The sequence below is a fragment of the Aythya fuligula genome, chromosome 2, assembly GCF_009819795.1.
Source record: "Aythya fuligula isolate bAytFul2 chromosome 2, bAytFul2.pri, whole genome shotgun sequence".
NCBI classification, from domain to species: Eukaryota; Metazoa; Chordata; class Aves; order Anseriformes; family Anatidae; genus Aythya; species Aythya fuligula.
The window spans coordinates 104,637,888-104,910,631 of record NC_045560.1 but is presented as its reverse complement, the minus strand read 5'-3'; the positions used below and the strand labels follow the sequence as shown (position 1 = coordinate 104,910,631).

Here is a 272,744-nt window from a genome sequence, read left to right as displayed (position 1 = left end):
GTGTGCTGTTTCTGTATCAATGACATAGCATTTCTTCTAAAAACCGTGACGTTAATGGTCACTTACAAAACCGTGAATTGAATATATTCATAGTAGGAATACTGGTTTATTCTATTTTGAAATGAATTTGAGCATTATTATTCAGGCTGTCAGACAACATGGAACTAAAACTAGGATTCCATCGCTTTTGTTTCTCCTTTTTCATAAGCAACACATTGTTCTCCTGAGAAACACAGATATTTTGTCTTGCCAAGTGCTGTCTAATGTTGTTCTCGTTGAGCCGTGCCACCAGAAAATGCCAGTAAGCCCTGATGAAGAAAATGTGGGCCAAAGCCACTATTGGCACAAGTGGGCGCAGCTTCGGTGACAGCATTGAAGCTCAGGCCACAATGTGACTATCACTGTAACTCAGCAAAGCCATCGGTTGTCTTTGTGCTGAAATCACAGCTAGGTCTTCTGGGATGTAAGTACTGACACGTAGCCAGGATGTCTGGAGACACCGAGTGATTATAAACAGTTACCTCAGGTGCTCAGCATGCCTCAGGGTCGCACTTAATGTTTCAGACAATAAATATTTTACTGAATTTCTTTACTGTAAAATGTAATTATTATATATCCTTGTAGGAAACTAGAAATTTAATGCTGGTCTTCTCCTGCCTTGCACCTGGTGTAATCATTTACTGTTTGTAACAAGAATGAGGCATGCTGCGTTAATACAGTATTAGTATTTTGCATTCGCTTTGCAAATGTAGAAATAATTATACGAGCTGCAAGGGCTCACCGTTTTTTAACAGTTTCCAAAATTTATGATAAAAATTACTTATATTTTACTGAGGCCAGTGTACAAATCAGGAAAACTCTCAAGTATCATGATGTTGTTATTTTAGGTACAAATAAATATTACCTATATGATAATAACAAAAGAAAGAAATAAAGCCTGTGTTGTTCTAGCGGTAAATAACTTTCACAATGCTTGCTCTCAGTTAAGCAAGTTCTGTGTACTCTTGAGCTTTAATCAGGCTGGTTTTGTTCTCAGTTTTCCAGTTCCTGAAGAGTCAGAGAAGCGGTAAATCCAGGATAGTCACACTTCACATGTGAAGAGTGCTCAGATGAAATAAATACAGAGTGACTCATATTACCCATAGAATAGAATTAATTAAAATCCGTAGAAATTCATTAAAATCTGTAAATTCTGTATGGTTCCTTTCTTGTTCATCCCACTGACAGAAGTACAAAACCCCAAATTTCATCTTTATTATGGTTCCTTCAAGTTCCCCTTGCCCTTTGTGGAGCTACATCATGGCCGTGTTTGTGTGCCACACTGATGGGCGCCCTAACCATCCCCACAGAACCACCTTGTCACTATGGACTTGCCTGGTGGCCAGATTGAATTTTTTTGACACCTACTCAACCCAATTATCTATGCAAATGTACCTTAAATTAATCTGAGGTCAAAATCTGAACGATCTACCAACAAACTATTGCAACTTGTGTGCAGTCGCAGAGCAATCATTTCATGGAAACGTAGTGGGGTATTTCACATGACTGGAGTGCTGCCGTGGGTGGATCTGGGGTTGATAGCGGGTCCAATGCTGTTCAACCTTTTTATTAATAACCTAGATAACGGGACAGAGTGAACCCTCAGCAAGTTATGATACAAAATTGGGAGATGAGGTTGATGTGCCAGCCAGTTGTGCTGCCACCCAGAGGGACCTCAGCAGTCTGGAGAAACGTGCAGGCAGGAACTTCATGAAGATCAGTGAAAGGAAATGTGAGGTCCTACGTCTGGGGAAGAATAACCCCATGCACCCACGCAGACTTCAGCAGCTGTCTGGCTAGAAAGCAGCCTTGCTGGGACCTGGGAGTGCTGGTGGACAACAAATTGACCATGAGCTAGCAATGTGCCCTTGAAGCAAGCAAGGCCAGTGCTGTGCCTGGTGCTGGGCGCCCCAGTACAAGGGAGACATGGACATACAGCAGCGGGTCCAGCAAAGGGCCACTAAGGTGATTAAGGGCTTGGAGCATCTGTCACAGGAGGACAGGCTGAGAGAGCTGGGATTGCTTAGCCTTGAGCAGGGAAGGCTCAGGGAGATCTTATCAACGTGCATAAATACCTGGCACGAGGGAGTAAAGAACGTGGAGCCAAGCTCTTCCCAGTGGTGTCCAGGGATAGAAAGAGAGGCAATGGGCACAAACTGAAATACAATAAATCAGTTTAAACATAAGAAAAGGGTTTGGGTTTATTTATTTAATTTGATTATTTATTTATTTATTTATTTTAAGGGTAACTGAGCACTGAAGCAGGTTCTCTGGAAAGGCTATGAAATCTCCATCCTCGGGGATATTCAGAATCCCAGGACATGGCCCTCGGCAACCTGTTCTAGTTCATTCTGCTTAGAGCAGTTGGGTTGGACTAGGGAATCCCCAGGGGTGCTTTCCAACCTGCTCTTTCACAATATCTTGTCCACGGCACCGAGAAAATAAACACCATCAGCATACAGGTGTTAGCAGCAGACAAGCATCAGTAAACTGTCCCCTGGGAAGCCTGGAGATCTAAACTGATCTTCATTATTTTCAAGCTTAAAAAGAAGAAACTGATAACACATGCCAGGTAGCACCAGTCTGCAATCAAAAGACCATGAAACTCCTCTTTGCAATGCAGTGTGGCAGGGATGTGATGAGAAGTAGCCCTCTGCCGTTGCATGGCTGTACTGAAAAGCAAGGTACACAGGGAACCTCAGGGGCCTGACCTACTGCTTTGCGCCCTGCAAGTCTCACTTCAGTAGCTCAGTGTTACCTTAGATAAATCATTACATTGACTGAAGTAGAATCCTGAAGAAAAAAAAAAAATCCTTCCTTCCCCTCAAAAGAAAAAAAAAAAATAAAGCTCTAATTACAGAGAAATTATTCACTGCCAAGCCGACTGTCGCAGAACAGGATTGGTATGACTGGAAGACATGTCGGAGCTAAATTTCAGAAAGGGATGTAATTGTTTTCTCCATGAAAAAGATCAGAAGTGCTCCAGCCTAAGTCCCATAAGTACAGTCTATTCAACCTATACGCTGCAATATGGAAACGGCAGGGAATACTTAGGTGTGGCTAAAATATTGTCTTTTTGTTCCCTCCCCTCCTTATACACTGTATTTTCTCCACAGCCCAGTCACCTGGTATACGCCAGTTGTTTTTTTTTTCTCAAAACCTAACTCAAATTCGCTGTTCTCATAAATTCATGAAGCCTTTACATACACACTAGCCGAGGATCCTCTCACCTGCTTGTAGCAGACAGCTGCTGCCCACTGTTAAAAGAAGAAACACATGGAAACACCTTCCTCTGTTTTGTCCAGTACATGTTATACAATTCATTTAATTAAATTGTTATTTCTTTCGGGAAAGAAACACACAGGGCAGCATGCAATTTCAATTTCAAAAGAGAGAGACTGAAAAATGCCAAACCGAGAAGCAACTGTCCTGCATGGTGCTCAGGGTGCAGAGGGCCCTGGAGTCGGCCTTTACATTCTTCCTGTGCAAGACCATGAACGCAGTTTTGATAGCTACAAGAACAACTTCAGACAAGGATATATTGTTGTATATTCATGAAGTCACTGCTGCAGCTGGATTAGTTTCATACACCGTCTGATTTGCAGCACTGCTGGAGTCACCACAGCCACAGAGACTGATACCGTGAGGCTCAGAGGAGCCAGCCCTGTTCCCACTGAAGGACGTGGAAAATTTCTCATTTCCTGCAACAAGACAGATAAAATCCGAAGTTTCAGTGCTTCCACTGACACTGTTGGCACTCACCGACATCATGCCTCAGAAATGTCCTTTATGTAAGTAGCAGGGATTTGAAAAGAAAACAACAACAAGCACAAAAAATAAGGAAACCTCAAACAGAAACAAAATGCCTGATGCATTACCTGAAAATCTGGTTGCGTATCTAGCAGAGATGAGATGGCTGCTTTTACAATGACTGGGCATTTTCGCTAGCAGCATTGTGTCAGCATTGCCACAGTTCCCTTCAAGCAAGAGATTTTCATTTTCTTATCTTTCCCCTGGCAAATATCTTTCCTACTGACAAATCCTAGGCCTTTATTATCTTCCTGTTGCCTTAAAAAAAAAATAAAAATAAAAAGATTATTCACAACAGTTCTAGTTCTGTGGGAGCATCACGAACAGAGCTCAGACTTAATGCAGAGCCACCTGCTGACAACCAAGTGTATTTGTTTCAAATCCTTAAAATCAGAACAGGTTGGTGTTCATATAACAAAGTGATAAAAAGAAACCAATGAAGAGAAAATATGTAGGTCAGTTTTAGCCAACACAAATCTTTTATGTCCACCCATGCTGATTTTGGAGCACTGCTTCTTTTTCCTAGAAAACAACAGCTCATGGCAAGTTTTCTGTGGCTGTGTATCTGCATCAAAGAGCTTTGAGGGAGAGAAGCTAAAGAGCAGATCGTTAAAAACAAACACAACTATGTAACAACCCTGCTGTGTCTTTAAACAGAGTATGTAAAATGGCACAGATACTGTGTGTGATATTTGAGAGTACCTTTGGCACTTACTGACACTGCTGGATGTCAGTTGCAGTGATGGCCAAATTTCCATTCACCCTGACTCTGTCTGGTAGTGAGACGAGCTGCCAAAGCCCGAGAGAAAGCAGCACGATGTGACGCAGCGCACCTTTCATCAGCTCCTGGGTCAAACACACCCAGTGGCATAGCTCACTCTGAAAGACAAGTTCAATCTGGAGATTTCAAATTGGCTGGTTTTCAGGCTTATTATTTGGCCTGCTCTGCCTCATGCACCTGTGAACATTTCAGATGCTATCACCCGTGTACAAGTATGTGAGAGGCTGGGATAAAACACCTGCATTCAGCCCTTCTTTAAACCAAATAACCAGTGCACATGCTGGTGTGTTACGTGACAAGTACACGTGAAGGCCATGCAAAAGCAGAATATTTTCTGCAAATCCTGACGACTGTTTGTTAATTTCTGCTGAGAGTTGTATGATGAGATGAGAGGGGTGCACACACAAGTCCCTCAGGTAGCTGTTCATTTCCTTCTCACAGAATCACAGAACTGTAGGGGTTGGAAGGGACCTCGAGAGATCATTGGGTCCAACCCCCCTGCCAAAGCAGGTTCCCTAGAGCAGGCTGCCCAGGTAGGCGTCCAGACTGGCCTTGAGTATCTCCAGAGAAGGAGACTCCACAGCCTCCCTGGGCAGCCTGTTCCAGTGCTCTGTCACCAGGTTCTCCAGGTTGTTGAGAAGCAGTCTAACAACACCTGACGCAGGTACTGATCTAGCAACATTTGGTCCCTTTCTGGTCTTGCTTTCCTAAATCGTGTGATGATGCCGGTGACCATCCCACACCACCTTGCAGCTCAGGGCTTGAGGAGCTGCAGCTGAAGTGTTGCCCTATCCCGTGTCCTGGCCACACACCAAAACCCTTCCTCAGAGGCTAACTCAGCGGGACTGGCTTGGCAACAGAGGGCAGCCCTACATTTAGTTGGATTTCCTCAGGGACCTGCTGCACTGCTTTTCTGTCCTCAAGCAGCCAGACCCACGCAGTTCTGGGCACCTCTACACTTCTTAGTTACACAGGGTAAGGTACTTCACTTAGATCTGCAGAAATAACATGAAATGTGAACAATCTCTAGAAAGTTGTGACAGAATCCAGTTTTAGACCAAAATGAAAGCTTGACCTAAGAAAGCGTGCCCAAAAGCTGAAGCAAGATCTCAGGCCAAAGCCTTGCAGACAGCAGTCTTTAGGAGCTCTCCCTGAGCAGAGCAGAGCTCCCAGGCCTGCACTCACAGAACCATAGGATGGTTTGTGTAGGAAGGGACCTTAAAGACCACCCAGTTCCAACCCCCCTGCCATGGGCAGGGACACCTCCCACCAGACCAGGTTGCCCAAAGCCCCATCCAGCCTGGCCTTGAACACTTCCAGGGATGGGGCATCCACAGTTCCTCTGGGCAACCTGTGCCCAGCCCTCTGATCATCCTCATGGCCCTTGGCTGGACCCACTCCAACAGGCCCATCTCCTTATTGTGCTGGGGGCCCCAGAGCTGAAGGCAGTACTCAACTACTCACACCCAAATCCAGCTTCATCTACCTCTTCCGTGTGATGCAGCTCAGATGGGAGACAAGGAACACATTTCAGCCAGATCCCACATCCCTACACTTTCCCTGTGATTCATCTTCATTGGCATAAAGCTCACAAAGTTAAAACAGGACGACCTTTTACCTTGGGTACACTTAAGGCACTATATTGTGCATATAAAAGTACAGCATGTTCTCTCCCCTAGTAGTCCCCAAAAGTGACTATATCAGCATTTGTTTCTTCTTTCTTAAAAAAAAAAAAAAAAAAAAAAAAAAAAAGCCCCCAAACAGTCAAAAATGATGAGTAGGCTAAAGTTTAGCTGAGAAAGTTGTTGAGACAGAGGCCTTGGCTAAGCGCCCATCAAAATCAATAGGAGTCTTCCCGTTTACTTAATGGGCTTTAGCCTGAGCCCTAAGTGAAGGCGGGGGTGGGAGGGGGGATCTGCACTGATTACATGCTAACAAAGAAGTGTTTCAAATAATCTGCTGCCATCTGTCTTTGTTTTGCTAACCCACTCCGCTGGGCCTGAACAGAAAATCCTTGAGATGGGTAGAGCATTAATTACCACCAGAACGGCCCATTTGCATTTCTCACCTTCCAGAATAACTACAGTCATTGTCCATACCGAGTATTTCCTTACATTATCACAAGGAACCACCACAGAAGTAAGAGGCTACTGGTGTTGCATCCGTATGTGTACATATAATATGAGTTATATAAATAAGTAGACTTCTTTAGCCTCGAAGAGATGCTATAAAATTATATATATGTATTCAGAAGGGCCAGTAACATTATGTATGCTCAGGGGTGGAAAAGAGTTATGGTTAAGTCTCTTTCAATAACACATTAATAATATTTCCTGTGATCATTTGGCTCTCTCCATTATCGAAGTCCTGCCCCAACTCTAAGGACATGGAGCTGATGTTTTGTTTTGTTTTCATCAGAGCTCACTATCCTTTGCCTAGGGTGAACCAGTCTCCTTCTAAGTGAATGTGTTTTCCTGAGATAATCACAATTCAGTATTAACTTAGGGTGACCTGCAAGAAATAGATCTTCAGATTTACTTTGGGTTTAGTTACATAAAAAAAGGGCACACACACAAAACTGAGGCCCAGAGCCTCAGTTTCTCACCTTCCAGAAGCATCCAGGAGGTTTTACTGACTCCAACTCCAAATAAATCGCTTCATAAATTCTGAATTGCAGAAGACCCAAGCAATAGCTTTAATTTTTCTCAGCATACTAAATTTGATGGACAAAATGAAATTTTTGTATAACTCTACATGAGTTCTGTGGCATTTCAGAAGGTACTGATTTGTCTCTGTATGTCACGTAAACTCAGTACGAAAGTCCAAAGGCAACAAATGATTAAGTAGTTAACCCTGGTGACTCATGTGCAAGGAGCTGATGATCTCTGCTGTGTGAACGTGGCTGTAATGCCTTTTTTTGAACCTCGTAAAAGCCAGCAGAATGACTGACAACCAGACTCACATCTGCTCTTTGGCTCCAAAGTTGCCCTTTAATAAGGTGTTATGGGAACACAGTCATCCTTAGTCATTCATCACAGGACCAAGGATGAATAAGATAGTGAATATTCCAGCTTTGGGTATGTTTAAGAGCTCTCTTATCACATCTGCAGTGGTAGTAATACACCCCTGGTATCTGTCAAAAAGAGAATGGCTCAAGTGTGATCATGAGATAAGGCGGACAGCCCCATATCCTCCTCAACGTGTCGCATTCACTTCATTTCAGAAATTAAGCAAGACTTGGCTGGTAGCCTACGAGGAAAAGAAGGCTGATTGGAGCAAAGTGATGAACTGTAGGATTTCTCAGGAATCAATCCAGACTCACTATCAATGCTCACCTGCTCTAGTCTCAATGTAAGTGAGAGGCTATCGTAAATTTGTGGCCTGAAGTGTCAGTTCCTAGCACAGGGGGGCATTACTGTCACAGTGACATACATATAAAGACTAAGTCCCAAAGGACTTAGCTTTGTCAGGCTTGTTACTTTAGGTTGGAACCAAAACCAACAAAGGCAAAGCTGAGGGGTGGACAGGCCAGGAGAGATCTACCCAGGCTGGGCATCACTTTGGGTGGCACTAATGCAAATCCAAGGTCATGAGGTGGGAGAGGACAAGGACTTTGCAGCCAAGGTGACCAGGAAGCTGCTACTGAGTGGTGGTGGAAAGCAAGGAGGGCATAGTGATGCTCAGCTGCTCACAGGACAAACCCATTCTCCTTCTTCTGCAACCTGACCCAGCTGAGGGCAAGCCTGAGGGAAACAAGGAGCATTGAGGTGTACCACAGACCAGCCCAATGGCTAATGACCACTCCTGTTCCTAACGGATTATAGAAGGACACAGCTGCATGTACAAAAACACTGTGTAGAAGGAGCCCTGCTAAAAAGGAAGGAAAATGCAAAGCAGTTAGAGTCCGAAGGCTTTAGGTCCACTCTAGGTCTGAGAGTTGTTGAGAGACTCTGAGAGCTCCCACAGCTCACCAAGAGCTTCTTTATCTAGAGAGTGAATGTACCCAGGCAAGATATTAAACCACTAAGTGGCTGCAATATTTTCCTCAATCTCTTTCAATTTGTGGTCCCTAAACATTTTCTAGTGGAGCTGCTTTGGAAATTTCATGTGTGCAGATTATTGTGCAGTATATGTGAGCCTAGTACCTGTCTGTGCATCCCTTAGAAATAACTGATGTTGCTCGCAGATTAACACACCACAGGTTGAAAAACATTGATTTAGAGGCAGTAGGACCCTCAAGAAGGTCATCTGTTAAGCTGTCTGGCTATTGCTGCTTTAATATTTACATTTTTGACAGAAACAAAATTTTAAAAAAGGTTATTTCTCATTAAACTTTTAAAACTTGTTATATGAGATGTAAAATACAGATACTCCTTCTCCAAGAAGATTTTAAAATATCATTTTTTAAATTAATTAGTACAGCTACCAAATAATTATGAACTCACCGTTCAGTCTGGGGTTCAATAGTTCTGGAGTGTTGCCTGGAGTCTAAAGCTCTTCAAGGTCTTCTGTAAAAATCATAACACAACTGTACACCATGGGACAATTCCGCACTTGATAGCCTCTCATTTTGCAGAGAAATATCTCCTAAAATAAAATTTAAAGCTTATAAAAAAAAGTCGTATTTCTTTCTTAGTAAGATATTCTTTTCTTCCTGTAGGGAGTATCAATAAACAATAATAAATAGTAGAGATGTTAAAAACAAGAATATTTTCACCAGTTATTCTGTCTTATTTGGAACTTACACACTTTTGAAGTTGTAACATTCGGAATGTAAAATAAAACATTTAGATTATCCTTGCATGCTCAGGATAAACAAATATCATTTTCCAGTGCGTTATTTTCAATAACAGATCTCACAGGCAAAATTTCTGCCTTTCTTTACTGCTGTCACAATACAGCTCTCAGTAAGTCAGCTTTCAGTTAAATGCTGCCCACAAATAGCTGCAATTCATTCATATCCACAGGATTGCAGAAGGGGTATGTGAGGGCAAAATCTGCCTTGATTTTAATATCCTGTCTAACTATAAGACATCAGAATTTAAATGGATGTGTTCAAAGAATTTCACACCACTGAAATACTCTTGGTAGAGTATTGTTCCCCATATATACAGCATGTGCCCATCCATCAACACTGTCATGATGCTATTGTTAAAATCTTTGAAAACTTAGAAGAACAACACAAAACAAAATACCCACCCATGAAATCTCATAATAAAGAGCATTTTTCTGTGCCAGATGGTTCACTGAAGAAAAGGATTAGTCTTTTGTTCAAACGGGGCTTTCAAAATTGGAATCTTTGCAGACCACAGAACCATTTCCAGCCAATTAAAAAGGATTTTAATTACTATTAAAAATATTCTCGTCCTTTTCTGCACAGCCTTGCAGAGCCACAAAGTCACCTTTAGGAGGAGCCTCTTTCCCTCTTACACAGCTGATAAAAACACTGACTCCTGTAAATCTATTAGGCATTATACAGAAAAGTTTCATTAGCAAGGACTCTGAAAAATATAGAAAATGACGAAAAGCAACCGCTTGAGATCTCCTCAGTCTTATCTCAGAGATGCTTGTCTAATTTTCTCTTAAAAACATTCAGTGATGGTGTAGTAGAGGTTAACACAAATACTAAGAATGAGCTACCAAATCTTTGTCATGAACAGCCTGGCAGAATAAATCAGAGCCAGAGGCAACGGAGATAGGAATCCACTGAAAAGTAAAAGAAGTTCAGAAATTAATATGGTTATTTATAGGACACAGTGAAGAATAGAATGCTGGCTCTGTATGGAAGCAGTAAGAAATAATAAAATTTACTTAGGGGTAGTCACAAGAGCACTTCTTGGAGAAATTTGACCAAAGGATCACTTAGCTGAAAACGGGAAAGGGCAGAAAGGCAGAACGAAAGGTTGGCTTTTGCAAATCTCAGTCCTTGTAATCTGTTGTCTTTGTGGGTAACACTGCCATAAATACATCTGTCCACTTCTTGCACTCCACTCCTAAGGGGTGATCAAGGTTGGTAAAATGCAGAAACACTTTATTCTGCATTAATCTCACTCACGTAGATTGTCAGAGCTTTGAGAAATAGGAGAAATGTCCAAATTGATCCTTGGGGTCCTGATTTGTCCCTTGTGTCATTTGAACACTGGCCCAAGCAATGTCTGTGTCTAACTGACTACACACCTTCAGCAGGCATTTCACCCCAGCCCCTAAAAGTCCCTTTAGTGTTGAAATGTCTCCTAATGCAGAACTTAATTCTCCAGTCCTGTAGGTTAGGCCCCAACAGGCATGAAGAAAATTTTACTCCATCTTCACAGTGCTCTCTAACATCACTGAAGCCTGTGATCTGCTTCTCCACCCGATCTTATTTCCCAAACTATACAGCTCATACACCATGTTTCCTGGCTCTCTGATCATTCCTGCTTTCCACCGAGTTTGCTGCAATTTGTCAACTTTTTTCTTGAAAACCTGGCCTGATGCTGCTTGTTCACTAATGTGAAATTGCGTGCAAGACTATTTCAAGTGCATTATGCTGCCTGTTATATATATGCCACGTGCAAACCTTTTTCATAATCATCTGCCTATTGTGAGAAGCGGCTTAAGCAAACTTGTTTAACTTGAAACGCAATGGGCAAGTGACATGTATGGAGTCAGCTAATGCCCCTCAGCGAAGGGATAGTAAGACAGTAATTTATTTTCAATACAATTGCTTATTTAACTCCACCTCTAGTGTTCACTCCCTTTCATATCTGCCACGTACTTTGCCCCCTGCATTATTTATGTTTTCAGTGAAGGCTGAAGCAAAACATTGCTGAGTATTTTGGCCTCCTCAAGACTACTTCAAGTGCATCCTGCTGCCTGTTACATATGCCACGTGAATTTTTTTCCCTTCCCTTCCCTTCCCTTCCCTTCCCTTCCCTTCCCTTCCCTTCCCTTCCCTTCCCTTCCCTTCCCTTCCCTTCCCTAACGATATCTAACCTATATTAATTTATACTTATCCAATTAATAATAATTATTTAAGAAAATGACCATTTCTTCAACCTGAGACTTATCCCACACAGTCGTCTCCCACAGCCCTTGGAGATAACTTAAGCCTGCTTTCTTGATGTCTGCATTGCCTCTTCTGCTCTCTCCCCTAAGACCCATGAACTCACAAGGGAGAGTGCAGTCTGAAACCATATGGAAATTGCAGTAACTCTATGGATTTTTCCATACAGGCCAGGGCACAAATGTCTGGGGCAGGAGGAGATTTTCCTGTCGCTGAAGCATAGCTCCTCTGCAGAGGTCTCTACACAGTGGCAGAAGAAACAGACCACCTTACACAACTTCTCTTTCGACTCTCTTTTCTCCCTGTACAACAGGGAAAGCTGTAGTATATACATGTTTCTTGACAGTAGAGAAACACTCGGTGAGAATTCATTATAAATGCTCATTTTGCTTAAATAACCTCAGTTGTGCCCACAATCAAGTGTAAGATACAGACCCAGTGGAAAACAGGCTGCTTTGAGCCCAATGCCCAGAGAAATACCTGCTGCTGCCCATTTCCCATTCTCCTTGACTTTGTATCAGGGATGTATCACGGAACTGTGACAAAACTACAAGTAGTAGGGGATAGAAAAAGAAGGGGTTAACTTTGCAGAAGGGGGCCCCTCACACCTGCAAGCCCTAAGGAGCCTGAGGAAGAAGAGATAAGAGCCTGAGCTCAGGTTCATCCAGGGAAGCCTGCAGGTCTGAGCTTTGCTGTGGGGAAGTGGGATTGCTTACTCTGTCAGGTGGGGGGACACAACACAATTTGTCCCAGATTAAAAGGTTTGTTTTCTTTTACAGCCGATAAGGGCCCCAGAGCTGAGGCTTGAGGACGTTTATGCAGGGTTTGGCTGAGTGCTGATGAAGCCTGGAAAGCAAAGAAATCAGGTGGGTGGCTCCTTTGTGCTAAACAAGATGGACCAGAAAAACAGTCCCATCCATGGGGTGACCCTGGGCGAGGTCCAGGCTCTGTCACCGAGGTGTCCCCATGGAACCTTCCGGATCCAGCCTCCTGCCATCGGGCAGTGGCACAGAGCTCCCTGCTCACCGGCTGGCCCTAGGTCAGTGGGGCACGGAGCAGCCAGGATCTGCCTTGGTTTCTCTGTGGTCGTGGTTTTAGAGGTGTCAAAATGATCGTGTTGTGTCAGAGCTGAAACATACTGTACTTGTGCTTGTGGGCAGGCATGAAAAGGAAAAAATGACATGTTTACCTGCCCCATAAACAGAAATCACTGCTGCCCATGCCCTAGGAAGGCTAAATACCTCCAGTGAAGCTACTACATACATTAATCCAAGTTGTAAGCTTATTCCCAGGCTCTAAAATCAGAAGCCGAAGCACTTTAATCTGTTGATTTAATGCTTAGAGGCTTCAAATGGGATTGGCTCCTGCTGTTGCTATATTAGCTGTAACTCAGATACACACGGAACAAGCAATCTTTCTCCTTCCTTCCCTGGGTAAACAACAAGAAAAAAAAAAAAAAAAAAAAAAAACTCATCGTGAATAATAATAATAACAACGATAAATCTTCCCTCTGAGGTGCTTCGCCTGGCACCTGTCAGCACAACCCCGCCACCACCCGTCGTGCCAGGGGGGAGCTTGGAGCCAAAGGGGTCTCGGGGCGGGGGAAGAAGGGGGTCCGGGGGTGGCATGGACAAGGATGGGACAAGGACAAGGCTCCTCCAAGGCAGCCCACCCCAGGGCCATGCCTCCCCTTGGCCGGGGGCGGGCTGAGGGCCGGCCCGGGGGCAGGCCGGCCGTGGAGGCGGAGCGGCCCCGCTCCCCATTAAGGGCGGCGGCGGCCGGCGCTGCCTGGCGGCCGGGGAGGGCCGGGACATGGAGGCAGCAAGGGGCTACGTGGGCTCGGCGGTGCGGTGAGTGCCCCCACGGCTCCGGTTCCTTTTAATTTATTTGTAAAGAAGCCTGAAAAGTGGAGGTTTGCTTGGCGGGGCAGCTCGGTGCCCTCCCCGCTCGCCCCGGGGTCGGTGGTGGCGTTTGGGGTGTGCTGGGCGGGCGCCGCTCCCCTTCTGCGCCTCAGGGCTGTGGGGTCTTCTCAGGCTCTTTTAATCGGGAAGCCAGGTGGGAAATGCAGTGTCCCGGCTGATTTCTGACTTATTTTTGGCTTTGTTATTGCTGCTGTCTCTCGTCTGTGAACTCTACCCTAAAAATCCAGCCGTGACATATTCTGAAGCCGCTTGCGTTGTGCAATGTTGGCTTTCCTGAGGCTGGGGACCATTGCACCACGTTCTTAGACAAACATACAGGGCACGTCGCAAACAAAGATAAAGGGTGAAATCAGCCTACAGGGCTCGGGGCAGGTTGTTAGTCCCTGGTTTCTCCTCCGAAACAAAAAGCTCAGCTGGCCCCCAGCCCTGACACTGCACCAAATGCTTGGGACAGCGTCTGTAGGTCTCTGGGTGCTTGGCGTTATACAGGGCAAGCTGGGTGATGTTGAAGATAATTTCTTCCTCAGTTATAAACGCTTTTCTGAGGTCTTATGTTTTCCACTGACATAGGATCCCTTCTCCTGTAGGGAAGAGTGAAGACCTGTACTTCAGCACAGTCCCTTTGCTCTGTACCACTTATTCCCTGACTTACTCCCATCACCTTTTAGTAGGCAATTATTTTCAGTAACTCCAATCTAGCAGGGGAATTCCCTGCAAAAAAAATAAGTGGTATTTCTTTCTACAAGCCCTAAACAAGCCCCTTTGAGTCTCTGGTTTACATATGTGTGAGGGGAAACAAGCAGAACAGGCTTTGGGCAATTGACCCAGAAACGGAAGGGTTCACTTGGTTTTCTGGCTTTTTTTTTTTTTTTTTTTTTTTTTTTTTTTAACTGGCTTTTGTTACCTAGTACTTAATATTATCTGAAACCTCACCATGCTCTAGACTCACTTCTTCATGGGCAGACTTACTTGAAAGATACTGACTGGTCTTATGGAAACATACGTGGAATGGCATCGATGTTAAATAACTACCCGAGACTTGGACTGCTGTGAAGTGGCAGTATGGTTGAACTGATGAAAGTCCTGGTTTATTAATCTTTTTGTTTCTGACTTCTTTCCTCTGATAGAATTAGGCAATGGTATGAGATCGTGGTTGTTGAGCTCTGAAGAAAATTTTCTTAGAGCTACAAAAAATGGCTTATAGAGTTGGTTCTGCTAATGCCCAAGATGAACACTTGCTCTTAGGTAATAGCAAAGAACAGGACTGGTATCTTCTGTCATCACAAAAGACGTCTTGGCAGTATGGTGATACATACCACTCAAGGAACTATTCTATGTGTAGTTTTCAAACATGTGAGGGGGGAATGGGCTGTGCTAGTTCTGGAGGTGTTCTCTCTTGTGTCCTAAATGCTGCACGTGCTAACAGTCAGGTGCCCAGCCAAGTCGGGTCACCAGCACGGAGATAAATGCACGGGCTTCATACCTGAGGAAGAGACTGGAGTGATTCAGAGTGGGAGCTGCCTGCAGACTGGCAGGGTGATTGGGGCACTGCTTAGTCAGTGCAGAGATTAACACACACACACCCTGTCCTAGCACACTTTCCGTCTATGGAGGGGAAGTTATAGCGTCTTCCTCTGCTATTTTGTCATCTTGCCCTCCTCCCTGGTCGCGATCCTTCTCCAGGAGGAAAATGCTTAGCTTTTTCATTTGAAACAATGACAGTCTCCTAAAAACCTTGCTGAATGCTCACCTGCGCCTGCTTTGTTATGCCACATGAACATACTTACAAAGTGTTGAAAGCCAGAGACCTAGTGTTGAGACAGCACTACAGAGATGCTATTAGGTTCAGCTAGAACTAACACTTGAACACCTCACTCCTTTAAAAAAAAAAAAAATATATATATATATATGTTTCAATAATGCTGATGAGTTTTTGAGGAAGAGAAGCTCTTCAGCGTATAGAGGAAAAGTAGTATCCCAAAGCCCTGTAGAATAGTGGTTTGGAATGAGAGCAGGAAAGGAGTTAATTACTGTAATTAGCTAGCTAGTTACAAAAATGACTTCTTGTGCATCTCAAAAATATGCTTAAAGACCAGGTACGAGATCTGGAAAAGATTTATTCTATTCCAGGTAGTGATTTTTGGCAAGTTGTCTGGGTATTAAATTAATCAATACAATTTGGCAGTAAAAAGCTATCACTGGTGGTATTTAGGGGAATATCACCTAGGGGTATTGAAGTGATATAATTTGAGAACATAAACAGTCACTGTTGAAGATGTGATTGTCCAGGAAAACTCAAAGCCTCTTTCTAGAAGAATCAAGGAATATGCCAAGCTGGAAGGGACCCACAAGGACAACTGAGTTCAACTCTTGGCTCCGCACAGGACCACCCAAAAATCAGACCGTGTGTCTGAGAGCGTTGTCCAAACACTTCTTCAACTCCAGCAGGCTCAGTGCTGTGCCCATGTCCCTGGGGAGCCTGTCCCAGTGCCCAACCACCTCTGGGTGCAGACCCTTTCCCTAACCCCCAGCCTGACCCTCCCCTGTCCCAGCTCCATGCTGTTCCAAAAAAGTGTTTGAACTCCTAGCCTCTGGTAGCCTGCTCCAATGCTATCCGCTCATGTACTTGGACCTTAATTTCATTTCATTCAGCTTCCTTTGATACATTAGGGCACAAACAAGTCTTATTTTGTCATTTTCTAAGCTGAATGAAGTTTTACAGACTGTAGATGTTATTTATAAGCATCTCTGCCATTTGCAAGTCAAGCATAACTGTCAGAAAGCTCCACTTGCATTCTGAAACTAGGTGTTTTGCATATGGATAGTGTGTTCAGTCTCCCTAAAGCTAACTCTTATCATAAATAAATAGTTAAAAGTAGTCGTGTGTACCATCTGACCGAGTGTTTATCTTGCAGGAAAAAGGAGTGATTTGTATGGGTGACTGCAGTATGAGCTGCTGCCTTCCTCATTCACTGTAGTGTTAAAACCTGTCGACCTCGCTGTGACCTTGACGTCAGCTGAGCTCTGCAGCAACTTGGCCCACATCTGCTCGAAATGGTTTTCATTTGAGAAGTGTTTTCAAATGTCACCAGCAAGGGAAAGTTCAGAGACACCAACTGTAGGGCTATGTAGTGTTTAATTTTGAAAGCAAGCTCCGCAAGTCTAACGAGACCTGTGAATTACTTGTACTATGTCCTTGTGTACCGAACTCAACGGCCCTCCTCTTCCTCGTGGTACTTGACGTGACTATTTTTATAACTACACTGAATTTTTATTTGTCTTAGATCTTTGGTATCCATGGGAGCATCTGTGGGAGCAGTAACAAAACAGACCCTGTTCCCTCCTCTCATGCCTGCAGGGCGACCTTTCCGTGTGTCAAATGCCTCCAGGAGCAGCCGGAAAGGAATTGTTGCGAGCAGCCTGCAAGAGCTCATCAGCAAGGTACAGCAAACATTCCTGCTCTGGCTGAAACTTGCACTGAAGTGCAGTATTGCAGGCAGGCAACCCACAGACTGTTGTTCTCCCAAATATCATTAGTGGGGAAGTTCAGGAGAATGCAAGTCTAAATATTAAATGACAGGGGGAAAAATATGACAGTGAGAGCCTCCTTTCTGAATTCTCCAATCTGCTGTTTTTTTTTTTTTGCAGACTTTAGAAGCCTTCCTTATAACCACTGGAGTAGTTACTCTGGTTTTGGAAGAAGATGGCACGGTTGTGGACACAGAAGAGTTCTTTCAGTCCCTGGATGATAACACACACTTCGTGGTCCTACAAAAGGGACAGAAATGGACACAAGTAAGTGTTCACTGCCTCCCTCATACTTGAGTAGAAGTGGATGGAAAAAGGTCTGTGGCTACTTAAATTCTTGGGAAGAGGGGAGATGAGGAAGAAGACTTGCCCTGTGGAAGGGAAAGTATCAACTCCTTGTTTTATCATCCAAGAAGGCTTAACGAGTTCATTTATTTGTCTCCTGCTGGGACATAGGACGGTTGACAAAGATCTGCCAAGAACTGAACTGAAATGCTACCACTGAACAGAATTATGGGGAAAAATCCCACTTTTGGAGCAGCTCAGGAATAACTTAGTTCTTGAGCTGTTGTATAACATACAGGGAATGAGAACTTTGATTTCCTTAAGCTAAAAGCACAAACTTCGTTTAGTTTTAGAGGGGCTAGAATGCCCAAATTAAGCCATATAAAAAAAGCTTTGCCTTGCAAATGCATTAATAGTGAAGATAAGAAAAATGCCTGTACTAATCTTGCAAACAGCTAAAAGTTGTCATCAAAACCTAACATTAGTCTTCATGCTTCTAGATATTTTACGAGATATGTTAAGATTGCCTAGCTTTTAGCCTTTAATAGTGTAAATTTAGTTTCCAGTTAGTTTTGTGGAGGAGTGCAGTAGTAAGATAGTCAACTCTGAAGTTTCTCCCAGTGAAATGATTGTTGTTAGAAAGCTAGCATTAAAATTTCTTCTGCCAGGTGCAGAGTTAGCTTAGTAGCTGCAAGCTGACCCACTGTTCCTGTCTGTGGGTGCATGGCTCAATCGTGTGGCCCCGTTGTTTGTCTCTTAGTGCAGCATGGGCAGCTTGTGTGTTTTTCCCCAAGATAACTCACTGACTTAACCTGCTGCATCTGGCCATGAGCTCCAAAAGCAGAAAAGGAATTGGAGCCAGGGTATGACTGCACCTTGCTTCTTCTTTCCCTGCCTCATGTCCTGTTTGGCATGGCAGCAGAACAAGTTTAAATGCAGCAGGAGAATGCCAAAGCTTCACAAATCATCTGGAGTGTAGCACAAACTGTCTTGCTTGGTCCAAATGTCCAGTGTGCTAATGGGGACATGCTCCCAAGCAAACCCGACTGCATGTACGTGTTCAAAACTTGTTGTTAAGGGTTCTGCTTGCTGGAGCTGGGAGCTCAGAGGCTGTTGGAGTAAAACAGGCATAAAATTGCTGGCTGGTGATACACTGCAGTGTTTAAGTTGGTCTGACTTACCATGGCACTGTCTCAGCACCGGGATGACAAGTACAAAAAGCCCCAGCCTTACACAACTTTGTTGCTTCATTTAGCATGCAAAAAGCAGGTGCTACACATTACAATCCTTGAACTGAATGTGCTGAGCAGAGCAACCCGTGTATCCACTAGATGTCTCCCTAAATAAGGGTATTCCTTACTATTTCTCTTTTTTTTTTTCTTTTTCTCGAAGCAAATAACCCACTCCTGAAAGAGAGCAAGGGCAGCTTTTATTAAGATGTAGAAGATGACTTTCCACACTCTTCTTTCTCTTATTTTTCCACCTTAAACTCAGTATTAAAACCTAGGCCTAATCAGTAGTGGCTCCTTCTTCCATTTACTTTGTAGAAAGAAGGAAAAGAAAGGTGAGCTAGGATTTGAAATGAGAACTTGACTTTTTTTCACAGGCTTTCACAGGAAGTGAAGTTTTTACTTCACCTGAACAACCTGTAGTCTTTACAGCTATCTCCAAGATTGCTGATCACTATTGTGTTCATTCCTAAACAAAACAGCCTAATGTCTTGTTATTTTGGTGTCCTGTTTGTGTGGACTTGTTGTGCTGTCTTTTTGGAATGGTTTCAGAAGCCTAATCAGGACTTGAACGAAATTGCCTAAGCTACAGACTGGCTTATCTCTCAGTGCTTTTTATTTCTAATTTAGAATTGGCTAAGAATAAGCGAGTTACTTCTATAGAACTGCACCATTAACAGTTGTCCTGCTTTAGTTCCCTGGCTTAGGATCTAAACCATCTCCCTCTTTTTAAATTAGACAAGAAATGGAGTCGTCCCTGCAAGGCAAAAGAAGAAAATGGGAGTAGCTAACATCACATTCGATCTGTACAAGCTGAACCCTAAGGATTTTATTGGCTGCTTAAATGTGAAGGCAACCTTCTATGAGATCTACTCTGTGTCATATGACATCAAGTGTATGGCAGCAAAAAATGTACTGCGGTAAGTATGCTTCCATTGCTGATCAGGCATACAAGTTAATGAAAACCTTCAATGAGGTGAAATAAGACAGGAATTGGAGATCTAATGATGGAGGTCTTCATGGTGGCTGTCAGATTCACCTCCTGAAAGGCACGTGGAGACAAAAGAAGGGGGAGAAGATTGCCTTAGTCTGCAAGAGAGCCTAGCAAGGACCGCTGTCTTCCGCAGGACCGAGCTGTAGTGGGTTGCAAGTTTGGTAGAACAGGCTGTTGGGAAATACTGCCTCGAAATAATCTGTCCTTTCAACTGTGAAAGTCAGTGCCATGTCAAAACCAGCTGTGTCCTGCCCTGATGGAAGAAAACTTTCTGAGATACCATACTCTGATTTTAACAGCTGTTTAAGCTACAGCCCTGAATTTCTCTACCTGACCTGTCAAATTCTGGTTGAGAATTTGTGTAGTTGCTGCGTTTTGTTACTTGAGAACCAGACCTACACTGTTCAGAACAGATGGCATGGCCTGTAAATGGGTTTATTTCACTTGGGCAGCAAGTAGTCTTTGGTTTGAAGTCTTCAAGTAGCCCCTAGACTCATGCATGCAGGTATTAAGCATTGTAATGCTAATCTTATTCCCTGTCTGACCTCTGCCATTCTGCTCTGGTGGTCCCTTGCTTAATCCTTCAGCCTACAGCTGCTGTAGATGAGGCTCATCTCTCTGGCCAGGCTGCAGTGATGTTCCAGCTACATGCTACACCCACCCGTAGCAGTGGTTTCACTGGAGTCCCTTCAAAGCAAAGGTCTGCCCTCAGACAGCTGCACTCCTCCAGTTCCTGTGTTTAAGCCTCTTGAGCCAGAGCAAACTCCAGATTTCTGGCTATCTGTTATGGGGCTGTGTCAGCACTGGAACTTGCACTGTTGAGGAGAACTTGAAGTGATGGTTCTGCCTCCCTGCCAGCACAGTGCAGCTGGTGAGAAAGAAGAAGTGCTGGCAAGCAGCTGCAGTAGCTGCGGAGCTCTTCTAGAAGTGCTGCTACACTACAAAAAGTTGAAGGGGAAGTGCTGGTGGGAGGCTGGGAAAAATGGCCACCAGCAAGGAGCAGGGGAGAGAGAAGAGAACCTTGGACACTCTTGAATAGGGCAGACATCTGCCTCAGTTTGCTATTTAAACTGGAGACACACGGCGTTGGATTCTCAGCATAGTGCCTCTGCTAATGAGTCACAAGTTGCCAGCCCTGATGCCCTCTTCCCGAGCCCACCTGTGGAATGTGAGGGGAGGAAAAAAAAACCTTTAAATTCAGCAGTTGTTCATCGGTGGGAGGGGCTCGGAGCCTGCCAGATCTCATTAGTGCATTTCTGTTAAGGGTTTCTCCCTGTCTGGCCCAACTGAAAGATCAAATGTCCAGTTCAACAAATAACTTCCTCCGCGGCTTAAGTGACAACTGCTCTCATGTACAAGTGACACACTGCAGCTGCCCAAAAGCTCGGTACCAGGTGCAGCTTGCTGTGACTCTGCAGCTCCTTTGCCTGTGCTGTCCCACGGAGGGAAGGACATGCTGAAATGGCATGTGTGTGGGGAGCATGAATAAGGGTACAGCCTTTTTTTTAAAGGCTCTAAGTACTAGGATATTCAGCTCTTTTGAAATACTGGATTTTGACTACAAACCTTTCATCAAAGTGGAAAAAAAATAAACTAAATGTAAGAAGAGGACTTTGTGCTCTCTGCTAGAGCTGAAGGGAGAAATGAATAGCAACAGAGGGTTCACAGTTGACTTGGACAGGGATACACAAAAAGTGCATGCTCCCTTTTGAGAGGGGCAGTACTGATACAGTTTCTGCATCTTCAGAAACTGATTCCCTTCCAGTTTTGGAGTGATTCCAGTTCTCGTGTGCCACTTCCCCAGTGCCTTAACTTTGAAAATAGGCCCTCACACATATAATGATTAAAGTTTGAATATCTCTCTCAGCATTAATGTCCTTGTTGTTTCTTGGAGATTGGAAGGAAAAAGAAAGCTATAAATAGGTTGAATAAATGACCACTCAAATGTGATGATCTCTATTCCTTTGTCCTGTGGTGATCCACAGTATGTATTATATTGACTTCTGATGCTCTCTTGATCTTGATTTATGGATCTGCCTAGATTCTCACACCATATATTTCAATTCTGATAAATACTAGCACATTAAAATAAAATAGTTGTGAACTGAGAGTTACTAATGCTTGCAGCTTGGACAGTTAATTCGATTGGCTTCACTTATTTTGCTGTTGGGCATCCACTGTACTGTGATTGCTGAGCTTCAGTGCTAATCAAGTTCAATCTGCACCTTGGAGGTGCACACAGGCTTCTTGGTGACCTGCCTAAAGGTGAGAAGCAAGATCAGGTCATGCTGCAGGAATGCTGTGGTGCTCCCAGCCAATGTTACACCTCCAGTGGTGCTCTGGTAGTTTGAGTGATGGTTTTCCAGGTGGCCTAATGGGATTACAGAATGATTTATTAAATGCCTTTTCTGGTTCTGCCCATGTCTACAACACGCCAACAGTTTTCTGTCAGTCAATGGCCACAGACAGAAGTAATCGCACTAAGGAAGGTATGGAAATGACCATCCTCTCAGAAGTGAAAAAGAACGAGAGGATTCCTAAATATACCTCCCTAATTCATCCTGAAGGTGCTGGGGGTGGCAGGGATTTGGGCTACGTTGCCCTGTTGTTGACATTTTTTTTAAACAAATGGCTTTTCTTCCAGGAAGGTGCTTCAGCTGATGTCCCACGCGGCACAAATAACTGGACAGTTTCTGCTCTATACTGGAACATACATGTTGCAGCTGATGGATGAATACGATGAAGACGGTGCCTGTGCAAGAACACAGCACAAGCAATAACCACAGCTGCACTCCTGATATTGGATCCTTTTGCCTAAAGACATTCCCTTGCCCCAGTTTGATTGTAATGATGTTATAGTGGGGAGATGTCCACTGAGGTGAACTAACAGTTTTCCCGTTTGGGCCTTAGTCATAAAGTGTTCGGTGTTCATAGGCTCTTAGCACAGCAAAAGGGTGGGTGCCTGATGTCTGAGAACTGGGCAAAGGAAGAGAGGGCAAGTTTTTACCCCAGCAACTCAGTAGGAAATAAGAACACTTAGAAATATGCATGCTTTGTAACCACTGGATCCTTCTCTTGCACTGATCAAAACGTGGTTGGTTTTTTCATGGCTGTCCACTTGCCTTCTGAGCAGACAGGGCTGTGGTTGGTTTTGGTTTTAATCCTTAACACTGCTGGTGTTGGTGCCCAGCTGGCACTGAGGTACAAAAGGGTAAAATGTACTTATTTACTACTTCTAATGATGGAAACACATAGTACAGCTGAATCCTGGTTCAGTGACTGACTAATCTCATGAATTTTAAGTGGAGAAAGTGCCACTACTATACAGAAGCTTAAAACTTAGCCTTTCTTCCCTTAAAACAAGTTTTAAAAAATCATGTAACTCTTTATATTTTTCTTCAAATACACAGAAAGTTCTGGTGAGTATAGCTCATACCAGTTGAAGAACAATCATTTCTTTAATGTGTTCGATGTCCCACTCTGCTTAAAGTATCAAATACCTTGCCATAGTTTTATGCACATGGCTTAAGGGAAACCTGAAGCTGCTTTCAGGTGTTGACGTTCACTTCTGTGATTTTTGCTCTTCAGCTACATCCTAAGCTGTACTTAAAGTGCATGTGATGTGAATCTGGAAGAGGCATTAGATTTTAACGTCCCTGCATTCAGGGGAGGGGAGCGGGACACTGCTGTGTAACATGTGTATGCTCTAAACTGGGTATTTGCAATCTGACAGTCTCACAAGACAAGTTGTATTTAAAGGGCAAAGTTTTTAATTTTTAGATAGAATTGTCCAGAAAGTTTTTAACAGCTTTGTGAACAGCTAATATGACCAGGTTCCAGTAAGGGTCTCCTTAACAGTTAGACAAACCAGAAAACAAGCAGTGGTGTAGGCATCTTGTGTCAAAATTCAAACTCAACCTGTTGTTGGTGGGGAAAAAGTCTGACTTCTGTTGTTCACAGGTGTGGCTTTTGAGATTTCCATTTGCTTTCTTATGTTGAATTTTAATAAATTATTTTCTTGCTTAAAACTGAAAGCTGTTAAGAGATGACAGACCCAGGTAAATGTCTGACCTGACAGCAGGTGCCACCCAGGCAATGAGAGGGTGAACAAGTGGGATGGGGGAAGAAAGTAGTGGGAGCAAAAAGGAAAGAGACCAACATGGGCCCCAAGGTCCTTGCTGTGCTTCTGCTGAGACAAGAATCCTTTAACTACGTGCATCAAGTGCACCGATAAGGTGGAGGAAAACCTGATGTGCAAAAAGAGGAACAGATGGGCTGAAAAGACCAAGCAGCATGGTTACTGGTATCCATTCTGATCTGTCAGCTGACCTGTTCCCTTCAAATGTTACCTACACATGGGAATGTTGCTTTCTTGTTTATCTGCAAACTTCAACTTCAAAAAGTTGAAGGATTTTTGCCTTCCCTTTATGGATCTGACTTAGCCAGCTGGAGCTGCATCTTTCCAATAACCGCTGTAGTGAAAAACAGCCTAAAATCAATCTTAAAGGAACTGACAGACCCAAGTTTTCTAGGGTCTGTCTTTTCACTACTGGTATTACAGATAAGTAGACAGCTAAGAAGAAACTTAATGAGAAAAAGGTTATGTTAAAATGGAGACTTTAGACTTTATCTGTATTGTTCTTGCTCACCACCTCCCTCCACCCCCCCCCAAGTGATACCATGATAACTGATGGCCTGCGTCTTTCTAACCCCAGTTCTCCCTGAGGAATTGCATTTAGCTGATTCAGTGCAAGGACTTTGTCATTAATTCTTTCAGCTTTTAAGAACCACTTATTCCATTAAAATAAGACCATTTATTGAAAGTAAACTACATGTAATGCTTCTAATAATATATAGGTTGCTAATGGTGGAAGCACCAATGTAAAGAAAAAGCAAACAACAGAACTTGCATAGTTCAATATTGCATTAATTAGTGTGAATTGCATCTTCCACATACATAATACAAAAGCATCTGCAAGTCTGAAGTGTGCAGATACCAAATGCCTCCCCTCTACAGCCAGAGGCAGTTGTTACAGAACTAACACACTCCGTAGTTCCCAGTGGTATTGCTGTAGAACTGAACATGTCTAAAAGGCTAACTCAGTATGAATTTGAAGTGTTTTTAAGCAGCTGCTTCTTTGGCAGCCTCGCTTAAAACAAGCTGCTGAAGGTCATGTGAGCTGCAAAGTCTCCATCTCAGAGCATCTCTCTCTAGTTCAAAATGCAAACAGCTGAACAAAATAACTCAGCTTTGATATTTTCTCAGGCTGAAGAGAAGTGTCTTGGAAATTTTCGAGAATATGAAATTGTTCCGTTGCTTCTGAATCTGGGGTTTGCTACAGATTTAGTGCTAGGAAGATACTTGCTGCTATACCGACTTCTTTCCAGAGAAGCTTTTGGCTTTGGGTCAAACCAGAGGAGTTCATGATTTTCTGAGCTGGAGCCAGTTTGCTTTTTACAGCCTTCTGAAGATATGTAGCTTTTACTTCAGCGGTATGTGGTACACAGCAGAGAACTTCAGCATTATCTAGCTTTCAGAAAACTCTGTGAGTGGCGTGCAGTATGTAGTGAGACAAAATCTAAAAGCACAGGCTCCTAACTGCAGATATGTAGAAATGAAACCAGCTTTTCTACTTCAAATTTTTAGTTTTATTTTTTCACACTATAGGCTCAGTTAATCTTCATTTGCTCCTCTTGCAGTCCAGGCTGGTAGCACTGAAATTTCAAAGGTGTGAAACGTGTTTACTCCCTCCTTGCTTGCCCTGTCCCTTTTTGCCTGTTGCTTTGCATCACTTGCTAACAATGCACCAAGTCGTGCTCTGTAGTTACCAAAAAAGGAATTTTCACTGAAGTACTGGATCTTGTTGACTCAGGCACTGTTCATGTTCTGCAGGCAAAACAAAGTTGCTCTCTCCATGCCTAGAATGAAGAATCTGGTAGCTTTTGTGTGTGTGTAGCTTACTTCATTTCCTTCCTTTCATCAACCCATGAAGTTGCTGCTTTCTTGCACCTTCCTATTCTTTCAGGAAAAACAGGATTACGAGATTTTCTGCCTAGGGGAGAGGATAAGGCAGTGTCTAAATTCTTTAGACCCTTAGGAATATTCACTAGGAAACATCCCGAATCCCTTCTCTGTAGGGAGGGAAGGGGTTAAAGAAAGGAAAACGGGACTTTGGGCTGGAAGCTTTTTCAGCACAGTAAGTAGAGAGGTAGGCGTTAACAATGTAGGAAATGTTGATAATTCTGAATATGAACTGTGAAGATAACTGCAGAGGGCTATGTGTAACTGACTAGCACTATAGCTAAATCATTTCAGCGTACTTCTTCCACAGACAGCACTTGAACTAAAGGCGTAAGCTTCTTTAATTAAAAACATTTAAAACCAAAGCACAAAGTATATTTTGAACTTAATGCCTCAAGCTTTACTGGAGGTATTAATGTAATTATCGATCCATTTTAGTTACATGCTAGTAATTATCCTTGCAGAGTTTAGCATATATCACTCTGCTTTCTGTACCTTACCTTGCCATAAGATATTTATAAACCATGAGGGCTGCTGTTTTTCTGAGGGAAAAGAGGATATTTTACCTTTTCAGAACTTTTGAACCCAGTAGCTACAACTTGCTATGAAAACTGAGATGAGTGAGAACGATACTGTCAGCGATGGCAGTATTTTCTGATACGTGGTGCCAATTTTAAGGAACACTTCAATGTCTGTGAATAAATTTGAATGGTGGCTTTGGATGTCGTGTCTATTAATTTTCAGAACAACTTATTCCTGAAACAATCATGGGTGTTAATGGAGCCATGGTCTGCCACAGAAAGCTTCCAAATGCTGCACTGCAGCAGTGAAGTAACTGGAGACTATTATGTGGCTCTGAACTCTCTACTGCTGACTCACTTTCTGGCCTCGGAGAAAACACGCAAACTGCTTCTTTCTATTCAAAAGGAGTGCCCTCCTCCATCTTCTACCAAAGTTGCAAAAGACTACAGAGTACAGGAGATAGAAGGCTTGGGAAATATCTGGCAGGAGCTGCCTCTTTTCACGAAGTACAGTAAGGATCCTGGAAATGCCTTGTGGAAAACTCTCTGCAGTCATTTGCCTACAGCTACACTAGCACACATTTTGATTGCATAAAGATATTAATGTTTCACTGAAGTAAATTAAATTTGTCTAATCCACCATTAACTCACGTATCAAGAAAGGATAAAAAACACTGTGCAGCAGCTGTGAGAGAAACAGCCCTCCAGACACCAAGGTCACTGAAGATGGAGGGGGAGGAGGTGTTCCAGGCACCAGAGCAGAGGTTTCCCCTGCAACCTCTGGAGAAGACCGTAGTGGAGCAGGCTGTCTGCTGGCAGCCTGCAGAGGACCACACTGCATCTCCATGCTGCAGCCTGTGGAGGAGCCCACGCCACAGCAGGTGGATGTGCCCTGATGGAAGCTGTAGCAGTCAATGAGCACTGGCACAGGTTGCCCAGAGATTTTATGGAGTCTCCTCCTTGGAGATCACAGAATGGTTTGGGTTGGAAGGGACCTTAAAGACCACCCAGCCCAACCCCCTGCCATGGGCAGGGACACCTCCCACCAGACCAGGTTGCCCAAAGCCCCATCCAGCCTGGCCTTGAACACTTCCAGGGATGGGGCATCCACAGCTTCTCTGGGCAGCCTGTGCCAATGCCTCACCGTGCTCTGAGTGAAGAATTTCTTCCTGATATGTAATCTAAATCAACCTGTATTTATCCCATTAATAATATTTCTTTAAGAAAATGACAATGTCTTCAACCTGAGAAATATCCCTCATGGTCCTCTCCCCTTATCCTCAGAGACAGCTTATGTCTGCTTTGTTGTTGGGGAGGAAGCTGTTTGTAGTTGTGTGTTTGTGTTTCTTACTATCCCATTTTTAATTTGCAAGAAATAAAGTTAATCTTCTCCAAGTCAAGTCCGCATTGCCCCCGATGGTAACTGGTAAACGATCTCCCTGTCTCCCTGGATTTATTCCATCCCAGGAGCTTTTTCATCTTATTTTCTCCTTCAAGTGCTATTGAGGAGGGAGATCAGCTGTGTGTGTGTGGCAGCCAGCAGATGTTAACCCACCACAAGCACAAAACAGTAGCAGTAAGAATAAGCAAAAAAAAAAAAAACAAGTTGCCTGTGCTGTAGGTGGCCAGTAACATTGGAAGCAAATCTTTCAGTGTTTTCTGTTGTGTTTTTTTTTCATAGCTGTATTTGCAGAGACAAACTCCAGCTATACACAGTACAGCGTTAATATTTTCAGTTGTCATGATACAAAATATTTACTGGCCTCCGTCTCAAGCACTGTTTTTAGGTATATCAAAGGTCACCCATCAATCTGAATTGTTCATGCTAGGCTCCACTCCAAACGTATTCTGGGTTAGGAATATTTATTATTAAGCATTAATAACCATTTGAAAGAGAACATTGAAGTAGTACTGCTATTTTATAAAAGATAATGAAATGTACCACTAGAAATACAAAATGTCTTAATAAAATCTGGGATCAGGATAATGCATTCTATGCAGTCCCAGCATAAGAAGTTGATTGATCATCAGTTCCCTAAAAAGTTTTATAATTAGCATACGTTATGCATAGATTAGGTTTGGCTTTTTTTTTAAGTAATATAACTATCAGCAGCACTACAGGCTGGTTGTGAACCTGTGTGTTTACAAGTTAAAAAAATAAATAAGTTTAGATCCTTAGAAAACAACTATATTTAAGAAAGCATTAGCGTAATGACATACACAGTCTATTATAGAAGTAGAGAAATCTCAGACATCTAAGAAGTCCTTTAAAGCCCAGTTAGGTGTAATTATTTCTGACACATTTTGCAGTTAGGCTGCGAAGTCCATAGTCGTTTATGTTAAAAACACTTTGTAATTACAGAGCATCTTCCCTCACACAGCTACTTGACTTGGTTTGCTGCTGCGCTTCATTAAGCAGTGTTTCCAGGTGCTCTTCCTGCATGTCAAAAACCAAGAAAGAATAAGAAAGAAAATAAATAATCTTATTTACGTATAAGAAAGACTATTGGTTTACTAATGAACTAGGCAAGCTGAAGTCTACAGAAGTGCTCTCTATTTTTCTCCTGAAGAGCTAAAGTGCAGATGGCATTGTTTTGGTGATCCCTGTACCAAATGTGCTTAATTTATGTGCTGCCAGTTGCACCTTTCAGGCCTTCTTGCCTACATAAGGAATTTGCCTGGTAAAGCTGCCCAGAACAGTTGTGGAATATTGTTCTCATCTGCACTTGACTCTCCAAGTAAATATGCTTTCCCAACAAAAGCCAGTATCTTCCAGAACAGCTAATGTGTTTTCAGAGATGATTGATTATTTAACAATAAACACATTTTGTTTGAAACCAGAAATTACAGAATAGTTTCTGCAAATAGCAGAAGCTATTCCAGTTTCCTATACAGAAAGTCATTTCATCGTTGGATGGGATGACCAGGCTGGTTTTGCTTGTCACGGTAAGCATAGTATGTAAACTGCATTAAGAGCAGAATTTCGTCCAGATAAAAATGTGCAGTCTCTAATCGAGTTTCACCTCTGTGACCACCGAATTCAGTAAACAGCTCTCTCAGTACCTCCTTGTCTTATCTGTCGCTGACGTGTTGGTGCTGTGTTTAGTTTTCACAGGAGTTGTGATCACTGAAAACAAAGCAGCTTTTGTCACTAATGACTAAAGGCAGTAGCAACCCAATGGATAAAAGCCACTTCTGCCTCCAGGACTTCCACTTCTCTGATTTTTTTTTTTCTTTTCTCCAGAAATTTCCAACTCCTGATAGAAAACCTCTGCTTCTCACTTGGAAGCTCCCAGATCTTTTCAAACCACTCTAGTTTCCCTTCACCTAAATCTTGCTCTACGTCTGACGCTATTATCTCGATGTCACCACCTTCAAGCACGCAATTCCCTTTGCTTTTTTCCCCATGCCTTGCTCCTTTTGCACATGCGGCTTGTTCTGCAGCTCTCGGGCTACTCTGGTGACCTTCCATCACCTTTGCCAGATTCCCTGAGGCCACATGCCAACAAAAAAAATACTTAATGACTGAGGAAAAGGGGAGGGGAATGACACAACAATATTTTTTTTAAGCAAATGTGAATTTAAATATATATGTGTGTATCTGTCCTGTTCTATATGTAGATCATATCAAGTCTGTAGGTAGAAATTGTCAGCCTCCTTGTTTATATGGCAATTTCTGCATAGCTGTCTTCCACGCTAAAAATAGATAGATAAAAAGGTTTTGGCTGCTTCGAGCTGCTCTCTATTCCTGACAGACCATACAGGCCACACTTAGTGTAAATTTCCTTTTCAGCACGGCGATGTGACACCACGAAGAAAGCATTTTACACAACGGAGCTGTATCTCTCCACGAATTTTCTGTGCGCAGGCAGCAACTGCGCCTCCTCACCCGTCCCGCGAGGCAGTGGCATTCTGCTGTGCGGTCTGCGTGCCCCGCAATCCCATATCCTCCCGTACTGTGTAACACACAGACCATGAGACGGATCATTCGACGTGGGCGGGCAGTGGGCTGAGTCCTGGCTGTGGGCCAAACTGACCTCTTACATTCTCAGCATTCGTGAGCCCTTGAATCATGAATATGGTAATGCTGCTAAGGCCGCGGTCCGAGGCAGTGGCATACACCCTCGTCTTCACCGCTGCAGAATGATTTTCTGAAAGAAACACGATCAGGTCGCTGCATGTAAATGCTGTCTTCCCTTTGTAGCTCCCAAGCCCAAGGGTGTTGTGCTGGGAGGGGAATTCTTCAGCTGCTCTCGCCCTCTCCGTATCAGCCCGCATTCCTCCAGCGGCAGCACCCGCCCGCCCTGGACTGCGTTACAGATTGTCTTGGTAAAAATAAGCCGGGCTTTGTCAAGCTGTGGCCTCTGCTGTGCTCTTTGTACTGGGCTGACGGAGCTGGGAGGGATGCTTCCCTTCTCCCTCCAAGTGTAACGTGAGAGAATCATTTGTCAGGCAGCCAGCAGCGGCACGCTGGCCGGGTTCGGACACGTGTGACAGATGAACGGGACCCGTCTCAGTGAGTGAAGGGTGGCAGCCAGGAGCCTCTCACCACCCAAGAGAGAGGCTAAGGCAGAAAGCTGTGACTCACCTGCGAAACCCGGGGCCCGACTGGAGCAATATATAATTGATTTTTAACTGTGAAATTGTTCTTATAAAATTAGTGCTTCTCACAGTGAGGTGAATCACTTGGCTTGAAAAGCTCCCCATTTCGGCTCACACACACACCGTGCTTAGTAAGTATTAAATAACTGGCAGCCTATGCAGGACTCCAATGCTTTCTCTTAGAGGTCTATTACTTTTTTTTTCTCAGAGAATAAAACCATGAGAAGTCATTCTGTGTAATGCCCCCCACACCCCCCCTTTCTCCCCTTCCCTCCCACACATGGCAGTACAAATCTCTGCTGTCAAGTGTTGCAAGGTGTTTTAGTCAAGAGCCTTCAGGATACTGAGCTGGATCGGATATTATCCCATACAAGTGCTCTTCTGCTTTAATAATAAAGAAGAAAAAAGGTCTGGAACAGATGCATTGGTTGTGCTTGGATCTGACTGGCATAATGCTAATGGCACAGTGCTAAAGCTTCGAAAATGTGATGAACAGGTGAAGCTTTTTGGTTGTACAAAAATCTTGTTGTATAAAAACTAAAACCTTCGCCTTACACAAAGCTACAATGGCTATTAGGAAGTTAGTCCCTGTTTCCCAAAATAGAGGAATTTGGGGGCACCAAGTTAAGGCATTGACTTCACCACAGAACGAAGTACTTCATGGGAGCGAATTCAGCTGTGTGGCCATTACCTGTGGTAATGCCACAGGACGTAATACACGCTTCACAAGGACTATTGAATGTGATGGTCTGGATCCAGTCTTTGGTTCAATAAATCCTTAATCACTGACTGCCAGGATGCAGAAGGGCATTTTGGGGGAAGTGTTGTCATACTCCTTCCCTCGTGCCCTTTACTGGCTACTGTCAGAGATGTAATAGACCAGCTGGGTCTTCCATGTCATCAAGATCAGTTGCTGTTGGTGTACTCAGCAAGATCATGCTTTTTCTCTTGATAATCTTCAGTGTGACTTCTGGTTTGAAGACCATTTTGTCCTCATTCTGGTGTCCCCCACTCAAAACACCAGGACTTTACTGATAAGCTCCGCATTGTATCTGTTCAGACCCTGACTGAGCTCCAAAAGCAAGTCAGCAGTATCTCAGATTCATCGTCCTCTTGCAGCTGCACCACTCACTCACTGTGTGTTACAGATAACGGAGAGCACACATTCCAGATAAAATGTGTTTTCGCTCTGTTCTTCGAAGAATTCAGCTCCCCCAAGTCTCCGATATGCAGAGAGGCTGCAGAGTTGAATGTAGTTAAATTCCTGACTTGATTTTGTATTCCCACACTTTTTTGGTTGTGGCTGTAAGTAAACATTAAGCTAGATCATTTACCAGCTTCGTCAAACACAAAGCCTGTTCTCTGCATCTGTTTGTTTATGTAGCTAAGTGACCTATTAAAATGGAAGTTAAAACAGCCACACCAAACATGCATTCTGCCTGACATAACAGGCAGGTACATGCCTCTCTCCTCTACAGCTGCTACAGCTGTTGCATAAAAAAATCACCACGACCAACCCTGCGAAAAGTCATGGGTGAGTTATTGCTGGTATTGAGGCTAAATGCAGGGAGAAACAAAGGGCTGAAATAAAATCCTTGTTTCCAAAGGACAAAAAAAATGTGTTACAAATGAAAAGCCAGTAAGGCTTCCAGTGTGTGAAAGTGAAAAGGCAACTGAATTCAAACATGTTAATATTCATGGGTAGACTTTTAGCATTGTTTTTTTTTTGTTTGTTTGTTTGTTTTTCATTCGACTTGTCAAACAGTGAGAAAAGGATGTGAGAAGGTAGCTAGAAACACCTTCTGATGGGATGGTGGAGTTCTCCAAGTGTTGCTTCAAGCTCTCACAGGCATTGCACCCATAAACATATCTAACCCTGACCTGATGTAGTAACCTTTGCCGTAGCATCCCAAGGCTCAGACCAAAAACAAGAGCATTACCTCCACTGGCAGCTGCAGTTATACAGCAGATAGGTGAACAGCATTAAAACAAACTCCCAAGGATGTTTGAGCATAGGTGGCAATTAGTGACACTGCAGCTTCCACAGCAACGAGCCTAACATGGGAACAAAACAGGAAACTCTTTGAGGGCTAAATGAAATGTGGTGGCTTTTCTAGGCAAGACAGGAATAGCAAAAACTCCAAAACACCTATGATAAATGTGTATGCCGGCTCCGGCCTTATTTGACTGTATGCTTCTGGGTATTGAAAGACCATGCCGTCAGGTTCTGGGGCTGATTCTGGGCTCTTCTGCAGCTGCACTATCTCTGGGACTCATGTGCCTCTGTCTGATTTTGTCACAATATGTTGACAGATTGAAAATGTGGTCATGGCGATACATGGGCACACACTTGCACAGAGCATGACTTCCCACTTTCTGTTTCCTTGGGAAGCCAGGCAAAACAAAAACACACACACGCACACATACACACAAGCCTAATCATTTAAAGATTTTTTTCTTTATTTTTAACCTACATGAAAACTACAGAGGCTACGCTCACCCCGAGACCTTTCTCCTCAAGGCAAGTATCGTGTAAGTAGCATTTACCAGCCTACTAAGAGCTGTCAGAATGAATCTAGTCTATGGATTATATTTACTGCTTTGGTCATTAATGTAAGTGCTAACAGGCTTTATAAACCTGCAGGGACCCTTGCTGATACTCCTACATATGGAAACAGAGCACATTATCCTTCTGAAAAAGGGAGTAGTAACTATCATGTTAACGGTTCTGCTATGACACGAATTTTTCTCTAGTCCTTAAAAACTCCTCCAGTAAATAGAAATAGTCCTAGCAACAACCCTGATATAAACACAAATGTGTTTCCTGAAAAGCAGGAAGCAGCTAACAATCATATCATATGACCCGCTAAATACAGAAGAACTTTGCTGGGGTTTTTCCAGGACATTAAAGCACATTTCCACGTGACCTTGTGGGAGATGACGACTGCCTGGTCTGCTATTACTGGAAAATCCTTCTTCTCTGTAACAGAGGTGCTTTACACACTTTATCCTGCTTTATGAAATTATAACCATAGAATCATAGACTCATTTAGGTTGGAAAACACCCTTAGGATCATCAAATCCAACCATCAACCTAACACTGCCACCAAACTGTGTCCCTACGCGCCGCGTCCACACTCATCACCTTGTAGAGCTCCATTTCTATCTTCGCCTTGTGAAAGGCGTAAGCTGAGGACACTCAAGGGTCTGCAGCTCCATACAACCCCACATTTTGTCTGGACCATGAAGGCATGTAGCTCTTTTTCTGAAAGCTGGATCTCCCACACAAGCAATGCAAGTATTTCATTTGCTGTTACTCTGTGATACCGCTGCTAGGACCGACTGCCAAGATCCTTGTCAGCACTGACTACCGGGTGTAAGGAACCACCTGGGCTCTCTCTGCCCGTCACACTGGAGCAACAAAGAACTGTCCAGTGGAAATGAACTGCTCTAGGCTTACACCAGCCTCAGACTAATCTCAAACTAATCCAGACTTGGCCTATCAGCCAGATATTCCTTAATCCACATCCTTTCTGTCATAAAACACATCCACAAGTAAGCCGTGGCAGTTAAGCTCACAGTAGGATTTCGAAACACCTAAGTGCCTTTAAAAATCCTGGACCAAGCCTACAAAGACTTAAAGAGAATGCAGGCTTTTGAAGATGCATGTTATAAATGGCAACTTCGTCTCCTAAGTCAGCTGAACTGCTAAGTAAACACCAGCTCGGATGAAAAGGATTCAAAGGGACATTTACATTCAGTGACCAAGAAATGGGTGTTGCTTCTTTTCAGATCACTAGCAATAAAACACAGGGAAGCTGCAGGTTGGTTCAGGCCTGACTGAATATGAGAACGTATTTAAATCGTTTTAAAATGTGTTAAAGTGAGATGCAAATACTCTGGGTAAACTTGCTCGCCGCTGACAATTCCACAGTCTGACGTTCATTTCACTTGGTTGCTTTGTATGCGTGGGAACCTGGCTGAAGCTTTGGCCTCTGAAGGACATTGGACCAACTGCAGATGAACCTTCTGAAGAAGACAGCCACTTGCTGGTACATACAGCTTTTCAGGACACGTGTGGACTAAAGGCTCTACTGCAGTAGTCTTACTGCTTCTTTTACCCCTTCACTGGCCTACATAAGTCTATTTTTTTCTCCCTGTTTTCAATCTAAAACTACAATTTTTATTCAGAAGGCTGCTGTCGGGTTCTGGGATTAAAGGCTTATCTCCAGGAACAATGGCAGGTGGGGGAACCCCAATAACATACCCATGGAAAAGGAGCCTTGGCCCCGACTCCTCCCAGAGAGGGATCAGCCCATGGGCCGGGTGTGACACCCGTCACCCTGAGTCAATGGGAGAGGCTCGCTGTGCTCCTGGGCCTTGCTGCCTGGGGGTATGGGACTCAGTAGGGAATGCAGGGGAGCAGAGTCTGTGGGGTCATACAAGGCTTACCAGGGAATGCTTAGAGGAGGAGTCAGAGGTAGCGAAATGAGGGGCTGGAGGGGAAGGTTTGGTGAGTAACAAGCATGGAAAAATAAAAGGATTAGGGGTTAAAATGGACCCACTGGGTGTAAAAAGTCTTGTCTGGCTATGCCCTGTACTCATCACCTCAGCCTGGCTTGTCTCATTAAACTCTATTTTAATTCTTTTCCTGGGCGAGGGGACCCTCCATTCCCCGTGTGTGCATATGTGGTGTCAGCAATTGGAGTAGGGGCCACCGGACACAGGGGCTTTTGTGTCTGTGCAGCCAGCACCTGAAGAGACCGGAGTGCATGCACATTGTATGGGCCTGTCTGTCAGTGCGTTCACCAGTAAAAATCAAGCCAGGCTGTGCTGGAGAGCAACGTAAGAAGCTTTTCTGTTCATGCCAATCGGTGTGGCTGGACATGTGTGTGTATAGGTGTGGGATGTGTGTGTGTGCCCATTGGGAACACACACTCAGTCTCTCCACTAGCTGAATTTGCGCTAGTGGCATCGAGCTGTGGCAGCTGCACCTCTATCCAGCTAGCAAATTTGGCAACCCTAACAACTACCTTTTGGTTTTATGTCGCTATACCACTTAAAGTAGCAGATTCTTGAACTATGCCTGTGGCTCTTTTGTGCCATGAGAGTAAACCTATGTTAAAAATCCTAATTCCAGTGTTGTAATGGTTGTAGGAATGATCTGACATCCTGCCATCAGAATGCAGGATAGCTTGCCACCGAGAAGCCTAATGCTGCTCTTGCACACAGGGTCTGAAGTTGAAAGTCCTTATTCACACAGGTCTTCCACAGGTAAATTTCATAGCTGATAGCTGTGCCTGATTAACAGAAGAGGTATTAATCTGTCCTTGATTGAGATTAGTAAGAAGCAAAGCCCAGATGACAGACATACTGGATTGGTGGAGAGAGCAATCCAGAGACTGACTTTTGGAAGTGGCATACTGGCAGAAATGATCCTAACAAGATACAATGCTCTGATGGCAAGTATGAGACACGACGGTGTATTAAAAGATCCGCAAAGCATGGGGAAAGCCAGGCCTGAAGGCATATTCAAGGACATATAGACTCAAGCAGAGCCCAAGATGACCTCAATAATCAGGCTACTGAGCAAATGACTTGCTCATGGATCTCTTCCAAAAATGCAGATCACAGACAGAAGGACATTTATTTGAGTCCTTCTGCAGAGAAAAAAAGCACATAGTATCCAATCCTGTGGTGCTGACTGCTTGCGAGGCAAACGCGCTGATCCTCCAGCTGCTTCACGGATGTCAGAAAGGCATTTGACTCAGTCTAGCGTGGTGTTTGTGGGCTGCTCGGAGGTCATCTGCAAGAAACTGCTAGCTCCGCTGAAAAACATTTAGGGAAAAGCAAGTTTGGTGCCCAGAGCGCATGGTCTAGCTGATAGCGGTCATGTCACAGCAGCATAGGGGCAGGTAGAAAAGAGGAGGCCTGCCAGATGTACAAATCTTGGTACAGATTTGGGGTTATTTAGGGGTCATATATTAACCTATTGGACTTATTTTAACTGTGTTCAGACTGGAGGGGGAGCACCCAAGATTTTTGTCCTGGAGGATTCCAGCTGGGTCACCTTCAGCCTAACGTGTTTCTTTAATGCTTAAAACATAACGCTTAAAACTAATTCTTTTAAAACACGAGTGAGGTTCTGCAACTGTGGCCTCGGGGCTGGTCTTGCACAAGCAGAGGGCTGTGTTCAGGCAGTAGGGATGTGCAGGGACAGACGAATGCCTCCTACCAGGGCTATGTATCAGGACAGGCTATCTAAGGGCCACTGGAAGTGGCTTTCCACCGAAGAGTCACAGGGATATTAAATCATGAAACAGGGATCCATAAAGGGATCTTAAAGGATCCCTAAGGGGATTTTAAGATCCCTAAAGGGGACACAGCAGTTCTGGGAACTCGTTTCCCGTCTGGAGGAGGCAGAAAGCCTCCCTTTTCCTTAAAAATCGAGCTGCCCAAGCCATGCATCTTGCAGGGCATGCTCCTGCGGCCACACGAGCTTTTTGGGAGGTTGCTCCACAAAAATCGCCTCAGCGGGGGCCGAGCCATGGCCGGGACGGGGGCGGCCGTTGGGCGGCCGTTAGGCAGCCGTTGGGCGGCCGTTGGGCGGGCGGAGGGGTGCGGAGAGGGGGGGTCCGCGCCGCCTCGGAGCCCATAAAGCGCCGCCTGCGGGGGGGCAGAGCCGGGCAGGGCAGGGCAGGGCTGGGCGAGGCTGAGGCGATCGTGCCGGGGCTGGGGGCGGCCGTCGCCATGAGGGAGATCGTGCACATCCAGGCGGGCCAGTGCGGCAACCAGATCGGGACCAAGGTGAGCCGGGGGGCGGTGGGGGGGGGGGCTGCCGCCGCTTCTGCTGAGGGAGCCGCGGCTGAGAGGAGCCCTGCTGGGCATAAAAGGCGTCGGGAAGCGCCTCAAGGCAACTTTTTATGTTTTTTGTTTAAAATATTTGCCTTCAGCGCGGAGGAGGGGGGCCGAGCAGCCCCCTCCCGGCGGCGGGATGGCGGGGAGGGCAGGGGCCGTGGGGCACGCCAGGAATCCGGCAGCTGCCCGGCCGCCGCCCCCAGCGCTGAGCCTCCCCTCCTGCTCCTTCTCCTCCCCTAGTTTTGGGAAGTGATCAGCGATGAGCACGGCATCGACCCAGCCGGAGGCTACGTGGGTGACTCAGCGCTGCAGCTGGAGCGGATCAACGTCTACTACAATGAATCATCCTGTGAGTGCGGGGCGGGGAGCCTGCGGGAAGGGACGCGGAAAGTTGGGAGAGAAGCAGAAAGTTGGGAGAGAACCACTCTAAGTGGGACTGCACCACACAGCTGGCTTCCCTCCTTGCTTGCCATCAGCCCCCCAGCACCTGCCAGCATCTCCCCAAGTGGGGAGATGTAGCACGAGGGGATGTCCCAGTGTGGGCACGGCCACAGGGTCTGGAGGTGGAAGTTTGTTTGTGCTGGGTGTTTGTTCTTTTAGCATGTGATTAATTCTTCAGATGTGTCATATCGGTTGTCCCAAATGAAGCTGTTGGTTATACGAGCCCGCATCTGCAGTACGCTGATTTCAGGATGGAGAAGGTTTGGGCCGTAGCTAATGGCGATTCATTAATAAGTTGCTGAAAGTGCCCAAATCCTGTGAGGCAGTCTGGTGTTGGGAGTAAACTGGGGACCAGGAGTCCTTTCAGCTCTTGAGAAGAACCCAAGAGTGCAAGCATTTCAGCTTAGGTTAATGTATGTTATTAACCTTGGTTTCCTTGAACAACTTCAACTATTTTGGTTGCCCAGAGAAGCTGTGGATGCCCCATCCCTGGAGGTGTTCAAGGCCAGGCTGGATGGGGTCCTGGGCAACCTGATCTAGTGGGTAGTATCCCTGCCCGTGGCAGGGGTCTGGAATTGGGTGATCTTTAAGGCCCCTTTTAACACAAAATTCTAGATTTTTTTTTCTTTGTGGTGAGATGCTAATCTGCTATACTAAGTAGTGCTTTCATTGGAGGTGGTTCCTTCAAGCATCAAGCTTGTGAAATGTTTTAGGAACATTTGGACATAAACCCTCCACTCACCCCAGGATACACAGGAAAAAAAGAGCTTACAAAATGTCATGTACCGTTGACATCTGATGTCAAGTCTGTTAAGTGGAATTGATTTCTTCCTGTGATGCTGAGATATTTTTTTATTTTCTTTTACCACCATGACTTCCTGTTTAGGAAATATGTATGTGCAATTTATCTTAGATTAATAATATGCAATATAACATCTTTGTATGTAAAGAGCTGTAAGTGTTTTATTATTTTTTTAACATTAAGGATATATTTATTTTTTGGTTTGCAGCCCAGAAATTTGTACCAAGAGCAGTCTTAGTGGACTTGGAGCCGGGGACCATGGATAGTGTGAGATCTGGTCCTTTTGGTCAGCTCTTTCGGCCTGATAACTTCATCTTTGGTATGTAGATGTCACTTAAAAAAAAAAAAAAAAAATCCAACAGGTGTTCAATTACAGAATGAATGGTCCAAAAGCATTTAAACTATGTTGCCTCCTCCCTATTCCCAAGTGATTGTTAGTACTCACAAACCTTAATAGCTTAACAAAGCAGTTCCAATTATCTAAGTCAGCCAAAAGATTCCATTAACTGAAAGAGTCGTTCTTCTGTTAATTGACCCTTCAATTAGGAAATGACTGAAAGTTTCCTATGATACTTGGATAGTGTACACTTGCTTTCAACACATGTGAACTCTACAGAAATCCTGAGACTACTTATTTACAACAAAGTGCATGGAAATTCCGCAGAAAATGTAAAGGGGGAAAGAAAAACCCTCAACCACAAACCAACCAGGCTGTTCTTGACTTGAATTGATGTTAAGTGCTTGATGTGAAATTGTTTAAAGGCTGTGTAGTTTAACTTCTTCAGCAGAGTCTTACAGTACAGCATAGTAAACAGAAGAAGACCAACTCTAATATGAAAAATACTTATATATGGCTGGTTATTAGGTTATTTCCCAACATAATGAGGAACAGCCTGAGAGCATGTGAGGAACTTCAGGTTTTGCAGTGTTCTTGGGCAGGGTGGTTCTGGCCTTGGCTGTTTTACTTTGCACTTCTGTAGTACTTTCTGCTGAAGCTTAAAAGTGCGCATTACCATGATTCAGCTTCATAGCATGCTTGTGAAGTACAGAAGCATTATCGGTTCCTTTGCACTAAAGAAGAAGCAGCGTGTGAAAGTCCAGTGATCCACTTGCTCAAACAGGAAGTCTGAATGAAAGCCACCATGAGAACTCTCATGTCCTTCTGGTTTCCAAGTCTGTACTAGCCACAAAACACATTTCCTCCTGCCAAGGCAAGCTTAGGTTGCAAGTTAGTTCGGTATATTGTGTTAACATGAAGAAGGAACAATGCCAGGGACAGACAGAGAAAAGATAAATATTATTTGGGTGGTATGAAACACTGCAGACCAGACTGTCCCTGTTGAGGTAGGGAATAGGAAGCCATAGCGAGTCTTTAAGTCTTTAACTTCAAACTTTTAATGCTGTCCCTCTTCTTCTCCCATATACTTCATGGCAGTGTTTTTGAAGGCAACTTACAATGGAATTTTAAGTTACAATATTTAGAAGTAAGCCCAGGATAAAAATCCATAGGCAGCTGTACAAAATGTTTTTATATTCAGGCTTCTGCTTTTACTCCCTTTCTCTTGCGTGGACCACAGCAGCCCCTTGAAAGTGAAATCAGTTGACCTTTGGAAATACCTGAGCTGGAACTTCACCGTTTGGCATGTCACCAGTAATGCCAGAGTAAAATCAATTCAGTGTCTTCAGTACAATGCAGCAGTTCAGTTCACTGCGCTCCCTTCCTGCCGAGCTAACAATGAACCAACAGCATGTGATGGATTTGGATCTGACGGAGGCCCCTGCCAGCATCAGGCACTGTCCTCCCAACCTGCTGAATAATGCAGAATGGCTGCCTGAGTGCTGAAGTAATGATCTTCTGTGTCAAAAGCCAACAAAGCATTTTGTTTTCTCTTTTAAAAATCCAGCCTGGCTAACAGAGGATTTTGTGACAGAAGCTGGCTGTTCCCTACTTGCTGTGTCACAGGCCATTAGGGCTCATTCTGATGGAGATGTTTGCAGCCCCTGCTTGTATAAACACATCTGTGTGCACATCTCTATAGTGAGTAGCTCTGGACCATCAATCAGAACTTCGTTCAGGTATACTGGGTACCTAGTCACACGCTCCAGATACAAGAATTTTAGCCAGGACCAGCAGGAGATTGAGGTAGATGGAGACATTCCTCGTGCTGTAATGTTTGTGTTGATGGGATACTGGTCCAAAAGTTAAAGACACAGGTGGAACGAGCCTGCTGCAGGAGAGCAGCAGATCTCCTGGCCCCCTAATGGCATGGGGTTGCTCACCAGGACCCACTGTGAGCAGTCTGATATAGCTTTTTTTTCTTTTTTTTTCTTTTTTTCCTTTTATGGGCTTTTAAGCAGTAGTATGCAAGCCACCAGTCTCTTTTCCCATTATTTCAAGCAGTGGAGAGTGGAAAAGAGAGAAAGAAGACTGCAGGAAATAGTTGCTATTCTGGAGATTAAAAAGTAAATAGTCTTTTAAACAAATAGCTTCTGTGTGTGTGCAGCTCAGCCTGAGCATATGTAATAGTTCCACAATTCACTGGAGGAAAGAAATAGTGGTGGGAAGATTTGGGGGTACCAACAGCACAGATCAGTTGTGGGGTTACTTGTAGACTTCCTTTCCATCTCAGAAAATGCACAGTTAGAAGGGGCAGGATGTTAGAGGCTGGCTCCATACGATACGGAGCTTCCGGGACTGGTGAGAGATCTGCCAAGTCCTGATTTTTGTGGATACACGCTTGTTTTCCATGCTTAGATTTAGTGTAGGTGGAGTTTGATGATTTTATGTGTTTGCCTAAGATTTTTCAGAGGTTCAGTGGGTATCTGATAGTGGGAGGCATTCAGTGGGGTTTCACAGTCACGGTCAAGACTTCCAGGTGTATGGCAGCCTTGTCGTACCCATGGCACCTCCACACTGCGTGGTGTTATAATGGATAAGAAATCTGGAGCTTCCAGGGATTATGGTACGTTTCTGGTGGTGGTTTTATGGTGCTATAGAGCCAGGGATTCTGCCCAGCAGGAAATCTTCCAGGGAAATGAGATCCTAGGCTGAGTAAGTAGGTGGAGTGGGATGTTATCGCAGGGGCAGCTGATAGTTACAGGGTGGAGGGAAACAATTAGGATTGGTGAAGGCAGCCTCCGCTACAGTTAAACTGTGAGTTAAATGCAAAGGTGCTGCTAGTGCAACAGGGAGAGGTGGCAGCGATCCTGTGGGCCTCCAGGAGTCTGTGTGACTTGGATTCTGAGGGAGTCTGATGCAGTGGGTAGCCTGAAGGAGAACAGGTCCACCTCTGGGTTAACTGTTTTACCTCCTAACTTACTCTGCAAGCTAAGAAAAAGCAAGTAAAATCAGTCTCTGATTATTATTTTTTTTCCATGAACATATATTTTCCACATTTTCAAGAGTAATTACCATTCTTTTCTTTCCTCATTCTTTGTTCCTATTCTCCATTCTCTCCTATTCTCTCCTTATCTTCCTGCCTACTGGAGGAGGATGATACAGTGCTTGCACAAGGGACAGTCTGCAAAATACAGTTCTAAGCTCAGAATTTGGCCTTGATAAAATCCTTCTGCATCTTAGAGCAATGTCTTGTTAACATGCAGCCTGATGTGTTATGTGGATCCCTGTCTGTAGTAGGCGACCTGCTCAAGCACACCGCAGGTCGTTGCAAGCATATTTAATTGTGGAAGGATATTACTTTGCTTTGCCCAGCTGGACAGGAAGAGCTGAGCTTCCTAGAGTCAAAGTGAGAAAAATACAGCAGCGTGTAGAACAATGCATCAACTAACGCAATACATCATGAGGAAACCAAGCATCTCTGCAGTGAAAATAAAGCATATCATATCTGAACAATGCCCCAGCAGGCAGTTTCCCAAGTTTGTATGTTCTGCATCAACACACACACACTGGAAATTGAGACATGGTAGTAGGAAGGAAGGGAGGGCTTGGAGAACAATGCGGGAGTCGACAGCCCTGTACCTGGTTCTGAAACTATCGCTCCTTTTGATGGCCTCTCACAATAGCACTGCTGGCTGTGTTTGGTGGCACAACGAGTGTATGTAGTGGTCACTGGGAGGAATGGGAATATTAAAGGAAAATGGAAGCTGGGGGAGAAAATCAAGGGCTCTTGAAATGCAAATAATCCAATTTTGCAGGTTGCTTTGCAGATCCTGAAGAACAGTGAGTTTCTAGGGAAATGAGTGTAAGTTAGAAGGCGCTTAGTAACTCCCAAATTTTTGAAATAACATTTGTGAAGTTTCTGTTGATCGCTATTCTGATTCAGGCTAGGTAACTGCGAATTTAAAAAGCTGCAGTTCTTGATAGAGCAAGTTAAAAAGGCCTTCAGAAGCCCAACCTTACCCTTGAATGACAACAGTGCCTCCTGTCTGGCAGTAGCAACTCATGGGAACTGTCCAAGAACCTTTCATTTAGCAATGCATAGCTGTGATTTAGCTTTGTATACATCATGGTCCTTATAAACTGAGAGCATTTAAATGTAAACAGTCTCCTTGTGTTTATGGAATAAGCAGGATTGGGAGTGTGAGAGCTTTCAAAGCATGGAGTCACTGCCATCTTCGCAATTATGGAAAGTTAAATACCAAAAACCAGAAAGCCACCCAGAGGCATAAATGAAAACTAAGGGGGATTTGAGGCAAAAGGAGACCATCTTAAAAAGCTTGTGGATACTGCTGAAAACATTTGTAGGCAAAACTGAAGCGTCCAGTTACCTACCTGACAGATTTATAGCAGCTTTTTTTTTTTTCCAGATGTGATGTGAATCTATTTGGTGTCCAAATGCCAAACCCTACCAATAACTTCATATATAATTTTTCCCCATTGTATGTTGCTTTAGGACAAACTGGTGCAGGAAACAACTGGGCCAAAGGACACTACACAGAAGGGGCAGAGCTGGTTGATTCCGTACTTGATGTAGTAAGAAAAGAGTGTGAACACTGCGATTGCTTGCAAGGATTTCAGCTCACTCATTCCCTGGGAGGAGGGACAGGGTCTGGCATGGGAACCCTGCTCATCAGTAAGATACGAGAGGAATATCCTGACAGGATAATGAATACCTTCAGCGTCATGCCCTCCCCCAAGGTCTCTGATACCGTGGTGGAGCCTTATAACGCTACGCTCTCGGTCCACCAGCTGGTTGAAAACACAGATGAAACCTACTGCATTGACAACGAAGCTCTGTATGACATTTGCTTCCGCACGCTGAAGCTCACCACTCCGACGTACGGCGACTTAAACCACTTGGTCTCCGCTACCATGAGCGGGGTAACCACATCCCTGCGTTTCCCTGGCCAGCTCAACGCTGACCTCCGGAAGCTGGCAGTAAACATGGTCCCGTTCCCCCGCCTTCACTTCTTCATGCCAGGCTTCGCCCCGTTGACAGCCCGAGGCAGCCAGCAGTACCGCGCGCTCACCGTTCCCGAGCTCACCCAGCAGATGTTTGACGCCAAAAACATGATGGCAGCCTGTGACCCAAGGCACGGGAGATACTTGACGGTGGCTACCGTCTTCCGGGGTCCCATGTCGATGAAGGAGGTTGACGAGCAGATGCTGGCCATCCAGAACAAGAACAGCAGCTACTTCGTGGAGTGGATCCCAAACAACGTCAAGGTGGCGGTGTGTGACATTCCGCCCCGCGGCCTCAAGATGGCTTCCACGTTCATCGGCAACAGTACTGCTATCCAGGAGCTCTTCAAAAGGATCTCGGAGCAGTTTTCAGCCATGTTCAGGAGAAAGGCCTTCCTCCACTGGTTCACGGGAGAAGGAATGGATGAAATGGAATTCACGGAAGCAGAAAGCAACATGAATGATCTGGTGTCGGAGTATCAGCAGTACCAAGAGGCGACAGCAAATGATGGCGATGAAGCGTTTGAAGATGAGGAAGAAGAAATCAATGAATAAAGAAATTAGGTATGCTGTTTTCCAGGCCAAACTCTCACATCTGGATTTGTAATAATTAGGCTTATAAATCTGTATCTAGGCTTCAAAAAAAAAAAGAAAAAAGAAACATGAGTCTCAGATGCTCGTGGCGGTGCTCTTCTGAGTACATTGAGGTCACTGGGAACTGAGGACATTCAGTGTTTCTGAAAAATCAGGCTATTTCTGTTCATGGGACAAATGTAAGGCATTCGGTTAAGACTTTGGCCTAGGAGTCTGAACACAGAGTGCTAGTTTGGGATCTTTTTTTTTCCAAACAAATTCGTCTTCCATAAAGTTGTACAAGAGGAGAACTAAAATTCCGCATGAATATCTACCAAATGGAGCTGCACTATTCTCATCCAATTTTGAGTAAGAAAATCTTGTGGGTTTGAAGTATTCATTCTGTACTGAATGTACAATACTGAACTGCCAGGAACAAAAATTTACTGATAATAAAAAGAAGAAAAAGCTGTTAATGTTTCTGTACAGTAAGTATTAATGATGGCATTTGACTCCAATTCTCTAAAAACGGAATAAAGAAGATTAGTATGCTCAAGCAAAAGTGTTTTGGGCGGTCAGTGCTGTATGAATACCAAGTGAGCTGCAGGCTGGAGCTGAGCTGTGTGGCTTCATCACTTGTTGCTGGGTAATCGTGGATTACATGAATGAAATCCATCCATTCGGGGTATGGGCTTTAAGGACCCGCGGGGTGTAAACTGGCAGCTGGTTCTGGTGCCTGTCTCCACTCCACCTTGCCCCAAAGTCAGATGCTCCAGGGAAGGTGGTGGGAGAGGGGCTGCATGCTGCTGCAGCGCTGTACCCAGGTTTAGTTCACCACCCCTAGGGGTGCTGTGGACATCTCGTAACCAAAACTTGTTCAAAGCACAGGGTAGGCTGAGGTTGAAGGGCAGATAAAACTATTTATGATACTCAAAACAGCTGGCAAAATGAAAGATAAACAGCAGCTAATCTGCTTACACGGCAGCTGAACCCGAAAGGTCTCTGTCTTACCCCGCTGGCTACCGAAGGACCGTTGGGTATCCACTCTTCACGCGTGCTTTGTGCTTCTGGTCGTATCAATTAAACAGCCCTTCTCCATCAGAGAGCCTCCACCAGAACACTCTGTCTACACGGAGAGTCTTATTTAGGTCAGTTTCTAGGCAACAAAACAAGCAAACAAAGGAAAAACCCTGTGGAAATCCAAACTTCATGTGTTTCAGGAACTCTTTGCTCTTTGTCTTCTCGCCTTCTGAAGCACTTTCTAAGCAACGGTGTTGCTCAATACTTAAAAAGGCACTTTACAAGCAGAATTTCCAAGGGTCCTAAAGAGGTGATCTTTTGTTAGGGATTCAGGGAATAAGACCGTATTTTATAAAGTGCCTGAGCCGTGTAACTGTTTATCATGTAAGCAGAAGATGTCAGCTCAGTTTTGTTCCATACACAGCTGGAACGAACCAAATTTTCGTCAAGGACAAGTAGAAGCCCTAGCCCAGCTTCTTCGAGTGAGGTAGGACCAGCCATCTCTTAGCTTCTGGAACCTTGTTTCATTGTCACACAGAATTCATTACTAGGTCTCGACCATAAATTCTGGTAGTATTAATAAAATTATTTTTTTTTTAAGTTAATACTTTAAAAATGCCAGGGGTCTCAGAGATCCTGAATAACTGAGTGTTTGCTTAGTGAGCCAGCCTCTTGTTTTTCCTACATGGACTCAAGCCAGAATTCCACCCAGAACCTGTGGAAGCCAAGTTTGCAACGTCCCTGGCTCCTGGTTTGACTCAGTCATTCTTTTACACATGTTTACTTGCAACCATTGGATGAGGATTTCTAGAACGTATTGCGGCGAGGGAGGCAACTTAATGCCACCTTTAGAGGGGAAAAAAAAAAAAGGAGACAGCTCTTGCATGTGATTTTAGCAAAGAAAAAAAACAACCAAAAGCACCCTTATGACCCAGCATCCTGTACTAGGAACATCACCGGAGGACCAGCTTGCATGAGAGCAGTAAGAACCCTGGGAAGCCGGAAGGCTTCCTGTTCCTTTTTACTCAAGCAACTTTCTAATCACCTTCCTATTTTTTGACGCAAACCAGCCATCTTTTTCATTAATAGGTTTGCTGGACATTTCCTTCAGTTGCGTTTCCTTTCAAGCAAGTTTCTGCCCTTTACTTTGGAACTTCTCTTATTTTGAACTGTACCTGCTGAACCACGCCTGGCTTTGTTTGTCTTTTCCACATTCCCCACTTCTGTTTTTCAATTCCCTGCTGTTTTTCCGACCCAGTCCCCAGCAGCCTTCCTTTCTGCACGTGCTGCCTGGGCCAAGCTCCCGTAGGCTCTGGATTTTTCCCCTCCTGAGCTCATTTTTCTCCCTTTCCTCTCTTGCATTTGATCTCTGAGGATACAAATCTCTAAGGAAAGGGCGGTGACCCCTTGGGAACAGGGGCAAGGCCGGGAGAGGGCACGGGTCTAGCAGCAGGAGGACCAGGGAAGGCGGTGGCTCCCCTCGTGCTGCACAAGCCCCTGCTAGTTGAAGCAGCACTGCGCTGCGCTTGCAAACAAAAATAATCTGCCTTTATTGGCAGCCACAGCGCAGACTAAACTTGATTTTCTGGATTTAAGCTAAACCACTTGAAGCCTTGCAGTTGTAGGCTAACAGGCCTCTTTAAAGGAGCAGGATGGGCAGAGTTCAATTAGCTCTGCTATTTTTGTTTGGATTCCAAGATCCCAGCACAGTCAATTTCTGCCACTTTTGGCACAAAATACGAAAACTTAGTGAGGTGAGGCTACACAAATCAGGCTGATGCTCTGAAAACGGGGCAAAGGAACTTGCATCTCCCTAACAGTATCAGAGGCTTACTAATTGCACGCCGCAATTAGAGTGAAGTATAAGCACTACACAGACAGCACAAACAGGGTGTAGGGTAACACTTCCCAGAGAGGAGAGGATTCTTTTACAGTCGGGTAAAGACTGAAAAGAATTCAGCTAGGGCATTTTTGGAGTGGCTGGGTATGGCTTGTGCCTGTTTTTTAGGGGTGGTTGGGGGCTAAACAAGGAATGAGGAAACGCAGGATGGGGACCTCTAAGTCATAACCACATTTAGTCCTCAGCACAGGCTGCACGTCGCCTATGAGAAACAAGGAAAAAAAGTTCCACTTAATGGGAAGCAGGAGGAAAAAACACATGGAATTAAATACAAGCATATTTAAAGCTTATAGATGTGAGGAAAGGGTTAACTGTTCCACCAAGAAGTCGGGCACCCAGTGCTGTAAACACCGCCTGAGCACTTTCACAGGCTGTACGAGGAGCAACAAAGGGATTATGTGACAAAAATACCCCAAACCCCGGTCTGAGATAACCGGTCTGAGATAACCAGCCTTGGAGAAGAGCGAGGCCTCGGGGAGGCATAAACAGAGGGCTGGAGCCAGCCCAAGTCCAGGCACCTGCCCTGCGCCGCCGGGAGCTCTGCTGGGCAGGGAAAGGGCAGGGATCTGCAGCACCAGGAGCAGAGTAGTAGTGGTGGGATGTGTTCGCCCAGTGATCTGCTGCAAGTCATGTATAAGTTACTGCAAATTTTCGTGGGGGTGTCTCTCTCTTTCAAGGAGTAGGGGTCTCATGACTCACGTTTAGTAAGAGCTTTGTAAATCTACCCCTCGGTCTTGTTTCCTCAGTCACAGACATCGAGTCACTTCTGTGACATAAAATAGTTTACTATAGCAGTAAGTCAGTCACTCTAAACTTCAATTCCAGTAAGGAAAGAACTGAAGTTTAGTTTTATTTGGGATGTTTGCTTGTTTAGTGTGCGTTCTGCAACAAGAAATTCGGAAGTAGCACACGGAAACATTGTTTAACGACTAAAAGAGGCGCAGTAAGTATACCCTGAATTACTCCTTACCTTGTGCCCCTTGTTCCCCTTCACTGCAAGCCAGGCAACGTCACTGATGGCAACAGCTTCATCATGAAAAAGTAAAATAATCCTGAAAGAATGATTTCCATAAACAATTTACTTCAAATAACTCAAGCAAAGAGCTAATGTCTGATCTTTCATAGGCACTTCCACCTCCCCCTTACCACCCTGCTGCTTTCCAGCATGTTGCAACGTGCAGATGGAATCAGTCACTAATTATTCCCTTACAACTGAGAGGGCAGGTTAAGCCTCGAATAATTTGTTATCCAGCGGAGGTTTCATTTCTTCTCCTTCCCTTATAAAACACAAAACAACACAGCCCACACCCATACTCCCTCTTTTTTTTTTGAGAGGGGGAGACTGCCAATTAGCTTCTCAACAGCAGAGTTCTCTAACTAGCACAGCCTCGGCATGCAGCAGGTAAACCAGAGGCAATTGCTGTGCTCAGACAACTGCACCAAACTAGGCAGAGAAAATTATTGCCCTTTGGTTCAACAAACCAATGTGACACTCAATCTGATTTAGTATCTTTGGGTTGGCTGCTGGTTTTAGTAAACTAGGATAGCAAAATTGTTCTCACAAATAAAGTTTTATGCTTGAGATGTTTTGTATTAAACTGAATTCTGTACCAAGAAGTCATCAAAAGAAAAAAAAAAAAAAAAAAAAGAAACTTTGCTCAGAAAAGTACTGATTTTATTGTCTCAAACTGTATTTACACAACACATTCATATGTTCAATATCTTACAGAACTCTGTAAAAAAACCTGACCAGTAAAACTGCAGGAGCCGAACTAAGTTTCAGACTCAAGGACACTGAACCACGAGTATGTTTTAAGATATTTAAGCGGGTGTTCAGTTTCACTGTCAACTTACATGGCAGTTCTCTGTAAACAAATTCTTTTTAAAATCAAAATCCAGGGCGGGGAGAAAAAGGGTCAGATGAAAAAGCTGTTTTTTCTGCAAAGCTAGCGCTTTCTAAGATCAGACTGTTGGCCAAGTATTCAACAATGCATTTTGTATGATTCTGCTTTGGAAACGAGTCACATACAGGTCTATTTTAGATCAATAATCAAAACCTGTTGTTTTTTTTTTTTTTTAAATAAGCGTACATACATTTGAAAAAAAAAGAGACCAGTGCCACAAAGGTTGTGCATGAATCTGAACTGTTTCCGTGTTTGAGAGGTTCAGTTCTGGCATTCCACTGCAGCTCAAATACAATGCATGTTTCTTCAGCTGACAAATGAAGGATGATCATCTTTTACCAGTGAACTGATGATATCACATATGTAAGCTGGGAGCAGAACATCCTCGTCTCATCACCAGGCACCACTCTTCCAGCCATCCCTAATACAGTTTGGTTGAATAAATATTTGTTTGTTTTGGAAGTACAAACTAGGTGAGTTTATTTCTCTTCCAGAGTGCAAGTCAGCCTCACCGCACACGTTGCAGTTAAAAGGGCACCCCTCCGCTGATCTGCCTAGCGACCTGTTCATCTGTTGTCTCCTCTTTCTCTTTTTCCCTATCTTTGTTCCAGTCTTTAAGGCCTTCTGGCAGTGAAGTATCCTCATCCAAGCTTCCTGTGCCTTCGACAAATTCTTCGTAAGTGGACTTTTCTGCAAACGGTCTCGGGCCCAGTAGGTCTAGCATATCACTTTTATCCAGCACTTCCTTCTCCAGCAGTCGTAGGGCAACCTGGAAGAGCAGAAAGTCACATCACACACAAAACACGAGTTGGTTCTCTTCCTTGGAGAGAGCTTAAGGCAGCTTGGGACAAGATTTATCAAAATGAATCTCTGCTGAATGAAGAAACAGGTTGCTCAGAGTTCACTTAATACATAGTTTTTCTCCTCAGGTAGCAAAAAATCCATTAAAAAAGAATCCTACTTAAAAGATCTGGCAGAACACCCCAGCTACAGGCCACTGTTGCAGTTATTGTTACTTCAGAACAAGTCTTTGGCTGCTGCTAAAAGGTTCCTGATGCAATACATCAACAAGTGTTCTCTGCCTATCAGGCCTGATGGTTTGGCAAGGCTGCTGTTAGGTTACAAGCTACAGAGCACCACAAAAGATCCGTGCGTATGATACTGTGCACGTGTAGTTTGTAACCTTCTTGGGCCAGTGAGCTACTGTTCAGCAGAAACAATATTCAGTGATCTTTATCAGGATGGTGACCAGGATGGGTTATGCGGGTGGTGGTTGTTTTTGGCTTGTTTTCTCCATTCACACTGGCCTAGTACATTTCCTGACACCTACTTTAGTAGCTAGAACTCTTCTCTCCAACTTTGCAAATGAATATTTACCACTGTGGTATAGGGATGTTAAACAAAATATCCATTAGAACCTCAGGTGTTCCAGCACAAAGATTTTTATTCACTTAAATCTTGTGGCACACTCTAGAAGTTATATTGAATAATTTTCAAGGAAGCTTTCTTATACACACACATTATTTTTAATCTATTCAGTTCAATTCAGATACTGCCTAACCAGCTGAAAATACTGTAATGCTTACCTTCTCTACTTCTGCTTTCTTCTCAGTCAGAAGGGTTAATGTCCGGTCGTACGCAATGTTAATAAGCGACCGAACTTCTTCATCTATCAACCTGGCAGTTGCCTCACTGTAAGGTTTCTCTAATACCATGTCTCCTTGACGGGGGAGATCAAAGGAAATCTGCCCGACTTTTTCATTCATCCCAAACTGGACAATCTGCAAAGAAACAGAGGGGAGATGGTGAGACTTCAGGGTACGTTGATATAAATCTGGTAGACAGAACTGAAGCACGGAAGGCATTTTACCATGACCCAACCTTTTCCTCTAGAGCCAACCCTCCTCTGAGAACTCCAGCCTACCTAAGCTTAAGTTCCTTAGTTAACCTTCACTTACTCCTTTTTAATGATTAAAACTGAAGCATCCAAATACCATCATTTGGAGGCGGTTACTCTCGTGATGTACATAATGCTTTCCTGTTTAAATACCAAGAGATTAGAGAAAAACATTTCAACCTTCCTTAAGCTGTCTACCTCTTTTCCTTTACCAGAAATTCAGGTTAAGGATGAAAGTAGAGGGTTTCAAAGATATTGTTCTATCACATGCTGCATTTACTCCAAACACACCCTACAAAGGGGACATAAATCTCATCTTGCTTTACTCATTAATGAGTATCAGCTCCTGGCTGCCAAATATAGGTATTTTGCATTTTACTCCATCAGAGGCAGAAATACACATTCACACTATTTACAGGTTCACTTCATCATCCCCATCAATTTGCTTACTAAAGCAACACTCTACTGCTCAGCCTTGCAAGATGAAAATCGGTGTGACAAACAGTATTCAGAACTGAGAAAGCTCTCAGCACTAGAAAGAAGCATCTTAACCTGCTTCCTAAAGATACGTTCAAAACCTTAAGTCCCTAGATCTCTCTGGGGACAACGTCTGCTTATTATGAGAAGCAATTTATACACACTGAACATTTTCTATTTAAAATTGACCAAGAGGCACTGAAGGCCAGATAAACATTAGCATTACCAAAGATTTCACTACACATTTAATGTTCAGAACTGGGAAAGCAAGAAGTTTGCCAGAGACCCACAAGTGGTTCCGGATGGAGGTGGACAGCAGGGGGAACATGACATGTGAGGGAAAAGTACTCCAACGTATTTCTCTTGCTCACCTCATAAGCATCTTATAAAATGGCAGCTTTTATGTTGATGCAGGAAATGGAATAAGCATCTAGTACATAGCTACAATTAGATGAGTCACTACATTGATAAGATTTCAAATTGCTCACCTATGCCAGTTAATATGGTACAAACTAGTGCCTTCATTGACAGCAAACAGTGCTTAAATACAAGGTTTTCTGGATTTAGTTACACACACAAACTTAAATTGTGTTTTCAAACAGTGCAATTCTAGAAGTAGCATCAGAGGATCAAATCTGTGCCTAAATTTGATATTGAAAGCATGCATTTTCTACGTGTACTTGAACACAACCACAGCATGCGTGTTCCTGCAGGTGGATGCACAACAGTGTTCAAAGCCCATTACACAGACTCTTGCTGTAAGACTACCCTAAGACTCTGGAATCATCAGCGTCTCTATACAACAGCATAACATTTAGTCATACAATCTTTTATTGAGTCAGCTTTCAAGGGACATACCTGATTAAATCACATCCTTTAAAAACATTAACATTGAACAGTAGAAATAGAAACCTGTAAGGAGGAGGAGTACTATTTAAGCACGTACCTGAGCATACGCGCTCTGTGTCACCTTCTTCAAGTCATCTTGGGCACCAGTGGTAATTCTTCCAAAGAAGATTTGCTCAGATACACGGCCTCCCAGAGTCATGCACATTCTGTCAAGTAGCTGCTCTTTGGTATAAAGATACTGTTCTTTTGGTAAATACTGAGCATAGCCCAGCCCTTTACCACGTGGGATAATAGATACCTGCAATCAAAATTAACAGAATGATAAAACTGAACAGTGTTGAAAAACAAAGTATTTGTTGGTTTGACTTAATTATTGAATACCACAACCTATACCATACTCACCCTTGAAGTTTAATTCAGACATTATCTCCGTTTACATTTTTGCCCTCATTGTGATTTATCCTTAAAAGCCCTGGCTAGCTCTAAACTGGGATTACAACTACTAGAATATCTGGAAAAGAAAGTAAGACCACTGTAATATCTTTTCCAAAGATTGCATGGCATTTTTAAATCTGATAATTTAAAGCTTTTAGTTACATACTGGTCTGTAAGTATTTCCATAGCAGACACCCCATTTCTGTATCTGTAATATTCTGAGCAGGTGGTTTCCATGTTCACTACAGCCCTTCCAGCAGAAAACCGTACTAGACAAATTTTAAGCTTGAAAGCCAGACAACATTAAGAACACAGTCAAGGAAAAACTATGGGTATCACAGCAAGTCTGGCTGCCTTTTCTTTATCTTCAACTCACCAAGTTGTGCATCCAAATTTATATCAGCTTCTGGATGATCATTTCTGTAGTTGTATTACCGAGGCGGCATGCACCTGCATAATCTTGTAAGATTAATTTAAACATCTGACATGTACTAAAAGCCCCAGAGAAAAAACAGCTCTCAAATGAGGCAGTCTCATGGGAAGATCGTGTCCCTTTCACTTGCAAGAGTTGTTCATACTACAAACCCCGTAACACCCTACCAGTCAGAAAACAGTGAAGAAAGCTACAAGAAGTGAACCAAAACAGATGCTAACATTGACACACTTTCAAGGTCTTTTGCAAGATTACATATTTTGATAACCTTCCAACATTAGGGAAAACAAACAAACAGGACAAAGAGATGCTGTCCATGCTACTTTTAAATTACCAGTTCATATTAACTTCCTTTACCTTTAGGAGTGGGTCAGCATGTTCCAAAAACCATCCTGCAACTGCATGCCCTGCCTCATGATATGCTACAGTCTTTTTCTCCTCTGGTTGCAGTACTTGTGTTTTCTTTTCCAAACCTTTACAAAATAAATTTGATTAATAGTTTCAGACATACTTTTCTCTACCGAATCCCTTATTTACTTAGAAATGCAGTGAGCAATACTTAGGTGCCATGTACCCAATCTATAGGAAAACTTAAACACAATAGAAAACTTGCAGCTTCTAGAGATTTTTATCTTTCGGGTTTCATAGTAACCTTGTCTTTGATTAGATTTTCTAGTTTTCAAGTGTAAGTTCTTAAGAATATTCAAATGTTCATATAAAACATTTGCTCTTTAAAAAAATCGAATAATCTTCTAGACTATTAAGGCTAGAAGCAGTTAAAAGCATTGCTAAATCCAAACAGCTATTTTTCCTGGAAAGAATTTGGAAAAAATTAGAAAGTGCCCTGATGAAATTTGTATCTCTGCTCCTTCATTTCAGAAGTCAGCAAAACAGACCAGCAACTTACTTGCTAAATCCCACGTGTGTTTAGGGGGAAAAGAACACAGTTCTTAAGAACAGAAAATTCAAAGCCATGCTTTGAAACAAAACATTTCTTGATAAAATGACTGATGAAATTCACACCTACCTCCAATAACTCTTTCAATTGCTTGCTCAAAATGCTTTTGGTTTATAGCATCTGAGAGATGCCTTGCAGCAATTAAAGCAGCTTCGTTACAAACATTAGCAATATCAGCACCTAAAGACAGAGAAGGCATGAATTACTGATCATTTTCAAAATTTTTTTCTCAGTCTAGCATCATCTTGCCTGTGATTAGATATTTACAGATTCTCATACAGCTTAAAACTAAAGGTAATGCACCTGAAATAATTCATTACGTATATGATAATTTTGTGACAAGGACTTCAATACATTCATCATGGTTCTCTGCTTTAGAATTTATCTCTTAGGTAAAGAATTGATCTCATGACTGCTGAGGTACTTGTTTGATCATTTAGGAGAATAATTTTCCTTCATTATGGATCCAGTGTTGCTCAGATCTTGATGAGAAAGGATTCCTTCTAGGGACACTACTGGCTTCAAGCCATCACACTTCTCTTTAACATTATTTACGGCAATACTATTGAGATAGCTTGGTTTCAAAACAAGTGAAAAACCACATCAGTGCGGTTGCCAAAGATGTTGACAATCAGATGCCAGGAAAACAGTTTTATTATAGACCACAAAAAGAATGAAATATTCAACTATCATTCACCACAGATATTAAATAGATTAAACCACTAGCCAATAATGAAAGCTCGCACACCCATCCCTAATTCAACACAAGGTTACAGTACATTTTTCAGTGAGAAGATTCTACATCCAGAAACTGAAATTTCCCCAGAGAATGTGCACTGAGACTCCAAAAACCAAACCCTTCTGTAAGAAATGTTCAAAAACCCGAACATGTTAAAAGGAAAAACATGCATACCAGCGTTAGCAGTGAGAAATTTCTGGGATGTTTTTGCTGAAGAGAGAAGAAACTGCCATTTCATGTCACCCTGACTGAGGGAGACAAACTTAAAACTCTCAGAAGTCTCTGAGCTGATCAAACAGGCAAAGAGTATTTCACACTGTACCAGCAAACAAAAGGAAAATAAGAGAACCAGCCAGATAAGATCAAATGCAAGAAAAACCAAAATAACATGGAAAAAAATATAGCATATGCTTATGTAGTAAATGCAAAGAACAGTGGAGTTAAGAATTGCTTACCAGAAAAGCCAGGCGTCAACGACGCGAGTTTTCTTGCTAGGTTATCTTTATTTAAGACGGTGTCTAGTTTCAGAGGTCTAAGGTGAACTTTGAAAATAGATGCTCTTCCTTTTATATCGGGGGGGCCTTTAACGTTAAAGAAATAAACAGTTTTACTTTTCACGTGTAATTGAATGCGTGCAAGGAATATACATATCCATATGTAAATAGCTACAGTGATTCTGGTAGTATGCGACCCAAGCAGAAGCATACACTGATGCAAATACACTTACCAATGTAGATCTGCCTGTCAAAGCGTCCTGGCCTCATTAGAGCAGGGTCTAAAATATCCGGCCTGTTGGTGCCTGCCAAAATTACTACATTTGTGGTTGTATTAAATCCTGGTGAAGAAATACAATGAAAAATTGTGTAAAGAACTTCCAAGAGTAAAAGAATAGAAATAAACTGTCAACTTCACAGGGCCACAGAAGAACTAACACTTCAAAGAAGTGATCTTAAATCTGCAAATACTTCCTTTCCTTACAGTATTGTCCATAACAAGCAAAACTGGCCTTGGGCTTTGCGAAGCACTATACAAAAGCCTAATCTATTGTTCCATTTGAAGACAAAATAAGTGCTGAGTAAACTGCAGAACAAGCATGGGTGGTGTCTCTGGGAGGTATATGTATTTTTTCTAAACAAATTTTAGCAATTATCAGGCTGCAACAAAATAATTCACCACTATTCATTCGAAGAAGCAAGCATTATTCATTTTAGGAAACATTTGCTTCCTAATACAAACACGATTTGTATTTAAACTGAACCCAACTGTTGGTTAACAGGTCTGAAAAGCCTATCAGTTCTTTCATTTATCGGTTTCTCCCTCTGCTGTCACCTGCACACTTACGCTGTGCATCTCAAACTACAAACGTTAATGTAATGGTCAATGCAGTCAGTACTTAAGGCTATAAGGAGCTACGATTAGATCCCTGCTGCTATAACGTAATATTAGAAACTCTGCACGCTTACCATCCATTTCTACTAGGAGCTGATTGAGCGTGTTCTCTTGTTCACTTTGTCCTCCGAAGTTTCCCCTTCCTCTCTTCCTTCCTACTGCATCTATTTCATCAATGAAGAGAATGCACGGGGCATTTTTACGAGCAAGAGCAAATAAGTCTCGGACCTTAACAGGAGAACAGAACAAGCATCAGCTAAGTTAGCAATTGGTCAAAAATGGGTCTGGAGCAGGGGCATGTACATCACTAACAATATCACTATGGTTGACTGTGGCTGTTAATAAGTTTTCCAAATCCCCCAGCCAGCTCTCAATGCAACAGGAAGTTATACCACCGGCTGTCACTCAGTAAGAATCATTAATGTGGAAGCCCATTGATAGACAAATCCTTTCTCAATCTATAAATTAAGAATATAAATTAAATAAATTAAAAGCCTTAAGAAATAACCATTTTCCCTGAATAATTACATCTTATGTAGATGTAATTATTACATTTTCTCTTGAAGATGTAATTATTAGAGTTGATTACATCAACACTAAAGGCCTACAAACTTCTACAATTTAAAGCAAGATTACTCTTAAGTCCTTCTTTAATGAAAAATCCTACATAGAGAAATGAAATGAAAATAAGCACGCTACAACACAAGTGTTCTTTATATCCAGGAAGAAAAATATCTTAAGTTTTCCTGCAGTTAGAACAGAGAGATGTAGCTCCTACAGTGAAACTAAGGCTTATTTACAAGCACTCACCATTATACTCTAACAATATGCAGTTACAAATATTGACTCTTAGCCATCCTGTCTCTCCATTACATGGGCTAGGAAAACTGAATTCACCTCCAAACATTTATTCTGAAGTTAATTTAACTTCTTCTAGAAGAATTCTGAAAAAAATGGCTAAGTCATGAGAAAATCTAAAATCTGAAAGCCTGTTTTTTTTTTTTTTTTTCCAGATAAGATATTGCCTATCAAACCCTACTGTAATAGTTATGCCACAAATGTGATTGGCTTTAGGATGCAACATTACGATATTCCATTCGCAAACGTATCAGAAGGACTCCATTAAAACCAGTTCAGCAAGTCACCAAGACCTACAACTGAGGGATCTAACTGGCACAAACAGGAAATGAAAAATGATGGAAGAACTTTGACCTGAGTGAGAATTATATGCAGCTCAGAGCTTGGTACATTACAGAAGACTTCTCTGAAGACATACAGAGCACAGTAGATGTGACATGATATAAATTTTGGACAGGATGCTGTACCATGGAAAGTCATTCTGATTTGTAACCGGAGTTTGAAAGTACAACAAACAGAAGCACGGAGAAATGTGATAGGCAAGGGAAGTGTCAGATGCTCAAGGTAAACTCCTATCTTTTAGTCTTGGAGATCCAGGCAAACTCTTTCTCGGAAGCTCTGTGCCTACCGGTGGTGTGTCCAAAACCATTCCCTTTTCTCTTTACAGAATACCCACAAATACCTGCCTTTAATTATCTTTTCCCACCTGTATTACTGGAAGAAGTCCCTGAAAAGATCACCAGAAGAGACCTAGGCTAGCAAGAAGTATTTGTGCACACAGCTCTGACAAACAGGAACAAATCTTGGAAAAGTTTAACTGCTAGCCTTGAAGTCCAGCCATATGAAAACTGTAGTTTTTCCAAGGCTTTATAGTGCTTAGAATGAGTTTTCCAGTGATTTTTCACAGGACAAAGACTGCATGTATCTGGTAAAAAGTCACTCCCTATAAATTTCAAATTCAAATCAAGATTCTAGAGCATTTCCACGTCATGCTAGAGGAATTAGTTTTTAAACAGAAGTGAAAAATGGGTAAGCTTCTTTACTTCTATTCTCAGAACTTGTAGCAAACTAATTTTAACTCAACTTCTCCAAAAGAACGTCAGCTTGAAAATACACTTTCTGAAGCTTAAGACCAGATGGTTGGAGTTCAGTGAAGGTAAGAGCTGTTGGAAATGAGGTGTAATTTTGGACATTATGAGGAAACTTACTTTGTGGTGTTACCAGCCTCACAAAATATTTTAATATTTCAATGAATAATTAATGAATATTTTACAAATTATGAGTATTATGAATATTTTTTAAACAGGCAGATATGTGTCCCTTCTTACTAGGCACAAATATAAAACTGAATGTCCGAAGTGTAGTAGTAAAAAAAAAAAAAAAAAAGAAAAAGAAAAAAAGAGATGTACTGGAACAGAGTTAACACCTTTTACTTGAAATAGCTCATTAATAAAATAAAAATTATGGCTAAAGAGTATCTGTCTGTCTTACACTTTTGTTATTTAAATCACCTGATCTCCAGAAATTAAATCATCAGCCTCATGCTCCTTGGACTCCTATTTCAACCAGAAGCTCATTTGTGTGTCCCAGACAACTATATTTAAGAGTTTGACCCTACAAAGAAAACAAAGTTCTTCAGAGAAATGTGAATGATTTAAAGGGGGAGATATTCCCATAGCAGTGGTCAAATGAGCTACCTATTTCTGACCCAGCCGGTAGTTCACTTTGGAGCAGAGCTTGAATAGAGTTCTGCTCTGTTGGTATGTTTTTTTTGTTTCTAATTTCTGCAAAAGAGGTAAACTCCTGGGTGCAGATGGCCTACAACCAGATATTGAAGCGGGTTAGCTCCTTTTATGAAAGGCACGTCTAAGATCCTTGTGTTTAAGCAAGCATCTGGCATCACTGATAATCTGCATAGATGAAGTAACTTAAAGCTATGAATGTTTAATTATAGCTTGAAGCTATAATTAAGCAGCCTACCAAATTTGACAGCATCCTTTCAACAACCAACACAAATAAACAGCAGGGCCAAAGACTTACTCGAGCTGGACCGACACCAACAAACATCTCTAAGAACTCAGAGCCGTTGACTGTGATAAAAGGTACATTAGCTTCTCCAGCTGTAGCTTTAGCTAGAAGTGTTTTCCCAGTACCTGGAGGACCGGTCAGAATTGCCCCCTGCAAAAGAAACAGATATATTTTCCTCAAGAAGAAAACAATATAACCCTATGAAATGTCTTACTTAAAGATCTTCTACACATTACGATGTTGAGTCCACCAGCTTTTCTTCTAACACAGTTAAAAATGCACAAGGAAACAAACTGAAGTTTAATCTGTCATTTAAACCAGCAAAAGGAAAAAAAAAAAAGATACAACACTGCCACATTGTCTTCGAATTATGGCAACAGTGATTTCTTCATTTAACACTGAAAAAAAACCACAAACAGCCTGTCACCAGTTGGGCTGCCACTACAACACAACCAAAAAATGACAGGCAATTCTATAACCATCACATACAGCGATGGTACACATGCATGCCATGTGTCATTTCTGACTCATGCAAACAGATGAAGTACTCTATGAGAAATCTTCAGGCACTATAGTTATGCTGTTGGCCCTTAATGCCTCTTTACTTTTTTTCTAATTGTGAGAAGACGCTGGAAAGCACTGCCTACATAAACATTCATAGTCCAATTCAAAATGCTGAGGCCTACCAAAAGAATCAAGTCATCACTCGCTTACCTTTGGAATTTTTGCTCCCAGATCCTCATATTGCTTGGGATTTTTCAGAAAGTTAACGAACTCCATTATCTCTAGTTTGGCCTCCTCACAGCCAGCTACATCTTTGAATTTCACATCTATTTCATCCTTAAGGACTTTGGCTGTGGTTTCACCCACGCTGAAAAGTCCACCCATTCCACGCCCTGCTCGACCTAGGCCTGCAGGACCTCTTCTTAACGTGTAGAGTAAAGACCCGATAATAAGGATCGTAGGCAGCAAACTCAGGAGAAATGATCTATGAAGGAAAACAAAACAAAGGAGAAAACCACATAGATTATAAAAATCCATGACTGGACATCACATGTACGAAACACTGGTTCCACGATAAGCAACCCTGAACAAATTCAGCACCAATACTCTAAGAACTTGCTAACATCTTGTAAACATTACAAGTTATGCACATTGGGGAATAAACAAAAATGTGAGAACAAAGAAGATTCTGAACTACAGAAGTTAAACTAGCCAAAAAATAGTTATAATTCTTATAATTAAAAGAAGCGGAATTAATTTTTCATTGCCCATCCTCATTAGCCCATGACCATAGGAAAATGAAAATTAATAGTCTTAGAGGGAAACACATCCCTACTCTCAGTGCTTCACAAGTGACAGTTTGGGGTTTTGTTGTTTGTTTTTAAAGCAAGCATGACATCAAGTGACAGTGAGATGTTTATAGAGGAAAACTGCATTACCTAGTAAACAAAAGTAGCTCATTTTTCTTGCCCTTTAAAGCTAAATTCACAGGACTAGAATTGTGATAAAGTAACCATTTGTATAAGTTGTATTGGGTAACACATAATCAGTATATGCTACCCCTTCAAGCAGAAGTTTCTCTCAAATATGTAACCCACTTCCGTTCCCCTAGGTCTTTCTCTTTTTTTCCTCCTCTGGTAAGAACAGCTCACAAGACGCTCTGTCAACTCTCAGCAATAATAAAATACTGAACTGAAGCACGACCACAGGTTACCAGAAGAATTCCAAGCTCTATTGATATCCCAGACTCCTGGGATGAAAAGGAAAAGCTGGACTTTTCATCACCCTATGGTATCTAGAAGATTCCAAATCTGTTACACATCTGCTGCTCTCTCCTGTTTCCTGTGGCATTGCTGGGACAAAGCAAGAAGTGGCAGGCAACTGTATCCTCTGAAGCACAGACTTTGAGGAGTAGAGAGCCAGAGAGACTGTGACCAGAAAAAGGGATTCAGTGAGCAATTTGTGTGAGGATGAAGATGACACAGAACTGACACGCTTCTTCCAGTCTGCTGTGAGAAGCCTCAGGCTGATGTGCAGCCTCTTCACACAAGCACAGCACTGTCCTGGCCACTCTTTTTTCCAGATTTCTTTAAGCAACAACTTAACAGGTTTATGAGTGCACTTAAGAGCACACCCCACTAGAGAGGAATACAGAAGTAAGGCAGAGAGCTTGTAGCATAACAGGGAACAGAAATCCTCTGTGAAGTCCCAGGATGGTCCAGAGTTAAGGGTACTATTTTTCCTGTTGCCACAAACACGCAACAGTTTCGTAAAACATGTTGCAGAAATAAACCAAACTTTCCCCTCCCTTTCCTAAAATTGAAAAAAAAACTACACCACTATATCAAGAATGAAAACACTGTCAGCAAACAACCATTTATCACCAGTAAACTCAGAATGGTCAGTGGGGACCCCTGGAGGTCACCTGGTCCAAGCCCCTGCTCAAGCAGGGCCACCCAGAGCAGGTTGTCCAGGAGCAGGTCCAGATGAGCTACTATATCCACAGCTGAATTTTCTGATGGGACAGACCTATTTCACAGACATGAGCAGGATCTGTTTTTAACACATTGACTCAGATGAAAAGGAAAATAGTTCTTAGGATTAAAGACAAGGCTTCTAAGCCATTCAGAAAACCACATCAGAGACTTCCTGTCTCTGCTAAAGCCCAAGTCAATAAACCCCATCAACAGAAGACCAATACAAAGAACACAAATCTAATATTGGAGCAGTTATTCCCTACCAGGGTAGCAACAATGCCATAAATCAGATGTTAGTACTATTTTGCTTATGCAATTTTGGTGATTAAAAGCATGATACATCTTCAAGTTCCTGCTAACAAGCACAATAACGTGATTTCCTTAATCACCAATATCTCGCCTTTTTGCAAGGCCAGAGAATTTGGATTCTGTTGAATTTACAGGCAGAAAGTGGTCCATCTTCTAACTTGGTCGATATACTGTAGTTCTATGCTGTATTTTGTCCACTCTAAAATCTACATGAGCACCATCTGTGAAGCCTTACTGCTGTGCTTTGCTGACTCTTGCTCTTGTCCAAGACATGTGAAGGAAGGGCTTAAAGGAAGGATGGGTTAATTGTGAGCAGAAATATTTATGGACTAAGATTTCTACACAGATAAGGTACTGAGAACAGGTCCTCTTACATTTGACGTTCAGAAACAAACCCAAGATTATTGTTCTGATAATACTGCCACCCAGTGTAGCATAAAGTGCATGTCTTCTAACTCCACTTTTCCACTGTAAAGATAACAATTTCTTATCAAGATACCGCGATACTTTTAAAAAATAAAACAACTAAAAAAAACAGTTTCTTACCCATCGCTCTCTGTTGAGTAGACTACAGGTAACCTGTTCTCCACTTCTATGCCCAGGTCCTGCTGTACAGTTTCCAGATTCCGTTCAAAAGTGTCCACACTACCGATATTAAACCAGACGTACTGCTACAAGAAAAAAAGCAGAGATCACCACAAAATGCCCTATCTTACCTCAGCTTCATCATAAGCCAGCCAACTTCTTCTAACACATACACGAGCAAACCTCAGAACGTATTCAGATCAAAGATATCATTTTAAGTCGCCTTGTAAAGCATGCAACTGATGCAAGATAAATCCTAATAAATCTAAGGCAATATCAGCCCGAATCTGTCACTGCTTCTATAGAAACCATACACCCAACAGATTTTTTTTTGTGCACTTTAAGCAGACTGAAATCCTGGCATTTCCTCCATGAACAAAGGGAGGGAGAGATGTTTAGAAGATAATTGATAAACGGATTAAATAAAAGGGAGCTATACAGTCAGAACAACACAGAGCACTGGTCCAGCACACACAGTGGTCACACAACCTACAATTTCACTGGGTCTCAGGCTTCCTGGTTGAGAAAGGCAATTCTCTATTTTTGGAGTCCATATTAACTTTCAAGTTAGCTGTCTTCACACAAAAGATAGCATGAGCTTATATCATATATATATATACACCTGAGAAATACTCCAGGCTACTTTCTAGCAGTGTTGAGACCCAGACAGTTTCAAGAGAATCTCCCCTTTTGCACTGTGACCTGCCTGACTTGCCCCGACTTACTCTAACATTGGAGAAAAAAAAGTAATCCTAAGCATTATCTGATTGAGAAACTAAGGCAACTTATGGTATGTGGGCTAAAGAGTAGGTGTATAAATAAGTAACACTGAAACCCACGGATGAAGTAATTGCTGCAAATTTCACTCTACCCTGGAGGGACTTGCAGACCTTATTTCAGAAAGTCAATAAAAACTCCAAAACTGAAACAACCAACCAACCCACCACCCAGGAAGATGCAATTGGATAAAGCTTTTCTAAATCATGAAACACAGCAAGAAAGAAATGGCATCCACCTGTATATTAAACAGGTCTGAAGCTGGCAGAGACTGTGCATGAAATAAGTTTCCATATTTATGTATATGAGCTTTATTATTATTTTTTTCCCCAATAGGTCTCTGCCTCCGAGTATTCCTATTTGGAAAACTTTCATCTTCATCAGTCTGTGTTACCTTACCGTGTTACCAGGAAACACACTCCCTGAAATAAGTACTCTGCTTGAGAATAAGAGCCCTTAGCTTAATTTTAAAGACTATAGTATCAAATGGCAACAAAGTTAAAAGTTTGCTTGTTTATCAAGTAACTGGCTAAATGTTTCTGTCTTTTCTGGGACAGAAAAGATCCAAAAGAATGTATGTTTAAGGCTGGGCCTTCCCTGAGCAGATGGAAAACAGCAGTTAGCAATTCAAAGCTTTCAACAATCTCTCATTCTTCCTGTTTGCATATTTGTATTAAGAGCACGGTGCTGGATAGGAACTACTTGGCATAGTTTAAGATATTTGTGGCAAAACATAATCAATACAGTAAAGCCACAAACTCACACTGTGTGTGTGATAATGTAGCAATAAGGCAAACAACATGTTTTCCATTAAAAGAATATCAATGCTCTTAAGTTTTCTGCATCTAGCTTTATCTAAAAAGATCACCTTGCTGTTTTAGTAGATATACATGAGACATTATTAAGTGTTTACCCATTCATGAGGAGACTTTCCCGAAACAAAGATCACTCTAACAAAGCGCTTGTTCACCACTTCAAGTCTGTCCACCTGTGGGATGACAAGGAGAAAACTTGTTATGTGTTTGAGTATATGACCACTACACTTTCACCACAGCTAGCAGAGCTACACATGCCAGGTATGTTCTTCCATTTTCTAGTAAGAATAAAATTCACATTATAGATCAGGATGGTTCCACAATCTGTAGTTTGCATTCTGCAAAGCGTCAAGTTTTTTCTTTATAAGTTTACTATTAAGAAAAAAAAAATCTTACAATAAACTCTAAGTTTCAAAGTATACTGAATTGTTTCAGACACACGTACAAAGTTTTACACACTGTCACATGCTTTTGCTTGGTAGCTTATAAACAGCTCTGTTTTAAGAAACTCAAACTAGACGCAATTCTAATCACGACTAGAAATAGCAAAACCTCCCCTCAAACTTACGTACTAGGAATGCTGCTCACCAGGTTCCTTTTTACTTAACTTCTTTCAATGACAATTCAACTGAATTTCATTAATTCCAACACAAGGAAGCTAGTGCATAATTAGTAAATTAGATGGAAATTACTACCTCATGCCTTTTTTTTTTAAAAAAAAAAAAAAAAAAAAAAAAAGAGCACAAAAAGCCACGCACCCTGGCTCAAATCAGAAGTGCAATACAGTAGTTAAACAATATTTAACTATTTCCATGGTCAAACACCAAAATCAGTAGACCATGTGATGCCAAACTCATTGAAGCTTGCAAAACAAAAACTGAACAGAATGAAGGAAAACTTAGATCTGCTCTGATAATTGTTTCTCCTAACAAAATATTCAACATTATTAAATAAAATAATGCCCATTAGTAAAAAGAATTTGGTTAAGGTAACAGACACCACAAACTAAAATCACGTTGCAGGTTCACATATAAAAACATTAAGTTTTCTGTTTTGGATGAAAAGAGCTAAAATGATTAGCTTCTTGAATTTGACAGGATCTCTTCAGAAGTCAGTTAAAGCTTACTATTGCTAGTGAAAATGAAACAGAACAAGTTACTTCCATTTCTTTTGCTCCTTTCCATAAAATAACAGCTTTCAGTATTTTTCAAGTTTTTAAAACTAACAATGGTTCTACAAGTAGGGCCTGAGCTGTACGCAGGTTAGAAAGGCTTCCCTGAACTCACTACACATGGCCATTTGTGGCACAAAAACACAAGCTAAGAAGCCACTCTAGATCTAGCCTGACTTCACGCAGGACTACCTGAACATCTTTGCTTTGAAAAACCACGTCACCTGAGTATTGCTGATGTCTTCTCCCAATTAACTGGCCACCACCATGGCAGCCCATAGCACTTGATGGCTACATATTTAGCTTATCGGAATACCCAGACGACATCTTACAAAGGCCCAAGAGACTTGGTTTTATGCAACAACCCCCTTTCATAATGCTTTTCTGCAACAAGGGTTCAGGCTTCGTTCACTGTTACAGCTAAACTAATATTTATTGAGCGAGCGTTTTAGCTGCTTTACGAGTAAAATTCGTGTGGTTTTGTTCCGTAAGGCGTGCACACAGTTGCCAAGTAAGAACAGAACCATGAAATACAGTCTGGGCAGAAGGGTAGAAGCATAATATGCAATGCAGAGCTGCTCTCTAAGACAAAAAAAGGTAGGAAACAACCGGCTTGGCAGTTTATGAAAAACAACAAAGGGGTAGGGAGCATGCTGTTAACATGAAATCCTACGTCTGGAACCTAGAGGAGGAAGCAAGTCTGTGTTTTCCCAAGCTGCAGCAGAAGCTACAAACGTGGAATTAACACACCCAAGCACTAGTGACTCCTGAAGAGGAAAAGGCCTGTACAAGGCATTCAAATTTCTGAACTTCAGGGCATCACCAACCTATTATTCCAAGTGCGGAAAGCTGCCAAGTTAGACACAGAGATAGGACACTGATGATAAAACTGACTGCTCCAGGAGTAGCTTTATGTAAGAGCGAAAGAAGAAATAAAAGGAGAAAGCAAGTGAAGGAGACTATTTTGCAATATGGTTACCCCAGTTCACTGCCCCTGGAAGGGGTTATTCAAATTCCCACCCCCACCTTTCTGTTAGCACCGCTGTTCTTCAGATGCCCTGGTGAAATGATTTAAGGTAAGGAATGAAACAAGCAGAATTCCACCCCCCAGCCCAGGGATGGGCTAATGGAAGCATTTAGGGATGGCAGTAAGTTTCTTCTGGGAGCAGCTGGCACGTCTGCTTAAACCATTAAATCAACTTACACGTACTATAAAACCATCCCCTGAGAGACTGTGGCTACACTGCCTCCTTAAGCCAGCATAAAGATGAGCTACCCAAAAAGCTGCCCTATCCCAAGTTGCCCCTTCCCTTTCTTCCCTTGAAGCCTTCAAAACAGCCACTCAGAACATCAGACAAGGAACTGATTAAGATGAAAATTAAATCCTCTCTCCCTCAAAAGTTACTCCTGAGCTAGTTCTCACTCCACAGCCAATCGAATACAAGCGTAAGTGGGGAAGCAGCGTGCTGACTTGTCATTTTGATTCCCCTGACTACTCACCACTCCTTTAGAAAGGTAGCTATTGACAAAGTCTTTCCAGGTGATTTCTCTCCCAGGAACCCTGAAGAAGAAGTAATAGACAACCATCGTCCAGAAGAATGAACTTCCCACTACGTACATACGAAACTCCCTGACATCCCAAGGAATGTCACCCTATGGGGGGAAAAAAGAAAGAGTTTTAGGGTCCGTAACATAGCAAGTTCATAACAGACAAGTTCCAGTATCTGTTTCTGACTTCTCCTGTCCTCGAGGTTACCACAGAGAATGCCACGCAAAACTATATTGTATGAACACACTGCAGTAGCTTCAGATACTGAGAAATGACGAAGTTAGTAAAAAAAAAAAAATAATTAAACATTTTACAAAAAGTAACAAGTTTTCATCTATAAACTACTCTTTAGAAAAAAATCTTGTCATCTGTTATCTGACCTCTCCCCCCTCCATTTTAACACAATTTTCCCTGTACTCTAGGACTACATGCAAGCCCAACAAAAATAACAGAAGAAACTAAGAGAAAAAAACAGGAGGGATGAAAAAAGTCTGCATACCAAGCAAATTCCAATAAGTATTCTTGTGCTGCTAGATGCTATAATCTTTGTGCTACAGCTAAAAACAGTTAATACAAGTTACAAAATTAAACTGATATAAATAAATATTCCATTAATGTTACAAGGGCCAACAGGAAACTTATTTAGCTTCTTTACCAAGCATTGTGTAGTCAGCAGAATTTTTCAAATTGACCTTTTGAGACAAAATACGAAACCTTTAAAGGCTCCACTACAAAAATACTGACTGCTAGCAACAATATTCAGATACCTTACTGTTCTGTTAACGTTCACAAACTGACAAAGCAGAGTTGGATGCCTCTGTTAGGTTCATCCAAAACAATTATTTATGAAAGGCACTGAGCGGGGGAGCCACCTACAGCCAGTTATAACAAAACAGTAGTCACTGGAAGCTTAAGAAGAACTTATGGAATCAGAAAAAAAAAGTCTAAAAAGCACACCAGGTTATTCTAAGATAGTTAGTACCAAAAAGGAAGATATTTTAAAGTCCAGACCTTTTGTAATCTGGTCCACCAGTTAGTGTCTTCTTTCTTGCCACCTTTTTTTCCACCAGTACCACCTCCTCCACTACTAGTCCCACTAGGCTGTCGGGCACTAGCTTGCTTTGCTTCTAACAGAAAATAAAAGACAAAAAGCACATCTTTATATCTTATAACAATCTTACACCAGGGCTTTCTTTACTTCATATTAATTTTAAAGAGTTATGCAAAATGAACTAGTTTATAATGCTTCAGTAATTAGAGAACATGGAACTACATTTTTCATAGAAAAACAAATATATAGTCCATTAGTTGGCAGACAGACATCTGTATCATACAGTAGATGGGTCTGTTAATTGTATAACTGATGATACTTGGACAAGAGTAACTAGAAAAACACCCCAAATACATAAAGAAGCATGTTACGGAGACTACCTGAAATATATTTCCATGGCACTAGTATACTGAAGACTATTCTTAAAAATATACATATCCTTAAAAAACAAACAAACCCCCCACATTCTGCAAGCAACACCTCCTCCCAGAATTCACCCCTCCCCTCTGGTCATAATATGCTCCTCTTGAAGTTCGGGGTTTAAGGACATCATAGGTTGGAGTCCTGTTTCATGTTTTAGAAACAAGCACAGCACGGTATCAGACCAACACTACTAGTTCCTCTTCAAGCACTAGGCTACATGGCTGGTCATTACTAACGCACTGGTTCTGAATCCCCACCCAGAATGACAATTCTGGTTATTTCGGACAGCAAAGACTGTACTTCATGTTGCTCTAGGAGTAGCTGAGAACTATAGAGAATATCTGAATACATGACTGTCAGCTAATAGGAGATTGTAAAGCAAGAAGTTAAGGACAAGCACTTAAGCAAAAGAATGAGAGATAAGAATAAGGATTATCCCAGAAGAAATACGTGTTGTGAAAGCAAAGTAACATTATAAAAACATTTTGTACTCTTAAACTGATCTGGTACAGAAATATCTTCCCTGAAAAATGAATGAAAAAACACTAAACCCAAGGATATGCTAAAATTTAATGAATACTCATCCTAATGAATGAGTAAAAGAGCTGAAATCAAGCAGCTTTTTGTACCTTTTGTTTCTCCAGCCGCGCCTTTAGTTCCATTACCTTTCTTCCCATTGGGAAAATATTTTTCAAATCCTATCAAGAAAGAGTTAGAAAGCAAGTAACTTTTAGTTTACAATTCTATCATTACACCTCAGTAGTCACAAGCTGAACGTATACTACAAAAAAAAGAAGCAAGCAACACAACTACAAAAAATGAACTTATTCTTGCCTTGTTGTTGAAGAGCTCTCCCAGGTACCCATAAACAAATCTACTACTGATATAAAAAAATCAGATGTATTTAATAAACTGAAGTTGTCCTTTACATCAGACAGACAAGCGTAGTTGAACAGAAAGTTGTGTGGCTTAATATTAAGTTGAACAAACTGCAGTCGCTCTTTAATAGCTCCTAAAAATGCCATAAAATCAATGCTCCATCTTAAGATTAATGGCTGGTTAATAAGAGAACTTACTGCCCCACAGACAACAAACCTAAATGGTACGCAACCACGCGCAGTCCTCAGCAAGACAGGCTGTCTGCTTCATGCGAGTGATCAAAGTCACCCTCACCTTTGGGAGGCTGAGAGAAGAGCCTTCTGCAAGCAGCAATTACACTCGCCAAGACCGTACTTCTGTCAGTAGTAACACCACTGGTAACTTCTTCACGGAACTGAAAGATGAAAAATAAATATAAAGCAACAAGAAAGTTCAGTGAAGTCTTCAAGCTCTCTAACAGGTATTATAAGGTCTGTTGTAGAGTTTTGGTAAAGAACTGCTGCAGACCAGAGCGTAAGAGAACAATGAAATAAGGAAAAAGCAATCACATTGGTAATCTTTACATTTGCAGAGATTTGTCTCACAAAACAAAAACACAATACTCTTTAGTAAAACAGAAAAATCAAGCAGGAAATGCCACAAGGTACAAACACGCACACTGATGTACACCTGTACACTGATGCTACAGGAAGTATTTCGTAATACCCCCTGAATGCTACTTAAGTGCATGTTAACTGTGACTGTGCAAACATGACCTACGCAGTACTATGAAAGTACATGAAAGAACTGCAGCTTTTTCCCAAACAGTTCAGAACACAACTACTGAATATGAAAAATCTGCTTGAATCCAAAAGGATACATCAGTCAGTGCTTATGTCAAGCTAGGAAACCAAGGCTTGGAAGGGGTCCTCAGAAAGAGGACCTAAACCCCTGTATAGGTGGAGATCTATTAAAAAATAAAGATATTTGTTATTTTTCTTCATTGCACTTAACTGAAAGTAAATGAATAATTATTAAGGAAACTTTAGGCATTGTTACCAAATGCTTTAAAACATTGAAATCTAATGTTATTACAGAGTTCAGACTTCTTTTCTTCTAGGACATACTTCAGATTCCAAAAACAGACACATACTTTATCCCCTTCCTAAGCTTTCCCATCACTTCTAAAAAAAATTCATATTAAGACTTCCCCAGAGACCAAATCCTCTTATGTCTTCTCATGAAATTAACTTTATTACTACCTCCGTTTCCTTTTGCCCCAAGGGAATGCTCAGTCTCCTGTTATTTTTGATCAGAAGCTATTTACCTGAGAAATAGTAAAAACCACACACAACAGAGAGAGCAAAGCTCAATGCTAGTATCCCTGTAACTATTTTGTTATATTTTAGTGGCTACAGACAACACCTGTGAGCTTGCAGGATACTAGCTTACATGCTGAGTCTACCCTAGGGATACGGGCACATCGTAAATTCTAATTCTCCTGAAGCCTTCTGCCTGGGAGCTTCCCCTTCCATGGCCTGCTAACTGAGGAAATAGCACAGAGTTATTGTGAGCAGTCATCTAGTTCCACCTGCTGGAACCTCGAGGAATGCCAAAACGCCCTTGTTTATTTTGCTCTAGACTGAGGTCGGGGGAATTCTTCAGCTGCTTGACAGAGCCACGGCGTGTCTTTAAGCAAAGGCTGATACTGGAAACACAAAAGGGTATTTTACTGATCACATAAAGCATGTGCAGCGCAGATAACCCAGAAAACTGCTACTCTAGAGAACAGCCACCTGGGCCAACAGCCACCTGGTTTCTGAATATTCCTGTTTCTTTAGAAATAAAAGGTAAAGTAACTGCTCACGTTCAAAGGAAAAGTTTAAGTAAGCCAGTTCCAACTGCCTGGCTGAGCTAGGCCAGCACAGGTTTGTTACAGCATTCAGTTACAGTTTAATCACGTTTAGAGTGAGAGAGGGAGACGGAGGCAGGCAAAGTAGCAGACATAAGCGTTTCAAAGTTGATTTTGTGAGAAAAGGAAGCAACCAGTTTCACCACACATCCAGCAAATCACCTGACCGAGGCTGGGAGGCACGCTTTCATCCTGCCTGCTGACTCACCGAAGTCTACCCCCTGCATAACGCCCTTTCCTTTCCGCAGCATTCCAGAAACGCAGAAGCTGGTAGCAGCACGCTACACACGTGGGGTTATTTCTCTGACTGGGGAGATTGTCAACGTGAGAACCTATCATGTTGGCCCTGATCTAGGACCTCTCCCTGAGCCGGCTGGCACCGGCAGTGCCACAGCAGCCTCAGCTGAGAGCAGCACACCCAGTGCTGAAGCACAGGGCAGGCAAACAGCACAGGCCTGGGCTGGATGCTCAAGTGGGTTGTGTAGCAGGAGACTCTGCGAGCGTCTCCCAGTCGGAGATGAAAGAGCTGTCAAAGCAGAGAGAGCACATGCAAACACCCTGGTAGTTTGGTATTTCAGGCAAACCTTGTGACAGCTGCCTGAAAATTAAGGTTTTATTTTAAATGGAAATTCAAGATAAGCAAGTTTGAAGTATGCCAAAGTCAGTTCTACAGCTAAAACACCCCAGAAAATGTTGCTACTCCTGCACATAACAAACGCACAACCTCTAACACCCAAGAAAGGCCTTCTCCACAATTCCAATGTTCAACAAAATAAATCTTAAACAGAACTACTGACTGCACACAAACACTGTGACCATCGTCCACGTGTTGTTTCTTGTTTAAATCAGGGACACACTAAGCAAGAACAGAAAATCCACTTTCAGTTGCGTAAGCAAAAGATCAAGAATCCACTAATTCAGAAGAGTTGCGAGTTTACAGCTTTATCCCTAGACAAGGCCCAACTCAGAATTCTTAAATGGAACAGAAGGTTAAGGGCGAAGTTACCTCTATTACCTAACAGACACCAAAATACTACATAAAATTATGCTGCGGAAGGAAAAGAAAGCTGATACAGAGATCTAATTTCAGGTGAGTTACTTATTTTGTTTTGCTAAAAGCTGTTTTCTGACACATTAGCAGCGCTGCCGACCCTTCAATTAATGCCTTAACGCTTGGTCAGGGCTGAACATCACAATCCCAGCATTAAAAACAACAAAAATAACGATACGGTGACACAACAGCTGCCCGGGCCCAGCTCTACAGCACCCCGTCCCCTGGCCCACCCCCAGCCGCCCCCTCACAACCCGGCCCCGCGCCCCCCTCACCTGCAGCAGGCCGGGCCTGGCGGCCAGCAGGCCCCTCCCGCACAGCAGCCGGGCCCCGGGCAGCCCCCGGCGGCCGCAACCGCCCCGGGCCAGCAGCAGGTAGCGGTGCGCCATGGCCCCTAACGGCTCCCAACGGCCCTAACGGCCACTAACGGCCCCTAACGGCCGCCAACCGCCCCCCGGCCCCTCCGCCGCCGCCACAGCCGCCGCCTCGCCCCGCCCCCTCCGCGCGCGACGCGTGACGTCATCGCGCCGCCAACCCGCCTCCCCGCTGGCTCTGCCGCCGCCAAGGGGCGGGGCCTCGCTGCGGTTCACGCGGGGGGGTGACGTCACCCGCCCCGCCCCCTCGCCGGCTGCTGGGTGCCGGCGCGCGCTGCCCTGCGCCCGCCCGCGCCCGAAATCGCTCCGGCCATGAAAATCTGGAGCTCGGAGCACGTCTTCGGGTGAGCGCCCAAAGCCGCGCGGGCGGGCGGGTGTTGGTTGCGCCGGGCTGGCTGTGACCGGCCGGGGTCCTGGGTGCTAACAGCGGGCAGGGGGAGGGCAGGGGGCTCGGGAGGGGGCTCGGCAGGGCGCTCGGCAGGGCTGCTGGTGTGGGCTGCAGCCGGTGTTTGGCGTTTGGTTCGGCAGTTTAACGCTGCCCCCCCCCCGCATCGCGCAGTGGTGCTGTGCGGGTAGGGCAGGGCTGCGAGGTGCCGAGCCGTGTCGCATCGCGGCCCCGAAACCCCCCCCCGGGGCTGCTGTGGGCTCCCTGACCTTATCAGCTCCTCTATCTGCTGCTGCTGTGCTCGTGTGGGCGCTGCAGGCAGCAGGGGGGGGTCCTGCAGCACCCCCCAGGCTGTGGGATGTGAGGGCGAGCAGCCTTCTCCTGCCCCCTGCCCCAAAATATTAACTGGGTTTTGCCCCATCCTGCTGCTTCTCGCCCTTCTGCACCGGCTTTAAGACCAAAAAGTAGCGAGCCGAAAAATCAAATCCCTTTAGGGCCACGAGTGCAGCTGCTGGCACCCGTAACCCCCTGGAGTTGGGCACCCACAGCGGGTTTGTGGGGGTGCCTTCAAAGGCTGCAGGTCTGCCAGGTACCCTGTGTACAGAAACGGGTCTTCAGGAACAAAATCTCCCTGTTGGATCAAGTCCTTGGTGTATCCTGCCCCTGCTGGGGCCCTAGCCTTGGTACAAGGGTACATGAAGTCCCACAGCCTGTGGACAGGCTGTCCTCCGGTGGTGGGGCTGCTCGGGTCTACATAGCTGGAGGTTATCAAAGCTTAATGACCTCAAAACACTTTTCACAAACAAAACTTTTCAAAACATCTTTCACCAGAACAGTTCTGTACTGAGAAGGGTATCCACAGCTGTACCTTGTGCTACCAGGCTGCCAAAACCAGCAGGAAAGGCGCCGACTTAAGGCAGCAGGGTTGAGGTGGTTTCCGAAAATCCATTTCTCTATTTTGAACTTCCTGATTACTTTAAAAAAAAATGAAGTAAACTTCACTTTGTTTTTTTTTTTGTTTTTACTCTAGGAGGAAACAGAAGGTAAAAATGTAGTTCTTGTTTGTTTGGTGTGGGTAACATTACAAAAGCATTCGGGTTGGAGTGGGCTTGTGGGGACATCTAGTCCAGCTTCCCCCTCCGAGCTGGGCTAACTCAAATACTGGGTCAGGTTTCTTTTACAGCTGAGTTCAGAATAGGTGGAGATTCAACAGCCTCTGTGGTCAGTCACCCTTTTTTTTTTGTATAGCTAATTGGAATGGCACACGTAGCAGCTTGCCTGCTGCCCCTTGCCCTTATTTCTGTTAGTCATGGGTTAATAATTCTTTTCTTCGCTCTGAAGATAGGAATATACATTGTTTTTCTGCTTGTGTACCAATGCTTTCTCACGGCCTTTCCAAGCATCACAGAATCCTGAAGGAATATTTGATGTGGGAGCTAGGAAGTTGTACAGCACGTGCCATGTTGTGGAAAGCTCAAGCAGACTAGTTGCTTGAATACTTGCAATTAAACGCAAAATAGTTACAAATGTCTTTTCTTCTTTTTCCAGGCACCCCTGGGACACGGTGATCAAAGCTGCGATGAGGAAGTACCCCAACCCGATGAATCCATGCGTGGTAGGAGTAGATGTCCTCGACAGGAGCCTTGACAACCAGGGGAGGTTGCACAGTCACCGCCTGCTCAGCACAGAGTGGGGATTGCCAAGCATTGTGAAAGCGGTATGATTTTCCAGGCTTAATGCTTTATTAGGGGGTGTGATGCATTTATGTCATCAGGTGAACTGGGGCTGAATTCAAAGTAAAAGCTTGATTGATAGGAAGCGTCATCCACAAATATCATGCAAGCTGTAATCAGCACAGTTTGTAGCTATAATACGTTGTAGGCTTTAATATGCCCACAGTGTTTTTTACGTCTGTACATGCTTTCTAGACTGGTCTGTGTCATTCTGTATGACATGCAAATTACCGCCATGTAATCTTACCACTGATCACAGTGTCTGGGTATTTGAGAGGTGTATTCATTTGGGATTTATGCTTTCTTTTTTGTTGTTTGTTTGTTTTTAGTACTAAACTTTATTCTTTATCGTTGTCTTTCTTCACTTTCAGATTTTAGGAACAAGCAGAACTCTGACTTACATTGAAGAACATTCTGTGGTAGATCCAGTAGAAAAAAAGATGGAGCTTTGCTCAACTAATGTGAGTGATAGCTTAAGAAGTTTCTGATTAGTAGTTCTGGAGATTAGACGTTTCGTCTCTTAACATTTGGAAATGTGTTTACATCTTTCATTAGAAGGAGGGACGTGTCTTAGTTGGCTATTTTTTCTTCTTCTTCTTCACAAATACTTTGGGAACAAGCTTATACGATTGTGTTTTTAATAAAATTATTTCTCAGAATGCACGTGACAGCAGGGTAATGTTAAACACATTAAAGTCTATTAACAACAAATATTTTACTTTGAAATGCCTTTTTTCCACAAGTATAAACGAAGCATTTCCCTAATTTTTGAAGGGAACTTGTACTTATCAGATGTGATGTAGAGTTATTTGTAGGAGAGCCTGGTCTCTGTACAAGAGGCATTTTCTTTCCTGAATATTAATTTTCTTTACCCTCAGAATAGTGTTACAGTGGTCTTGGTCTTAAAGAGCCTCTCTGAATCACATTACCTAAATCTGATATGGCTCAACAACATTAACAGAAAACAAACGGAAAACTGCTTGTGCAGCTTACTGTGAATAGGAACTTAGATGGTTATAATTAGATCTAGGATAGGACAAGATGCATCACCCTGTATAGGTATTTTTATTGACTGTGTTCTGGGTTTCATATTCTGTGTATGCTGTTTTGTCTCTGACATTAAAATGACTGCTCTGCTATTGAGTGGTGCTGTCGATAACGCAAAAAAAGTTGGAGGTGAGAATTTCAGGTCTTTCTTTCTCTTTAAGATTACTCTCACAAACTTGGTGTCTGTTGATGAGAGACTGGTTTACACGCCTCATCCTGAGAACCCTGAAAAGTAAGTAAGGCTATTGTGTGCTTTTTTATGTACAGGAGACAGTAGGTTAGTCAAATTCAGTTTAAGTATTAACTTCTCTTTATTCTCTTACAGAACTGTGCTAACGCAAGAAGCAATTATTACCGTCAAAGGCATTAGCTTGAGCAGTTATTTGGAAAGCTTAATGGCAAACACAATATCTTCTAACGCCAGAAAGGTGCGTATCCTTTATTCTGTTTTCTCCCTCTCTCCCCCCACAAACACCTTTCTTACTGTTGAAATCCGAATTGTCAAGCGTGTGTGCTGAGTGCTATATTCAATTTCTCTAAACTTTGTGCACAGAATTCCAATTGCCTTTTTGTAGAACCTCAGGAAGTAGAATATAATTTACCAATGTATGAAAAGGTTTCACTACTAAGTATCTGGTTTTCAGCTGGAATTGCACATAGGAACAAACCAACCTCCATGTGTATGCTACAGCAACGCATACCAGAAACATATGATTAGTGCTTAATTAGTGCTTTTTTTTTTTTTTTCTTTTTTCAAAGTACCTTTTTAAACACCAGCCATGTATTTACAGGAGTTAGTGCTAGTAGGTTACTTCCTTTTCAGCCTTTATAATCTGGATTTAGCAGGTTATGCCAGCATATTTTCTGTGCCTCTTTGCATAGCTCCTATCCATTATTGAGCTGTCTCCTTGCCTTTGGCTGAAAGTAGCGTCATGTCAGCAGAGGCATATTCTCTGAAGAGAGGAAACTATGCTGGCCTTTGTAGGTAACACTACACCCACTCCTCTGTCTTGTGCTCGCTTTTTCTTTTTGGCTTGCAGCCATAGAGATGAACTCCAGCACAGACAGAGTTTCCAGAGTGCTTGTTCCTGGACACTTTGTCCTACGCTTCTTTGGGGAAGGTGGGGAAGAAGTGGAGTTGATGGAGAAGCATTGACATCACTGCCTAGCAGCAGGATGAGTGCAGCTGAAATGTGAGCTTGTGCTCTGCATTGCTGGGGAGGTTCTGCACACTGGGAATTTGGCCCAGGTAACTTCTTCTGGGCCAGAGAGACAGCCCCTTTGTCCCTGTGAGAGATGTTGCTTGATGGAGACAGAGTAACCTGACTTAGTAGGAGGTATTGACCAACATATTAGAGAAGGAGAAAGTCTCCTTTGCCTCCAGTCTTTGTGCTTCTCCAAAAATGAGAGGAAGGCAGCTTAAAATGGGGGGATGAAGAAGGAGCGATGGGTAGTTTTTAGACACTGAAGAGTAACATTACCTAGGTGAGTGCTCTCTGTGTTGATCAGAAGGTCATAAATGGAATGTGTTTCAGATAAATTCCAATTCACTTTTGATCCAGCTTCCATTTAAAAGTCTATGCTGGGCATTTATTTTGATTTTACAACAGTAGTCTGGACTCTGGCTCACAACAAAACCTCAGCCTGACTCAGAGATAGCAAAGCACTGACTTGCTGGAGTGGCCACAACAACTGGGCACGCCTAGAAGTGCCAGCTGATTTCCTCTTGTGGCATCTGTCAAATTTGCATGGCTCCACTGAACTCAGAGAAAGTGTGAGAATATTTCTTGGTACCAATTCATGTGCTGCTGTGTGAAAGCTCAATTATTTTTTTAAAAGCTGTTCTTCTATTCTGCCTCTTTCAAATAACGCACTGTCTCACAATGTTCTTACAGAGGAAAAATATCATCTTGTTCTGTCTGTTTCCCTGAAGAGTTTCTTTACTGATAGTGAACTTGGCAGGAATTTGTACTCGAAGCCCTTTTCTTTGCTACCCAGTAACCTATTCTGCTATTACTAGCTCTTCTGGCATGCCATGCTACCCTTCTGGGTTCCTAGCACCCCTCTTAAACTTCATGACAGCTGCTGAAATACGCGTTGTTTCTGAAGAAATAAGTGTTGAGGTTTTTCTCTGAGGTAGAGGTGGCAGATTATGCTTTGTTATTGCACTTACAATGGAAAAATCTTTTGCCCTATGTTGTCGATGTTTTCTGTGTTACTCCAGGGGTGGGATGCTATTGAGTGGATAATTCAAAATTCTGAAAGCGCTCTAAGCTAGCAGTTCTCCACACCTGCAGTGTGCACTAACTAGTGGTAATGCCAGCCTTCTTCTTCTTGGTGCAGCATCTCAGCTTTCTGGCAGACGTGTGCATGGATTGTTGTGACGTGGATTCCATTAATTAACCTGCACGTGTGTTTGGTACGCGTTACATACAGGAATGGCAAATTTTCATTATGCTGCAGCTGTAGAGAGTTGGTCACACCTGGATGGGATCAGTTAGCCCGTGCTCGTGTCACTGAACCATCAACCTGCTGCAGCTCTGTCTTGTGCCACGTTATTGCTTGTGGTATGGAAGTGGAATGATGACTGCAAACACCTGGGCAGGGGAACGAGCCCCTCTATCACGTGTTTGCTCTGGTCCTAATTTGGTGATTCCAGTGTGTAGCACAGGTGCCCGAAGGAATTATTAGCACATTGTTTAATGAAATTGGCACAATAAAAACAAAGCAGAATCATACTCCTAGGATATAAAATGGGCTTCTTAAAACAGATTGCCTAAGAAGGGTAATCTTTCGCATGGTACAATTGTATTTTGCTTTTCTTATGCCTGAGGAGTATTGTTGCCCTTCTGTCAGCCTCTGTGGAAATCTGTACAAAGTTTGAACTCTCTTGCTGTTTTTCACTCAGTCTGTAGTTATATTCTTTTTGGTAGTGGTGTGTCCCTTAAGCTATCAACTGTGACAAAGTCTGACTTCAAGGCTGAGAGAACTGAGTGAAGTTGCCTCTGATGCCTCTGTGGATGGTTTTCCTTCTGCTAGCCAGTGTAGCCTGTCTCTGTCATTCCTGTATTAGCTCACACTTCCACTGACAAGACTAAATTTAAAAAAATAGCCCATCGTGCTGCTTCTGTCTGTTAAGAATTCAGGGTCTTTGTACACTGCTTACTTCGAGGTCAGTGTATGTAACGAGTGTTTGCTTCGATGTTCTCATTCCACTAAGCTTTTCTGGCTGTTTCTCTAGAAAACTGTCAACTACGCAGGCTCAGCATTTATCAACCACTTCAGCTATACCAACAAACCTTCATATGTGGTGTGTGGTCTACTGAACCCATCACGCTGCTAACACGTGCAACGAAGACTAATGTACCCTGCATGCCTGGTTATGAATGTGCTTGCTTAATCAGTTACTACAGAAATTGTTGTGCACCGTAAAACTTTATAGACCAATCCTCTGTCAGATTTTTTCTCAAAACGGGTAGCTCTGCAATACTCAGATGTTTTACACCTTGTTACATTTTGTAACTTAATTTCCCGTGCAGAATACTCCTGAGACCTTCCTTGCCAGCACCACGGGTTTATTCTTAGCTGCAAATTATAGCAAACAGCGTATGCAGGTCTAAGAAAAAATGTGCAGACCTCCGTAGCTGTTAAAGCTGCAGGAGATGTTTTAGCACTCGAGTTGAATGTTACACTTGCTGTTTTGTCTCCTCAACAAGTAGATTATATTAACTAAAATGCTGTGACGTGGTTGTTTCGTAGTCAGGGCCTGAAAGAATCTCTATCTTTCTACTGAGCATTTTTCTGCATCAGAGGTGTTTGACTTTCTGACCAGCTCCCTCTGTGTGATTACATAAATAAAACGTAGAAGGCACTGCTGTCTTACTCAGTTCTCCGTTCCTGTGTGTCACCCAGGAGAGGACATTTTAACCTGACTTGTAAATACCCAGTGCATGCTCGCTGAAAGATGATTCCCTCCCTCTCCCCCCACTTTGTTCCTGATCGAGCACTCTGCTCAGCTAATTCATGGCCAGTTACACCGCGTTGCTGTGCAGTAGCCTGCTCTCGTCAGCTCGTGTGCTTTTACACATGCTTTGCTGGCGTTCCCTGGTCTCACACAGGACGTAGATGTGGTGGAAGTAATCACCCGCTGAAGCACGATGCAAGTGGAGGAACTTAGAAATTAAACCATGCTTGTGCTCTTCTAAGGAATTTTTGCAGCAGCCCATGCTTAAATGGGACAGTAGAAATAATTCCTTTTTCAATTTTGTTTATTTTTTTTTAAAGGCATATCATATAATAAGAGAACTTGAAGCTGTTAGCTCTTGAGGTAGGTCAGGGTACAGACAAATCCCCCTTGCTTGAGCTCTGGCCAAAGGCTGAATGCTCTGTTGTGTGGCTGGCTTTTCACCCTTAAGTGGGTGACTTTTCTCTGTTTAAAGACTTTGTGTTTATTCTGTGAGTCCCTGTAGAATGAAAAACCTGAAGGGAACCAGTGCTGGCCCTTCTCTGAACTTAACGAGTCTTGAGATAAACCTTTTACTTCCAGAACCCCTGTCTGCCAGTTCATGCTTTCCACTGGTTCTACCTCTTGTGGTCACTGGAGTGCAGGTGCTGCGGTGTCTTCTTAAGGCAAAAGACTTCTGACCTGCTTGCTTTGCTGGATCCCACCACTCTTACTAAAACGTAGGCTGTCAGTGCCTGGCTTTGAGGCACTCCCGACCCTTTCTGAGAACTGGGTGAAGAAAGACCGTCCCTTGATATACAGGGTGCAGCTGTTATCTCTCCAAGCAGTCTGTTTTATATGCTGAAAAGTCACTGTGCATGAATACAGAAGTGAGTGCAAGACCATCTCTTTGAACTCTAGCTAGAGATCGAATCAATCAGCTGCTACGTCAAAGAGAGCTTGGAAGACTGTCTTTCTTTGTCCTGGATCTTCTCAAAAAGTGTCCATACATATCTTGGTTAAGGAACCTGCAAACAGTGTGTAGATTCTTTCATAAATTTGCTGGTATTTCTGGGTGGTGGGAGCAGCAAACAGTAAAAATGGCAATCCTCTTCCACAAGGGAACATAAATGCTGGGTGAGGCTTTTTGCAGAGATGCACGGCTGCGAGCTCACAGCAATATTGCATTTACTTCTTGTTTATGGGTTGCACAGATGCCTTTGCAGTGAAATTTCAGTTAGATGAGAAATAATCAATACAATCCCGTATGGAACCACGCAGGGCACAGAACTAATTTTAAAACAAATCTCATGTCTGACAGAGGAAGAACTATAGAAGCATTAGCAGCGACGCTGTGTTTGTTCTGATCCTAAATTTCAGTATTTTCTTGGCAGGGTCGAGACGCCCTGGAGTGGGTGATCAGCAAACTAAACACAGAACTGGAGGAGCTGAAGTCAACGCGCGAGGGCGTGAAACCAGCCATGGCAGCGGCATCAGCAGAAAAATAAAAGCCAAAAGTACCAAGTAACTGACAAAAAAAAATATATTATTCTGCTGACTGCTTTATAGATCTCCCTAACAAGGCTGATCTGCATAGTTTTTATACGTTTGTAAGAACATAGGATCAGCAGAAAAGTAACCTCATCTTTCATCTCCACAGCAGCTCCTGCGGCCTACCGAAGGCTGAACTGACCACCTGCAGACGCTCTTTTCATGTAAACGATTTCTTTTAAACACTGGAAACAAAATGTTTAGCACATTTAAAACTGCCTAAATGTGCCTTGTGTAACAAAGAATGAGAGTATGTTATATTTTACACCATCTCGGTTTTTCATACTGAAACTTGAAAAGAACTCGTGTTTGTTGAGGGTTCTCCACGCGAGCATTTGTTCTGTGAAGGGCCCATGGGTACTAGAGCACTGAATTTTGTTTGGTTTGTAACCTGGCAGCGTCTTACAACCATTTAAAGGGAACTACATGAGACAGGACATGATACTCTAGAGGAAGATACCTATCTAGAGAATCATCTCCAAAAGCTAACACTTGTGTGATGCTAACTCTTCTTATGTTGTTTAAATGTGCTGTCTGAACGTGGCGGATGCTTTACCTCTTAGATGTTCATATCCCAACGAAGACAAAGTTTCTGTCGATGTTTGATGTTAATAGCCTAAACAGATGGTTGTTTTTTTTTTTCTTTTGGGGGGAGGTTATAATTTATTTTCCTATTTATTAACTTTCCCTAGTTCCTCCCCTCACTAGCAGAAGAGGAGTGGTAATTCCTGGAAGGTGCTGGAAAATACTTCTCTTATTTAGCTGTAAGAAGGGCACTTGTAGGCTACTTGAATGAAGAGGCTGTGCTGTTCCACTGCTCCTTGCTCTTCACAGAATGTCTTAACTGAGGAAGAGATTGATGCAATAACCAGAAGAGTCGAAATAAGCAGGAAGTTTGAAATCCGAAGGGTGATGTTTCATAAACACATGTTTTTCACGTCCTAAAAGGAGAAAACAAAGAGCACAAGAAAAACAAGCGGACTCTCCTTTTTGGATGCTTTCTACAAACTACTGACTACTAGCGTAACTGATCTTTTCAACACTTTGCCACATTGATACAAATGTTTTTAGTATTCTTTTAACTGCTTCTCGTTATCTGGAAAAATACTGCAGTTACTGTTGAAATTGCCTCCTTTAAAATATACAGAAATAGATACTGGAAATGGGTACCAGCCTTTGTCAGAAGTTCACAAAACTTTCTTACTTGGTCAGGTGTAGTATGTGTTTCTTAGACAGCCCTCTGTTGGGGCATTTTAAATTATTTTTTTGTGTGTGCACAAACCGAAATAAATGTTGCAAGGATGTTTACTTGTCCAAGTGGCAAACCGTATATTTAGGAAGCTGTTAAAAAGCATGAGTAACATCTTTTAAAAAAAAAAAAAAAAAAAAAAAAAAAAAAAAAAAGAGAGTAAAATGTGGTCATTGTTTTGATCTGGTCATTTAAAATGTCTGTAGCTTAAGGGAATCTCAGAGTTTGCATTCTGTTTAGCTTGAAAGTGAATATTAATTTGGCTGTAAGTATAGTCAAGCTAAATTACATGATCCTAATAAACTTTAGATACATATCTAGATACTAGTAAAAAGTAACGAAATGAGTAGCTGATTGCTATTTTTATATGGACCTTAAGCCTTTCTCGTTTCGGAACAGAAACTTAGACTTGAAAGTCTGCTGATAGCAGCTCCTTTCTGGAAGATCTGCTGGATAGTTGTGGTGCAAGTCATGGTCATGCTTCCCTGGTGAGCAACGCCACTTCCTGTGCAAAGAATGCAGAAGCTGCTGTAGCACCTTGTGATGTTGGGCTAGGGGAGTGCAGCTGTTGCGAAGCTCTGCATATGAAAGGATAGGATGAGTAAGTGTTTGTGCATGTGGAGACCTGTACTGCAGCATTTCCGTATGTGCTGCTTGGAGATGGTGAAAACTAAACTGTGAGGGAGTGGAAAAGGTGTTGTTTTTTTTTTTTGAGGGGTTCGTGTATGGCTTCGGCTCAGAGGAAGAATTGTCTAAAGCTGCTTCGTACATCAGGTTTGAAGTAATTGCTTAGTGCTGTCTTAACCTGACTGATTTGTGCACATCGCCTTCAGCACTGGCTGCCCTCCCAGAAAGGTCACTGCGAGCACCTGCATCGTGCCCGGGGCCAAACTTGTCTGCTCTGCCTTAGGATCAGTACTAACTGTGCTTCTGTTTTTATTGATTACTTTGCGCTTTGTTTCCTTCTTCCAGAAACATCCTTACCTGCTTGTGTTGCAGCATCTCCTTTCAGTTTTTGTTCCCTGCTGGTTTCTCTCCACATTTCATGCGACTCAGGAGCTAGACAGCATGTGCTTGGCTTTCCAGTGTCCCCAGTGTCTCTGCTGCTCCACTCACCACTGCTCAACACCTTGTCTTCTGGAGCTCAGCCCTCTGCTGGTCTCTAAGCTAAATGGGAGAGGGGAAGCTTAGGGTAAGGAGGAGGCTAACTTCTTCAGAGGTCAGTTGTGGCAGCCAGCTGCCTCTTACGACTGCCAGAAGAGTGCTGCTGTTTCTTTGGGGTAGGTGGCACTCCTGCAGCTCTGGGCTTGTTGCTCTTCCTGCAATTGCTCACTTTGCCCATATGTACAAAGGGCCCTCGCCGTCAGTGGTCATACTGCGACCAGGCAGGCTGCAGTGTTTAGCAGGGGAAGTGGCTCTTAATTTCCTCTGAGCTTCTGTGGAGAGTTGGACTTTCTGCTTTCTGCTCATTGGGTTTGCACACAGCTTTCGCTCTCCTTCTGCTCTGACCATGTGAGTCTTGTCCGTGGGATCTGATGGGATCAGCAGCTGCATGTTCAGCCCTGCTGTACACAACCATTTTTCAAGCGTGCCGCTTCCCACCCCAGTTCTGGCACTGTTATAGTCTGAGTTTACCTTTTTTGGGAAAAAATTTTGGAATTGCATGTCTTGGTCTTGTACACCTATCCTTCCCTAGAGAAGCTCCCATCTCTTTTACTTACTGGTAATGGCTACAACGTATTTCTGAAGTTGTTTTTATGTCATGTGCACTGACTGAGTGTCAGAGGTGGAAAGCCACCTGATGGGAGGTGCTAGGGAGATTGCTGGGGCAGCTTTTTGTATCAGTGCAGAAACAGCCTGGTGTGCAGAAGGAAAGATGATCATAAAGCAGAAATAGTGCTAACTCATTAACTTGGAAGGATCTCGAAGCGCTGGGCACCAAGCAGAAGAAAGCTCAGCACATGTGACCACAAATGGGTAGGAAGTGCTGTCTCGAATGATAATCCTGCACTTTGAGAGTTAGAAATTGAATGACAGTAGTGTTTTGTGCTGTTCACGTGTTTCTCAACCACCAGGTTGCACTTCAAGAGAAAGGGAGGTGGGGGGATGTGTGCGTGGAGAGGAGCTTTGGTTTGAAGTGTGTGTCCAGCTTATCCTGTGTGCGACCATGTAATAAAGCAGCGCTGAGAAAGAGGAACCTGAACAGTGACATTCCTTGCTGTGGCAGTTTTCATATAAATCCTCGAGCGGAGCAGTTGGTAACACCTTTACTATTCTTGCATCTTCCTAGACTGTAAGCTGTGACGGCCAGGGATCTGTAAAGTGTCTGTGTACACTATGGTGCTATCTTAAATAAAAGATGTACTCAGTTAAAAAAAAATAAAAGTGTCCTGGGTATGGACTGTTGCTTTTTAGAGGAGTCTGCAGAAAAACTACTTGAGTTAGGCTGTGCTGGGAAACGCCAGGACAAAGTAAGAGGCTTCCTGGAAGTAGCTGTAGGCCATGCAGCACCCTGCTCAAAAGTCTGTCTGAACTGGTAATTCCACTGTCGGCTGCTTCATTTAGCAGTAAAGCAGGAAGGAGTCACCTAAATTAACTGTGACTGGTACCTGAGACCTTACTTAGCTAATAAGGTGTCTTCTTACCCCTCCCAACACCACTTGCCACAGGTCGGAATTACGCAGGTACGTGTTCGCCTTTTCCTTGCAGCTCCGGGGGGAGGTCATTGAATTTGTTAATGAAAGGCACTGCTGTGAAACGCCGCCTGTCCTCGATTAGGGTGATCAAGGCATGATGCTCATTTTTATTGGAAGGCACCTGCAAGGAAGATCACCAGTTCCTAATTTGGGGCCCCACTGGTAGTAGAACAGTTCTGACTCCTCCGTGATTTTTGTTTCTAACCTGGTTGAAATGGGCAGCAGCCAAGGCTCAGGGCTCTAACCAGCCAAACATCGAATGCGACTGACCCAGCTGTGCTGTGTAACACCCAGTGCGTCCCATTTTCACAAGTAGATCAAGCCAGAGCAACGAAATGCCATTTTAAACAACTTTTTATTAGCAATGCATGAACAAGAAATTGCATTTTAGTACCGCATAACATGAAAACAAACAGAAGACAATTCTACTGCCCTTCCCTGTGATGACAGCTGATGCCCCTGGTGTACCTGAAGCCACACGGAAGGTACATGTGCAGCGACAGCATAGAAGCAAGAGAAATTCAGAGGGGAAGGGTTTGTGCTTTAGGACTGTTAGTGTCCAAAAAGTGCATCTCCTGGTTGGGCTTTTCTCTTTTCTTAAGGAGGGGAAAGGGTCAGGGGAACCTTTATTAGTAACACAGCTCAAGTAATACACACCTCCTTTCATCTTTGTCTTGCTTTCTGATTAGGTAATGTAACCACCTGTGTTGGGTCTGTCTGAGCTGGAGTCACCTTTTCCCTGCAGCAGCCTGCACAGTGCTGTGCTCTGCACTCGTAGCTGGAACAGCACTGATATCACTCCAGTGTTGTGTCTATTGCTGCATAGTGCTGGCACAGCATCAGGACTCCTTCCAAGCCCCCAAGAGCCAGCAGGCTGGGGGTGGGCAAGTGATGGGGAGGGGACATTGCTGGGGCAGCTGACCTAAACCAACCAAAGGGATATTCCATAACACCTGATGTCACACTCAGCAATAAAAGGGCGGGGCTCTCGTGGGGGAGGGGGCTGTTCCTCCTGAACAACCACTACGCGTTTGAGGCCCTGCTTCCCGAACACCGCTCGCTGATGGGAAGTAGAGAATATTTTTTTCTCTCTCTGTGCTTCCGCGCGGACTGATTGCTTCTTTTGTCTCTGTTTTTTCCTCCCATTCCCTTTCCCTTTAATTAAACCTTTCTTATCTCAAACCTCGAGTTCTCTGTGTTGTATTTTCTCCCCCTTCCTCTTTGAGGAGAGGGGGAGTGAGAGAGCGGTTGTGGTGGAGCTCGGCTGCCCACCTGAGTAAAACCACCACACCACCACCCTTTTGATAGAAATGTGCTTGTCTTAAATGGTCTGAGCCAAACCGGGGCCGTGGCCTCTCGCTGTCCTGTAAGCTGGGTCCCGAGAACGCAGCCACTTTATGCTCACACGTCAATGGGATTGCCTATTCCCACCAATCTTTGGAAGCCAAACTTGCATCAACTATGCCTGTGTCCTTTAATTCTAGCTTTAGCACCCCCTGAAATCCAGTTTAGCAGCCCCAGGCACCCTGTCCTGCAAAATCCAAAACGCTGCCGGCCCACAGTGTGTATGTAGCACTGGCACAGCTCTGGGCTGAGAGACACGGGGAGGACCCAAAGCTTGATGTAAATGCTGCACCCATGTAGGAGGCACCAGGAATGCATTTTTCCTAATGGCTGCTCGTATTTTGCACTCACAGTGGTGTTTTTGTTGGTGGTGGTGATGATGTTTGTTTTTTTTTAATCAAACAGGTTAATAATCCAACAGGTCTTTTTCAGCTATGACTGTCCCTTAAGCAGCACCTCGAGATAAGGACTTTGCTTAGGCAATGTGTTCTGATTACAGAGCTGTCTGCCCCAAAGGCCTTCCCCTGGGACTGCTGTACGCAGCCCGTCTGTACCGCCAGCACAGCCCGGTGCTGCTTCTGTTGCCTCAGGATGCAGAGCGCAGGCGATGTACAGAGCTCAGCTTCAGGTCAGCCGGGCGTGCTGCTGCAAAACAGCCCGGCCAAATCCTTACTGCAAATCGTTCAGTGTCAAGCCAAGAGGGAGCAGCGAGGGCTCGCTCTGCCCTGGGCTGACACCAGGCCTGCCAGCAGGAGGGAGCGCGGATCAAGCTGCCAGGAGGGCAGTGCTCACAAACTTACATGTATGCATCAGGAAACGGGGGCCGTGTCTTTCTGTATGACATCAGACCGAGCTAATGCCCCTCTCTGCTTGTTTTCCTACCTTTACTATTTTCAGCAAGTAGTTACCAAAAGATAGTAATAAAAAAAAAATCAGAAACAATGAAACAGATCTTTATAGCTGGACTCAATGCTCATAAACATTCCCAGATTTACCTTAAGATCTATACACAGATACAAAAGAGTAAAAAAATAATAAACTAGAGCAGCTCCAAGTTAGCAACACGGAAATACTGTAAAATGTTTCGGTAATGTTAACAGAACCCATACGAGCACAAGGCTGCAGCAGCTGTCCCTCGTGCCTGTGTGGTGTCAGGGCTGTGCAGCTGAGCCTAGGAGATGGATGCAGTAAAGCACGGAGACAGCAGTCGTGAGAGGAAAGCTGGAGCTTTTGAATTAGTTTTAAACTCTACAGCACGCAGCTGTAGTGGCTAATGGTGGGTGCTGATGCTGAACTTGCCCAGGAGACAGAGGGACACTTGAAAGAGAAGAGGGAACAACACCGTGGCTGTGATAAAAATGCTCTCCCCGCTTCTGGTTTAAAAAACAAAATAAAACCAAGCAACCTAACAAGAAAAAACCCTCTCCAAGTGATTGCCAGCATTTCTCTCTCAAAGCTGAGGGCTGGCAATGCCTGAACACCTGCGCTACGTGCAGGGAAGGTCGGTGCTCCTCAGCAGCCCCCCGTCAGTGCTTGAAGTAACCACACCTGGGTTACAGCACCGAGCTGGAAATGATGGCTGCACACTCAGTGCGCCGTTGGGTGACATGAACAGTTTTATTTTATTGCTATTTTACGAGTGCTTCCTTCCCTTCCTGCAGCCCAGCCAGTGCTCGGCTGCTGTTCAATCATTTTCGTTAACAAACCTGTGCCAGAAGAACCAGCTGACTGAGCTTTACAAACCCATAAAAGCATGAAGAAAAAAAAAAAACACACACACAAAAAGGCGAGCTGATAGACATTTTACATTTGCTTCCACATGAATAATTAACACAGACAAAGGCTGTAATGGAAAGGCATTTTATTTTCGCCCAGTAACACCCCTCCCAGTATAACAGAAATAACGGGAAAAGGGAGGAAAAAAAAAAAAAAAAAAAACAACAAACAGCCAACAAACCCCATAAGCAATAATGTCACCATGAACATTTGCAGCTTCAGGTCCTGTAGGTGTGAGAGCTGCAGCAAGGCTCTGCTTGCTCCCTCCGTCGCAGCAGCGAGGCTCAGCTGGGGTTGAATCCTCCACAACAGGGGTCAGAGATGAAACAAGACTGACGCTGCCGGCGGCGTTTTTAACTCCTTGGGTCTCCCACGATCCATCTGAACAGGCTGTGGGCATATTAACGAAGCTAGAAAAGTAACGAGATGGTAAAAATTCCCAGAAGGGAGCTCGCTGTGCTGGTCCCACCTTCCTTTCGGCAATAATTCACTCTAAAATGCCTATGGGGCGCAAACTGCCTGGAGGGGCCAAAAGCAGTAACTCTAATAAAGGTAACAGCCAACACACATATAAATAGGACTCGTTTTCTTTTTAAAACACCACGGGAAGCTCGGTTCCCACTGCATGATTGATGGAGACTCCCTACACGTTAATAAATATATTACACCTATTTACAGGCTCCCGCTTTCGAAGCTCAGAGCAGGGCCGGGACGTGCAGGCGGGCGACAGGAGGGGACCGGGGATGCCAGCGCAAGCAGCGAGGTGGAAAGCTGAAAACAGCAGCGAGATGGAAAGCTCAGAGCAGCCCTCGCTCTCTGCAGAGAGGCAGAAAGCACGCGAGGTGAGCTCCCCCTCCATGCTACCCCTGCGCAGCTGCCCGGAGGCTCAGCCGCTGCCCCATAGCGCTGCCGAGGCGGAGGGGCCTTGGCACGTCCTGGGGGATTGCTCGGGATTTCTTGGTCCTTGCTGCCAGCTCTGCGATGCCCGAAACCCTTCTCAAAGGGGAAGATAAGCTGCCGGGCTAAGAGGCTTGAAGATGCCGAAGAAAAGGATGGGGGAGCTCGGAGTGAGACGTCACGCGCTTCTGTCGGCCTAGCTCTCCCGGTGCACGCTGCAGCAAACCCGAGGCCTGGTTTTGGCACAGAAATGAGAGAAAGTGCTGATGGGGCTGAGATCAGGCGGTCCTTCCAGCAGCATCAGGGCCCTTTCAAGCTGTCCCTGCAATCCTACGTCCTTACCCTCCCACGCCAAGCGCTTCCAGAGGCACCCCAGAAAGGCCCTGACACCCGACCTTACACGGGGCAGCTGAAGAGGGTGAGCTGGCCCTGGCCTTTCCCGTTCAGATTGGGTCAGAAAGATGCTAAAACGTTATTTCAATCAGCTCTGCGTACGCACAATCCTCATTTTCCGTTCAGAGAAAAAGAAGGAGGGACGAATCTGTGGGAAGGCTTAAGGAGACTTTCGCCTGTGCTTTTCGAATCACCGTGGATATACACGAGTGGCTGCTCCGAAGGCTGCAACATTACATGCGAATAGACATTTGGGGAAAGGGAAGGGAAAGGGAAGGGGATGGGAAAGAGGATGGGGAAAGGGGAATCATCCTCCCCAGGGCAGCAGCAGCGCACGGCGCCACGCCAGGGCTGACGGGGCCGTCTGCCTCCCCCCGGGCTCCCAAACGCACCAGGAGGATTTGTTTTGGTGAATGCACCATCCAAATCACATCGGGTTAAATCCGGTCCCAGCTACTTTGGAGCAGTTCTGAGGTATCTCTCATTAATCCTTAGTATAGAAATGTTAATAAATAGATCTGAAACTTCTTTTTTTCTGCTATGTCACTCTATAATACACTGCTATATAGATATTAAATACGCCTCAGGGTATTAAAAAATTTATGAAAAAAGTTACAGTAGTTGATTTTCAAGTATTAATAACTTGGCTATATTAGCTTGTTTTTAAATACCAAAACGATCCGGCCCCAAATCATAGACTAAACTCCGTCTACGCCTGCATTTAAAAAAAAAAAGTACTTTGAAAATTTAAAAAAAAGTGCAAAAAAAGCATGTGATGTCAGTTAGCAGTGTACCACCGTTGGGACTTCTAACCAACTAGTCTAGCATTCTTCTGTGAGTAAATTAAAAAGGGAAAAAGAAAGAAAAAAAGGGATGGGGGGGGAACAGAGCGACTGCTCCCAATCTGAGACAGCGCCGTCCCAAATTTCAGCAGAATCCTAATTTTTACAGCCAAGTTATAAACCCCAGAAAAAATGGGGATACCAGTGGATATGCTGTCAGACATAACGATAGCAGTATTTGCGTGCTCCACTATAATACAAATGTACACCTTCACCCACCCTCTCCTCTGAGGAACCACGTGAACAACTTGACAGGTTTCCAGTTGAGAAGCCTCCCTTATTTCCTCCCCACACGCTGTACAACTGTCTGCTACTAAAATTTACTAGTATTCATCATCGTACATTCGAGACAGAACGTGAACCACTAAAACCTGCTCAGGAGACGCTCAGAAGAACACTAAGGCTTAAGAAGTAGAGCAGCTCAGGGGAACAGCCGGCCGCACAGGCAGACAGCTGTCACGTTATTTTGCCCCAGTACACAGACTGTGAGGTCCTGGGCTGGGCCCTGATCTCAGAGCAACAGAAATGGTTCAAAGAAAGACAATTTGAACCATAATTGCTCATGCTAGGTGCCTGGTGTGCGAGTTGACTCCTTGTTTTTCAATCTAGGATGTGAGCATTACTAGCCTGGTAATGCCAATATGACTTACTGTTTGCTACCGTGCTAACACTGACACTTTGTTAGGTTTGGTTCTCCATCAAACATGTTTTAGCTCATCTCCTGAAAAATGATTCAAAGAGTGGTTAAAAAAAAAAAAGGACTGAAAGCAAGAAAAAGCTTTCTAGTTTCAATGCACACGTACAAAAGAGGCAACAATTTCAAACTATTGATTTTCTTCCAGTGCTGACCCATTGCATCCCATTCTGTACAGATAAAAACAGCCTTCTGTGTCTCTGGAAAGCATTGGAGTAGGAAATCCTGTGATCTAATGCAAATTCAGGCCTGTCAAGTGAAACGAAGCAACGGAGTGAGAATCCAGTTTTCGTGACCTTTCTTATGGACAATGACCTCATGAAGACAAAAGCAAAGCAAAAGGCACAAGGCTCAGATCTCATTGATAGTCCTTTCAGAGGGGCAGTATTCAGAGGTTCCTGGCGAGGACATGTAGAAGGACTGCGTTTTCCTTTTTAACCTGGCTCGCTTGTTGGCCAGAGAGAGGCTGCGCCGGCTTGAATTGATGATTTCTGAAATAAACTTCTTGCAGTCCACGCACACCTCCATCGTGCTCCAGTCCTCCATTAATTCTTTGGGAAACTGCAGCTCTTCATTGGACTTATCCACGGATTTGGACCTTGAGGCCAACCTGAAAGGCAAAAGAGCAGGACTCATCTCACTATTTAGCAGCATGGCAGTGGGCACCCAGGGATGCCTTCAGGAAACAGCCAAGACAGAATGGTCTGGACTCCAGTTATCCTTTTTCCTATCCCAAAAATGACACCAGGAAAGCAAACACTACAGAGGATGGCTTTGGCCTGGTTCAGCAAGATTGTAGGGTCACTAACTGAAGGTATGTGTAAAGTTTACCTTTTAAAGAACAAAATGCTTGAGTGGAAGGGCCCTGCCCCAGCCACTTGCCCCAGCCCCCGGCCCCAGCAGGGCCACCCAGAGCAGGGTGCCCAGCACCACAGCCAGGCGGCTTCCGAAGGCCTCCATGAGGAGACCCCACGGCCCCTCTGGGCAGCCTGAGCCAGTGCTCGGCCACCCGCACAGCACACAAGGGCAGCCTGGGGCTCAGAGCCTGTTCCCCCTGCCTCCTGTCCTGGTGCTGGGCACCACTGCAAAGAGCCTGGCTCCATCTTCATTGCACCCTCCCTTTGGATATTTATAGACATTGATGAGATCCCACCCTGAGCCTCCTCTTCTAAGCTACAACGTCCCAGAGGTACTACAGAAACAACAGTTGTCCCCGTGTCATGTTGTTTGTCACCTGTAGTGTGAAAAGGTTTTAAAACACACTGTTAATATTGTTGTTTCTGGTAGTCAAAGAAGTAAATAGAGAAACAAGGATTTCAGAAGGCTTCAGAAAGGTTACTTAAAAGCATTAGAAACATTTAAAACTATGAGACAAGCAGAAAGTGTCTTAGTGATTTATAACTCAAGATGAAAGACTTGGTAGGCTCTTTCAATACACACATATGAGTTAGGGTTGATCCTCACCTGGGCATGCTCCGCAGTGATCGGTGGTGACTGGTGGAGGGTTTCTCTGGCCTCATAAAGCTTTCTCCTCTTTGCAAGGTAGAAGGTCCCAGTGAGAAAATGGGGAGAGTAGAGTATGGCTTTGATGGCAATCGCATCTGTTGAGAACAGCAGGAGGAACGTGCAGCATTATTACCAAAGATCACAGCTTTTCAGAAGTGGGCAATCCATGAATTTGTTTACTTACTTTTTTGCAGCACTGTGAGCATACGGGCCTGCATAGGAAAACGAAAGCATGAATCATTTAATTGGGCAAAACTTTATTTAAATAAAGAAAAATGAATAAATATCCCAACCCCTTAAACAAACATTTTTATTTTTAAAGCTTCTAAAGAACTACACCTCCAAAAAAAGGAAAGAAAAGGAACTGTTTTTCCTCTAAAGAAACATCCTTTGGTAACTGATGCAATAAATCAGTGATTCCATAGATCTTCAGACTTACTGTCTTACTGTTCAAAAATTCCCGTTTCTTTCACTTCTGGCCAAGAGTTTCAGTCCAAAGAAGCAAGACTGACACTTAGGAAAGATCTGTTTTAGTATACTTTTTTTGCTGGTTTGTTTTTAAATTTTCACTGTTATAGAAATTAAAGCAATCAGCAGTGTGCAGCAGAAACATTTGGGGGTATCTAAGGTACAAACCCATATTTTTCACTCTGAAATGGTACTTATTTATTAACAGATATTAAATATTTACCTTTTACAGAACTGACAAGTGTAAGACCAGGTAAAGAAAGAAAACCTTCTTGTTCGACAGCAAAAGCAGAGCTAGAAGAAGAACAGAGAGTTCACAATGTTAGACAAAATCCCACACAACGATGATCTTATCCAACAGCTGCCATTAGTGAGACCGGAGCTGCAATACTACATCCAATTCTGTGGTCCATATTTCCAAGAGTGTCATGAAAAGTGTCATGGTTTTGTCTGGGACAGAGCCTTTCTTTTTTCTTTTTCTTTTTTTTTTTTTTTTTTTCCACAGAGGCTCACACAATGCTGTCTTTTGTATTTTTGGTGAAAACAGTGGTGATAGCACAGGGATGTTTCAGTTGCTGCAGAGCAGTGCTTGCACAGAGCCAAGGACCTTTCTGCTCCTTGTGCTGCCCTGCCTGCGACCAGGCTGGGGGTGCACCAGGAGCAGGAGGGGACACAGCCAGGACAGCTGTCCCACAGCCAGGGGCTGTCCCACACCGTGTGGGGTCATGCTCACAAATAACAGCTGGGGGAAAGGAGGAGGAAGGGCGGACACTGGGAGTGATGGTGTTTGTCTTCCCAAGAAGCCATTAGGTGTGATGAGCCCTGCTTTCCTGGGAGTGGCTGAACACCTGCCTGCTGATGGGAAGTAGCAAATGAATTCCTGGTCTTGCTTTGCTTGTGTGTACAGCTTTTGCTTTACCTGAACTGCCTTAATCTCAGCCCATGAGTTCCCACACTTTTACCTTTCCAATTCTGCCCCCCGTCCCACCAGGGGAGAGTGAGCGAGCGGCTGCGTGGTGCTGAGCTGCCCGCCGGGCTAAATCACAGCAGTCCTTTCTGGTGCCCAATGTGGGGCCTGCAGGGCTGAGTCCAGAATTGTATCTTCATGTATTTAGAAATATTCTTTTAATTTCCTACCTAAATTAAATACCCAGCAGTTAATTATTAACTTATTTTCCTCCTCCCTCAGCGGTGTTCATATGAGTGCTATATAAAAGCAAGAACAAAACCAAATCAAAACAGAACAGGAAAGTAAAAGTAACAACAGTAACTATTACAACTGAAGAACAGATGAAAAAAATGGGGACAAATTCAGCCATAAATAAATTTGGGCTGGAAATTATTCCTAACCATCCAAGTCAAGTTCTGGAATATTAGGTAGTTGCCTGTGATAAGATTTGATGATTTTCTTCCAATCTTACGTTACTGAAAACTAGAGAAAGTCCAGGAATGAGCTATTATAGCTATCATACTTGAGGAAAACTGGTTTTATAGTCCCGTATGTTTAGCTTATTCAAAGGAGGCAGGGATCCCAATAACATTTATAGAAAAAAGAGGCTTTGAACAGATAAAATGGTCTTCTGTCAAACAGAAGATGACATACTGGAATCGAAAGACTGGATCCTTTTTTTTTGTGGAAAACAAAACAAACCAACCAAACAAAGCCACCACCACAAAACCAACAGTTCAGAGACAGAAATCATTATATGCCAGACTGGAAGCTGTAGGAGACTATATTTAAAAGGGAACTCCATTACTGAAGTATTAACAACCAGGTACAAGAAGAGAGACACTGGCCAATTTACAAGAATTTTACTGAAACTGCTTTGCAGTGAAGTTGGGAAGAAATCAGATTTGGGACTTATATTTAGGATTGTTTTGGCTTTCACATACTTGCAGTTCTTTAGCGTGCTTTAAAGTAATACTGCAGAAGACATGGAGGCAGAAGACACCTCAGTGAAGTTTAAACATACAGTTACAGATGTGCTCTGATCATTGCAAAACCTGCTGCATTTTTATAGAAGATATAAACAAATTAGTTATTTCTGATAAAAGTTTTGGTGTTTCTGTACAGAACTCAAGGAAGCTGACCCATCTGTCATACACTATTCATCAGTGGATAGCAACTCTTCTCCAGTCCAGGGAAGGAAGCAATGGCAAGCCTTGATGCCAGCACCCAGCTTTCTATCGGCTGGAACGTGCACAGGGGAGGCTTGTGTGACCAACCTCCCTCCAAAAGCTTGGGCACCTCTGCGGACTCAGCCATACCTTTCCTTTTTTGAGAGCAGTGTAGACATCTTTATACTGCTGGTACTTTTCCAGCTCTGCCTTCACCAGCACCTGACGGATGTGCATGACTTCCTCCACCGTCAGAGCCAGACATTCCACCGGGTAACAGAACTCCTCCTGGAAGCCAAAAAACACATATGAACTCAAAGCCAAGTTGCTTCTTCCAAATTCCAACCTAGACAACCAACCACCTGGTTAGTAGCTCCAGAAACAGAGGGTTTCTCCCTTTAAACTGGAATGGCACTGGCTCATTCGTGGGCATCACACGAGTTTCAAACTGTTTGAGACTCCTCAGGTGTGATCTACATGGTCTGATGCTCAGCCCTCACAACAATTACAGTTTCCTTTGTTTTTCCTCCTCAAGCCACTTGACCATTTGTCTTTTCTTATGAAGATTATTTTAACAAATCAGTGTTCAGGTTTATAATTTGAAAAGGAAAAGGTAATTTGGCACATGATATTCATTTTAAGGATTGTTGAAGACGCACAATTTCCCTGAGACTTTGTGGTGCCCAGAGTGGCCAAGGAAAGTTGTTAGTTGCCCCTTCTAGCAGAATTTTTTATTCAGTGGTACCACATTTCGGCGCTCACATGAGCAGGCCTACAAAAAGTCGAGGCAGTTCAGGCAGAAAGGCTCTCCTCTCTACCCCTAGAAAGTAACAACGGCAAGTTAGGCTTTATGGAAAGAATAATCTTCAAACATAAAGCATGAGAATTGGTTACCCCGTGTTGAATTACTAATGGAAGAGGATCAAATAGAGAATAAAACCCCAACAACCACAAATGACCCATCTGCAAAATTTCTGCATATTCAGTATTACAGCGCGCTGGAGAATATTGAGTAGAGAGCGCCTGAATTTGGTACCAGAGAATAAAAAGCACCAACCCAATTTGTAATCCAGCCCTGTAGTTGATTATACAGTTCCAACAGAAAGACAGAAACCTCTGTGGGAATTCCCATCGCTTTATGCTTGGTGAAACCTTTTCAGTCCGCCCAGAGGGGCTACTGTGTGGCAATGACAATGACATCTAATGCCTTCTGAATAAAGGAAGGAAATTTCTCCTGCAAGTACAAAGACACGGCTGACAGTCTGGAGATCTAATTTATAAATTGAAGCCGTGATTCAGATTAATTGTGCAATGCTCGATTTGCTTGTATTCAGAGCGCTGTTCTGTCTTTCCATTAGATTAAAAGGAAAATTTTTCTACGTTGCAGACCTGGCAAACATTAGCATTTAGGAACCACCACATTTTTAAAAACTGTTGTCTTACCTATCTAGAAAGGGAACACAAAGAAACTTCACTCTGTTTAAGGTACCCCACAAAAGACTAGAATTGAGTTAACTTTGTTAGATTTGCCAGCTCAATCTTTGGGGCGTATAATCGCTCGTTTTCCGGAAAGAACAAACTATGTCACAAGCAACCGCAATTTGCTCGGAGGTGTAACACAGCCCAGCCAAACAAAATGACTTGTGCTCATTAGGAGGAACTTCCCAGCTATCAGCATTTCAACTCGGGGTCCTTCCCATAGCAACTGCCTCGCTACAGAGAAAAGCACGGCCGCCGGCCGGGGCGAGACGGGAGAGGAAGTGGGTGGGAAAGCAGGGTGCGCACAATGCCAGCCAAAGACCTCAGTTCTGCATCGTGGGAGACTGGGAAACTGTCTGTAGTGAATGAGGCGGACTGAATGCTTCCGATCAATCAGAGCTTTAAGTCCTTTAGAAATAGGTTTCTTACTTGAAGGCACTTCCTTCCCCCTCATGAGCGCCCACTCCTTTAATTTATAGGACGATGATGTCAGTGAGTATTGCTCCTTTGAAGACAGGCTGTAGATCTACTATAGGTGTAGAGCAGCTACTAGGGGAATAGGGTGGCTCTGCTGTGGTACCAATCAAAAATGATCACTGCTTCGGCAAATAGAAATAGCTAGCAGGCAACAGGGGAAACATAGAAAAATGTTCACAAGTTTAAATGCTAATGTTTTAATTCCAGAGGTTACACAAGGACAACAAAATGTTAATGCAACATTAAATGAAAGATAAATATTATGCTGATTTCAGAAAACTGCTTGATTTTTTTTTCCCCTTTTCGGAATAGAAATAAGTACACAAGAAAATCTTTTATTTCAACGCTAGCTCTAAGGCACTGAAATTAATTAAAATTACACTAAGCACTGACTAAACTTCATTAAACAACGATGCTTTGGAGTTATTGCTCAAACTTCAACAATAATCTACACCCAAGTTAGGCAGCTCCAAACCAGAGAACTTTAGTTCTCTGCAACACTTACAGATAACAGAACATACTAAAGACAAACTGTGGCTTGAATTGTACTCAGTACTTGTTTTAATATTAAAGCTGATCAGTATTCTTATTTTTAAAGGAAAAAAATTACTTAAAACACTAATTTGAACTTGGAGTTTCCAGGATCTTCATGAGAATTGGCTTTACACTTGGACTGTGCAGTCATTATGTACACCACAATAGCTTAATATGTATATGTGTAACTAACTTTTTTTTGTTTTTTTACTCAGGAAAAACAAGTAATAAGAATTATATACTCATTATGTGAAATAAAGTGCTTTGTAGGTCATTCTCAGCATGCACACACCTAATAGGTCCTTATAACTTTTTTTTTTTTTTTTAAACTAATATATTCCTTGTAAAATTTCTCATTAAAATGTGTCACTAGGCAATCAAATGGGCTGCACTAATAAATTGCAATATGAACATGTGCCAGATTGGCCTCTAAATTCTGCAATTAATGGTTAATCACGCACTCTAAACTCTCACTGATGTTGCAGACTAAATGTTTCTAAGAAGCTCAGCTGGATATCTCAAGTATAAACTCTCCTGCAGAAGGTTTCCCATTCTGACTTATTGGTTGGGACAAGAAGAAAAAGAAGGATAAATTGAAATTTTTCACGTTTGATTCTACATAGGGGTAGATGAATCAGTTTTTCTTGTTAGTCAGTTTGCCTTCCCTGGTACACAGCTATTAGTTATGCTGCAAGTTCTGATACATAAGTGTGCTGAGGACCAAAACCGTATGTAGGTTTTCAAGTAAAACAGATTGCAAATGCCCTTCCATTCTACATAGTATAACTTGTTAGAAACACAAGAGCTTATTCTTTTCAACAGTCCAAGGATTACAATAGTTTTGCTGGGCTTTTGCTGCAGGATCTTCATGTGCTGTAACATTTAAGGTCTGTCCCATTGATAATCTTGTGATGTTGCATTTTTAGTTTGCTGTCCTTTCAGAACTGATTTCTTTTTCCCCGTGAGGTGATTGAAGACACACAAATATCCTACACACATTGAAATCAACGTCAATCAGGTGCAATGTCCCAGCCTAAGCTTTAATTCTTGCCACAGCTTAGGAAGTGCTCCCCTAAGAGGGAACGTGCTGGTGAAGGTGATTTCCAAAGCCAGCAAAAAGAGGCAAACCTTTGCGGGTTTCCACCTGCTGGCAAAAGCTCTCTCACAGAGATAGTACATAGCCCCTGCCACCCCACACATGGCTGCTTCAACGGGATGAGAGCTGAGCAGAGAAGCTGTTTGCATAGTTGAAAAAAGTGGTCTGAAAGTCATCCTTGGAAATAAACTCGTTATCCTAGGAACCTGAACAATAGATAGGAAGCAGAGAAGCGAATGCTGTGTATAAATGAAATCATTAACTTTGGTCCTCTGGGTCATGAAAAATAATAACGACGATGATGATTAAAAAAAAAAAAAAGCAAACAAACTACAAAGACATTCATATGTACATCTCAGGACACTGGCTTCATCTCACTGATTAAGCACCAAGTCAGCTCGCTGCAGCAAGCACACCACCAGGGCGATCCCCCCAAAACTCACTGAGCTGCCCTGCCTTTCCACGTAGCACTGGTAGGGTGACATATCAGAAGGATGATATTTGGCGTTTTTCCAAATTTGTTTCCCTTCCCCACCTACTTAGCTCTAACTCCTTCTGTCTGATGAGATGCCAGTTCACAAAACCATAGTTAGTATGCAAGACAGACCAGTTTCTTGCTAATCCTGCTAAGAGACAGTAGGAAACTCCTGCCTGTTTTCACTGGTATTGAGAGCTATTTATTGGCGAGGCCTCTTTCACCTTGAAGAGGAACTGCAGTCACAGGAGCAGCTGATAAGAAATGAAACTCCATCAGTCCTGGAGGAAGGGACGAAGAAGTGTGAAGTCAAATAAAAAGTAAGTAATGTTCTGCAGGCACTGTGAGGCGTTCAGGGAAGGAACTGCAACGTTACGTAGGCAGCACTTGGCGCAGCCACTGAACGGAGCGGGCATCCTCCGGGGAAGGAAAAACTCTGCAGCAAGCCAACGCGTGTAACTGGGACAGTGCCACCATATCAGAAACCATCTACCAAAACTAAAAACAAAAGTCTTGTGGGAGTTGTCTGTCACACCCTAGAGGGCACTATTGCCAAGTTAAAGAATTCACTCTCCAGGCATCAAATAAAAATAGGTTCTTATTAAAGGAGCGTCATTTCTGTACTGCTTTCCCTTCTTTCTCGCTTCGTAGCCAAAACCCAGCTAGGTGACAGTTCTTCAGAGATCAAAAAAAAAATCAAGCAGAAAAGAAACTAGTAAAAATCCTTCCCATCTGTTCCCACATTTGCCTGACTTATCTAAAGTCTTTTCCTCCCTCTTCCTTTAATATTTTTAAGCAGGAGTGGAACAATTGAATTAAATGTTCTTTAGTGGTTTTATTTCTGATATTATCTTTCTAGGCATATGTCAGTAACCATATGCCTAGAAATAGGTATATACAAGAAAATACATACGTGGCTAAAAAGCTTCTATTAAGAACTTGTTTCACCTATTTAAAATAACAGCCTCACAAATTAGATTTTTAAGTTGCATGATCCCCCCAAATACATGAGATGAGATCAGTATTACGATGTACCATATTTAGATACCTTAAAAATGTGATGGAGCAGATACCTCACTATAATAATAGAAGATGCTTTCTTCCCTCCTGCCTTAAAACAGTATATACATGAATGACTTTGGACCTGCCAGAAAATAAGCCCTGTGCTTCCCCATATAGTGAGTGCAGCAGGCAAGGATGGAGCAATCCACTTTGTACAACAGCATCTTCAAACACGTGGTGGAGGAACCTTCCAACTTGGTTCTGGTGCAGCATGCTACACTCCGAGTTCATTTCAGCAGAAGTCTACTTGTGTTTAGTGTTTATCAATACGCTACCACTTGAACTTCACCTTGAACAAGAAACTACATTCTTGTGGAAGGATATAATAAAGAAAATCCAGCAGACCTTCTGAAATGAAGAGGAGGAAGCATGTGGTGGGAATATTTGGAGATTATTTTCTTGTTACAGTTTAATTTCTTCAACTAATAAGTTCAGATCCCAGCTACCATTGCTCAGGCCAACAAGAACACTCTTCAAAACCCACTAATACAACTGCTCTAGAAGACAGGGTGAGTGAATATTCCCTTCCTTTCAAAACCAGGATGTGTTTATTGATTTCTCTATTCACCAGCACCTCATGGGGCATACTTCAAAACCCTGCTGGTAGGAAAAGAGACGAAGAACATATCCTGCATGAAATTACAAAGCACTAATCAGTATGTCGGCATAAAAGAACCAGGATTTCATACCCTTTGCTGCTTATACTCTGTTGGAAAACAGCTCTCAATTAAAGCTAATTGATCAAATGCACTGTACTTTCTTTTCAAGTAGTAACATAGTTTTTTTGCCTCAGTGACTTTAACAAAGCAACACAGAGAAACCTTGATTTGGATTACTGAAAGGACTTTCACATGTATAAACATTAACCACACAAGTTCTTAGGACGGGAAGAAAAGAAACCATTCCATTCATTCAGCCATTAACTAAAATACTATCAACAGATTAAAAAAAAAAAAAAAAAAGAAAAAAATAACATTAAAAAAAATAATCCAGAGCTTTGGAGTCATCTCTATTCAGATTGAAAATCAGTAAGGTGAAGTTTGCCTGTGTTGGTAATATTTTGAAATAAAAGCAAGGCACATGGCGTTACCCAGAGTCCTAATCAAAGTGCACACATTTTTTGAGGCACCTATACCCGGGATTTTGGATCAAAATGATAGAGAGAGAGAAAGTTCAAATCTTGATTTCAAAACGTCTTTAGTAGCCAAAGTAGTTTCTGAATTCAGGAGTTTTCTTTGAGTCAAGTTCTAATCACACTGAAGCCAAGTTTTAATTTTCATTATACTCTTAGAATGCCTCTTTTTCTCTCTCCTACCACCCACTCCACTTACAAGTGATCTGGAGCTCTGTTTTGAAGGTGGTAGAAACTGTCTCACATTGGTTGGCGTTTCCTTTTCGATGGAGTGTCGTCTCTGAGGCGGCTGCCGTCTCTCTGGCTGTGGCGTAGATGATATGGGCAAGAACTTTGGAGGCGCTGAAGATTCAACCGGTATAAAAAAAATCAGTTCTCTGAAGACAGACTGCTGGATAACATTGCTCAGTACTTGAAACAAACATTGATTTACTAGGATTTCTACTACTGGTGGCTCAAGTTACACATACACACTCAGATCATCTTCACTTGCACTCAGTAATCACATTTGATCGATTCAGCTCATTCTAGGGTTCATCTTTACAGATTTATTCCATTAATGTTCAATTTAAGCTTCCAATAAAAACTTCAAGCAAAGTTCACGTAACAGAAGGCAACAAAGTGTGTAAAAGCAGTCGCTGAGCTCCCTAATCAAAACTTACTCTTTCTGCTGCTGGTGCCTTCCTGAGAGGGGTCTTCCACTTGCGAGGGGGAGATGCTGCTGCTACTTGTTGATTTATGCACTGATTCCTCCTGTGTGGAAAGAGAAAAAAACTAGAATTCCTCAGAAATTGTTTTTTCTTCTCTTACTGCTTCTTAGCACACAGAAATCTCAAGCTATCAAAGGAATTTTACAATGTTAAATAACTCACAGTCCTGGAAGAAGTCCCGAGCTAAATGTTGACTCTACACAGCACTGCATAACTTCCTAAGCTCAACTTTTTCATAAACTGGAATAAATGGTATGTGATTGGAATTCAGTGTATTTAAGCACTGCATGTAATGTTAGGATCAAAAGGGAGGTGCATGAATCCACTGTAACCTGTCACTATTCCACCAGTAACTGCTCATTGTACTCAAGGCCTTCTAAGGATTTGTTAACTACAGGAGACACATTAAACCAACTTTGTGTCTCACATTAGTAAGGAACCAGCACTCGGATTTCTCTGGTCTTCAAAGGAATGGGAGGTCCTCATACAAGTGACTCAGATAAACAGAAGTGAATCTGATCTCCCCTGCACTGTTCCCTAATTCCTAATCTTGGTGCATTTCTCTCCTTTCTTCTGTATTTAAAAGAACTCTTACTCATTATCTGTTTCATCACAACAGCCAAGAGCAAGTCCTGCACGATGAATGAAAGGCTTCGACTAACATCCTTCAGCTATCTAACACAGCATGCCTCCAAAATTAACAAATCCTTTCACCCCAAACCTCTGTCTTCGGCCACCAGATACTAGGAAGATACAGACCATCACAGGAGCCTCCCAAAGGAACGGAGTTGAAGGGCTGATCGTGAATGCTGTTTAGCTCTAATGTGAATGCTTTTAACTGAGGAAATTCACATCATTTAAGATGTCAAGATTTACTGATCGAACAAGTGACCTGCTCTAAAATCGAGCACGCAGCTGAGCCTCTCTCTCATGGATTTCTTTAGTTACTCAAACTGTAGGCAGGAAAACCCCCACTCACTGAAAAAGCAGCCTTTGGTAGCAGCAAGTCAGAACAGCAAAGCCGGCAGGGTCACCTCAATGGACACCGTGCACCACAGGACAGGGGCACTTATAAATTCCCACCAGGTGATCTGTACTTTGTGCTTAGCCCAAGGGCACGGATGCTCTGTATGCAAGGATACTGTGATGTATGCTTTTCCAGTGTGCATGCCTCAACACAACAGTCTGCAAAGGGACCCCAACCAGCTCAGCTCCCAGAACAATACATTCACTTTAACATACCCAACGTGCTCCTTCCAAGTGTTTGAGGTAGGAAGACTGTAAGAAATTTTGAATAGCGTATTTAATTACAACAGCTGTTGTGTTTCCAGAAACCAGCAGAATTTAGCTACGGAGCCAGCTCAGAGATATTTGCAGACCTCGGGTTCACACCGCATGGTTGCCCTAAGAGACCACTGCAGAACTTACGGGACAACTGGATGCAACCTTCTCTAGGTGTGGTCCAACAGAGCTCACAAGTCTGAAGTTAAACATGTAAATTTTGTGACGGAGAATAACCCCTGTACAAAGTGAATCATTGAACTATTCACTCTCTAGGAGTCAAATCCATTACTTTTCCATTGCATGAGTAGCTAAAAAGCTCAGATGAAGAACTAAGTGAGCTGTCAATCAAAAACCATAACCACGCTGCTCTGCTGCTTATTTCTATGAATGAAGAGCAGCCAGCACTTCGGAGAGAATGGAAACCAGGAGTACACTGTTTGAGATATTATCCTACCTGGACAACAGGTATTCCAAGTTTGTCGTTTCTAATTATTTCTGCGCACAAACACATGCAAGGGAAGTGCTATTACTGCCCTGCAGTTTCTCAGACATGGAAAGCTTTTTTTTTTTTTTTTTCGAGAATGAAATCTTGTGCAGGAACCAAATCTTGTGCCAAACCTTCCTACAAGCTTCTTCACATCAATACAGTAACTGTTGACTATTACAGCAGGCAATCAGACACTTTACATGTGAGGTTAGATAACCCCAACATCTGGGATTGTACGCTTCTCCACAGAGAACTAAACAATCAGAATAATCCTGCAGTTTCATTAGCAAGATATTTTCCTAACTGTATCAAAAATTACTATTAACTATTACTATTTATTACTATTATTATTTATTACTATTAATCACACCAGGCAGTATGGCACTCCCTGCTCCCCATCCGAAACCATGATTTTAGGGGCAATGAAGAAAAAAGCAAGGACAGAATGTAGGAACGGTTTGTACAATATTCATTCTTGCCAGCAAGTGGTTATAGGGTTGCATCAGACCTTTTCTTTCACCTCTGGCTGGCAATGCAGAGTGTTGGGGTGTAGTCAGAATCACAATACAGCTGTGAGAACAAAGGGGTTGCAGAGGAAAAAAAATGCATCTGCATCTCAGCCCATTTGGAGGTCCATAGCTCAGCAATGCAGATATTTGCAGCCTGTAATTAGGGCATAACAGTCATAATTTAACTCCCAGTGAGTAACTCTAAATAGGTTAAGCCCAACTCAAATTGCAGGCAAAGAGGTGCCCGAGTGGCTTAAAGACAAACAGGACAAAACGCTTGCTCTTCTGTGTGTTACCTATAAAGCAAAAATCAGCAAAAAAAAGACATTTTTACAGAGCAAAGGTCACTTTCGTCAAACATTCTATGTCCCATCCCCTTTGTAAGCTTGGAAGATTTCACCCCAAATCCCTCCAGTAAGTTTATTTACACCACTTCAGTACTGTTCCTGAAACCCAACCAGTACTCTGCTGGGCATCTTAATCATCTGACTTGTTTCACCAGCTACTTCTGTTGACTCAAACCAATAAAGCATCTGTTCTCTGTGACAGCTCGATGTAGCTGATTTATTTTTCAATTTATTTTTTGCTGTATGCCCCAAAGCTTATCCCTTATGATTTTGCTTGCCTACACCATATTCCCTAATCAATAACTATAGTCATACATTTTATTCCCCACCCACAAGAATCACGTAATGTTTCCCTTTACAGAATTTTCTTTTAGTGATTTCTGCTCTTTTTTCCATGTGAAACATCACGCTGCATTAGCTTCAGGATGCACGGACCTCCAAGCCGAGAAGCTCTGAGTTCAAGATCCAACTCTTTCATTGACGAGTCTTAATATTCCTGCATTCTGCCCAGCTTCATTAATATTAACAAAACCTCATATAGCCTCTATTGTAATTTTAAACACTGCTGAGAGATTTCAGAATGCAAATTGCTTTTGCTTTCAGACTAGATGCACCAAATTATGCACCCATACAAGTCACCCACAGGATAACCCCTAACACAAAGAGGGCCAACTTCCCATGGATGAAGAAAGCATGCAAGAAGATATATTTATCCCCACATTTATTTCTCTCCAGCCTCCTATCTCTCAGCTTAGTTCCAATTGTAAGCTCCCTGTCAGGAAACCCCACCCTCCTGATTTAACAGAGAGAAAGAATCAGGGAAGACTGCCTTCCCCAGGCTAAAATTAGCCTCTTTATTCAAAACCCTGCCTGAATGTGCTTTCCAGACAGCTTAACTTTTAGAAAGGTTCAAAAGCAGTAATATTACTGGTCCAGAAAGCAAAATTCTTTCTTGAGGATATAATACTGGTGCTTCTCGAGGACTACATATAATGTGGCTTTTAAGCTAGAGAGCTTTTTTAATCCGTTCTCCATTTTATGGTTTTTAAAAATCATTATCTCTCCCTTTGAGAGAGAATGGATTCAACATTCTGTCCCCATCTAAGTGGTATTTATTTGTTTCAATCTGTGAAGCATTTGCTGGGTGTTAGTTCCCAAGCCTACATGACAAACTAACCCACTGAATTTGCACTGAACTGCAACCTCTCCAGCATAGCTGATGCTCTTTATTTAACAGCTGGGACAACGAGGCTGGGCTCACATCTAAGGCCTTCAATGACAGCTCCTGCATGGGTGCCAGAAGGATGGATACAAGCCATTTATTTTCCTGCATCATTCCCAAAAGCGTAATTGCTGCATATGCACTGTGGACAGATAATGGGCATTTACAATAAATAAATAAATAGACAGATAGATAAATAAATAAATAAATAAATATTAGGATTAAAGACAAAATCATCATTTAAGCTTTTTAAAGAATACTCTCATTTCTGAGGTCTGATCTAATATTCTTGAAGTTCTGCAGGCTGGCAAAACAGTCATGGAGAATTCATATGACAATCTACACAGACACTTCTTAGGGGATCAGTTCAGCAAATTAAGGAATTAGACTGAATTCTGGCAAACAAGAAGTTGTGTCCTGATGTTTTACCTCTGAATCTGAGCTGTCAAGTTCAGCCAACGTGGGAGCCTTAAGGAGTCTCTTTCGTTGTACTGTCACTTGTGCGGCCCCCTTCTGCTTTCCTTGTGGTGCCAGGCCACCGTTTGCTACAGAGGCATCCACTGATTTTCTTCCAGCCTCTGGCGCAGATACATCTAGCAAAAGAAACAGAACAGTTGGTGCTTGGACCTCGAGTGCTAAACAGAACAATCAACTTTAATTCTGCCTTCTCAGAACTTACTGTCAAGGCAATTCACACAAAAGGGAAAAATACCGTGATAGTTATACGTGTGCAATTATTTTACTCCAGCAATACACTGCTCAGAACTACAGGCAATGGCTTGTGGTACAGAAGCTGTATGGAGGAATGAAAGCAGTGGAAAAAGCAGCAGTGCAAAATACTAAAAAACTACCTCAGACTAATCCCAAGCAACTCTAAAAAATACTTCCCATGTTGAAACCAAAAATATTCTTCCTTCAACTTATAGTCTATAATTAACTAAGTATCAGAAGAATGCACAACCGTATCTGGACAAGTGGGTTTCCAGTGAATCTGAAGACAACGCCACACAGAAATTATGAGGTTAAGCATGGAGTAAACCTAGTTATTCCTGCAAGGAGAGAATTACACTTTGTTCTGCAGTATACAGAAATAAATGAGAATGAGCTAAGTAACTAGCAGTCATCAAAAATATGTGCAGTTCCCTGGTTTGCATGGTCATTTATATTAAAAATATGTCTGCGATGCCAAATCTTCATGTAACAGCAGCAACATGAGGATCCTGTTCTGTTTTCATCTACATGAGTTTTACAAGGATGTAACTCCACCACATAAATTACTCAGGATTTCTGCCAGTGTGCAATGAAGATGCAGCACTTGTAATGTAAGCCCAGGGTCAGCTGGGCTTAGCCTCGCTTAGCTTACACATTTAGATAATGACCTAGGCTTTGATATTTTAGGAGGGCTTAGATTTGGTCTGATAATTCAGTTTTATCCCTGTAAACGTAGAAAGTGCACTGTTCCAATCTGAAGAAAATTATGTTGGAGGGAGAAGGAAGAGAAGCTTTTAATCTCCCATTTGCATTGTATGCCTAAGCAGCTGGTCTTTCTACAAATGTGTTTTTCTACACATCTAATTATATGACTCCTTCCCCAGTCTTGTAATAACAAAGCACCTCCAGGTATTTCAGGGTTAGTGTAATGAAGGGTCATTATTCCCATTTTTACACACGGTGACGAGAGGCAGGGACAGCCGAATGACTCGTACCTTAGGTTACCAGGAGGACTACGACAGAGCAATGATACAATCCAGGTATCCCCAGTGCCGACAGCACAAGTACTCACACATCATCTGGAGTCACTTGCATCGCTGCCCTGGCTTAAACAGGCACGGTCACTGCTGCCACGACACAATTTGCACTGAGAAAAGCTGTTCTTGCACTAGGTAAGTTAAAACTGCACAGTGCAGACAAAGCATCTGTGGCAGCAGTAGGTCACTTTTACAACGTTCTCACCGGAGCAGCTATTTAAAAGGAATAATAGGAAGAATAAGTTAAATGAATATATATGTTAAAGAATTAATTAGGTCATTGTTAAATGCTGAAAACAGAGAGAAAGGACAGGGGACGTATTACAGTTCCTCTCTAAATCATACCTTCAACTAGGAATGTAAGAAAAGGGGATGATTTGGGCTATTAAAGCCATGGTGGCATTCCAAGCCTATGAATCGTGTACTACAGTGTTATTACTGCCTTCAGGTCCTCCCTACAAAGAATTGCAATCAAAGACTTAGACTCTCTAACCCTTAGTTCCTATCTTCAAAGGCTTTCCTAATGGATGTCCTGACTAGCAGTATGGCTTCTAGGTCATGTTTTTTTTTCCCTGCTAGAGTTTTGCGAGTACAGCATGGGTGTCCTCCACATCAAATGCATTCCTGCCGTAACAATCGCTTCATGCAATCCCAGAAAGCGACAGCAGGAAAACGAAAACCAAACTGCCTCACCTCCCTGCTGCCAATACTGCTCGAGACCTCGTAATTAGCTGGCATGCAGTTGATTGAAGAAGCTCATGGTTTCCCAAATGAGCAAGAGAAAAACCTTTGATTTGCCTTTTGATCGCACAGGGTGGTACCTGGCCAGACCGGCCGAAGCAGCAGCCCCAGAACCAAAGGTGATGTTCCTCCTCTCAAACCTTCCTGGATGGTGACTCCCCGCCCAGTGGTAGGGAGGCTGGAGCATGGACTGGAAATATTGTTGGAGTCACTGGGAGAAAATCGATGGGACAGCCAACAGGATTGCCCTCCTTGCAAAAAACAGTACACACAATAGGTTTGGGGAAAGCAGACAGGAGGGAAAGTCCACCCGACATCCCCTAGCACTAAGGGATGTGATATAAGGAACTGGATATTCAAGGTCCGTGACATAAATTGTTTGCTGTTGTTGTTTTATGTTTGCCTGGTTTGTTTTCCAAGAACATAAGCCCCAGAAATGGGAATTTCTGAACCATTTTAGAGGTACTTTATGTAGCCAATCACCTTCTAGAAAGCCTAAAACTGTTTTAATTTAAGCTTACATATGTATGAGTTGTTTAGAAACACATTGTTTATGACTTCTTGAATAGCCAATGAAGCTTTAGGTTAATCTAGAAGACAATCCACAGTATTTGTTTTGAAGGGCTCTTCAGTAGGGACTAATCATTTATCGTCATTCTTTCCTCTAAAGACAAAAACAGGGAATGTTTTTAGAATTTGCAAACACTAAAGAATACCTTCCTCCCCCAAATAAAACTAAAAACTCATCCATTTATAAAACGTTTTTGGACAACAGTGATTGAGTTCAGTTTATCACTCCTGCAGTTATAGTACTGGATATAAATGGATTATCGTAATTTAAGGAAAGGATCATGAAAATTTAGTTTCATCCAGCAGATTTCAACCAAAATAACTTGTTCCAAAATTAAAACCAGAATTTGTTAGCTGGTACACAGCAAAAATAGTATCACTTTGTATAAGCTATTTTCTTGATGTACTCAGGCAGCAGAAACATTACCATGTGGCAAATAATCATATATCACCATAAACAAGATAAAACTAATCAGGATAAACAAGTCAGAAACATTGAGTAGACTGATGCTTATTAAAATGAGTATGACAGAAGAAATTCATTGAAAATTCACTGAAGCAAAAAATAATGTTATTATTATTATTATTATTATTATTATTATTATTATTTTAAAACAGCCTAGAATTAAGACCTTAATAGATAATCAGACACACTGGGAGAGTGTCATTTCTCCATGTTTTCAGGCAGCGAGTACAATGCAGAGTACCTGCAAATTGGAGTAATGTTTGGTTTCTGCTGAGATTCTTTTAAACTATCATTACAACAGGCAAATGAAAGAGGTCTTGGATTTGATTACTTGAGCTTTGTGTTGGCCTTCCCTAACTAGCCTGAAGAAGGGGGAGAAAAAAACCCCACATAGGATAATAAGAAATTCACCTTGATCTACATGTAAGATTGTTTCTTATGAAACAAAGAATTAAGCAGACCACACATTATATGCAAACTACAGCAGTCATGTAACTAACTATATGTTGTCTACTCCTAAGCACCTCTCCTTAGCAAATGACGACAACAGAAACCTGAATTTGGTTCTGTACAGCAAGCGTACTCCTCAACCTCATCATTTCTACACTGAGTTTGAAAGAGGGCTGAAATGGATAGAAGGATAAAATGGGTTTGCAGAATTAATTCTCGTTTACATTTTGCTAGGTATGATGCCAATATACTAGGAAATATATAATGGATAATGGTAACTGAGGTATGCTGCTCCTTTTAATGGATTGGGCTGGTGAAGTCAAACATGAGAACTAATAAATCCAAACGGCTGGTGTTTTGGTGGTGCTTGCATCACATTCTTTATTATGTTATCTAAATGAAGAGATTACTGGGACTTGGTGGAGTTCCTTCCTCACACTGGTGAGGCATAGGTTGTGTAAAACCAACAGTAATACACACCATCTCCTGGGGTTGGAAATAACAGGAATAATCCCTGTGAAATTTGGATTTCTTTTTTCTTCTCTCTCTTCTCCCCTGTTCCCTGTTGCTTACATAACAGCTTCAAAGAGGCGTGCACACAGCTTTGAGGTAAGAAGTTGAATGTTACGAGTATGAACAACTGGACTTTTGAGTATATTTAACGCAGTCCATAGAAGTAAGGCTGCTCTTAAGCTATTTTTCTATGAGAGAAAGCAGCCAATGCCTGCCTTGGTCCCTAGTTGATACCAGAGTATGTCTCAGATTATTCTCGTTACACATGGCTACTGCTCGCTCCTTCTATTCACCATCAGGAAAACGCTCTCCTCCTCCTCTCCTCGGGATGACAGCAGCAGGGAGATACGTGGCGCTGGGCGGCATGACATTGACATATCAACTACACCGGTGTGGTGCCAGAGAAAGAGGCAAACAGCAAGTGTAACAAAGCCCTGAACCTGTTCTTTAGCACTTAGATAAAAAAAAAAAATCTGATATTCAGCAGGTTTGTGCATTTGTGACAGCAATTCTGTCAAGCAGAGAGCAATGAAAGCAGTGAAAGAGCAAATATGTGGAAAGAGTGATCACAGAATGAAAGCACAGACTACCCCACCTCCAAAATAATGAAGAGAAAAAAAAAAAGTAAGAACACACAAAGCAACAACACTCAAAACAACTGCTTATCTGCTTACCACCTACATCCCAACACATTCATTTCATTTGTACTGCTCATCCGGCACCTCACACCCCGCTAACTGGAATGTTTTAATCATCCTGAATTAAATTCTAAAGACAATTTATCAGCTCACTCAGTCACGCAATGATACTACTTGCTTAGAGCCACATGACTTGGAAAAATAACACAAAACCAATCACATTTAGCAGATGGATAAAGAAAACAGGAAGAGTTCTTCAGTGGTCAGTAAAAAAGTGCAAATCCAAGTACAGCATAGATTGCTACAAAGCTACTTCTTCAAAATAAAAACATCATGGTAACGAATTAATGGGTTATGAAGGGAGCATTTACAAAATATTTTGGGGATTTCGACAAATGAGGATGCCTCGGGATTCTTAGAAAATAAAAGGCAAAAGAAGAAGCAAACAGATACATGCAGAAAGACGGATCTGAACATTTCCCTTTCACTGGTCACTGGCACATTCAGTTTTATAGCCTTAAAACTGAAGGGTTTTACAATTTTCAGGCATATCTGAAAGTAGCAAGTTTTTGAAACCGAAGTTTGACAGCTTATGATGTTAGCTGACTTCCAGGGGACGCTTCCGCTTTCAGTGGAGTCAAACACGACACCGAGTGCGTGCAGGATTTGGATCCCAGCAGACAGCCGTGGCAGCTGGACCATACAACTTCAGCGTAAGGTTTCACAAAAGGGCTGGAGCTGGATCAACAGCTTGCCACCGCCTCTGACGGGGAGAGCCTGTTCCTTCCTCCCATCCACCCATGCTCATTATCTACCCAGCTCTCCGATCATCTGATCAGATAGTGGGCAGGTTTAAAACCCTAAAATAGCAGAAAACCAACCTCGCAAAAAAAAATTCAAGTATTTGTGCCTGGGTTACGTGAGTTGAACCAGTTTATCTTGTGAATAAATGAATGCAAAGGAGGAGGGGGAAATCACATGTTTGGGGGGGATTTTGGGGAGGGAAAGGAAGGAGCAAGAGCCTGCCCTCCCTCTTCTTGGCAATGGCAAGCTTTTTACTTGGCCATGACATGAAACCACGTTCAGATATAGATCATTTGTGAACCTCATGCCTGTATTACAAAGCTATTGTATTTTATTATATCATGGCAATCAAATAACCTCTATATGGTCTTTCTAGTTCGCAGTGGGCCAGCATTTCAGTCAGACTATGCCTTTTTAAGGGAAAGTGAGCTTAGAGAGTGGATAGAGAAACAGGGCAAGAAAACTCTGCAAAAGTACTGGGTGAGATGTTTCTAGATGCAGCTGGCAGGAGGGAGGGTACAGCTGGTGTTGCTGCTTCACAAAATGAGGGCATGGATTTATTTGGTAACTTTTTTTTTTTTTTTTAGGACTCACCCTAGGGAAATTAGGTAATAGCCAGCACAAGAGCTCTCCTCAGTGCACAAATCTTTGAGGATAATATAGAATATTTATAGCCTGAATGATGGAGTCTTTGGGCTTGAGCATCCTGTTAGTGCACATTGAAGGACGACCAAATTTACTTTAGGGCTACAAGGACTGTTAGCAGCAAACCTTGGCAACTTACTTTGCTAACCAAGAAAGCTGGAAGCTTTAACCTGTTTTCAGTGAATGCCTTTCACTTTATAACTCACAAAATACTTACTATAAAGACACTCGGTAGAATTGACAGTTCCTTTCTAGATTAGTGTCACAGGTGTATTTTGTTAAATCTAGAAAGGCAGAACTCAAAACTTGGTTTTGGATGCTCAGAAAAAATGAAGTACTGCAGAAAACGGGCTAGTCAAAAAGTGACTGTAAAGACACCAATGTGAGATTAACAAATAATAAGCAACTCAGACTTGAAGGTGATGCTGTTTTCTACAATCTTTTTAAGAGTTTGGAATAGCTCCAGGCCACCTTATTACACTTATTTATTTAAACAGAATTCCAGCACTTTATTTCAGGTGAAACACAGCTGTCTCCTATACCTAAGTATCCTTTTCTCAGAGGGGAAATGCAGGTATTAACAAAAGTAATTTGTCTCAAGTTTTATTTTCACTGACCATACGTTGGAAGAATCCCTTCAAGTTTCTTTGTTAAATGGGAATTCAACAAACAGATGGAACAGATTTCACAATAAGCACAATAACCACGTCAGGTGTTGTTGCACCTTTTACCTGACAAGTCAAAACTGTAAGACATGCTAAGAGGCCGCATTGCTGTAAAAAAAGAAACAAACAAACAAAAAACAACAAAAAGAAAATAATTCAGCTGTTAGAAAAGCAGAGAGGTAATGAAAACAAAAGATTAACTCCACTTGAGGCATTTTGGATTCTGTTGCCTAAATCCAAAATTTGTCAGACATACCATTGCTTTACTGGAGTAAAGCTTGAAGTCTGAAAACTACAGTAGCATAAATGGGACTTGCAAACAGAGCAAGCATAAAGATATTTGTAGAATTATAAAGATATTTGTAGAGTTATAGAACCAGATTTTGGGAAATCAATAAATCAAATACCAAAACAAGAGGCAAGGATCTTAAAACCACAGTATTTTCAAATAAAATGCCATGAAGAAAGAACGGGGAAGGGAAAAAGAGAGAGAGACAAAAAGGACAGAAAGAGAGAGAGATAAAAAAAAGTTGAAAGTACAAAGCCACATTTCACACAAGTTTCAGTGACCTGAAATAAATATTTCTAATTTTTTTAAGCATAATCTCCAGTGATTATAATTAAACTAATAAAGAGAGACACTCAAGCTAAGCTTGAGCATTTCTTTCCTTGAACAGGAAAAAAAAAAAGGCCTAACAGTATGATTTGTGCTGATTCTTGTTCTTTAAAAACAAAAAACAACAAAACTTAGGTGGATTTAGCCTTTACAATGTATCCTTAATATTATCCTCTCTTTTTAGGGCCACTAGCCATTTTATCCCTCGACAATAAAGTAGTCAGATGCTCTTTATTTCTGGAAAGTTTACATAACCAATAGCTTAGTTCCTTGCCAGCTTAATAAGAACAAAATCACATATGAAAATAAAACCTCTGGATAGAAGAAAATCACATGGCATAGCTGTCGAACATTCCTCCGGGCCTTTGGTCTGCCCATGATCCTAGCTCCAAACGCACACAAACCTCTGCTGTGTTCAACCTACCCACATTTCGAGCTGTGCAGTGTAATTCGGGGAGTAGACACTCGACATATTCTCAACTGAAACCAAAATTTCGGTATACTAATCCAGATAAGCAGGCAAGGCCCAGCTACAAGAATGTACCAGGACACATCAAAACTGACATCAGCTTACCTGTGATACCTGTGGCTGATAAACAAAGCAGCATTGGTATGAAAGGGTCCTCTATGTGAAAACAGGTTGAAAAAGCATTGTACTGGGACAACTTTTGCTCATGAGAGCAAGTTTAGGCGGGGAGCACAGTAGGTGGCTGACGCTGAGACAAAGTTGGGAGTCAGGGCATTTCTCCTGTAGTTTATTACCTAAACAACATCAGCCACAGACAGCAGAGCAGAACAGGATCTAAACTGCTGTCCAAACTTAACATAAAGGCAGATGCATTTTAAAACATAGGGTTGTTATCACCTAATGCTGCGTCCCAACTGAAGGCTAATAAAACAAGAGCATGAAACAAAGTTTTCTCCAAGCTCCATTAGCTCAACTTGAGTCATAAATCCATACTTTTAATTAAAAGGAGATGTACCTCAAGGCTGTGTTTGCCTTGATAGTTTATTCTGATGATCCACTGAGCTTGTCTGAAAACTGATTCAAATTCTTCAACCCAGTGTCTCCCTCTGTAAGTGCAGCTACCAAGATTAAATTGCCATTTCCGAAGAAGTTTTGGTTTAACAGCAGCCAGCCCTGGGCCAGCCACACAGCCCACCAGCAAGGCTCAGGGGCTGGCACTTTGCTTCCAGCTTCTCCCTTTGCTTGATGGTGACTTGGGATGGAGCAGATCTCACCTGTATGTGTGGGTTGTGCAAAGCAAGGAGACAAAGCTGGGAAGCCACAGGTCCACTCATATTGCAGAGAATATTCAAATGTAGCTTTGTGCTTTACTGCTATAAACCGGGCGACAATGAGTAACTCTGGGATGTGTGGAGTGTACCACATACTCCCAGATTTTTCATTCTAAAGCTCCTTTTTTTCTTTTCTTTTTAATAGCAACAAATGTTTCTGTCCAGATGGTACAAGTGTCCCACACTGTGCTTCTCCTTAGGTTTGCAGTCCTTAAATCTTTTTGCCTTACATTTTGCTACACTAAATTACATTCAGTGGTCACCTAAACTATATGGCAGATCTATCAGTATCATATTAAAGGTCACTAACTCCATCCCCAATTCTGCACAAACACATTGTATTCTAAAAGGAACTTTGGGCAAAACAATCATTTCAATATGACCAAAACCCCAAGCCTCATATTTCAACATAAGAAGCAATTATCTTCAAGATCCTTGCTCTTTTTTTCTTCTGCATGCCAGCAACAAATAAAAATATATATGATTCCACATTAAAAAAATAAAATCTTCAACACTATGGTTGGGAAGTGAGACTCACATCCCCTTTTACACCTCCAGTAATATGACATTTAATCCAAACATTTCACTGGACTGAAGGGGAATTATCACAATTCCCAAGTTTTAAAAAAAAAGAATTCTCTTAAAAAAGAAGAATTGCTGGAAGACAGGTATCCTTTACTGAAAGACATACCCTAAAATCAGTCCAGGAAGTCCTAACCAGTAATACTCTAAAATCTAAGATTGTTTTTGGAAACTGTTTACTGAATGAGTTTGATGTAATTTGTATCAGTTAAAAATTATAAAAATGTATTAGATCAAATTTGCTGCCCCTTACAGGACATGACAGTTTCCAAATGGAGAACGTGTAAAATACCGAAGTTTAATGTTTGAAAGAAAAGCAAAGAATTGTTCCATGTTTCTACAAACTTCCTACATTTGGAAAAATGTCTAGGGCTATTAGAATCATTAGTTGATACAGCAAGCATAAATTGAATCAAAACCAGAAGCTGGAAGGCCCAAAGAAACAATATTCAAAGCACCATGCATTTTAAAATGCACCCAAGCATTCACCAAACTTTACAACGTACTCTATCAAAGAACAATGCAACAGAACAGCTAATGAAACTGTTTTCCTCTAGAGAGAATGAATGGGTTGTCACAATCCACTTGCATCAGTGCCTTTAAGCACATGTGGCAGGCACAAATATTCTGCAAAAGCAACAACAGAGCACACACGTGGATTATTTCATGCTTTTTCAACCATAAGATGCCACTTTTGCTCTTCAAAAATCAAGCTACTTCAGTTTTCCTAATGCAGTTTAAATACCATGCTTTTAAAGTAAAGTATGCCACAATGTAAGGCTGCGTTTGTCACGCTTTTGTCAATGTCAGAACCATTGCACTAAGGCGAATTGTTGAATGTACACTGCAGAAACTAACAGATTTGCAGCAAAGGTCTAAATTATTTGATCAACTGAAAACATATACAAGCACATGCTCCATAACTTATAACATGAAGCAAAGATTTATATTCAATATAGAAGCAATACTTTCAGCAAACAAAATCAAAGCAGATTTTCATATAAAATAATAAAATAATTGATGATGCTAGCAACAGGAAATGAAGAGAAAAAAAATAAGAACAGACATGTAAAGAATACTTGCAGATATGTAAGGGATATTGCACTGGGGAGAACTAATATCCATTCCAGTCTGAGCAAATCTAACATTAACTGTCACATCTAACGAGCAATATAATGTCATTAAATTTATCTAATGCTTACATTAAAGCAAGAAGGGATCAAGTTGAATCATACAGTACCTTATTTTGAAAATAACTTAGCACGAAGACTACAAGCCCTAGCAAAGCCATTAGGTTTATGCTCTCTTCGTCTGAACGGGTAAAAATAATTTTTATCTTCAGTGACATCTGCATAGATATTGCTAATATTGCTGCTCCCTATGTGGGAATTTTTCTGTGAATGCTGCTGGTAAAAACTTGGAATGGACTTACCCAGCCTGCTACGCCTGATCTCATCAGGTGAGACTGGACGCAACTTCCTCTCTGCCTTGATTTCCTCCAATATCCTCTCGTGAAGGCTGCGTGGCCGTGGTGGGGTTGGTTTCAGTTTTCTTGCAGAGGCCTTGGTATATACAGATAATTAGATTTACATAAAACAGTTTTCCCTTGAAAGCAGATGTCACACTGGGGGGAGGGGGGAACAACACAATAAAATGTGGCATGTTGTGATAGGATTTTATGTGCACTCATTTGTAAAACTCACAGAAAACAGAAGGAGAAATGCATTTTTCCGTGACTCAGAGATAAAGGGCTGCTGGTAAGAACAGCTATTGGCAACTGCAAGGCATCACACATTGTTCTTCAAGAGACCACATTCTATATACATAAATCAATATTTCTGAAAGACCGTGTCAGAAAATATAATACTTAACACATTCCCTGAACACAGACATTTTTTAAAACAACACATTTTCATTAGGAAAGAAGTATGCTGGATTACATACAGGATTTAATGGAGGTCGTGATCGGATGAAATCCAGGATTATTTCATGGGCACTCTTTTTTAATCGAGGTGGAATGTCACCGTTGACCTGAAAAGGAGAAAGGGAAACACACATGTCTTGCATCGATACTCATGCAGATGACAAAAAGAAAATCTGCAACATCCCTGGCAGAGCCTGCAGAGTTCTGACACCTGCACTTGATGCAAAATCCCAACAGTCCTGAACAGAACAACGATCTGTATGCACAGCACAGGCAAGCAAAGACTTAAGGGAAAGCTTTTCAGCTTTGCAGATAGCTCCAGAATAACCACGGTTCCAGCAGCATCAATCAGCAGTACTTAGGATTTTGAAATGATGGAATTAAGTCTCAAGGCTGCAACCATGTCTATGGGAGAATGCAGACAAAGCTCGTATCTTGTTTGGAGGAAAAGGTGCCAGGACCATTTCTTCAGGAACATCTATTGGAACCATGGCTCTCTGCCAACCATTACACAGTCTGTAACAGCCTGCTCTTAGGTTTTGAGCCCAGTTTTCTGATCTGCTTAACATCTCTCAAACTCTGATATGAAAGAAAACACTGCACCAGGACCATCACCAACGATTTGCTTTTAGCAATGGATGAAAGATAAGCTCCCCTTGTTTTTTGTCAGAGGTTGGACAAGATGATCTTGGAGGTCTCTTCCAACCTAGATGATTCTGTGATTCTGTGATTTTGTAACCTGTGTCTGCTGTTCTGGCCATGAAGAGGTGCCCTGGTGTAGAAATCCCAGCAGAAGGACAGAAAACCCCTGGGCATGGTTTTATAGACACCTCTTCACCTGCACGTCAGTAAGTTACTCAAGAGTAAAGCAGAATTAGCCAATATGTCCAGAAAGTCAAGTTGCTAGAATGCCATGGCATGACACTGAGAGTACAGGGAGGGACCAGAAGAGGGGCTGGGTGGGAGTTGTTCTTGTTTGCTTGTTTTTATCTGAAGAGACAGACATTTCTTCCTCAGGTATCTCGTTCTGAAGGTAAGACCATACACAGCACATCACAGGAAACAGCCAACAATTCACTACATGCACAGAATATAAACAAGGCGACGGGAGCTTTCCCATCATCTGAAGAATTTATGAATTGTAAGCTGGGAATAATTGTACGGATTTGCTTAAGAAATCCATCTGTCGGGTTCAGCCTGTGTGGCACAGTGCCCAAGCACACTGTCAGAGAGCATCCTATGCCATACATCTTTCTGGCACCTTCTCTTACCACGCAGTACCTGGCTATCAGCCCCATCCTCCACTTTGAAAGAAATTTTACATCCCCGCGTGGTCACCGGAGCATGAACCCTCACTGAACTTCACTAATACCATGCAGCACCCACATAAGCTCTGCTGACCTGGGACGTGCCCTGTTTCTGGGCTGAGGCAGGGCGACAGCCTCCCATCGAAGGCTCATCCCTTCCCTGAAATGGGATCAGATGCCGAGTGCCTTCAGGGGAACGTATCATTGCTTCCTTTGGGACTCTTTCTGGAGGTATCCTACCTACATGGTCTAATTTCCATTTGTTCCCCCCCCATTAGCTTCCTCAGAGGGAACTTGATGCAGTGTGGCACAGAATACCAAGCTGCTACACCACGTGGCGTGACATCTTCCTAGAAACAGTACGGAAAAATTAAAAGGGGAAAGATTTATATTAAATGGTGATTTGGCATTTTATGATAAGCGGGAAATTATTTTAAGTGATGTGATTGATTTCTCCTGTTTAAAGACTGAGCCGTTCTTCAAGGCCAGCGTGGTTTGCAGGGTCCTTAATGAAATGGTGAGTCTCTCATCCCCAGGTTACTGCTCATCAGATGTCAAGGCTGATAGCTTAAGTTGTGAGCTATTAGCATCAGAACAGCCATTTTGTACGCTGATAATCTCAATTCCAGCCTTGGGGAGCAGCTCTCTGCACCACGCTAGGAAATAAATAATACATGGCTCTGAGCCTTTCACCTCAGGGCACTCTCTGCGCTGACTTAATGCCACCAGAGTGTAATTAGTATCACTATTTCCATTTGATTGGAAAAGGGGAAAAGTAAGGTTTGCTTAAGTGATTTTCCACAGGATGCTGAGGAAGCTGGTGGCAAAGCAAGTGGATGTTTATCAGTTGCTTCAGCCAAGAAGCCAGGATCCAGGAGCGCCAGCAGAAGCTCCCTTCTCATACTCGGCTCCCAAACAAGATGTTGACAGGAAAGACACTGAAGGGAAGCTTTTATCTTCTCCGTCCACGCTAGATCTATTTCTTCACTCAAACCGACTCTCCCTGTAATGAGCAATTTAACATGCATCTTTTAATTAATTAATTAAAATTCATGGCTCAATTAGAGCCTAAATCAGAGCTGCACTGCACAGATGCAGCCGCGGCACACGCAGAATACAAGCAAAATGATCTTGGTGCTCACATACCACACTGCCCTGAACTGCAAACCAGCACCTGAATAAATACCTCAAAACACTGTAATGCTGTCCTAAATCTTCACGTGTATAAAATGGCTTTTGTACAGTCGTATGCATTAAAACTGGTCAGGTGGGAAAAGCATAATCAACGATTACAAAAATCAACCAGAAATTTAGAGATCTGAACAGCTACAGCACAGAGAAATTACCACATAATCCTTGCTTCCATCAAATTGTAACATATAAATAGAGACTTGCAGTTAAAATAATAACTTTGAATGGTACTTGGTGACCTGTGCACGACTCACAAGAGCTATGTCACTTATCACTGACATTCAACTATCTCAGCCATTTATTTTTCACACTATAAAAGGTGACAGTATTAAGTAGAAGAGCCCTATCTCTTAGTAACAGATAAAATGAAACTGGTGGTTCTGTGCCATCCAGAAATTTTTACTTAAGATGAAATTGCGAAGGCTGACATCATCAGAGGGGATGTGCTACATCATTCCAAAAACAGCCCACAATACAGTCCGGCTGTGAATTCAAGCACTGTAAGTAGATATATATGCATTTGTCAAATTTCATTGTGCAGACTGTGTAGTGCATTAGTTGTCACTTTGTTGTTACACGGTGCATATCAATTTTCTGATTTAGCTCCATGCAGAAAGGTCAAGCAGCAGTGTCTGTTCTTTGATACTGCACATTGTAAACCACTGTATTCGTGCTGCTGCACCTGCATGTCTATTACAGATACAAGTTTATGATCCCATATAATAATCGTGGTACTCACACAGAGCCAATACTTCCCTGGGTAGCCCTAAAGCATGATCAAGAACTGTAAAGCTCGCTGCTATACCTAGGATTTCTGGGAGTGTTTTGTAGGAGAAGAAAAAAAAAAGCCATTAAAGCTGCTAAAGCAAACATGCCAGGATTACAAAATGCCAGGATGAAAGTCATCTTGTTCCCATGACAACCACGGAAACAAAGACTCCTGCATCAGGGGGACGGAGAGATGACAAATTTGAAATTATTTTCGTATCGACTAAAATAGAAATGCAGAGGTCACTGAAACTAGTGAAACCAGTTTTTTGCAAAAAGCCCAGAATGTGACATTTTACATCAAGACATTTTGAAGGATTGCCCTATGACAGAAGACTTGTGAGAACAGACAGCTCCCATTATTGGGATCTGTTAACACTGCTGACAGTCTAAACCACCAAAATAGTTCCTAGGTGATGCACCTAACAGGAACATCTGTTCCTTTCCTAATTTTTACTAGGAATACCGAGCAGTCAGGGACAGATTGAGATACTCTTTTAAACACAGCATTACATTCGTAAAAAGAAGAGCAAAGCCTTTATCTAACATTTTATTTACTTGAAAACGATCCACCTCCTGCTATCTTCAGTGGCATGCATTTTCACAAGCCGTCAATTCTAAAAATACCACCCATAACTTTAAAGCAACAAAATGTTTTTAATAAAGATTTTGCCAAACATCTGCTTTGGCTGATAGAAAGAAACATAATCCATCTTTCCCAGGCTGCTTTTAAATTCAGATTTAGGACTCTTGTCATTTCCTCCTCTTCTCAAGAAGCATGACAGTTCTCTCTGACAGGAATATATATAATTAGCTCTGACCCATAAAAGTCAGCTAAACGATGCTGTATTTATGACATCTAACCAAACTTGTAGTTCTGTATGAATCCTCCAGGCTCCACACATTTCATATCAAACCGGGGCATGTTTGGCACATTCTTCAGGCAGACCCTGCAGCAGAATCCAAATTACTGGATGGAAGGTTTATTATAAGGAAAAAAAAAAGTTAGTTTTCTAACACACAGTCACCAGCAGCTGTCAGATAAGGCCAACAATTGCATCAGAGACAGCACTACAGGTCCTGTACCTACAGCTGATCATAATCCCAATTCACGTTTATGCCCAGAGGTCATTTTGGACAATCAACCTAGTAGACAAGATAGCAGGACAAAAATAGATGTTTTCAGGGATTTTGCACATGGCAAGAGTCTGGATGAAGAGGAGAGCAGCTGTGCCTCCAAGACCTACAACATAATGAAGAAAATCTCTTCAGAAGAGGCAGGAGCTCGCTCAACAGAAGATGAATTAAAGCCCAGCTTGCCAAAAGCAAAATCAGATCACCCAAGGGTACCTATTCAGATGAAGCTACTATCCTGATTGCATACAGTAAGCAAGGTCCTGAGGTGACTTTTGCAGTGGATAATAGGGTCAGTTAGCTTGGTTTTCTGAACTGTGAGCATAAAGATAGATAGATACCATTCCTGGGTATGTATTTCCCCTATTAATATTTAAGCAACAGAAAGCTGCTGCAGAAAATGAAAATAGTCTGATAGTCTGAATCCACACCTTGGTTAGGAAAATACGTTCACTTCTTTTACAAAAGGCCTTTATATTTGGAACAGGACTCATGTATTTGTTCTCCATGGAGTAATTTCAAAATTTTCCTCCTCTATTCTTTTCTTTAATGATCTCAAATACATGATTTCTGTCTCTCTCCTCTCTGAATTTTTCTGGTGGAGTCCTGGCCTTTTTACTAGCACAGGTTTTGTGATTTTTTTTCAGGAACACAAATGTAGTTGAATACAAGATATTCTAACAAGATATTTCCATTGTAACTAATATTCCATTGTAACTAATAACAGGCAAACATAAATAAATGTCAGATATAAATGCTGACAATGACCAAATACATCCAAACACATGCCTCTGACAAAGGGGTTTAAAATGTTTTACTAAGGATAAGGATCCTTTTAGATCAGTTGCTGCCTTATCAGGAAGAACATCTTTATGATGAACACAGTATAAACTAAAAGGAATAAAAGAACAAGGAGACGCCAGTAAATATCAAATGGGCTCTGATAAAAAGAGTGCCTCAGGTCAATCTTACATGCACTTTCATGAGTATCTACGAGGAGACTCATCAACACTCTCCAGCTTGCCTTTGCTTCTTTTTTTTAATTTTCCACTTGAAAGTAGCAATATGATATGCTGAAAACAACTGAGCTCAGTTTCTACAAATCGAAGGTTTAAAATGTTTTACCCTATGTGTTCCTTGTCAATTCCTAGCAGATCATGGTACTACAAGTTTTCAAACACTGTAGGTTTTCATTTCCTGTCACAGTTCATATAACAACTGGCACTTTATAGTGGCACTTTATAGTCTGGAATGCCACATTTATTCCAAAAATTATGCTGTATTTCAACATAAATGTTCTCCCCAGTAAAAGCCTAACACCATCTCTCAGTAGAAAATATGACAGGACTGTTGAAATGACTCTTAAGGTTATCATAAACCAACAGAAATAATTTCTTCAAGCATATGATATGTAGGAATTTCTTTCAAAATTTTAATCTTTTCCTGCCACATGGAAAACAAAATACTCAATATTTGTTGGCTTCACATTTTTCCTCTCAAAATACTACACAGATTTAAGATGCCATATAAAACCCATGAACATTAGTAATATCTACTTGACATCATAATTTCAAGGTTCTCAGGAAAAAAATAAAATAAAAAAAATTGAAGGAATGAAAAAATATAAAAAGAAACAGTAAACAAAGGAAAAGGAAAAAAAATAAAGAGAATTATTTCAGATTTGACAAATTCTAGTAATTCTCTTGACTTACCATGACCTTTCTTAAGGTATAGCGTTTGGATCTAATATCATCCATCAGCATTTCATAGGGTGTGAGCTGATATTCTATGGGGAGTGGGTTGTACTGACGCTCTTGAACCTTCTTAAGTTTGACACCATTCCGTAAATCTCGCATCACTTGTACCCAAAAACGAGCCTGAAGAGAAAGGAGAGCAAAATTTTATTTAATACCTTACCCTTGCATACCAACTGAGATTAAACTAAAGTTGCTCACTCCCCTTTCAGGACGCCACCAAATATGTACAGCTTTATCATTTTATTTTTAACACATCAACCAAATCCATTTTGTCCATGGTGATTTTAGGTAAGCCTATTTTTAACCCTGAATGTAACAGGACTCATGTATTTGTTCTCCGTGTAGTAGTTCCAAATTCAACAAGGCCAAGTGCAAGGTCCTGCATCTGGGCCGGGACAATTCTAAACACAAATACAGGTCTAGCAATACCCTCTTCATACTCAACTTTCCTTTGTTCTGCCTACCACATACTAACATTTCCCTCTTATTACTGGGGAGTGGGTAGAGAGGAGTAAGAACAGGTAGTAGACAGAAGATCAGGAAAATGAAATTAAGAACTTTTAAGAATGTCTTAATGTTCCTCTACATACTGGCTAAAAAAGTACATGGAAAACAAGACAAGCTACTGACTGTTCTCTGTAGCATTTTTTCTTTCATCACTAAAGAAACTCAGCTGGTGGCTCTGCCTACTTCCTGGCTGCCTCTCTGAAGGGCAGTTAGCATGATCCCTGTCTAAATGTCCAGCCTTTTAAATTGCAAAAGCTTCTACATGAAAGCTGAGTCTAAAGAAATAGTGTGATGCTTGGATACTTACATTATTTCATCTATCTGTGAAGGAAGGCTGAAATTCCATTTGGTACTAGCTTGTCATAATTTAGTACTAGTTCATATGTTTAAAAAAGAAACAACAAAAAACACAAAAACAACCAACAGACACCGATTTTAACATAAACCAAACAACTTTAGGTAAGCATTATAAAGAAATATAAATTGCTAATAATGGTGCTGAATCATTATTCAATTGTTGTCTTACCCAGTCAGCATTCTTTAAGTCATCAAGATCTGTACTGGATTCATCACTTGCCTCTTTGTCCATTTCTTGAATCTTTTTCAGATTCTGCAATTGAAAAGAAAATTAGTCAATGAACTGAATGGTGGCATTACTTTACAGTAAAGCAGAAGCATCTTTTGAATGATGTTGTTTGGGTACTCTACTGAGTATTTTATAACTTGAATAGTAATACTGCAAAAATAATTTGAAATACTATTTGAATATTTCTCTTAATTGAAAAATGGACCTTCATTGCTGCAAAAAGTCTTAATTTCTAAGTATAAGAATACTTCAGATAACAGCATAACAGAAAAAAATATACACAGAAATTGTAATATGCCTACAGTTGAGCTACCATCTGAAAAAAAAAAAGTAGCAAGCTTGTTAAACTCCATCACAGAAAAGGTTACTGGATTAGCAATAATCCATTCATAGCAAAATTACTGCTACTTGCCAAATGCAAGACAGCTTGCTTTTGTTTAAGGAGGAATTCCCAGAAAGTCAGTTGCAAGGTGAAATCAACTATGAGAAATCCTTCAAACAGAATAGTGACAGACTTGCATTTATATTGACATTACGCAGCCTGTATAACATAGTTTTATGGTTTTATTACTCAGATCCCAAAATCTGTAAGTAAGGAAGAGAAACTGATCTGTCAGGAGTAAACTCTTATTTATGAACAATATTAGATGATGCAAATATGGAAAAGATTGTTTACAAAGGGGGAAAACAAAGCTTTCATACTAACAAGAAGATGAAAAATGATCAAAATTACAGTCAACTAAAGAACAGGCAAGCTTGCACACACACAAATGCAGGCAAAAGATTAAATGGTTTGAGTGGCTTTGGAGAAATTACCTTAGACACAAAGAATTGCATATCCAAACGCTACTTTTACTTCTGTATTGAAATGTTCTGGGATCAGCAGTACCAATGCATTCTCAATACTCCATTCCACTTTTACAGAGGGTTTTCCGGGATATCTTTACCAATGTTTAATTTGATCTGTTTTCTTGTTATTTATTTATGTATTAAAAAGGGTAGTTAAATCTGCTAAGGACTTCATTATTTTATGAAACTAAACCCACAGGCCAGAGGTCTGACAGAGTTTTATGTATTAATGTATTAAAAATATTTGTCTCACTTTTGATCACTCAAGCTCTTCCTTTAATGGAACTGAACGAGTCTCAAACCTTGGAGCTTCCCAGAAAGCTTAAAAATAAGCATATTTGGTAAAACATTTTTTTCCTACAAGTAGTTCCTAAACTGTAACCATTTCAAGGGAAGAAATGCAAGCACTGGAAAAGTGCTTAACTCGCACACATGAAGGAGTGTATCTACCACATGTGCTAACAGAGACAGCACATGTGAGTCAGCCACCATGGAAGTTTTGGAAAAACAGCAGATGGATAATTTATTATCTTATTTAAGCAAGTAACATATTTGCTTTCACATCAGTGAAGAAATATTACCGCTGCCCTATTAAAAAAAAAATACATAATTTAGAGGAAGACTCTTAAAAAGTCATAAATCACCTATGCTGCAGAAGCACATTTATCATTGCACAATGAGGGCACATTTTGGCACAACTCGCAGTATTGCCGCAGGATGCCCAACTGGGAAAGAATGGTTGTATGGAAACTTGGGCTGGTCCTGCTGCTGTGGGAGTCTAACTCTAGCAAGCCATAATCTTTTTCCAAGGGGAAAAACAAAAAATAAAAAAACAAGTAACATGAAGGTCTCATTTATGCCAATTTTGCCACCCTGTGTTTCTTCTTCTCTGCATCATTTTCGAAGTTGCAGTAGCCATTTCTATGATGGTATATGTGAACTGTGAACTACTTGCTTTTGTGTGAACATCTAACCTTTACTAATAAATTGCAAAATACACAATTGTTCTGATACTTTCTCCTTTTTCTCTTCTTAATCAAAAAACAATCTGCAGTAAATTAGCTCGCAACTGTCAGAGTCGCTCCTCCTTTCCATACTGGGAGGTATGTATCAATTAAAAAAAAATTAACACGTTCCAGCTGCTTAACCTTTACTTTGACTGTCCAACATCATCTGCAGCAATTACCCCTTTCAGCAGCCATGCTCCCTACCATACACTTAACAGGGCTGGTTTATGCCCAAAGGCTGATGCCTTTGACTGATGTAAATATTCCGTGAAGCTAAAAAGACTACAACCTATTTTTCTTAACAACAAAAAATAAGAAGGGGAGGAAGGGGGAGGAAAGAACACACATAACTGAACAGCTGAAAGATCTTCTGAACAAGGCAGCCATCTAATTAGTTTCTCTGGAACATAGCTGGAGGGGGAGCTTCTACTTTAGAAAGCGCAGGTGTGGGTGCTTCTGGCTACCACACACTCAAGAGCTGAGAGCCAAACCCACCAGCCACAAGGTACATTTCTCAAAGTGCCCTTTTTTGACACAAATGAGCTGGCATAAGCTCAGGATGCAGCCAAAGTGAGGGTCTGGGTGCTCTGGATGCTTCCTGAGCACTGACAGAGCCACCCACTCTGCCTGACAGGGAGTTGTGTAGGGAGGAAAATCTGCAGGGAAAATACTCACTTTTTCATAGGAATAGTTTCTCCCCTACCCACAACTTAACTGGCTCAGACCCCTAAGTGCAGCTCACCATAGATGATAATTTCCACCACTATAAAATTGGGAAAGCTTTGGAAGACTGGGGAGAAAAAAGAAACAAAGTACTTTATCCTTGCAGCAATGAATTACGAAGGTTTCTTTAACTCTCCTCCATCTGCCAGGTGCTGCTTAGGAAGGAATCAATTCAGGGTGACAAATGATTGCATTTAAACTTCTGGACAAAATGAAATATTATCATTTCCCTCCAGCATCCCCTGTCAGTGTCCGTGGGTTTCAGAATCTGCTGCAATCGTAAATTATGGAAACCAAAACATTTACAATACAACAGACCGCTTGTCAGAACTGGGATCCAAAACCTATGAGTAACCTCAGCTGCTGTATCCATTTGTACGTACCCTTGGGACAATGGATTAAGGAAAGCTATTATGGTGTAATAAATACATAGCCTAAATGGGTTTCCTTTTCAGAAAGCAAAAACATCTTAAAAGGGTTTTTCTAAATGATCCCAGAACCTCAAACCCGTACCACAGATCTGATTCACCTATTACAGCCTGGGCATACGTTCACGAAATAAGGGTCAGATGTGTAGGGAGCAAGCCTTTCAATAGCTCTGGCTTTTTCAAACCATTACAGCACTTGGCCATTTTTTCTTCAGCTGCATTTTGCGACAAATTCTAGTAACAGAAATAGTGAATATCTTCAAATTTCTTCCTGCGCTATTAAAAGCAGGCAGCTGATTCGCTGCTGCCACATGTCCCACATTTGTCCCACATTTGGGACACGTTCTCCCGCGCCTGCGACAGATGGGAGGTTACATAAGACACTTGTCAGCACAGCGTCAGGAGCTTGCTTCCACAAAATGCTCCCTAAAATGCAACATTTTAGTGAAGACGGTATTTCAGGAATCCAGATCTTCACTTTGTCTTTCGCTGGTTTCAGAACAAAACCTAGCACAGCTCCTGCTTTACCTTCTTGGCAATTTGGTCACTGACGCAAGTGATTCCCATGCTGGTATCTGGGAAACTAATAAAATTTTCTTGCACCTTTGTAGTCATTTAAAAAATGCATAACCTGCATATAGGGGAAAAAATGCTTTCAGGTATATAAGCATCCATTCCGAATTTAAATTCCAAGGGCTTGGCCAGCAGCATTACTTCAGTTCTTTGAAGATCCCCAAGCCCCCTTTAACTCAAGCAGGAGTTGTTGAAGGGAATATGATCGATTGAATCAGTCCCTGAAAGAAATCCCTCAGTCTTCAAGTCATTTTAAGAACATCACTGAGTATCAGACAAAGCTCTTCATAAATAATGGTGTGGGTCAACATTGCTCAGCTCTGGAAAGAGCAGTTACTGTGCTGCTCAAAAAAAAAAACTATTAAAAAAGAGACAAAAACAAGCAAAAAACAAATGCACGGAACACTTACAGAGTTACAGTGGCTGCAACACACAACAAAACAAACAAAAAATCCCAGTCTTTTCCCTCATTTAAATGGCTCCTAAATGGAGGGATCAAACAAATCATGATGGGGTTGCAAGCCTGATGACAACACAGTTGTGAAAGTGGAGTCACTGGAAGCCTGGAAGTGGAAGCAGAGGCGAGGTTATCGGCAGAAAAAACTGGGAATCAGTTTCTCCAACTGTCCTTTCTGGAAATCCACTCAGCAGTGTGTTTAACAGCTATTATGGTCACGAGACTATTAAGAGTAACTTGGCTAGTGACCGTATTTGTGAAATAAGTTAGCCATTAACATTATTTAGGTATCTATTAACTAAATACCCGTATAACCGTATTCTGTACAAATAATACACCAGTAGAGCCATGTTATATAAAAGGTAATTTACTTTGTTAATTAGCTGTTTTCCAGCTGAGTCTCTAGATGGCATGAAGATAGGGGAAAAGAAAAAAAAAAGAAAAAAGAAGAAAGGAATGATTTCATTTCTATTTATGTACTTAATTAGACCTTGGAAGGTTTATGTTTTCATACAGGTCAGGTTGGAATATATCCAGACAGACTGAAAAAAATTAAGCTATTAGATTAGACAGGAAAGAAATCATAGGGGGCATTGTTTAAAAGATCAGTAAGATCAGTACAAAGATGACTGACTGAAGGCTTTTTCTGTATTCTACCAAAAACTTGGTTAATTAAAAGGCATACCGTGGATAATGAAATTATGGACAAGTTTTTGATGAACATGGACTTTAACTGCAATTGATGAGGTAGGCAATTATAAAACTATACACAATTTTATAGAGTTTGGAAGGAATATTAATCGTAACGCTCTAGGATATATATCCATTTCAACAAATTTTTGAGATACAAGTCAAACCTACTGCGGCAGATGAAGACATCTGCCTACAAGACAATGCCTGTATCTTACGGTGCCCAGCATGCTATGCTGTCTTTTAGGACCTGATGTGGTACCAGTCGTGAGTTCAACACTCCCAGCCCACTCACGAATGCTTAGCTCTGCGACAGGCCAACATTGGTATTTACTGGTACCGCTCACAGGGTCCCAGCACAGCTGAGGCTGTCAGGGCCCTCTGGAGGCCCCCTGCCCCAGCCCTCTGCCCCACCAGGGCCACCCAGAGCAGGGTGCCCAGCACCACAGCCAGGCGGCTTCTGCAGGTCTCTATGAGGAGACCCCACGGCCTCTCTGGGCAGCCTGAGCCAGTGCTCGGCCACCCGCACAGCACACAGGGGCGGCCTGGGGCTCAGAGCCCAATTCATACACATTGAGATCCCCCCGAGCCTCCTCTTCTCCAGGTTGAACAGTCCCACCTCGCTCAGCCTCTTTGCACTGGAGAAGGGCTACAGGCCCTTTACCACCTTCATGGCCCCTGTTGGGCTCTCTCCAGTGTGTTCTCAGCTCTCTTGTGCTGGGGAGCCCAGAACTGGGACCAGTACTCCAGGTGTGGCCTCACCAGTGCTGAAGGAAGGGGAAGGATCACCTCCCTTGACCTGCTGGCAGTGCTTTGCCAACTGCAGCCCAGGGCACCATTGCCCTCTTTGTGGCAAGGGCACACACGTTGCTGGCCCCCTCAGGCAGTAAGCAGGCGTGGAGCATCCACCCCAGTGGGAAGAGAGCCTGGGCAGTACAGGGAGCTGAAGAAGGACCAGGGTAGATACCCCCTCAATTAAGCATGTTCACAAAATGGCCAGCAGACCAGACAGATCCACGGTCCAACCCAGATCCAATACAATTTCTTTACTCCTGTGCTCACACAGTCTCTCCCTGTTTCTCACAGTCACACTCGCTGCTGTCTCCGAGCAACGTGTGAGACCTTTCCAGAGACCTTTCCAGATACTCCACAGCAGAAACATTTGTTTTATCTGGTGGACATCACTCACTTCTGCCTATGGCTAGGGGCCAACAAAGATGATCTCAATGACTTTTTGATGATCCTGAACAACATTAATCTTTTCTTTCAGATGAGGTTCATTTTAGCAGATATTCAAACTGTCTTTGCCTCACACACAGATACATTTCCTCCACCTTGTTGTCCATGTTTCCACACACACTATCCAAAACATAGGGCAAGATTCCACTTTTGTGGATGTCTGATTGTAATTTTAAAAGCTCACTGCCTGAGATGAGAAACAAGCAGTACCCTATTTTTGCCATCAGCTATAAACATGAACTGCAGGACCATGGAGTCAGGAGGTCCTGGCCCATCAAAGACCACTTCTGGATGGCATCACATGGTACACAGGGTGGATCTCCTTTCACAGAGCCCGAGTAGCATACAGATGCTGCCAGCAAGCTGAAAAGACACCCCACTACACTTGCTACAAAACCTTCATCTTGCAAAAAGATGCAAAGTTAGGTCAGATTAGTTAACTAAATTTCAGCCTGGAGTTGCTGCTATTCCCAATAAATATGTATTTTTACTCCTTTTATTCTTTATCATTTAAAAAAATATATAATTACAACAGTAGTATCACACCTTTCTTATCTCTGTCTTGAGCACTGCCCTGTACAACTACTTGACCTAACATTTCTTTGTCTTTAAGAATGGAAATGTCGTCTGCCTGTCTGCAAGTCATCTCCACTGCTGACCTCTCACACACAGAGAATCAAACTGGAAATAAAATCCACATGGCACCAAGTATGTGACAAAGTGCCTGAGACATTATATTCGACATCCATTGAGATGACCTTAACAGCTCACTCATCGCTTCATCATTTCTGAGTAATGCACTCACCCAAGTGCATGCCAGTAAAGCCCTTTCTGAAACTGTGCTCCATTTGCTAAGGCAGCGATGCTCTCAAGACAGACTGGGGAGCACAATAGGCCTATACCTCCTGCCTCCTGATATATCCCTCGTAATTCCAGTAACTTTCAAAGCCCTGAAATGTTTTTATACAAACTGAAAACAGCATCACAGCAATAGTTTCTTCTGTCTCTCAAAGCACACTTTCCTGCTAAACCTGCCCTGGGCTGCAGCATAAGATCAGATTTGGTACAATCCTAGTAAATGAATTTCTGCAGATAAAAATTCTCCCTCTTCCACTGCAGTGGCATCGGCTGTTTAAAGTGCCTACCGAGCAAAAAGCACGAGCTTTATATAGCTGGGGAACAGATACCCAGATACAATGCAGTGGCCCCAGGAAGAGCCCAAGGAATTTTGAAATATTTTTCTTTTATTCGTAGGAAAGTTATTTTAAGCCATGTTTCTCATTTTGATCTTATCGCCACAACTAGGTCTGAGGGGTTCTAAGGCTCTCCAAATTAAGTTCTCAGTTTTTAAAATAAAGTTTAAAACTCCTGGTACCCTTAGGGTCACAGACACAATAGTACATGGTATAAGTTCTAATTAGAGCTGATATATATAGCTTGTTTTTTCCCTAATTCTCCAACATTGCAATCACCATGAATCGATGACAATAAAATATCCCCTTACTAGAGTATTAAGTGTTTCTCTCCATTATACCCATACTCATATGACAATACAAAAGGAAAAGAAAAAGGATTTTATTAACTTGAATTTTATTTAACTGTATTCCTCATGAATTAAGACTCTTCTATGTATTTGAAAAACCAAAACGTACAGAATACCACAGTTTTCACTGGCGCAAACCTAGCACGATTACATGATTCCTACTTGCCTTGAGTATAAACTATAGAGGTAATTTTAAAATGGAATAACAAGATTTACAGCATTCCAGCCTGTATTTGCTTCATACCTATTTTTCCTTTGTGTACTACATTATTTTCAAGAATCACATTGTTTTTGAATCTATAGTTGGATAAAAGCTATAAGCAAGGATCAAGAATATCATAAAAACTATTTATATTCCAGAAGCTGCTTGTAAGATATTTTTCTTGGTCACTTCTTGTATGCCTGCTAGGGGACTGATCCAGAGTAAAATGAAATCAAATGATCAAAATTCTGGCTTCAGATAAGGGCAGTGATAAAAGTCTCATTGATTTCAGTAGGGCCAGAATTTCATCTACAAGGATTACTTCCTTTGACCTAAATGTGCTCTGAAACAATCCCTAATAGCCTTTGAGAGGCAAATGGTTCCTTTCATTTGAGATTAACTCATAGTATGCTCTACGGTGTTGTCAAATGCTGGGTTTTCATTTCCAATTACAAGATGATAAATAATCTGCAAATTCTAAAACACCCCTGTAATTACTTTAATAAGTTGAAAAAAAATGTTTTAAAGAATCACAATATGCAATATTTTACTTCAGCATTGACAGCACTGACACCTTATTACTGCTTACTGCAGTCAAAATGTTTATGGACTACTGGAAATGTAGTGCCTCCCTAGGCAGAAACAAGAACTCCAAAGGGCCTTATCTTTGGGCCTCAGCGCGGACCTTGCACTAGCTGTTAGTTGAAGTGTTTATAGCACAGATCCTTCAATTATCCAATGGTTGGAACACCAAGGAGCAGTCAAATGCCAAGATGTGAAATTAATGATGTCAAGTTTTTAGCACCGAGACGCTGCATTCTGTCAGCTCTCTGCGTCAGCTGCACTGTAATGCAGGCGCTTCAGAAAACAAGAGGCTCTTTAGCCATGCTGACACCGTCAAAATTATCTGTGTATGATACCACTTCAATTTAGAAATTGCTTTCAGTTTGAGTAGGGCTGGAGGAAAAATGGAAGTGAAGCTTGACCCTGGGCAACAGAAAACCATCTCTGAAGGATTCGGCACCTTGGACGGATGCATCTCTGAAGAGGAGGAAAGACAGCAGCAGTCTCTTATGCCTCCGACTGGTTTGCATCTTCCACCAGTGCAACAACAGAGCTCTCTTGTGCTGCGCTCAAGCACACCTGACCCAATGATGAGCTGATTCAGCTCATGAACCTGACAAGAAAGCCTTCATTATTATCTTTAATTAATTTATTTATTTTCTGTGTTTGTTTTCTAGAATCAGAGGAAGCAAAGCAGTGGAAGCACGTATGCATGGGTGGCACAGCTCTGCCTCTTTTAGTAGCAAAATTGTTACATCAGCCTGTAAAATCTTTTCAAAAGGCACTCTGGACCTTAGAGAAGCAAATCAGATCCCTCAGGTCTTTATTAAAAAGGAAAATTATGAAAGTGCTGTTATTTGGCCCGTTGACTTTGATGAAGAAACCATCCTTGAGAACTATCGCTCCCTTCCTGCCCTCACCCACGGGTTTTCGAGTGTAACCAACACCCACACTGTGTTAATACAACTGTTGATGGAGCTACTTTGCAGACCAGATCACTGAAACTATCTTCATTAAAACTAATCCACCCACCCTCAAAGTTATTCTTCAGCCAGATCGTTTAATTGAAGTGGTTCATAGGATGGCCTTTTGGTCAACAGGAACAACCAAGCAGGCAGTGAACATAGACACCATGACCTACAGGTGGAATTGTTTATGTATTTATTTATTTTAAGCTGGCTCTGCTGTGAAGCCTGTGCGACTGACAAACAAGCCAATCATACATCAAAGGCAAGGAAAGCTGCTGACTGAGGACAAATTACGAGCAAGAGAATCTCAGATAATTCTCAGCCAAAGACAAGGCATGAGAAGGAACTGAGGAAGGACAGGGAAAGCTCTGATTGTTCACAACACCAAAGCAGTTTTCAGACTCAAATACATTGCTTGCATGCATGCACGTTGGAATGGAATAGTACTGCATAACATCCCAAGAAATTTTTCTGTTTTCCTTCCAAATAGTCTAGTCACAATTAATAACTATTTCTGAGACATCTGTAAATGGTTACAGGCCAAATGAGAAAACAAAATACAAACAACACAGCTGTAGAACTACTCTCCCTGAACACGACAAACAATTTCCCCACGTATCTGACATCCACCGCTGGCTGGGTATGGAAGTGATTCTGTAAGCCTAAAACACATTATAACAGATTTAAAAACTTACCTCTTTTGCACTTTTAATTTTGGCCAAGAAAGTGTACAGCTCCATTGTTTCTGCAAACAGAGCCCGACATACTGCTTGATAGTGGTTCGCTGCCTCTGATCGGGTTGGCAGGTGGGCAGCACACAGCTAGAGAGAAAAATAAACAGCAATTACAAACAATCCCTCATTGCCTTAATTATTGCTGCAGAGCATGAGATAACATGAAAGGGAACACAATGGGGTATTTAAGGCACAAAAATCCATGAACAACGTTTAAGCTTAGGTGGAAATTGGGGTGCACTTTTTAATTTTTCTGCTCCCATTTATTTTATATTCATGAGTTTCATGAAGAGGACTGTAATAGAACAGATCAGCACTGATGCTGGTAGACGTAATCTTTTGCTTACAACATCCCCTAAGTCATATCCATCGCTTGTAAGTATTCTTCACAGAAATCTTTGCTGGAAACAGACAGAACCAAAATAATGTCTATAATCAATTTGCTAAAGTCTTAATACCAAAAAATTCCCAATACCAAAACCAAAAAAAACTGTGTCATGTATCATACTGGGGTATATATTAAAATACAACAAAATCTTAAACAAGGCTTTAAAATGTGCCGTATTACTGTGGTTTCATAACAACTAGTGCTAAAACAGTGATCAAGCCAGAACCTGAGGAAATGGGTGGCTACACTGAGAAGATCTCCAGAAGTAAGGCTTGAAACAAAAGCCTCTTTAGAGAAGAGCCTTTAATTAGCCCAGTGGCATATTTCTCTAAATCTCTCCTGCATTACACTGTACACTGTGGTCACAAAGGGCACAATACCAGTAAAGCTCAGACTGCATTTCCATATTGTTTCCCATCTGATTTAAATCCACGCTGACATTACAAGGCATGATCCTGAGGCCTCTGGCCACAGGCTCCCACTGATGCCCTTATGCTGGCAACTGAGTTTGTGCCCTAACTCAGAGGGGACTCCTCACCCAGGCAAAAATTTATCACAGTGAAGGAAGCAGGGCAGGGGAGAATTATTCTTCATGGCTCAGACGCATGTGCAGTAGCACAGGCAAAAAGGAGCAACGGGAACACCCTGCCGAAACAGGGAGCGAGAGGGGAAGGGAGGATGGGCTGAACAATTTCTTTGGGTTGCAGTCACATTTAGATTGGCTTAATCTCGCTGACAAATTGCTTTCTAAGGCCACAACCTCTTTGTTGTTTTTGATTTCCTCCAATTAGTGTAACAATACAGAGTCCAACGGTCAGATTTGATCAACTTGATAAAATTTCACAAGCACCATCTGGACTCCTGCAATATCCTGCTCTGATTGTTGTAACCACGTGTATGTATATTTAAATCCTTTTAGCTCTAAAAAAAGGATCTACATATACATATATATGGAAAGTGTATGTATATATTTTTTCCTTCCTTCCCATATGCTTTCCTTATATCTAAGGATATAAGGATTATTCTTATATCCTTAGATCTAAGACTATCTTAGATCTAAGGATGTAAGTATAAGGTTTTCCTTATATGTAAAGAGAGTAAGACAGACATTCAAAAGCTACCCTCAATTCACCGCTTTCAAATTTTATACCGCTTTATAATGACAGCCAAAATTTTGTTACACACTTCACATTTACTTCTGGGTAATCATAGTGGCAAAGTTAACATTTTTCAATTACTTTTTTTTAGCAAATCGTATCTTCTCCTTTGCAGGTAAAGGGAGAAACGATGAAACAGACGTGTCTCTAACGTGTGCTACAGTGACAACACCTGACACAAAGAGAGAAGTTGTGAGGCATTTCCCTTGACCTAATGAAAAGTCAGAATTATACTGCATTAAAACACATCAAATTCAGAGTATGGTTAATTTGTGTTCCCTTCTCTCAATAACTAATCAGGTCCTTACCTGCCTTACTATGTTTGGGTAAGCTATTTCTAGTTATTAACTGCAGCATGGATAAAAAGGATTTAAGATTTAATTCTACAATACACCACTTACAGGAATAATAATAATAACTATAATAAGCTAATAAAAACAGCAATTTCAAAAAAGTCCTCAAATGGCACAAGTCTTCCTCGGAAAGAATAAAACTTCATTATTCAGATTGCAGATAGGTTTTTAAGAATGCCTTTTTTCTTTATTTAGAAGCATGTTAATTAGAAACAATTTGCATCAAATATTCAGCAAGTTAATGAAATGCAGCAGTGGCAAGTTCAAGCAGGGGATGGATATAATCATGATTCTATGATTGAACATGAAGTAAAGCAAAAAATAAAATTAAATGCCTGCTGCAAAAGCTACCAGAAACATAACCACATAAGAAATCAACCATTTGGTTTGTAATCATTCAAATACAGGTATGAAAAGAGGCCCAGTAGCTCCTGCTAACTTTCACGTTGTAAAAAATCAGTATCTGAGTGATCTTAGATCATGTGAAGATGCATTACATAAAAAAACAAAACAAAAAAAACAAAACAAAACAAAACAAAACAAAAAAAAACACCCTTGTGGTAACATTAAATGACTTAGCATAATTTTTTGGATAGCGGAAGGTGAGCCTGAAGAAGAAGGAAAATGCAAATACGCCAGACTGATTTTTCTTCCCTGGGATCTATTCCACTTGCATGTTGTTCAGAAGTAAAAATGTAGGCAGTCAAGGCACACCAAGTGTGAAACGTGACGTTTCTAGCCTAAGTTTAGCGTGTTTATCCCCCTGTGCTTTTTTAAATCGCATCTTTTATTTGGTATTAGCAGTGTCTGAGAAGCTGTGTTTCTGAAATGCACCACAAAAATCAGTCAGAATGCTTTAATATCTGAGGTAGGAAAGCACAGCCACCTAAGGAGCTCCTCCTCCTCCTCTTACCGTGTCATAGCAGCCGTGGTGCAGGACTGCAGGTCTGCGGTCTTTTCCAGCCATTCAACGCTCATCAAGGAACAGCAGCCTCTGTACCCTGCTTATTCTGACACTTGCCTGTTCATCTCTCCTGATACAACCTAAAACTATCCTACGGGGAATGAACGCGACCAGCACCCAGAGCGTAACACAAGGGCTGCTTGTTCTGCTTCCAACAAGTCTCACACAGCATGGGTGAAATCCAATGATGTGGTCTTTGCAAACTGGTGGAATATCAAAAATATTGTCAACTGCTGAAATGGGTCGCTCTGTAATATTTCCATTTGTAATCACTGTGAAGAACTGGGATTTTTTTTTTCTTTTTCCTTTTTTCCCTTAACTAAGCCTATCCAAAAACCAGCTTGACCCAAACCATTCAATCTTTGCTTAGATCACTAAGAAGATTAGAGACTGTTTCCATCCACATTCAGGGTTCACAGAAAAAAGGCATTATGTAAATACCGGAGCCTTGCCAGCTCCTCTGTCCAAATTCACCCTCAATTGACTAGGAAACAGAGCGCATCAAGCCAAACCAGCGTTAACAGAAATCACAATTTAACCATCAGAAGAGATCAAACAGCGTTTCTTGGATGCATTTCAACATTAGGGACCACATAAAATTACAATGCATTCTCACAGCAGACTCATCCGCTAAAATCCAGGTAGGTTTTGCAAAACCTTCTATTTGGCTCAATACATGCTGCAAACTTTACCCAAACACCTGGCTTTTTGGAATTCAGATTTTAGAAGACAAACAGTGTTTCCACTTGCAATCACTTTGGGCAAAGTGCCTGAATGAATGTGCCACAGAGAATAAAAGGATCTCTTTTTTTTCCCATGGGACACAAAGGCAAGCTATTGATATTATGCAAAACGCACTACCAGGCTGCAAATGCCAGGCTTGTTAAGTGATTTTAAAGCCCTGGAGTATTAACATAAGACTTAGAAAACACACTTTTTTCTTAACCAACTAGAAGAAATGACTTGTAATCAACAGATCACTGAACATGCAACTGGACTGGGCATCAGCCTCATCCTCTGCAGCACAGCGCTGCAACAGGCTCCAAGAATAAAACTCAGCTTGAGATTGTCCTCCCAGCTCAAGGTTACTTTCAGAAAGATTTTGTCTCTGTGCACATGAACTAGACCTCATGATTATTTTGGGGTAGTGATTTGTTTTGTTTAAAAAAATAATATATATATATATGTGTAATTTTATTCCTATTAATGTGAACTTCAAGGAGCATTGAAGCTGGCACTGAAAAGCAGACAATCTTGCTTGAAACAACACCTGTGTATTTGTACAAGTCAACCTAGCACTTGTTTAGTTTATTATCCAGAATAACATTACAGGGATGGACTGTTCAGAGCACCTAGACGTGGTTTGACAGGAGTCTGGAAGATGGTCCTGCCTGCTACAACCACACTCGTGCTTTGTACAAGGGACTTTTGCTCAGTGCTAGTTTTGAGGCAGGTTTCACAGGACCTGGATGGAGCCACTCACCTTCCTGCTGCTCTCCCAAGCTTTCTGGGCAGAGATTTGCCCCTGGCTCCACAGCTTATAACTGCAGTGGGCCAAGAATGAGCTGATCCCTGAGGTACTGCGATAAAGGACTTCAGGGGAAGACTAATGAGGTAAGACTGTGATAATGCAAAAGGAATGGGAGCAGAGTCAGCGATTAATCCACAAAATCAATGAACAAATTCAAGGAAAGTACAGAAAGTATTCAGAGAAAGTTACGATTCCTGTAAAGCTGCCTTCAGAGCCTTTTGTGAATTTTACACAGATCTTTCAAATGATCAGTCGCAAGAGCAGTGGAATGTCCAATTGCTCAACGTGTGAGTTCCTAATTAATTTCACACCTCAAGGAAGAGGCAATTTGTGAAAAGTGATGCAAATAGCTACTGTTTGTGGTGTCAAGCAGACCTACCTCATTATTTAAGTGCTCCCTAGCAATCCGGTAAGGCTTTCCCCTCACGCGGGCATTTGTTGTTTTCCATTTTTTCCATTGCTTTGAGGTGGACAAGAGAAAAACTGTGTAGTGCTTAACAGCTCTATTACACACGATCAGAAGTCAGTCCTCCCCATAATATGGCCTATCATACACATTTTCACCTCGGTGATTTTTCTAATATGAAAAACTAAACACACCACCAAAGCTACTGCACTTAACAATAACAGGTACAGCTTGACTAAATAATGGCCTGCCTTGGTTCCCTCTTGCAGGATCATAAAAAGAAGAAAAAACATAGCAACTGAAATGCAAATCAAAACTGCACGTGGGAATTAGATGACAAAAGGACTGAAAACAGTGCTTTGGATTCTGGATCCTTGAAGAAGTGTCCAGTTGTCTGTATCAAAGTCATCGTTAACCATGCTCAGCTCTGCAACCTCTGAGGATTAAAGGCTTCAAGCAAATTATTTACATATAAACTGAAATGTCGAACAGGAATGGGCTAACAAACATTTGCAAATGCTCTCCTGAATCAAAACTTAGTTCGGTGTGGAAGAAAAAGGGAAAGATTCACATGGGTAGACTGTGTTTGGGAAGGCTGAAGTACCATTTCCTACACTGAAATGTGTGTTTATTTTTGAATTTATCTTTGAATATAAAAAAGCCAAACTTGAGCAATTCAACAACGCTCAGTATGAAACTGGTGCACAGCAAAGGGCTCTCCTCAACTATTTTCTTCTAAAAAGATTACCCATCCTGACATTTCTTACAGGTACCAATTGTCTTCAGAAGCTGAGTGCGATGATTCACGTTAGTACATTTCACAACTGTTTGAAAATAGGCCTAACTACTTCTCCTTGATATGAGACAATTTAAGCGGCGATGACAATCTTGATAAAATGTCAATAAGACAGCAACACAAAACTAACACCTCACTGACTTGTCTCATTTATAAACTTGAACCTTTTCCAACAACAGAAACAAATTAAAGGTGAGGATGGTTTTCACTCTGTTACATTTACATGATGCCGTATTTAGGAAGAAAAAGTCTCACAAATACTGAACACAATTGCTAACACTTCTGACAGCATTTAAAACTTTCATGGGTGTTAAGAAAGGGAAATGGCACTACTGTATACATTACAGACTATTTGTCAGCCTGATCCTATATTTTTCATGCTTAGTGATCCTTATTCTTACTCTTTGTTAGCTTCCTAAGTAACTTGACTTTTTGACCATCAAAATAAAGACTTCAAATGAAGGTCTGCAGGTATTTTTGTGAGAAGGTATCTCCACCAGCCAATTTGACAACACTAATTTTTAAATGTCTAACAAATTTTATCTGCTACTGCAGACTTCTCGACAAAGCTGCCTTCATGTAAATTCACGTTTCTTCTTGAAAGCTATTTAGCCATTATTACACCTCAAATATACCCCCAGCATACAGCTGTGCTAGAATGTGTTGTGTGTACTGCTAGCCTGTTTTTTTGCAGTGCCTCTGGACTAACAACATCCTGCTTCCCAAAGGAGCTTGTTTCAAAGGAGCCAATTAAGTGAAAACCAATTCTGCATTCTCTCCCGGTTTCAGAGAAACTGTGCTCCATTGTTCCTTAGCAGAATAATGGAGGAATTAATAATATAAATATGCAGCAATCTGAATTTGCTAGCTCTTGTTCTTTGACTATTCAGTGGAACATCAATGGGATTATTGATGAGCAAGGGTGAAATCCTACAAATGATATTTCCCCCCTTTTTTTCTACAGTAAATGTCAACCCCTGCAACATACAGCAAAGCCACTCGTTAGCCTGTCAGCAGCAACCATTTTCTAAAGCTGTCTGCCTCATAACAAGGCAACAGCTCTGTGTACACTCAGCAGCTCTCATCTGCGCCACTCACGCATTTATCTGCCTTTCCTGCAGAGCAGCAGCATGAAGGATGGGATGGAGGCATCTCGGTGAGGAAGCTCGCTTCAGAAGTGGAGTAGAAGCATAGATGGGGAAACGTGATAAAATCGGATAATTAAAGGAGAAGGGGAGTGTCTGTACATATTACCAGGGTTACCTGCACAGTTGTTTAACTAGCAGCCCATTAAACCGTGGAAACACCCTTTACATTATTAAATAACTTAGACCCGAACAACTGATAGCAACGAGTTTTAGCCCTGCAATGTGATTTTGTATGGCTGTCAGACATGCTTCTCAGGTCCTCCTTAGGACTGGCAGGTGCCTTCTTACTGGACCTGCTGCTTCTGCTCAGCAGAGAAGAGAAGAGAGTTGGTTTTGTACCCGGATGCTCGGCGTACGTGGCAGTGAATGAGAACAGCACAGACGCCCTTCTCCATTTCCCTCTCCCCAGGCCTCCACACAAACACAGAAAGCAGTCAGTGCGTTCAGTGCAAGCCTGAACAAAACAGGGCATCTCTGGAAAAGCAGTGAAGAATAAAAGAGGAAAAAAAAAAAATCAAGACAACAAAATAGCTGGGAACGACTCTTAAATCAGAAAACTCAATCTCACTGATACATATAGAAAAGAAAGCGGAGAATAACACAGACAAGATTGTTTCTACACCAATTCTTCAATAATGCCCATTAATCTCATTATTAAACAGTTCAGATGTTTGCATACTCAGTAAGTATGAGACAGTGTATTAATGTAAAGCAGTTTTATTCATGAGGCACTTAAAAACCAATTAAAATATATCAGCTAAAATAAAAACATGCACTTTCCTGGGCAGCAATTTACAGTTTGTGTATAGAGCTTTAACATGTATGTGTGTGGGAAGCTTGTTTATTTTTATGTAAAGCGCTGAAACTTCTCTTGGTAGGCATAATAATAATTTGCTTTCATGTCTTGTCCTGAAGCATGACTTTTCATTCCTATCCAAAAAAACAGATTTCCAGCTGCATAACCAAACAACCTGCATTACTAAACATAACAAGCTTTTAAACTTCACTCCCAATGAATAAATCCAGCAACTTCTAACCAGTCTCGTTTTGCTTTTGTTAGATCTCAGCATATGGAAAGCTATTCCTTTATGTATGCCGTACTCCTTATTTGTAGTTCCTTTGTCAGGGAAATCAAGTCTTGAAACTGATGGCACCAGAATGCCTACAGAAAAATTCTTCCTCCTCTTCTTCTAAGAAAGTATGCTTAAATTTTTTTAGCCATTGAATCTCCATTTACAATTGTCTTATAAAACAAATCAGTTACATAAATGTTAATACTTAAAACATGTGCCACTTTAAGATAAATTTGAAGGAAATTATTCAATCCACAATGTATTGTATTTTCATCAGAAATAAAATACTGTATTTCTGAACCAAATATATATCCTTGCTTATTCAAGCAAAAGAAGATATCCAATAAGATGGAACTCAAAAGGTGTTATTTTCTCCTCAATTCACCCCATTTCAGGTGGTGGAGAGCTCTTTGTCCACGTCCTCTAGGAACACGTTATTCCTGGAAATTGCCTCTAGTATGGTAATTACTAGAAATTGAATTATCTAGCATCAGTGGGTTTGACATACGTCCTTTACACAGGTGGGATTAACCACCTGTAGGGGCTGCAGATGGTGTTTATACTGCCCTGACTGCTCAGAGAGGTGAGGGAAAGGCAGCCCTAAAGCTCTTCTTGGCCTCCACACATTTCTTGCCAGTGGCAGCATTAGAAGTAGAACCACCACTCTGACAAACATTCAAGGCCTCTTCATATACCCAAAACGACCCAAAGTCTACGCTATGGAGACTGCAGTCACTACAGGGGCTGCATTGCAGTAGGTGCCTCACAGCCTGCACACATCCTCTCATCTTTGTGACACTCTGAAATTATCATTCCTCTTTTGCCGGATACAAAGCTAACTGCACTGGCCAGGAAGCTTTTCTGATTAAGAAAATAAACAGACTTTGGATCAAAAAAAAACATATAGAATGGTACCTTATTTTTCCATTATATCTCTGCTTTGTGGGTTCATTTGCACTTCTATTTGCCAAAAAGCTTGCAATCTCTTTTTGAAAATCTGGATTGAACAACTGTAGGGAGTTATTACACGTCTTGTAGTGAGTTATTACACATCTTGTAGTAATTGGAATTGTTTCTGGAAATCTTAGGTCCCAAACTCATAGGAGTACATATGAAATGTAACGTTCATTATTTCTAATTAAGAGACCATGGAGATTCTAGGGCAAAATCTTGACCCAATCTTAAAATGTATTAACATTAATTTTATTTTAATATCATGACTCGCTAGGATAGGAATGAGTCTTTCTTTCTAACAAGGCCAAAAAATATATAACAGAAGATGAGAACCCAAAGATAGAAAGCACGAGATATCCTCTCTGGCTGACAAACTATATTCAGAAGCATTTATTCTTCTCTAATTTTTTCTTTTTTTTTTTTTTTTCTTTTTTTTTTTTAACTATAAGTGAGCTACCTTATGCCAAAATATGCCACTTGTAGAAGAAAGCAAAGCTTTGGCCAGTCTCTGATTGCAAAACCAAACAAAATATGTTGTATTTTTAAAGATAACTACTTGTACTTGAAAATGCTGAGTATTACTTTGAAAAGAAATTCCTTTGCATTCTCAAAAAAAAAAAAAAAAAAAAAGCAATGGAACAGAAAAAAAACATACCTTTAATTATCTGATGGGTATTCCCAACTCTTATTACATTGCTTTTAAATCAGATAAAATAATTTTGCACTTTAGCTTATTGCAACCACATCACGTAAGTTTTACCGTTCTTATCCACGAAAGAGTCTTGTGGAAACAAACATTCTACAGGTAAAGGGATACATCCTTGACACAGAAGATTTAAGGAAAAACAAACATACATACACACACCAAAACCAAGCTACGAGCTAGCCCTTCATCAAAAGCTTATTATCTGAAGGGAAAAGGAGAAGATGGAGAGAGGCTAATCACTTTCCTAATTCTCCAGTCAACCACTGCATGAGAGCTTTGTTTTCAAACAGAGCTCTCAAAATAATTAAACCATTTCATGCCAAGTATTCCAAGGACCTGTGCCATAGATAATTATTTACCTGTTCTCAGTTACATATCATGAAAGACGTATCTCTGCAAGGGAGGCAGGAACTCCCAGCTCAGTTTTTCAACTTCAAAGTTAGCTTTAAAACCACTGGCACTAGCAGAGGCATCTACTACAAGTCCATTGAAATAGATGCCTTTTCATGATATGTTTACCAATGCCTTCCAAAGAAGAAATATAAAAAGGAATTGAATCTCTGGGTGGTAATTAATACTGTAGTGACCTCAATCCATGGAGAGTAAGGTTATCAAAGAGGCGATCACTGCAGAGCACTCACCTGTATTTAGTCAAAAACCAATTGTTTCTCTTAGGTAGCTCTTTTTTGTACCGACATTTTTCATGAGAGAGACAGTTTTGAGGGATAAAACTTGGGGCAGTTATTTTGAAAACAAGTAAGACTTAAGAGCAAAGCACAAGTAACCAGAAATGCATATGCAAAAATCTATTTCAAACCTTGCTGTCTTAGGCAAGACAAAAGCCTGTTTAACATCAGCTTCATATAGAAGGGCTTGACTGTGATAGATGGAGGGACAAATCTAAGATGCTGGCAAAGTGGCTAAATTGGAGTTTGTTGACAGCTGTAAACTGGATTTAGGATGTGCCGTCACATCTACAAAGAGTCTAGCATAAAACTGATGAGTGTGAAAGCTTGCAGCTTGTTTTGTCAGCAAAGACAGCTGAAAACATTACTGTCGTGTCAAAAAGCCCCAAATGAAGTGGTTCTGCAGGACTTCTTACCAATACTGTTAAGTATACATTAGGGTCCCACAAGAAAGAAGACTTCAAATGTAAATGGAGGGTGGGGGAAAGCAAAGGGGGGCTCCAGTTCCCTCAAACTCTACGTGATACCAACAGAGAGCTGCCAAGAAAGCATCTTGCTTACAGCATCTTTATTAAAAGACCTCAATGGCTGCCAAATTAGCAAGGTTATCTTTATCTGTCCAAGTGGTAAAGAAAATTACTAATCACGTTATTGTGGTAGGCACATAAGACAACAGAGATTAGTGGGGGATGGCCTAGTTACCTCACCAGTTACCTCACCTCAGCAGTTTGCTCCCCGCACCCAGGCAGAATTAATATCTGCTGGGAGATTACAGACCTCTCCAGACCCATTTTTTTTTATAGCAGAAAGTGTCCTGGAGGTGACAGAAACACCCATCCTGCTTTAAGTGATCGCTTGATCAGTGTGAGCAGGCAGGGGGGTGCCATTCCCCCAAGGAGGGGGGTGGCTCCCATCTCCCTCCTTCCTCCTCCAGGCACTTGTGCCAAAAAAAAGGCCCAGGGAGGAATAACTGGGGGAAAAAAAAAAAAAAAGAAAAGGTGTTCAATGGTATGCTATTTGCAGCTGTTTTGCAATTTGTTTGAACGTAAAGGTTCTCCACGGCTGACAGACTGCTTAAGCAGGAGGTAGGGCCTCCTCATCCCAAAATGGCAGAACTGGAGGCTAATATAAATATAAATATAAAAGCTCTGGCACGAAGATTTCACCATTTCTCCTGAAGCTGACACCATGCAGCCCAGTGCTTTTGGCAACAGGCAGACAGATTCTTCATTGGAAAATCCATGGCCAAGTGCCTTTGGCTCTGAACACTAGACACCATTTCCAGGACAACGCGCTGCCATCAGCACCCCCTTCTTTGCCCCCTAACACATTCAGATGTTAGGAAGGCTGACATCACATTCTTAAAAAGAGAACAGTGGTTAATTTCAAAGGAAAACAGACTATGTGTTGACCTCCAATTACACTGCCCAGAATGAAAAATCTTTAAGACACCAAATGACATCACTTTAATTAATGAAACCTGCCCATCAACATAATTCACTAAAACACTTGTCATGTTCAGAGCAGCTTTAAAATTACATTAAAAGGATTTACACAAGCTTTTTCTAGCTTTCTTGATCATGCTAAGGCACATGAATCCCTCCACTTTCTATACAGATTTATAAGAAATTACAAACAGAAAAGAAAAATTAAACTACTGATTTTTTTGTGTGTGCTGCCTGGAAAACATATTTTCTACTTTTTACCTTTGAGCCATTAAAAATATTTCTTCTGTGACACAATTCCTCCGTCCAGACATGAAAAGCCTTAATAAATCATGCTGACTAATACTCTCCTGAACTTCAGAGTTTTTTCATCTGTTTGTTAATATTACATGCTGCCACAGAAGTCAAAGCTTTTGTAAAAAAACAAACCCTATGGCTCTTCTCTGCCATGTTTTCAATTATCACCTTATAGTCTTTCAATTTTAAATAGTGGATTGAGGACAATGATACTTTACATCTACCTTTACAAGTGTGTGTAAATGTATAAAATACATAGATGGGGGCTTGCTACACACAGTACAATACAGTAGACTGATCAGCATGAATTGATTAGAAGAGAACAGTTCATAAAGAGCCTTTTTTAAAATATTATTTCTTAGCAAATAATTCTCATCTTGTCTAGAGCAACCTCATCTACAGCAAGTGTTGATCTTACTGTTCACCTCAAGAAATCTAGGCATGCCAAAAAGGAAAAGCAAATACAATTGCTCATTAGGACCTTCTTGTCCTAGCTCCAAGCTTCCTTTGCCCTAAGGGTAAGCCAGGCAAAAAAAGACATATTTATGTCTTTTGGGTTCAATCACTCAAAGTGTCTCCCTCTTCCTTGCCACCAGGAACTCAAAAACAATAAAACAAACTACTAGTTTAATTTAGTGTTTAAAGTCAAGCTTCGATCCTCTTTTTTCCCAGAAGCAAACACATAAATAAAACAGAAGGTTTTGTTCCCTCCACAGGAAAAATAGAAAAACAAAACAAAACAAAACAAAACAACAACCCTCTGTTTTCCATCAAACCAGGTTTCCAAGTGTCTTCTTCACAGACTTTAAACAAGGCAAACTCAGATCTGTGTATGAAGCATTGCCCCCATTGCTGGCTTCCCTTAGAAGGAGCACTTAGCCCTCTGCCCTTGCCAGTCAGCTATATCTTCTTCTTTATATGATTGTTTTGGGTGACCAGTAGTGATGGACACTACTCAGCAAAAGCCCTCAATTACCATGCCTGCTGTCTTCATATACCTTCCAGGCTGGTCTACATCTTCTCTTCAACAAATGCTCTGCCAAACTTGGTAGATACAGTCAAGGAGTTTCTCTCTTGGGATCGTTTTGTTTAGTTGCTCAAGTTAGTATAAGTCATTTAGAAGCCTGCTAGGTAAAAATGTACAAATAGTTTTGCACAATTCAGCATTCAAAACTCACCTGCACAGATGCACAATCTTGGAGAATGTATAGCCCAAGCAATGCAGCAAGGCAAAGATAAAACTACCTAAGAAATCCAATGAAACTATCACCCAGAAAAATACTTGTTTTCCCACTGTGTTATTTCATTAAAAATACTTACATATCAATCCTTTAAAATACACTCAGGGCTATGAAACCTGCAACAGTCTTTTGAAAGCCACTTTGTAAGACTACTTCACTTACAATACTATTTAAAGATGTTGCAACCACATCTTTTAAACAAAAACCTACTGTAAAATTATTTTCATTAAGAAATGTAAAACGTTCCCCGTCTTCAAGACCAGTATTTGAGATAAATTCTGACTTTTAGATTCAGATCTTCAGGGGTCAGTACTATCTAACACACAGTTTATTTCTTTGTATTAAATGTCCTTATCTCACTTAAATATTTTTTTCTAAAATACAGCATGCAACAGTACACTAAGAAAAGGGGAGCAGAAAATAGCATCATGGTAACACAACAAACAAGAACATATAAAAAAAAATCGTCTAGCTCAAACAGAGAGTTTATTATTCTGGAAAATTAGTGGTACTTTTAAGTCAATTCAAACAACTTTCCTCCAAATGTTTCATTTCTTTTACTACTGTTACCAGCACTGAAACAAATGCACCAAAAGGAACTTTGCCTGAAGCCCAAGGCTCCCTCTTGAATAATTCAAAAGCAAGAAGATCAGAGTGGCTTAATTAAAGGGCCCTTGCTCAGTTTCTTCACTTTTCCCATGTTGCTGTTGTAGCACAATATGCCTCTATCAGGAATTAAGGAATCTTGTAGCAACTATGCTGCTTCCCTTTTCTTTTACAATGCAGTGAAATCGTCCTCACAGTGACACCAAACTCACAACATTAACAATTGAAATACCCACGGGTCTGACACAAGACTAACAAGAAAACCTTCTGAGCATCCTCAAACCCGGTCATTCGTGTCCAGGCAAGAAGAGGAAAAGACAAAGCTTCCACTGGCTCTTTTCTTCTTCACCTCTCTCCTGCATGGGGTGATGGATTGTGAGGCTGGAACACCTTACAAGAATGCTCATCCTGCCTGTTTCAAACACGAGCTGCATATGGACAACTTCAAACTGCAGAAACAAGGTCATCTACTGTTCTGAACATGGTCTGCAAGTGCAGCTACTGGGAATTTTCAACACAGAGCACTGTATGAGAGAAAATTCTGCACAGCAATTCTGCATGTCACCATTAATTTACTTGTCTCCTACCGCATGTATCACATACATCATGTAAATGCTACAGGCAGTACTGGTAAGGTACCTGGGACGTTCCCTAGGGGATGCTGGCATGGCATGCAATTTGAAGAACACCCGTGCCCCACAGACCCAATCGAAGATGTCATGTGAATCTGTATAAAAACACCCTGTGTTTCTCTACATTTTTTACAGTATTGAAAGGAGACAGTACAGCTAAAAAGCTAGCTACATCACCATGAATATCCAAGACTGCAAAGTCTACATGCGTGGCGACAAGATTCTGACAAGATGAACCTTCTCCAAATCCTAACATGAGACAAGCTGCTGTCCTGGCCAATTTTTCCAAGCAGATCTACCTCCTTTACCAGGCTGACAGTGAATCTGAGAAATCCTTCATGGCCTTCTGTGCTCTTATCAGTTTCAACACCCGGAGAGGGGAGGCATTTGCAAGCTGAAGAGACTCTCCAGCTGATCGGGCAGCTCTGGACAGATTGCACTGCCAGTCTGCACTCCCTGGCCGAGTGCCAGAGCCACGCTGCAGGGCCGAGAAGATAGGGCCACTTTGGTAATTAAGGGCAGCTCTGCTCTTTTTTACTTCGTAACAGGTCACTACAATGTTACCGTATTAATTGACCAACCATTACCCTGATTTCCACTCATTAGTTAGCATTTCAAATTAATCCAATCAAACAAAACGTACCTCATGGAAGTAAACACTCATTGATCTGTTTTGGCCTCCTGAGTCCGTTTTAGGCAGCACAGGGTAATACAGGTTCTTCGATAATTCGGATTAAACCTCATAATCAGCGCGCTATTTCTGACAGATTGCTTTGCACGTTTCAGACATTTATATTTTTAAAGAGAAAACCAGAGCTCTTTCATGAAAAATTCTGCATTTTATGCAGTGTGGGACACCACTGCCACCAAAGATTCCTTCTACTGAAAGCTGGAACTTTACTTATACCCATGTATAAATTATTTATAGCAACTGCAGCAAAAAAAAAGAGATGAGAAAAGAAGTCCATGCCTTGCTCTGCTTCTTTTAGATGCATAAAGACCTAAAGGCCACACACAGATTTCAGACCTATTCTAACTTACCAATATATAAAAATTATCTGAACACTCAATCTGTGTTTCCTGTTTTTGTTGGACAACTCCTTGGATTCCTCAGACTATTTTAGACCTTGGACAGGTTATACCAGTATAATTATGTGAATTATGGGTACCGGGTTTTTTTAACCGGCGTTGATACATTACTATGAGCTGTAATGGGAACACAAAAATCACTGCAGAAAAGTTGACTTTGGTTTCTATCTCAATCTGGAATAAAACACTCTAATCCAGCTAAGTCGTCATCAACATAAGGGATATTCCAACCATTCTATATAAGAATTACTAAAGCAAGAAAAAAAATTGCCCTTTGTTGTTGTTTTTTGATGGAAAGACCTAAATCCTGTGGGGCAGCTTCCTCGTGAGTACATTTGGTATAATGTGTTTCTAAGCAGAACCAGAAAAAACCTCTAAAAGTAAAAGTTGTGATCAGTACAAAATTACTACTACTTCTACTTTCACTTGCAGAGTCCTCTGCTGTCACACTACTAGCTCTGCAGCTGTTTAGAAAGCCCTCCCTATCAAAACCACACTATTATTGTTAAACAACTTTATTTTAAAACCAACAAACATAGCTATTGCTTATGCACTATCAAGACTCAAATATGGGTAGAGAGAGAGGCTTTTTTGTGCAGACTCTGTTCTCAGCTCAGCTCCCTGTGCCTGCACAGTACAGGAGCTCCAAACCCTCTCATGGCTCAGCCAGCAGCACAGTTTACTCCTCTAGTCCTTTGTTTGTGGCTGCACAAATGTTCGAGGAGTCTTATGGCAAAACAGAAGAATCAGAAGAATCTGATGGGGTTGAAGAACAAATCAAACAAACAGAAAAACCTTTTGTGATGCTTTGACTAAATACAAGTGATAAGGATGTTAGCCAACGTGACAGAACAGACAGAAGAAATATGCTATGGTTTGAATCAATAGCCATGACATACAAGGCTTGGGCAAGAAAAAAATAGCAGGTTTACTGCATTTTTAAGACAACTCAGAATTGGTTCAAAGAATGGTGAAGGAATAAGAAAGTGCCTCTGGATGGGCCTGATTTTGTCAAGATCTATATATCCCTTTGTTAACCAAATCTGACAAATTGTTCTCCTGGACCTTCACAATGTCTGTGCATCTGTCTGACGACATGGAGTAGTTGACCCAAAAAGGTGTACTCTCAGTCAGCATGCCTTGGGAAGGCAGGAGCCCAAAAGGGAATGTTTTTAAGTCCCCTAAGCATGGGTTTTGAGCACTGGTCTTTGGGACTTTATATGGCCGAACGCAGAGGTCCCAGTTCTGTGAATGTAGCATAGAGAGAAGAGGGGTTGCCAAGAGGTCCAAGAACCAGAAGCTCTGGTGTGAAGACTCCAGCAAAGATTTTGGTCAGGCAGTGTGCCAAAACAAGCCACCTACCGGCTCAGACCAGTGCCAACCATGGAGATCCTCCCAAAGGCTAACATGTCACAGCCCTATGGCATGAGGGTGTGTTCACAAAATCATTTGGGGAGGTCTTTGAGTTTCTTTCTAGCTTACAAAGAGATAAAGTTCAAACAGATATACCTAAAGGAGAGCCTGCCCCCCTCAAAACTGAAGAGGTACAAAAACTAGGTAAAACTAGATATTGGCACTTCCAGAAACCCAGTGGTTGGTTCAGGAGGTTCCCCAACATTAGAACAAGGGTCTCACGCACCAGGACTGCGTGCTACAACTGAAGATCCAGAGGTAGAAGATGATTAACTTTTGGTCAGCGCAAGAGAACTTCCTACCCACTGATTTCATCGCTCCATCAACATTCAGACACACAAATTGCCTTTTTCTAAAACAAGATACACTAAAATAAAGATAAGCATGTGACTTTTGAGTATGCTAAGAACAGGATCCAAGGGAAGAGAGCTGACCACTGTTATCTTGGCGTGTAATGATTTTCACAAATTCCCAGCACTGTTGCATTTCTTTTTAATATAAAATAACCTGACATTTGGGGCATTGCTTACCATCTCAGTAAGGTTCCAAAATCTGCAGCAGCTTCAGACAGAGTGACAGGGTACACTAAGAGTTGGTTGTTTTGAAATGACGCATAAATACTGCTCTGCAGGCTCATATAAAAATGATAAAGCCAATCCAGCCCTAAAGAGAATTACACTTGCAGAAAGCTGCATCTTACTAATTCTAACCTCACGAACTAGGCAAAATGATGGGCCTCCGAATTCCAGCCACATGAACTCTTTAACTGTCTGTCATAAACAAATGCCCAGACTTGTTTTTAACTGCATTTTCTGGTTCCTCTCTAACAGGTTCCCATATTACACTTACATGGGGTCATACCACATACATGATAATAATATATGTCCTCACACTCAAGAAGGGTGCCTCCAGAACATGTAGATCTAAATGTTGATCATTTCATCCCACCTGTAATTGCATAGAAACAGGACATATTCTTCTTTTACTCTACAGCTCAACACATGCCAAAGATAGTTGATCTGTACTACAGGAGTACTGAAAACAGAAAAAAGTGCATCAGTTTCACCCCTGTACACTTCAATTCCTTCCAGCTCAAAGAAGATATTCTACATTTAAATTACCAAAGCATGAATCACGTAAATTTGCAACTTTATTTTAGAGGTCAATTAAAATAGCCAACATTATGTTTGTTTTTTTTCACAGAAATGTAACTTTTTCTTCCTCTTTGAGCAAATCACAAACATGAATTTCTACCAACAAATTGTGATCTTGTTCACATTTGTTACAGCAAGATAACTCAGTACTGCACAAACTGTTCAGAAAATAATTTTCATAATTTTCATACAAATTAAAAGGTTAGCATGGAGATTTCTCAAGTATGAGTCTTGCTTACTATGGGACAAGTGTCACGAAATCGTCTTTGTGAAGCAGCAGTTGGATGACAGTTAATGTTCGGTCAGAATTAACTAACGCTATTAGGGAATGACCTCAAAGTGATTTCTTCAGGGAGCCCAAGGACCAGAGGACACTGAGCACCTTGGGGCCACCCAGCTCTATTTGTCTCTGGGCCAAGGTGTGGCTCAGCCACAGGTAAGTTTCCTGCTAAAGCTGAGTTAACTTTTGGGCTGCAAGGTAAACATAAGGAAGAGTAGGGTATTGGTTCAGGAAGACCACCGCCTCCTTACTTATACTGCATGAAATCTGAAGAAAAAGGTAGTAGAAGAGAGGTCGGTGTCTTGAATTGCAGATATTACTGGCTATACCCCTACTCTGAAGTAGAGCTAAGCTAAGGGCGAGTACTGGCAGATGCAATTCAGCTGTGATGATGTTCAAAGCTGAAAGAAATGACAGAGCTATGATGGCAGTTCAGCCTAGCAAACACCAGCACAGAACAAAACCTGGTATCAAATGCACTAAGAAAGTTCATGGGGCTTTATTTATACCTGGAATTAGAAGAGGTTGCTGACTTAGAATGAAGGATAGCGCTAGAACTGGGTTTAGAGATGGGGCTCAGGCCAGCAGATACTGTTAAGCTGCAGCTTAAAAGGAAACTCAGGGTTAATACAAGAAGTGGAGCTGGCTTAGACTTAATTTGTGGGATCGGGAGCGAGATAATGCTAAGATTAGGAGTGGAATTAGGGTTTGAGCATGCTCTAGAAAAAGTTGATGAACTGCATCATCTCGTTTCAATATCAGGGAGGGCAACATGCCATGATAAAGGTGCCACATGACAGGACTCCACACACCCTTAGCAAGCCTAACACACCTCCTGGCATGCCAGGCCCACTCTGCATATATCCTCTGTTGATGCAAGGCTCCCTATTGAGCTGTACGTGTGATGTGAATCTGATATGCACCAGACCCCTTTAGATCACCCCATATGCGAGTTTACCTTTCTTTGCACATGTGCATAGTAAACCTGGTGTGGACAAGATGTCTGAAAACATCCAGTCCTTTCTGTCTCTGTTTCTTCCTTCATTTGTACTACATCTGCCATGTCTGAAATACATCATAGTCTAAAAAATGTAAGTGTATGGCAAACAATATTTCCTGTCTTCATAGATACATTTTTTAATAGAGTTGATCAAGTCTGCACAGTGGGTCGGTCCTGCTAAGGAAATCAAAAGCCAGATCAACCACATAGACAGAGATGCAGCATAAAAAATCATCATTGTCTTCTCCAAACTTGAACTTTGCCAGTGCTGACCTTGGCAGCGCTATTTAGCGCTAACCTTTTTCCCAGTTCTTGGGAGTAGATATCTACCACATTACTCAGAATTTTCTGTGTCAGGGAAGGGTTCAGGATTGACCCGCCTAATTTACATTACAGCAAAACCTGATGCTTATCTTCTCTATCTCTGTGTTTTAATCACTAGATAGGCTCACCCATATTAGCAATTTAAGGAAAAATTCAGTCTTAGTGGTAAGAGAGGCCTTGGATCTGACAACAGCACTTTTTGGGGAAGGATGAAATAAGTCTTTAAGAAACTTACAGATGTAGAACTTAGCAGCATGGTTTAGTGGTGGACTCGTCAGTACTAGGTTAAAAGGTTGGACTAGATGTTCTTAGAGGTCTTTTCCAACTTGAATGATTCTATGATTTTATGATTTAATCACATTTCAAGGACGAAATCGTGTGCATGCTGGAGACTATATAGTTAAAAACTTTACAAATCAACACAAGTAGCACATGGCCCACCTCTACCAATTTTCAAGCTTGCAATTTGGAGAATGCAGGGCAGGCAAAAATGATAGTTGCTCAATTCAACAAGCAAACCTGCTTTGGCATTCACTACAGACTGCAGAGGAGAAAGCTTCACAGTGAGTCTTGCCAAGAGGGAATTACAATAATCAAGCCTTATGGTCACAAGACCACACACTACTGTTGTGAAACAGTCAGTGGGTAAATAAGGGTGTAGCCTGCAATATAGCTCAGGACTGGAGGAAAAAAAAAAAAAAAAAGCCACATCCAAAACATGGTCTTATCCTTGAAAAGGTACAGAGTCAAGAAAAAAAAATCACACAAATATGCATGGGCACCAAAAATGTGGCAAGAATGATGCTGCTGTTCTAATACTGTCAATGGATTAATGAAATAGAATAGTAAATAAAGGTGAGACATGTCGATGGACTAATGAGACAGAATAGGGAATAAAGGCAAGTCATAGAGATAAGCCTGCAGCAAGTAATTTAAGCAAAAGCAACAACAGCAACAAAAGGGAATTCCAAGGCAGTTAGGAGTTAAAGTTTGGATGATGTAGGACTGACAGCTGAAGTTCAGTGTATTAAGGTGAAATCACAAAAGGAGTACATTTCCAGAATAATATGAAACTAATAGCAAAAAAATGATAAAAATTAAGATGCTGATTTTCAACCACAAATATGCAGGTGCCTCAGACCAGCAGAGATGCTCATGGACAAAGCTGAATCAGAAAAGCCACCGTTCAGCAGCCTTAATGGTTGAAGTCTGACTGAACATTTTCTTATGCCTCTTGTGTTTCAGACGTGTATCAGTGTAATCGAAGGATTCCAGAGATGTTTTCCAAGCTTCTTTTCTTGTTTGCAGACATTAGGTAAAGAATGTGCAAAATAGTCACTTCTACAAACCTCTGACCTCAGCTCTGCGTAGGCAGATGTCTCTGCTGTCTCTACACCAAGCAAAACTTCCTCTAATGATCCACCTTTGGCTGTCTCACCACGTCACAGCGTTAGTGCCAGAATGGAGGGAGAGAGGACATTAAGCTAGGCTGGGTGGAGCAGCCCCCACGGGGGCTCAGGGTGTGCTCCCGGCCTTCTCCACTGCTGGCCATTTTCGGGGAAGATGGCTGGGCAGCAGGGAGTGGCGGAGGGAGAGGAGAGAAAAGCAACCTTCACTCCTTCCTGCTGACAGGGCACTGACTTGGAAAGCCCAAGAGCAGAAGGGGCTTGATGGGGAGAGGCAGGCCTACACATGGCCAGGCCTTCCCCATTGGTGGGGAGCCAAAAGCTGCTTCATTCACTGCTCCTGCTGACCCCTGCTGCGCTGAGGGATGAGGGAAAATGAAAAGCTTTAAGTGTACAGCATCATTTCCACTGCAGGGAGGAAAAGACGATAGTTTGGACAGGGGAAATGCTAGACTGCAGTTATACATACATGACACAAGTTGCTGTGCTGGGTGGTGAGAGGGCTGCGGTGAAGCATGAGAGCCCTGTCACAGGGAAAAGCAGGAACAGTGGGATGTAAATTCTCCAGGATGGGAACATAAGCATTAATTTTAACCAGGTTTACAAGTGTGGCTGTCAGTAATACTTTCCCAAATAACACCACAAGTTTAACTACAAATGCAAAAGCCTCTCACACAAAAGCTACCTCCATTCCAACCTCCTGAGAGCTTTCCTCTTTATGGCCAGCCCATCAGAAGCGGCAGGTTTCAGTGGGGTCTTCTTTCTATGTGCTAATGTGCTATTCAGGACGCTCTCAGCTTTCACCACTATGTTCTTAATTTCTCTGTCCACACTAAGCTTCTGGTCCTCAGATATGATTTGCACTTAAGTACAAGCAATATAGTGTTCATTCCACTGGTACAATTTAACGTATAATTTTCCAACTGCTATTAACTCTCAGATTACTTATGAGGCAAATCAATCACACAGCTTTTGACAAAACCCATGCTTATTAACACCTTTGTCTCTACAAGGGGCTCGCTGGGCTCTAAAATTTCTACTCTAAAGAAAATAGAGGGTTAAAAACTTCTAAATCATTGTTCACAGTAGCCTAGATAACATTAGCAAACCTGTTGCAATCAAAAATCATAAGCTGTATTTCCAAATCTCACAACTCAGGTCAAGAACCACAATCATAATTATCATCACTGAAATACTACACCCTGACTCACTCCATACAAATAAGCTGCACTTATAAAAGCAGTCCTCTGCTTCGGTAGACAAGGAAGGCAAAGGGAGAAACTGATAAAGAATAATTAAAGTAACACTGCTCTAATGAAAAGGTGAAATAACTTAAGCAGCCCATGAAGTAACCAAGTGTACACAAAATAACTCAACAGATGTTACACTGGAAGGCTCAATATCCAGCACACAGATGAAATAAGAATGTGATATTAATGGCAGATCCTACAGTAAAGTTGATCATGGACCTTCTGTTGCTAACTTTCATAATGAAATACTATATTGCATGTAATTCTTGAAAGCAAACTTTACAGAATGACCAGGAAAATCAGAAAAAAAAAAAAAAAAAAAAGGCATAGCTAGTATGATAGTGGACAAAAACACGGAAAACAGAGTTGAATTTCTCATTGATAAGAACAGTGAAATACCATTTTATCTGCCTATTACTGTACCTTCATGACATCTTTGTAGGAATGAATAGCCTCAACTTCTGCTTTGTCATCATCGTCATCGTCCTCCACTCCCTCATCCAGAGCATCATATCCTTCATCTCTACCCCCATCAGTTTCTGTGGTGTTAGTCATGTGGTCTATAAGCTGCTCCAGAGGAGGACTTAATTCCCGCTCTTCATTGTCCTTCAAACCATAGTCCAAGGCTTTGTATATAATAATCCCGAGGGATTCGATAACCTATAAAAGTAAAATAGAAGTATTTGTTAATGCCATTCAAATGAACAAATAGGCTAGACTAGAAACGCTCTTTTCTGGTGCTTATATAACAAGCTCAACAATGGAGAAGACGGCAAACATCAAAATTAAAGAGAAAAATGAACATCCGCTATCTACAATAATACTTCAGTAATGTAGCACACAATATACAGGTCATTATTTCAAATTTTGAAATAAAAGTAATAATATAAAAATAAATCCAGGCCCTTTTTGACTAAAAAAAAAAAAAAGTACTCAAAAAAACAGTACTATAGATTTTTATATACAACCTTTCTCTCCTGGGAAAACAAAAACAAAATGAAAAGAAAGAACAGTTTAACATGAGATGCCTCCTTCCTCCCACAAATGGTTACAACACTTGGAAACTGGCCTTTACTTTCTGCATTTCTTCATAGACCTGAGAAACGTCCGGGGCCAGCTGTGGACATTCTAGTATTAACTCTCTGAGCACTGGGACATCAGCACACAGGAACTCTTTTACCTTTCTGCACATGCTTCACTGAAGCTACCAACACCTGGATTTCATTGTAATGATTTTTGATTCATTGTACCTTGATTTTTCATTGAATTCAAGGTTGCCTTTTTGTGCTCTTTCAAGAGCAAAGCAAGCAGATGAACCTTTACTCAGTAAAAGCTAACAATAAATTGTCACAAACATCCTAAAATGCTAAATGCACGTTTCCTTTCTTGGCACCCATTATTTTCCTTACAGTAAACATTAAAGCTAGAAGCTTTGTTAGAGATGTAAAGAGATGGCATTTCAAATGGAGGAGTTTGGAAAGTGGTATTAATGGAGAAGGAAGGGAAAATGGGCTTGCAAGAGTAAACCACAGTAAGGCAACACAGATGCTTGTCTGACAAGGAAAGTAGGACTGGAGCTATTGCATGTAATCTCTGATCTTCCTTGTGTGTTATGATGGCTAGTGTATCACAGAAATGAGCAGACTCCCGTGTAGGAGTAGTTGGCACTAGAGCAACTTTAATAACAGAAGTATTTCTAAACATACCAAACCTTGTCATCAAATGCCATTTACTCTCATCTGGCTTTCAGTACTACCCTGGTCAACACATTTTTTAATGCAGATTTTTCCAAGTCCACTTTGGTACATAGGATAACATATATAGATTGTTAAAATGTTAAAATTAACTCTAGCAGCTTACTCATTTTTACACAGCAAAGTATTTTTGTATGAATGCTTGGAGGTTTGCAAAGACTTAAAAATGATAGCTGAATGGACAATTTCATGCACCAGCTGTAGCCTGACAGCTTTACGCTTATATTCATTCCTCTGCTGAGATCTCATGGCAGTGCAAATCCATTTTGCAAAACAGTGGTTAATAAGCAATCAAACATAAAACCCAATAAATAAAACAACCCTTTTAGAATCTATTTCCAATAATTTTGATAACTTGATCAATATAAATGTTTTTTTCTACGCTATTCTCTAAAAATGTGTTTATACTTACTTGAAAAATATTCTTAAGATATAGCTCAGAAAAGTGATTAGGCAAATTAATGAAGAAAAATTCGTCTTGATTTATTTAGATCAAAGAACAGCTTCTGACTCAGGAAATGCCAGTGAGACAGCCAGGTACACCAGGGAAGCATCACTGTATGCTAGCTCAGTTCTCACGCACTTCCCCAGACATCTCCTGTGACCCACTTTGGAGACAGGACACAGCACCATACAGACCTTAACAACTGCCTTAACTTATTAAAACCTATGTTTGCAATGTTTCTGGTTGGCCTCCTACAGAAATGGGAATTACATAAAATAAAATAAATTCTACTGGTACACAGGTACCTGTTTCCTATACCTCAGGCTCTCAGTACAATCTCAACGTATACCCCTTCTACTGACAGGGAACAAAAGAACAGCACGTTAATTCCAACCTGAAGTGGACCCAAATGAAAAATGAAGTACAGCTGAATAATTGCTTTGATATTTTAAACACTTGGGAGTAAACAAGGTCATTTCTAACTTTAATAAAACCTAACTTTAAAAGAGCTTAGCATACCTGAGAAGGACTGAAACGTCTGAATTGGATGCAAAGAAAATATCTTCTTGTGCCATACAGAGATGGCTGCTGAAGACAGATTTTGGATTTAGCTAGACCAACATTTTAAAAAATCCATGGAAGAGGGGTATAAAGAAAGTGCACTCCCTCTGCCTCCTCCTGTTTGGGAACAGGATTAAGGCATTCAAAAGCACCATGGCTAAAGCTGGGTGACAGCTGCTGCTTTCTTTGATGTATCCACAGCAGGGCTCTTGTAGTTCAGTACCACAGCTTGTGTGTTTTTCCATACTATGTACAGATTTCCTAATACATGCAAGGCAGACACAACACGAAAACCTGAAATGGTTCGAATTCAGACCCAGATTTCAAGCTTTCGGCTCCTTATTTAGGAGCCATGATCTAAACCGTGTTTATTCAGTGTCTGTCAGCATCACAGGTTCATCTTGCTGAGAGACAAAGCACCACGCTTCTTAATCAAGCAACTTTAGTTGGCTTGCATTAAAACTGAAAACGTTCAGTGCTCTGAGTAACCCTGGTTTACCAAGGACCTTGTCAAACCACGAGTGCGGCATGAATATCAAAAAAAAGTCCCAGAACCGTCCAAACTTCTTCACCAGGACAGCACTGCTAATGTACCTTTACACAAATAAAACTTCTGTGTCTATATAACTAGAGACACAACGTACAAAGTTAGAAAGCTCACTGCTGACTAATCTCACGAGCACTGACACTTCGCCTGTAACATAAATCAAATGCAAACAGAAAAAGGGAAACCTGTTCATGGTTGAATGGATGAATTGATAATACACGGTTTATTGAGCTGGATAATCAGGGACTAACATATTATTGTTAAAAAAGCATCAGTTATTTAAAAAGAAACGACTGGTTCTAATTTGCACTGTTTGTTAATTTAACACGAAGTAAATACTTCCAGCACCTAACAGGTGACAAGTACTGACACACTTTTGATTTACGTCCGTGAAAGCAGAGGTATAGCATGAAAAGAAAGTGAAATTTAAAGTGGGATTTAGTGAAGCCCTGTTTTAAGCCAGACAGATGTACATTGACACATCAAAACAGCTACACGCCACTGGAACAAATGCCAGTAGAAATGATAAACAAGGCTGCTCGATTCAGATTAAAAATAAATAAATCAAGTTCTGCCTCTCCAGTTTTAGAACTCGTTTGTTCCTGGCTGACTTACATTTTGGCAAAGGACCTGATCTCTACAAATCAATCAGTAGCTAAATAACTTAAAAAAATAAACATGGAAATCTGTGTTATTAAGCTTTACACCTTCTCCCCAAGTTCTTTTGAAAGGCATGGCTTCAGACCAAAGAAAAAAAACCCACACACCAAACATTTCCCACAGACTGAACTTGCACTCTATTGTGCTTAAATCATTAGTGAAAGGGGAATTTTGTCTCGCAGCGAGTATTCTTTCTGTTCCGACACCGGTCTGGACTTGTATTTTACTATTACTTTATAACAACCTGCGATAAACTTGCGAGACACTTTGCCAGAACATTTGGACTTGATGCATGCTGAAAAAACAATATCCTCGCACTCCTTCTACACACACACTAAAACAAAAGCCCAACCATTCAGATCATTTTCATAAACAAACAAGTTTGTTTCAAAAGCAAACACCAAAACTTTCCATGCTGCATACGTCCCTCCAAGACGCTGAGGCATGCCTCTCGGAAAGGGGTTCTTTACTTCCCAGGTCTTTTATGGGACATAAAGTTATGTTCGTCTAGTGAACATCACCAATTTTGCATTCTTGAACTCTTCACATAGGCAGCCTTTGTATAGAAGCAAAACATGTTTGAGACTTGCCAAAAGTTTCAGGTGAAATCACTGCATTTCACTTATTTATTTATTTTTTAACCTGAGAAGAATCCTTTTTTCCCCTGGACGTAGATGTTTCTGAATCTTTCTGAAGCTTAGAGGAGAGGCAGAATCTGCGTGCCATTCCCCCCACTCAGGGCACACACAATAGGGCACTGTCTAAGCTTTCATCCCCTTCCTAGGGTTTGCTTCAATTTTTAAACAAAGCAACAAAGCCTAAGGACAGGCTCGTCCTTACAGCAGCAAAGGGCTTTTTTTCTGCTCAAATTCCTGTCCCTCCCTAATGTTCTCCCTTCCTCCCAAAGCCACGCAGGTTTCGTAGCCCAAAATTGGGATTAAAGAAGCCGTAAAGCTCCAGCTCCTAAGGTGAGTCAACTAACTTTGAACTTTCCCACAGGGACCTCAAATACAGCACCCAGTCACGATAATATTTGCATTTCTTCTGCACCGACTTTCACAAATTCTAATTTTTTTTTTCTTAATTAAAAAAATTTACACTACAATTATTATCATTAAGCTCTCAACTTTCTTACCAGCAGTTCTCCAGAGTATTTATGAAAGAGAATCACTGTCTTAGGGTAAGAGCAGTGGCCACACTGCTGCCACCCACCAAGACAGCACGCAAACACCGACCTCCACCTGCCCTACTGCTGGCTTTGTATTAGCCTGCCAGGGGCTCTACGCCGTGTTTCTGGTGGTGTAACACGCCGTGGAGACCTGTCCATGGACAACTCCGATTTCAAGGGTTGTGTGCCTGACGTTTTCTATTGCGCATTAGGGCACGCACAAGTTTTTGTGATAAAATTCTGCAACGCAATCCAAAAGATGGGTGTATGCAAGCGAGTGGAAAACAGACTGCTCACCTCCACCAAAGCCAGCAGGCTGCTGCTCTGATTGCCATTTCTCTCTGTAACAGAGCAATTTGGCTGTTTCTTCAGAATCTAATTCTGTAGCTGAGAAAGATCCCACTTTTAGGGAGGATGAGCAAATAACACGGTTAGGATAAACCCAGGTACCCTTTCTGGTTATTTACCTCATCATTAGTGCTCTGGGTAACTCTCAAGAATAACTCACAGCAGAGTACACCCAAATAGGTTGTTGTAAGACTCGCTGCTGTCCCTGTATACCTCAGGTACACTCATGGTAGTTTTACCACAACGTTCATTCCCTGGTGGTAACAGGCCAGCATCGCCCGGGTTTTAATAGCAGGGGACATCGCTACATTTAAATACGACCTTCACTAAATTAGTGGGGACAGATTCATTACATTAGTGAAACAGACGGTCAAACAAGAAAAAGTGAAAGCTTTCAGCTGCTCCCAGTTGAGCAGCAAGGATTTGGAGTATTTGCAGTGAATCAGAATTACTCATAACCAACAAATATAGACATAAGAGACAGGATTATTTAACTTCTGGGTGGTGTTGGTTCGCGACTGAAATAATGAGATACTGTTTTCTGCAATATAATGAGCCTTGCTATTTAATACAAAGCAGTAATAAAATACTATTATTTCCTATTTAATATAAAGCAAAAAAAAAAAAATCAGAATGTACAGGATACAACAGAAAATAAATTTGAAAAGAAATGAAATGCAATCTTAATTAAATTCAATTTGTTTTAGATATATTCAGATTTAGGAAAACTTCTCTATCATATTCAGCGTAGATCTTTTCCAAATTGACTTTATATCCGCAAGTCTGTGAATGCACAACATAGGTACTGAGACCTACTTGCTGAATCATTTTACTATTCAGGCACACAATAAAGAGGTTCAGTGGAAGAACTGATCAAAGACACAGAACAAGCTTAAACGTACAAAGGCAATGCCAGCTTTTTTTTTTTTCTTTTCTTTGTTCCCTCCCCAGCGAATATGTAAAAATCTAAACAGTTAAAATGTGCTTGGACCCAGTTGCCTCTTAGAAAATGGCAGTAATTTAACTGTATGTTTATTAAGGCTCAAGTGTAATAATATAACTCTCCAGCTTATTCAGGGGTTCTGATAATTATAAACATGTTTTTGGTTGTCTAGGTTTCCCTCTAGAGATTATCTATGGAGAACTACCATACATTAGCATAAATGAAAACAGAATTTCTTCCACTGTATAGTCTCAATTTACATTTTATCTGCTGCATCAAAACATTAGGAAAAAATCATTTTTTCTTCTAGTTTTCATTCATACATTATAATCTCCGAGCTTCAGAGAAATATTTAGTCTGTTATTAAAGAATTTATCCAACCTGAAGGAATTTCACGAAAGTGACAGCTCATCCCCAGAGAAAAACAAAATTAGATTCCCTGATCTAACTGTGAAAACTCTAGTAATAGCTGAAGCTCCAATAAGAGAATTAGGTGCAATAATTAAGTAACACAGATGGTGAAAGTCATTTTAAAGTTCGTACATACACCTCTGTTCATATCATGGTTTGAAATACAGGTCATATTAAGACCTTTAGCCAGATCTAATTTAAGTAAACAGCAGAAATAGCAATGACATGAAGAGTTTTGAGTTGGAATATATTTGCTGAAACAAAGGCAGAGCAGATATGTTGTTATATTTCCCCACTGCAGGCTTAAAATCACCTGAAAAATGTCTTAAAATATCTTATGTATTTAGAACTTTAGGCATGTTGTCTCATCTCGGGGTTTTAGAAGCACCTTATTGTCATTGTCTATAAAGATAATTTTCCCCAATATTCTCCTAAAATCTTAGAGGCTTCAAAATTCAGCACATCAAAATTTTGTTTGCAAATGCCTCAAGGACTACGGAAATGCTCCTTAGAACATGCTCTCTACTTTAAGTTCAAGATACAAAATCAGAGCATGTCACAAACTACTGCCCTAGTTCCCCTCTCATGCAAAATATCTCCCTCCTTGGAGACCTTCAGAAGCCGCCTGGCCGTGGTGCTGGGCACCCTGCTCTGGGTGGCCCTGCTGGGGCAGGGGGCCTCCAGAGGGCCCTGACAGCCTCAGCCGTGCTGGGATTCTGTGAAAGCCTTATAATGCTCTAACTCTTCAAACTAATGCTTCTTGTACATGAGAGTTTTTGTTTGTTTTTTTAAGAAAAGTTTTAAATCTAGTATTAAGCTGATAAAACTCAAAGTAGTAGTATATTACATCAGAGTCATTTAGTACTAACATTTAATACAACTGAAAAAAATGTCATTCTTTTTAGCACCTGTAATCCTTCAGTATACCTGATTTTACTAAATAAAACAAGGTCCAAAAAAAATTTCTGTGGTTTTAGTTGTTGTTTTTAACATATATAGGTTGGCCTAGAAGTAGAAATCAATCATGTGAAGAGAAATTGTCATTTTTTGTATCAGCCTTTTGAATAAATTTATCTGTACTACAATACAATATCAGATTAACTACAGCAAAACCGTTTGTAGTGAGAGGTAAGTGACCAGCTCAAGTAAAACTTGTAGAAAGAAAAAGAAAACAAGTTTAGTGGCTCAGAGCCTCAGAGTTCACGTGTGACTGGTTTAAATTTGGCTGATACTGCATATCTGCCCACAGTCTGTAATACAAGCTATAGATGCAAGATAATAAAATAACCTCACTTGAAAACATTTTGAGTAGCTTTGATTCAGTCCAATTTACTTTAGTCATGAAGCAATACAAAACCAATGCCACTTTTCTTCAAAGTATCTATCTAGACAGTTCAACTAATCTCCTCAACAAGTTATTTGTTATTAACTTCTCAGCCTTCCCACACAGATTTCATTCCAGCCACTAGAGTCGTCTGCTACAGGCTCAGCCCCCATTTAATTAATCCAAAAACGAAGTGAGTAGACTCCAGCTGCAATGTAAACCACTTCTCCTCTGGTGACTCAAGAAGTTTCTCACATCTATTTCCCCAAAAATTAACAATTATAAAAGCCAAGCAAATAAAATAACTGTTCAATGAAAGCTGTTCTTTTAAATACAAATTCTAGATTAATTAAAACTTCACATTTGCATGTATGTCTTTTAAGCTTTCCACCAGAGGCTCTCAGCAGACTGACAGAAGTCAGGCTGCTTTCACCATGTCTTGCAGACATACGTGTGCATTTCAAGCATTTTGCAGACAATGAACTTAACAGAGACAGGTCTGAAGCATCTGAACAAGTTTGCAGAGTCAGGAATACGACACCTCTTCTGGGTTAAGCGTAGCTTTCCTAAAATCCATCTTCTTCCATGGGACACTGGCTTTTACTACACAGCAACCCAAGACTAATGATGCATGGCTACCTCTATTGTCTCATGGATAAGCACTCAGACACACCTAGGCAGGTATCTACACAGGATGTATTTCCTAAAGAAACTAGTGGGAATCTGCAGATATGGCCTGGGAACAAAAAGCTGAAAAGTTAGAGACTTACTGAGATGCTTTTTGTTAGTCAGATCACAGAATCACAGATTATCCCAAATTGGAAGGGACCCACAAGGAGTCCAACTTCTGGGTCCCCAAAGGACCACCCAAAACATCAGACTGTGTGTCTGAGAGCGTTGTCCAAACTCTTCTTCAACTTTGGCAGCTCAGTGCCATGACCACATCCCTGGGGAGCCTGTTCCAGTGCCCAACCACCCTCTGGGTGCAGAACCTTTCCCTGACCCCCAGCCTGACCCTCCCCTGTCCCAGCTCCATGCCGTCCCCTCGGGTCCTGTCGCTGTCCCCAGAGAGCAGAGCTCAGCGCCTGCCCCTCTGCTCCCCTCGTGAGGGAGCTGCAGGCTGCCATGAGGCCTCCCCTCAGCCTGCTCTGCTCGGGGCTGAACAAACCAAGGGACCTCAGCTGCTCCTCATACGTCTTCCCCTTCAGACCCTTCACCATCTTTGTAGCCCTGTAGTAGATGTGCAAGGAAACACGAGCTTGGCATGAAGGACATGACTTGATCATGAAATATGTGAATTTTCACATGGACTAACATGATAGCCCGAGGAGTTACTTATGTGTCAGACAGCTAGTCATTTAGGGCACGTATGATCTCTAACCCTGTCATACAAACATAATGCTGCAGGATGACAAAGCCTGTGCAAAGCTCCTACTCATACAAATATTACTCCATGTCCTCTTCCCAATAAGCAGCAACATCAGACACAAGCTTCTGGATCACTGGCATTCAAATACTCCTCCAAGACTGAATGCCTAAGTGGACATAAAGTATTTTAGTAATGAGCAAAGGGAGTTACTGCACAATTACCTTTGAGCTCTCACAATGGCCTCATTCAGAAGACAAGCATTCCCCAGAATAATGCAAGAAAGCACCAGCAGGCACTGTTGACCAAGTTATTTTCTCATAAGAAGATACAAGCCTGACATTATTTTTTAGATCAGAAATTCAGATACAATGATAGCATGGGAGGCTGACTTTCCCTACACCAAAGAGGAAACAGAACCTGTGGCCAAGCCTCAGCAGAAAATTTACCACCTACTCTTCGGGCTGTAAAACCCCAGAGAACCCATATATGAAGTGACATTCAGTTTTCTGTTTCCTTTACTGTTCCTTCTGAACAGTGAAATCTTCTGCCAAAGAAAACCATATTAAAGCATACCTCTATCACAATTCAAAGTTACTGAAAAATTAAACTTACAGCTTATATCCTCCGGTATGAAGTACCTTAGGGAAAGATATTCTAGTACCTGACGCCTCCCCAAGTCATCAGAAAGTGCTGAACTATAACAATTTATTATCCCTAATGGCACAGACATATTCCTGGACTACAAATGGCTGAGCATTGCCCTATTGCCCTTTGTCAATAATGATAATATCCATGAATTCTAGTACAGAGATGATGGTAAAGATCTGCTTATAATCACAGTTCAGAAATGTTATGCTATTTCCAAAAAATCCATCTCCATTTTATGTTAAGATTACAAAAAGAAAGAAAGAAAGAAAGAAAGAAAGAAAGAAAGAAAGAAAGAAAGAAAGAAAGAAAGAAAGAAAGAAAGAAAAGAAAAGAAAAAAAGAAGGAAGGAAAGCAAGCAAGCATTCCCAACTCTGATTCCCCACAGAAACCTAGATCATACAGTCAGGTTTTCTACAATGCTCAGCCCTTGGCCTTCTAATAGAGATATTATGAGATATTATCTAGATAATTCATTTAGCTGCTGAGATAGCAGCTAAGTTTCTTAATATCCAACCACTGGTGGGGAAAGGTTAATTTAAACACTGGGATCTATGTACGCTGCCCAGGTACTTCAGAGCAACAACAACAGAAAAATGGATTAAATAATATATATACATATATATATATATATATACATATATATAAAGGCTAAAAGTATGCCAATTAACTAGACTTTCTCCCTCAAAACTGGTACTCAGATTCTTTGCCCTACTTTGCACTGCTTAGGGATCTCAAGAGTCACGTCAGTTCAGGCCTAGAAGAGCCAACCCTGAGATTCTCCTGTGCTGAGCCCTTGTAAAGGGGTGTGCTGCCACTCTCCCCATCCTAGCCCAAGGAAAAGCCAGCTACATAAAGATGTATATGAAACATAACATGGTAGCAAGTGGAAGGGGAAACACCAGGGCAGAGCAATCTACCACATCCAGAGGAGCATTACAGGAGAGCTATAACGTGCTCCTATGCCATACATCCTTGAATCAAAGATTCACAGCTAGCTCCTTAGAGCTTCCTCTCTGGCTAGCAAAAAAAAAATAAAGCTCAGCTTAGACATACAGGGAATATCAGCCCCCTTAGACCTCTCAGGCTTTGGAAAATAAAATGCTGCTGCAGTATTACCCTGTCTTTCTAACCACCTAATCACCCTTTCAGTGATAGAATGGGAACCCTACCTGGAAAAAGAAAGTTAAAGTGTTATGTTTGTACTGATGAGTTTCCTGATTTTGAAAACATCACACGTTCCTTTGTAACATCAACTTCGTGATATTGACTACAATTCAGAGTTATAATTTCTAGGCAAGCATTGCCATAGCACCTCTGAGTCAGAACATAGTTGCCTACACAATTTTCTTCACACAAAGAAGACAACACATCGTCCACCCATTACTGCAGCCAATTTCAAATGTAAGAAATGAATGGGACTGAAGGTCATGTGGGATTTTCCTAATTGCCCATTTCTTGAGAGACCTCACACTGGCCATTTCCCCTTTCCTATAGCAGTTTCACCACCTGTTATAATATGAGGATATTGACCCAGTTTAAAAGCTTTGGATGAGAAGTGCTGTGCAAGTCTAAATTATATTTCTGCACGTCACACACAAAGACAAACTCAGCTGGAAGCCCCTCTAATCATCCTCTTTTCCCTACAACTTTTGTTCCCTATAAAATAGGGGAAGGAAAAATGAAGAAAAGTACATGCCTGAGGCTAATGGTTAGGCTTATCAGCTGGGTGCAATACGACACACAAAACTGCTTTTCTTTGAGAATATAAAGCAAGATGTAAGAGTAATTTATTTAAATGTAAATAGCACAGGTAGCCAGAGAAAATAGCTAAGATTAGACTATCAGATTGTTCTAAATTTCACAGGAAATAAACTCTGACAGCATCAGCCCTTCATCTTATTATACCAATGCAATTATATCCACCAGTCTACGTCCTAGAGAATGAATGTCTTGAAGTTTAAGAAATAGAAAAAAGGGCAACATGCCTGTTTTTAAAGATTTTAGATGTTGTAGCTTTAAATCTTGGTCCTGAATTTAATTAATAATCCCTAATTATTTTTAATACTCTTTAAGCTTTTAACATTCTATAAATCTGATCACATCCACACACCCTTTTAGGAATAGCTTTTGTAATAGACACAACATGAGAGTTCACAATACAGTTGCAAAAGAAATTGCCTGGCAATTTCTTCAGACAAAATCAAAAAGGAAAAAAAAAAAAAAAGAGGTTGTTTCTTTAGATAGTTCTGTAAGTTCTCTAACAAGGTAAATCATTTTGTGTACCAGTCACAAGGTCCATTGGAGAAGAAATACTAAATTTTTGCTGGAATTCTGGAGGAACCACAGATGTGGAAAGGCAAAAAAGTTATGGAATAGCAGAGAAACAGGTTAATCAAAAGTAATCTCTTTAACTCTGTGAGACAGTCATTTCATTCAGTCAGAGAACTCTTTTTCCCTTGTTTTTATTTTGTAGTACCCCGAAAGTTGAAGATATTTAAGAATAAATACAAGTATGGTTGTATTACAAACATAAGCCTAGATTTCTTTAATTAAATGAGCATAATAGTCAACACTCTTGAAGGAGTTAAAGATCAATCAAATCAGTTTGAAAGAGCATCTGCTCAGCTACCTCTAGGGAATCAAACGTTCAGTATTTCAAATGCCAGTGAACAATTTATATCCGTGAAGTCTGGAGCTCAGAGTGATGGCAGAAATTGTTTTTATTTCCTCCTCATTAACCCTTTTTGCATGGACTACTTTTCTCATTTGTCCAGTAATGTTTTTGAGTCTTACTATCCTTCACTAAGCCACATGTGCTCATGTAAACTACACAACAGGCAGCAACATGCAATTGTTGGCTTATGAGAAGGTGAAACCTTAGAGAGGAGGCGAGTCTGCTGTATGTACTGGGACCGTGAGTAAGTGGCAGGCAAACAGCACTGACACCATTTCAGTGAACACTGGTCTTAAGGCATAACTATTACTTGTCTAGCTCCGTGAGTGTGTCATCCTCATCTCTCCACCTCTCCTGTGCTAATGTTACAGTGCTTGTGTGGCAATTTGGTCTTCCAGAACAGAAAACTGACTGCTGAAAAACATCAGGGTTTCCTGACCTGAAAAAATGAAGAAAAAAAAAAAAAAAAAACAACACAAAAAACACAAAGATAGAAATAATCAGCCAGATAACATCCTCAACCAGGCTGACCACACAGCCTCCTCCCCAGTGCTTGAGCTCCTGGGAGTGGGGCCAGGGGAGCCCAGATGGGGCCTGGCTGAAGCTTATAGCTGAGGAGGGAACTGCCCTCTCTGTGCCACCTTACATCAGCTGTGGCTTCTGGCCAAGAGAAGGCACAGCACAGCAGAAACCTCACCGCTATACTTACAGGTGGAAGAAATGTCTATTTCAGCTGGAGGAGCTAGGATTGTCCATCACAAGGATGACTGTGCAGTAGCTACTTAATATATTTAGATTAAATGTTTGGTATGAACAGAATTCTTCCTCTGACAATTTTCCTACCTTTTTACTGTAGACTGTCCTCCCTAATCTCCAATTATATCTATGAACATTACTTTTTACCAAATAATTATTATAATTAGAGTTGGAAGGGGGGAAAGGCCTTGCTTTCTACCGTTAAGACTTGAAAAAAAAAAAGTTTTGGTTATTTTAAAATTACCTAAAATTAATCAATCAATAGCAAGACACAATAAAATAAACCGTAACTTATAATATAATAACATATTTTAAACTAGTATTTATTTTCATAGTAGAGCACAATACTCCAAAAATACAGTGTTTCCCTTTAGATTTTTAAAGAACTTAATTTTTAAAACCCTTAAAATCAAATTTGTAAGTATTCGCCCATTATGCTTAAAGGTGTTTTTCCTGACATCCTAACAGAGGCCAGGTGCAAAGGAACAAGCAGATTGGAAACACAGCCTTCCGTGCTCATCCTCCTTACCTAATTAAGCTAATGAAGAGTATTCTACCAGAAGAAATCAAGCTTTTTTTTCTCTGTCCCAGAAAGCTCTCTATTTTTAGATGGTCAAACTGAGGTAACGAATAATGTTTATAACCATTTTCAACACAGCTCCCAGCTAAAACGTATTTTCCAGGAATTGACGAAGCAATGGAACCACGTACAAATGCCTTAACACCACACTGTGACCTAGAAACTTGTACATAGCAATTTCAAGAGAAAAATATTTTTCTTTCCCTATGCAGAAGGTACACCTTAGAGCTGTGGGTTACTGCTCAGCAGAAAGCACACGTTCAGGGAGAAACTTCCTCCAGTGTGCAGATGCTTTGGTCGGTGCTGCTCCTGTGGGAACACTAGATGAAATGTGTGCCTGGCAGGATGGCTAGTAGCCACCACAGACACGGATCATAACAATTCCTGAAGGCAAGACTTAATATTTTCAGAGCATACATGTTATTTGCCCAAATCTCTCCTTCTAGCCATTGGACTAGTGCCAATTTTTCTGGACTGTTTTACAGCTCCTTCCTCCAAACCGTACCTCACTTTAGTATGAAACTTCTGTTTTGCTCTTTTCCAAAATAAAAAAAATAAAAAATAAAATCATGTTAACATTAACATGTCATGTTCTCAACCTGACACTGTTTTGTATGCAACAACAGCCATTAAACCTAGGAAAGGAAACTTGAGACAACTACCAGACCTACTAAGCATCCTATGAGCATTTACAATTCCTGCAGCATTTATTATTGAGGGCTCCTATTGTTTCTTGGTTTTGTGCTATTGTACTAAGAAAAACTAGACCTGTTAAAAACACTTGGTCTTCTATAACTCACCAATTAAGAATTAACTGCTCACGAATCATAGAAGCATAGAAAATAAATTCACAGTCTTGTTTCTGCATTCATTACCCATCCTTTGATGAATGTGCTGCACTACAACGTGGAATGATATCCCAGACTTACTAAAGGGTTACTAAGGGTTGCTAAACTAAGGCAGCACATACTTGGATAAAGGTCCCAAGTATCCAAAAGTACCCTTTTAGTGATAAAGTGTACTACTACACTTCAGGTTTCAAGTAAAATGGGCTTCTGCTAACCCTACTGGAGCAACCCTCTTCCTCCTCCCTCATTGTGCTTTTGGTTTGCATCATGGATGTGGTGCAAAATGGGGCTCCTTTGAAATGAAGCTAAAACAGAAGATGAAATCCAGGAGCTCACCTAAAACACTCACTGTGCTGATGGCATTCTCAGCATAAAGCTCTCGGATCAGAGCTAATCTGCCATGAAGCAACTGGCACACATTCTGTGGACACCGTGTCCTCAACACCAACTTTCTTGCTCTACAGACTTGCAACACACTTCTTGTTAATGCAACAGATTGATCTGAGAATGAAACATCAAAAATACCTTCAACGCAAGACTAAAGGACAACTGAAAAGTTCTAAAATAACCATAAAAGTATTAAGCCAGCATAGAAAGAATACTGCTGCCAACAGCTTGCATAAATTTTCATAATACTTTTAAGCAGAACATTTTGTCTTCAGTTGGGCAGCTCAGATGCAGTCTTTACCTAGTTTCTGTCTAACTGGAAATTTAAGGCAGCTGGCTGTACTTCTGGTATATCAGGAGAGGTACTTGAACCCTCTGATGAAAATTCGGCTGCATCCACTGGGGATCTTTCCCCTAGCTGAAAAGAGATGACTATCATTATGTCTGGGTATGCTGATGGTAGGGGAGACAGTTTAATAACACCTGTATTATCAATATTTATAAGGCATAAACATAATCTATAAACATTAACGTTAAAGCATTCTACTTTGAGTCAATGCAAACAATCAGCAAGGTAATGGGAAAGAAAGAAAATGTGTTTTACAACTTTTGCCTTAATCACAAAGTACATTGTAAAGAGAACACAAATTTGATGCATAATATACCGTAGAAATACCTTTAAAATATTGCTTTTTTTTTGAAGTGAAAATACTGACAGAACAGGAAAATTCTCTTTAAGATGAGTACCACAGCCCTACTTTGCAAACTTTAATCCTCCCATACATACAGTAGAAGACGATGCCTTTTACCAGATTTTTACAAAGTACATTAAATGTTTCCCTATGCATTGGCTGCTGATGAAAAGTTCAGAAATTCTTAAAAAAAAAAAAAAAAAAAAAAAAGAGTAGATGGTTATCATCATTTAAAAATACTTTAAATCATCTGGAACAAGCAGAATAACTAGGTTTGTGGGTTGTTTTTTTGTGGGTTGTTTTTTATAGTCAACAATTTGAACTTCCTAAACAAAACAGCCTGTTTTTTGTCCTCTAACAACATTAGTAAATTTTCTTCCTGCTACAATGTTGTGCAACTGAAAGCAATTATCACCCATGCAGAATTACAAGAGGAATGTAACAACCATCATAATGTAACACAGCTAAAATGTAATTTGGAGCTCTGTACATTAAAAGGTGAAATAATACAGGTCCACCTATATTGCAGGTCAAACCAGCACCTTCCACCTTTACACCATTGGAAGGAAATGATACGCAGACTCAGCAATGGATACTTTGACTAAAGAAAGAAATTAAAAAATTAACAATAATGACAAACATGTTTTTTAAAAAAATCTGTATGTTAGGACATTACGTTTCTTACTGCAGGTTCAACTTCAGCCAGGCTACAGTGAAATATGGATGCAATAAGGTTAGTTACATGCTGAAGGTTTGTAACATCGTATGAATAATTAGGCACCGTAATTACCATCTCCCAAGCCACACCCTCCCCGTACAGGATTCTTTCCACCTATGTAGTATCCAGCACTCAGCACAGAGATCTCTCTGCTGAGTCCTGAGCAGAGGGCTGTGAGCGGCAGACTGTGAGATGGGAGGGATGCGGGAGAAGGAACTCACCAAGACTTGGCCAACTCTACAACCAGAGGGTGGCTACATCTTCCAGTACCTAAACTAAAGGATTCAGGAAAGCCAGATGGATTCTGGATTCTCCACAGGCACCAAATCTAGTCCTCTTTCCACTCCAAGGTACAATTACTTAACACAAGCAGGGATTCAAGTCAAATTTTCCAAAATGTGTGCCTTCACCCCCGCAAAATGAAATCATGATGTTTGTAATGCTCAAAAAGCAGCAAAGGAGGCATACAAAAAGAGCCACTCAGCAGAAATGATGTACTCGATTAAAACAAATAGTGGAGCAAAAATATTCCCCACCAAAACATTCCTCAGGGTAGAAAAGAAAGCTCCTTTTCTCTGCTTGACAGAGCCACTCAAACACTAACAAACACTTGCTACGTGTCAACAGATATTATCAGGTGACTTTGGACACTAATAGTATTTTCCAAATCCCATCCTGGTGGTTGATACAGTCACTCTACTCTTCCAAAATTTTCCTTAAACCACAGACTTTGTAATGGGTTAATAATTCTATACAGACCAAAAGAAAATCTACTCTAAGTAACCCTCACCTAAGACAGTCTGCTTCCTATAGAAAATAGCCATAGTTGAAAACAAATCATGCACGATGCATCATCTCAGAAAACCTGCACTTGGGGTTACATCACTGACAAAGAGGGGTGAAGGAGCTTTTGAGGGATGAGAATCGGGGGGAGAAAGGCAACGGGGACTGCAAGGAAACAGGATGCTTGAGAGTAACTTACACTGTGGGCAACCACACACACATGTGAAACTGCACTGCTGAATCTCTGTGGGGAAAAGGAGGAATAATAAATTAAAAAAAAAAAAAAGGCAAAACCTGATAACCTGTGTGCTAAGTAGCTGACAATACGGTGATTAACTGTGATCCAACGTCCCCAAGACAAAAGACATTGGGAACACACACGGACACGGTGCTCTAAGCCACTTTATCACGTAGATCTTTACCAGAGAGATCCTTCTCAAATGAGCATTTATTTTAATGGGAGATAACTTCTGAGCAGATCAGCATTTATCCGACATCACCTTGAGCAGTTTGCCAGGCTGGATCTATGCTACCAGAGACTATAAAGGACTCTAATGAGGACTTGACTCACAAAGCAGCATTGATGCACAACCCTACTTTACAAGCAGCCAATTGTAGTTATTCCACAAAGCCCAGCCTGTGAGATGCAATCTCAGGTGGTCGACACCTGTTCTGCAGGGCTTTGGGCTGTCAAGGTCAGGTATCTTGAGCTGGTTGTAACTTGAACTCTGGCAGAGTTCAGATCACTGCAGTTCAATAGAGAGAGAAAGCTTTTTAGTGTCTCCCGAGTATCTGATTCCAACAGAGAGTAAAGGAAAACAGAAGGGAAGTTTGTGTTGGTAACAAAGGATTGGCTCTGTATTTTTGACTCCCCTCTCCTGTCCCCAAACCATCAGGCATTGTTCGATGCCTAATTTTAGTTTCAGATATCAGGTCTCTTTTTCAGAGCTTCTCCAGGCAACATGAAAAAACTAGTGGGAGCCTTTATAAAATGTTAAAGTGTTGAAGAGAAACACTTGCATCTTTTGCTTTTACTATTGACTATCAACCCTGAACAGATTTAATTAAAACCAACCAAACAAAAATACATGTAATCTATTTGTTGGACCATTGCATGGTTCATGTTACACCAACAAAGCAACACTGCGGGTCTCTCTCATTAATTTTACATTTTACAGGGATAGGCATACCAGGAATAACTAGCGAGGATGTTACTAGTAGCTGATATACGGTAACAACTGCAAAGTATAAAACTTTAAAATCACATTATGTTTTGAAAATATACAATGCCTCATCATGATGCCACCTTGATGGTCACACTCATAGAGTAGCAGTCAAATTTGTAGGACAAGATGAAAACACATTATGAAAATGCATATTTGTATAGCATTTCAAAATTACAGTGATTAGTTAATATAATGGCCATAAGTGGCCATGATAGCCAGAGTTAACCCATCTCTGAATGTCCTGAATGTTCTGAATGTCACAAATAGGACTACTCCCTGAAAATCCTGTAGGTTATATAAGTATGGAAAGGAACCAAACTGCTCTTCCAAGAGCACCACCGAGGATGGGCATTCTTCGCTTGTGAACACCTGAATTTACAGCCTCATCAAGATGTTGGTGATGGGTTTTGTTGCGTTTTCTTTTTTAGTATGCGTATGCGTTGAAATAGTGTCATACACAGGCCCTCCTTCAAAATGATCCTTGAAAATATGTGCGCACACAGTCCACTTTAATAATGTTATGAAATGTGTGCACACATACGAGCATACATGCACACGTACACATAGGAACACCATTATCTGCAGCAGTAAATGATTGTCCCATCTATCCCCTGCCACGGCTTTGAAGTTAAGCTGCTTATTTAAGAAGAGTTGAACCTACCCTATTTACTATGGAAGCTTATTAGGGGCAGCAATTTTACACTGGAACTGCTGGAGGGATATTTGCTTAAAAACAAAACAAAACTAATGGTTCAGCCCTTTTCAGAAGACCATAACATGTTCAACCCTTCCTAGTGCCTGAATATTTAACAAAGTGGAGACCAAGCCTATATCCTTCATTAGCTTTGCTTCTGCGGGCAAAGCTACTACGGAGATGACAGGCAGCCTCTGAGATAACGCTGTCTGAGCCCATTTAGGGCTTTGAACATAAATAGCCCGATTTAGAGCCACACCCAGGATGTGACCGGCAGCTGAGAGCCCGTGCAGAGTACAGATGCAGCACTAAGTGCTCTCATCAGTCACTCCATGGAGGAGAACCAGCGTTTGTTCCTTTCATGTGGCCTCTTAGTCATGCCACAGCGAGCTACAGATACCCTAATTGAGTCCTTCACAAGACGACGATTAACTCCAGCCAAAGACGCGTTCAAGAGGAAGGGGTCTGGAGCTCCATCAGCAAGAGGTATCAGATGTTAACCATCACCATTTTCTACCAACTTGCTTTAAATTAAAACAGATCATTAAAGAAGAGTCTGTATCACTTCTTTAACTACCTACTACTAGTGTCACCTAAAAGCTTCAAACATTAGGTCAGTCCCATAGAGCTTGTGAAGATCAGCTTTTTTTTTTATTATTATTTTTTATTTTTAATTTTGGCTAGTTTTGTTTACGAGTGTTTCACAGTGCAATTATGCAAATTGTAAATCCAACCATAAGTCTGACCATACAAAAGTTCTACTTACAAAATGTGATTTGCATAGGTATTGCATAAAACTAATTGGGAAAAAATAATAATCATCTAGAAAAGGGTAATTACATTTTAAAAATGAAACCCTCTGCCAATTCACAGCTATCCAGAATTAGTCAGTTCGTATCTAATATACTGCTGTTTTGGTTTTGTTTTTAAAAGGAAGAGCCATAATGCATGTAAAAAGGCAAACCTTCATAATCCTATTGCTCTTTCAAATTAACTATGCTATACAGGGAACAAAAGAGCAATTATTTTGAGACATTTAACAGCCTTAAAGATTTTTAAATCAGCTCTTAATAAGATCATGGAAGAACATGTGAACTTCCACACCTCTTCAAAGACGTATTAAGAGCACCATAACCAGTTCAGCTAATGAAAGCACTACCAGGGAAGCTGAATCGAAAAATGTTGTCCTGACGAGAATGGCTTAATCTTTTGCACATGCTTTTACCCATTGTGTGCCCATTCACATCAAAACACTCTGCTGGATTCTATTTCAACCTCATTTCAAATAATTTTGCCATTAACAGCCAGAAAAAGAAGCCAGGGATGATTACATATGTACTGTTCCATTCAGAGCAATTTACAATACGATTCTGCTGGCTTCTGTGGGATTAGAGTACACGACAGTTAAAAAATAATAATTTGGGAAACAGATGCAAATATTCTGCTTATTAAGGAAAATCATCTGACCATTAGCATTACAAGTATACAGAAAAATATCACCAAAAATGACCTTCTGATGCCTCTCAATTAGAGAGTTTTTAGTAAACACATAGACTAGGAAATATGGCTCTATGCCTGCAAGGGCAGAAGGGGCAAGAGCACAAAGCTCTCTTTTTATGAGCAGGAAGAACAAACGTTAAAGAAGGCATCACGTAAGGATTTTTCTTTTATTCCTTGCTTTCAAAAAAAAAAAAAAGTAATTTTTTTACTGGCACAGAATAAGTGCCAGTAAAATCAATGATAAATGTCTTTTGTGTTTATAAGTACATGGGCCTTCCTTCAGAATATGTTTATTTTATTTAGACACTGCTTTCCACCATGATATGCTGTTTCCATGAACATTAATTCAGAAGTATTGATGTATTTCATACATCCTCTCTTTGAGTTCATTTAAACAAAGCCTTGAAAAAGCAATCCAAGGAAGTCTTAAAAAAAAAAGAAAAAAAAGAAAGAGTGCTTACAGCAGATTCAAGAGTCAAGCAAACAGATAATCAGATAATGTGGGAGAGCCTATTACACTGCATGGTTCAAAAGCCTAAAACCCCTCCTCATTAAGATTTCATTTTTAATCATCAAAATACTTTGTTATCCCTATCATAATAAGGTTCTTACATCTTTGTAATGACACACTTTCAAAGCACTGAGTTCCCCAGACCAGCCTTTGGGTGTGAATAGGCAGAGCTTCCTCGCTGATGGACTGCACAAAGCTCCGGAGGTGTTCCTTCCCACCACTCCTCTCTCCTCTAGTTGGCCCTTTATTGTTATTTTACAGTCTCTTAAAGTATAATTTGTTGAAAATTAAAAAAATAATAATAATCAGAGAAGAACAGAAAAGACAAGGAAATGACAGTCACACCCAGGGATTATCACCTTTATTGTAGATGGTTGGGTGTTGGAGCACTTGCCATTCGAGGAGAGACTGATGGGTCTGGGCTTCTTTAAAGCTGGAGAAGAGAAGATTTTGAGGGACCTAAGCACAGCCAGCTAATACTTGCGAGGTGGTAATTGACAAGACGGAGCCAAGCTCTTCACTGAACTGCATGGTGTGAGAACAAGAGACGGTGATCATAGGTCAAAACAGGGGAGGCTTGGGCTGCATGTAAGGAAACAAAAAATTCCCCTGGAAATACCCAAGAACAGGCTGCTCAGAGATGCTGCAGAAATGCTGTCCTTGAAGGTTTTCAAACCCCAAATAGAAAAAAAGTCCAGAGCAACATGGTCTGAACTCAGGGCTGACCCTTCCAGTGTCATGGTTTGGAATTTTTCAACCAAACATTTATCTTAAAATTTTAATGTTGCAATTGCAGTGGAAAAAGCAGCTGATATAAAGCAATCGTATTGATCGTGATGGCCACATAAGCTAACTTGTGAGCAGTAATAAATGCAGAAGTGAGGAATTTTCTTTTTATAGAAATATACTGATTGGTTGTCATAGATATGTTAAAAAAAAAAAAAAAAAAAGAAAGCTGTCCCAGCTGTCCCTTAAAAAAATAAATTAGAGGCTGTCATTATTTATTAGGCTTTTAGCTCTTCTTAAGATGGCATATTTCATGCATGTGCACACAGTACTATTAACTTTTTATGGAATAAATCCTATTGTTGCGTGCTATTTATATGAAAATATAAAAGTCATTGCACATTTACATATGAATATTTTGGAATAAAACAGTCGACAGGGCTGATGTTTTGTCTGGCTCCCAGAAAAAAGAATTTTCCTTCAAACTGATTAAAAATTTGCACATGACAATTTATGTAAATAATTTATAATTATAATTTGTTACTTTATAGAGTCCTGAAGTACAGTTTACATCAAATAGAATGCAAATCCTTATTTATAAAAGATCTTCCCTCCCTTTGTTTTTAGAATAGTAAATATAAGCAGTTATGTTACTTGAATTCTTGCTTTTTTTTTTCCTATTACTATTTTGGGTGTCCAGATGACAGCAATGTTTTGAAGAACTTCCAAATAAACAAACAAACAAAAAAATCATTGTGCTAAATTAAACCAGGGGAAAGTCATCAAACGTACCACAGAACTAAAAGTCATTAAAAATCTGTATGAGCTGGAATCCACTCCTGATGCGGTAAATCCTTTTTGTGCATCTGATGTGGCTGCCTATTGCATAGCACCAGACATAAATGCAGCTTTTTTTTTTTTTTTTTTTTTTTTCCAATCCTGTATCTTGGCAGGGGGAACGCTAACTTGAGAACAGACAACCACAGCTGAAGGTGGCACGGCACCTTATGTTTGAAGTAGGAATCAATTGGAGGTAAGGGGGAACACATCTAGAAGGATTCTGGCATATTCAGGAGGACCCCTGGGTTACGTGGTAATTGATTATGAGGTGGAGTAGGGTAAAACTCAATATTGCCTAGTTTCATCAAGTTTTCCTCTTCTGAACAATCAAATACTTTAACTGATTCACAGGTGTGCTGCTGTTTGACACGTCTGACTCTGAAATCCTAGTCATGCTATAAAATCCAGGAGACCACTCTCTTGTCTCAGCCATCATGAAAGGCATGAGATGTTTCCACCAGAACAACCAGTCTGTATCAGCATCACAAAAACATTGTTTTTTAAAAGAAGAAATTACGCCAATACAGCCTGACTTAACCAGATGAAGGTTTAGTTTCTAGGTCATCTCCAGGAACAGTTCACAAAAAATACCTGATTCTTCCCTGCAAGAAGAGGAGGCCTCATTACAAAAATACATCTCTTCAGATGACTCTCTTTTCAAGGACACTTGTTACTATGCTGATCATGATGCTAGTTTTTATAGCATAAAAAAGCTACATCGTCTACCAGTGTTTTTCTAAAATATTTTATATTATTTTTCATTCTGTGAATATGGTATGGCCTATTTTATTCATCACAGAAAGTATGAAAGGTGGCATGTTGTATCAGATGAATGCAGTAACACAATTTATGGTGGAGGCATTCCTTGGGAGTCCAGCAAAACCTGCCTTGAAAGGTTTTTAATGAAAATATAAAAGGACAAACCCTTAAACCACACAGGCCTTGGTTTATGGCAACTGAGGAGGTTTGTAGCACAGCACCTACAAAAAACTATCTAGCCATGTTTGTACTAAAACCTGTTCTGTCATGATACATTTTTTCCAACTGCTCTTGAAATCAAAAGACTCATGCAATTTAGCCTGTTCCTTACAGCCCAAATTCCCGAGTTGAGCAAGTTTATGCCTTTTCGCTGTTTATTTAAAAGTGGTGGTTTTAGCCTTTAAAGTGCAAGCAGAGAAGGAAGGAAAGCGTGTATTCTGAAGCGGCTGGGGCTTTAAGGAAGAAAAGAAAGAACTCAAACTTAGGAATTTCTGAGCAAAAGGTCTTTTATAAAGCCTGACCCAATTTCAAATGTTTGTGTTTTATAATACTGCTTTGTATCACCTCAGATTTACCATTCCCATAATAATCATTATATAACTTCTTTTTAACAGTTGCAGATTTCCGAGTGATGTTTAGAATATACAGGCTCTGCATACTTTTTACAACAATACTAGTGTAAAAAAAAACAGAAAAAAAAATCACCCTCACACTAGCCCAGCGCCAACACTTCTGCTCCTGCAACGTTAAGCTATTTTTTAAACACCAGTCAAATCCTACCCAAAAAGAGCAGTCTCACTAGCGATTATCATATACTTTCTGTGTATCTAACTACCAAAAAATTTACTGTACCTTCTTTCAATCACATGCAGAAAATTCAGACTCTCAAGTAATTTACTCAACGTAAGATACAAAATAAAAGCAGCAGAAGAAAAAAGAACCTGCACCATTCTTCAAAGGTGGTCATGCTTTTAAGAAATGGTTTTTATATTAAAACTGAACTTAACCTTAGCTAGTTACATATTCTGTAATTTGCTCAGATGTAGAATAGGCACCCCTTTATTGTATCTAAAGGATTGAAAGAATCAGGAAACATTAACAAGCAGATAAAACATTTACAGCCCAGGTAACAAATCTCTTGTGTTAACTCAAAGGCATGAAAGAGAACCACCTAGAAAGCAAAAGATAAAGATTCGTATTCTTGGTAGGGAAGACAAGAACAGAGTAGCAGCAGAGTAATAAACAAACAAATCAATCACTTTTCTAAAAAACACCTAGTGAAGCGTGTTTGGCATCATTTAGATAGACTTTTTTCTGCTTCCATGTGGAAAAGAGAATTCTACAAGTTTTCCAGAAGTCCCTTCTATCTATATTTTTACAATTCTTTGATTGATGCAGCGTGAGGCTGCTAATCACCAAAGACTCTCACTGAGTATGCAAGATGTCATGAAACCTAAGAAGTAGCATTTTCTATTATTCTGGGAAGACAGCAATATTCTAAAAAAAATATTTGCACCCTTCTTCCTAAAAGGCAGATGTAATGGCATTGCATTACTCTCTTACATGGAATTCTGTGAAATACACAGAAAAGCAATCTGTTGCACTAGCCCAAACTATGCGCACAGCACTATGATCAAACTGGTTCACAGTCATGTTGCCCATGTGGAGTTGAGGACCACCATGGTTACATGCATTCAGATATACAACTGAGATGTGTCGAACTGAATGCCACAGGCCTTCCCTGTGGTTGATACACAAAATTGTGTATTTTATATTTGAAAACTGGCAAGACAGACTCAGGGCCAGAACTCATGCACAAACACTGAAACTTGTACATTACGAGGCAATTGTTGAGAGGCAGTTATGCGTCAGACTGTGATAAGAGGCATCTATCTGCTTAAATATAATCCTAGATTACATTTTACTATTATTAATATCCTTTAGGTAGAACCTCAAATTGGATCTATTAGTCCTACACCAACACTAGGGCTACATCAATTAGAAAGTAACTTAGGAAATTCAGTTATCCCCCTTCTTCCTTTCCTACACTGGTCCTTCTATATTAAATATTACTACGTAGATGGCAACATGAGAGATACATGGATATTCATTTAAATATATGTATTTGAAAATTTCTATGGAAAAACTGCATGATCAAATCCAAAGCATTGTATCTTCTGCTCCCTTAAGCCTTGAAGGCAACCCGAATACATCAGTCACCTCAAGACAGAAGAATCTCAAGCACGACTGACGGGTTGGGAAATTTCTGCCCATTCCACATCAGTCAGGAAATGACGCAGTCACACTGAATAGAGCAGTCCTCTTGCAAAATGGGTACAACAATAATCTGTAGGCCAATTCATACTTCAGCAACGCTCCCTGACTCACAGCCCCAGCCAATATGCAGTGGACCTGAGCTATCTTAAGTCCAAAAAATAATTTTCATGTAGTATATGGATGTTTTCTGTTCTTGTTTTTAATGGAAGGCCTGTGTTTGTAAAATAGCAGTGCCTGATTAGAGGAGTCTGGCATAAAGATGTGAAAAAGGTGACATCAGATAATGATGGGAAGTTGACATTGCAGGACTTGTTAGAGAACCAGTTGACTAAATAACAAACAGATTCTGCATTTAGCACATATGATTTTTTTTATTCACAGAACAACCACATCTCAGATAATGAAGTGTTATATGGGCTTTTTTTTTTTGATTACCTCATAGCAACTTAAAAAGGGAAGATTTAATTTTTTTTTCCTTTGCAATAATAACAATAAGCACAGTGATCTAATAAATGCATTTAACTTGGAGCTTTACCACAGGTATCAGAAGTATGTCATCATTGGCCTTTGGAGTGCAATAAAAATGGCAAAGGATGATTTTCTTTGTTCTGTAGAGACCAGAATTAATTTCAGTATGAAAGCTGGGCTATTTTTGACAAATACCTTAATACTGTTGAAGTTACAAAACTGATGTCCCTTGAAAACAACTGTCAATTCATCTGTTGCAAGAGAAGAAAGGACAGGAGTATTGATTTTGTTGTGTCTCTTTAGAAAGGTCAGGCTTTTCATGCTCTTGTTTACAAGTTAATGAAGTTCCCTCCCTGAGTGCATTATTCCTTTTTTCAGAGAGAAGGGGGGCACAAAACATACTAGTTTGCTTTAAAACTGGGACTGTCCTTGCAATACTGCTGTTAACACTACCAAGGAAAGTATGCGAGGGGCACTCAGAGTATTAGTTGACATTTAGTACTTTGTTGCATTATTTTTGTTGGCCTGAGAGTTTCAGCTTGCTCTTTTCTGACTCATAAAGTGTAGGCATCGTAATTTCTCTTCTCAGAAGTTCAGTGAGCCCATTTCTTTCTGAATACAATTTGCTATGAAATGATTGAGATGTTTGCTTTTCCACATAGGAATTTCTCTCACAAACAAGTCCTTGACCTTCAGGCGAACAGGCACAATGATCCTAAGTAATAATCTAAAATTAAATTGTGACTCGTTCACAATGGCCACATAAAATGGACACCAGGAGTGGAAAGATGAAAAAGCAGGTAGGCCACCACCACCCCACTGGCTGGAGGCTCTTCCACAGATGGGCTGCTGCCCCTATCGTCACACCATCTCCACTAGCTGGTGAGAGGATGTGGGGGTAAAATACTGCAACAAAACCAGAATCAGTTTCTCAAACACCAGGGCACCTTAATTCCTGTCAGCAGGTAGGGCATGGTAAAGTACCACAACAAACACGAGACAACTCCTCAGTATTTAATTCAATATCCCACTACGATGCTCTCAAGCTGGATGAGGCATTAAAGTTATGACTTTGCCAGATCATTCATAACTTTGCCATAAAATCCTTTGTATACTGTGGTCTGCACACCTCTACTCACAAGCACAAGTTGGGGGAGAAAACAAGCACTCACATCTCCACCTACAGGGTTCACCATCCATTTGTGTCTATAATTACTGTACTGGTAATTTCTATGCTGTGACCAGAGAAAGGACACATGCTTGCCTGTTTTTGAAGGAGTAAGGAAAACAGTGTGAGGAAGCAGCAAACGCAGCAAGGGAAGGCGAGTCAGGAGCTGAGGGTGACCACAACACAGGCAGGGGCAGTGCCCTCATTGACTAGGGACACAGCCCCAGGTACCCAAACAGGAAAGGAAGAGCAGGTCCGGTGACAGAAACCAGGGTCAGCCACAGTCCACAATCAGCAGAGAAGTCCCACGGTGACGAGGCAGGTTAAGGTTTAGCCAGGAAGGCAAGTCAGCAAGTCAGGCTCAGCGAGGGACATGGCAGGGCACAGGCTGAGCTGCAGCACAGCTCAAGAGACAAAATGCGAAGGCTCAGCTTAAATGCTGTTCCTGAGCAGGAAGGAGGAACATGGGGGATGAGACTTCTCATGGCTCTAAACCACAGCCCTCACATAGCTGTTTTTATAGCAATCTGATCCAAGGCTGCAGCTCTACCACAGCAGGGCCAGCCCTGAGCACGGGCAGCATGGCCTCTCCTCGGGGTGGGTGTGCAGGGCCCTGACACGGGCACGGTGCCTTGGTGCCAGGAAACCCCAAAGCACTGTCTTCTGTAGGGAAAAAAAAAAAAAAAAAAAAAAAAAAAAAAAAAAAAAGTGTATTCTTCTATTGAACAGTATGTGGCAACTATGAGGAAACAAAATGATACTGAAAATCAGATGTCTGAAGTCAACATCAAGAACAATCCTGGTGTCCAGACTTACTGTGCAATGCATGATTCTGAAATATACGTGGGCTTTGAAAGTTAGAGTTCAGTGTAGCTCTCTCACAAGCTATCTTGAATTTTCCTAACTCTGTAGAACCTTTGAGACAAAATATGAGTTATTTTCTTGAGGAAGAAAGCAGAAACTTCATCTTGCTGAATAAAGAAGATTTGGTAATTTGCTCACTATACTCGTTTCATAACTGATCATGAGATCTAGTAACAAGCCCATGTTGTTTGTTTTTTAATTAAATGAACTTTATTATATGTAGGAATCTCCCAGGGAAAAAAATGTAATAAATTCACTGATGGTTTTGTGGTAAGAGAACAGCTTTTTTATTTATACTGTTTAGAAAATATCAATTATATCCATCAACAGTATCACATAAACAAGGCCTTCCTTTAAAAGAAAGGATATCAACAACTACTGAAGGAATCACCAAAAACAACCACATATACAACTTTCACATCTGCAAATCATTCTTGCCTATCGTGTTACTGTGACTCCTGTGATTTCACACTCGTTTTGGTGTGCACGAGCCCCCCCAGTGCACACACGGGTGCTGTCTCCGCTGTCCCAATCTTACTCTGTTCTTCCTACAGGCCTCTTGACTTTCCTTAAGGAAACTAAAGCCTGTTTTGGCCGCTATCAGGGCTCGCTCCTCCTAGCCATCTGACCAGCCTACACTCCCAGTGACACTCAGTGAGTCAGCGAAAGCCTGTGTGGCCAGGGCAATGCTCCTGCCTCCTCCCTGAAACCTCCCTGCATCATCTCTGACACCTCATCTCCATACGCGAGGTCAATGTGGGCGTCCCAAGCTATTAAAATATTTCAGGACTCCCATGCATCAGTCTCTCTCTCTCTCCTCTCTGCACTTGGAAAACAAATGAACTTTCTTTCCATCAAATACTTGGAGAGGATAATGCAGGCAAATACGCAGCTAAAATAACCCTGACTCACAGCGTTCGAGAAGCAATAAAAAGGATTGATTTACACACACAGGTCTGGTCTTTTTAAAATAAATTATTTCATTACAGCAACATGAACTAACAGATCACCAAAATGTTCCAAACGGCACATGTTTATGCTAGCTTAACAAAATAAGTAGCTAAGAAAACATCACTAATATTTGAGAAATACATAAAAGTATTTGCCAACCTTGAAACCTTCTCATTTTAAAAACTGAATTTTATAAATAGGCATATCTATGAGTAAATGGTTTATAATACAAGGTGTTATTGAGCAGCTATCCTTCTATAAGAAATATTTAATAATATCAGGTATGCAACGTCAATACAAGTCATCATTGGAAAACACATATCTAAATTTGAGACATCCATGTGGGATGGGGAAAAAAAAAAAAATATGCACACAACAAAGTGAGAGAGATCTAGGTTACACAAAGAGCTCTAAGTTAATGTAGAAACTGTCCAGTCTCATACGTCTGGAAAACATTTCATCATCGGCTTTACTGCAAATAAACAGTGATACCATCTAAACCAGAAAATGAAGTATATCCAACTGTCTAATAACAATGGTTACCTAACAGTCTTTTCAAGATCATTCGATTACATTTGGATACATTATGATAAAACATGCTGGTATTTTAAATACTACTATCCATAAGACTTGTTAAATAACAGTAAACTTTACATTAGACTCAGTGACTTGAAGTCTCTTCTAAAACTCGTGACCAGTCACAAGGCTCTATGCCTCTTGACATGATCTTAAAGGGAAACTTTTTTTTTCCTCCCTGATACTTACATATTCAGAATGAGCATGTATCTACCTACCACAGCTTAACAAAAAGCTATCAAGTCTAACTTGACTTTTTACATGTAAAACACACACTAATTCCTGGTGGGGTTTTACATGTGTACAATACAAACAATAGAAGTCCACTGCTAATAGTAAACACCAATATATCCACTACACCTTCTTTTTGCCTACTATTTTACTGTGAGAAAACCAAATACACATACATACGCACACACGTGCATTTTTGTTTACTATGCTTTATCCAGTATGGGCTTTGCATCCAAGAAATCTCAGAATGATTGGCAAAGTTCAAATAAGATCACTCATTGAGGACTGGTGTTAAATTGCTGGATCAAAACCAGCCATTTTCCAAACAGAGAAATACAAGGAACAAAACTAGGAGCAAAAGATTTATTACCAGTGAAGTGAGTTCTTCACTATCTGTGATCCAGAGTTTCAGTATACAGCAGCAACTGTGTACCATAAGCACTAGAGTTTGGGAAGTGTTTCTGGCTTTTACAGCATCACGAGAAGGAGCTCACGGAGTCACCTTTCATGTTGCGCTGCTGCATCAACGCTCTGCTCTGAGCACTAACCTCCATGCCCTCAGTATTTCTCAACCTGCAATTCAAACAAGTGCTAAGATTAAAGGGAAGACAGAAAGAATGTACCCATACCTGTGGATTTTATTTTCAAGTAACTACAGCTACTGCTATGAATTTCTTTTTCTGTGTTTGGGTGACTGCCTGCATGTGTGTTCTCCACAGTGAGGGTGGCAAAACACTGCAAGAGATTGCCTAGAGAGTCTCTGGGATCTCCATCCCTGGATGCCATCAAAACCTGACTGGACAAGGTCCTCATCAACCCCATTAACTTTGAGGTTAGCATTGTCTTGAGCATCTTTGGTCATTAGTGATGGACCAGATGACCTCCAAAGCTCCCTTCTAACCTCTATTATGATTCATTGATATTATAATTTGGGCCAATTTCAAGCCTGGTGCCACAGATTTACATTTATCAAAGAAAGAGCAGATCACAGAGGCCTTCATACAGGTAAGTATCCAAAGCCCAGCACAGTCCTTAACAGAAAACACTGTTGACAGACTTTTCAGCAAGGCCTTAGCTCATATAGATCAGTCATGGCACAACACATCAGCCATGTCAAAAGGATTTGAGTGGGGATGGCCAACCCCCACAGTTACTCCACAGTGGAGACAAATATCTGAGAGATAACATGAAGGGTTTGCACTTGTGGATATTAAAAGACAGCTCTTCACATTCAGAGCAAATAATATGGCTCAAACTTTGTGCATCCAGAAGGAAAACACACGTGAATTGCTTATAGAGGAACAGTTCAATGTCTCTTCATCAATAATGATGTGGTTAACAGGAAGACAAACTTCACAGAAAAACACACAAGTAAATATGTAGTCATAGGTACAAATTCAATAGGATATTGTGTTGTTCAGTGTCTCATGACACAGGAATCAGGTTGTTTAACATCTTATGATCTAACAGTGTTCTCTGCAGGCTGGAAGAAGATGAGGCTTGCTTTTCTTGACCCAGGAAAAAGACATCCTCAAGTCAGTTGCTATAATGGACAAAGCAAAGGAAATCTGAGACTTTGTATTGTAATTATATCTCTAAAATGGACTGCAGGAGCTTTATTCCCCCTTCTCAATGGCAACAGGACCAAGTGTCATGCAGCAGGAGTCTGTAGGTCATGGTCAGATTCCCAGGAAGACACAACAGATGGAGAGGAGATGGTAAGAAGCACAAAGCATCCCTAAGAGTCAACTGTACATTGAGGATCCTGAATCTCTAGCTGTCAGTGTTATCAGAGAGTGGAATGGTTGCAGCTGCAGTCAGACTTCAGCAGAACTTGTGGCCGAGGACAATCCTTTGCTGTACCCATTCAGAGCAGTTTCTTTTGATCAGGCCTTTTTTTTTTTTTAATGTTTTTTTTCTCCCTCAGGGTACTGTTGTGAGATCTGCAGGTGAAATCCTGCACTGGGATGCTGAGGACATCTGAGATTTGCAGTGCCCAAGGCCACAACTTAAGTAGGTCAAACCAGGGACAATGCCGGCATTAGACTGCAAAACCAATGGGGTCAACATGATCCAAACAGAAACCCATCACACTTCAAAGGAGGGATTCTGCAGACGTGGGCTCTGTTCCCTCTGTCTGTGGGACACGAGACCACTGACAGCTCTGTGCTTAGTGCCCAGACCTCTCCAGAGCAGCAGCAATACTCGCTGTGGGCTGGATACCAAGAAGTATGCTTTGATGAGACTGTGCTCAGGAGGTAGACTGCTGCCTGCTAGACTGTCAAAGGAAAAGCAGACTGGGATCCTCATTCACTGAGGAACTGAAGGGCTGACAGGCAAATTAATTAGAAAATAATTGAGGATAGAGAGATGTAAAAAAAATAGAAGAAATGAGTCAAGATCATTCTATTATGACTCCAATGAGTCATAAAAAAGTAAATTCAGAAAAGGACACATCCATAAAACACAGTTCCTGTTGTGCTGGATGAGTCAGAGGGATGACACGCTCTTAACCACAACTTCTGCGTGTCACAGGGGAGCCACAACAGAGGAGCTTCGATGAGCACTACGAGAATCCCTGCTCTCGGGTGTTGGTGCTGCCCAGTAACCCAGACTCTGAACAAACACGGGAGCTATCTCAGAGAGACGAACTGTCATATCCCGAGCAAACTTATTATCAACATAAACATAAGCACACGTGTAGTTGCTTTGGATAGGGGATTGGGACTGTAAGAACTCAGATTTTAACAAAACAATACTGTTTTATAATTTCTGTTCAACTGTTCTGAAGAATGCAATTTCCAATCCTAACATTTCTGAATTTCACTGTATCAAAGCTGCAAAGGTTGCAACTATCGTGACACCTGAAGCAGCTCGTGTTTGTTGTTCCTGCAGCCAAAAAACAGGGACAAAGCACAGCAAACAGCACTTTTGTTTTCTGTTCAGGAAGCTTTTAAAAACTTGCCATCACACTCACTTTTGAAAAACTGGAACAGGCCACATAAAAAAAAAAAAAAAAAGCAACAACCAAACCAACCAAACAAAAAGCAGTGTCATATAAATTCTATCACCTTCAGTGAACAGTGTATTTTTAGTTACACACAACAAAAACACAAATACAATTGCCTGTTAATAACACTCAAGTTTCCATGCCAAGATAGGAAATGAAAGACAGCATCTGCAGTATCTGCTGCAGTGCCCGCTGCCTGGAGAAAACTATCTTGATATTCATACAGATACAAGATAGAAGGGCCAAGATCTTCATACATATATGAGCAATCTGAAAAAAAAAAAAAAAAAAAAAAAAAAAAAAAAAGGAACTGACAGGAAGGTGCCTGGTACCTCATTAATTTGACAGTTTGTATTTCAATATGACATTTGAAGAGCTGGAAGAATATAGAAGTGCTGTTGAAATGTAAATCCGCAGTGAGGTTCAGGCTGTTTTTAATGATTATATCTTTGTTCATGATACATCTGCTGAAAAATGATACCAGCCCTCTGAGGCAGATTCTGTAAAATGAAATACTATTTTTAGGACCATGAACTTGCTCAATTTTGTCAGACTTTTTTTTTCCCCTTCAAGTTCTCTGCCCTACTACTTATTAGTGGAGTATTACCACACTGTGAAGCTAAACATTATTTCATTTGCATTTTAATGACAACACTCTTCATGTATTTCACTGCCTTTCCAAATGCTGCAGTAAATAAGAGGTACCTTTGTTTCCCCATTCTATATTAGTTTTTGATGTGTCTTTGCCTTCTTACTGAACTTCTTCCTTTACTTGTACCTAAATAAGACTCCTGCTCCATATCCCCCAAAGTTTGCTTTTTTCTTCCATAAAGCTGTTCATTTTGATTTCCCCCTAACATTCTAACTACTTCAGTTTTGAAACACTTCCTGAAATATTTACAGGAAAGATAGGGGTGGGTTTGTCTTCTGTGTAGGAACAACGCTCAGTCTATCCACTGCCAGCAAGCAAGTAAACAATAGAAAAGCAAAGTCTGCTTTTGTACTAGCACACATATATAACCCTGAAAGATAAGAGATTTATTTGAAAGAGAATGGGTTACTGCTTTTATAGGTTTTCAAAGTATTTATGAAATTTACACAGGAGAAAAAAAAAGGGAGGGGGGAGAGGGGATAGTCTAGCCTGAAAGTAAGTTCACAGTATTTTGATGAAATGCCTCTCAAGGGTATTAGAATTGTCTTGGCAGCAAAGAAAAATAGGCATATTATTTCAGGTAGTTTGTAAAATCTACAGAAAGGTTTTTGGTTCTGTGATTAGGGCTTAAAAAATCTGGATTCTGCGCTGGCTCTGCCACATAGACTGAATGTCACAATTTCCCTGATGTCTTGAGCTTGATTTTTCCTTCTCTAAAATGAGAACAGCTTTTATTTTCTCCCAAAAGTCATTCATCTTGGCTACCACATAATTAAGTCACCAGGACTACTCGGAGAACCTCAGGTTCAGCACACTCTTCATCTATCTACTGCTGCTCTGGGTTTTAAGCTATTAAGTATGCCATTGCATTTGCATGTATAAGTAGCATAACAGACAGACATCGACTGCAGGATCTGAGATTTGCAAACAGACAACATTCCAGAAAGCTGGGAGGCCAGGAATTGAGAAGATCTTAACTTTTAAATAAGCATTTTCCTTATGTAAGAGAATGAAGTACTTTACATTGAAAAATAATTTTGCTCTAATACGTCCAAATAAGTGGTAAAACTCATCCATCACAATAGCATGTTTTTCTCCTTTTCTCTCGTTTAACTGTCGTTACCTAAATTTTTCAGATTAACTTTTTATTTAACATCTAGGAACAACTCTGCAATGGTAAAAACAAGTTGTATTTCCATACATTTTCCTAGTGCCAATGCTTTAAATGTTACAGGTACACCTATGCAACTGACTCTCCTTGTACATGCAGTGCTACTTGTCAAAGGTCCTTTACAATTCGTGATGAAAGCGCCAGACTGATAAAAGGAGGTTAGGTTCAGCATTACCTCTGAGTACTAGATCTGCATAAAAAGATTAATGAAAGCTGACAAAAGGAAAGGCCAGATTTTGAAGAAAAATGTATCAAAATAAGAAGTCTGTTTACTACACAAAACCACAGCAGAAGTCCTCAAAGTAGATTACACTGAACAGAAAACAAGAACAATTTAAACAAAACAATGCCGGATGTTCAATACTATAAACCCATCCTGGCCAACAAAGTTCATTAAGAACATTACTTCTGTTAGCATATGAACAGATTTTAAAAAAAGAAAAAGAAGAAAAGGGAAAAGAATTATTTTCTGCATGCTTTACTAGTTGTAGGTTTAAAGCAAGCTCCAGTAGTAAGCCATACAAAGAGTTATAAACAGGAGCAGCTCTTCTGGAAAATTACAAGGTAAGACAGTGGCCAATGGCCAGAGACCACAAATTACTTCACTGTTTTCATAGTTTCAGCTGGATTTGTTTTCTCCATGCCCAACTAGATGAAACATTCCTTGAAGATCTAGGAATTGCACGAAGCTTTCAGTCCAAGGACAAAAGTGAAAGGCTCAATGGGATATTCAAGCACAAGCAGCACTCTCCAGAAAAAAAAAAAAATATAATCTGAGATGGTGCAAAGCATATTCAAAAGCAAGCATTGATTCACAATCACCAAATGGTGATTTGGGGTTAGCAGTAACATAGTTTAGAAGATTACGTGGACATCCATGTTCTCTCTAACATTTGTACTGCCTTGGCTCCAAAGCAAGCGGAGCCCACAGCACGAGGAATGGCACATCCTCCTCAAGGAACAGACCAGATGGAGCTTCTGAAGGCAACTTGTTTACTTTGCAGTGAAAGTCTGCTCCAGACTTGCAACAGCATGAAGGAGATAACCTGAATCTGCAGGCCAGAGGTGAACGGGAAAGCAGCACGCACCGACCCAAAGCCACGATGCAGCCAGAGAAGAGTCTTCTAAAAAAACTCTGAAGACATATTTTTCATCATTACCTAGAAAGGAGTAGGTGGCGGGCAGTCTGCATTAGCCAAGACCAAAAAAGAAAGAAAGAAAAAAGAAAAAAAAAAAAACAACAAAAAACAAAGCCTGAATTAACATGTTGGCAACAGAGAAGAGAGGGGTGCTTTTAGCAGACGGCAATTAAGGACTTGGCAAGCATCTGGAGGAAAGGAAGGAGTGTGAGTCAAAGATAACGCTAATATCTCAAGTTCAGATAGCAGAGAAAGATAGAGACACAATGAGAAATGCACGGCGGAGAAGTAATGTATTCAGGCAGCAGTACAACATCCACAAGGCCCTACAGAGCAAACAAGCAGAGGTGCAGGGGGCTGTAAAAAAAAAACACAAAAAACCACACTTGGAGCAGAGATGGCAACACTGACAGTCATCAAATACTAGGCAGAGACAGTAACAGACACCCACAAAAGCAGGTGACTAACTTTTTGGTCAGAGAGAAACGGATATAAAGGAAGTTAATGAATGAACTATAAGAGATTTTGAGAGAAAACAGGAGAGGGAGGCTTGGAAGTGAAGGTATGCTAAAAGTGAGAAACAGAGAGCTGGACAGGGGTGTTTCAGGCTTAGTTTTTCTCCCTCACATATTCCTCCCTATCAGTTTAACAGTGTCCCTACCTCCTTAACTGAAGCAGCAGCTAATCTATGAAGTGTGAACAGCTTGCCTTATCCTAGTTAATTATTTAACCTTAACTTTTTGCTGAAGGTGAAGGTGTTACAGGTACTTCATAATTTATTATGTAGCTATATTAACCTCTGGTTAATAGAAGAAAGGGACATGATGAGACATTTAGAATGCAGTCACCCCTTTGTTTTATCTGCATGCTTAATTTACCATTTGTATTTCATTTTAGTAAATCAAAGTATTTTAATCCACCTGCTGCAGCATACAGCAACACTGAAGGATAATCCAAGAAACATTCATAGGGTCTTTCACTCATGCCATTAAGGAGTGATCTTGGAGCTTGCTTTCTTTATAACGATTAACATTACAAACAGGTAAATGCCAGACAAAATTAAGCAATATAAGATGAAAACATCCACACTAGTAGGTCATGGGGCGCACTGAAACTTACCAGTTGCTAAAGAGCTCACTCCAGTACAAAAGCTCGAACGGGTTGCACTGTGTCAAGTCCAACAAAAGAAAGTGCAAACTAACAAAAACTCCTTTTTCCCTCAGCAAGCCCCAAGACAGATTCCGTACCCTCTTTGGCAAAGAAAGTTCACAGTGCTGCAAGCTCTCATGACTCAACAGCAAATCTTGCTTTGTTGAACGTCTCAGCTTCTCAGGTCAAGTGCTTTAAATCAGAATTTACATATTAGTGTTCATTAGAAGAAAAGCATTTAGTCATAGAATTGGGGAAAAAAAAAAAAGCATTTAAGTATGTATTAACCAATATCTGATGATCTCATTGTACACGTCTTGTGGTTTTTGAATGCTCAGGGATGGTGCTACTGGGAACATCTGATCCGCTCTGTTACTAACCTACTGAAAATGCACATCTGACTAAAATTACAGTTAAGCTTTATTCACAGTATTTCCCTCAAATGACCTTTGGAAATCCCAAGAGGGGAGACCACATTTCTCCTCCATTCTCTTGGAATAGCTGAAGCTACTGCATGATCAAAACCAGATGACAACAGCTCTTCTTCCTCCCAGCGGATAGCCAGGGCAGCATATGAAGGCAAGAGAAACCGAAGGCTAAACAGAGCCACGCTGTCTACTAGTACATAAAAATTCCATGTGTTCACTTTCATTACATTAGCTAAAGCTGCATTTAAAGAAGAAAGCTTTTCATAATGTTATTTTCCCAACTATAAATTGTTGGGAGTTCTACACATTAAAAGAAGTGGGAGTGACTAACAAGAATTTCTACATTAAAACATCATTTCCTTCACAGGATAATAGATACAGATAAACTAAATCTGATATAGACACAGTTTAGACAAACTGGATCAATATTTCCAAGTGGATTCAAAGCAGGAATGTTAAAATGACTCAACGGTAGCGCACGCTAGTACTGAAGAGCGTAGGTGTTGTTCAAGTAGGTGGGAACACTCTGGATCCACTTCATTCATAAATAAGTATTTCTCTCACTTCAAATCTCTCCAGTATTCAAAAAATGAACTTACTGATATTACTAGTTTTATCTTGCTATCCTTGTGTCATTTTCTTAATGGTTAAATTTACAATTTAAATGCAGAGGATGTTTTAGGTTGGGAAGCTGGTACCTGGTAACTGAACTGAAGTGAAATTAAATCTTCAGCTCCCTTGAATTCCTGCTTGCTTTGACCACTGACCAAATTCAAAACTGATAAAAAAGTAACTATGTTATCTTAACTATGTTAAAATAAGCCTAATCCATTAACCACGTAACATTTCTTGGCATGCCAACTATGATGCACTGCTACTTGGACATTCAAGGGCTTCTATATCAGACTCAGAGAAAGACACTAAACCCCGCCTCTGAGAAATAAGAATTAGAGATCAATTAGAGATATAAATAAATAATAATAAAAAAGGTCTATGAGCAATTTTTTTTTTCACTTAAAATGATTTAATAATTTAGTAGAACTATAAAATATTACAAAAATTTGATGTTTATTTTTCACATTAATACCCACTTTAGTCAGAGGTTACTTGTGCCCTGCAGTGATACAGCTAACCTAGCTAAAGTAAGAGTATCTGGAAAGAAAAATGCAACATTATATTCAGATACTTAAACAGGTCACCGAAGTACACTTCAGTCTTCCAAAAAAAATGATGTGGAGAAGCCTGACTTCCCTTGGCTTCTCAAACATCAAACTTCCCACTGAACCTATTCAGCACTATGCCTTCATCACAGGAAGCACAAGTGCCCCGTGGATGGAAGTGGTACAGGTTCCACTCATGGACACCTAGGGAAAGAATGGCTTAAATAAAAGGAAATCTTCAGAGAGAAACACTTTTTGGGGGAACAGTTCTTTACTGTGAGGGTGGTCAAAGAGTGGAACAGGCTTCCTAGAGAGGTGGTTGGAGCCCCATGCCTGTCAGTGTTGAAGAGACACTTTAATTTTTGGATAGCCCTAAAGATGTCAGTCAGTTGGACTCAATGATCTCTGAAGGTCCCTTCCAACTCAACTATTCTCTTCTACTCGTATTGCACTGTATGTCTACTTCCTATCATGTATACTGTCAAAGCAGAAGGGAAACACAAAGTTACAAGACAGGAAAAGGAAGCACAATAACAAGATTTTTGGTATCATTCCTCTGTTTTGTCTTTTTCTGAGGATTAAAAGCAACAGAAGGAGAAATAGAGATTAAGATGTGAATGAAACCCTGTAGTCCTACCTACTACAATAAATATCTTAAACCTACCACAGAGGCAATAAAAAACCAGCAGCACTTACTGAAAGCAAGCTCTGATTCAATGTTAGATCACTAGTATTTCTCTCAGCTAACAATAAAAAAAAAATCAAAAGAGTCACTTTTTTCTTCCACATCACTGCATTTCTTAATTAAGTTTTAACAACTTGAAGACTAACAAATTTATAAGGTTCGTGATGAAATAAGTATTTCACAACTGGATAAGAAGCCAGTAGCATCCTCTGGATTTTTAACAATTACTTAGCTTCTAGACAGTAGAGACAAGTATCAAGCACAAGTTTATGCACCTTAGACATTAAAAAACAAATACACTAACTCCCACTGGACTACCGATGGAAACAAAAGCTTCTTTCAGGCATTAAATTAATAGGAAATAACTGAGTTAGAAAAGAGTGATAACTGCACAATATGCCAAATCAGCTTCTTTGTGTGCTTTTTTCATCTACATCTTATGTACTTTTTATTCCATCAGCTTTAAATCTTCTGCATACTTTCATATCGTGGCTGTTGGAGTACCGAATGTATAATTGAGATGCTTAAGAATGGTTGGTTGTTTTTGCTGTCAGCCCTTCTTCCCCAGATCAAAAAGCCCACACCATACCACCAGGTCAAGCTTACCACTGAAAGCGAACTCACTGAACTGCAGAGGTGCATTTCACATTAATTTCAGAATTGCCTTAGGCAAAATCCACAAAGGAGAAAAAAATAAAAATAAAAAAATAAAAAAGAAGAGCTCCCTCCATGAAATCATACTAAGAAATATTAGTTGGCTTCTAGTCATCCCCAGAAAGTGCACCCCTTGTTTGGATTATGCTTTTATCATTAAGTATTTTGCAGGGATCTTGCCCCAGTGCTTTGAAATCTGTCTGTTAGGAACAATCAGTTTGAATTTTCTATAAACCTACTTGATTTCATACAGTAAGCAAGAACTGTCATTCTGCAGAATATCTGTTATATCAATTGCCCTAAAAATTGCTGCAGTGCCATATCTGTAGCCAGTAAAAGTCACAGTAAAACATTTTTTTTTTATAAAAAGATTTGCTTCACAAATCTTACACACATCAGAAGTTATGCATTGTAAAATATATAGGCCAAAATACTAGTATAGAGGCATAAAATATTTAACCCACACATACACAATGACAATAAATTTTGGCAAACACATTACGCAAAAAAAAAAAAAAACAATCAGACCTAATTTTACATTAGTGTAAGAAAAGTCTGAACTGCTCAAGTTATGAAAAAAACTTGTATATGATAATTTAACCTCTGTATTCTTCTAGTTTTCTTTTTCTAGAATTTAGGATTTGTAGATGTTGAACTGCAGTAATGATATGAAGATACTGCCTACAAAAATCCCAAAACATAAAATCAAAATTATGACATACCAATAAAAAATATATGTAACTGATGCCTTTTTTTAAAAAAAAAAATATATATTTCTTTGTTTGGAAAGCATGATTTCTTCCTTTCTATCAGTAGTTTAATGTGCATATTGTGTGTATGTTTATAAATGTTGCCACCTTTGCCACAATTCCCCCCTCAATTTGGTACTTTGTGAAGAGGCTGGAAAACCCAGCATCTCTATCACAGAATCTGTAACCAGCAGACTTCATGGAAAAGCAGTGCCATAGTATCTCAGAAGCCTTTGAGGGTTTTATTAGGCCAGGAACAAAGCCAGAATGTTTGTAGCTTATTATTATTATTATTATTACAGTGACAAAAACAACAACAAAAAGAAACATTGCATTTTTCCTTTCATTCTCATACACTGAATTATCTTTTATTTCACACAAAAAACAAAGATGGACAATACAAGGGACTACTAGATTGTATGCACTCAACCAATACCTAAAGCTTAAGTTTTCCCTGCTGTTTGACTGAGCACTCGGATTCTTCTCTTGATCTGAACACAGAAGCAAACTTATCTACTGGCACTTGTCTACGAGAAAACTAGCACCTTAAAGCTAATTAATATGATAGCTATCACATCAATCAATACATATGACAGCTACTGTAGATATGACAGCATATCATTCGTATGATAGGTATCATATCAAACAATATAATAGAACCAATAGAGGAAGAGTTTTTCAAAGACTGAAGACTTGTACAAATGTATTGTACTTGTACTTGTATTCTCCCCACACTCTAAGATCCCTTTCAGAGTAACGTAAACTGAACTGGCAAACTTCTATTTCCGTAGTTAATCTTGTGATAAAACTGTGTAATTCTAATGACTTCACGCACTAACTGCACGAGGAACATTTTTGTGCTTTGAGATTTAACAGAGACACCACCACCTAAGTCACTGCTCCATGTTCTGCTATTTATGCTTTTCACATGCACAATGCTCCTTGGAGGGATCAGAGCTGGTGTGAGGCCTATTCTTCTACCAGCCATTACCTGAAATCCTGTCAGAAGAGCAGGGCTGAATTTTTGCCTCTCTGCTCTTCCCCAGCTGACTGAAAGGTTTCCCAGCGGCATCACTCAAATGAAGATTTTGTCACAAATCCCGTGTGACTTTAGGATGAGCGGATTATTGCAGGCACATCATACTACGCTGCAAAATTACAAAGCCTTTACAAGGAGCAGTTGTTTTCTCCTCTAAGACCCTGGACAGATGGCAGGATTTGACTGTCTCTAAATCAGCTTAGTCAAATACATGATCAGTTCTCCAGCCCAATATTCACTGTGTATTCTTAATGAAAGCGTTGAATGAAAAGGGCGATGTGCCAAGCTTAAAGCAAGCAAACAACAGAAATCCATTTTCCTCCACGATCAACCTCTTCGTGGTATGCTGTGCACATTTATACAAATCAAGGACGACAGAGTTCCTCTTGAAAAAGTAGCTCGTTACAAAACACAGAAGATCAAAACCTGAATTCTACTTTCCTGAGTGTTTTCAATTTAATCGAGTGCCTGTTGTTTTGTTGCAGCTATGAAGTAATCCAGGCAAATCAGGAGGTCAGATGACTGCCTGCCACAGAGGAACCACACCAAGAAACAAGCATAATGGGCTTCCAGGTACCTAAAATAACAGGTCCCTCAAAGGCTGGAAGTGCATCATCTCTGAGATAATCCCATCAGCAAGTGATGAGCGCTTCACTCATCAGAAGAGGCACCTAATGCTGGAGCATGACTTAATGCTGTCAAGAAAAGATGTGTGATTCTACTTTGATTTCTAAGAAGCAATCCTGAATCCCTGCTAATTCTCCTCTTAACAGCACAGGGAACCAAGAGCTTTCATGGAATTAGCAGATTTGTACCCATGCACTCACAGAGAATTTTGGTTTGTGTTTTTTCAGTGTATAAACAAAACTCATTTTGTTGGAAGACAAGAGTCAGCCATATTTCACTGTGGGAAATTGTTCTCAAGAACATTTCTGCCTATCCTCCTTGCAGTGATATTTCTCCTCCCTTGGCACCGTAAGGGTAAAGTTCGCGAAGCAGAACTAATGATCACCACTGTGCAGACAGTGATTCTTCACTGCTGCAACTGCCCCTCAATCACAATCTTACTTCTCTTTGCACCAGGGATTAAAAAAAGAATCCTAGATATTAGGATATGCTAAATCAACCCATTTTATACTGCTTGAATTTTGAGTATGCAACACTCTTGAATGTAGGTGTGGCATTATTTTTAATGCAAAATTATGACAGATCTTTTGAAAGCCTAACATTCTGTGCTATTAAATGCAGGCTCGGATTTTCATTAGCATGAGAAGTGGTTGATTTTCTGTTTGAGTCAATATAATGAGTAACAAGTACATTCCTATTTGTATTGAAGTAGAAACAGTATCCTTATGTAACCTATACATTTATTTCCCTAAGTTATTGTCTGAAATAGTCAATATTTTAAGTTCCCAATCAAAGAGATTTGAAAGAGAAGTTTTAGTTTCCCAGACAAGTACCATAATTTTCACTGTATGTTAACATCTTTAATAATTACGAGACACATGTAATCAATGGCTTGCAAATAGAATTTGCATACACAACACGCAACAGTCTCCTTAAAACATTTTGAAAAACGATTCATTTTGTGATTTGACATGAGCTGATGGATGTTGAACAGCTTATTCACCATTGTTTGGGACAGGGTATTTAATTCATGCCTGGCTTTTAAACTAATGTGAGAGTTTGTATGTACCTTTATATTTGCATAGATGCTGGTTAACTACGTTATTCATACACAACAAGCCTATGCTCAGTTAGGTGGGTCTTCTGAAATACGTGGCAATTAAACCCTCCTACATATGAATCACTGAGCATTCACAGAATACTTTCTATATGAGTACTAAGTGTTTACAAATGAGGCTGGCATATTTTAAATAATCTTCACCACTTCACCACCTTGGTTAAGACAACGAAGTAATGCTATCATCATGTACAAACAGAGACACAGGCGGACACAGATTAAATAAGGTGACCTTATTCCTTACTCCCATCTTCCCACTATGGCTATGGCAACTGGACCCAGAATTTCACACACACCTTGAATCACTAGCTTGAAATACATAGAATATCAACTTAGGATCGCTTACATGTTCTGCAAAAGAAATATGATTACCATTATTTACAATTCTAAGAAGCTTCCCACAAATTCTAATACATTCGATCAGGCCATGCTTTTCCACAGGAATCAACAACGTGCAGTAGGCTCTCTGCTGAATGCTTAGTTCTGAAAAACACAAACATCATCACCACCAGGGCTAAAGCTGAAGCCCCAAAGGAATTTTGGAGGAGAAAAAAAAGCTACTGACTCCTTCACAGGCTCCTTCAAGATGACAAAGATAAACAGAAGAGTCAATATGCTAATGGTCACAGTGCTTATCAGAGACAATTTTCAATGGCGCATCTGTACCATGGGAAATTCTAACCTGCTGAACTTGTTCTTTCTAACTATTAACAAAACTATTTTTTAAAAATATGAAAATTTAATAGCTCTCTCCATGGAAGATAATGAAGTAAAGGATGTCCAACTGACTCTCATTAGATATTTTTGAAACAAAAGCATTTTTACTTTATACCAAAGTGAAATATTTTATGTTTTCTTAAAAAATACGTTTTAACAGGGTTTATCATCTCTATTTTCACTGTTAGGGCCTATCATTATCTTCTGCTAAAAAACACGAAGGAAAATTGTAAACAATGTTTAGTATGCAAAGCAAATGACACATTAGATTATCATTTGTAAGTAAGGTACGAGATTTATGAACCGGGTTTCTACAAATGCTGAAACAAAAACAGGATGCATTTGCTTAATCTGAACTGCACAAAGAGAAACAAAATGTGCCTACTTCCAATTTCTGGACTTGTATCAGTGAGGAATTTCTCCTTAGACTGCATCCTGCTGAAGGAACGTTGCCATTTTATTACAAACAGCTGCAAAAACCTGGATGGCTTTGGCATGTTACCATGTGTAGTTCAATTAGCGGGCCTTCCATTTTATTATTAAACCAGCTGTTTTCATACCCAGTTTTGTCTAAGTACAAACCTTTTAGCGACAGCCGTTTGTCACCCCCACATATATTAGGGATGAGAAAACAGCCCACCAATTAAGATGCCCTCACTGGCCCTACCACCTCCAGGCCCAGCCTGAGGTAGCAGTGGAACAGTTGAAGTAAAAACTCAGTTTTCCATTTCAAAGAAAGTTCAAAGACAAGAAGAAAACACTGCCCTGCAAAGGACGCAGATATTTTTATTTATTGCTGGAAAAGTTTAGTTAAGGAGTAGGCCATCAGATTTGCTCTGTATCATAACAAACAGTTGTGAGTCCACATCCTGTTCAGCAAGAAGGTCTACCTAGTTTTCATTCAAGTCTTGGATTAAATCTATGGATCTGACAAAATGGTGGTTTGAGCATTCTTACAACAGTCACAGCTTAGGATCAAAGACACAGAGTCAAAAAAATGGTCAAGATATAAAGCAAGCAGTTTTGAACTGGTTTTACAATTCTGATGCTACTCCAGCAAGACATACCTAAACTATTCCTTAGGCCCCATATCACCAAGTGATAAATTAAAGGAAATATTAAAAGCACATGAAAACAGGACACCTTTAGGTAGAAAAATAATCTTGAGATCACTTATCTTCTCTGCTTCTATCCAAATTCCTGGGTTGCCAAAAATCACCAACACATTCTATTAACACTAAGTATTTATTCCACAATCCAATAGTCCTTTAGAAAGCACACCGAGATAATTTATCCAAGAGAAATTATTTAAAATGAAATATTCTAAAATAAAACCAAAGATACTTATTTAAAAGAAGTGAATAACAAATTAGGTTACATTTATCTGTAGCTCCAGCATCGTTTGATGAAAACTACATGGACTTTCTTTCTTCCTTTTCTGAGCATGAGACCAAATGACCCATGTTAAGACACTTTTATGCACCTGTTAATTTAAAGACATAAATACTACAAACATTTCACAGTAAGACTGCCCACTGAAAGCACTCTACATTTTCACTTTAAGGTAACAAAAACAAACTGAGCTAAATCACCACCAGCAGAGAACACAAAACACTTCTCTTACCTCCATTTCTGTGCAGTGTAACCGGTCTGATTTATCTGTAATAAAAAAAAAAAAAAAAAAAAAAAGAAAAGCTTTCAGTTTAAGTCAATGAACAAAACACTAAGAAGTCAACTCTTTTTTTTCCAGTTTTAGCCAAATATTCTTTGCCTTACTTCAATCACACATTTCAATAATATTGCAATTATACGTGCATCACAGAATTAACAACAAAAAGGCCCTGCCCTCTTTATTTGGATCCTTCACGACTCTCCCTTTTAAGATGTCTTTAATGTTTGGCTTCATTATTTAAATTGTATGAATGATGCTCAGCCATGGAGGGAACATGAAAACACGTTGGCTTAAATTAAGCAGGAGCAAGTAATTATTTCAAGAGAAAACATACCATTAATTCATAGACCAGGAAAAAGCCACTTGCTTCATCTGATACTTCTGGGATATCAGAGTTCAACAACAACAACATGAAGTTTGAGCAAGCTAAAGCAGAAATATTGTTGTAATATTTTCAGAGGTCTTTTCTTTCAATTTTTGTGTTTCCTCTGAGTTCAGAAGAAGCATCACTTTGGAATTTAATCAACATGGAGAAATTAAGCGTCTGAATTGTTTCATCAAATTGAAATCTCAATATTCTCAAAGACAAAACACTTTGGTATAAAAGTGCAAGTGGCTTGCCAGTTTATGAAAAAAATAAAACTGAAATTTCACATCATATACCATTTGACTAAAAGCTGCAAGATTATCACTCTGTGTTGGTAATTCATATGAGAAGAGCACAAAGTAGGACGTAGCAGGACGATTTTCTGTTGGGAAATGATACTCAGGAAAATGAAATATTCCATAGAAACATTCCACAGAGAAGGGGAGCTCCCCAAAACCTGACTTTCAAAACACGTGGATCTTTAATTTGACCTCTGTGGTTTTTGCTCTTTGGGACCCCCCAGGAGAGCCTGCAATGGGGAGCCGTAAATGGAAGGACTGTCCTCATCAGATCGCCCAAGCGAGCTCAAGGAAGTTCAACCTATGGTTAGCATAGTATTTGTACACAGCAGCAACCGTGCTGACTTAGTATGTAAAATCTGAATGGCACACAAAAGCAGAGAAGAGTCACCCACACAGAAAAGGATTTATTTTTCACGCAGAACTAGTCGCCCTCCCTTTGAACCTAAAGGTTACACGCATCTTGAATGAATACAGAGCAACTAACTAACAGAGGGAAAGCTGTTTACCTTTGTTTTGAACTCTTGCCAGTGTAAGCTGAATGCTTAACACCGGTGGCTTATTACAAAATGAAGCACAGGAGAGTGACTTAGTAAGGCAGCTTTTAAATACTGCATCCTCTTTGCAGAAGGACTGGTGATCCTGGTCAATTCATGTCAAGATCCACACAGGAGACATTCCTGGTGTTCAAAATGGTAGCACTCCTTTGATTGTTTTAAATGGTAAATGGTGGTAGTTCAATGAGAACTTTTTTTATTTATTGAATACTTCTACAAATATTAGCAGATTTATGACTATTGGGGGCTACTTCTGTGAAACTCAAATGAAGATGACCAAAACGACACACCTCCACAATATAAGACAAGAGAAGGCCAATTCACAGAAACGCAGTCAGAATGGGGAAGAAAAAAAACTTTTCAGAAGAAAAAAAAAGGTATTTTTGGAAAATTACTACTTAGAAAAAGTAAGTGATTTTAAACCTATAATCACGCAATGGCACGCACCATTCTGCCAGTACTTGCAACTGCTGATAAATTCAAGTACTTTGACTTGTGTCTCCTGTAGCATGACTGACAGGAGTCAGACCATTTACCAGATCCTCTCAGTTGCACAGACCCATCGCTACACTTCACGGCTACGCTGAGGTCCTATGAAGATCCTTTTAACAGAAGTCTTAACCAAATCCTTACATACAAAACAAATAAATCAGCCCACACCGAAAGACGTAAAGCAGAAATTCCACTTCTGAAAGGAACAGCAAGAAACTCATCTCATGGCCCCTCTGATAAATCTTCTTTGATAAACTTCCATGAAAGAAGTTCCTCAACTCCAGCTTTAGAACCTTTCCTTGTCTCATATCTGGTACTACCACAATTTACTACTGCTTACAGAGATTTATTTTTTTTAGTACTATAACTAATGTAGGGAACATCTTAAGCCATATTACTTATTCCCATTGCTTGGAAACTGGGCAACACCACAGAAGACGAGCAACATCTATACCAGTACCTCAAAAGCAATGGTATTGTCAGGATTCCACATCCTGAGGAGGGAAACAGGAGTAACAAGTAGTTTAAGTCTCACACCAGCTCAAACACACCACAGATGGTATTCTAGACGGGCACAAGCTACTGGTTGACTTGCACCATTTTAACACTACAGACTGCATTACAGAAATTATTTACTATACCATTCCCTGCCCCTCTCTACCTTGATTCCAACCATGTACTCAGCTGATTTCCCTGATCTGTTTGCAGTGACTCTTTTGGAAGTTTCCCAGATTACTAAAGACACCTGTATTAACTCACCTAAGAAACACATTTTGACATGAATCTATCAAGACTGAGCTGAATTTGCTCTTGTATGGCCCATGCAAGCAAAATTTAGTCATAATGGCTAGCTATAGGAATTTCTTCTCTTCGGCTCAGATGACTGAAAAAAAAAAAAACAAACTTCTAAACATAGCCTAAGGGTCACACTTTCCTAATTCGCACTGGGAGAGAGAAAAAAAAAACATTTTTTATATAATATATATACACACACCTATAAGAAGTCATAAAACTATCTCCGCAGGCAGAATTGTTTATCTCGTAAATAAGTGAAGGTTTACAAATTTATGTCAGCAGCTGCTTCTTTACATAGATCCAAACCTCTTTGCCCTTCATAACCATTCAACCAGCTGCTAACCTGTGCAGCGTTTCTACCATTCTTAATGCCAAAAGATATATATCAAAAGTGTTTTCCCGTGACAGCTTTCCAATAGTGACTAATGCATTCGTTACTAGTAAACAGCACAACTTTGACTGTCAAATTAACTTCAATTTTTAAACTTCATTTTTTTTCCAGTTCGGGAGATCGTATGATTTTTCCCTCATGGGTTGTTGAAATGCAAAAAAATGCAGTTTTTGAAAGAAGGCAAGAGGCTTACATTGGAGGTTTCCTGTATGCCTGAAAATAGCCTTCAAAGAGACGTATAGGCCATGGAACAACAGTAACAACAAAACAAAGCCAACAAAAACCTTTGACCACCATTTTTCATTTCTCAAAATTTCTATTTGAAAATTATTCATATTTCAAGCCCCCAACAAGCTGAGTCAGGCCAAACTTTCATTGAGCATTAGGGCGCTCTGACTCGTCCCTCGAGGCAGGAGCTTCAGGTCGCTGATTAGACAGGGAGAAATAACTATTTCCAAATAATCATTTTGGAATGCGGTTTTAAAAAGACTGTACTCAACTAACCAATAGCCCATGCTTCACTGAAGGGCAATTTCCATGCCTTGCAAGGATTAATATATCACAGATAAAGGTCTTCACTGATTTTAAAACAAACAGCAAGCCTATCACGTACTGGTGCAAAAAGTATGAGGTACACATTTAAGACATCATTTTAAAGCTGGAGTGGATAATTCAGTATGTTAAAAAGCACTGACTGATACAGATATTTGCAAGAAAGCCTGCTGGATGTGCCAAACCATTTGCACTCCACTATCTGAAATAAAACCAGGGAGTTGATGTCTGTGTCCTGGCACCACAGCACATGGCTGCTGCTGCTTCCACTGCGAGCAGCTGCCCCAAGAGCCTGTGAGCCCCTTCCCAGCCTTCCAGCAACGTCTGAGACTCCTCTGCTCCGATCCCAAAGTGTTTCCTTCCAGACAGCTTCGATCCTGATTGCAGAAGGGAGATCGTCAGCACTCACGTTCAGACAGCAGCGTAGCTGGTGCATGAGCTAGCAACGAGCCTGGAAGTCATTTCGTGTTAAAGATTAATAATCGACTTAAATATCACAACCTATTGATGCAGGTCTGGGGAGAACTAAACCTATTATTTCCACACTAGCAGACTTCAGGGTGCCCTCAGGAAAGACAACCACTGCCCATTCGTGCTGGAGGACAGAGGGAGAGGTGGCAGAAGGAACACGGGGCCTACCTGAAGGAAAGGGAGAGAGGGACAATATGGGAGTCACTAAATCAAGACACACAAATTCAACAGGCCTTAGTCAGGCCCCCAGATTAAGCTGAATTTATGTGTATTTTCTGGCTTTCAAGTCAGCAAGAGGCACTGTAGCTACAACAGGAGGCTATTCCCTGGCCTTAAGAGAACAAGGAACTCCTTAAAAACTACAACAACAAGCACCCATTGTAATCATCTGATTGCAGGAAATGGGACAGTCCTTACCAAATCTGACAAGGTTTTCAATCCAAGAGTCAAGATTAGTGCCAACAAAAGGAAAAGACAAGAATAAAGGCAGCAAAAGGCACCCAAGCGACATAAAGACAGGAGATGATATGTAAAGCACGGGGTTAGTAATTACACGGAGGGGAAAGCAATGATGTAGCAGGAGTGAGCCAGGCTTCTGGCACAGGATGGCTATTACAGGACACACAGATGAAAGGCATGGGAGGAAAGAAAGCCTGGGTAATGAAAAGAAAAACGTGAAAATGGCAAAGAAAATATAAACAAAGCTTGAAGATGACCATCAGGCTGCGGGGAGGAAGGTGGTGAAAGCTGAGAAGATGAGGATGTGGAGGAAGCAGAAGGGGTTAGGAGGGGAAACAGGAGACCCCTCGGAGCAACCAGCAGAGGCTGACGTTTTTAAGGAAAACACTTAGGCCTAAAGAGTCAACATATCCCTCCTTTAAACTGTGTAATTAGGGGACAACAGGTAATGGGGTGAGTCCTCACAGCTCATGGCTTTTTGGATCTGACTCACGATTTATGTATCAGCCTCCGGTAGGTGACTTAGACCTGGTATGCTGCACTTCTCAGACTGGGAGAGGACGAAGAGGAGAGAAAGGAAATTTTAAGAAAATACAAGGAAAACTCCTAGAGATGTTAACGTACTGAAGGAGGCCAGGGCGTTGTGTCAATGTTTTTTTTCATGACTTCATCTTTCTCCGTTCAACCCAGGTTCACTGAAGTTACTCCTCATTTTGTACAGTCATAAGTAATCCTCTGCACAATGTCCAAAGCAGATAATGACTAAGAGGTCTTCACCCAGTAAAGTTTTGTAATAAAAGTTTTTAAAATAATAATTTTCCTTAATACCAAATTAAGGAACCCACACTACCTTAATGCTACCCTGTAAGGTACCACACAGTGATTGCTCACTGTCTTGTCCCATTTTTACTCGGCACAAGGAAACTGGCTCCGGTCACCGTCCAATTCTTTCTACATCCACTGCTCACCCTCTATAGCAAACCCATACGTCCACCTAGGGATCGAGACAATTTTTGTTATTCTAAGATAAATACTGTGCTAGAAATGCATCTCAAAGTGCTGCTGAGCTCTATGAAGAGCTGCCATCCTATTCAAAAAATGCTTATTTGAGTACAGATACTACGCTTGCTCTTCTTTGGCATGTCCATTTATCAACTCTCCACCAAAAAAAAAAAAAAAAAAAAGTGAATATGCACTTAGACTTCACGTCTCAAAAAGCTTTTTTTTTGTTTGTTTGTTCTTAGTTCTGTTACTCTAATCGTACTCTCATTTTTCCTAGAGCCATCCACTTACTTGCTGGTCCAACAAGCACGGGTGCTTGTGGCAGAAAGCTGAATCCACTGAAGTCTGAGGGAGCTTCAAGCATGTTATGGATTTTCTAAATTGATACCACAGCACTGCTGGACCAGTTACGAGCTTTTACCCGCTGCTAATAAGCTCTCTCAAGCAGATGGAAAAGCAGTTCCCAGCCTCTCTCTACCTTGGCTATGTCTTTGGAGCCTCGTATTTACACTGCACAGACTGACTCATCTTTCTGTTGCTCTTAAAGCGCACAGCAATAAAATCGGTGGCGTGCTCATACCTCTGCGCGTGTCACGCAAGCTACCTCCAGATTTTATCAGTGGTGGGACAATAATCGTTTTGTCTCCTTACTGGATCCAGCGCTGTAACCTAATAAATTAACAAAACGCGAACACTGCAGTTTTCTTTCAACAGAGATGATGAAAAAGCTTCCCTAGTTTTCAAAGACACGTTCAACAAGGACCCAGGATGCTACGTGTCTTAATCCCCTCATCACCTTCCTTACTGCAAGGCACTTCCCCAGCCTCGCCAAGGCACTCACATTCCGGCCACTGGCACCTCCTGCCAGGCCCTGATGCTGGACTCCACGACCAAAAAACCCCACCTTTGTTTCTTCTGCTGTGATGCCCCTTACAGACCTCATATTAATTCCCCGCAACATCATGGAGACATCTCATTTCTCGCTCTTCAATCACTGTTCACAATGACAATTACAATTCTGCTTTTCCTTCTACAGCAACATTTAATTGCACTAGTAAAGAAAAACCCCGTTAAATTACAAAAGTATTATCTTTCAGTAAGTCATGAGCATCTGGAGCCCACAGCTCCTCAAAGTTCCTTGCTGTTAAGCTTTCATTAGGAACAATAAATGCAGATTTTGGACAACACCAAACTAGTCACTCTGCCTTCACAGTCTGATTCCCATCTTTTCGTTTTTGTGAACAAATCTGGTAACCGAGGTTGCCCATTGGTAACTTCCTTCCACTTGTTTTGTGCAGGCACCTGGAATGTGATTTTATTTACTTATTTACTCCAAGCCAAAGGCATTACATTTTCTTCCTACCTTGACCACCACTAATAGGTACACATCTTACAACTCTAACAAGAAACCGTGAGGTTTAATACATCAACCCTTACTACTTTTAAACACAGATGTTTCTGAATATCCCTGAACAAAATCTGAGTTCAGAGCATAATTAAGCGTTAATTCTAGAAGCAGGATTTATTTCAGCAGTAGTCACGGCGGCCCCTGTTTTGAAGTTTAAGCAGCCAACAGGGCTACTCCCATCCATTATCTTTCAAAAGGGTCAACCAAATTAGAAGGACAATGCCAGGACATTCATCTTCTTCTGAAAAGCACACATATCTTTCATAAGCACTCTTCAAGAGGCTGATAAATGAGAACCTCTTGATGCACACAAGGAAAATTTGCATTTATTAGTCCTATATTTCTCCGCCCTGCCTTCCAATACCTGGGCACACAAAGAAGGACGTGAAAGCCATTACAGCTGCCAACACTGTGTTACTCCTCTCTACCACGTCTCACCCCGAGCCCTCTGAGTCCCGTGAAAGCCACCATGCAGTCAACTTTTCTGCGATCTTTTTGATCCAGAGCCAGAGCTCTCCATGTGTTATACCCTGCCCTGAACACCTGGCAGCTGCCCAGGAGGAAAATCTGCATGGCACTTCAGTAGCTTCCCTCTGTGCTTCCTCCTTTGGGGCTGGAGGAGGACACAAAAGGAGGAGGGGGACGATGAGGAGGTAGCTCTGGCGCTGGTTTCCTACTCGCATACCCATCACTTTGTTACTGCTTCAAGTCTAAAAACACCACCACCGCTTGTAAGCACTGTTCCTCGAGGAGAGGGCTCGAAGCAGTCAAACCGCACGTTTACAACCAACATTTTAACTCATTCAGAAGGTATTTTTTATCACATCTGGCACTTTACTAGATGCCACTGTTAGTTCCTTCCATATAAACTGCAAGCAAAATAGAGAAGACAAAAACATCCATTAGATAAAATACGCTGTATCTCCAAATTCATCTGTCCGAGCAGCCCACATTTCTGTGGTATTTAGATGTCAGACAGCTGCAATGATTCATACCAAGATGACCACGGGGAACTCTCCTTTTTTTTTGCATGTTCATGTTTATTTCTTACTCGCTCCACCTCTGGCAGGATGGTAAGGTTTGCAAGGCACTGTGAAAACAGCTCTTTTGTAAGTGTCCCTGAAGCAAACTCCGCGACGCGGCCGCGTTGGCTCCTGAATTAGCCAGAGCTCTGCTGACAGGCGTGACTGATCACGTCCTTCTGCCGGCCCTGAACAAAGCCTGAATGTTGGCGACCCAAAGACACCATTCTGTGGGGACTCCTTTATTTGCCACACAGGATCCTCTTGTTTACCAAAACAGACACCAACAGCCAATATTTGATGCTGTGATGACCCAAACCTACACGCCAACCTACAGCTATACATTTTTCATGCACTGCAGTAACAGAATAGTTTTGCAGCTCAGAATTATTAGCCCACAGAATCCCTACTGCTCTAGCAAATCTTCTGACACAGCCACTTAAACCTAAGTTGTCTGAGACACGAAGGCAGGAAAACAATTACCAGGAATCCTTCCTGATCCTCCTCCTGCTGGGGATTCAGACGGTCAGGTAATATAAACACTTGCATGAAAATGAACAGCTGAGAAAGGTTTCCATTCTCAATCTTTTTTTTACTTCTATATAACCAAAACATACCTGATTAAAGGAAAAAAAAAAAAAAAAGAGATAACTAAGGATCCGAGGATTAGCAGACTACGCAGGTAAAACTGAGACGAACATTTTAAAGTTGTTCTCTGGTTTTGGTTAATGACAGGGATCTGACTTCAAGGTTGTTTTCTTGCCATCCATATCAGTGAAACTCATCTTTCTTTCCTACCTCAAGGACATTTTGTTCAATTTCTAGGTATTTTCAGTCGGAATTTCAAGTATTGCGCATTAGCCCGAGAACTGATTCACAAGAAATGGGTCTGGAAACGCACCACCCATTTCTACATAATCAGTACTTCTTAGGACAGCTTTAATTTGTATCTCAAGAGTAAAATTAACGTGGCCAGACGGCTTCAGGGCCTATGCTGCTGCACAGGGCTCCCCTAGCCATAGCACCAGGGCAGCAGCTCTCAAGTTTTCATTGCTGCTAAGCTGAATACCCGAGCGTAAGAATAACTATCCCTTTGAGAGGCTTGAGATGAAGGAGGCTCGCAACGCTCATTAATCATCATCCAAGGACGTTGCAGGGAGCAATAAAGAACAGAACTGGGACAGTTCAAAAGATACCAAAGAGCAGCAAGCCTGCTGCTGGCTCTTCCACGCAGCATCCACCGCACCATGCAAATGGCGATTTCCAATGGAAACCTGCCACGGGCTCCGCAAACCAAAGAAAAACAGAATCTTGGATTCATGTTGTTGCCAGGTAGTCCTACAAATCCTTTGTAAAAGCGTGAAGGCCGAGCACAGCCCGTGCTGCATGGGCGTATTCGGAGGTGTGGATGCTGGGATGACTTGGAGCAGGCAGATACAGACGTGGGATCGCTGAGCATGGTCTGGCAGCTGACATCTGGCCCCGAGCTCCCTTCCTCGCCTGTTAATTACAGGTATCAGAGGGGTGCATGCCTGGTGGTCCCCTCATGCCCTCCCAGGAGGTTACGGACATCTGCGTGTGTGTGCCAGAGCGGGGCCTGAGCCTCATGTTCAGATACACCCCGCAGGCCATTAAAAACATTAAGAGGCAACAGAATGAGGCCACAAACAGCAAGGAAATGGTAACAACAAAAAGAAACACCTACTAAATCACTGCCTTTCCTACAGCTGACGTGAGAGAGAGGAAGAAGCCTGATCCCACCACAAAACACTAAAAGCAGAAGCAGCACACGGGGTGCAATGCCCGGTTCTGCGCGTTCATGGGGCACACAAATCCACTGGCCGGGCAAATGTTTCCCCAGCACCTCCGGGTGCCGGTCTGGCATTTTATTAACATTACCATCACCTATTTTTAAAAAATACGAGAGCACATCAGCCCGTATTCAGGTGGAAATGGTTATGAGACCCACTGAAGTTGTGGGGGGAAGTCGCAGCCCCTCTTCCATTCTGCATTTTTCGCTATTTGCAGGTACTGCTGGCCCCGCGCTGGCCGACCCGCAGCACGCAGCACAACACCCACGCACTGACCCCACTGTGCATTCACCAGCCTGAAAAACCCCAATTTTTCTGAATTTCCCCCAATTTCAGCGACGCTGAATCCGGCTAGCCTGACAGCGGGGAGCACCACGGACACGGATGCGCGATGAGGACGATGCCTCATCCCCGTGCCGGCTGGGTTTAGGCTGAAAACCCCCTAAAACCCCACACCCAGATAAACCCGGATAAACCCAGATAAACCCCGCACACCCCGCAGCCTCCCCGGGCGCGGGTCCCGCGGCCAAAGGCGGTGGAGGGGGGCTTTCGGGGGTGCTCGCCCCTTACCCTCGGCGCCGTGGGGCGGCCGCCGGGGCTCGCCCTGCTCCATGCTGACGGCTCCGTCCCTCCAGACGCGGAGGTGCGCGGCTGCCCCCGGTCTGCCCGCGGGGGTCTCCCGGCGGCGGGCGCGGGCCCGCAGCCAGCCGCAGCACTGGTAGCAGACGGCCCACGCCTGCTCCTCGTTGATGGGCTGGTTGTACAGCCGCAGGATCTCCTCCAGCGACAGCGCCTCCGGTTGCCCTCCTCCTCCTCCTCCTCCTGGCTCTCCGTCCTCATCGTCCGTGGCGGCGACGGCGGCGGCAGCAGCGGGGCGGGAGGCGCCGGGCTGCGGCTCGGAGCCGCGCTCCCCCGGCAGCGCCATGCCCTGCGCGGCTCAGCGCCCAGCGCTGCTGCTGCTGCTGCTGCTGCTACTGCTCGTCCTGCTGCTGCTGCTGCTGCTGGTACTGCTCGCACTGCTGCTGCTGCTCCTCCTTGTGCTGCTGCTGCCGCTCCTAGCGCTCATCCTCCCCGCCCCGCCAGTGCCGCCAGGCCGCCGGACAGCCCGGCCCAGGCGGGCGGGCAGCGGGCGGCCGGGGCGGGAGGAGCGGCCCCGGCGCTGGCGCTGGCGCTGCCGCCGCCGCGGGGGGAACGGCTCCGAGCCGCGCAATGGCGGCCCCGCGCCCCGCAGCGCCCCCTGCCGCCCGCCCCCCGGCACGGCAGCGCCCGCACAGCCCCCTGCTGCTGCTGCTGCTGCGGCTGCGAGGGGGTGGCTCAGCAAAGGCCTTTCTTAAAGGCATTTCTGTAATACCTCTCCCCTGTCAGAAAGGGGAGAGGTATTACAGAAATGAGCCTCTGCAGTTGTGTTTTTTTTTCTTCCTCCAATCATCCATGACGTATTTTAGAGGTTGGACTCGATGATCTTGAGGTCTCTTCGAACCTAGACAATTCTGTGATATTATTTTCAGGGAAAAGGCATGACATTAGGCAGACTTCATCTAACTCAGCACAGCTATTCACATGTTCTGGTATCCAAATCTTAATTTTGAAAGTACAAAGAACCCCCATAAATTATCACATTCATAGATTAGTAAGATTACCTATACCCGACTGAACTGTTCCTAGGTGCTGAACTTAAGAAGCTATTGCTAGCTCCAAGAGAGACGGAAATACATTTCCACGGTGGAAAGGAAACATACAACATTCCTGTAAGTATTAAAGTTGCTTTTATTAAAATAAACTCTTTATAAATACAATTATTATCGTGTATACAATTCACTTCACACAATACAGTATTCAAAATCCGTGGCACCTATATAAAAATACAATATTAGTTTAATTGCATCATTTGCATATATTGCAGATACGTTATTTTGCAGATCCAAAGAGGCATGCATGATTTTGTTTTTCAAAGGACAGAGCGGTATTTACAAGCAAACATGATCCAAACAGCACACGCGGATTCGGGGTATGTAAACACTCGTACACGAACTGCAAGTCGCACCTGGTCACCCCTACAACAGATTATTTCTTCACAGAAAGGAGACCTATGACAAAAGAAAAACAAGAGTAACAAATATCACAGAGAAGAAAAATAACAGTAACAACAAATATCAATAAGCTACTACTAAAGTTTTCAGTTATACAAGTGCAATTATTTGAAACATGATTAACATACAACAAGCATCCCAAATCTGTCAATACAAACAATATTGTTTTATAGCGCAAGGGCTGTTGTCTTGGAGAAGAACAAGACCACTGACGATCACTTAGCAAGAGCAGAGAAATTAAATGAACTGTATTTCAGGGGAAAGGACAACACACTCCTCAATATTTAATTTAACCCATCAGCAGTCTATTATCACTGAACTCACCCATTTAACACAAAAGCTCTGCACCCGATGTTCAATTCATTATGTGCATCAAACAACTATTCTTTATTGTTCCAGATCTTATATAAGAAACTTGATTTTCTTTAAACTTTACTATCAAAGCAAACAAAAACCCCCCTGCAATTTGTAATTGTGTGTTCCTACTTGGTTTTCACATATACGTTGTAATTTATACTTAGTCTTACCGAAGACATGTGGCAAATGCTCTCCTGGCATTTCTGTATACAAAATGGATAGGAAACCCTTTAAATGTGTGACCGTCAGGTACTGCTCTTCGTACAGCATCTTGAAACTCTTCGTTTCCAGCAGAAATACTCGTGGTACGTTCGAGCTCGTAGGCTGCTAACGCTGGTGACAACAGATAGGATAGGTGGTCATCCCAAACAGTAGAAAGGCCAAGATCCTGCGAGTCAAGCCACAACATGATGACAACCATGCAGAAAAAATATAAGGATGTTAATCAGCTTGGATAATGTACAGATTCAAATAAAATCATGACCAACCTTTAACTTGCAGTTCATGGATATGAATCCATAAAGCAGTAAGGGTAAGGTACTGATTCACACAAACCAGAAGAATCAACCACCACCAACAAAATATTTAACATTTAACAAGAAATTAAGTCAGACTCAACTAAAACAAGACCAGCTGAGTTTTGAAACTATATATTTTAGCTACAGTATATTTGGAAGAAATTTAAGACTACAGTGCTGGTGCATAAGATAGGTAACAGAAATATGGGAAAGATCAACTAAGAATAACCACGTTTTCCTAATGTTTCCTGGAAATTCACTGCAAAAAACAATGCACACCAAGTTCCCAAAACATGGATACATGTTCCCAAAACATGTTCCCAAAACATGGTACATGCACTCCTACCATCACACAAATGCAAGCAAGTAGAAAAATCTAACCACTGAAGTGTTCAACGTTGCGCAGGATTCATACTCTGAGCATTACTTGCCACCCTCAGGTTGAGCATTATGTGGTAGGAGAGATTAAAAAGTAAAGATATTGCTAACATTGGAAAAGAAAAAAAAAAATAAACAATCAGCTATCAGCTAAAAGAGCTATCAGTTATCAGGAACTGAAAATATTATCTCCTTCATATTCAGTCCAGGAAGAATAATTTCTGGTATATTATGACACGTGGAAATCTTGATAAAGGACAAAATTAACTTCTAAAAATACCTGCTAATTTTGGATAGCACTCAGAGTAAGACTCTGAAGACTGAAAGCCTGCTTTCATCAAGGGAAGAGACACACATATAAAGTAAGATATAATAACGTGATAGATGTGCTACGGATGCTTATCTTCTCAGCACTTTTACAAACCACTCATAAGCGGTCTGCAGATGCCAGTAGGCCAAAAATCACAGACCAGGAAAGAGAGGAAAGGAGGGAATAAACCCACACGTGACTGCAGCACTGCCACAGCAAACAGTCAGTACGATGTCTAAAGTAGCTCAATGCAGTCATCTCAGATGTTTTTCAGTTACTTCCGTTTTCACATCTTGCATTTCGGCAAAAGGTGATAGAAAACACGTTACAAAGGCCCAACTATTTAAACCAACAAACATCTACGCAAAACAAGTGCACAAAAAACATGCACCTTTACCACCTCAGCAGATCGGTAACAGTTTTTAAAGCAGATTACCTTCCTGTGTTCCGAGACCAGTAATCTCAGCTGCAACTCTATCTCATTGCTTGTTACTGCAGCATCTAATGCAGAAGCACACAGAGGAGGAAAAGGGGGAACTGAAGATGCTGCTCCAGGAGAGCAGACAGATTTTATTGCTTCTCCACTCATGGGCTTCCATTTAGACTCATCATGCAGGTCAAACACGCAGACCTCCACAGCGTCAGTGGGCTGACAATTTCCAAAGAACTTGTGATGGTTGAAGACACAACCTATTGTGCGATAGGGATACAATGGCTTGGGTTGTTCAACTAGCGGAGGGTCATCAGGGTTGATAGGCCTGTGGATATACCTGATCAGAAACATTCAGTTTTTATTTATTAATGCACCTTATTTCACATTTTTATTAAAGCACCTTATTTCATGTCAAGGTAAAAATATGTAGATGGGACAGAAGTCATTTATCCATTTTAAAATATAATGCAAGTTTTTTAATTATTAGAATAAATTATGGGGAGGAAATTTTATTAATTCTAATACAGGAAAGTAATTACACACATTTTTGGAGGTGTAGCATACAATGCAATAATACATCACTTTTCTTCTTTATATGTAGGAAAATAAGCTGATTAATCAAGGAGATGCGGAACAACAATTAAATTTTGCAACTATAAAAACATGCCCATACAGCTTCCACACTGTTCATCACATTTTGGGAAGTACAGCTTAAAATGCTAATCACAGCATACATAATCACTGGCAAAAAACACAATTGCTTATTTTCAACACTGGTTATTAATCAGCTCCTTTCACAAAGCCAGAAGTTTTACATTCACGTATATGGTCCCACTGTACTTACAACTTGAAGCTATATATTACAAAAATTATGTTTCCCAAGAAATTTATTGCTTCAAACAGCACTAAGAAGTATAGTGGTCTGGACCATAGTGCTGAGTGTCATCTGAAAATGGGAATTTCTGATCACTGAAGTTCTGAACATATTTTTTTCATTTCCATATAAAAACTGGGACTGAGTACCACTCTATGCCCTTGAGCAACAGGACATGCAGAACGACAAAAAAGGGAAAGAATTTTTAACAAACAGGTACCAGAAGCTTTAAAATACAGAACAACAACGTGCCCTTCTAAAATGACTCAAGTGTGAGAGGAGTTCAGAGAACTCACAGAGATTTCTGTAGGGGAACAAAGTAATGCAACACTGATTTCACAGATGAACTAAGATTAAAAACAAACAAACAAAAAAACACATGGACTCCTAAACAATCATATCAGCTTTTATCTCCTTCTTCATAAATTAAGATGATCAGCTGCTCTAAGACAAAACAGCTACCACACTGTATTAAACTACTGAAAAGTACATTACAAACTGATGAACTACTTCACCTCACGCTGAACCAGTTACTCTTCAAACAGCAGAACACAGAACACAAATTCGAAGACAAAAGCCTCCTAGACACTTAAATACTTAGTTATGCATGTATGACAGAATGTAGAGACTAAAAAAAAAAATATATATATAACCAAAGAACTACACAGATCTCAATACACCTTGTTCAGTTCTCTCACATTCTGTTAACTCACCTATGCCCCGTTAGGCTCTCCCAAAAGGTAATCGTTCCGTCGGTTCCACAAGTCATTACCCAAGTGTGGGGGACTCCTTTTGCTTTTGTTCCCACGCACACAAAGGCTTCCAATCCATATCCAAGAAGAAGGCTGCACAGAAGGTTAGCATGATCTTCACAATCACCCTAAACAGTAAGCATTTTTAATTTGGTTTAAGTATCAGGCACAGCTAAAAATATTAAAGAAAGAAAACCAATTCTATTTCTCCAATTGTTATTTAATAAGTCACACTTCCCTCCTATTTAGGCAGGAGAATCAAAGATGGCCAAAATCATGACCTAGTTTAATTCTGCTAACTGTATAATGTGAAAACTAACCAGTACAAACTATTCTGAAATTTCCAGGCTAATTTTACCAAAAAATCTTGTTATCCCATACCAGTAGCTGGTTAGCTTCTCTGATAAGTAAAGAATTCTTTCTTGTGGTAAAGTTTTGGTTTTCTGTAACAGAATAAATTGTTTTAGTCTCATTGCAGACTATTTTTATTTTAGATTTCAGTACAGTGTGGTACTAATACTGGAAAACATATCTTTTAAGGATAACTTCAGGTAAAACAAAACCAGAACCTCTTTTAATTTGAACATTGTCTTCACAGATCATTGTCTTCACAGATCAATGTTCAAATTAAAAGTACATATGTATATAAGGCAAATACCCAAGACAGTATCAGAAATTATTCAGTATTTTCAGAGTTAGGAAATATAGTCACTGAATAAAATATAGATCTACTGCAATTTTACTTTACTTTTTAAATTTAAGATCTCCCACAGATGTGACTATGGAAAAGCTGAAAGTCATCTCAGCTGTATTTCCTTCAAAGCAGAAAAAAGTTTTCTTCATCAATTTATTGCTACCAATTTTTTAATGTCTAATTAAATGTTCTTCACAACTGTTAGCTGTAACAGAAAAAAGTTCCTCATGCAACAAAGCCTTCATAATATAAAGCACAGCATTCATTACATAAATAGCACAATCTTCTCCTACCATAATGTACAGAGCAAATATCCAAATAAGTAGATCTAAACCAGGTTTTTGTTGAAACTGTGTTAATAATGTGTCATGGTTTTGGCTGGGATAGAGTTAATTTTATTCATAAAGGCTCACACAATTCTGTGTTTTGGACTTTTGATGACAATAGTGGTGATAACAGAGGGATGTTTCAGTCGCTGCAGAGCAGTGCTCGCACAGGGCCAAGGACCTTTCTGCTTCTCACGTCTTGCCAGCCACCAGGCTGGGGAGGTCACGGCCAGGACAGCTGTCCAGGGGCTGTCCCACACCGTGTGGGGCCATGCTCAGCAATAACAGCTGGGGGAAAGGAGGAGGAAGGGGGGGACGACACTGGGAGCAATGGTGTTTGTCTTCCCAAGAAATCATTATGCGTGATGAGCCCTGCTTGGCTGGGAGTGGCTGAACATCTGCCTGTCGATGGGAAGCAGTGAACAAACTCCATGCTCTGCGCTGCTTGTGCACGCAGCATTTGCTTTACTTATTAAACACCCTTACCTTGACCCATGAGTTCTTTCTTACCTTTCCAATTCTCTCTCCTATCCCACTTGGGGAGAGTGGGTGAGCAGCTGTGTGCTGCTTAGCTCACTACTAGTGTTAAAACAATCTAATGCCACGCTGTTTTTCTTAAGAAAAGTAATAATGGTCCACCTGGTGTCGCAGGAGCTAAATTCAGCTATTTTCTGCATAGCTTTCCACTACACTGCCCTTTCTCTGCACCTCCAACCATAACAGTCCTCAAACTCATATTCACTCTCATCACTTTCATCTGAAAGCCAGCAGGTAGCTCAGAGCTTGCCTTTACATGGCTGGTACCTGTGTGTGATACTGTGTTATAGTCACAGGATGGTTTGGGTAGGAAGGGACCTTAAAGATCACCTGCTTCTAGTCCCCCACCACGAGCAGGGACACCTCCCACCAGACCAGGCTGCCCAAAGCCCCATCCAGCCTGGCCTTGAACACCTCCAGGGATGGGGCATCCACAGCTTCTCTGGGCAGCCTGTGCCACATCCTCACCACTCTTTGCGGGAAGAATTTCTTCCAAACATCTCATCTAAATCTATATTCAGAGACAACAGCTAATGCCTTTGCTGTGTGGTCTTTGAGACTGGTCTAAAAAATGAGATATAGCTCCTGCTGCCAAGAACAGCAGATCTTTTTAATTATCATCATCATCAATTATCTCATCAGTGAGACAGTTTTTGAATGCAGAAGCATCTCAGTGCTGATGAAAAGCAGTGATCACTCCAAAGAGCTATTAAAAGGGAGTGGTATTACTTGTATTGATACCTGAGAAATTTTAACTCATTCTGGATTATAATTATTTCATTTATTATAGCCATGTGATACAAATATTGGACTAGGCAGTAACTTCTAGTGAAAAACCTTATCTTGCAAAAACTGAATACAAAGACTTACCATCAATATGTTTTAGCACATATACATACAAAAGGTGTTTTTCAAAACAGACTTTTCCAATAATTCTAGGCTAATCCAGGAAGAAAACTAGTGGCCTACATACTAGGATCAATTCACTGCATAACCATATAGGATCTTAGAGCCAATGTAGCAACCTCACTGTCCAACAGAATTGAAAAATGTATTGGAAATTGGACCTCAACAAGAGCAGAAAAGAAAGCAAGCCTGCTCGAGAGCCTGCTCATCTACCATTTAATACCTGGGTCTCTAAAAATATCTTAAATAAGCCATCTGCAACAGAGAATTCTCTGAGATGGACCAAATCCACCTTTCACAGCCTGTTTTTAATGAGTAACCTCAGTTAGAACATACCAATGACAAGGTGTCACACACAGACTATTTGCACATACCTTGTTTCTACATATGAAAGCAAGAAGGGTGCACCACTGTTCCTGTTTGCCACCTCCTCCTCCAATGACAGGAGCTCTTTCATAACCCAGGACACTGACAAACCGCGCCGCCTGCCTAGGTGTGTCTAGCAAGCGGCCTGCTCGAAGCGGTCTGACATAGGAACACACTGGACGGTTCACTCCATTTTCATCCTTAACATATAAAAACAAACAGCACGGTTAAAACTTCCTGAAGTGCCTCCTGTTTCTCTTCACGGAAGTGACACCTCCCATTCTGGCTGTACCAGGTGTGTTCAGTAGCAGCATCACCTTCCAAACAAGGGTGTGGTGTTCACAGCCCCACCAGTGGCTGTGAGCCCCCACCCAGTCGCTCTCTAATTCTCCTGCAGCAGGGCTGGGGAAGAGAAGGGGAAGGGTGCAAGCGAGAAAAACTCATGGGAGAATAATAGGAAAAAGGGGAGGGGTGCAAGCGATGTAAATATAAAGTACAGTTACTTTGCAGCAATGAAAATATCACAAAAGATAGATTTTAGACCACCTTTTTTTGCGATAGAATTTATTCTCTCCCAAATAATTGTAATTCAAAAATACTGAGACAGAAAAATTCTTTTAAAATTAAGACACAAGACCATTAATGCAATTAATTCAGAGAGACACTACAACTAGGTTTTCCACTGGCTCTGTAACTGGTAGGATATTCTAGACAGAAAAGAACAGTTTGTGCTCCATCTGCTGTCAGTTTCCACATTGTCATCAAGCAAGAAAAAAAAAAAAAAAGCACGTAATATATGCTTCTGCACTACATGTAAAAAGTGGATAATAACTGAGTTATCGCATAATTCTGATAACCTCATGTGTTCCCACTGCTACTTGGAGACTGGCTGGTCATCAGTCTGCTGGTAGGAGGTGGTGATTGCCCTTGCATCATCTTTCCCTCCCCATTTCTTTCTTTCATTTATGATCTCTACTGACTTAAATTCTTATTGTCTTAAGCCTTTGACATTTGTGGTTATTCAGGAAAGGACTAAGGAGGCTTTATTACCTCCTCTGTAGGGGTGCCAGGAGGACTTGTTTCTACATAATGGTATTAAGCTTCAGTAAACACACACAAGTTTAATCCTTAAATTTTCATTTTCAGCATGCTAAACCACATGTAGCCCTGACTGGAACATGGCCACATCATAAATCTATACAGATTCTACGTACATAAACTTTAAAAATCTAAGAATAAAAAGATAACTTAAATAACAGGTAAGCATATTCATAAAATCTACAAACCTGTGCAAAGATCTTTACTAGCCTCGTGTTGTGTGTAGGCCTAATCTGTAGGTATTCCCTCCACCACTGTTTAGCATACACAAGAAACAGTCGTTCTTTTTCTGCTGTCTTCTGACGTTCCAAAGTAAACTGCAGGTAAGAAAATAAACATAACAGATGATACATATACTAATTCCAAACAAGAACAAAAATGTAATCAATAAGTGTATCAACAACAAATCCTGTCTTAGGTAAAATACAGCTTAATATTTACATGGCATGCCCACACCAATGCAAAAGAATAGTATTTTAAAATGAAAATCCAACGAGTGAAAACCTCAATTTACATTTCTTGTTTGTAGGCTCAAGCTTGACTGAAGTAGTGTTCATCTTCAGTGATGCATGTCTGTACAGAAGGATTACTCAGCTTGTGAAGCGTGGAGTAATATCTGCATGCGCCTTCAGGCCACCATTTACTGGCTTTTCAAGCAGAATAGCTGACTGTTGAAATTATTTTTCAAATGGAAAAAGAGAGCAAGGAAACATAGTATCTGAAGAAAGGTAAGTATTTCATACTCATTTCTTGAAGCTTTGATATGGGCAATTAGAAAAACTACATACAGTAATATTTCAAATAAAGTAATGATCAGTATAAACAAAGTAGTTTAAAAGAGGCAATTATATTTAAATTGAGTGAAAAAAAAATACTATTGAACACTCAAAAACCCACAGCCCCCAACGTCTACATGAGTAATTCTATACTGAGATTCCCCTCTTCCCCCTCCCAAAAGAATATGTCAGCCTTCCCAAAAATTACTTACTTGAGTATTAGTTATTTCTGGAGACAGCGTCTTACTGAGTTGTGGATACATTTCAAGTCTGATGTTCAAAACACCAACAGAAACCTTTGATTCTGAACCTTCGAACCAAAATACATTTCAATCAGTCCCTTTAAATTCCTTTTACTCAGACACATCAGTGACACAGGAATAAATTATTGTTTTAATTATATAATCACAAGAAACAATTACACTTCTTTAAGTACATACAACATAAGCGTCTTCATTTAAAGATTAACAAAAGTAAGACTGAAAGAAAGGGTAATAGGGCCAAAGAAACAGACACCTAGATCTGAGAAAATACCCGTGGCTCTCTTTGCAGCCAATATCAGGACATACAATGTGTTGAATGGTGTTCTATAAGTGTCTAGAATAAGGCATCTATTTTGAGGCATCTAAAATTGATTAGAAAAGCCACACTGTAAGTGTGCCTGTTCCTACTGACAACACAGGTAGCTCAGATTTAAGTAGTTAGAATAGGGTCCATTTCATTTCACTCAATATGTTTTTTTTATGAAGGACCCAGAATGCCATACAAATAATCATGTTTAAAATACTAATGCATAACGCTTAAAGTTTTGGGCTCCATAAACAGTGAGAAGAAGTAAATTACAAGAGATATGGAATTACATGCAGTATGAGCAACAGAAACCTCACGTAGTGGTTTGTCTATATATCTGAGTTGCCAGCATGCTTTGATGTTCTTGATGAATTTTGTACAATGACTAGTTTAAAAGAGGACAAAAAGCACTTGATTAACTGGATTTGTACCTTATTACTTAGGAAAAAAAATAATGAGAAGTAGATTAGAATTTCTCCCATCACCTATACAAGCAACAAACAAGTTATTTTCATATATTTCAAAGGTTATTTGTTATAAATTAAAAGCTGTCTACCTGAGAGTCTATCCAAACCCATATTGCTTAGTAAAGTTAGCATTATTTTATCCTGAAATTGCAAACAAACATATCAGTAAATAAACATAAATCTATTTATGTTCACTGGATAAAACTGTGCACTAAATCATCCAAAAAATAGGCAAAGGTGGTAAGAGTTAAGCATGACTTACACAGTATATGCTATTTGCAAGATATTTTTAAGATATAGTTTACTCTCTTGAAACTAGCAAGGGCCTTGCTTAACTAACTAGTAGAGAAACTGTGATAAAGAATACTCAAATGGCTCAGCTGTAACTTGACCAAGTTCTGGGATAACTAGTAGGAAGTCATGATACATTGAGTCCTGGATTTAACCTTTATCCATTGAATTGTATTGTCCTGAACAATTAGGATGAAACACCTGAAACAGGGAGTGGTGACAGGTGACACACAAAGATACACGTGTATACTGATAGCTAAGCACCTAAACAAAGCTGTTTATCCCTTCTATCAAAGGTGTCCTTCCAGCTATGTGACTACAAGGCAGCAGAGCACAGATTACTTTCTCTAGCAATTGCTAGTTTGCTAAGAAAGGGACACAAAGTGGACTTTACTCTTTGGTGCATTGGCCTGACAGATTCCTGGAGATGCACTGGTTGATTTATGTCTGTTTGTTTTGATAATTTACCCAGATTCTGCAGAAAACCAATTGTGGGAATTCCCAGACACTGGAACACTCATTTTTAATATTTTCTTAACACAAGCATCTGACCATTAGTCTCTTACCTAAACATTTCCTAAGGATACCTTACAGTAATTTTCCAGTTGAACTAAGACTGAGCACCATCATAAATACTGCTTTAAGCCTATAAGCAAATTTAGTACATGGTATTTTAAGTCATCGTGATATGCCTATTATTTATTCTTACCTACACCCAGGAGTTCCACAGCAATGTTTGTTATGCCGTTCTCTGCAGCCAGGACAGATCGCCACTCCAAGAAATGGGATGCTACTAGGGTTGTCTCACCAAACGTGTCTGTTTTGATCAGAACCATGTGCACTGGATCACATATAGATAACATGGTGGTTGCATCCACCATTTTACTTCCGTCACCTGCCATTATTAAACCAACATAAAACAGCCAGCATATTATTATCCCAAGTTCTCGTTCAAATTAAGGGAAAGATACACATTAACACCGCATTTTAAGAAAATATTGCACCTAGAAGCATCAACAACAATCCTATCTTAAATCAAACTCAGATTAGGATGGAGCTACAGCAAGATTACAATCGACTCAGATAGGGGATAAAAAGATTACTCGATTTGACTACCCTAGTGTAAATGGTTTAATTGTACAACAAATTAAAAATGGGATTAACATTTAAGAAAGTAAATATTAAAGTACCACTAAGTAAAAGCAATTGCAAACATGCTCTTAGTAACTTTGAGTCTATTTACTATACCTCCCTGAATTTCTATAGGACTCAGACAGCATCAATACACTCTTCCTTTATCCCACCAGCTTAAGTCTTCCCTATTTACTCCACAAGTCCTCCCTTACCATTTAACTCCTGCCATGCTCCCTGGCTACCAACAGCACAGGTAATGCAGGCTGCAGATAACTGCCTGTTCTGCAGACGTCTCCTGCCTGGTAGGCAAACTGAATGCACAATAACATTTTCCCTTCCGTATGGTGACAAGTTTAAATCTCTCTTCACAGAAGGGTTGAGGTTGGACGGGACCTCTGGAGGTCCAACTCCTCTACTTAAGCAGGGCCATCTAAAGCAGGTTGCCCAGGACCACATCCAGGAGGCTTCTCAAGGACCTCCAGGGAGATACTGCCCCCTTCTTCACTTGAAAGCACAAAGCTTGTGAAAATCACAGCCATCTTAGCATCTCTTACCATCCTTAACATTACTATCTCATTGTCAGTTCTGGATAAAGTAACTTTTAAATTAGACCAACTTTAGAGTGAAAAAGAAGTAAGAATAGAGAGAGATGTAGAAGTAGCAAAACCTAATAGAGCAATCAATTTCCCTTGGAAAACATGATTAAGGGGAAAAAAAACAACAACCAAATAATATTAAATAATATCAAACACATTTCAGAATAACTATAAAGTCAGGGAAAGGAAAAAAAAACACCACAGTACCAGTTCCTTACCTAGGCTATCCTTGTGTACTTCAAGTAAAAAACCATCATTAAAGTCTGGCTCACAGGCACAGGGAACGGGTTTAGAACGAAAGCGCTGATTTCGGAAATGTAAACACAGAGTGAAAGTAGAACAGATTTGGCCAGGCAGAGGATCTGGTTCCTGAAGATGTTCCAGAAAAGCTTTCCCACCCAGAACCTGAAGGTAAAGATACCTTCGTGTTGGGTCAATGTTAGCTGTAAAGCGTAGCAACAAAAATGAAGAGACTACAAAAACAGCACTTAGGAAGCACATTAAATATCAGCTACCTAACAGGAGAATAGAAATGTGATTTTTTTTTTTTCCACAAACAAGTCCTTAGAAGAAAGTGATTTTAAAATATACAGAAACTATCTTAATGCAAAATAAGCGAAACCCTTATAAGTCAAGCTTTAAGTGAAATTAATATCTGCTGCTTACATGAACTGCTATCCTTTAGACAAGCAGGAAAGACATTTATTTCTCCAGAGTTTGGAGGTTTTAAATGAATCCTGTCCATACTGGATTACTAATTTCACATTCAATAATCATACACTTCAAATTTCTTTCTAGACTATGATCAAAAAAAAAAAAAAAAGAATAAACAAGCAACATACTTTTTTTCAGAACTGGTGGTTCTCTAGCAACAAAATGTGTTGATGGTTTTGAAGCAGAAGTCCTCTCCTTTTCATTCACATCCTGGAATCACAATTAAGACACTTTTAAGGTATCAAGCGAGGCAACAGCACTATTCCCACAGTATTCTAAAATGTAAAGAATCCTCCATTTCAAATGGATGTCATTCCTTGTGTATGCTCCCTTCTAGTACGTGAGACTTAAAACTGAACAAATACTTTCAATATAGTATCATCATTAGATCTACTTTAGTACAAACATTATGCTGCTCTGCTCTCAGAACATCACAAATCGGTAAACCCTCAGGAACCTTTAGAAGTAAATTCCAGCATCTAAAGGGAGCCTACAGGAAAGATGAATAGGGACTCTTTATCATGGAGCATAGGGATTGGACAAAGGGGAACAGCTTTAAGCTAAAAGAGATCTAGATGAGATGTTTGGAAGAAATTCTTCCCTCAGAGGGTGCTGAGGCTCTGGCACAGGCTGCCCAGAGAAGCTGTGGATGCCCCATCCCTGGAGGTGTTCAAGGCCAGGCTGGATGGGGCTTTGGGCAACCTGGTCTGGTGGGAGGTGTCCCTGCTCATGGCAGGGAGGTAGGAATCAGGTGATCTTTAAGGTCCCTTCCAACCCAACCCATTCTGTGATTCTATGATTCTAGTGAGTTAGAACTTTGTCAACACACCACATCAATGAGAAGAATAAGCAAAAATTTTATCCTTCCTTGACAGTTACTACTTACAGTTACAAATTTAAGTTCTTTCATAACATCATCAACGATTCCTCGTTGTCTTAAGGCTTTTATCAGATCTTCTGTGGACAGCTGCTGATGCTCAGGTGCTAGCTCCTCACGTATGGTCTCAGCAAGAACTTCTCTGATCCTGCCGTGGACATCCATCTGAAAGAAAATGCAAGATAGGCTACAACTACAAGCCACTGATAGCACTTATGACTAAAGACTCTTACTTATGACTCTGTAAGAGTGCAGGAACGTGGAAATAACTACTCCATGAGGATTACTCCCTTTTTGCACACAGTTAAGTCTTTTAATTTAGTAGGAACTCGTCAGAGAAGTTACCTTATCTCAATAAAGCAGCTATAACGAATAAAAAAATACCAAGAGCATACCAAAACTTAGCATCTCTGCTGCTTTTGACAGCCTCCTTGAGCCTCCCTACTCAGAGAGAGGTCCGTACGCCTATTAATTAGGTCTGCAAACCCATTAATTACAAGCTGCTCGCCTCTCCCAAAATCCAACACTTGGAGTACCCGGGTCTTAAGCCTTAAGGAAACAAGCTGAGGGGCAGGACTCCTCCCCTCACGCACCTTGAGGAGCTGCCGCTGGATGAGCTCCCGCAGCTCCGAGGCTCGCTCGGGGGGCAGCGACATGGCGGCGGCCGCCATGAGAGGAGGGGAGGGGGTAGGGGAGAGCCGCGCGCCGGGCCCCGCCCCCAGCCGCCCGCCAACGGTCGCGGCGCGAGGCGGGCCGTTAGCGGCCGTTACCGCCCCGCTGAGGCGGCTCGGCGAGGCTCAGCTCAGCGAGGCTCCCTCAGCGCCTCGGCCGGCATGTTCGTCCCCTGCGAGGGCGGCGGCCCCGAGCTGCAGGGTTTCACGCTGCTCATGGTAAGCGCTGCGGCGGCTGCTCTGCCTCCGTGAGGCCGCCCCTGGGCGCCGCTGAGGGGAGCCGGCCGCGGGCCTGGGCGCAGCTCCCCCCCCCGCCCTCCCCCTCGCAGGGCTCCGCGCGTTGCTTTCCGTTTCCGTCGGTTCCTCCCTCCTCGGCGTCCCCCCGGTGTTGTTGCTGAGGAGCTCGGCGGTGTTTGCTGGGCTGTAGTTAGGTGCTCTCCCTCCCAGGTTAACAGGGCATGTGTCATTTCGCGACGTTTGCAGGACCTGTGGGTCGGCACTGGAATAAATATATGTATTTTTTTTTTCATTTAGTTGTTGTATTTACATTTTCTGTGGAATAAAATCCTAATTTGTGCTGTATTCAAGCTCAGATCATGAAATAATCATATTTTTTTTAGGATTAAGAAAGTATTTTAATCGTTTTCAAGCCTTCTATGAAACCAATTGACGATGATCAGCCTGAGACTACTTAGTTTATTTTGGGATAAGAGTTCCTGTCAGGCTGCGAAGTACTAAGCCATTAATTTTCCTTCTCCTAAGTTCCTTTAGTGTCTTATTTATAAGCAGCTTCACCACCGTTCATCTCGAGAGCTACTCAGCCCCTCGTGACTTGACGGGTTGGGCTCGATGATCCTTGTGGGTCCCTTCCAACTCGGGGTATTCTGTGATTCTGTGACTCTGCGAACTCACATGGGTGCAGGAAATCATTCCGGATCAGCTGACTAGTCAGAGGAAACAGGTCACAGCTGTTTCCTTCAGCTGGCTTGTAGTGACAGTCTCTAAGCACCAGTAAGGCTGCTTTTGCTGTGAGCTTGTCAGGATCAGATCCACTGTGTTTCCGCATGTGGTGGCAGTTTGGGCATTAGCAAAGTCGTAGGCACAGACTTGCCTAGAAGTCACAGGGAAGCAACTGAGAATGTCATCTGTCATTGCTGGTATCTGTAAAAGGACACAACTGCTTGAAATTCTCTTTCTGTGCTGTTTTAATTAAGTCAGTGTCTGCCGGGCTTGGTGATAACCCATGGCAATTCCTACAAAACGAATCCAAGATGACATCCATCCTTACAAGAAAATGGAAAATGTCCTGTGTACATTGGTCAAACTGACGCTTACAGTCTTAGGTGTAATATCAACATTACCATTAGGTGTCACTTGAGGCCGCCCAATCTCTGCGTTCATTTTTAGAGTGACTTTTACCTACCCTGTACCCAAAAAGAGGGAGGGAGGAGACAAGTTTCCAAGCCTTGGTTTAAGTTTACAGCAAGAGACCATTAGTCACAGAAGTGGCCAGTAGGTTTCTGTGGGACAGGGACCAGCCTAAGAAATAGTCACCTTTGTTAGAAGATGAGCTGCCACTTTAAGAAATCCTGTGTTTAACCAGAAGTATTCTAACTTGAACCTTTGCTATTTGAAGGGTGTATAGTTCTGTCCGTAAAACACACTGTAAAAAACACACCTTAATTCTGTAACTTCTTTTACAGCCAGCAGTGTCAGTGGGAAATGTTGGTCAACTGGCAATTGATCTGGTGATTTCCACACTTCGCATGACTAAAATTGGTTACTTCTACACGGACTGCCTGGTGCCGATGGTTGGCAATAATCCGTATGCAACATCAAAGGAAAATTCGGTGGAGCTGAGTATAAATGCTGAAGGTGTGTATTGAACGCTGGTGATATTGGCAAGATGCATACAGTGCAAGAAGGTTACGTTTACTTGTGTTGTTACGCTTTGCTTACGTGAACGATGTTTAAACTAAGGTCAGGAATAACAACTTCAATAACTAAATCTCTGACTTACAGATAAGAATGTATTTATACTTCGCAGAGGAAACTGTTACTCATGTTATTTTGGATAACCAGTTTGGCATATGGAACCAGTAAGAAATGTTGACTCTTGACCATATTACAGTGCAGCCAAAGCTCTCTACAGTTCTAATCCTAAGCAACAAGCGGTGTGCACATACTTAAAGCGAAGTGCTGGAATGCAAGCTGCATTCTGTGGAGAAAGATGTTTTGCTTCTTCCTTGCCACCTATGTTTGCCTTGTTGATCCTCTGCCCCCTTTCAATTCTCAGGATTTTTCCCTGTCTTCATCACTAAATTTCTATTGTTTTCATTTCTTTTTCTCCTAAATCACAGAAATTTCAAAATAATCTTTGCAAAGCTGTATAAGGAGATTATCTGAATGATTACAGGAAGCAGATCTTCAAATATTTTACTTCATTCAATCCTTTGAATTTATAACGAGTGAAATTAAGTTCAGTGAAGACAGTGCATAAAATAGGTATTTATTTTTAACAGTAATCATTCTTTACAGTAATAGGATTTGATAGCTGAAAGGTTTACTGTCCTCAGGTTTGTAAAGTGGATAAATCTGGATACTTCTAAGCCTAGATTTCTTACTTGCTTTCTTGTGAAACTCAGTTATTTCTCCTTGTAGTGTATTCATTACCTTCGAAGAAACTTGTAGTTCTGCAGATCAGATCACCTTTCATAAAGGTATGTATGCTCACTGTTGTTCTGAGTTCACTATTCAGTAGTTTCTTTGGTTCTGCTGGCAAATCATTTAAGTGGCATGGGTGAATTTTATGGCATTATTCAAACAGACTAAAGAAGCACAACCAGAACTCTGCCAGGTTAAAAGGCATTTTGTTAAAAACAACACAGACCAAACACTAACAAAATGTTTCTGTCCTTGGTGCTACAACACCTTTTGCTCCTAATACAATTTTAGATCAAAGCTGATGTCTGCTTTCAAAAAGGATTGAGGTTTTGTTTTGTTTTTCCAAGGCCTAGAACACTTATATCAGTAGATTTTGGTGTTCATGTGACCTTAGTTATTAATAGCCTGGAACAAAACAAAACACAAAACTTTCTGGCTTTTATCCATTTCTCTTTTTTTCTCCTTACAGTTATTCTCTTTGTGTATTTGTCTTTTATTGTAATAGCTTAATTTTTCTCTGTCACTCCAATTGAATTATGTCAGTGTTCAGCATTCATTTAAACTGCACTCATTACGCTCATTGTGTAGAAATAAAGACTTGCATAAGACTCGTTAACTAGACACTGGCTGTAATGTTAAATGAGCAGAATACCACTCCAGATAAGAAATGGTACCACAGTTTTTGGCAAAGTTTGGCAAAACAGAGTGTGAACTTAGCATCTTTCCATTAGTACCAATGGCATACAAAGTGGGTAGCACTGTTATTCAAAACTGTAGTTTTGTATTTTAAACTGTAGTTTTGATCAAGTAAACAGCCAGTCCTCTGCTTTCTAAAAACAAATCTGGAAGTGAAAACTAAAGGGATGTGAAGAAAAATCAAGATCATTGCTGAGCATTAAATGTAACATCTAGTATTGTCAGCTTTGGGCTTTTTTTTTTTTTTAAGGACACAATACATTTTTCTTTTTTTCTTTGTCTCTGCACGAAGAACAAATACAGGCCATTCTGCCAAGCACTGCTTTCTTGGGTGGAAAGCAGTAAATGTGCCAGAGTCATTCTTCTGTCCAGCAGCCACGCGTACCAGCGCGATGATGAGCAACTTCTTGGGTATGTTTGTGTCCTTGGAAGATCTAATTAATGTTCATGTTCTCTGGCAAACTGTTGTGTTTCCCTCTGTGTAGTACTTTTGGTAGGGTTCTTCTGCTTGCTGTGTAGGTAGGTCATAAAATACTATTATGTATTAAATAAATAAATACTAAAATATTATTAAAACAGAACATTGTACAGCACTTCTCTCTGAACTTTGTTAGTAACAGCTTGTTAACAGCTTAGGTAATAACAGTGAATAGCACTTGGCCTGCACTGTCAGTTGGCCACAGAACATCAGTTTTAACTTCTTCATTTCTCGTGGCTGCAAGCTATGTCAAGGATTAGCTGCTAACATACAGGCCACAGATTATATATTTAACATTTAATTAGAATGTTAGTTTCTCTTAACCTCTTGTTGATTATTTTTCATTTTGAGGATTTTCTAGCACCACAGAATAACTCTGTCACCAGACTCACTGAAGAGTGGTGGTAACACATTCAGAAAACACTCAACTTTAATGAAGCCTGCAGATATCTGTCGTGTGAGCTTTTAAAAATACACACAGTGAAGTATGAGCTTACTTTAACAAACTTTAATAGAATCAGTTCCCATCTGAAGGAATAAAATCGTTTTATATGTACATCATTTTAATAGCAACAGTTCTCCTACTCACGTGCTTATGTATCCAGTACTTACCCTTGTAGCAGGTACATTTGGTTATATTTGTGGCAGAAAGTTGGGTATATTGTTTTGAACCCAGAAGTACTTTTTAACTGTGACTTGGGGAGGAAGAGAATGTCACTGCAATATATCATTGCAGGTTAGAGGTCCTTCGTGCTTGTACTTCCTTTCTGTCACAAGCGCTAACTTCAGTGCTGTCTCTTATTGTCACCCTGAGTGTGTTCTTGATCTGTTCCTAGAACACCACTGCGCTACCTGCTTACACCAGCTCTTGAGAAAGCAGTTGAAGGCCGTATGCAGGAGCTAAAGTGGAAAGAAATGGAAAAAATAGCAGCTTACCCTGGAATAAATGATAGAGAAAAGGTTTTACATATTCCTGGAGGTGGCATCACAAAACTACTGTTTACTGAGAGGTGAGTTGCCTGAAGATAAACACAGAAAGGTATCAGAGGTCCTGATTTTAGTGCATGAGTAAAATTATCTTTTAAAGTGGAAAGTTGTAGGAAAAAAAAAGTCCTCTTTTCATAGAACAGAGTTTTGAAATACTAGTAGAATTTCAGCTAAATATTACAGGAAGTGAGAAGCCTTCAGGCTCAGATACAATGGAAATTGTTCCATGTGAGATTAATGCTAAATGTGTAAGGCCATTGTATCAAAAGAGGTATTTCAAGAATGCATGTGTTAATTTCATTTTCTCAGGAAGCTGTCCTTGGCTAGATTTTAATGTTCTTTTTCTGACACTCTTGTCAGTTTTCTTCCTAGATGTTAATAATAGTAATTAGCAATAAATTTCTTCCTACTCTTAACTGTCAGCTCTCCTGCTCTGCCTGCTTGGAGCTTGTTTTCCCACGTTCTACCGTGTGCTTTCTTAAAATGGGAATATTGTGAATAAAGTAGTGATATGCAGCCTGCAAAACTGCTGTTTGAAGCACATAGAAGAAGGAGGGATCTGTAAAATGATCTGTATAAATGCCCCAACAGGGCAAAAATGCAAACCAAGGATATGAAAGGATCCCCAAATAACCCTGCCATGACCTAGGATTCTTGCCTTACAAAGTAAAGAACAAGTTCAAGATGTAGAAGGAAATCATGAAGTATGAAAACGCAAACAAGCAAATCTGGAGGGGGGTGAAAAGAGAAATATATTTCATAGGCATATGTAAGGATTGTGTGTATATATATAAAGTCTGTATTTTCCTATTTTTGTTTTTTTTTTTTTTGTTTGTTTGTTTGTTTTTTTTTAAACAAACAACATGCAGATTGTTGCACTTAATAAATAAATGTTTCTGTTCTGGGTTTATAAAAGAAACAAATGCCTGCTTGCTTCTTGTTGCAGTTGTTCAAAAGGAATCCAAATGGCAGTTCTTCTGAAATTCTGCTCGGAAGGGGACAATATCCCTGATGCATTTGCTCTTGTTAATTATCTTAATGAATGGCTCCAGCTAATTAAAAGCAAAGTAAGTGCTGTTTGATCTAGAGTTCTTGCTTTAATATTTTATATTGTTTATTTTCATTTTTTGCATCAGTTGGGTCAACTTTTGCCCTTGGTTATAAAGAACGGGCAAAATTAAAGATATATTTTGATTAAAATCTCACTAGGAAGTTTCCCACAAAAAAAACAAACAACAAAAAACATTACAGCCTTGTTTAACAGGTGTGGGAGGGAAATTGTGTAAAGTTTTGATCTAGTTTAATCTTCCAGAACTCTTCTCTAAAGCAATCCACGGTGATACTGACATTTGAAAGGCTGCCTGTTATTTTAATACGTATGCCAGAGAGTGAATTACATTAAATTGCTTTAATGTTTAAAACTTGAGAGTTATTCTGTCATTGTTGCAGGGAAGCCATTCCACAGATATTTCTCCAGAACAGGAAATACCAGATACTTCTTCACAATGGAAAATACCGAGTTCTTGGCGCTTACTTTTTGGCAACGGTCTTCCACCTGCACTCTTCTGATCCATCTTGAATTCTTCTGTAAGTTGCATATATACAGCCTAGTCTCAAACACCCCTTGAAAAGATGATTTTATAGTAATTGCCAAGCAACAGCAATTTAATTTGTTAGGTACATAAATTCCTGGTTTAGGAAAAAAAACCTTTCATATATGTGGCTAACAAAGGAAATAAAGGTAACTTTCAGAAATCGACCAAAGAAATACGTTTTGTACAGTTTATTGAATAAGTTTGGTTATTTTTTATTTTTTTTAAATAAAATGTTTAAAAAAAAACACAAAATAAACAATTATTTGGTTAAGTATTATTGCACTGGAAAAGCTCATGGTAACTTGAGATACATGTGCAGGTTTTTTAGATCTTTTTAGAAAGATAAGATCCTGTTGTTCCATGTTAACTGTGGATCTTGTTTCCAACCCCCCCCTCCCGTTGATGTAAATAAAGCTCAGAAGTGATCTTTCTGCCTTCTTTTCCTAATGCTGGTGTAGTAGCTTCAGCTGGGGAGACTAAGTGGTGCATGGCAGCCTGTTCTCTCTCCTCTAGCCTACTTCCACGGTATAATTTCCATCCTTCTTCCAAGCACCGCTGAGATGCTGAAATTAAAGCTTCCTTGGTAGACAAGCCGTCTCAGACTAACTTGAGGACGTTTCTAGTGCCCTGAAACACAAAGGAAGTAAAACGCTGCCTTGGTAGCAGGCAGCCTGCTGCTACCTGGGTATTGTATCAGCCTAGCGTGCAGTGCTGGTTTGGTGAGGAGTAATTCACGTGTTTAATGTTTGTAATGGTACTTGTTGCATCGTTAAGCTGCATGTTCAGTTTTGGTCTTTTATTTATTTTGGCTCACAGTCTTTTATTTTATTTTATTTTATTTATTTATTTATTTATTTCAAAAAAACTCAGCCTGCAGGGAGGCAGTGTGTATAACCTTTGGCATTTTGCTACATACAAATAACAAGCCCGACCGGGGTTTCCTGCAGCTGCTAACAGCAGGCATTAATTTTGTTCAAGGTCTGAAATATTTTGTGTAAATATAAAATAACCAAGGTACTAAAAAAAGCATTTGGAATACTTAAGTCAACTTATGTGATATTTTTTTTAAGTGACACAAAAAAAATCTGAAGGTTAAAACCTTATTTATGCAACAGGTAGTGTTGCTTGGGCATGCACAGAAAATTAATCAAATAGTAAAATGTATTAATTGGTTGTATTGATCAGGATGCAGTCTTAGGTATGCTGAATGGTAATGGGGGTGGGATGCAGCATTTCAGAAGGTACTTAAGTGCAGAGCAATTTTCATCAAAAAGCAGCTGTGATAAATTAAATTCCAAGCCTTACTAATTTTGTTTGCAGCAAGGAGAAGCCATGATAAAAAGCTAGGAGAGGGAAAGCAACAGCAAGGGGGCGTTGGACCGCTGGACCACAGCAGAAGCATTCAGAAGTTTTCTGAGGCATGGAAGTTTTGTCTTTCTTTCTTTTACAGATGGCAGATTAAGGCACAATTTTTCAGGAAAATAGTCTCTTGGATAGCTTAGATACTCAGATAGTTTAGTAGTTTTTATTGCTGTAATTTTGAATAAACCAGTACTTATGTTAAAAACATCTTTGGAAAATGTATCCACTTGGTTTCAGAGAAGATGCTGTCCTTCCAACTGCTATTCCTTCAAAAGTACATATTCTTCTATATTCCTATTCTAAAATCCATTTGTACTATAACTTGGAGAACATATAATGCGTGAAGGTACCAGGTAAGTTCCTATTTATAACACAGTGACAAGATCTCTAAGAAAATGCTAAGTAACAATTGAATGTATTTTAACCTAAACGCACCTTCATGTGGTTAACTATCAGTAATCAGGGTGAACTTCCTGTCCCCCTAACATATTCTTCTACAGTTTCTTAATCTTTTATTCTAAATCTTGCAATAAATTTGTGAAAAAAAAAGGTAATGGAAAATACAAAATGATATTTGGTTATAGTTTGTTGAATTGACTGAACTTTATAGTGGTACTAGTCACACGAAGATTTACACTACTAGAATCTCTTTTCAGCTATTAACCAGAAGTAAGAGGCATGAAATCTAGTATTTGCGAGCAGTTAAAAGGCTCATAGTTATTATTTTTATCACTTTAGAGCTCTTTTAAAATTCTGTATGCTCTTGAAGGTTTTGATGAACTCCACGCTCAAAACTTCACAGACTCCCAAAGCAGCTGGGACTGTCAGGGCCCTCTTGGAGCCCTGCCCCAGCAGGGCCACCCAGAGCAGGGTGCCCAGCACCACGGCCAGGCGGCTTCTGCAGGTCTCCATGAGGAGACCCCACGGCCTCTCTGGGCAGCCTGTGCCAGTGCTCGGCCACCCGCACAGCACACAAGGGCGGCCTGGGGCTCAGAGCCTGTGCCCACTGCTCCTTGTCCTGGCGCTGGGCACCACTGCAAAGAGCCTGGCTCCATCCCCATGGCACCTTCCCCTCAGGTATTTACAGACACTGATGAGAATATTACCTCAGCTTGGTGTTTTTAACCAGCACGATGCCTTGGCTTACCTTTGTCAGCCATCCTCTGTTGTAAGAACTGGTCTGTGTGTTTCTTGAAATGAGGCAGAAGCAGCACACAATTATCACTACTGCAGAAATTCGTGTTCTAGTTCCTGGGTTATGAGCTACTTACCAATAGTCAGGATGAAGCCTTGAGCATTCCAGACATGACACAAACTATTTTTTTCGTATATTATTAGAAACAGCGAACACCATGGCACAACCAGATGATAGGATTCCCTAGAGTAGTGCTCATTGTTAAAAAAAATTTTTTTTTTTTTTTTAAATTCAGGGTCATAACTGTCATGTCTCTTGCAACGACAAGTACCCAGCACCTATCTGAAACCCAGGCAGCAGAGGCCAGATCGTGGCAAAGATGATTCCTAAAGCAGCGACTGGAGCTGTTTGCAAAATGCTACAGTTGCAGGAGTTCCTTGGAGTCTAGGAACTGACTAATGGAGCTAGCTGGGAGGCAGAAATGTGTTTTAGATACAAAAAATACACTGAAACTATGCCTCAGCTGCAAGAAATGCAACAGAGCCTAAGCTTTTATTTTCTTTAATCTTCTGATGGAAGATTTAGCAGCTTGGCACGGAGTAGAGCGGTGAGTACTGACAGCTTTGGGAAGCGGTAACGGGGGAGTGCAGCAGCCTAAAGCCTCAAGAAGGAGAAGGGGGCGCTTTGTCCTCTGGGCACCCGCTCCTTCCAGCCCCAGGGATAGAAACCCGTTTCCCCCCTCAGCTGGCAGCCTCCCCGCTTCCTCTTTCTGCACACAGGTTTTACAGCAGCCAAGACCCACAGCTCTGCAGAGCCAGCAGGTGGGAGGCACCTGCAGGAACCCCCTGAGCCTGCCCTCGATAAAAGCCACCAGACACGGCCCCATTTTCAGGACCACTCACTCTTCGCCCCTGCGCCTGCTCACGAAGCTAAGCCTAAAACCAAAGGCAGGCAGCTCAGCTGAGGGAAGCAGTCTGAAAAACTTCAAGAACATTTTGAGAACAGAGTCCAGGGTGGAGAAGGGCCAAGGTACATTCAGCGGTCAGCACTCCACGCAGTAAGACAAATGAGTTGCGCAGTTGATAGCTATCTGAGATGGCAGCGGGTCATAATGAAGTGTACACATGCATTCCCACTTAGTCCTACACATTATGTTCACTTGCAATCCAAAGATAACAAAAATAATGAAAATATAAATCTTCATAAATCTTAAGCTTAAATTAAAAGCCCTGAATTGCTGAAAGCTGTATCCAAAGATGTGTCAAGTGATAAGGACAGGCCCTGTGCCCGTATTCAGCAGCGCTGGGATTTACTGTAGTGGTTTTGGCCAGATCTTGACCCTTTGTTATAGGTACTCCTGGTCTCACAGCCACAAGTTGAAAATGAAAGCTTAATCCAATTAGGATGGTGTTTCCTCCAATACATACTCTGAACTACGCTAATCACTTAAATTAAGGTATTTAGACAAAGGAGACTGTTAATTCAGACCATTTCACAATGGTGCCAAGGCTTTTAGCTTACATATTGGCATAAAGTACCCACCCTCCCTCTTTTGCCTTCACCTTGAAGATAAACAACTCTAAACACACTTGCTTTCACCTATCAGTCTCAAAAACAAGTCTTGTTAAAATTTCAGGTTACATGGTGTAGCAGAAACAGTGTCCCCAATGCTCACATTCCATGTGTTTTTCTTCTCCCTATTTTCAGTGACCTCATGGTTTGTCCAAAAATCCTGTTACAAAAATATGCCAAGTACAAATTCCATGTAAAGCCTCACCACACGCTAGGTTAGACATTTTTATCTAATAACATGCAGCTTTTCAGTGAACTGTGAGGACTTGAGCGAGCACTGAACTTCGGTTAACCCGGTTACAGAAGGTACAGGGCTCAAAATGCTCTTGGGGCCATTACACCGACTCCTCTAGCCAGCGATCCGTTCACCCCTCTCCCAGTGGTGCTGTTCAGAACGAGAGGGAGAGCACCGACAGACTGGAGATGTGAAGCAAAACATTACACGTACAACACGCTGATGGCACAATCCAAAACCCATTTAATTAACGACTCCATTGACTGTGTGCTTTGCACCTCGCCCTCAGCACCATTCATTGGGCATGCTGGGGTAGCTCTGGCTTTCCCAGCTTCCCTTCCACTAAAGGATGAACAACAAAACATTTCCCCTCCCAGCGTTATTCTGAACATTTTGTGAGTATTTTATAGCAAACATAAGGATTACCAAACCAACTGGTCAGATTAATAAAACAATATTCTTAGTGGTGCATTACAAAAGAAATGTGCAAGTGCTCCTCCCAGCTGAAACTACAATAGTTAGCGTTGGAATAATTAAAAATATTTGCATAAAGCCCATTCTAATCAGAACATTTCACGATTTTCTAGTTAAGATAGGGTATCAGAAAACCTGAAGGTGAAACATTTCTGCTTGCTCCAAACAGGCTCTTAACCGTTTCTTCCTAACATAATGCGCACACAACAGCACATTGTCGATTTAAAAAAATATTTAATGCTGCCAAAAACGTATAAAAATACAATAAGAATGGCAGTACAAAACAAAATATTTCCTAATTTATTTCTTTTACATCTTTCTACATTAATACAGGCATTATAAAAACACAAGACAGCAAATTATTTTGTTTTGCAAAGTAGCATGCTGGTGGTGTTCTTCATCCCCTCGCTGTAGTTTACGCTGTAAACAGATAACTGAGGTCTTCTTGGTATTTAACAGACCCCACTTTTGTTCCCGAAGAGGGGCTCATGTCTCGCTTTGCATGTCAATAATTTGCAGTTTATAGCTGCAGAATATTCACAAGTCGCGAAGGCTTAGGTGTCAGTCAGTCTCGGCCTACGACATACAACGCAAAAGAAAGTCACGGATTCAGTACACAGTACGAGGAAAAAGAAACAAGAACAGACAACGGGTCGGCAGCTCACTATAAAACACCAGGCAGCTTCTCATGCACTCCCTGCAGTGACTACTGATTGATTACTGTTTGTCTGTGGCAAGCACTCTTGGAAAGCCGTCGCCTTTCCAGAGGGGATTTCCACATTGCAGTGTACGGCACGCACTTGCTGGAGAGCTTCCAGTATAGGTCAGTCCAGCAAGCCACTTACTCGTGCGCCCGACCACAAGCACTGAGGAGTCTTCTTTGACCTTAGTGGGACTACGGAAGGCCGCATCTCAGACTATCATCACCTGTTACAGCTTTGTAGGGCCGCTCCTGGCACAGAGGCATGGAAATCAGTTTCTAGGCAAAGCGTGCCCATACCGAGGAAGACGTTCCGACATTAGACATTTGGTTCTTTGCAAAGGTAGGGCTATGCGCCAAGGAACACACAAAAACCGTGGTATTGACAGCACTAAAACACCCTGGGAGCGACAGGTAAAATGCTTCTAAGCTCTGCGAACACTGCAGTGATTTATACGGCAGGTTTCTTTGTGAATTTAGAACACAGCAGAATTTTCTCCCAAGTATTTATCCAATTTAAATAAAGACTCAGACAGAGGTGCAATTTTGAACGCATTTATTTTTCATACATGAAAATGAAAGACTGACCTAAACCTTTGGGGGGCAGCAGGGTTAAAAAACCCAGGAAGACTACCGTGAGTTAGGTCAACTTCACAACTTCCATCCTGTCAGTTAAGCCACTTGGCCATGCAGAAGACTCCCTCTTTTGTCATCAATTCATTAACTTAGGTTCTTGTGCAGTCGTCAAGTGTGTCAGGCTTAAGTAATAATGCCAAAGAGCAAACTAAATAATTTGGTTAACATTCAATAAACTTAAAGCTAGCCAGGCTTTCTGATTGCCTGCACAATCCAAACACACGTACATGCATACACATTTGCACTTTTTCCCTATTCAGTGGAATATCAATTGATGCAAGTAAACCGTTTCACTCAAGATTTAACAAGGTTGGCTAGGTTTCCCTTGCAGTATCTTAATTACGTATTTTTATTTTTTTTTTTTCCCAGAATTCTGTTTCACAATGAATTCAAGTCTCTTACTTGACACATTTCAAGAAAAACAAAATCGTACCATCACCTTAAGTGGACCGTCCCTGCATTAAGGATATAATCAAACAGAAAACTTGAACGACTAATTCCAAACCTGCAAACTACTTGCAACTAAGGTCCAAATATTTTTTTTTAATTGATATTTACTAAAACATGCATGATTTGTATAGAAGTGTTCATCTGAGAGTCGAACACTTTCATTAAATTCTAAGAAGTTCACTATGCATCAAGTATTTTGACTGATGTATTTCCAAAATGGGGAAAAAAAACAACACAGTAACACTCTGAATCAAAGTACAACAGCATTTTGGAAGTGACACAGAAACAGCCAACAGCTTGCCAGAAACTGGAGGGAAGGAGGAGTAGGTTGTCAGAAGGCGTTTCCTTCATTTTCACTCTTTCTTTAAGCATTTCCTAAAATAAAGGTCACTGGGATTGACAGGTCTTCCATTTTGGCCCACATTTGTTCTTATTTAACATCCGAGTTGTGCACAACTGCTGTAAAGTTAAATCCTACAGAATAACGAAATATCACAAGGGCTCAGTTTGCAGTACGGAAAGCGAGCCTCCTGCAAATTCAGTTTTTAAAGGATTTTGTCCCAAGTCAGATACTGAGGGAGCAGAAGAGTTTTACCCAAATTATCGCCTGGAATACTCTACAAGATCTAATGCTTAATTTCCCTCCTACTCCCGTGGCACAATTCACTGGTCAAAACAATTTTGTCCTAGACTTGTATTGGTTTGTTGTTCTTAAATTAAGATCAATTAGACTTTGAAGAGCCATACAAGGATGCAACCAAACTGAGTTTTTACCTATCAACTGCTAAATATCCTAGTTCTACTTTATTGCATCAGGAAGGTGAAAGCCAGATGACCTAAGAAGGCTCCCTCGGGCCCTGCCTCACATGCTCTCACCCAGAAAAGCAGAATGCCTCCTCAGGATTCAAAGAACAAAAAAGCCAAATTTTAGAAGATGGAAACAGGGAAAATTTCAAGGGACAACTTGACAAGACCCAAGTTGAACTCAGTATCTGCATGATGTTGGTGGCCCAGGAAAATTCTTCTCAAACAAACAGAAAGTTGATAAATGACAATGTTTTCAGCAAAGTTTTTGCCTGCACTTTTTCCATAGCTGCTTTTAAGCATTTCAAATAAAGTCTGGAATATTTCTTTGCTATAAAAGCATTTAGTTACATTCCACATTTTTTTTCCATAACCAAAACATCTTTTATAAGGCACATAAATTTATACTGTGTCAGCTACAGCTAATATTTTAAAGAAAAATCTTCCCAATTTTAAAAAGAAGAATAATAAAACAAAAGAATCTTCCAGCAAACCTGTTGTTGGCTAAGTTACTGTGGTTTGCAAAATTATGGGTGCCTTAAAATATGTAAGCTGGCTGCCAATAGTGCGTCACAGCCATCAGCATGTCACTTTGCTATTATAGCTGTATAATAGCAAATTACACAGCCAGTAATGCCACAATACAAATTATCTTTGTTTTACTGACACATGACTTCCCAAATACATAACTCTATGTTCCAAGAAACTACACTTTTCCTTATCTGGACACATAAGCATTTGTTTACTATATAAACAGTGCAGTCCAAAATAGTATTAACTATTGTGAAATGAGGATTTCAAAGAGTACACGCAACACAGCTTTGCGTAGCTAACGTCAGACTGTTCGGGCCCTGTGCCTGTACGTTACAACTAAACTTGAACATACTGGGAACCTTTCAAGTTAAATCCTTTGGAGGAGGAGCAATGTAATTATCTGTCTCTCTCAGTATTTTTCAGCAACAAATCCAAAAAGTGCTTTATGAAAGGACCAAAAAAATAAGCACAAAAAATCCTACCCACCAAAGAAAACAAAACAAAAACCCAACCAATCCCAAATACCTCACCCAACAGGAAACAAACTGGGAAAACAGAACAAGAAAACAACTTCTCTGAAGTCATTCAACAAGTCAATGCTTGAATAAATAAAATCCAGGTTTCCAAGTGCAGTCCAATACCACTAATGATTAAGTTTCAGCTTGGATGACAACAAGCTACATATGCCACATACGACCTCTGTGAGGACAACCTGAAGTACAGCAAATGATTTATGTTTGGTTACTATTTGGGAAGTGTTATTGCCCAAGTAACGGCAAGGGTGTACTCAATAATATTAACAAGACTGTAGGATAGGTAGTCTCAAAATATAGTCCTTGAGTGTTTTTACCATCATGCCTCTTAAATAAATGAGGTAGGCAACCTGAGAAGCAATTCTAGAATTTGTGAGCCTCCAGAAGAGGCTAGCACAACTGAAAATACTGCCTGCAGAAGAATACTACCAACATTCGCTTCCTATCGGTACCACGCTTGGAAGACAAACTAGTTTCCTTTGCTGTGCTTTCTACATATATTACTGATAAGTGGACTTTATTCTTTATAGCAATTAAAATCTATAGACACACAAAACGTTATGCTTCACATTTAATGGAATGTCAGAACTTTAACAACGTTGGCCTTCAAACAGTAGCTGAAGTCTGAATACATTTGTCAATTTAACAGTATGCTTTTCAGTGGGGGCTAAGTTCTCCAAAGCCTTAAAAAATTCAAATTTCCAAGCCTTACTTAAATAATGAAAACTACAAAAAATAAATAAGGAATGCAAATTAACAGAGTAGAAATTGGTAAGTGCTTCATCAGACCCCTAGCTGCTCATATAAATCTGAAATTCAAAATAAGGGGAATGCTTGCACTATTATTTCCATGCACAAATTACATTTAGTTTCAAAAATCAAATTCTTTTTGGTCAGAAATTTGTACAAACTGAGCCTTTAGAAGTACAGTGAACTACAAAAAGATTAAATATGCAATTATAAAATATATTTATCCTAGGTCGTAAGAATATAAAATGTTTATGCTCACTGGTACATTACACATTACACACATTTAAGGATAACTTATTTGTATTAATAACGTAAATGATACAACACTGTTTATTGCTTATGTCAGGCATGTAAATTGAAATTCAGACAGCCTTCAGTAGCTAAACCTCTGTGGTTCAGGGTTTGCTCAAGATCCGGCAGATCACCATTTTTAAAAGTGTATAAACAGTTGCAGCAGGTTTGTACCTGCTTACATAAACAAAAAACTTTGTTGGGAGGGTAGCAGTTCATTTTCGTAAGTACCTGCAATGGAAAGTCCTGAGATGTCGACATATGATCAAGTTTACATCACTTCTCTATAGTATGTAATGGTCTGTACCCATTCCAGGTGTAAGGAGTCTACTGCTTAAAGTCACACCCCTGGACATTCACTTGCAGCAAAATTAGCTGCTGGAGCAGACAGGCTTACTTGTTACTTACAAGGAATGTTCTTGAAAATACATTTTCCAGCAAGAATAAGCGCCAACTAAAATGAGTGTACCAAACCCAATCTTAGCGAGAATAGGTTTCCAATATAACCACCTTTTTCTTTTTCTTTCAGTCTCATTTAGCTTCTGCTTCATCTGCTGCAGCTTCTGTGCCGTGTTAGCTTTTCTATCCTCTCGCAGCCGTTTTCGGACAGTACTTAAAGAAAAAAGAAAAATAAATTTTAAGTTATGCAATGGGAAAAACGCTTTTTCAAATATTAAAACAAACTTCTTCCAAACATAATCTTTAATCTGTTTTAACAGACTTTAATGTAGATGGTTTCAGTTTAGTGAAGACCTGTGAATTAGCTAACATATGTAAAGATGTAAGTGTTTTACAGGGAATAGAATGAGCTTAATTGCTCTGTATCTTTCACTATCAGTGCCCCACTTGCCGGCTGAGATTTACTGCACACAGGCTGCAGCTACGTGTGGTGTAGGGTATTACATGTAAACATTTAAGTATGTGCCTCCACTACGGAGCTCACACTGAACTCAGTGATATACTGACCCTAACCTACTCATGTCCACATGCAGACTTTCATGGTGCTCGTCTTAGCTTGGAAACCAAATCCCAAGTGAGCTAAGCAGAAATCAGCTACGTGCTGTTACGCTACCAGGGCCTTCTTGTGATTTCTGTCTCCAGAAGCATCCTCACCATCTCTAAAAAAAAGCATGGATCTACCACAAGAAAAAGCCTCTGATCGTCCCAGTCCTAGCACTCACACACCACACACACCCATAACCCCTCTCTGTGCTTGTGAGCAGCCTTCAGACACATGCAAAACAGTTTTCTCTCTCTCAAAACACTGATAAAGACATAAAAGTTAGTAGCCATCTGTTATTTCCAAACTTCACTCTATCTACATGGAATGTCTGCAGTCCTCTGGAACAGGCACTGTTCCTTCCTGTGCTTGCACAGCTCTGCACAGTCCAGTCCTGGTCTCTGGCCACGTATCAACAGCCTGAGGTACCGCAGGCAGACCCCAATGACACAGATCCCAAAGCAACCCAGACGGTAGTTCCCAGTGCAGCTGTGTGCAGGAACCTTGGCTAGAGTAAGCCCAGGAGTCGAGGCGTTGGTGCTTGTGACACGGGCTAACTTGACAGCGAGACAAAGTCAGATGCCAGAACCAGACCACAGAAATCTATCGATGGCAGAAATATAACATGCATGGAGGGTGACGTACGGCTTCCACAACACCATTTCAAGCACCACATAGGAAGTGGTAGGTAATTAAAACCCCCATGCTTCTGAAGTATGTATTTTTCCGAAGGTAAGCTGCTATAGTATTTAAACATTAGTATCAAATTCTGTTGGGCATTTTTAGACCTAATTCACATGTGCAATGGAATTCACAGACAGTCTGTAAGAAAATGCTTTCAAGCATGAGATTTAGCTGCTTCAATTTGACACACGTTCTTCCTTCTCTTGTCCTTTACACAATAAAGCTTTATCACAAGAAATATATTGTTTTATTAAAAAATAATTAAGACTGCCAAATACCACCTGTCCTTTCCCTCTACTGAAGGAAGATAATGACGGTTTCCTAAGATCAGAAAAGCAGACAATAATTCAGCCTCTCAGGAACGTCTCTGCCTCCTGAACTACTTCTTCATTTCACCTACCTTTCAATGTTTCCATCTTGAACTTTAGAGGGCAGGTCAGTATTTTTCTCTGTTTGATCTTTGCTCTCCAGGCCTATGCTGTTCCCATTGTACTTCTCTGTGGTTATTTTGGCTGGGTGTGGAGGAGACTGCTCAGAACTTGGTGCTTGGTCCTCCTTAGAGAGCTCCTTCCACCGTTTCTGCAAACAAGGAGAATATATTTCAAACATTCCCCTAACACTGAGGGCATTCGGTGACCATTCTGTGCGAAGACATCTTGAACAAAGAAGTAGATTAAGGGAGCTATCAGATCAAGAGAAAAAAGAATTGTTCGACAATGTTTTCAAGGAGGTTCACATCACATCTTTAGAGGCAAAGCAGCTCTCATTAGATAAATGGCCACCCAAACCAATTCCTACAATATTCAGAATGTCCAAGAGAACTTTCCACAGAGATACGGGGAAGCCAAGGAATGGTGGGAGAAATTGGAGAAATTTACAGTCCCTCATAAAAAGTAATCTAGGGTTATTTACTCCAAAGTTGCAATCTACTAGTTGATTCATTTTATGTCCATCAGCCCAGAAGACATACTGCCTCATAACAAAGAAATTCACCTTTTTTTTTTTTTTGAGAAGTAGTCTAAAATAACATGGAAGGAAAAATAAAAGATGAGTAGTAGATAGTAGTAACTGGTCTACTACATCGTTTTCCTAATGGGTAATTGTCCCAGCTATGACTAGCCTGAAGACTTTCTTGCATAAACAAAATTTTACACAGAAGAAAGCCTGCAGGTAACAGAATGTAACAGGAAGGAAAAAAAAGTTGCCCCCCAAACAAACCAGTGCTCTTCTCACACAGATCAGCCAGCCAACAAGGACACTGAATACTTCAGAAACAAAAATGAGGTGCTGTTAAATGTGTATGATTAGAAAGATGAATTGTAATTTGACTCTTCAAAAAACTCATGTTAGATTCTCACCTGTGGAATGAATTCAAGCTTGCTGGACTAACCTAAACAAGCTCAGAGGCTGATGTGAAAAAACAGACACGAACAACTTATGGAAACCCACAGTGCAGATTCATCTTACTGCCACAGAAAGAGCCTCTTCTGAGGACAGGGTTGTGTCAGTAAGAGACTTGCTGGCTAAGACAAATACTGATTGAATATGGAGTAACAAGCGCAAAGGAAGACCCGAAACAGAGACAGTCACCCTCAAAATTATAACAGAGATGTCTGTGTAAGGGAGCTAAGTTTTAGGGCCTGTATTAACTCTTAGAATGAATGGAGAGAAGGGAAAGGCACGTTAAGATGTTCGGTTGACTGGATCAGGTGAGTCCTCTGAACTGTACTTGTCATTCACAAATTTCAGTACAAAGCTGCGGTGTTACTGTTCTTCATCTGCAAAACACATCTATGGATCTAAGCAGTTAAACCTTCTTTGTCCTTTCCAAGCCACAAATTCATTTTCCATCCACTACTCATTTCAACACATTTTTTTCCTGAGAGAGTGACAAGTTATTTTACTATGTTGTTAAAACAACAGTAATTTATCTTTATTATAAGATGAAATTTTATAGAAATGAAAACTTTAATCTTGTTCGACCTCCCTTCTTTTACATACTGCAGTACAATTGGGAAGGAAGTCATTGTCTCAGCTACAGAACCACGCACCAGCACACTGTCACACACCCCTGTGCGGCTTCATGATGAGCGTTGATCCCTTCAAAATGAGAGGGAGGGTCTCCTACCCTGATACAAATACTTTAAGCAAGCGAAGGTCCAAGTGTGCATTGTGCTTGCCTGCAGAGTTTACCAAAAAACATTGAAAGGTCAGAGCTGAACTTGTGGGTAGTGTTAGAAGTAGCTTGGTGGTGAAGCCTGCTCTGACTTCACGCTCACCCCTGCTTTTTTTTTTTTTTGCCTTTGTTTGCAAAGAAGGAAACACCTCTGACGCTCTGGACAGTGCGACAGTTCTCCATGGGTGAAAAAGAGATCTAGTTGTCCTTGAATGGAGAAACACTCCTGGAAGTACTGCCAACTTGGGTGAAACAAGTATTGATTTTCTACGTATGACCCTGATGCCCTGGAAAGCACCAGGATAGCTAAGTACATTGCAGAAAACACTGGTTTAGGAAAGGTCACCTGAACCATCAGAGAACACAAAACAACCACCTCCGCAAGTGAAGAAATGTGCCCGCAGTGTGCTCTTAGTGCAAACAAAACACATTGGAACTTGACAAGCAGCACTCTGAATTGACAAAGCTTCCTTGTATCCAGAAACAAGAAATCCTGCAATCTACGTGGATATTTGTGGGAACTGGAGCTGCTCAGTTTGAAGCACAGCTTTTTAATGGACAAAGCAAAAAAAATATTACCACCAGAAAGAATGCTCCAGAAAGTAAGGAGGTTAAACTACTGTACACGTTAAGATGAATCACGCAGTGTTCTAGGCACTTGGTACAGGTGTTCACACCAGCAGCAAACTCCCTAGGCGTTGGTTAGCAGCGTTTGAACCACAGAAGAGGAAACGTGTTTCGGCTCATCTGCTTCATTCACGATTTTAACAAACCAGCAAAATCATTAAAAAAACCCTAGCATATGAAAGCAGAATTAAGTCTGTTAAACAACCTCTCCTTCTGGTCCTCCCTCCACCCCCAGCACCAGACATTAAAAGCAGCTGTAGCCACTGTAAGTATCACAAACGACACCAATGTACTGGTGAGATACCGTAATCGCTGCCCTGAAACTCATTACATTCAGCTACATTCTAGTAACTCTAACACAAGTTGCAAAGGATACAAAAAAATAAGCTATACTAATAAAACTTACCTGTAGCATCAGGCAATTTTACTGTTAGATAAACTTATAGCAAGGATCAAGAAACACAGCAGAGATCTTTGCTATCTTTTCCAAGCGATACCGAGTGTTGCTTTTGCTTTATAGTATTGAAGATATTGATTTAACCCTTCCAAAACCAGGGTAATGAGCTATTTTTGTACTTTATCTCAGAGGAGACAATTACATAGGATTAAGAGTTTAGCAGCTAGAAAAGGCTAATCAGATACACCTCTAATACCTTCAAGGCATCTATTGAAAAAGGCAGTTCATTTCAGTCTCACAAAATGTTTGTTTTAAAATAGTTCGGAGCTCATTTTTAAGCTACTGTTGGCATTCTACTCTTTATGCTTAAACACATGGAAATATTTACCTGTATAGTTGAATCCCCCATAATAAACTTTGCTCCTTCTATTACAGCCATATATGAAAACCTTAGTTGATCTGGTGTCTGAATAAGTCCCATTCGGTATTTTCTCATATCCAGTAATACCTTCTTAATATCTACAGAAAATGGGTCCTTTTTTTCCATCTGTAAAGAAGGTTATATTGAAAGTGTCACAGGTACGGATAAAGACAACATACAAAAAATAATTACAATTAAAAAATGAGTCACAATTTGAAAAAAAAAAAAAAAGAAATTTCTTCACATTACGTTTATATTAGTTATGTAAGAAATTAACATCTCCAAGTTTCTAAATTGTTTTCACAGGAAAAAAAGTAAACCATTAATGAAAGCTTATAATGAACAAATCTATGATCATGTTTTAACCAAATAAATCAGTACCCTCATATCAAGTCTTAAAAATCTAGATATGCCTTATTCACACATAAATTTGTACTTCAACAAAACTGTTTTTTTTTTGTTTTTGTTTTTGTTTTTTAAAAAAAAAAGACTGTCACAGTAAGAACCATAAAACAGTATTTCCTATTGCTCCTGAACAGAATGGCAATTTGGAATGAATGAAGCAGAGGTTTCTTTAATTAAAGCAGATTCTCTAATTCAAGCAACACGCATTTTTTCCCCATACTACACATTCATGGGGCATTTTTAACTGCACACCTGTGCTTATTGCAAGGTTCACTTGAGTTTTTAGTATTAATGTATACTTGCATCACAGTTCACATTATGTTTTTTATGAACACAGAAAAAAAGAAAGTCTGCAGAAAAATAATGAATAAATTGAGAGGGCCTACCCAAAACATAAGATGACTGTTTCGTAACTTAAATCACAGAATGGGCAGGGCTGGAAGGGACCTCTGAAGATCAGTCCAGCCCCCCTGCTGAGCAGGATCACCTAGAGCACATTGTGCAGGATGGCATCCATGCGGGGTTTGAGTATCTCTGGAGAACAAGATACCACAACCTCTCTGGGCAACCTGTTCCAGTGCTCTGTCACCCTCACAGTGAAGAAATGCTTCCTCATATTCAGCCGAACCTCTTGTGCTTCGGTCTATGCCCACTGCCTCTCATCCTCTCACTGGGTACAACTGAAAGGAGACCGGCTCCATCCTCGACATGCTCCCCTCAGATATTTATATGCACTGATGAGGTTTCCCCTCAGCCTTCTCTTTTCCAAGCTAAACAGGCCCAGTTCTCTCAGCCCGTCCTCATATGACAGGTGCTCCAATCCTCCAATCTAATGAAATCCTATCTGGCTTAAGCCCATGTTATACTGCTCAGTAATACCAAGCCTAACCAAAGTCAGAATCTAGAATTTCAGAAAATCCAACAAAACCTTAAATACTTGTTAAATAAATACTTAACATATACATGTATAATATGCTCAAATTATGAGCGATTACAGAGGACACGGTTCGCAAGCCTAAATTAATATCTAAAAAACAAAACCTCCATCTATTCTACACACATCTCACATAAAAGAGTGCTTCTTATTTACTTTCCAGGAAGCTGTGAAAACGTGTAAAGTACTTCAAGATGGATTTGTAAATGTATTGCAAGGCTTGTGTTTTTAAGCTATTAAAACATGAAGAAAAAAAAGAAGTGTGATGCCCTAACCAAAGTTTTCACTGACATCATTAACTTAAGTGCTTCTAAAGCCTCCCAACCAAAAATGGGGAAGAAAGGCAGGGTGTCAGGGGAAGGGAAGCGGTGACAAATCAACTGATCACTTACCAGAACAAGACAAGTGTCTACTAATGAAAACGTGCCGGATCGTCCTATCCCCGCACTACAGTGAACTACTGCAGGTCCGTGCTCAGGACTTAGTGAGCCAGATTCTCTGACTTTAAAAAGGAAGTTGAGGAATGAAGCTGGGGATTCAGGAACTCCAAAATCTGGCCACGTAGTATAATGAAAATGAGATATCATCCTGGACTCGCCACTCTAGAAGTGAAAACAAATAAACAATGCAACTAGAGAGTACTCCACATTTGTTTAGTTAGCACACATTTCCCCAATCCAAATCAATAGCTACTCTCTATTTCAAACCTCCCGCTTCGACAAACAACCCAGGATCTTGCTGTTGGAGGGCACCCAGCACTGCAATTTGAAGCAGTTCTTCATCCACGTTAGTAGTTTTTCCCCTTTGCAACTATTACCAAACATTTTTTTCCTCTTCTCAAGCTTCCAGTGTTAATATTTTGTTTGTTTTACTTCCTGCCCCAAAACATCCCTTTTTCAGCCATTAATGCAGCTTAATGGCTGACAGCAAGTTACAAGGCTGCTAGCATTGACAGGACTGAAAAAATACCCATCAGCATTGTAAGCACTCTCCACTCCTGTTCAAAGCAAGTTTTAATACCAAGAGGTATCAGCATCTCCTTTATACTAATGATACAACAGCAGGAAGCTTTGTGGCAAAGGCCTGTAGTAACCAGGCTGTGAGACCCAGCTTGAAGCATTCACCCAGTGTAAGGAAATACAGATTTTAACACAATGCAACATTTCCCCCTCTCTTTGCGAACACAACCAACTAAGTGCAAGTAATGAAATGACAGTAAGAGAGCCTGTAAGTATCCTGAAAAGCTTTGATCACAAATTTGGATCATATCTTAACAGCAAATCTGAAGTGAATTCTATAAAATACTACCCCTTGCCTCCCTTCTTTTATTTTTACAGCAATTTTGAGACAATTTGATCACCAATTTAGCTCAGGAATTTTAGAAAGGTTTCCTTATTTTTACCATCCCTCCATTTTGTCTGTTTTTCCATAGATTTAAACCTACACAAACCTCCACAAATTTGAAACAGAAGTAGATTTAAAATGCCAGGATATTTCAGAAAATCCAGTTTTCTTTTTCAGCACCACCAAAATATATCTATGTAATTCAAGTAAGTTCTACGGTTCATCTCCTGCTCGGCCTGTTTTAACTTCTTGTAAGGGACAACTTATGAAAACCCCTTGTTAAACTAAAATTATTCAGTTCATAGTTAACCACAGTAAAAAAATAGTCTCATATTTTGTCCTTTGCCTTCAATGCCTGATGCTGCAAGAATGATTCAAAGAAAACAGGGAATATTGGCATGACTTCAGTCATTCTCAAATGCACATTTTACAGGAATATTTCATCTTTTGGCTAAGAGCTTAATGTGGACCGAGTCTGAACCATCATATTTTGTACATGAGTCTGCAGTGAGATTTAAGAGGGTAAACCTACGAAAGCCTCCTAAATTGCGTAAATAAAGTGGTGATTTCTCTTTCTTATTTGTCTGAAAGGAAGTATTTCTAAAAGTTTGTGTTTTCTGCTGCGATTATATTACTGGTCTTCTGTATCTAGGTTTTGAACTAGCGAGTAAGCTCACTTATGAACTGAAATGGCTGATTTTTTTAAGCATCATGAAGGAGGTATATTCTTCGTAAGAAGTCTGGAAATGATAAAATCTTAAAGAAGATGCTACACGATTTCTTTCATTTCTAAGAAAAATACTGCATTGATTTACAAACAAAAGAAAGGAAAACCAGGGAGAGGAGGTAAACGTATGTATTAGGTAAAGAGAAGTTTTGTTTCTTCTGAATCTACATGATCCTGAAAGTGGCAATTAATACTCCCCCCCGAGGATTTTTAAATACAAAGCCTCCCTTACACCTCAAGATAACAAAACCATCGCTTATCTATTAAAAATACAGGTGATGTGTTGTTTTTTTTAAATCCTAGACTGTATCAAGCACTAGGTGTATCCTCATCCTAAAACAAAACAAAAAAAACACAGCAGGGCTTCATGCACATGCCCAAGCACCACCCTGCACATACACTACTAATCTGAGAACAGGTGTGCCTAAAGGAAGGATCTAACTGCTGCTGTACATCTCATACAGCTCTGGCCCACAGAATTATTTTTTTTTCTTTTTCTCCATACTACTTTATCCCTTAAAAAAAAAAACAAAAAAAAAAAAAAAAAAAAACCACCTTTATCCCTTTCACAATTTTCCTTTGCTTCAGCTCATTTAAAAATATCTAGTCTCTTCATCTTCCTTTGCAATTCCGATTTCAGAGCACTGAAACTGGCTGGTGTTCTTTGAACTTGCAGTACAGCCAAATCACATTTGACTATTTCAAACCTCCCACATTTTCTCTCAGACAGAAAAACTCTTTCAAGTGGTGCTTGGCAGTCAAGCTGTACAACTGAAATCCTGTCTTTATGTGACTATCTGTACCATTCTTTCTTAGAGAGCTCCCCCTGTTACTAGGCGATGTGGCTAGCTTGCACCACAGGTATCACTTACATGAATTTGTGCAAGACTCTAGAGAGAGAAGGTTTGGCTTGCTGAAGATTCACAATTGTTGACCAACAGAAATTCAATTTCAGGAACAACCACTTCTATTTAAAATGTTACCAAGAAGCCAGATATTATTTTAAAGAAAAAAGCCGGGCTTCAAGATTCAGACAGGCAGTATAAATTTACCAGATCTATAAATAGGATAAATTTTTACATGCAGAGAACGCTCTTCTGCTTGACAACTGAGAACCAGCTTATCTACAGTGACTACAACATATTCTTGCAGGATTTATTCTGTAAGACCAGCTACTTGACAAACTCCTAGAAAAATTATGGGACAGTATTAAAACAGACAACTTCAATAAGCGTCAAAGCATTCCAGAGAAAATTTCATGAAATACTGAGATAAGCTTACAGCCAGTAACTACCACTGCTAGAACTGGTTAACTTGGAAAGTTATCACCACACTGCACAGGTTCTCCACTGACTGCTGGCAACACCAGCAGCAGCGTCGCAATACAAGCAAACATCTACACAAGGACTCGAGCAGAAAAATGATATAATGCAATCGGATGAACTCACAACAAAATGAGCCTTATCACAATCTTTTTACAGTGAGTGTCAAACCGTCCAAAAACAAAAAGGGTACAAAAGTCTCAGAACAACTTCAGGTTGTTCAGTCATCTGAGAGTATGAAAAGGAGTGAAATACGATGAAAATGCTTAAAAGAAGTTGATGCCTTCAGTGTCAAGTACTTTTCCTAACATCCCAGTCTTCTTTCTGTGGTCACGAGAAGCAGAACTAATCCCTCCTGCAATTTGTGAAAGTGATATGAGAGCTTCTCACAAGTGTAAAAGCAAGTGTACGCCATATTTCAGAAATTCCTTCAAATCACTGTAGCAATTACATATGTACATACATATACAGCCACAACAGCAATTACATACAATTTTTTGTTGTTGTGGCTGTATATGTATGTACATATGTAATTGCTACAGTGATTTGAAGGAATTTCTGATTTTATGTGTATATCCACGTACACACACTTCCATATGCCACGAGATACCAGAACATCGCCTACCATTAGTTTGCTCCAGAAGCAAAATGCCTTCTCAGTACATTTAAAGTTTTGGATATTGGAAATCAACAGCAATTCTAATCTTATCTTCTTGAGCCACACCGCAGGATCCTGCGGATGAACAACCAGGAAGCACCAGTCAGAGAGGGTCACAAAGGAGTCTTATGTCACCTCCACCTGACAACAACAGACACACAGAGGCTTTGTGCTGTGTTCCGAATCCATTTTGCTACTTCCTTTTTTCTCCTCCAACTGTTTGCTATTTGCAGAAGACGCACGATTCCACCCGGAATTTATTACAACAGACCTTTCTCTAAGGTCTCCTACCACCAGTGTTGCAACAAATGTAGTTTACTTCTTCCAGTCCTTTCTCTTCCAGCAACTATCTTCTTTGCAAACCTCTCCAGCTGTACTCGTATTTGCTCCTGTTTCTAGGAATCCAGCCTGAGACTCTCATCTAGGTCCCACTAGCAATTTTAATTCCTTTCCACTGCTTCATTTCCACACCCAGCCCATCTCCAGCTTCCCTTAAATACTGAGGCCCCTTTGCTCTTCCATAGCTCCCCCATATTCCCCAGTACCAACCCAGTCCCTTTTTGCTCACCAGCATTTGGTATGCTATACTCCACAGGCAAATCACACTGCATCCTTCTCCACAGTACCTGGCTACCACACCAGAAGTTACTGGAAATACAAGTTTTCCTCTTATCCAGTAAGATGATTTTACAGATTTAAAAAAAGGCTCTCAAAAACACCTATAACATTCTCCAGTGCACTTGAAGACTTCACTTCAAGTTGCAGACAGGCAACAGTTTCTCGAGTAAACGATTACAGATTTTTAATAAAAGCACTGTATTTTCCTCTCTCCCAATTTTCCAACGTAGGAAAGGGTTTGCACAAGCCTTCACATTCAGTCTTCCCTCAAGGAGAGCTGCGACTGTGCACACTCACAGCAGAAAGCAGTGGTTAACTTTCAGAAGGCATCTGACACAAACAAAGCGATGGAGGACACGCAGCACACCACGGTAGAAATCAGAAGCTGCCTTTCTATATTCTAAAACACAGATCAGCTCAGGCAAATAATAAGGAAGCTCTGCAACAATCACAAGCAAAACAAAGCACATTAGAATATTTTCAAAACTTTTGGAAAACCATCAATAAACAATCTCTTCTATTTTTCTGGGGCAATCCCAGCCACAACAGCAAAAACAAACATTTGCCTAGACCAGATCTAAACAAATCCAACTGCCAAATGTCATGACCTAATCCTAAAAAACAAACCCCACCCCCAAGCCCACCACTATTTCTAACTGCTCTTTAACAATAAGTAAATAAAAAGCGTATATAGTCAGAGGTTTTGTTTTAGTGGTAAGAACATGAAACGCTTTTTCATACATATTTATTTTGCTTGTCTATTAGAGAGATTTCTTGTCGTAATACAAATAAATTACTTGAGATCATAATGGCTACATTGTAAAGACAATTTCAGTTCTCTGTATTTTCATGGAAATGCTAACATTGCTTAAGTATTCTTGGAAGTCCGTGCAGAATTTTATTTGTGACTCATCTTATATTCCAGGCATCAAGTGGCTCGATGGTTTACTATTCTGTCCCCACAAAAGCACCCTCCAGAGTAAGTTGCATAAACATAGTTAAGCTCACGTTTCAAGTCACTGCAAATACCAGATTCCCACTAGTTTTTACTGAAAACTTATCAACTTTTTACAAAAGGCTTCACTTAACATTTGCAGTGTTATTCTGGGAATTATGCATTTTTCCCGCTTGAGTAACCAAGTATGTTTTACTTCTTTTAGCTGTTTTATATACAAAATATTTCCATATTATTTGGAATTAATATTCATGGAGGTTATAGGAGCACTGGGGTATTAAAAAAATAAATATTCAGTACAATACATTTGCCAAGTATGTGTAACAGTGAGTTAAATGACATAGAAGAATGTCTATACAACACTGATGGGCCTGCATTAACAGTCCAAAGTAAACCCAGCAATTTAAGTGCTGAAAAGCTTTTAATCAAAACATCACCTACAGCATAAGTTGGGCCTTTCCTCGTGTGATTTTTGCATTTTCCAACTAATGTTATGACATATATCATGAAAATTGTATCCTTTAAAAACAGGAAGTCCAAGACTACAGGCCAATGTCAGCCAAATAATTCAACCAAAAAGCCTTTTTGGCAATTAGGAAAACTTGTCTCACTTTTTGGAAAAGGAGAGTTATTCTTTCTCAGATGCTATCTTGCAAGCACTATTCCTCTTTTCTTAGTATTTGCTGTTAATAAACCAACAACTAGACAGAAATGCTCCAACTCAGGAGGACAGAATTGCATAAAGATCTTCGTACATCGAATAGATCAAGGAACAACATGCCAAGTTTTATCATGTTGATCTCGTGAGGGAGGTTTCAAATGAACAAATGGTATTTACTTCAAAGTGCCATTATTAGTTACTGTAATTCAAATAATTTCAATTAATTATGTCGAGATTTAGTTGTATAAAACAACATGCAAAAAGATATCTTCAAGCTTTCCTTTCCCAAATCCACTGACAAGACAACCTTGAATAAAACTTGCCATATGATCACTTTCAATTAATATAAGGCAAGGTTTATAGGGAGAGAGAATATCTTACAAGACATAGCTGGAACAAACAGACAAGCTCTTCAATCCTGTCTTCAGCTCTGAAACAGAAGCAGCAAATTCCAACCCAAGCTCAGGCCAGGAACAATTTTTTTGTGCTTAACTTGATTAAATTGTCAAAGTGCTTAATTTTTAAGAGAAAAGGATGGTTGGTCCTGTGGAGCAAAAGGGGAGGTAAGCAAGAGGAGATAAAGTTACCTATCTACAGGTGCTAATTCCCCCCCAACCCCCAAACTTAGTTAGCTGGACTGAAATTACGTGGTAAATTATAGTCCCATTAAAAACCCATGAATTACTGAGTATGATTTTTGGTAGTCAAAAGAAATCAGAAACTGCAAATCCTAGGTTCCTCCTTTTAGGGTATTTCTTACAGCTCCTCTTAGGATCACCGCTACCATCAATTACAATTCAACATGCTAAATGGTACTGTCAAATGGAAAACAGAAGTATAGAAAAATGCTGAAGGCGTTATCTCCTAACACATAGACTGGTGTTTGCTCACTTGCTTATATGACACACTTACATCTTCAACATTATCAGAAACAAAATGCATTACAATTTTTAGTGTAAAAGCTTGATCAAACCTGCAGTGACAGTATGCTTAATAGCTTTCATTATATATTTAAGGCCAGGAATATGCAATATACAGACTGAGAAAAGCTTACGTTGATATTTTCTAATTGAAGTAGATGCACTGTGTAATAGGATTTGACGTCTTCTGATACTAGCCTCACACGGAAACCTGTTTCACTAAATGTCATAACATCCTCTTCTTTTGTTGGCCAGTACTGTGCACATTTCACCTAAGTTATTAAAAAAAAAAAAAAAAAAAAAAAAAAACAAGGAAAAAAAATCTGGTTAAGCATCTTAGCACCTTGGGCCTCACATTAGCGGATTCTGAGATCCTGTCATATAACACAGTAAACTCAAGTACATATGATCTGCTCCTAGTTAGAGGAATTCTCAAACCACATCATGTTTACAGCCAAATTATGACGACTGTTTCAAGTGCTGTTATGCATTCCAGCTTTTCTTTCATCTCAGTTCTGGCATGTTTGGAGACATACCTTAATTCTCACTCTCCCCACTCTTTCTACCTAGTTCTCTACAGTGGACAGAGATCTATACTCAGCTGTTGCAACGTTTTTCCCCTGCACTTCCAACATGGACATCTGCACATTGACAGACGTGATGCAACACATTGTGCCAATTTTCCCACGTCTGGCTGAAAACTGGAAGGTTCTAGCAAAACCAAAGAATTAATAAACAATGCAAAACTGTTCCTTGTCCTTTACTCCTCCTGCCCTGCACTCAAGCTTACCACAGGAAATCTTTTCCTTAGGAAAAAAAAAAAAAAAAAAAGGACTTTTTATGGACTAGTCAAATCCTTTTTGCTAACAAATCCATTCTGGAAAAAAAAAGATTAAATCAAAGTGACATGTATTTATAATTAAAATTTATAGTGGTTTTCAGCACATTAGTAGAAAAACTATGTAGTAACAGAAAAATGATATATTCTGCACATGTACCATCAGTTGTAAAGAATCAAAAATAATTAGACCAGTTGTCAAAATGGTCAGTGGCAGCAGCTCGCCTCCACTGCTACAAACACTTGTTGTTTACTGTATAAAAACGACACCGCTCTACTGGATTCAAAAGAAATAATCTAAGATAGATATTTAGAAGATATTACACTGCTTCTACTCCATCTTACTTCTGTCTCTACCCTCTCCTTTCTCAACACCTTACTCTCACCTGGATGTAAATTTATTAGGTGATGTTTCTACTGAAATGAATTTTGTGTCTTAGCTCCATCACTTCTTTAATGGTATAGTAAATATTGCACCAATGTCAAAGTTTGTTGATTCTTTTAACATACCAAAAAGTTCAACTATATTAAAGTTAAGTTGTAAAGTGAGCCACATATGTAAAATGTCTAACACCACTTACCGATTCTTTTTCAACAATCCTGTTCAGCATGACAACTGCTTTGGTTTTTTGTTGCCATACCATTAACCAAAAATGACAGCATGTATTAGGCAGTGGACCCTGTGTGGCAAAGAGAACAACATGTCAGAGAATGCATAGGTAAAGCAGAGTTCGAACATGGTTAACATGTCGCTGTGTCAAACAAGAAAAAGCCTCTGTTAGAAAAGTTTAAACAAAATATCAACAAAATGACAGAAAAGACATGCAGGAAAGTAACCATACTGCCCAAATAATCCAAGTCTTTGAAGTTTAAAGAAAACAGTAAAAATTCCGGGAAGGAATGTTTTAATTTGGGCAGCAACACTGTTATGCAGTTAGAAGAAAAGATACTGCAGAGAGAGAGAGAAGAAGAGAACAAGAAGTAGGGGGTAGAAGTTGTTTTTATACTTTTACACTTTTAAGAAGTGGAAGTATAAAAGTATAAAACTAAATACTTCTACACCTTATTTCAAAATTCATGTTTACATTTAAAAGTATAGAAGTATAAAATCCTACTTCCTGAAGAACAGAACAGCAAGAAATACTTGAAAAGCTTTATGCATAGTTAACTATATACATGTATACTTGAATATTCTCTTTTACATTTTTATTAAAATATAAAATGAGTTAACAGCTAGATCAAACAGGCAGTTAGTATGAGGTATATATCCAGTGACAAAGAATCCTCCAAATGTAAGTTACTTCCACACAAATCCATCTCTCCCATGTTTTCAATCCCCATTCTGCTTACTAATTGGTATGGCTTACCTGTGTTAAAATATAGTATCTCTGGGCTTCTTCTATGACCACTAGGCTTGCATTGATATAGTCATTTTCTGTGTTCTGCAGTTTTACTCGACTGTGATCATCTAAAATTAGAAGAAACTTAAGAATTAATGATGCATCCTATTGATGAATACACTAACAGACAAGCTTAGGTCTGACAAGCAATTAGAAAATAAATTCTTCAGTAATAACCAAATGACAAATGTAACCGTACCCATCTTATTCTCCCCTCAGCATTCCAACACAGAGTAGTAACTGGAATACCCATTTTTCTCTAAAACCAACTCGCCAAAATGAAATAACCCCTTGGCGCACACCAAAACAGCTCACATCCATCCCTCAACAGCTGTATTTCCTTAATATAACAGCACGATAACCCACAACAGGCAACATTCTCTCGTATTACACCAGATCACTTTACTGCATGCTTGAAGTTTAGAATGCCAAGATCTTCAGTGAACTAAAACTTCACAGGCCAAGGTAGAATCATAAACTGACATAGCTTAAAAAAAAAAAAAATAATCTACTTGCAGTAATACAAACCAAGCTTTGTTGAACTTAATTGTCCTTATAATTTATTGTTTAACACAATTGAAAATTAGAAACACTAAGAAAGTGGCACAGGCAAAGATGTACCTATTTAACAAATCTTCCAATTAAACAAAGCCTAATCTAATTACACGTTTTCTACCTTTCCCACGATTGCAGAGACAGGACAGAAAATTCCCCTATTTAGAGGGCAGGGAAGCAGTCAAAGGACTGCTTATAAAAGTTTAATATTAACACAAGAAAGATCAGACTGCCATACAAAAATACCACAACAAAAAATCACTGTGATTGTTTTTTTTTGTTTTTTTTTTTTTTTTTTTTTTTTAGCACTTTTCAGTCCAATTTATCACCCTCTGGGAGGCATTTTGGTAATCAGACTTGTTCACAGTAAATAATCCTTTGTCAGCCACTTATCAGACTCCATTAAATAAACAGCATCTTTCATTTAATATTTGTCCATAACTGTGTATCGTCCAACTGACTGCGAACCCTGTGAAGCTCAACCACCTACACAGGCCGCTTATAAGAGCAGGGTTTAAAAAAAAAAAAAAAAAAAAAAAAAAGTTACTTCAGCAAAATTCAGAAAGATATTCCACAAAGCAACTGCCAGAGCTGAGTGAATCTGGGTGCAATGCCAGTTTTTCCACCTACATTCACCTGGTGCAACCCCCAAAACTCACCCAGGAAAGCAGCTTTACGTCACAGCTGCTGTCAAAATGTCAGCCCCCCTTTTCCTCTCCCATACCCTCACTGAAAGATAGCCACACCAAAACCCTGACTTCCTTTTGAGAAGTATCTTATGAAACGCACAAAATCCATGAGCTTTGGGCAAGCACCTCCTAATTACCACATTCTGTACAGCCACGCTAGTTAAATCAGATCAATCCCCTGTGCTACTGCCAGGCTATACAGCACAAGGCTTACGTAAGAAGAAATCCGTGAATGTGACCCTCAGTAGGCAAAAAGCTGTGGGGAATCAGGGAACAGTTACTGAATTAGCCTCTTGTTCTGTGGATTGCTCATATTATTCTATAAACAATTTCCAAATTTTTGGAAACCTGGAAAAAATACATTTACTATGCCTTGATCTGCTTTTATACTCAGCTATCTGCCACTGGCAACTGTCAGAGGGGATACCAAGCTATACACAGGCCCTTTTACGAGCCCCGTTGTAACTTTTTTATTACTTACTCTTTGGATATGGATAACCTTTAATTTCTTAAAGCCACCATGCACACCCCAGGAGTAAGGTTTGGAGTCATTATACCTCCTTTAGCTGCTAGCTTTTATATGCAGTCATATGCACACAGAGGATAAAAGTGTGCTGAAAAGCTATTTTTAATACAAAAGTATGAGAAAGCTACTGGGTTAGTCTGTTTTCATTAGCATTCCAGCTGAAAGGCAACACCATCTTAACTCTCAGGAGTCTTAAAAGAATTTACGATGCATCTGTATGAAGTAAAAAGCATTATCAAAGGCAAAAACATGTCTTAAATCTACTGTCTTAAGTAAAATATGTCCTCTTGCACTATTTTCTCTGGAAATTGAAGTGTTACTTTTTCCTTTCATGTATCACTTTATCTGAAATGTTTCTGCTGGAGAGAAACCAAGACCTTTGTAAATATTACATGCCATCTGCCAACAGGAAAAACTTAAGATCTTGTTATAGTAAATCACACATACCGGTACTAGTGTTCTCGGAAAGGTGACGTAAGCCAGCCCTGTTAACAGTTTAATCACCCAGCAGCAGCTGCTGTACTACTGCCAGGAGATAACTGCTGAGGCCCTAACGAGGTTTCACGCTGCAATGCTTGCACACGTTTTTGACCCTACTTTTTCCCTCTTTTAGGTTCTGCTTTGTAAACATTACAAATAAGTTTGAAAAGTTTAAGGAAACCCACAACTAGTTCTGTGCACAGACACCCTCCCTCCCTCCTTCCCAGCCAAAACAGAGGCGCTCTTCCAAATACAGCGGTGTACCCAGAGGATGAAGAAAGCCACTAGCAAATATTGATTTCCCTTTCAAGGGAAAAAGGTTCCTAAAGGACACAATGACCTAGAAACCTCATTCAAGCCTTGGCTTGCTCTTCTGAATTAAAAGAAGCAAGCCAACTTTTGATAGTGAATTAGCTGTAACAGATTTCCCATATGTAAGTCATTTCCAGTTACAAAGTACTTCTGATTTATATGAACGATAAACATATCTTAAATCTAATCTACGAGATTTATCTTTAAATGTTGCCATGCCCACAACAGCTAAAATACAGCACTCATTTTCTGAGGCGTTAATTTCCCTATTTCAACACAGTCTGAAAAGGAAGTGGAAACCCTAAAAATGATTCTCATTCTGACTCCTGCAATAAGAAAACTATTGCCGCACTCCCCCCTCCCCCGTCTGAGATAAGGGAACTCTTATTACCCACTTCAGGTGAAACCCTGTCCCTCTTATCACTGACAGCACGCCCTGCGTCTCATAAAAGACCAAGATTTCACATCACGCGTCCATCTGCACACTCTCTGCTAAAAGCAAAATGCCATCTCCAGTTGAAACTGAGCTAGGAACGTTTGGCATTTCACATGATACAGTTCTTGCAGTCGGTTAATGAAAGGTTTTTATTCGAAAACAACTGCATTTCTAGAAGTGAAACCGCTGCGTAACTTCAAAATGATCTTCTGTCCGAGAGCCGGCTCTTGCTTGCCAAATACGGTGCTATTTGCAACAAAGGAGGGTGAAATGCTGCTTAGGGGATTAAACGCAGTCACGAGCAATAAGCCACCCCAGTGGCCCAGCCTGACCCTTTCCCACCTACCAGCAAACCCCTTCATTTCACTAGTCTAAATCCAGTCTACCCGAGCTGCCAGGTGATCCCGACTTCACTGCTGTCACCGGACATACACTCACAAGCTTCAGACAGATCCAGTTTCAGAGGGAGCCTAAGGCAAAGGAAAGGTGAGGTGGCTGCCCCCCGCCCTGCCGCTGGCTGCACACAACAAATGCCATCATGATGCAGCAGTCAAGGCTAGCCCACGGCTGAAATGTATTCACATTGCAGCACATCCCTAACTACAGCTCAGGATCCTGGTACTTTTCAAGTAAAACCAAGAGAAACAAACAGCAAACTACATCTGAACCAGAGCAGGTTCAGACTGGACATTAGGATAAGTTTTTTTTTTTACCGCTGTTTGACCACCCTCACGGAACAGGCTTCCTAGCGAGGTGCTTGATGCCCCAGGCCTGTCAGTGTTAAGAGATATTTGGACAATGTGCTTAATAACACACTAACTTTTGGCTAGCCCTGAGGAGGTCAGGCAGTTGGACTGGATGATCCCTGAAGGTCCCTCCCAGCTGGACTACTCTATTCTGAAGTTTAGATCAGGATGTGCCAGGAAACTCCGCTATCCCCCCACCCCAGACTAAGAAATATCTCCAAAAGCAACACTTGGGGTTTATTTATGCCATGCTTCTGGTAACAAGATGTTCTACACAATCGTTCGATCATGAAAAAATCATTGATGCCAGCTTCTAATACGGACAACAAGAAGCGCGTAGGCTTATTTTGGACAGAACATCACCCTGTTCTCAGCGCAGGACAGAAAGGGAACATTTTGCGATGATGATTAATCACCATTAAGTGCAAGACCAAGCACATCAACTCCGAGTCTGCTCCCTGTACAGCACGATACTCTCCACATTCCTCTCTCCCTGGCAGAGATTCTTTGAGTACCATAAGCCCGTGGTTGAAAGGTCCAACACAAAGTCTACCACCAGCCTCAGGGAAATCACAACCTCTTAACCTCCAACAGTAACATGATTTACTTGGTGAAAAAGTTCAGAAGACCTAAGAAACTGGGTTACACATGCCATTACAAAGGAAGGCTGAAAGTAAAATTTATTTATGCCATCCCCTATCTACCCTCCAAAAGAAGGAGAAAAGATATCCTGCAAATTTTATCCAGGAGATCTGACCCCTGACCCTAAATCTGGGAACACCACAAGCAGATCTCCAAGGGTATTTACAGTCAATCTGAGCCATTCGACCCCTTTGAGATTAGAGATAAAATTTATAAGGAAAGCAGTAACAGAATTCTTAGAGTTCCAATAACAGTATCAATAAAAAAAAATAATAGCCTCACAAGTTATTTTCCTCTGAACAATGTTTTCTGAGAAATGGTTTCATCTGTCAGGAAATGACTGGCTGTCAAACCAAACCTATTTCAGATTAACTTCCTGTTTCAATACTGCTACATAGCCAAGATATTGCTCTCCCTGTTCTACACTAACACCAAACAGCATGACTACTGTTTTTTTGGCTAGGCGATCACTCTTGAGGGCTTTTATGCAACTAAACTTACACACAGCGGCTCTTTAGCCAACAAAACTGGACACCTATAACTACGAACAGGAGACTGTAAAAACTCAACTGGTTGTAATAGGCAGACAACTAGCTTTATACAGCTAACAGAAATAAACTTCCACCTAGAAATGGATGCACCATACAAATTAGTTTTAACACACTTGCCCTGTATGTTATAGTTGAAATAGGGCAAATCAAACCAAAGCATTTTTTCCTGCACTTGTAGTTAACACATTTTCCGGAAGACAGTTATCTTTGCATTTCCTCCTACAGATGTACCACCTGGGATTTTAGACTTGCTTGACTGCTACACAAACAAACCTTTTTCTCATGGCTGTAGAGGCATAAAACATTTTCATCAAAGTTGTGTCTGTCTTATAATATGCTTATTTAATTAGCTGGCGTATGAACTACTAGCTCTGAAGGCCTTTAGGTATGAGAGATGGCACGTTAGCACCACTATTGCATTTAAACACTTAAATAGCAGTAAAGTTTATGAAGTGAAGGACCAGAATGTTAGGTTGTGCAAGACTGAGTCTCCTAACATTTCTGCAAGGCCGGTTCCTTCCATACGTGCACCATGACTAGATGGGCTCTTCACAGCAGCCTAACCACACAGCTTCTACCCCAGCTGCTTTGCAGTTTTGGTCCTGGTGTCTTGGAAGGTTATTTATCGTATGTTCCCTTCCAGGTCTCTTTCTCCTGCCAACTCCTACCATTGTCTCAGAGACAATTGTTGTGTTCTCCTCACACAGCCTTGCTACTGGTGCCCAGCCCTGTGGGCCTCCTTTGGCAGTCCAGTTCAAGCCTCTGTTCTTTCATGTATGCTAAAAACTGAGACATGTTTCATCAAGCTCATCATGTTGTACTTCCAGTCAACTAGCATGTAATTACTTCAATACCATCCCGAATTCAGCTACTACTTCAGGACTAGGTTTTATCTGTGTAACAGCAAAGAGACAGAGTCCATGGATCAATACAGTCACAAAATTTCATTCTGGCTAAACAAGCACTCCAGAAGCAGGCTTTGCCATGACAGAAGTGTTGAGTGCTCTTCACTATTGTAAAAGGCATACCGTGAACAAGAAAAAAAAAGAATACTTTAAAAGCAAGCTGCCATTCTCTCTGCAGTTGTATAAAAGAAATGAAATACATGGATGGCAGAAATGGCAGATACATTAATACAACTTCTGTGACAGAACTTGTGTAATGGACACAGGAATAGACTTTGGGTCTCATGGGTTCAAAACCGATTTCCTGCCTCCTCTTCTTAAGAACCCCTGCCTCTGTGTAGGTATAGATTATGTTTCATTCACTTTCTGTTTCTATTTCATCACAGGTTAAGAAGCTAATGCTGTGTTCTAGCAAGAGAGCAAAACGGAGACCCTCTGCACGGGTCAGCTAATGCCTAGCAGAGGCGTATCGGGCTGAGCACACAGCAGAAGCTAACCAAGCTCAGCAAACATAAAGCATCCTCCTCAGAGACGCACGCTTCACAGACAGGACGGTAGTGGGAAATGCCACGCAGACACAGCAAAGGGGCTGTGTATGGTATCAAGGTTCAGTTTCACGGTCATGTGCTACTTAGATTCAGCGTTAAGCCAGACTGGATCCGTTAGGTGGGAATACACCGTGCCAGTCAGGATCCTGGCAGCAGCCTAACAATCAGCACGCAGCACTGCTCTCTGACCAGCATGACTCAGTTCGAGACCCTTTCTGTATGATTTTGAGAAGTGCCGTGCACACGCTATTACCACAACTTTCAACTGGAAACAAGGAGTTCAGCACTTCTCCAAATCTTACAATAGGTATTCACATTAGGCTCTCACACAAAAATCCCCAAATACATCAGCAGCCCTTCAAAAATTCTAGATCCAGTAACAAGAGGTTTTGCTGCTCTGGGAAGCTTAGTGTGAAAAGGACACACAAACATTTAGCCTGTTCCAACCTCAATATTTTGTAGAAAAATTAAGGTCACGCTACATTTTTTTCATATTCCTTTTGGAAGTGGTTTATGATAGCTTTCTCCAGCTATAATTACATATTGGTAATGTTTTGCTCATGTGTCTTCTTATAAGGGTTCTGGATTAACATTTTTTCAAGTAAACGTTGTTTAAAAAAGTCCACACCACTTCAATAGCAAATAAGTAAAAAAAAAAAAAAAGTTGTTTTCAGCTGAGATACAAGACCATTATGTCACAAAGACCAATTTTTGTCAGTTAGTAAAGTACCAAGCACTATGTAACATATCTGCTTGCACTGAGAAAATTATGGAAAATCGTTACACACATACTTTGAACAGAACAAAATAACCAAATCTCAAGTCAATTTTAAAGCGAAAGTAGAAATCCAATGGCATTTCTCCACACAAACAAGCAGAGCCATCTACACAGTCTTAAAAAAGTCTTAAAATAAATTGTTTGTGTTAGTAAGGACTTATTAACTTAATCTCCATGCTCAACAGATGTCGATGTTCCGATATTTTTCTTGTCAGATAAAGCACTATTAAATGACTTCCTTATAAGAAAAAACATCTTTAAAATACGAATTGCTTTACAGCTCAGAAACGTTTACCTATATACTAACAACTATGGTTTACAATCTTCCCGTTCTCCAGGCAGTACTGTGAGTTTAACCTTCAGCTTTTTCTCCCTTTTGTTATTTGTTTCATTAAGAAAAAAACACATTTATCAGAGGACACATGCCTACAAAAACAAACATAATATAAAACCTACAAGGACCACAAGGCTGCATTTGCTACGGTGTTTGAAGGGGTAAGTAAAGAGTCTGAAAAGTTTACTGCAGAAAACATGGAGAAGATACTTACATGGACTAACATCTCTATATCTGTTTCGATTTCTGTTTTCTGGGTATTTTGCAACTCTATGAGGGTAGTCACTGGATTTATGTCGAATTTCCTTTAAAAGACAAAAAAATACAATTTACTTATATAGACACTAAGCAGAGTAAGGCTAGTGTTCTCCACATGCAGTCACAAAGCTTTTGATCTTATTTACTTAATCACACTTATTAATACAGATATTAACATTTTTAAATGAACTTTTATTACAGCTAACACTACTTTCCCTCAGAAAACATGCATTATTCTTGGCCATGCCACTGCCACTTAGATCTTTTTACACTTGGCTAACATGACAGACTTGCACACGCACAATTTGGTAAGCAACTGATACAGCAGGAACAAAGGGGAGAACAGTGGGGATTATGCCCAGGGTTTACCTTGGATTTGCATGTTATCTCCTACAGAAATACGAGTCAGATGGAGCTAACAGCAGTATAGCTCTAGCTCCTTTACACCAACTGGCAGAGTAAACAAAGTTCAGTTACAAAGGTAACTGAACTAGTTAACTGCAGCCATAAACTCATTAATAACCAGCAAATTATTACAGGTCATTTGACAGTTCATCCCTAATAGCTGTAATTAGACACGATCCAATATGAAAGAACAGTTTTAGGCTCACAAATACCAAGTTGCATCAATGTGAAATCACAGCCTGCTTCCTCCCAGGCATTAACGCAAACCTTTTGATAATCAGTGTTTGGAAGACCATCAAACAGACTCACTTACACAGTGTTTCAAGGAGTAATACTTCTCACATATTCTCAATGTTGAGTGTTTTTTTTGCCTCTAGTGACAGTGTCTCTTCCACAACTTGGAACTAAGTACAGATTTACAACCATGAAAGCACAGCTGAAGTGCTATTGACAAGCAGCCCCCAATGAACCGTACTATGTCTTTATATCTCTGTACTGATGTCACCTCAGCAGACACTTTACATAAGATTAACAATATTTGATTTTTTTTTGTTTGTTTTTAGATGACGTTGCTGTATGTGATCATTATGTCCCAAAGACAACTAAACATTCTTCAGTCTTCTCTATGCTTCCGCTACCACAAAGAAGGGCTTCTCAAACTTCCTAAGTAGTCAAGATTCTTCCAGATAACAAACTAAACAATAGAGGACTTCTTTGTTGTGGAAATGACTCTTTTCTAGTGGAAATCTAATATAGGTAAAACTCCATTTTTTTAGTGCCTGCTGTATGCCATGATTATGTGCAAAAACAGCCTATGAAGAACCTCAACCACAACGTAGAGCAGCAACTGTCAAGCATTAACACTCAACTGTATTAAAAAAAATAAATTACTTCATCTACTACAAAAAAACAAAATTTTTATTTTGGTACAGCACAATGGAGTTTGTGTTCTCCTCTAGTTTACATGGCTTACAAGTTTTGGGAGCAGCTACACACACACTGAATAGATGGCAGCCATTCACTACCAAATTCTCCCAGGATAATTTTTGTTTAATTACTCCATAGCAGAATGCAACATACTTTGCTTTAAAAAGAATTGCCATCCTCTGTGCCCAGAAATGGGCGTTATTTCTTCAAGAAAAAATAAAACCGTTTGAAACATTACTGCAGCGATGGGGCTTGCTAAAGAGAAGTAAAACTGTGGAAGTTTAATGACGAGTTCTGAAATCAGTTTCCCCACACACAACCCAGCTGCCACAGCCGAGAGAAACCAGCCAGGCGCCAGGTGTAGTATTACACGAGAAAAAACATACGTAGGAAAAATAAATATGAGAAATTGCATTATTTATTCAGTCACTTATCGGACTGGACGGGAACTCCAAGAGTCAGCATGAACACTCCCAGCTTTACAGGGTTTCACCACAAGCCCTGGCAAATTCACAGCACTGCAGGGCAAACGCAGGTTTTCGGTAGGATGAATAAAATCTCCTAACACCCGAATTTTATTTTATTTTATTTTTTTTTTTCCTTCGGAGAACGTACACCTCCCGCAAGGATGCTTGCTGTGTGACGACACCACAGGCAAACAAACGGCCTTCCCGAATGGGAAGCCGGCGTGAAAACCACGTCGTGAGAGATTTACGTGCGATTTAAAAATAAATAAATAAATAAATAGAACACTTTTTGCTTCTTTTCCTCCTCGCCCTGCTGTGGGGAGCTGCTCCCCCCCCCCCCCGATCACCACACGGCGCTCCGCTCCCCCCCCCCCTTCACTTCACTTCACTCCACTCCGTCCGCCGCGCATGCGCACACGCACCCGGCGCCCCCTCCCTCACGCGGCGCGCACGCGCGGCGGCGGCGGCGCAACGGCTGCGCGCGGCCCGCTGCCTCAGCGCTGCCTCAGCGCTCCCGGGCGGCCCGGAGGGAGCAGCCCGGCGGCGAGCGGCCCCCTCCCCGTGCCCCCCCCTCCCCTCTCCCCTCCTTTAACCTCCCCGCGCCGCGCTCACCAGGTATCGCGCCTGCCAGTCGTTCGTGGCGTCGATCTCCTGGAACTCCCGCTCGATGGCGGCGGACATGGCGCTGCCGCTGCTGCTGCCGGTAGCGGTGCCGGTGGCGGCGTTAGGGGGAGCGGCCGGAGCGCCAGCTGGCCCGGCGGCCGCCGAGCTGCCCACCCCCGGGGAGCGGCCGAGCGCGCTCCGCTCCGCCCCGCCGCCGCCGCTGCCCGCGCACATAGGCTCGCAGCCGGGCCCGCCGCCGCAGCGCGCATGCGCCGCCCCTCCCGAGGCCCCGCCCCCGCCGCCTCGCGCCCAACCGCCGCCCGCCGCTGCCCCTTCTGCCCGCCCAGCCCGCTAGCCACGCCCCTCTCCCTGAAGCCACGCCCGCTTGCTGTTAGCCACGCCCCCTTTCGGTGCGTAGCCCCGTCCCCCGGGACACGCCGCCAAGCGCTAATGGCGGCGCGGGGCGGGCGGGGCGCTGAGGGGAGGGCGCTGCGGGCGCTGTGGGCCGGGGGGTGGCTTCTTGCGGGAGGTGTAAGGCAGTAAGTGGGTAGATAGAAGCCATCTTCCAAGGAGCGAATTTTAATAAAGAAGCGAAAATAGAAAAGAGTTGTAATAAAGAAGCGAAACCAAAACTTCCTCGCTGGTCTCGGTCTGTTTCTCTGGACAGCAGCGTGCTGAGTGCTCTGTGCGTGTGGTGTTACCGAACCATGGGCTCCTTTTTCTGCTACCTCCATGCCGCAGGCGCCCCCATGATACCCACGAAGCCCCCTGACACGGGTCACCCCTAAAGGAAGCCCAGTTGCTGGCAGTCCAAAGAACAGCCAGCGATGTTGCCCAGTGACACGATACTTCCTCTTTATTGTCGCGCAAAGGCCAGAGGAGATGTGGAGGTCGCTGCATGTGGAGTGTGAGAAGATGTCCTGCCTCACTGAGCCGGTGTTCAGGTCTTATCATTCAAGGAGCACCCTGCATCAGCTGAGCCAGCTGTTGAGACATTGGTGTATTTTGAGAAGGGTGCAGGAGAAATGTAGTTTGGATACATATACACATCAATCTGTATTCTGCTCTTCTAATTAGCAGCCGTAATGCATGTTAGAAGCTTGTATTTGTCTTGTGATATTTGGGGATGTAGACTCCTAAAAACCAACCGTTCCTTAAACGCCCCC

The 272,744-nt window shown here is 41.1% G+C and overlaps 8 protein-coding genes across 15 annotated transcripts; 4 read left to right on the top strand and 4 right to left on the bottom strand.

Moving 5' to 3' along the window:
• Window positions 1-13,475: 13,475 nt before the first annotated feature.
• On the top strand, window positions 13,476-26,374 carry CIDEA (cell death inducing DFFA like effector a). The gene is made up of 5 exons (XM_032182411.1): window positions 13,476-13,522; window positions 16,879-17,035; window positions 17,243-17,389; window positions 19,375-19,556; window positions 22,275-26,374. Exons 1-5 carry the CDS (start codon window positions 13,485-13,487, stop codon window positions 22,408-22,410), a joined length of 660 nt encoding a protein of 219 aa, XP_032038302.1. The 5' UTR covers window positions 13,476-13,484; the 3' UTR covers window positions 22,411-26,374.
• An 11,096-nt stretch (window positions 26,375-37,470) lies between these two features.
• On the top strand, window positions 37,471-45,373 carry TUBB6 (tubulin beta 6 class V). Its single transcript, XM_032180588.1, has 4 exons — window positions 37,471-37,582; window positions 37,874-37,982; window positions 39,085-39,195; window positions 43,730-45,373. The coding sequence occupies exons 1-4, from the start codon at window positions 37,526-37,528 to the stop codon at window positions 44,791-44,793; spliced, it is 1,341 nt and encodes a 446-aa protein (XP_032036479.1). The 5' UTR covers window positions 37,471-37,525; the 3' UTR covers window positions 44,794-45,373.
• Window positions 45,374-49,392: 4,019 nt separating this feature from the next.
• Window positions 49,393-73,128, bottom strand: AFG3L2 (AFG3 like matrix AAA peptidase subunit 2). 2 transcript variants are annotated; one of them, XM_032180586.1, is made up of 17 exons: window positions 72,955-73,128; window positions 70,032-70,131; window positions 69,488-69,556; window positions 68,396-68,511; window positions 67,336-67,488; window positions 64,763-64,837; window positions 63,034-63,158; window positions 60,413-60,686; window positions 59,711-59,848; window positions 56,887-57,040; window positions 56,151-56,258; window positions 55,879-56,004; window positions 54,754-54,864; window positions 54,084-54,199; window positions 52,956-53,156; window positions 51,222-51,416; window positions 49,393-50,404 (listed from the first exon to the last, which is right to left on the bottom strand). In XM_032180586.1, the coding sequence occupies exons 1-17, from the start codon at window positions 73,066-73,068 to the stop codon at window positions 50,162-50,164; spliced, it is 2,418 nt and encodes an 805-aa protein (XP_032036477.1). In that variant the 5' UTR covers window positions 73,069-73,128; the 3' UTR covers window positions 49,393-50,161. The 2 variants fall into 2 exon arrangements, with proteins under 2 accessions (XP_032036477.1, XP_032036478.1); XM_032180587.1 differs by having other exon boundaries at window positions 63,034-63,155.
• Window positions 73,129-73,304: 176 nt separating this feature from the next.
• On the top strand, window positions 73,305-85,341 carry PRELID3A (PRELI domain containing 3A). 4 transcript variants are annotated; one of them, XR_004252918.1, is made up of 8 exons: window positions 73,305-73,397; window positions 74,987-75,155; window positions 75,543-75,632; window positions 76,380-76,450; window positions 76,544-76,646; window positions 78,443-78,531; window positions 80,503-80,545; window positions 81,556-81,611. XR_004252918.1 is itself a non-coding variant. In XM_032181872.1 (7 exons), the coding sequence occupies exons 1-6, from the start codon at window positions 73,366-73,368 to the stop codon at window positions 81,667-81,669; spliced, it is 579 nt and encodes a 192-aa protein (XP_032037763.1). In that variant the 5' UTR covers window positions 73,305-73,365; the 3' UTR covers window positions 81,670-81,685; window positions 81,822-85,341. The 4 variants fall into 4 exon arrangements, 3 of the variants coding, with proteins under 3 accessions (XP_032037763.1, XP_032037764.1, XP_032037762.1); XM_032181872.1 differs by lacking the exons at window positions 78,443-78,531; window positions 80,503-80,545 and adding an exon at window positions 81,822-85,341 and having other exon boundaries at window positions 81,556-81,685; XM_032181873.1 differs by lacking the exon at window positions 80,503-80,545 and having other exon boundaries at window positions 81,556-81,618.
• Window positions 85,342-88,956: 3,615 nt separating this feature from the next.
• SPIRE1 (spire type actin nucleation factor 1) lies at window positions 88,957-214,623 on the bottom strand. The gene is made up of 16 exons (XM_032181344.1): window positions 214,269-214,623; window positions 204,025-204,059; window positions 158,120-158,356; window positions 135,359-135,484; window positions 125,361-125,444; window positions 124,283-124,447; window positions 118,191-118,277; window positions 117,679-117,808; window positions 106,939-107,102; window positions 102,613-102,703; window positions 102,150-102,292; window positions 95,846-95,983; window positions 93,801-93,871; window positions 93,294-93,321; window positions 93,068-93,204; window positions 88,957-92,213 (listed from the first exon to the last, which is right to left on the bottom strand). The coding sequence occupies exons 1-16, from the start codon at window positions 214,621-214,623 to the stop codon at window positions 91,955-91,957; spliced, it is 2,250 nt and encodes a 749-aa protein (XP_032037235.1). The 3' UTR covers window positions 88,957-91,954.
• Window positions 214,624-215,468: 845 nt separating this feature from the next.
• CEP76 (centrosomal protein 76) lies at window positions 215,469-229,440 on the bottom strand. Its single transcript, XM_032183461.1, has 12 exons — window positions 229,356-229,440; window positions 228,772-228,927; window positions 228,014-228,095; window positions 227,390-227,614; window positions 226,151-226,336; window positions 224,326-224,423; window positions 223,526-223,654; window positions 222,248-222,439; window positions 219,372-219,538; window positions 217,788-218,121; window positions 216,316-216,533; window positions 215,469-215,785 (listed from the first exon to the last, which is right to left on the bottom strand). The coding sequence occupies exons 1-12, from the start codon at window positions 229,431-229,433 to the stop codon at window positions 215,647-215,649; spliced, it is 2,004 nt and encodes a 667-aa protein (XP_032039352.1). The 5' UTR covers window positions 229,434-229,440; the 3' UTR covers window positions 215,469-215,646.
• A 93-nt stretch (window positions 229,441-229,533) lies between these two features.
• On the top strand, window positions 229,534-242,511 carry PSMG2 (proteasome assembly chaperone 2). Of its 3 annotated transcripts, none has more exons than XM_032181364.1 (8): window positions 229,534-229,652; window positions 231,137-231,308; window positions 232,095-232,153; window positions 233,086-233,204; window positions 234,108-234,281; window positions 235,205-235,325; window positions 235,708-235,845; window positions 242,337-242,511. In XM_032181364.1, exons 1-7 carry the CDS (start codon window positions 229,596-229,598, stop codon window positions 235,825-235,827), a joined length of 822 nt encoding a protein of 273 aa, XP_032037255.1. In that variant the 5' UTR covers window positions 229,534-229,595; the 3' UTR covers window positions 235,828-235,845; window positions 242,337-242,511. The 3 variants fall into 3 exon arrangements, with proteins under 3 accessions (XP_032037255.1, XP_032037254.1, XP_032037253.1); XM_032181363.1 differs by lacking the exon at window positions 242,337-242,511 and adding an exon at window positions 237,174-237,688; XM_032181362.1 differs by lacking the exon at window positions 242,337-242,511 and having other exon boundaries at window positions 235,708-236,279.
• PTPN2 (protein tyrosine phosphatase non-receptor type 2) lies at window positions 240,948-271,723 on the bottom strand. Of its 2 annotated transcripts, XM_032181361.1 has the most exons (10): window positions 271,588-271,723; window positions 269,133-269,223; window positions 261,384-261,484; window positions 260,598-260,696; window positions 259,313-259,450; window positions 252,366-252,575; window positions 250,602-250,760; window positions 247,414-247,592; window positions 245,840-245,941; window positions 240,948-241,207 (listed from the first exon to the last, which is right to left on the bottom strand). In XM_032181361.1, the coding sequence occupies exons 1-10, from the start codon at window positions 271,654-271,656 to the stop codon at window positions 241,186-241,188; spliced, it is 1,170 nt and encodes a 389-aa protein (XP_032037252.1). In that variant the 5' UTR covers window positions 271,657-271,723; the 3' UTR covers window positions 240,948-241,185. The 2 variants fall into 2 exon arrangements, with proteins under 2 accessions (XP_032037252.1, XP_032037251.1); XM_032181360.1 differs by lacking the exon at window positions 240,948-241,207 and having other exon boundaries at window positions 244,257-245,941.
• Window positions 271,724-272,744: the final 1,021 nt, after the last annotated feature.

Bases quoted from the DNA above. Each gene is read 5' to 3' on its own strand.
- CIDEA (XM_032182411.1), top strand. From the start codon at position 13,485: ATGGAGGCAGCAAGGGGCTACGTGGGCTCGGCGGTGCG. The intron at 13,523-16,878 runs GTGAGTGCCCCC...TATTTGTCTTAG, and splicing joins TACGTGGGCTCGGCGGTGCG to ATCTTTGGTATCCATGGGAG. The intron at 17,036-17,242 runs GTACAGCAAACA...TTTTTTTTGCAG, and splicing joins TGCAAGAGCTCATCAGCAAG to ACTTTAGAAGCCTTCCTTAT.
- TUBB6 (XM_032180588.1), top strand. From the start codon at position 37,526: ATGAGGGAGATCGTGCACATCCAGGCGGGCCAGTGCGGCAACCAGATC. The intron at 37,583-37,873 runs GTGAGCCGGGGG...CTCCTCCCCTAG, and splicing joins GCAACCAGATCGGGACCAAG to TTTTGGGAAGTGATCAGCGA. The intron at 39,196-43,729 runs GTATGTAGATGT...ATGTTGCTTTAG, and splicing joins GCCTGATAACTTCATCTTTG to GACAAACTGGTGCAGGAAAC.
- AFG3L2 (XM_032180586.1), bottom strand. From the start codon at position 73,068: ATGGCGCACCGCTACCTGCTGCTGGCCCGGGGCGGTTGCGGCCGCCGG. The intron at 69,557-70,031 runs GTGAGGGTGACT...CTTTCTTGATAG, and splicing joins CTTCTCTCAGCCTCCCAAAG to GATTTGAAAAATATTTTCCC. The intron at 68,512-69,487 runs GTACAAAAAGCT...ATTTTCTGTTAG, and splicing joins CGCGGCTGGAGAAACAAAAG to AAGCAAAGCAAGCTAGTGCC.
- PRELID3A (XM_032181872.1), top strand. From the start codon at position 73,366: ATGAAAATCTGGAGCTCGGAGCACGTCTTCGG. The intron at 73,398-74,986 runs GTGAGCGCCCAA...TTCTTTTTCCAG, and splicing joins AGCTCGGAGCACGTCTTCGG to GCACCCCTGGGACACGGTGA. The intron at 75,156-75,542 runs GTATGATTTTCC...CTTCACTTTCAG, and splicing joins TGCCAAGCATTGTGAAAGCG to ATTTTAGGAACAAGCAGAAC.
- SPIRE1 (XM_032181344.1), bottom strand. From the start codon at position 214,623: ATGGCGCTGCCGGGGGAGCGCGGCTCCGAGCCGCAGCCCGGCGCCTCC. The intron at 124,448-125,360 runs GTAAGACAACAA...CTTTCTCTTCAG, and splicing joins ACTTAAAGAATGCTGACTGG to GCTCGTTTTTGGGTACAAGT. The intron at 107,103-117,678 runs GTAAGTCCATTC...TTCTTTTGCTAG, and splicing joins GATCAGGCGTAGCAGGCTGG to ATGTATCTGCGCCAGAGGCT.
- CEP76 (XM_032183461.1), bottom strand. From the start codon at position 229,433: ATGGCGGCCGCCGCCATGTCGCTGCCCCCCGAGCGAGCCTCGGAGCTG. The intron at 216,534-217,787 runs GTAATCTGCTTT...CTTGACTCGCAG, and splicing joins TGGTCTCGGAACACAGGAAG to GATCTTGGCCTTTCTACTGT. The intron at 215,786-216,315 runs GTAAGACTAAGT...CTTTTGTCATAG, and splicing joins GCATTTGCCACATGTCTTCG to GTCTCCTTTCTGTGAAGAAA.
- PSMG2 (XM_032181364.1), top strand. From the start codon at position 229,596: ATGTTCGTCCCCTGCGAGGGCGGCGGCCCCGAGCTGCAGGGTTTCACG. The intron at 232,154-233,085 runs GTATGTATGCTC...CTCTGCACGAAG, and splicing joins TCAGATCACCTTTCATAAAG to AACAAATACAGGCCATTCTG. The intron at 233,205-234,107 runs GTATGTTTGTGT...ATCTGTTCCTAG, and splicing joins GATGATGAGCAACTTCTTGG to AACACCACTGCGCTACCTGC.
- PTPN2 (XM_032181360.1), bottom strand. From the start codon at position 271,656: ATGTCCGCCGCCATCGAGCGGGAGTTCCAGGAGATCGACGCCACGAAC. The intron at 259,451-260,597 runs GTAAGTGGTGTT...TTAATAACTTAG, and splicing joins GGATTGTTGAAAAAGAATCG to GTGAAATGTGCACAGTACTG. The intron at 252,576-259,312 runs GTAAGCTTTTCT...TTTCACTTCTAG, and splicing joins TTCAATTAGAAAATATCAAC to AGTGGCGAGTCCAGGATGAT.